Source organism: Tiliqua scincoides, chromosome 4 (assembly GCF_035046505.1).
Source record: "Tiliqua scincoides isolate rTilSci1 chromosome 4, rTilSci1.hap2, whole genome shotgun sequence".
Lineage (NCBI taxonomy): Eukaryota > Metazoa > Chordata > Lepidosauria > Squamata > Scincidae > Tiliqua > Tiliqua scincoides.
This window is the reverse complement of record NC_089824.1, coordinates 66,750,451-67,038,808: the sequence shown is the minus strand read 5'-3', so window position 1 is coordinate 67,038,808 and position 288,358 is coordinate 66,750,451. Positions and strand designations below refer to the sequence as shown.

At 43.9% G+C, this 288,358-nt stretch overlaps 1 protein-coding gene and 1 pseudogene across 1 annotated transcript; both read left to right on the top strand.

The window, feature by feature from the left end:
- Positions 1-147,188: 147,188 nt before the first annotated feature.
- Positions 147,189-262,300, top strand: NETO1 (neuropilin and tolloid like 1). Its single transcript, XM_066624442.1, has 10 exons — positions 147,189-147,243; positions 148,556-148,609; positions 151,812-151,949; positions 159,941-160,189; positions 218,035-218,076; positions 218,192-218,319; positions 232,361-232,589; positions 247,102-247,215; positions 259,754-260,312; positions 262,240-262,300. Exons 1-10 carry the CDS (start codon positions 147,189-147,191, stop codon positions 262,298-262,300), a joined length of 1,629 nt encoding a protein of 542 aa, XP_066480539.1.
- A 10,170-nt stretch (positions 262,301-272,470) lies between these two features.
- On the top strand, positions 272,471-272,587 carry LOC136650148 (5S ribosomal RNA; annotated as a pseudogene).
- The last annotated feature ends 15,771 nt before the right edge of the window (positions 272,588-288,358 follow it).

Here is a 288,358-nt window from a genome sequence, read left to right as displayed (position 1 = left end):
TGGTTAGGATTGCGCTGTAAGAGCACAATCCTAACCTTCATCCAACCCCCTGCACTGGTGCAGGCACACCAAAAGGAGTGCATTCTATCCAGTGTTGGGGGGGGGGGAGAGACTGGTAGGCTTTGGAGGGGAAAGGGGAATTAATTCTAGCCCAGTGTATCTGAGTGGGCCAGAAGTAAGATGTCAGGCTCCTCCAAATCTGCCTCTTTGTCCACCACAGCCAACAGTAAAGCAAGCAAGCAAGCCAGGACCGCACATGAATCCTCTTCAAAAAGCTGATAGAACTGAGATGGTGCCCACAACTGTTTCTGGGTGTGCTTTTCAGACTACATGTAACACATGGACACTGGGGAAATCTGTTGTGTCTGCAGGGTTGTGAGACGACTGGCCAATGGCAAAACGGCTTGGCAAATAAGGAGGGAAACAAAGATAAAGTGCAACAAGTCCTTTGTCATGGGGATAACCCAAGACACCATGAAAATGATGGTAGGGTAGAGAGGGCTAATATGATCAAAATTAAGAACTCTGATTTATGTATGGCTAAAGCAGAACAAAGTATTTTTTGTCTGCAATGCCTTTTCAGTATGTTATTTATGCTTACCTTCTTCAGTGACTGCTGCTCTCCAAATGATAATAAAGTCAAATGACAAAGATCAGTCTACCCATGGTGGGCCTCACAAAGTCTGCCCATGGTGGGCCTCATAAAGTCAAATGTAGGGAGTTTTCTATTACTAACCTCCCAATTTCAAAGTGACAGGAAGCAAATGCTTTCTCTGTTGCTTGTGGAGGCTGGGCCAATAATAAAGAGCAGATATTCATAGCATCTGTGCAATCAGAAACATGGAGAAATAATGCAGGGAGCATGATAGTTATGGTCACAGCAGCATCACAAAGAGAACATCACAAAATTTGGTTTTCAATGGACTAAGAGCTTCTTTAGCAGCTCCATCAAGGAAGGAACAGATTTTCAACCTGATAGCCTTTGCATGGTTCTAAAACCGACAGCGGGCGCAGAGGTGAAATGACATTGTAAAACTCTAGTGAACAATTCTGGAAGTGGAAATATGCAAATCTATGAAAACAGAGCCAAAACACAATCCATTTTCTGTGCAGGAAGTGAAAAGCTGAGTATTCCGTTACTGACGGCTGGGCTCAATTTGCATCTCACTGCATGGTGAAAGCACAGATCTATGATAGTTCCTATTGGGAAGAACATTTCTCACATTCTAAATGTTAATATGAAACCCTTCTTTCTTTAATTTAGTCGGTGTGGATTCAATATTAAGGATGTTGTGACAAAGAAATACCTTTTATTCAACCACATCCACTTGCACCGGAGTCAGGATTAGTGATATCTAAGCTGACTTATACCCATGTATTAAATCACTTAATTCGGAAAACATTATGTTTATTTTTCCTGAGGGTATTGTTGTGTGGTGTTATGCAGTATGGTGTCCTTAGCAGGTGGAGCCCTGTATGGACTATATAATTGCTTTTAGACTCACTGTTGACAGAGGGAAGGGGAAGGACTCTTGTCATATTTGGCTGTCTGGAACTTCAGGTGTACTTCAGGTAACACATATCAATTTCAGCTTTTCTTTTCTGCATAAAAGGGCACTTTTCAGATGCTTGTGAATCCCTTCACACTTGTTACCTGGAAAATATGTTCTTCCTCCTGGGTCCTTTAAAATGTGCAGCCCTGGCCCATAGAAGGCCTTCCAAGGGCATAAAAACATAACTTCTGGTTTCTCTGAGAAGTGATTTTTGTTTTGTTTTGTTTTCTGAGGGCCTTACAAGGCCTTCGAAGGGTCAGGGAGGCTGTGTGTGGCCTCTCTGGCCCTCCAGAAGTCTTTGGAAGGGAGGTAGTGGATGCGATGGGCCACCCGGGTCAAGTGACCCCCCTGGAACCTCCCCAGATATGCCACTGCTTCCAGGAAAGTGTGCATAGGATTGTGGCTTCAGAAGTTCAACCATAGTATTGAACTGTAAACTACTTATATTTAACCTCAAATGTCTCCATAGTCTTGCTGCTCTTTATGTCTCATCTGCCTCTCTTTGTCTGCTCCTTCTTAAAATCTTTGCTCTACAGTTCCACTTTTCTAGTTAAATTGAAGATTATTCTTGATTCCCTCTCCTTTTTCTCTACAGTTAATAGCCTTTCTGTCTGACATCCAGCAGTTTTCAAGGCACTAAAATGGTCAAAGCACACCATCAGCTTTTTGACAATTGACAAGGCACACTGTGCAGTCAATGGGGGCTCACATCCCCCAATAGTCCTATTGATAAATGACCCTCTCCTTAATTCCCGTGGCACTCCTGGGGGCCAGTCGCAGTACACCAGTGCGCCATGGCACCGTGGTTGAAAATGGTTGCTCTAAGCTAAAGCATGTGTTACACAGCACATGGGGAAAATCTATTGTGAGTGCAGGGGTGTATTGGAATTGCAGAAGATCTGGCGAGGAGGTAGATGTGGTATCAGCAGTGGCCCCTTTAAGAGTAAGGCCTGGGCATCCAGCAGAGTGTGCTGCACAGCTGCAGTCACTTGAAGGCAATAGGGCCCTCAGGCATAAAAGCACCTGCTGAAGGGAGAGTTTGGTGTGGGTAGTAGAAGGATGAAAGCTTGAGGAAGGACAGACTGGAGACATGGACTGATGTGTGAATGGACTTTGGAAGCTGCTGGAGCAGAAACTACTGGACACACTAAGACTGGTGTTTGGCTGCTGTGCCCAAGACCTGCTGAGGACCAAGGTGCTGCTGTAGTGGTGGGAGGCTGCTGGCAGGAAGGAGGAACTCTGTAGGTTAAACAGGGGAGCTACTGTGGTGATGGGGTCCAGCAGTACTGCAGGGCAGAACCAGGGTCATTTTTTGAGGAAAGAAGGGGAGCTAATTAGCTAAAAGTGGGCATAATTCTCCAGGCAGAGCTTGGACTGGGAATCTGGCAGAACAAGGGGCCAACGCCAATGGCTCATGGCACAATTCAATGCCATGAATTCAATTCAATACCTCAGAGGACCATGAAAGCCCTTCACTCTCTTGCATCTAGTCACTTCAATCACATGCCTGATCTCGTCTGATCTTGGAAGCTAAGCAGGGTCAGGCCTGGTTAGTACTTGGATGGGAGACCGCCTGGGAATACCGGGTGCTGTAGGCTTATACCATAGTCTTTTGAGACTGAAGGTTGCCAACCATTAGCCTCCTCACTGGCACTGCATGTGCCTCAACAGGGTCCAAATGCTGTTTCTGGGATTCCTTACCAGTAGTTTGAGCAGCTGAGGTGATAGGGATGGTCTGCTTTAAAGGAGGCCTGGGCCTGACCCTTTAGATTGTAGGTCAGCACCTATTTTTAAACAGAACATCCTGCTTTTAGGTACTTTATAAAAAACCTACATTTGGTTAGGTCCTTTGCATATTTTTGCAAAGAAAGCAGCATGAGTTTGCTGCATATTTGCCAATCTGGATTAGTACAAGTGTTGTCCTGAGATTCACATGGGCTCATCCGGTAGCAGCTGAAGTTCAACAAGGATAGCAAAGTGGAGCTGTTTCAATGAAAGCCCCCTGGCACATCACTCTTATCTGTATCTGCAACAGATATGCTGAAAAATAGACATTCATTGGGCCAGCCCATTGTGTGGCCTCCTGTTGGAGATTAATTGGATATACAGTACAACAGAAATGACCATTTCTGGGATTTAAATAAGATTACAATATCTGGAGAATTTCTCTTCTGTACTCGTAACTTAGAGGGAATATAGCTTTTCCTCCTTTTGAGTTTTAGAGATGTTCTTCAAGGCAGGAAAGATAAAATAAGAATTTCATAGAAGTACAGTTCAGTTACCTGTTTGCATTAGAAGGTTGCTTTTTCATGAGTATGTTTAATATTATATGTATCCCTATACATGACCAGGTTGTGTGCCTTTTAAGCAGGCCCCATCAAGTAATGAAAGTGGGGGGAAAAAGATGCAGTGGAGAAAATGTTGGGATCCACAACACATCGCAATCTTTCAGAAATAAAAAAATAATGATTATACTGAAATAAAAATTACCGTATTTTTCGCTCCATAAGACGCACTTCCCCCCCCAAAAAAAGTGGGAGGGGGGAGTGTGTGCGTCTTATGGAGCGAATACTGCAAAGCTGCAGGCGTTCTCAGGGCAGCAGAGCCTCCTTGGCAGGTGCTTCTGCCCCTGACCAGGGTCCTGCCTGCACTCAATGGTAATGCAAATGTAAATGCAATGGTAATGCAAATGCAAATTGTAATGCAAATGTCAATGCTCAATGGTAATGCAAATGTTCAGCGCTTAGTGACAATGCACTTGCAGAAAAATACTACAGTGCCTCATTCTACCAGTGCAAGGATGATAAAGCAGAAAAGGCTAGCATATAAAATTCCTTTTAAACTAGAGGTAGTAAAATATGCTAAGGAGCATGGAAACAGAGCAGCGGAAAGACATATTTTATTACACTATTCGGTTCAGAATATTTTTTTTCCTGTTTTCCTCCTCTAAAAACTAGGTGCGTCTTATGGTCAGGTGCGTCTTATAGAGCGAAAAATACAGTTTACTGAAGCAAGCTGTTGAGGACTAATAAAGGAAAGATTGCACTGGGTCATTGTGTGAGTTAAATATATGATTCAATAGAGAATTGTGGCATGAATCCCACTAAATGTTGCCATTTTTATTTGTATAAAAGATATACATATGTCCTGTCGATGAGAAATGAAGTTAACATGGCTAAAGTGGCTGGGTGTTGGAAAGGTACTGAAAGGAGATGCGTTGGGACTTACACCAACTGAGGTCACCTCTTGAGAAGCTCTCCTTCTATCATAGATTTGTGTAAGGTATTTATGGGGGATTCAATTAGCATAGAGGATAAAGAATGCTGTGCTTGTGCTCATTTGTATTGAAAATTGGTTCAACTTCTGCCCTGATGAACCCTCATCCTTGGTGTCAGTGGCTGTAGAGAATGAACTTGTCTATGATTTAATACAACATATGCTTATATTTCTATGTCTTCAGTAGATGAGATGTGCATATTCATGTGCTAGTGGTGAGCCTGTAAAGTTGTCATAGTCCAGCACTAATTTATGACATGAGTGGGAGGGGAACAAAAACAGCTTTCTTATGGGAAAGGGCACAAAAACAGCCAATGCTATGATGTCTGGCCACTGGCGGAATGTGCGTTACACTGGCAGCAACTGCTTTATAGCAGACATAAAGCATCTGCTGATGGTACATGATGCTGCACCTCTGGTGGGGAGTTGGAGCAACCTACTGGGTTATGAGAAATGGGTTATGTCAGAGTGCCAGATGCAAGGGAGGGCACCAGGATGAGGTCTCTTGTTATCTGGTGTGCTCCCTGGGGCATTTGGTGGGCCGCTGTGGGATACAGGAAGCTGGACTAGGTGGGCCTATGGCCTGATCCAGTGGGGCTGTTCTTATGTTCTTACTGGGCACCAGCCAAAGATCCACTATGTAAGGTAGGCCATTGGGGAAAGTAGTACAAGTTGGGGGGAGGGTGGGTGGAAGGATGGAATGGGGGAGTGGTTGGGTGAAATGAGGTGGTGACAAGGAGCAGGCAGAGGGTGGATCAGGACCAGGAAGGGGATGGGTTCAATGACAGCAGTGGTTGCCAAATCCTAACCAGGACTGATTCACCTGCATGGCTCAATGCAGACTTATGCCAGCTATTGAGCAGGTGCAGGTCTGAGCTGATCCATAGCGGCTGCTGGGGCTTACCCCAGGGGAAGGAAACAAATCTTCCCTTACCCTGAGGATGACTCCAAAGGTCAAAATTCCCCTGTGGGATACAGTGGTTGCTGTATCACCATGCATCACTATGCTGAGAGTTAGTTAGGATTGGGCTGCCTGCTCTCTCCTAGCCCCCTTCCCTCCCATGTGCTTCCTCTTTGCCACTATGTTGAAGCTCTTTATATGGCCATGGCCCAAATCCTAATAAACTTTCCAGCACTGGCATAGCTAAGCCATTGGAATGTGTGCGGCATCCTGCCGTTGGGTGGAACTCATGGAGGCCTTCTCAAAGGGAATGTTTGCTCCCTTACTTTGAAGCTGCTTTGCTTTTATATCGGTAATAGAAAGTGGGTTAGGACTGCGTTCTATATCTGCTAAAGCAACTATCTACCTTGGGGGGGGGGGGGAGATAGCATCTGTGAGGTAGCTGATTCAGGCTGGGAGGAAAGTATATCCCCATGTTGAGAGGATAGGATTGCTGCCACTGTTGCTGCCCAAATTGTACTGGGGAGAAGCTGTTGCAGGGAGGCTATGGAGTGTGCGAGCTCCTTTTCAAGTCCCCTCAATTGATCAATGAAAGGGGTGGGTACACTTTCCAGGAGGCAAACTTGTTCATTAACATGTGCTCCATGTCTGCTAGACTCGGCCCATTACAAGCAGTTATTTCTCTGGGGGACTGGGAACAACTTTCTTCTGCATGTTACCAGGGCACTACCCTGTTCCATCCATTGTAGTTTGATTACTTTGTACGAGAAGGGCACTGTTTGTTGCTATTTCCTATTAGCAACTGCTTCCTGTAGTTCTCTTGGCAACAAACCTGAGAAGGGAGGTTTCTGCAATCTTACCTGTACTGAATTAACATACCAAAGCTTATACAAAACACTCCTTTCTTTAAAAAGTTGGGTAAGAGAGTGAAGTAGGGAGAAAAACCCACCATTGGAAGAGAAAGATCTTGCATACCTTGGTTCACAGCCATTCAAAATAATGGAGGCCTGTGTGTGGGGGGACCAGTCTATGGTTCCAGTTCAAAGCCCCCCAGGATTAGAATGTTGTTTGTGCTGGCTTCCTCTGCAATGGTTGAACAGAACCCTAATTTACCACATTGTATATATATGTTTTGCACTAAGGCAGCAGTGCCAGCAGAATCCCAGCTATTGGCACCACTCCCCAATTGGAGCTTGTTAATTGACTGCTTCTGCAGAAGCAGCACAGCTAGTGAAAGAGAACACATGATAATGTTTCTGTGGGCTAAACACAACAATGTCAGTTTGGTTTCATTCTGGTCCTACAGTAGGCTAATTAGCAATAGAGGCATAACATCCTCCTGTGTTGGTTTACAGTATTTAAAAGGTAAGTCAGACCTTGGAACGAGCTGCGTTAATGGAATGGTGGTCTATTACTGTCTATTGCTTTTGCAGGGTGTTCACAGGCAAGGAGGATGCTAAGAAAATGCTTTGAAGCAGATGTGAGAGAAAGAAAATGGCAACGCTGCCTTTAACAGTGACCTTTGCCAAACGCTCACAGGAGCTGTTGCATACTATTTGCATATTTTACTTTCAATTTGCATGATTTGTTAGCCTATATTGACAAGGAATCTAGTAGAAAAGTGTGAAGGGGGGGGGGATACCCAGAATACTTTCAGCCCTGCAAATTCCTGTGCTATTGTTTAATATGCATTTGGTTCATACTAAACTGTATGTTCCTATTAGTCTTTAAGTACCATGAACGTTGCCGTCAGCAAGGTTGGCACTGGGGGTGGCCAAACTGGGCAATGGTTGAGGGTGCATGCACATCAGAGGGCTTGCCTAACTCCTCAGTATTCTTGTGGTTGTAGCAGCACAGGCACCACAAGGTAACAGGAAGGGGGTGCCATGGGGGGCAGGGCAGGACTTTGCTCCAGGGCTCCCAGCAAGCTGGTGTTGGCAACAGATCTCAGTGTGAAATCTAAATGCACATAGCTGCACTGGTACAGTCTGAAGGGTTTAAACCAGCAGTTCTCAAACTGTGGGTCACGGCCCATAAGTGGGTCATGACTGATGCTTGGTAGATCGGTCTGGGAGAACCCAAGTATAACAGGGGTCAGATGAAGAGCTTCCAGGCGCCACTTCTGGCCCACAGGCCTTATGTTTGACAACCCTGGTCTAAATCTAGCAGAGCCCATATAGTAGAAGACTTTTTAAAATTGCTCCCCACTAATCCTTGCTAGTTTGCTATTAACCACAAAACAGGAGCAGAGGCAACAGAAAGGTGTCAAAGAAAGATACTTTACCTACTATTCACATGCATCTACATCTGTTAGCTGTACAAGTCCAAAATTTTGGAACAGGGAATCCTGGAGCTATTCACTTTGCATTGGTATGTGAGACTTCATGGCATGGTGGACTCCATGTGGCTGGTCAGAGCTCATGAAGAGAGGATTGCCTGCTTAGAAAATTAGGCAAGAGAGAAAGGAAGTCGGGCAGAGACCAGGATGGATCCAGTGTTTGTATGGGGGGGGCGGGGCATGAGCACTACCTTAACTCCAGAGCTGAGGTCAACCAGGCAGGTGAACCTGGGCTCCCTGTTGAACTTTGGCTCCATGGTTTGCTAGGCAGGTAGATGGGCTCCTGCCTGAACTTGGAACCCTAATCTACCTGCTCCCTATCCTGTTGGGTACCCTTCCCTGCTGGTGTGACAGTTTTGGGGGGACATGCACCATGTCCTCCCCCCCCATTCATCCCTGGTAGAGACGCACCTCCATAAGTCAAAGGAGACAAAGTTAAGTTCAAAGACAGTCCTCTGAGACATCAGTGTCCTGGATAATATGCTATTCCCTAGTATCCTGCAGGCAGTGTTGTACCTACTCACTCTCTAATTACACCAGCAGCAGTGTGTGTTGGAGCTCCTTTCTACTGCCCTCTTTGCTCCAGGTTTTAAAGTGTGGGGCATGCCTAATATGGTGTATTGTTTTTTCTCCTCTGAGCATCCCTTCTCTGCTGAATAGGAAGGGAAAAAAAAATGAAGGCACAATTAGGAGTTGGATTTTTTTTTAGAGCAACTGCAATGAAAGGAGCCCTCACAAAGACTACACCTCCCATCAGACCCTTTGCCTTTCTGCTCTATTCAGAGAGGGCACACAGAAGAGGAGAGAAAGGAAAAAGAGAGAGCCTTCCTGCCCACTTTAATTTTGGCATGCTACTATACATTCAGAGCCGGGGTAGGGAAAGAAGGACCTCCCCACTGCTGCCACAAGTAAAGGATGTGTGTGTATGGGGGGGGGGGGGGGAGTTAAGAAGTTTGGCAAACTGGGGGCAAATAATATTACCAGTATTTGTTTGACTCAGACATCATCCAGCTTGCAAATTTTTTTTTAAAGAAGTTGGATTATATCCAAAATGATCCAATATGAGTTTCAGAGTGTTTGCCCTTCTCTTTTAGTAACAGGTTTATTAACATCTTCCAGGCAGGGATCTAATAAGAGGATTATTAATGTCCCCCTAGCAGGTATCTAAACATAGGCCTGCAGCAAGTTCAGGAGAGGAGAGGGAAGAGAGTATAAGGAAGTTAGGTTGTACTTGATGGAAATCACCATGCCTGTGTCCAACACAATCTCCCCACTCCCATCTTCCCAGATAATTTGATCCAGATCAAAAAGCTTTTGACAGAAAACTCCTTTCCTTTTGGCAACTAGAAAATCTCCCTTGGTTCAGAATTAGTAGGATGAGGAGTGAGGAAATCATGAGGAGGAAAATTAGCAATCCCTCTTAGGATGGCCCAATCAAAACACTCAAAAATTGAACCAGGATGGATCACAGAGAATCTTAAATCTGCAGTTATCACCTTGTGAGCCAGTTGATTGATTTTATCATGTTGAAAATAACTTTACACTAACATGCATAAATGCATTTACATCTTGCCAGTCACTATAAAGCCCTATTAGGGCATAATCATCACCCGCTTTCCTGCACAGAAATAACAGTAATGCAGCTCTGAGGTAAGGGAGCAAACATTTCCTTACCCTGAGGAGGCCTCCATGAGTGTCCCCCAACTGCAGGATGCAGCACATGCCCCACTGCCACAGCTTTGCCAGTGCTGGAAAATTGGTTAGGATTTGGGCCTGAGTGGTTTATGAATAGAGGTGTTTGAAAATGTGTTGTTTGCCTTATGTAAGCCCATTGTATTCAGTAAGACTTAGGATGTAAACCTATCTTACTCACTGGAAACAAAACACCTCTACTTATGACCGAGCTACACGGTCTCCTTCCTTGTGAATCTGCCCAACCTGTGAGGTCATCTCAGGTGGTCTGGTTATGGGTGCCATTGCTTTTTGATACTTGGCTGGCAGCAATCCATGGCAGGGCTTCTTCCATTGTGATGCAATTCTCCCCCTTGGGAAATGAGAGGACCATTCCCTCCTTTGCTGGACTTCTGTAGGGCTCTTACAACATTTGACTTCTGCTGGCTTTACTTATATGGTACCATTTCCACCAACCGCTGTAGTGCCTTTATAGTATTTTATCTCTTGTTATTTATATGATTTGTCTTGCACTCCCACAAGGGTGGAAAGGCAGGGTATACATTTTTCAAACAAACACACATAAAAAGATTATTCCTGCTACATGGTGTTGTGCATCAGCTTATTAGTTGGCAGTGAACAAGTTTTTTTATTTTTCTGGGAGGGAGGGAATAGTGTCTGAAAGAAATACCTTTGCTCAGCGCCTTTCAACCCAGTTCAGATCTGCCACACGACTGCATTTCTAGCTAATAAAAAAAAATTTCAGTACAAAATCTCACTTCTAGGTCAGCAGAAAGACACTTCTTGGAAACTATAGCAATAGTGACTGGGATAGTGACTGGGATAAAAAGATGCGATGAGTGAGGCAATGATATCACATTAGCCACTGCTACCTTGTCGCACTATCCTCTACCTGCCCCCTAATGTCAGGAAGCAGTTTTCCTTTCTGTCACGCTAATTATTTCTGACACTTAGCTGGCAATGGTGAGACTATCCAAGAGAATTCATCTACTTGGTTTTGTGCTGGCCTTCTCCCCAGGAAGAAAGGTAAGCATAGTTCATGCTGGAAGTACAGCATGTTCTTATTCAGACTCTTCATCATAGCTGCTGGGGCTTTTCTCATCTGGCCTTGCTGCTTTTTCAAAACACCACAAGAAGACTTCATACTGGAAGGATGAATGTGAGACCTAAATCCAGATACCTGGTCTATCAACATAGATTATCATATTGTAACATAGATAACCATAAGAACATAAGAAGACCCCCACTGGATCAGGCCAAAGGCCCATCTAGTCCACTGTAGTGGCTCACCAAATGCCCCCGGGAGCACCCAAGACAGACACAACCTGCTTCCTGGTGCCCTACCCTGCAATCAGCCTGCCTCTAAAACCAAGAGCTTGCATTTACCTACTTACTTTCCTTTGTTAGTCACACTGTGTATAGATGTGGCTTGTCTTTACATTCCAACTTCCAGACAGACCTGTGGAACTGAACTGGTTTGTATGTTGGGCATTTAGTATATATTGTACGCCTGCATGTCAGGCTCATCTCCCCAATAACAAATTATGTTGTTTATATTTAGTTGCATGAACATTATATGATTCATCTAAGGGAAGTCTCGGAGATATCACTTTATGTTTTCCTGCTAAATATGTGAAACCGGTAATTTGCCATGGAAAGATTAGATTAGAGTGGTCTTGTGATGCAATGCATAGCAGTGACCTTTTGCAAGAGACATGGTAATGAAGGCTTGTTAGGAGAGAATGGAAGCCTAATTTTTCAAGAGTATATAGAAAGTCTTATGTGACTGTGAAAGCCATAGAACTTACTAAAATATTCCACAAATACCGAGAGCATTATGTCCAGTTAAATCCACGCATTGCCTTTGGGATGCACAGAAAGCTACTGAACTATCATAACTAATGATGTTCTCCAAATAATGTTTTTATTTTGAGGGTCTTTGAAACTGAAGCCAGGCAATAATTTTTAAGAAAATTGAAGGTGATAGCAGTGCTATCCTCATTCATTGTGCGCATTTCTTTTGTTCTATCATTGTTTCTGGGTAGGTAGATTTACCAGGTTTCCGAAGCACTGTCATGTGCTCAGAGATGATAATGGGACACTTGTGTGTATGACCTCTTTCCAGATCTTCCTCAACTCTCTGGAGGTGAAAATACAATTGCATTCTCTAGCCAAATTGACACATTCTTTCTCTGTAGTTACTTGAGTGGATCATTTATTTGAACACCAGCTGATCCCAGGAACCATCATACACACTGTAATGTGATCTTTTAGGTACAAGTTTTGGTTTGCCAACCCCATATCAATGTGGTACAGAAATCTCTGTGCTAGTGATCTCTTCTGTGATCGGCTTAGATCAGGAGTGTCAAACATAAGACCCACAGGCTAGATGCATTCCCCAGAAGCTCTTTATCTGACCCCCATGATCATTGGTCTCTTCCATATTTTGTAAATATGATCAAGTTTTGTACATTTTCTCTTCCATTTGAAGCTAACAAGTTTCTGTGTGAGAACAAAGTGCCTATTTCTGGCCATCACAGCATGAACAGGCAGCACTGACGGGGAGGCCTGTGCTGACCTGTTGATGCTGCATTTCAATGATTGGTTGCCAACTGAGGTAAGTTCTCTGTTGGGTGACTGAGGGGCTTGGGGAGGCAGGAAGAAGACAGGCAGGGGTGTAATGGTGTGAGGGATGGCCAAACGGGGTTAGGACAGACTTGGGAGGTGGCAGGATTGGCGGAGGCCTCCTCTGCCATATCGTTTCCTCTCTCCTGGAATCCCTACATAGGGCTGCCCAGATTTGCGCCAGTGATTTAGATGCTGCAGATCTGAATAGCCCCATTGAACAGGCTGGGGCATTATTCAGGGTGAGGGAAAAATATCCCCTTAACCCCAAGGAGACCTCCAGTCTGCTCTGCCTCCTGATGAAAACTGAATAGAGCAGGGGCAACTTGGCCCTGCTGCACCAGCTCTTGTTGGGTTCGGGCTGTCAGTGGGAAAACTTGACAGATCCCTGCACCCAAGGAGCTAACATTCTAAAATGGACGATGGGCAAAAGGAGAGAGAGAGAGAGAGAGAAGGATGAATGTGGGCAGAGCCAGTCACATGTACTTAAAACTTGGTTATAATTGGAATGAGAATCATATGGATTTCTCAAAGGACACATGGAAAGTGGAGGTTTGAGGAGGGATTTGAGGGAAGATAAATGGTACCATCTACATGATAATGGCAGGAGTTGCACACATGATAGACATGAAATGAAAATAGGTGGAGACACAACAAAGAACTTTGGGTAGCTGAGGGTGGCAGAACTGAAGGAGTAAAGGTCACAATCAGTCATATATTGAGAAACAAGAGAAATTGGGGCAAAATCATGGATTGCTTTAAAGCAGGAATGCCCAAAGTGTGCCCACCTTTGAGTGTCATGGCACACTCTCAGGGAATGTCCCCCGTGGGATGGGGGGATGTCCCCCCAGGGCCCCTCCTACCTGTTCCCCCAGACACTGCCATCTTGGATCTCACAAGATTTTGTGAGATCCAAGATAGCTGCATCTGGCTGAGCAGGGAAGAGGCTGCAGGGGTGTCATGACCCTGTAAAATTTGGGAACCACTGTTTTAAAGTAAGGTCCAGGACTTTAAACTGGATACTAAAAAGAAACCAGTGAAGAGGTTTGAGAAAAGGCAATAGAGATGGTCTGAGCAATGTGAGAGATAAATGTTCTTTGCAGGAGAGTTTTGGTTAAAAGGCATGAAAACAGAAGGTCAAGGAGTAAAAAGTTTGCAGTAGTCAAGCTGGGAACCTATCAGAGCATGAACCAGAGTTTCAGCTAAGGGACAGAGAAGAATGTGTGGTGATGCTGAACAAATAGTAGTGACACCATTTGGCAACTGATTGAATATGGGAGATAAATAGAGGAGAGATAAATAAAGTGTGTGTGTGTGTGTGTGTGTGTGTGTGTGTGTGTGAGAGAGAGAGAGAGAGAGAGAGAGAGAGAGAGAGAGAGAGACCGATCAACAGGGTGAATGGTGATGTCAGCAAACACTAAGAGTCACTGAGGAGAAAAACAGCTTTGCTTTTGAAGGAAAGATGAATAGTTCGGTCTTGGATGTGTTGAGTTTGAGGCAATGTTCAGACATCCATGTGGATATATCAGACAGGCAGGTACAGATGCAGGACTGTATGGAGGAAAAGAGGTCTGAGTGTATAAGTCCAGGTGGGTGTCATCAGCTTATGGATAGTACCCTTGTCATCCACATCCTCCACAATCTCTGTTATGGTTGCTGTGCCCTGCAGATTCATATTTGACAAGATTGCAGAGTTGGGAGCAAATTTCCATTTCGATTTTGGGGATGAAAATGACAGATGGAGAAAGAATTAATTAATTCTATCACCATTTGTCCCAATTCTGATTGGGTTGACTCCCCCCCCCCACTCCATGGGGCTGTTTTTGAGAGAAAAAAGGCACTTTGGGTAGGAAGCACACCTCTGAAGCATTCATTGGTTAATTTGCTTCCTGATACCTTTTATTGCTAAGCTGAACCGTTGACGAGGTCTCAAAATGCGAGTGTTCCACTGGACAGACTCCATTTCCGTTTGTCATTGATGGTACTGACAGAGAAAAGGATCAATGGTTTTTTGGACCATTTATAAAGCAGATGGGATATTAATTGGTCTGGGGAACATTTCAGTGTCTTTGAGATCTAAAATTTCTTCTTTTTTTTCAAAGAAATTGGCAACCTGGAAGCATTTGATTTGAGAGCATAGTAAGTGGGATTTTATTGACCAAAAGTAGAAAACCAAAAGAGCTACTGGAGTGCAGCACAGTTCAATACAGTATATACTATTAAATAGTAATTTGTACCAGCAAACTAGCCAAACCAGCATGTTAGGAACTATTGCAAGTAATGAAAAGGAAATTGTATTTACTTCATGTATGTGCATTCAAGTGAGAAAGTAGATTTTCAGAGCGCTGCTCTTCTTGAACTACATCCCCTCAGTGGGATAGAATCACTTCTAAATCCCCATGTGGTTGGAGAGCACAGTGCTGCACTGGCCCCAGAAAATTATGCTGGTATGGTGATATTTTGTATCATTGGGAGTCAACCATCAGTGTCGCTTTAATGCAAACAAAATATCGTTAGTGCAAACTGGAGAACCAGGTAGAGTTGGGAGTGTGGCAAAGAAAAAATGGGTGATCATTGGAAACCTTTGGTCAGTTCTAGTGAGCGTGTAAAATTACACTTGCAAAACTGGTGGTGTAAATTAAAACACCTGTATTGAAGTTACTGGATAGTCTCGAGCAGCGATTTTCAACCCTTTTCATCTCACAGCACACTGAAAAGGTGCTAACACTGTCAAGACACACCATCGGTTTCCTGACCAGGGCCGTACAGTGTGGGGGTGGCAGTGAGGCAGAACTGTCCCATCGTAGTCCCTGGAAAAACACTGCAGCTGCCCCACCTGCTGACACCCAAGGAGGTTCTCCTTACACCTGACAAAGCAGGTGTAAGGAGAGCCTCCTCAAGTGTAAGGATAACTGCCTTGGGTGTCAGCAGGTGGGGCAGCTGTGGTGCTTTTCCAGGGACTGCGATGGGGCAGTTCTGCCTCACCTGTCACCCGCATACTGCACATCCCTGTTCTTGACAAGGCACACCACACTGCCAATGGGGGGCTCACATCCACCAATGGCCCTACTAAAAAATGACCCATCCCCAAACTCCTGTGGCACTTCTCTGGGTCATTCACAACACAGCAGTGTGATGCCACACAGTGGTTGAAAATTGCTGGTCTATAGTGACTACTTTCTACCTTTTCCACTTTCACAGTCATAATGACAGAAGAGTCGGAGTAACTCTGGAGGTTGCATGTATGTTTCCACAGGGTGGAACATCATTTACCATCCCCTGTCTCCCCTTGCATTGCACTTTCCTGCTGTTGGGCAGTTCATAGTGTTGCCAGTTGTGGCTTGTGTTCTTCTGTATTCATGAGAACTCCCACTTCTCTCTCCTGAAATTGCTGCAGGTATGCTGTGGGGTTTGCCTGATTGGAGGCATTTCACTCACAGTGGGACCAGTGGCAGAATGTTTTCCCCCGGGGCAGTTCTCACCCCCCCCCACTATGCGACACCTCCCACTCATGGTGCAAACAGCAGTTGTTGTGATGCACAGCATCCAGAAGTTGTTTGGCGGTGATGAGATGATGTCCGTGTGTTATAGCACCACTGCCAATTGCTTGCGGGGGGTGCAATTTGCAGCCAATCAGATGCAAGGGCATGCAGGAGGACGCTTTTGCCTCCTTGCACAGCATGGAGCTTTGCTCAGTGGAGATTCGAGTGACACACCTGCCCCCCCCCCCCAGCAACGCCACGAGTTGGGCTCAGGAATAAGCCTCTAGATTCTCTGTATAGGTCTCTTAACTACTAGAGATGGGGCACTTATTTGAATTATTTATTATTTGTAGCTAAAGTGGAAGTGCCTCACTCTTTCAGAGTGTTCAGTAGAGTCTTGAAAATCCCACAGTTCTGCAAATTGCAAATGGATCACAACTGACAAGCAAAGAAGAACACTGTGGCTGCCTGGTTGTGTATTGAGAGTCTGGGAAATGTCATGAAGTCAACTAGCCATCATTGTGTGTTGAATGTTGGCTTCTGTGTTTGCGAGTGTGGGGGCATTCTCAGTGCACGTTGAGTTGTAACAAAATTTCCAGGGATTGTCTGTGTTGCTATGTGAAGTGGATGTTCAGCTAATGCTGTGCTGGTGACTTTACTGTTGTGCTGGCTGACCACAGGATCACAACTATACTGTGCCAACAATAAACCCAGTGTAGAAGCCAGCTAACATTCTGCACCCTTCCCTGTATCAATTCTTTGGCATACTGCCACAATCACATGACTGTTTCAATTTTCTGTGGTCTAGGAAATGGTATCTGTTCTATTGGCTGCTGAGAGATAGAATTTATTTTAGATACAGAAGCTGTGAAGTGCACTCAGTTGTTAACAATAAAAGTGTGTATGTACACAGTTTGATATTCTGGAAGCCTACTGTTCACATTACTCATTATATTTTCAAAAATCAAGCTAGCAGCAAGCCAACAACTGAAATCATCCTGGGCGCATTCACAGTGGTAAAGCATTTCTTCTATATGTAGGGGGTCCTAGGTCTCTGACATCTACAGTTAAAAAGGTCTCAGAAAGCAGAGCCGGTAAAATCCTCAACCCCAATCCCATGAGTGTCGTATACCACTCTGCATTCCACAATTATTCCGGTGGTGTAAAGCACTTTCCAGCCGTTGCGAAAGGTGACATGCCAGACACATGACCTGACCACTGTCACAAGCAGTGAGCTGCCAGCTCTGTGCACCGTGGCCTCTGGAGCCACATTGGCACAGGTAAGTGTGCATAGGAGGCAGGAGAGAGATGGGATGGGCAGAAAAGGGTGTGGGCTGTGCAGAACAGGACAGTGATGGGGTGGGATTGGAAAGGGGCAGTTTTGGTGCCAGCAACATCAACTGAATACTAACCCCCCCTCCTGGTCTTGATCCCTATTTCCACTGATGAATCCTAACCCCCTTCCTGGTCTTGATCCTCTAACCTGAATCCACACGAACTTGTGCCAGCTGTAGAACTGGTGCAGGTCTGAGTAGTAGCCCAGCATGGGCTTGCTCTGGGCAAGGGAACAAATGTTCCCTTACTCCAGTGGTTCTCAAAGTGGGGCGTTGCAACTCCCCAGCCTGAGGGCCCTGGACTTTGCTCCCGTAAGGAACAGGGGGGAAGGCAGCAATGTGATCCCTAGGATTGCATTGCTAAGGGGGCCACAGGGACTGGCATGTACTTACCAGATCCTGCAGCAGCCTCCTGGGATGTGGGGAGCCCTGCGCAACCCTCCACAGGGCTCCCTGAGCCTCGGAAAGTGAAAGCGGAGTGACTGCACCCCATATCTGGTTTGCAATTGCTGCAATCTGGTTGGGGCTGCCTTCCCCCACGCCAGAGTTTGAGAACTGCTGCCTTACTCCATAGGTTCCCAAAGTTTGGGACCTCGTAAGTCCTTGTGGGGGCAGGGCAATGGCGGCAACAGGACCTGTACTATCACCAGGAGAAAAAGGTATTTTTAAAAACTCTCGGCCAAAAGCCCGAATTGGGTTGCAATTGCTAACTACAGCATTTCTGAGATGTGGGGAGGCCCACAGAAGAGGCCACGGGCTTGCCACACCCTCTGGGGAGGCAGAGAGGCCACTGGTAAGTAAACCAATAAGAGATTTTTGCCTCATGGCAGTGTGATTATGCAGGTCCTGTCACCGCCAGCACTGTTGTCCTGCCCCTTAAGGGGACAGTGACAGAGCTTCCCTGCCTGGGGCATCGTGACACTCCAGTTTGGGAATCTCTGCCTTACTCCAAGGAGGCCTCTGGATGGCCAAATAACTATGATCTTAGAGAGATACCTTCAGAGAGTAGAAATGGACAAAATTAACCATTGACATCATGCTCTTTCTTAACTCAAACCATCATATCAACTGTTATTTTTAAAAATGGCAATGTATATGCAGGCAATGATAGTATTGCTAAGTTCTTTTGCAGTGCATGCCTATGCAAGTCTGCGCAGAAGTAAGTTCCATTGAGCTCAATGGAACCTGCTCCTAGGTCGGCATGCATCGGATTGCAGCCATACATGCTTCCCTGAATCCATGCAATATACACTGCCCGCAAATCCTACTGCCATGACAACCAAGATGAAGAAAACAGTAAGGAAGCAAAGTTGCAAGGAAGTAACCATAGCAACTGCTCTGGTCTGGATTGGTCTGGTGTGGCCCGGCAGCCTTGCTCACATTTTGAAAATGCCCTGGTCCAAATATGGCCAATTTATTTTTATGATAGATTGATATGCTGCCATTTAATGCAAATATTTTCAGAGTGGCTTGTGTGCGTGCATGTGCCAGGCCATTCACGGGCATTGGGCCATTCATATAGCAGGCCATTACACATACAATTTATCTTTGGCCCAGGTGGATGAGCCATTGACCAGTAAGGGCCCAATCCTATGCAGTTTTCTGGCACTGATGCAGCTGTTTCAACTGGGCATGCAATTGGGTGGCAGTCACAGAGGCCTCCTCAAGGTATGGGAATGTTTATTCCCTTACCTCAGGGCTGCATTGTGACTGCATTGGTGCTGGAAAGTTGGATAGGATTGGGCCCTAGGTTCTCTATGAGATTGTCCCAATGTACACAATTTGTTTTGTAAAACATACACTGGGGGTATATACCTGCATATTTAAAAGCAAACTTTTAAAAACTTTCTCTAAACTCATCCTTTTTTTGTCCCATCTAAAGCTCCTGTGTCTCTGAGATAGTAATGCTGCATCTGACAACTGTCTGTGAGCAGCATGCATATAAGCTGGAGACAAGAACCATAAAACTGCAGTGAAAAATATTTGAACTAAGCAGCGCTGGTTTGACATTCTGCTTAAAGTAAGGATGCACAAGCGTCCCAGGATTCAGTCTAAAATCAAGTCAAGCATGCTCCAAGCATAGCCCCTGCAAGGGCTCAAGCCTTTGTGAATCATCAGTTCAGTTGCTCCAAAGGGTTTGGAGACATGGTTTCAAAAAGGTCAAGCATGGTGTGCACGTAAAAAGGAGGGCAAGCAGTCAGTTCAGTTGCAAAGGTTCCAACTTTTACAGTCACATTGTTTTGATTCCACTTGTCAACATCCCAGTACAGTATTTTGAGCTGTCCTGGTAGAATGCCCGCAACATCTCTAGTATGATTGCTGGAAAATGCAGTACAACAGATCAGTAAGTGCCTTTTAAATAAATGGCAGCCCCATGGAACTCCTACACAGGTAAGTGGCTTGTCACCACATATCATGTGCGTCATACAACCATGCTGCAGTAAAATAATTTCTTGCCCTGCTATGCCTGTTACGTGGTTGTGATCGCAAATAAGTGACGCAGTAACTACCTTTCATTGCGTGGTTCATCATATTATGTTATTCAGCATTACGTTAATGATGCTCAGCGAATTGTGGAACGATAGAAAGGCTACTTAAACTCTCTGATCAAGCTTGCACTCTATGAATCATTAATGCAAGGATTCACATCATTTCTATTCTGGGAACTTCCTTAACTTCTATAGCTTACACGATGGTGAATTTTCAAATATGGGTTTCTGAAGACACACTATTGTAGTTTTGCTTAAATAGGAAATCTAGAATTCTAAGGTTTCCTCCACCATAGCATGTAGCAATGCCAAAGCAGGCTACTCTGCAGGCAATGGGGTGGGGGTGATCAGGAAGTTCAAGAGGGAAGAGGGAAAATATTTTTCCTAAGATGTCTGTAAACCCCACGACCAGCAAATTAGTCGGAGCAAGTCAGAGGAAACAAAGGGGGCAAGTTAGCTGCTACTAGAGAGAATAGCATCTGACACAAGTCGTCCACTCTGAGTGCCACCCTCTCCCACCTCCTATACACCCCTGGCCCTCCCCCATTCCATCCCATTACACCCACCCCATTGACTCACCTCCATCAGCAGGCCTTCCTTTTCCTGCCAAAGTGCACTGGGCTCCACATGCTTCCAGATCACCTTTCATGACAGCCAGCTCTCTGGCTGATTTACATATGCTATCATGACTAGTTAAAGGCATCCAAATTTGCAGTTTCAATTCTGCTTTCAGGCTTTCACTACAATTCTAAAAAAGTTCCATCTCTGGCCTTTCCATTGCTCTTCTGCCATCACTGGAAGCAAAGTTAAAACTATAAACATGCCTTCCTGCCTCGGAATGGCAGTCTACCCAATCTTATCCTCAAACATTGGCACCAATGCAGCTGTGTTGGCAGAGCATGCTTTGCATCCAATGGTGGGGCACAATTGTTCAGCCAGTAGGTGGTAAGTAAAAATATTATCCAGGCTGCCTATGGGTCAGATATACGACAACCATTTTGGCATATGCCCAAGGAGGGAAAAGAGGCAAGGCAGCCTGGGAAAGGGGATAGGATCTAATGCACATCAATGTCGGTGAGATCCACCTTTTCCCTCCCACTCCTTACCCTCTCCAGATCCACCATGAAATTCCTCCGCTCTCCTCCTGCCCACAACATTTCTCTGCCACCAATTTACTGTCATTGACAGAGGCCTCTGGAAGTGTTTGTGGCAGTGGCCCAGAAGCATGTGATGATGGCCCACTCTATCCTCCAAGTTGTGGCCTCCAGAAACTCTCAAAAACCCAGGGACCCATAACAATGGTGTAGGACTCTCTCCTCTCTTCCCTAACTCTTTTTTGGGCTTTGTTCTCTTCTTCCATTTGAAGTGGGAAGAGAAGGAGGAATAGTTAGACGGTGAGGAAGTGGTTGATACTCCAGTGGGTTAGTGGCTGGAATGTGGCACAACACCTTCAGTGCCAGAGGGGTCTGGGTTTGGCCTTTTCTCTGCAGTTTCCAGGAATTCCTCCTCCACTTGCTCTACTGTGCTTCTTGCTCTTCTGTGCCAACAAAGCCAAGGGTCCCAACCTCAAGAAAGACTTTTACAGGACATACGGGGCTGCAGCCTATTGTTGCTCCTGGAAGGGGCAGAACTTAGGGGACTGAAGTCAGGAGGAAAGGGTAGGGAAGATAATTTTCACATGAACCACAGTGGATGCGATCTAATATTTTATTCATATTTGAATTTAATAATTAATCAGATTTAACTAATCAGGTTTAATTTAAATTTAAAAATAATTGTAAGTCATGGAGAAGACTTCATTTAAGGTCTGAAATAGGAAGGAAGTGGCTGGATAAATAGACTGAGGTGAAGGTACAGGGAAGTGTCCTACTTGCTTGCTACCTAAATAAGTTTAGGCTTTTAATCCAAACAACTGACTTTCAGTCAGTGCTTTTGAAGGTGTCAGGCATCTTGTTACTTTTCTCATTCTGCTTTTCCCCAGAAACTAGGACTAAAAGTCCCCCCCCCCCCCAAAAAAAAGAAAGAAAGTGAAATGATCTCATAAAGACTGGGCTTTGGCTTGGCTCATTATGAATTGTGTTCTACAAATCTCTACTGATTTCAGTTCTATGCATTAATAAAACACATCTCAGTCTTCTCAGGGATTCTTCATAATCCTCAAGGTTCAGCCTGTAGTTATCTAAATCATTTGGGGTATATCCATAATGAATAATGAAGATGAAAATGGGATAGGACACAAGCAGAACAGCACCACAGAACCTTTAATGACCTAAAGGTTTCATGACCTCGGTTTTGTGTTACAGCTGAAAGATACAGAGCCAATTTCACACAATCTTTTTCTTTCTGTGCCCGTTCTTATCTTTTCTCTGAGACCCTTAAGACTGGGAAGGACACCACAATTGCCTGTAATAGTGTCTTGTTTAAACTGACCGTTTCTAAAGCTAATAATCCTTTCCTAATGTGTCTGTTTCTGTTCAGGCACATTCATTCAGCTGCCCTTGTCATTCTTCCTCTTTCTTTAAAATTTCAGAACCTGTTCTAGTGTGGGGAGGGAGGGATGGGGACAGAGAGATGACCCAGTCCCAGAAGCCATTATGGACATTAGTCACTGGGAATATGCCTCAGGAAACCCCTGAGGGCCATCTAGAGAAACAGCAATCAACACTTGACCAAGCCAAGGATTCCTACTCCTTAAATGGGAAAACAGAAAACTGCTCAAGGCTTCTGAAAAATCCTCAGTGGAAAAGACAGTGACTATATCTAGAGGCCAACTAATAATACTTGTTTGCAAGACTCCAAGTCAAAAATATTGCCCCTTTAAATTCCTGCTTGTTCTAAGTAGGCTGAGGAGAGGGGGATAGGGGGCAAAATCCCTGGGGTCTGGGCTTCTAGGGTGCCATAGCAAAACAAACTTTACAGTGCAAAACAAGTTTAGGATGGGGGGCTCAAGGGAGACCTCTGCCATATCCTATTCTCCCTGGAAGCCTATACAGGGCTTCTCAGGTTTGCGCCTGCTAAATAGTAAGCTGGTGCATATTTTAATAGCCGCTGCAGATTTGAATAGCCCAATTGAGCAATCTGGGGCTCAACGCAGTTTGAGGGGGGAAATATCCCCTTACCCCAAGACTTCCAGCCTGCTCCTAACCTGCCCTGGATACAGTATAGGTCACTTGGTCCAGCAGATCCAGTACAGGCTAGGATTGGAATGCCCTTCTGCATGGGGATCCAGCAGGAGAAGCAGAAGGTAGGAGAATAATCCAGCAGAAGATTTCTTCCCAATATGGCACTCATGGCACCATTTTGACCAGGTCTCATATATCCCACCATTTTTTCTTGCCTTTCCACTTTCTGATATACCTTGCAATATCTTTATGTTACCTTCTGGCATGTTATATTATGCTGTTTTATTCTCAGTGCACTTTATGGTGTTCTGAATGTTCCAGATGCATTTTATTGCAATCTACAAACTGCCCTCAGCATTGAACAGTCATGGGCAGAAGGTGCACCATTCTGTGTCAATAAAAATGATCAGAAGTAATTTTCACAGTTTGCTAAAACTAGGCTGCAGATGCATAACATCGAACTTTTCCTGGACTTATGACCTACTCCCCTGTGAGAAACTTGCCTAATTCACAGAAGGAATTAGAAGAAGCCTTTGATAGAAATGCTTTTTCCAGTTAGTTAAGTATCAGCCTGAGCAAGTCCTTTTATTCTCCAGAGAATTTCCTCTGTCTTCCCTGGTCATAGTGTTACTTAATGATTGCTCTCCAAGGTACAGTTGTGCCCTCTCAGGAAATCTCACATACACTCAGGGAAAAACCTGGGCATTTTCTCATGAGCTGGCTTGCATCGTGCTCCTTGTAACTCTATTTTTCTCATGGTAGAAGCCAAATTAATGTGTCCATAAGGTATATCAGTGCTGAGGCTGTAGACACACTACACATTACAAAGATGTTATTCTGGTCTCAGGGTTAGTACTCCACTGAGCCATTCTAGTGGGAATACTGCTGTTTTTCTTCCAGAATAGCAGTGAAAGGCAATAAAGTGGCACTTTGTATTAATTCAAGCATAACTTTGAGAATACGCAAGCGTTCAAGCCTCACAAAAGGTCTCCCACCCCAGAGAGAAGCTCTAGTCCAGGACTTTTCAGCTGTATCGGTTTGCTTGTTTGCATGCACCACTTTTCCAAGTACCACTGCTGCCAGATGGATGTAAGTAGGTGGTTTGCTCTACAGTTGAGTCTGCAGCAAAGAAGAGGCATTTCCAGTTGCAGTTGCCTTCTGATTTCTCCTCTACTTTGCTACTTCCTGCTGCATTGTCACTTCGGCCATCTCAAATTCTGGTGGCATCGGCCCAGTAGAGTAGTGCCGTGCCATTTCTCTACCATCTTTCTAAATATCACATGCTTTTCTGTGAAGCACTACTCCCTACTACCACTGACTAGAAAGCACTGTTTATCTCCATCTTAATTCCCCATCAACATTGCTATTTTCCTTACTGGGGAAAGAGCCTCATGGTCAGAGAAGCTGCATCAGGGTGATCGTGCCCAGTATAAAATGTAGATAAACATTAGGAATTGGCTGTTGCCAGAACAGTCCACAAGAAATGGTTACATATTTTTGCTTGGTACAAATGGTCGCCTGTAATGGAGCCATCTTTTTCACATAAAGCAAAAGACAAGTGTCATGAATCATCCCAATGCTTGACTGAGTTTCTCTATGAATTTATAAGGGTGACTAAGGTTGCTCCAGATATTATTTGAGTAATATCTAGGCCAGTATCTCAATCATGAAAATGCTGAGCTAGTAGCCTGTGGGCATTCTTGGAAGATGTTTCAAATAATTCTAACTCTTTATTTTACAGTGAATTGCAGCATGTTTTATGTCCTAACATTTCTTCAGATTACTTACCCTATTGCTCTACTAGGTACTGCGTATTCTGCAGATACCTGCAAGTAGTTGATGAGTCCAAAATCAAGTGGGAGACCAAGGCGCGCGCGCGTGTGTGTGTGTGTGTGTGTGTGTGTGTGTGTGTGTGTGTGTGTGTGTGTGTGTGAGAGAGAGAGAGAGAGAGAGAGAGAGAGAGATCTTTTATTTATTCCTGGTCACTGTTGTATTATCCGCATCCATTAGTTTAGTTTAGTTGGCAACCTTCAGTCTCGAAAGACTATGGTATCGCGCTCTGAATGGTGGTTCTGGAACAGCATCTAGTGTGGCTGAAAAGGCCGATTCGGGAGTGACAATCCCTTCCACACCGGGAGCATGTGCAGTCTGTCCTGGTCTGTCTCCCTGGCTATGGGCCTTCCTTCTTTGCCTCTTTGCCTCAGACTGTTGGCCAAGTGTCCACATCCATACATCATATAAGAACATAAGAACAGCCCCACTGGATCAGGCCATAGGTCCAGCTTCCTGTATCTCACAGCGGCCCACCAAATGCCCCAGGGAGCACACCAGATAACAAGAGACCTCATCCTGGTGCCCTCCCTTGCATCTGGCATTCTGACATAATCCATTTCTAAAATCAGGAGGTTGCGCATACACATCATGGCTTGTACCCCATAATGGATTTTTCCTCCAGAAACTTGTCCAATCCCCCTTTAAAGGCGTCTAGGCTAGACGCCAGTACCACATCCTGTGGCAAGGAGTTCCACAGACCGACCACACGCTGAGTAAAGAAATATTTTCTTTTGTCTGTCCTAACCCGCCCAACACTCAATTTTAGTGGATGTCCCCTGGTTCTGGTATTATGTGAGAGTGTAAAGAGCATCTCCCTAGCCACTCTGTCCATCCCCTGCATAATTTTGAACGTCTCAATCATGTCCCCCCTCAGGCGTCTCTTTTCTAGTCTGAAGAGGCCCAAACACCGTACACTTTCCTCATAAGGAAGGTGCCCCAGTCCCGTAATCATGCATAGATTAATTGCATGTTATACTGAAAATTGTTAATGGCACCTTTTTGATCTTCCTTTCCCGTCAAAAGGCTCCTGTATTTTATCTTCATCCTGAAGGTCTTCTGAATAATTTTGGAATTGCAGCCACTTTTGCTTTGCTCTGGTTGATGGAAAATATGTTCTGTCAGCAGAAGGCCCACTCAGTCAGTGCTGTGGCTATCGTGACAATGCGTGCAATGGGGCCACCAGCACAGAAGGCTGGTGTCTGTGCACATGTTACAGTTGCTCCCAGCCACTGCTGGAGAAGGTGAGTTGGTGCAAAGTGAGTTGGTGCAAGGAATGGGCTGTGGGCAGGGAGGGGGGTTGGAGAAGGGGAAAATCAGGGCTTCCAGGAGGCGTGTCAGCTGCAGTTGCAACACTGCTATGCTACTCTCCCTGCCCAGCCTTGCCATACGCCCTAGGGTCCACTTGAACTTGTTCGAGTCAAAGAACTGGCACAGATCTGAGTAGACCCATTGGGGACCATGGTGCAGAGGAGTAGATGAGTAACCATGGTCCCAGGGTGACCCACAAGATACAGCAGAGGCTGCATCAGTCCTGCTGCACCCTGAAGGCCAGCTCAGGATACAAACTTCCTTCTGAGTAAACATGCTTTTTTTTTTTTTTTACAGTGTTTTAAGTTACTGCTTGCCAACAACAGTAAAGATATATAATACAAATATAAATTATAAAAATGAAGGAATTAAGTATCAACATATGCTACCTCATTGCTTGTCAATGAGCGAATTCATCAGACTGGCATGTTGTCTATGTGAATTCATTTTGTGATTGATCCTTACATAAATAATATTGATTTAATAATCTGTCTGACTGGCAATGGACCTCCCCAGCCCTGTGCCCAGGGCAAAGGTCCGTGATGGGGCCCCCTGTGGGCTACCGCTGCCCCCCCCAGAAATCTGCTCCCCCAACTCACCTGAGGCTCATGGAGTCTCGCGCAACCTCCACCTGTGTCGGAAAAATCTCTGTGAGGTTCTCCAACGCTTTAAACTGTGCTTCCGGAAAATGAGAAGCACAATTTCTGCCCCGGTCTGGAGCCTCAGAGAGGCTTCCACAGGGTCCTGGTGCCTCACACCTGGGGCTTTTGCCCCATCGGACTTGATGGTAGGTCCACAACTGTGTCTAACCAATCTCATGCTGCATGTGTGGAAAATATTCCATAAAATTATGTGAATTAATATTGTGTTATAAAAAGAACCTAATTTTAAACCAACCAAAGGCTTATGGCTCAATCCTATCAGGCCCTTTGCAACGCTAGAGCATTGCAAAGAGCAGCTGCCAGTGGCCATTTTGAATCCGCTAGCTGAAAGGGCCGTGGCGGCCGCAGCCCACTGTAGAACCTGGCTCCTCATGGGAGTCCTGACGTGCCCCTTCTCTCCTTGGACTTGTGCCAGCTAAAGTGCAGATCTGATGATACTAATTGATGACTAGTGGGGGGAGGGGTTTAAGGGAAAATGTCTCCCTTGTTTCTTCCTTGGCTCCCCCTAGCATAGTGTTCAGCTCAGCTTGTTTAGCTTGTTTTGTCCTGATCCAGTAAAGTAATTAAGGATGCAATCCTAACCAACTTTCCAGCACTGGCATGGCTGTGGCAGTGGGGCCTGTGCTGCATCCTGCAGTTGGGGGGGGGGGCAGTCACAGAGATCTCGTCAAGGTAAGGCAATGTTTGTTCCCTTACCTCAGAGTTGCATTGCCCTTACCTCTGTGCGCCCTTAGGCTACAATCCTATCCACACGTTCCTGGGAGTAAGCCCCATTGATTATAATGGGACTAACTTCTGAGTAGGCATGTATAGGAAAGCTAGCTATAACTAGCTGTCCAACAATGCAGTATTATGAAAGGTTACTCAGAAGTAATTCCCACGGTGTCCAGTGGGATTTATCTGGTAAGTGTGTTTAGGATTACAGCTCAAGTCTGATATCCTAATACCTCTATTGCTATAATGCTTAAGCCCTGGATCAACTGTTTTAGCCCAGGAAATAGATCTTTCCTTTTGAGTGTATGCTTGAAACAACCACAGCTAAGGCAATACAAGAATGAGAAATAGTTCTTTGGAGGGTTTTTAATGTATAAAAAAAGGTTAAAAATTGATGACTTAGTAGGAAATAATATATTGTTATACAAACTGAAGTCACAGTATCAAGGAACTCGGAGACTTGTGAGATTTCTTTCATTTCCTGGAGGCATTTATATTTTATAAAAATTGCTGGATTCAGATTTTTGTGCAGGCATAGCGAGTGGTGCAGTTTCCAAGCGCTGAATGTCAACATGACTGAAAAACCAATTGGCTGATGGTCTCTAGGGTTTGAAGCGTAGTTTGCTTTCCAGACCCATTAAATTATTGCTCAGACTCTCTGAAAGAGGAACTAATATTTCCCACAGTGATATTTGCTTTGTGGCACCAATACTTGTCCATTTGAGAGTTAACTTTGATGATAAATGCATTCTAAATTCACAGAGGGCCTTCCAGAAAGGCAGCTCATTAACTTGGGTATATTAAGTGGAATTCCATTGAAAATGTTGACCTTGATATTAAATACAATTTTAAAAACTTGTATATGTACAGGTGGGGCCTCCGTCTCTGAAGATGCTGTTATTCGAGGATCTGGCTCAACACAGGTCCCCTGGATCCACACTGAGTCAAACTTGGGACCCACCTGTACCTCCAATGGTGACCAGAGATGTGCTCCCATCATCTCCAGAAGGCTTTCTGAAACTCACAGAGGCCACACACATCTGCCTGCAGCTTTGGCTAATGGGGCCTTAGTATCTGCAAAAACAGATCCCCCATGGATACTGAGGCCCCACATGTATACCATCACATCATTCAAACCGTTTTCTTAAGTTTCCTATATCTTTTCTTTTACCACCAAACTATTTTACAGCATTCAGGGCTCTTGAATCAATTTCCATGCTCTACCAGCCAAATCATGACTCAGTCTCTTTTGTTTGTGTGTGGCAATACCCATTTAGGAAAGGCAGTGCCTCTTCATGAATCAATTCTTCCACTGGCTCAGGTGCTCAGAATTTTGGGGAGCATGTTAGTTTTGAAGGCTCCTGCCACCCCAGGTGCAGAATATCTGCAAATATCACACCCAATCAGGTTAGAAGGCAAGGGCTGTGACCATCAATTAGGGCAGTATTTTTTAACCTTGGGGTCATGACCCCAAAGACTTCGCAAAGCTTCAGGTGTGGGGTCGCGGCAACTTATGGGAGTGGAAAAGGTTGAAGACCACTGGACTAGGGCACCAACAAGTAAAGGGGGAGTCAGGTACCAGGAGATTGTATCTCAGTCCTGCTCAGATTCTTAGCAATTATGCTAAAACAGCTTTCACTACTCCAGGCTTCACTTTAGCTTTTTTTGCTCTCTCTAATAAGAATATTTGGTTATGGTGAACAGTGCTGGGAGGGTGTAATGTGGGTGGGGAGTGGGCGGTGATAGGGGCAGGGAGTGGGCAGATAGGGTCCTGGGAGGAGGGCAGGGTCAATGGTGGGTCCCCAGTCTCATACTTTGTTTGTTTATTGGGGTCGTGGCTTGGAAAAGGTTGAAGACCACTGAATTAGGGTTTATACTGGATAGTGTACATTTGTCTATGCTGGAGGCTTGGCCAACTGTTCCAGTGTTGATATTAACAATAGCAGTAATGATGAGGGGATGAGCAATAACTTCTGCAGTTGTTAGGTACTTAGTCCTTCAATTGCGTGTGTGTGTGAACACTTTCTGTTTTAATGTTCTGAATGTCTATTTAGGTTTGGCTATCTAATAAAGCAAAGCTCATTTATTGAACGTGTCTTACAGCTCTGTCCTACGGGTTGTGCTTTGCTTGCCAAGGTCCCAATAGGAACATAGTAAATGGCAATCTTAAACTTGGCTGTATGCCACAGTAAGGCTCTGTCCAGCTTCCTTCTCATAGTGGGACTTCAAAAGAAATGGATGGAGAATCAGTGATCTCATATTCAGTCTGAACTTCTAATAGCCTGTCATCAATCCTAAGAGCACAATCCTAAGCATGTCTGCTCAGACTTAGGTCCAACTCAACTTAAATGGTCCCACTGAACCTTAAATGAGGACCATTGATAGTACTCAGTAAGCAACTGTAATGTTCTGGGATACATTCTGTTTTTCCCCCCAGTAGCTCTAAAATGGCAGCATCTTGGATCTGTTGCAAACCAGATTTTATTCAGAACTCAAACTAATTCCACAAAAGCTAGACCCAGTCTTGTATCAATGGAAGAGGCTTCATTTTAAAGCTTCAAGTTTTTCAATAAAAGTGTAGTGTGACTTTAAATACTTCTCCAGCATTTCCTGGATCTTTAAAGGATCTTGCAGTAAGCAGTAGCAAAAAAGTGTAATTATGTTACACCTTTTTATCACTCCTTGCTTACTGATTACTATTAAGGGCCCAATCCTGTCCTCTTCATTGTCGGTGTTCCTTGACCGGTTCCGGCTTTGGCTGTCACAAAAGTGCTGTAAAGCTGGCAGACAGGATGCTTTACAGCAGGTGCTGAGACCAGTGCTGGTTCGCATTGGGTTTCAGTGCTGGAATGATGCATCGCTGGAGCACTAAGTGTTTCCTGCCAGCAGCCAGTGAGGCTTTTTGGAGAGGGGGAAATGTGGGGAGGGAGCGGGAGGGTGGGAGGAAGGGAGGATTAGACCCAGGAGGGGGCAGACTCTGCCTCTGTATCCTGGGTTCCCTCCCTGCCCAAGAAACTCGACATGGGTCTCCTTGGTTCTGCGCCCACTCAATAGTGGGTGCAGATCTGAGAAGACCCATTGGGGTCGCCATTGCTTACAAAGGGCAAGGGAACATTTGTTCCCATACTCTGAGGAGACCTCTGGCTACTTCCTTGGCCCCACTGGATACAGCAGTGGCCATTTCGGCAATGCTATAGCCCTGGCGCTAGGGAAGCATAGGATTGGGCTGTAGCTACCTTTTACTGATTGATTGAAATCATATCATTTGCCCCAAATCAACACCAAACTAGACATAAGAAGGGAATTATGTGATTGGAACTCCCAGTATCTTCTTCAAAAGGGTGACATGGTAGAGGGACAATTTGGATTGGAACTATAGTGTGGGAGAAGGTTTTTTAAGCCTTTGTTCTGCATCAATTCCCTGACTTCATCCCTTGCTAATATTGATTATGCATAGGGGAGAAAATGTATGGGTGTTTGTGTCTGTAACTGTGTGTTATTTGGGAGATGCCTTTTGTTCTCAGGCACCCCCCCCCACCCCCCAGAATTACACTGTGCAATTATGGAATGTTGCTTGGAGGGAAGGCTTGGGGAGGGGGTCCTGACAATTATCACATGGTGGCAGTTAAGTGAAATGTATTTATTTAAATGATTTCCATGCTGATTTTCTATAGCTCAAAGAGGCCTAGAACATAATTTTAAAAAGCTAAAACAATATAAAATCAATACAATTATTTAACACGATTACAATTAAAATAAAAGGTACTTTAAAACTACCTGAAACAATATCATGTGAGTGGTTTATGAACACTATAAAACTATAAACTATAAAAGCAGCATTAAAACAAAGGCTCATAACCGGTGAATAAAAAGGGGCCCTGGGGCATCATCCCTTCTTGAAAGTGAAGCAAAGTACACATGAATGTGTTTTGAAATGTGTTTCAAAACTATCTAAAGAGGGGGCTGTCCTAAGATTTTTGGAAGCTCATTCCATAGATATGGTGCCACTACAAAGAAGGCCCCTTAGCCTTGCTGCCATCCGCTTAGCCTTGGCAGCAGTGTCCTAAGCAGGGCCCTTCCTGACTATCTTAGGGACATGTGGGAGGTTTATGTGGGAGAAGACGGTCCTTCAGATACCCTGTTCTGCTTCCACCAGTGCGTTTCATGGCCCTCCATACCCCTGCCACTGCAAAATCACACACATCCCTTTGCTTTCAGTTGCAAATGGGGCAGCAGAAATATGGGAGCATTTTGACTCATTCCGAGAGTCCTGAAAACAGCTAAGTGAAGTCTTGCTGAAAAGTAAGGTAGGAGCCAGTAATTTTCTAACGTCATTTTGGTCTTAATATCCTTCTGTTTTTCTTTCTTATGAAAGAAGATGAACTAATCCAGTGTTTCCCAAACTGTGGGTCGAGCCTCACTAGGTGGGTCACGAGCCAATTCCAGGTGGGTCCCCATTCATTTTATTTTTAATATATTAAACTTGATGCTACCATGGTATGTGACTGCATTTGGGGAACTGTTACAGACCTGTATTTTTAACAGGCTACTATGTATAAGCTTTTAACAATGACAGAACATAGGACTTACTCCTGGCTAACTGTGGATAGGATTGCAGCCTAGGATTGTGAAAAATTTTCCTGCTTGGTGATGTCACTTCTGGTCATGACATCACTTCCGGTGGGTCATGCCAGATTCTCAGGTGGAAACCAGTGCTAAAAGCGCGAGAACCACTGAACTAATCCATTTGCAGTCTCATTTCTCCTACAACAGCCATTTTTTTACATGCTACTTTATATATTCGTTCTTATGCACACTAGGGCTTTACATTCATTCTTCCTATTGTCATATAGATTTTGTTATTTTTCCACTCAGTGGACATACTGATAAGCTGCAGTCACATGCTCTGAAGTGAGGCCTAAAAGAAATCAGAATCTAAATAAAATTAGCAGGTGGTATCCATAGTAACCACAGTCATATAGCCTTCCTCACAATAAAATCTCAGATCAATTGTAATTTGAAAAGCCAATATAATAGTCCTTGAACAAATCATTGCTGCTTTGTTTGCCTGTGTATATTTGGTGAGAGCGGCTTATTATCGTAATTGTCCTTAGACTGCATGGGTATGAATGGTATTCTTGTGGGCAAAGAGAAATTTGACAAAGCTTTCAGGATTCAGAATAGAAAGGAGGACAGTATTATAAGCAAGGAAAATACAATGCGTACTTAATAGGGATCGCTTATTTACTGTCATTCAGAACAAAATGCACAGCAGTAAAGTGATGAAATTAACTGCTTTAGATGTGAATTTTGCAGCAGCCTTGTTTGTAGCATGAAAAAAACAGCTGTCCTGCCGCATCCAAGGGTCAAACTATATATGCACACATTGCACACACACACACACGCCCTGTATGTGTCCAACTGGAGCTACCCAGTTCAGGCAATGCTGAGACCATGGGAAGATGATCTGGAGGAATGGACTGTGACTGTGGGTTCGTTCCCACATGACTGTGGGCCTGTTCCCACAGGTGCACTCCAAGATAGGGGAGGTGTCAAGGATGGTGGGGCTAAGAGCTTTAGTTCCAAGGCAGATCCCAGGGAGAAGATAAGGGCTTGGTTGTTCTTGAGTCTCTAGAGATTTCTTGGGACTGACTATTTCTCCCCCACCACTGGTTCTTTCCCCTTATTGGGGAATGCAAAGGCTTAAAGGGCCAGGCTTCTAGGATGCAATTCTCTATGATCTCTCACCAGGTGCACTGCCTACAATGGTTCAGTGATTCAGCTGAGGAAAATGTGGAGCTTAAAGCATAATTCAACATGTTGCTAGAGTCTTTAAGCCATAGATTAAAACACATTATAGAATCTAGTCCCAATGTTTCACTTTCAGTTGTGGAATTGGGACTAGATCCTATAATGCAGTGGTTCTCAAACTTTTAGCACCAGGACCCACTTTTTAGAATGAGAATCTGTCAGGACCCACCGGAAGTGATGTCATGACTGGAAGTGACATCATCAAGCAGGAAATTTTTTTAACAATCCTAGACTGCAATCCAACCCATACCCGTTGATAGTCCCATTGACTATCATTCAAAGTATATACATAGTATATACATCAGGTTCAAAGTATATACATAGTAGCCTGTTGAAAGGACAGATCTGTAACATTTCCCCAATTGCAGTTACCATGGTAGCATCAAGTCTGATATATTAAAAAAATTGGAATAAATGGGGATCCTCTTGAAATTGGCTTGTGACCCACTAGTGGGTCCCTACCCACAGTTTGAGAAACACTGCTATAATATGTTTTAACCTGTGGTTTAAAGACTAGAGCAACATGTAAAATTATGCTTTAAACTCATCCAACCATGAAATTCTTACATGTTAATGTGGAGCCTTTGGGGTTGACAATGCTGCTTCCCCAGCAATATCTGCCTTGTAAATTCTCAGGGTCTCACAAGGGTCTCAGAATTAAATGTAAATTAATTCTTCCCCCCCCCAGCCCCCAACACAGTGTCAGAGAGATGATGTGGCCCTCCTGCCAAAATGTTTGGACACCCCTGTACTAGAGAATCCAACTGTAGTTAAGTAATGAATATTGCTGCTACTATAAAAACGGCTTTATATCAAGCAGGATTTGTTCTGTGTGTGTGTGTGTGTGTGTGTGTGTGTGTGTGTGTGTGTGTGTGTGTTTTACAAGTACTGTACAAACAAAAATGTACTATAAAAAAAAAAAAACTTTCTTCTTACCGAGCTTAAAGGAGGCAGGCATCAATTGCTGTAGCCCCCCCCCCCCAAACACATGAGACAAGTTCAGTTCATTGGTATGAAATGGGCCATTTTATTAATTACATAAATAAATTAATGTAAATTTTGCGGTGGGTCTTGACTATTAAACTCCTCCTTTCAGTGCAGGCACCTGCACTGAGAACCCAATCCTATCCCCCCCCCCACACACACACACACACTGGTGCAGCTGCACCAAAAACTGGCATCCAGTGGGTGGGGATGGGATCAGAAGGCTTTGAAGGCAAACAGGGATTTAAATCTCCTTGCATTTCTAGAAGTCTCCCACTCTGCATTTGGTCACCTGGGACCTGCACCATCTCTTTAGCTGGCACAAAACTGAGGAGAGAAAGGGGGAAGAGAGGGTGCAGAAAAGGGGGATATAAAAAGTAAAACATGCCTACCTGATCACTGAAAAGGAGTCAACGTCTCAAACTGACCCTAGGGAGTGCGGGATTGGACACAGTACCTTCTGAGCTCCAAATGAAGAGTTCAAGAACACCACTATGCTCTACCCCCACTAGACAGTGAACCAATCTCATGCTGTTTGTTCCTGCCTTCCTGCAGTGGTTGGCAGATTGGCTGCAGTTTTACTCATTTTCAACAAATATATGTTTAAACTAGGCCTGAAACAGGGTTATTTCTGCTTTTGCTTCATAAATATGCACATTTTCACATGCTCGGCAATTTGCTAGATTCATATTTGGTTCCTTGAATATTTTATCCTGGATTTACTTTGAATCAGTTTTTCCCTTTAACCTGTGTAATGCTATGACATGACCCTGGACAATTTGCCAAATACCCATTAGGCATCATAGAGCTCAGTGAATTTTCACTAATCTGAAGTCACAGGGCATTCTTTAAGAATCCAGAATCCCTGAATTTTGTGAGAACTCAGTTAACTTTGGTTACAATGGATACTTAGGCCCCAATCCTGTCCCCTACCACTGAAACAACTGTGCCATGGAGGTGCATACTGCATCCTATGATAGGGAGACAGCTGTTTGACTGGTGCAAGTCTGGGTTCACCGATGAGGTGTGGCAAGGCTGGTTAGGAGCAGAGCATACTGGTAGGGCTGTTGCCACTGATAACCGCCCCTGTCTTCCCCATCAAGCCTCCTGACTGCACTGATCTCCACCTATTTTAACTTGCCGCCATATCCTGTGCTCCCTCTCTGGCTACAGAGCCCTATGTGGGGCTCCTCGGTTCCAAGAACACCTATTGGAGCTGAAGCAGAGTTATCCAAAGTAAGGGAGTAAATACCCCCTTACCCCAAGGAGACTCCAGCAGAGGCCTCACCATCCATAGGATACTGTGGTGGCCATTTTGGCACCACTGTTCCTCTGGACACTGAGGAGTTTAGGATTGGGCTGCCTGACTTGGGGCATTTCTGGGTGGGGGGGAGGGCGGGCAATGGGTGGCCCCGGGGGTTGGCGCTCGGGGAGCCAGGGGTGGGGCTGGGACCCAGTGGTTATGCCAGATCCCAATCCCTGTCCCTGGAGAGAATGGAATGGCTGCCAGCTGCTCCACTCTCCTCAGACTTGCGCCACCTCTGGAGGTCCGAGGAGACCCATAGGGGCACGCAGCTCTTACCCAGGGGTAAGGGGAAGAGCTTCCCCTTGCCCCTGGCTGAGCCACTGCAGCCAACGAACCTGCTTTGGATGCAGTGCAAGCCTCCTGGCTTGCCTGCTCCAGCGCAGGTTAGGATTGCGCCCTTGGTAAACCATGGAATTAAAAAAAACATCAACTTACTAGTTTGAACAAGAAAAGAGAGGCTGCCACTAAAGTGGACTCAGGGAACATTACTATTTTCAAGTAACATTAAGCTTTTAAGCCATGCCAAATTCAGCTATTCTCCTTTTCCTTGGGAGTCTGAAACCTCTTCATTCAGTAATTAATTTTGGCACTAGACTTTGGCATCATTTCATCAGATACTGAAATGTTAGAGCAATATAAATGTGTACCAGAATGCTATATATGCAAAGCCAAACATATGGAAGTACCTCTGCCTCGATGTGTGGAAGATCATACTGCGTATCCTGAAACTGGTTTTGCCACCTGAATCTTGAAGATACAAGCTAACTTTTGAAATTAGAAACTGGTAGATCTCCATTCCAGGTCAATAAAGCACATGCCAGAGTGGCAGTTTCACCAAAGGTGTTTATAGATCACAATGATAAATGCTGTCTCTTCTACTTTAAGGGCAGGAAATCGCCTGTCTTAAAGCTATCCAATTTTCTGTTATTAAGTATGTAGTACATCTCACGATCCTGCTATATTTAGAGAGCTATGCATGGATCAGTATGATTTATTAATCTAGTGACAAATAATTAGCTACGGAAATGTGCTATGTATATTTTATCTTTACATGAAACCTCCATCAACTGGAGTGTGTGAAATCTGATGATTTGCTTACCATGGTTGACTAATGAAAATTTACTTTTGCCTTTTTGCATTTTTATACAAAAATATCTGGTGCCTGAAATCTGTACTCAAAATCTTTAATATAAACAATATTTAATATTGTTGCAAATGCAGACTGCCAAAGTCAATAAAATAAATTAGTTAAAACCTCTTTGGAGGACTAGATTTTAGTGATATCATCTCAGCAAATAACTGAGAGCCCAATCCTATCCTACCTCTGCCAATGCAGCCATGCTAAAAAGGTGTGTGCTGTATCCAGCAGGGGGAGAGGCCGATCAGAAGGGCTTGGAGGGAAAAGGGGAATTATTTCCCCTTACCCCTCTGTAAGCCTTCTACTCCACTATGGGTGTCCTTGAACCTGTGCCAGCTCTGTATCTGAAATTCAAAGGAAAAGAAAAGGGTGTGGAGGCTTGAAAAAGAGGGGATAGGATCTGGTGTGCGCCATTGCTGCCAGATGCAACCCTCATGCTGACTCCCTACTCCATTCCTCTCTCCTCCTCACCCCGTTTCACCCCCTCCTCACGTCCTTCCTGCCAGTAACAGACCTGCCCCTTGCCGTGCCTGGGGCAAAGGTCTGTGATGCTACCCCCATACATACGCAGTGCAACAGAGCCTCACGCAATGCTAGGAATGACTGGAAAAGCCTTCTGAGGCTTCCCCACATTCTTAAACAGTACTTCTGGGAAACCAGAAGTACTTCTGGGAAACTGCATCCACCTGGCACTCCAGACTGTGCAGGAAGTCTTCTGAGACTTCCAATGCAGTCTTGAGCAGTACTTCTGGTTTCTGGGAAAGTACTGCTCAAGACTGCATTGGAAGACTCAGAAGACTTCCTGCACAGTCTGGAGTGCCAGGTGGATGCAGTACATAAGAACATAAGACGATCCCCGCTGGATCAGGCCAAGGGCCCATTGCCCCCTGCCCCACTCCAGATCCGCCACTGTTCCTGCCCACCCAAACCCCACCACTGCCTTGATCTGTTGGGACAGGCAGCTAATCTGGCTGATCTTACCACTTCGGGCTAGAGTAGTTTGACTCTTCCTTTCATCCCATTATTTTATCACAGTGAATTAAAAAAATACCGCAATTGGTCTGTAATATATCACTATAATTAAATCCTATTTGTGCCACTTTTGAACATCTTGGGTGAAAACAACCACAATACATAGAAAAGAACCCATAAAGGCATGTCAGTAACTAATGGTATATTACATTTTTTTAAATCCCTAAATTTATGAGCAACCAGGGCTTTGTTTTCATAGCTTTTGTGGTATGTTTGAGGTCAGTGTAACAAACGATGAAGGAGCCTCATTGGTTGTGTAGGCTAGGCAGCATTTGTCTGAGCAGACAATCAGCACAAAATACATCTGAGATAGGAGCAGAAAATAGATGCTCCTGTTGTGATAGTGATATCATGATAGTGATATCATCATGACCTGAAGCCACTCTACCCATGCTGCCTAATCTCTGCTCATGGAGAACCATTTATTTAACTGAGCAGAACCTAAAACATGGCCTTCCACTGTTTATCTCACATTGAATTTCTGCATCTGTTACCTGAAATGCCCTCATGAAAAACAGCTCCGAGTGTGATTCTCAAGTGTGTTCATCATCTTTAACTTGGCATGTTGAGAATATGGATCCTGTAGAACTGTGCGGAGTTTGGCATCTCCATTAGAGTACAGGATGAGTCTTGTTATTCATGAGATTTCCATTCCCAGAACTCAGTGGATGGAAAAAATCGCATTAAAGCAATTTAAAAAATGATGTCCCTTTGCTAGGTGATTTAAAAACAGCCTTGCTTGCTTTTGTGATGTAAGAGAGTCATTAGGCAGACAATTCATCAATCAATCTCCCTCCAGGTGCTTAGAAAGGCTTCACTCGGAGCCAGCAACCCCTACCTTCACCCAGAGCAAAAAGAATGAAAAATGATTATCATTCTTTCACGTGCTCCAGGGAAGGTAGGAGTCACTTGCCTTGGAGTGAAGCAGTTCTAAGTGCCTGGAGAGAGAATGATTGATGGATTGTCAGCCAACTGCCCTCTCTTGCATTAATGAGGCCATTGTTAAGCAACTTTTCCCCTTTAATTTAAAGGGCCCTTCTCATCGAATTGACATAAAACTGCAGGTGAAAAGTCTGTGGATAAATAGGTTATACCTGTAATTGCATTCTTGCTTTATCACACATCTTGCTACTGGAATGATGTGTTTCTGTTGTCTGGTAAAGGTAGCAAAAGTGAGTTAAGTTGTGAACTGGGCCCAAGATGATGATGATTAGAATTATTCACCATATTGCTTCTCAATAAATGTTCACACAGCAAAAAGAAATGAAGATGAAGCAATTGTCCAACCCACATCCCCAACAGTCCAATTTGGTCATGTGAACTGGTCCTCCTCAAATCCATGAGAAGGTGGTATATGCTATTCCTTCCAAAGAGGAGGACTGTTATTTCTAGACACCTAAGTCATCACTAGCCATGCCTAAGCTCAGTAAAACAATCAAGTATAATTTGCAGTAATTGTGGATAATGACCAGAAGTTTATCATCACTTCCCTTACATCTGACTTCCTAAGAACCCCAAAGAGCCATTTCTCTTGGTGAAATGTGTATGTGGAAAAATACTTCTAAAACAAGTGGCTCTGGGATAACAGCAGAACTCTCTTATCAGGAGGCATTTGAAACAAATGGCTAGGGAGGTGTGCAATTGCCTTGACTTCAATTTGCTGTTTAATCAACTATACTGTCCATCCACTGATCCCTATTATACCTGAAGCATAGATTACCATGGTAAACAAATGACTCTGGAAAGTACCAACTGCATTATTTACTCAAATGGGGAATTAATATTTGATAATGTGTCATAAGTAAGGAATTAATAGAGTCCTAATCTTATCAAGAGGTGGAGAATTCAATTTCTTCCTGCTCAGGAGAGCATAGCTGCACACCGTCTAACTTCATCTATATACTGGCTGTACAGTGGGGTAGAATATATTTAACCTTATATACAGTGATAAGATCATCATTATCCGCTTAAGGGGCCTTTTCAGTTGTTTATGATCTCTGCTTTATGAGCCTCTTGGAGGCAATTGTGTTGAGGTCAGTGAAGGATTAAGGCTATGTGATTCATCACCCCGATGCACAGGAATGGCCGTGTCTGTGAAGAGAAGACCACGTAGCAATACTATAGGGGAAACAATTACCTACAGTTTTTGTAATATTTATCTGCGATGTGTATTTAAGGCCCTTATGGACCTGAAGACAGGCAAGAAGTCAAAGCAAGTATGCTTGCCCATATCCAAGACAGGAATGAAACACACTACAACCAAAATGCGTCCTGACTTCTCTCTAGCAAGGGCATCGATATAGGATTGTTTACGTACAATCAGACCACTGGTCCATCTAGCTCAGTCTTCTCTACACTGCCTGGCAGTAGCTCATTCAAATTTCAGATGGAGGCTTTCCCAGTGACAGCCCCTGCTCAGCAAAATACCCAGGAGAGGGTGCATCTGCCTCACTTTTCCCTCAGCTGATATTAAAAGGGATCAGGAGATGCCAGATATGGAAGGATCGGCTCAGCAGGGAAACAAGCTTCAGTGAGGGGCTGAGCAACTAAGCCCACAAGTTCCTGCAGTTTCTCCCATTCATTCGCAGACCAGGAAAACTGTTCTCTCCTCAAAGACCCCATAAGAAGCCCCATGTGCCAAGGAGAGTTGTTTTCCTTGACAAATAAGTAGCCATAAGTGGGAGGAGCAATCTGGTCCAGCACAGTAGAGGTGATAGTAGCGGGGTTAAAGCCTGCCTTACTTACCTGTTTCAGTCCCTATATATATATATATATACTTTAGAAGGCCATAAAATATGCTTTAGAAGGCTTAGTGTACTTACCACTGTAGTTTATGCTTTTCTAGAGCCCCTGGAGATACCTTTGGGAGACTCTGTTAGTTGTAGGGCAAGCTCAATCACAGTTATTTCTTTCAGTCCAACCTCTGTGCATCACAGGGGCTCGAATACGGACTATCCCAAGTGATTTAAGAAAGGATTGAACTTGGCCTTTCTGAAGTTAAGCCACTGAGTAACTGCCTCTATAAAAACCCAACGTCTTTCCTCAAAAGAAAAATCTTTACCAGGAGGGAAGAGCCTAGAGTTTAATTAGAAAAGGCTCTCTGATTATTTTGTGGTGTGTATTCCCTCAAGTTCTATATAAAGGAGGCTTTCTGAAGAGTTGATTCTTTGATATAACCAACAGGAGGGTAACTTCCCAGCCTAGAAGGATGTTTTTAACTACAAGTCAGCGTCTTGGTTTTGTGCTGTTTCTTATGCCTTCTGTATTTGAAATCCCACAAATGCTTACGATTCACTTAAACCTTTTAAAATAGTCCAGTAATTTAGAGTATCTGAAAATGGATATCATTCCATCCTAATCAGTTAGAGAAGGTACACGCTTCCTTCAGTATCCAGATCATACCTAATTTGTCTGTGAAAACAGCGCTATAGTAAAAACCTGGATGAATACAGTTGTTATATTTATTTCAATGGGAAAACGTCTAACTTGTTTCAAAGTCAAGTTTACCCAATTATCATCCGAAGAGCACAATCCTATGCATGTCTACTCAGAAGTAAGTCCTATTGTGTTCAGTGGGGCTTACTCTCAGGAATGTGTGTTTAGGATTGCGGCCTAAATGCCTAATACCCATTGGCATTGCTAGGGGGAAGCAGGGTGTGTGGGCCGCACCAGGTGATGCGCACCGGGGGGGGAAGGGTGACACCACTACTCACCAAAATCCTGGTATTTTTGAATAACACCTTCATGTTATATATCAATTGATGTGTAATTTCATGCAGAATGCAATGAACGAAACCACAATGAAATATCTCTATTCCATCAATAGTTAAAGCAAGAAAACACCACCATGTTGCCTGCCCACTGCATGGGAGGAGTCCATCATAGGGGGTGATGCGCTAGCCTCCCGCATTGGGTGATATTGCTGCTAATACCGAAAGGAAAAGTTGTGTGTTCTGTGTGTTTTTTCCCACTTTTCCATGACATTTTCATCTTCGGTTATTTAGGATCCATATTCACGGTAATTTGCAGAAACACAACACAAAAACAGATACACTGTAGAAGGGAGCATGTCATGCATGTGCCTTAAAAGTGTGAGGACCTGCTACCCATCAGGCAGTGCATCTCACACAAAGGAAAGTGCCTCTTCCTGAGCCACACCTCCGAGACTGTAGGAACAAACTTGAGAAAAAGAGCATATAAACTGTGATCACCTTTGGAAAATTCTACCCTCCATATGATATTTCCTTTGAAAGTGCAATTGGAGGAGACGTTTTGGGCATAGGGCTTTTTTGGGCACAGCTCTCTCCATGGTAAACCTCCCTCCACTTAGTGAAGACATGTTTATACAAGCATTATTTTAGCTTCCCTTTGTTGACTGTGGGCGCAATCCTAACCCACTTTCAAGCACCGACATAAAGGCAATGAAACTCTGAGGTAAAGGAATTCCGGTGGCACGTGAATTAACATGCCACTGGCGTTTGCCCTGCCCCCGCATGAGGCACAGGAGGGGCCAGCCCCGCAGCCTATTGGCTGGGGGGCTAATTGGATTGGGGCCACATGCAGGCTGCACAGGGAGCCCGCTCAGTCAGGACCAGGCAGCAATCCAGGAAGGACCTCCTCCACATTGCTCCCCGACACAGGCCACGTTGCTGTGGCCTCCAAGCCCAGCGACTGTGGGTGCATTGCCTGCCCGCCTGCCCTCTTTTGGGGTCTTACCTGGGGGCAGTGAGCGGCTGCAGGTGGTTGTGCCTGGGTTGGGGTGGCTTGGCTTGGTTGTGGGGGCTTCCTCCCCCCTTGATTTAGGGCAGGGGTCTCCAAACTTTTTGACTAGAGGGCTGCATCAAATATATGGCATGGTGTTGAGGGCTGAAAAAAAAAATTAAATATAAAATTTAAATAAATAAATTAGAGATGGAATTTAGATGAGTGAATAAATGAATGAATGGGCTCATTCATTCAACCTCTCTGGCTCTCAGAACACCCTCCAGACACAATCAGAGCACAGTTCTGTTCATGTTCAGTTGAGTGGACCAGAGGCTTTCAGGGGACAAGAGGTTTGCTGCAGGCCAGAAAGAGGCTGGCTGTGGGCCACATATGGACCCCGGGCTGGGGTTTGGAGACCCCTGCTTTAGGGGCAGCGGTTCGGCTGCGCCCCTCCTAGGCTGCGTGAGCACAGCTGGTGCTCCCGCGCCACCATTTGGGATTGGCGTGTGTGAGGTGGCTGGTGTGAGTGGGGATTTGGGCTCCCCACTCATGGGCTGAGCGGCAGCCGGGCTGCGGCTACTGGCTGAGCTCAGCGGGAGTTGCTTGAGCACGCGACCTCCCCCGCATCTTCCACAGCTGGCTTGGGTGGCCGACGCTGGGGTGCCTATCGGACCCGTTCGGGTGGGTCTGTGCCTGAGCCTGCCTTTTGCCCTGCTGGTTGGGTGGGGAGCAGGCTGCCTGCGGAGTTTGCAGGTGCCCCGTGGGTGCGCGATCTGGGCTCTTGCCTTGCCTGAGCGGTGCAGCTTTGGCTAGTGCCTGCCTAGGTTGGGGCTGTTGGAGCGCGCTGCCTGGGCTCCTTGCTGGCTGTTTGTTGCACCTTACAGTGAGGGCAGTGGGTGTTTGCGGCCCCCGCTTGCCCTCCTGCCTGCAGCTGAAGCTTGCTGGTGGCGCTGGGCAGTTCGCACCTGCCCCCGCACACAGCACGAACACAAAGTTTTGTTCCTCTCTCCTCCTTCATTAGAGGTGTGGGCTGGGGGCTGTGTGGTGCTGATCCTCATAAATAAGCTAAGCAGGTTCAGCTATGGTCTCGGATTTGGATGGGAGACTTAGAATTGAATAACAGTGTTGCTGAAACCTTCACCTAAAAAAAATTAAAGAAGAATAGCATTTAATTCTTTATTAATAATGAGGAAAGTTATAATTTAAATAAATAAATAAATAATTTATTAAAATTAAAAATAAAAATTAATTAAAAAAATAAATAATAATAAAATAAAATAAAAATAGGAGGAAGGAGAATATTAAAATAATTTTAATTGTAAGTATTGTAGGGGTGATAGGTTAATTGGCAGTGGCCACCCCCACCCTCCCAGCTGTTCAATCGTAAGTATGCCTAAGAGAAACAAGAAATCTGGGGGGAAGGCCCCAAAGCAAGTAGACAAACAGCTCCGTTTCCCCATGTAGAACCCGCGTGACTTATTTGTTAGGCCCTTTTGCAATCTTAAGTGTATTTAAATAGTTAATAAAGTGGCCCCTTTGTACCATATGCCCTTGCCTGTGTCTTTATTGGGTAACAAACATTCCTTTACTTTGAGGAGCACACGTCTAATTGGCAACGCTGTGCCAGTGCTGGAAAGTTGGTTAGGATTTGGGCCAGAGTTTGCCTTTTTATTTTGTATTAATTATGTTTTGTTTGCAGTTGATTGCTTTATAATTTTTTTAAATTATATTTTGTGTTTTCAACAGAATATGAGTTGCCCTGAGGGCCTCTTAGGACGGATAAAGGCAGCATACAAATGTCTGGATAAATAGATAAAAGAGAAAAAAGGAGAAAGACCATCATCACCGACTGGGTTTTATGCAGTGTGCTTTATTTTAATTACAAAAACAAAAAACTTTTTCCCTTTCAGGGACAGACTTACATGCCATATCAACTAGTTTTGAGAATTATCTCACTTCAAAAGCAGTTTATCCTACAGTGTATGAGGCAATTGTTTGAAGAAACAAGCTCTTCTCTCCACTGGGTACATGGAAAAGCTGTAGAGTTCTTTGGATCCTGGACATTCTTTTTTTGACTTCTTATCACTGGAGCGCTTTGTGAAATGAGGATCCGCTGGCTATATGCAAATCCAGGGAGATACTGGAGAGCTTGAACTGTCAACAGGCTGAGTTCTCTCTGACTACATTACATCAGGTAGTCATTTTGTTCATTGGGATTGTTGCCCAGAATCGCTAGCCAGAACTGGATGCCATTTTATGCAAGCCAGGATCCCTGTGTTTGGAGAAACAGCACTTTCCGGGATTGTCACTACAGTTCTCCACCTCTGCCGCTGAATGGTTGTCTGGTTTGGGACGGTTCTTGTAGGATTGTCCCCTTCGTTTTGTGTATTATAACAACAACAACAACAACAACAACAACAGGTATTTATATACCGCCTTTCTTGGTCTTTATTCAAGACTTTATTCAAGGCGGTTTACATAGGCAGGCTTTATTTAAATCCCTTATTAAATAGGGATTTTTACAATTTGAAAGAAGGTTCTTTCTTTCAAGAACCACTACATTCAGGTGTTTCATTCTGATCTGGCTTCACATTCTGGCCTCCATCCTCCCACGCTCAGAGCAGATGGAATAGCTCGGCTTCAGCTTGTCAGCTGCTCCAAGGTCGCACGGTGCCGGTGGCCTCAAACTGGCGACCTTGTGGATGTTATCTTCAGGCAGACGGAGGCTCTACCCTCTAGACCTGCCCTCCTGCCCTTATGTACGTTCTAATCTTACATGCCCCTCCCTACTTCTTGCCTCCCAACCACTGGGGTCTGGCCTGGCTTCTGCTGCCTGTCTTCTACCTTGGACCTCGTGCTGCTGTCTCTGAGGCCTCTCTGGCTGCTATTATTTAATTCCGTGCAAAATAATGAGGGTCAGGGCTGGCGATAAGTGGCAGAGCACTGGCTTTGCATGCACTCTTGGTCCCAGGTTCATTTCCTGTTGTTTCCATGTAGAATGGGGAAGACCCCTGCCTAAAACCCTTCAGCTGCTGTTCACAGCTGCTGCCAGCCCAGTGTTAGTCTTACTCAACTCTGTCATATAAATCCTCTGTAGTGAAGACAAACAAGGATATAAGGATCCCTCATTGCACTTGCAAGTCTGAACTGACCCTAAATGTTGAATGGCCTTATCATAGTTGGGCTTTACGCTGCCAGAACTAGCATTCTGGCAGCATATTGTACTTCATGGCTATCACAAAGTGTGGCATGCTATTCAGCACAGCCTGCCCGCCACTGCAAGCAGCAAGTAGCTGGTCCACACACCAGAGGAAAGGAGCTCCAGTGCCGATAGGTCAGCACAGGGGGTGAGAGGGAGGTGGGGAGGGGAGGAACAGAGTAGGGATCGGGATGGGGAGGAAGGCAGATCAAGGCTGGGAAGGGGGTGGTAACGGTGGTAGCACCACTGCTGATATCCGGCTATGAGAGGAAGGGCCAGAGTGTGCATGCCCCATGACAAAGCACATTGCATGTGGCCAGTTCAGATATGAACACTTCATCTGAACCAGTTCACTAACTATGAAACATTCTTCCAATTAAAATCACATAATGACATAAGATAACAGAATGTGGTCAGGACTGATGGCAGGTATCTCCCTCACTTCCTGCTTAAGTCATAAGCAGGAAGTGAGGGAGATACCTGCCATCAGTCCTGTCCCCATTCTGTTATCTTATGTCTCGCATCTGCAGGAGTAATTGTCCCAAGTAATATTTTATAAACATCCAATTTTATGGAAGATACGTCAGGTCCTTGACAAAACAAAAAAGGTGGCTATTGTAATTCATTTTTCCCCCATTGCAGAATTCATTGAGCAGGAGAACCTAACAAGGGAGAAATGAGATCCTCTCTTTCTGACTTTGACTGACATAACAAACAGCTTCTGCACACAAGCAGGTTGAAAATAATTGTGAATCCTTTGAGTGGTACAATAGAATGAAAAGCAGCTGTTCAGTCTTCTCACCTCCTGGGCATTGTAGTTGAACTATCCATTTTGCAGTGTTTATTCAGGGCTGTTAACAGTCTTTCCATATCACTTTAGACAGGGGCAGGTCCTCAGTTACCAAGTATTTCTGCTCAGATTGTGACATACCAATTTAAATCATAAAGCAGTGGTATGAAAGGCATGGAATATGCAAACACCGTGTACAAGATGATGGTCATTGATTGTTCTCAAAAGCCCTGGCTTCTAAATAACACTCTGTCGGAGAAATGCGTCAAAGAAATGGAGGAATTTTAGCTAGAAAGACTTTCCTTCTGTTAACTTTATGGGGTTGCTTTTATTACACTTCCGCACAGCTGCACTAGATTGTTTTTGCAGCACTGGGATCTTTCTTCAAGTTGCTTTTTTGCTGCTACTTCTTCAGCAGTGACAGCTCTGCCTCTCCACCATGTCTCACCAGAAGGTCATCTGGACGTTACATCAGGACAAGGGAGGAGCTCCGCTTTTGCTGCTGAAGACTTCCTCTGTTTGCCTGTATCGCAGCAGTTCTTGCAACCAAAAGGTGGAACCTTCCTCCTGAGGATTGCCCTTCTGTGGGCAGTAAATGTCCAGCTCTTGCCAGCAGCAGGATTCATGCGCTGTTTGTTTTTCATGCCAGCATGCGCAGGGCTGACCTGCTTGCATGGGAACAAGATGCCAGCCACTCCTTGGGAGTTCCTAGTAAGAGGGCTACAATCATTTACCTGGAAGTAAGCCTCACTGAACAAACAGGATTTATTTCTGAGTAGGCCTGCATATGACAATATAAACAGATGCACCTCCCCCTCAACAGCAGGAAGAGAATCAAAGCACTGATAGCTTCCTCCGCCTTCTCCTCCCCCCAGATTCCAAGCAGATAAAGCAAAGGATTGAGCAAATGCGCTCTTGCTGCTCTCTCTCCTACTCACCACAAGCTGCCCTTAAATCTGAGGGAGAATCAGCAGGGCTTCTGTAAGGGTAAGTCTTGCCTCACGAACCTTATAGAATTCTTTGAAAAGGTCAACAGGCATGTGGATGCGGGAGAACCCATAGACATTATCTATCTGGACTTTCAGAAGGCGTTCGACACGGTCCCTCACCAAAGGCTACTGAAAAAACTCCACAGTCAGGGAATTAGAGGACAGGTCCTCTCATGGATTGAGAACTGGTTGGAGGCCAGGAAGCAGAGAGTGGGTGTCAATGGGCAATTTTCACAATGGAGAGAGGTGAAAAGCGGTGTACCCCAAGGATCTGTCCTGGGACCGGTGCTTTTCAACCTCTTCATAAATGACCTGGAGACAGGGGTGAGCAGTTAGGTGGCAAAGTTTGCAGACGACACCAAACTTTTCAGAGTGGTCAGGACCAGAAGCGACTGTGAGGAGCTCCAGAAGGATCTCTCCAAACTGGCAGAATGGGCAGCAAAATGGCAGATGCGTTTCAATGTAAGTAAGTGTAAAGTCATGCACATTGGGGCAAAAAATCAAAATTTCATATATAGGCTGATGGGTTCTGAGCTGTCTGTGCCAGATCAGGAGAGGGATCTTGGGGTGGTGGTGGACAGGTCGATGAAAGTGTTGACCCAATGTGCGGTGGCAGTGAACAAGGCCAGTTCTATGCTTGGGATCATTAGAAAAGGTATTGAGAACAAAACGGCTAATATTATAATGCCGTTGTACAAATCGATGGTAAGGCCACACTTGGAGTACTGTGTCCAGTTCTGGTCACTACATCTCAAAAAGATATAGTGGAAATGGAAAAGGTGCAAAAGAGAGCAACTAAGATGATTACTGGGCTGGGGCACCTTCCTTATGAGGAAAGGCTACGGCGTTTGGGCCTCTTCAACCTAGAAATGAGACGCCTGAGGGGGGACATGATTGAGACATACAAAACTATGCATGGGAAGGATAAAGTGGATAGAGAGATGCTATTTACACTCTCACATAACACCAGAACCAGGGGACATCCACTAAAATTGAGTGTTGGGAGAGTTAGGACAGACAAAAAAATATATTTCTTTACTAAGCGTGTGGTTGGTTTGTGGAACTCCTTGCCACAGGCTGTGGTGATGGCATTTGGCCTGGATGCCTTTAAAAGGGGATTGGACAAGTTTCTGGAGGAAAAATCCATTACGGGTTACAAGCCATGATGCGCATGTGCCACCTCCTGATTTTAGAAATGGGCTATGTCAGAATGCCAGATGCAAGGGAGGGCACCAGGATGAGGTCTCTTGTTAACTGGTGTGCTCCCTGGAGCATTTGGTGGGCCGCTGTGAGATACAGGAAGCTGAACTAGATGGGCCTATGGCCTGATCCAGTGGGGCTGTTCTTATGTTCTTAAAACAACAGGAGGATGTGGTGGTAATGGAGAGCTCTGCCAGAAGCCATTCTAGTGTGCTTTCTCCTCTCCAAGGACTTCAAACTCATGGGTATCAAGATCTGTACGGTTTTTGTGAGCATTTGTTTAAAAACCCAGGTGGAAGGCCTTGAACTCACAGGTAAAGGCTACAGTCCTATACACACTTTTCTGGGTGTAGGCAACATTGAACACAATGGGGCTTATTTCCAAGTAGGCCTGCATAGAATTGGGCTGTAAGAGGCAGATGAGTGGGAAAGGGATATTCCTTGGCAGGGAGCCCACATGATAAGCAAATCTTCACATTGCTTCCTAACATATGTTTATTCCTACCTTGTGGGTTTCTGCATGTTTGGTTTGGGTCTTAGGGTAGTAAATTGGGTGCAAGTGTTGACTGACCCAATGATATTTTCATATCAGGAATTTACCTTTACTGAAGGTGTTGTTTTCATCCTTTGTTAAAAAGCAGTGTGCATTTGTCTACATAGTTTCTCAAAACAATAATTTACTGTACGAAGTTTCATTTACTTAATTTCCATTGTGGAAAGATATTAACAAACAGAACATGTGACAGTTTCACGCTTGAAAACTGGCACAGGCAATAATACTTAGTGCTCAGAGATAGAGTTTGTATAAAAAACAAAATACAAATTAGATATACAAAATGTCTGCCTAAAGCTGTACTAATTGTACTGATCTGTACTAATTGTACAAATGTACTGAATTAAACTGACAATTACATGACATCACAAAGAAAAATGTGTGCTCTGAATGCAACATATCTTTAGTGGAGGTAGCTTCAGTTTTACATCCTAATCTGTGTGTAATAAAACTAGTGAGCATTATCTTCTGTAACGTGGCACCTTTGTAATAACTACAAACATTACTATAGCAGTTGCTAGTTTTCTATCCCAAATTATTAAAATATTTCCCCCTTCCTAAAAATTTTTTTTTTTACTTTTTGCCTTTCTCTTCTTCCCTTTTCTCTTAAATCACTTTTCATCTCCCCTCCCCATCATGTTTATCCTTTTAGTGACTGTTGTGATCTTGTTTACCTGCTTATATGCCAATAAAGGTATTATTGATTGATTGATTGAACTACAAATTTCTGAGATGAATGTCCCTAAATCTCACCTTTTGTGAACAAAGGCTTGATCTTAGATCTATGAAAAGCTGCCCCTGCTCATTTTTTGGAAGGGACCATTGCATGCCACAGACTTTATAAAAAAATTATCTGTGAAATAGATGTGTCATTCATTTGGCACAACAATTGAAATGCACAGGGTAACATTTTAATTACCACCAGTGAAACATTCAAAGCAGCGTGTTGATTGACTATTAATACAAATCCTACATCAAACACCTCTTGTAATTATCAGCAAAACCGAAAACTCACTCTAAGCTTCAGTTGTTCATTCCTCCAAAACTCCCAGTGATGTTGGCAGGAATTTTAAGTGCAAAAAGTATGGTTATATAATTGGAAGTAGCAAGACATTAACTGATTGCTGAAGGAGGAATAAGCAGAAGTCAAGGGGGGAAAATGCATTCAAGAGGAGATTCAGAAGTGTAACATAGTGTTTAGAGTATTGGGTCTTGATCAGAGCGGTCCAGATTCAAAGAGATGCATAAGGGTTTATGATAGTGGAAAAGAGTTCAGTTGTTGTAAAATGGCCATGGGTGGATTGCGCAACTCTCAGCTGGTGGCCATTTCGTGAGCACTGCCGCTAGAGGTGGCAGCACCGCCACCCCATCAGTGGACCCCAGACAAGGTAAGTAGGAAGGGGCAAATTGGACAAGGAGAGAGTGAACAGGGGTGTGGAGGTGGTGGGTGGGGTGGATCCAGCAGCAAAAGCATGTGCCAGATTCTGTCCCCCTTTTTTGAAGCCTCCCCACCCCTTTCTTCTTCCCAGGCTTGCGCCAGCTACAGAGCTGGCACAGGTCCAATGAGACACATTGCAGAGTGAGGCACTTTAAGAGGTGTGAAGGAAAATAATTCTGTTTTGCTCTCTGAAGCACCCAGATCTCCCCCTCCCCAATACCGTCCTCCCCTTTTTGGCACAGCTGTACTGGGACATGACTGAGCTCTTGATTGATCTCATAGTGTAATTGGGAAGATAAAATGGGTTGGAGGAAAGGGTGGTATAAATATAATAAAGTAGCGAAAGGAAAACAGGATTAAAGAAAAGGTGAAAATTCACACAAACGTGGTATGTTTTTGAAGAAAAATTTCTGATATTTTAACTTGCCTAGATTAAAAAAAAAATGCTAGAGAGTTTGATATAGTGTCCTTAGATCTGTGCCCTTAGATCTGGAATTCAGGTTGGGAATATCTGACGCTGCACAAGAATATGTTCTTGTGAGTCTCTAATGAGTTTGCCCTGATGCTAAAAACTTTTAGGTGAGCCCCCTGGCAGGATGTACCTCCCTCTAAGTATGGGAAGGTAGCAACCTGTGTTGTGGCCCATGCCCGAAAGAATTCCATGTACTGTGAAGTGCAACAGGCCCTTGTGCCCCCAGGTTTCTGTTGCTTGTTGAAAATTTGACTCTTCTAACAGGCTTTTGCTAGTACAGAATAAGTATGAGTTTGCTGGTTTTGCTGTGGATAGTTCTAATGATGATTTTCTTGTTTTAATTTTCAGATATTGTAAATTGCTCTGGACCAGTCAGGAGAAAGGAAAGATAAACACTTTTAAAATAAATAAAATGCTACTCTTTTTGCAATTGCTTCAAATCTAACATACCCTAAATACCATTCCTGCTCTATACACTGCTTATTGGCTAACAAGCTTTTCTTCCTTTATCAAAATTGACGTTTGAAGCAAACCAAATAATACATCTCATTATGTTGTGGCCTATGGGACAGATAATAAGGGATCAATATGTCTTTTCTATCTTTTCAGTTTGATTTGTAAAAGACGCCCTTCGCTGTAATCACACTATTGTAATTGCAGTTGCAGAACATGTGCTAATTAAAAAAGGAGTGTAAAAGAAGGGAAGACATCTCTACAATTGATTTGAAAAGGACAAACACTCTAAGCGCATGCCCAAAATTAGCACCTCTGTACAAAAAAAAGGGGGTTTATGTTAAATTTGCTTTGTTAGCTGATCTTGTTTTCCAGGTGAAGAAAGATCATATCTGACGTAATTATGGGTGCAATCTTTGTTTACTTCCTAGGAGTAATTGGACTTGGTGAAGATTTCAGGAACACCACAAATATGCAGTCTGTGTCAGCAACTGAACTTCCCCTTTATTTGTCTGTGTAGATTAGCACTAAAATGAGAACAACTGAACTGAATCTCCAAAAACAGCAGGTCCAGTTTACAAGACTTGGTACATGAGGATTCAGTCAAAGCAAGCCTCCTCTGACATGAAAATCCAGAAATTACTGGCAATTTGAGGGCCGCCATGCTGCCGGAACTCATGTTCCAGTGGCACAGGGTGACATATGTGCACAAGCCGTGAGTGGCTGCTGTTGTGCACCAGTGGTCTGCCAAGGAGCCCCATTGCTGGTAAGACAGCGCAGATCCAGCAGGAAGCAGAAGGAGGGTGGAATGGGGCAGGGAAGGGCTGGAGTAGATCAGGGCAAGGGGGTGGATTGAGGCAAGGAAGGGCATGGTATTGGTGGGTAGTGGCACTGATATCCTACCCCCTTCCCAACTTTGCTCTGCCTTTCTGGGTCCGCTTGGACTCACACCAGCAAAACTGCTGGTGCACATCTGAGTTGACCAATTTGGGCAGTGGAGCCTTACCACTGGGCAGGAGATCAAGTGTTCCCTGACCTTGAGGAAACCTCCAGGATTCCCTCCCGCTCAGCCCCCACAGAATGCATGCTTGCTCTAGTGTTCACTCTGGTGGTGCAGCTGCATTGGTGGGTGGGCATTTAGTTAGGTTTTGTATGTCTGCCAACTCAACCTCTTCCTGCTAACCAGGCTAAGAGATACATCTTAATGTCTTCTACATTTAGTAGAGACAGAGAGAGCAACAGTCCTTATTCATCACAGTGCAGCATCTTTTTTTCATTAGTGGTTGCTGGTATCTCTCTTGTGTGCCTTTTGTTTTTAAGATTTTGAATCCCTTATAAGCACATAAGAACAACCCTGCTGGATCAGGCCACAGGCCCATCGAGTCCAGCTTCTTGTATCTCTCAGCAGCCCACCAAATGCCCCAGGGAGCACACCAGATAACAAGAGACCTGCCTCCTGGTGCCCTCCCTTGCACCTGGCATTCTGACACAGCCCATTTCTAAATTTGAGACTGGGAACCATTTTTCAATTTCTTTTTATTTCCTTTTGCTATCTAAAGCTGGCTTGAAATAATTTTTTGCTGAAAAGTAGTCTGTAGAAATTCAAAATAAATAAGCAGATCAAGTAATACATTCAGGGCCCGATCCTATCCAACTTCCCAGCGCCAATGCAGTTGCAATGCTTTTGTTGGCATCCTTCACTTTCAGAAGACTATGGTATCGCGCTCTGAATAGTGGTTCTGGAACAGAGTGTCCTCGCCTGTGTGCGAAGCCTGGGTAGAGTAGATATGGAGGATAGACTGTTACCCATGCAGCAAATCCACCCTCTCCACATCGCTGAAATGGTCCAATGGAAAGGCAGAAGCCAATACGGTTGGTTCCAGCGGCGTTGCAGGAGTTGCCAGAACGTGACTGTGTTCAGCCATGAACTGCCTCAGGGACTCCTGGTCCGGATTTTGCCTTGAGGTTGACTCCTGAAGCCTTTTCCATAACTGGATGTAGGCTTAGTTTCAGCCCCATGATAAGGGAATAAATGTTCCTTTACCTTGATGAGGCCTCTGTGACTGCATCCCCACCACAGGATGCAGCGTACACCCTGTTGGCATGGCCGCTTAGGCATTAGAAAGTATAATAAAACATGCAAAGTCCCTAAAGCTATCCTCTGATCTGCAGTGGCTGTTATTGCTGACTTTCCTGCAGTGGCTCCTGGGTAGATGGACAAAGGTTCAGTCGTTCCCGTTTCTTTAAGGGAGGAGGGCATTCTTCTGGTATGTGCTTTCATGTTTCCAAGAGGTACAGCACCTGCTGTGGACAAGCCCACATTCTATGTTTCAGAAGGATTAGTTTACCTTCATGCTGCTTTGTTATGTCAAAGTGAATCATTATTGAAGCTAATGGGCTCAGCCGGTTTCATTCAACTCATTTTCAATTAATAGGACCGTTGTCTCCACTTCCAGTCCTGCTGCGTTCTATTATGAAGAGAATATAGCATCACCATTTCTTTATTTCATTTCTGTTTTTCATCCAAGCCAGGTGGCCTAATAATTGTGATAATCAGCTAATTGCATTTTGGAAATCTTTTGTTTTTGGTGGGCTCCCACTTTGAAAATAAATAGTTCTGCTGGTCCTGCTGGCAGGTGATCAGTAACAACTCTGGGGGAACCCTATTATTTTAATATGATCCATATCCCATGGGAATGTTACCTAACTACCTTATCTACCATTTGAAATGTAATACTAAATTGCTCCAAGCAGGCAGGTGGCAGCAATCGTTTTCATTTCTGCTTTCTGTTTATCATTCTCTGGAATTTGCTGGGCATCTCAATCATAACTTGTACTGGAACAGCCAGACCAAGTGGCCTGTGTAGTATTCAGTGCAAGGTAGATGCTATCTCAGTGGAAATTCGAGGTAAGGGGATATCTTTCCCCTTACCCCAAGTAACACCACAGCTGCCCCTATAGCTGCCGAAAATTGCTGGTGCACATCCAAGCGTAAGTCTGCAGAGCCTGGGAGTTAGGATACGGCCTGCACTGCTGTTGCTCATCCCACCCCTCCTGGACCCAATCCTTCCCCCATTCCACCTCCCCCACCCGTAAATGCTCCATCTTTGCCTCCATTACACCGTCCTGCCACCCTCTGCCACCACCATACCAGCTAGCACAAACTCACCTGCACTGGCCGCTGATTCTGCATCCATGGGCCATCACAGGTCTCTCTACACAAGCCTAGTTGGCTCTTGAGGAGGCACAATGTATTTTATGGCAGGTCCACACCATTTCTAGGCCATTTCATGGGGCCTGCACCAGCCAAAGTCCAAGGAAGAGTTGCACTTTGAATGACACAGGGCACAGTTCTAACCAATTTTCCAGCACCAAGGTAAGGCCAATGCAGCTCTGAGATAAGGGAACAAACATCACTTGAGGAAGCCTCCATGAGTGCCACCCAACTACAGGATGCAGCGCATGCCCCATTAGCACAGCTATGCCACTGCTGGAAAATTGGTTAGGATTTGGGCCACAGACTTACAAGGGTTCTACGTGGAGTGACCAGATGCAAAAAAAAGTTCAGGGCTCCTGTACAATTTAATAATTGTATATATTGCATACAATTTATGGGAGCCCTAAGATTAGCCTCAGACCTCCATTGAATAAATCCCATAACTAAACTAAGAACAAGGAAACCCCCCATTCCAGTTATCTCCCTTCGGAAATTTGAGGTTGGTTATGAGGGTTTTTTCAGTGGAACAGACTAGCTCTCCTTTGCAAGTGGGTAAAGGAATTTTCATGGCATGCATCCGGGCTCACACTTTGTGTGTTCTCACTTTCTTTCCTCCTAATCTTCCCAGTCATTACCCCTTTTCTTCTTTCCTGCACCCTGTAAACCTCATTTCTTTAACTTCAGAAACCCATCTAATCTCTCTACAGCTCCTCTTCTTTTTCTTGTTCTGCCCTCTTTGGCTTTCCAAGAACTTTCTTCTCCTCCCATTTCTCTTTCCCTAACAAGAGTTTACACCTAGGTTATTGTGAGTGAATGCCCATATATAATTACCCCCCCCCCCATCTATACAGTGAGTGAATAAGCTCATTCAGTTTGGTCCCATTTTTGATTCCTTTTTGAATCACTAAAACACCTTATTCTGTTGCACCTTTCATCCCCCCCTTCCTTTTTTCTCAGAATCACATAGCTACTGACTAGTACATAGCATCTCTGTGCCCAAAGTGTTTTTCTCCTGTGTTCATGTGTTGCGTGTGGTTTAAAAAAAAGTTCTGCTGGTAACAGCTGTAAGAGACCAATAGATAGGCAGTGCAAAGCAGCAGATTGAGGTGTCAGGTTTTCAGATCAAGATATACTGCTTAATAACTAGGCTGTCTAATGACCTGGCTGCCGTCTACTGTAATACTTTTTTTTTTAATGGAGGAAAGGTAGAATTATAATAAAGAGGGCTTGTACTCTACACATCTCTGGGAGAAATAAAATTTGAGTTGCTAAATGTTTCTAACCCATGAACCTATTATCCACCAAGAATAGGTTCCAAGTGATTTGCATTGCCATTACATTACTCAGTTTCTGAGAGTTGGTTCCCCTGCAGTTCTTTCAGTATTAAAACTGTCCTCTTCTTATTGCCTTTTTGGAAGTCTGACATGAACCCCTTTGAAAAGGTTGAATGTTTGCTCTTTTGGCCATGCATCACTCAAAACAAAAATAATTTTTTTTCACATTTTATACTGCCCTTCCTCCAAGAAGCTCAGGGTGATGTACATGGTTCCTTCTCTCGTTTTTGTCTTCACAACCACCCTGTGAGGTAGGCTAGGCTGAGAGATAGTGACTGGCTCAAGGTTACCCAGGAGGCTTTGTGGCTGAGCAGGGACTTAAACCTTGATCTTCCAAGTCTAATCCCAACAACAGAACCATTGCACCATCATGGCTGTCTAGTGGCCCAATCCTATCCCCTGCCAGCCCTTTGCAGCACCACACTGAAACTTATGGTGGTGGATTGCTAGATCTGCCACTGTAATAGCCCAATTAGATTGGGTTGCCTGTTGAGGTGAGAGAAATGTTATACCAGAACTGAAAAGAATATGGGAGAAGGAATGGGGGGAAAGAACAAGGATAGGATCCTGATGGTGGTAGGATCCTGGAGTTAAGCTGGTGACTGAGTGACCTCTGAGTAATGCCAAGCTACATTGGTGCTGCATTTTTCCACTATTGTACCATCATCTGTGGTGCACTGTTAGTAGGTAGGCTTCTACACCAGCAGGACTGTTGTTGTGCTGGCGTATATGGAGATACATCGCAGTATCTTGAAGATAGGATTGGTCCTTATGTTCACTGTCCCTCCTCCCAGCGGTTGTTACATCCTCCCTGCAGTTCTACTTTTCATGCTGTGAAAAGAGGAGGCAAACCAGTGTCAAGCTCCCTGGAAAAACAGCAAGAAGCCACCAAAACACTTTTCGGTGTGTGACGCATGCTCCAGCGTAGATGAATTTCAATAATGACCCACCAGTCCATTTCTCTTCGGAATTGTTAGGAGTCATGGAGCTATTTAAAGCAACAGACTGAGCAGTGCCAATGGACACGTGGGTACTTTCAAGAGCCATCATCTGTGCTTGTATATGATTTGTTTGCTTTTGTCTCCAACAAGTATTGTAAATGAGAAATATATAGTGGGGGAAACTGCCGAGCCTTGCATTTGTCACACAGTAAGAACTCATTTTAATAGTAGTTCTGTCCCCTGCGTGGGAGCGACAACAGCTCCTAGCAAGAATGCTGTGTGGCTGTACAAAAATTCAATAATGGGGAATCAATTAAAGTCTTGAATCTTTTCTCTGTATCTTCTTGTAGCAGAAGATGAAAATGTCAGCCCTGCACCAGTAAATGTCTGGGCAAGCCATATATCCTTGCAAATGTTCTCCTTCAATGCCAGGCAGAGCGGCATGAGGAAAGGTTAAAGTGGATATCGAAAGTGCTGAGCAGTAATAAGACATGACATAAAAGAATACAGAGCACCAAGGGCTGTCGTGCTCCTGCTCCATTTGCCATGCTGCTTGCACCCTTTTTAGTATTCTACTGTCCCTCTCTTAGACCTTAAGCGCGTGAACTTGGAAGCATGTTCATTCGGAAGCAACATGAGTTTTGCCCAAGCTGGGAGGTGTTGGCCTGAGGCATTGAAACATTCAGCATCCTGCGTAGATCTCTGAAATAGTTCTGTTCAGAACTGTCTGACTGTTTATAGAATCTGACTCGCCTCAAGTAAGGCCTTTGCAGAGTTGCTTATCAGGGCCCTAAATGAATTCCTCCCTGTTGATGCAGCTGTGCCAATGAAGTGTGTGTTGTATCCTGTGTGTATTGGGGGGGGGGAGTTGCAGAGGTCTCCTTGAGGTAAGGAAACTTTTTTTCCCTTACTCTGGTGCAAGCCTCCACTTCCCCAATGGGTCTCCTCAGATCTGTGCCAGCTATTTTGCTGGTGCATGTCCAAGGAGAGTAAAGGAGGAGGGGAGGGGAGGCTTAGAATCCAGTGCATGCCAGTGTCACCGAGTTCCACCCCTCCCTCTCCCATTCAGCCACCCACTCCCTCCATGCCTAGAAACTCCTCTATTCCTCTACACCCTGTTCCTCCCACCCCAGCTGTTCTCCACCCTTGCCACCAGCTCACCTTTGCTGCCAAAGTTATTTGGCTGTGGCAGCAGATCTCTGCCACTACTATGATTTGATGCAGCTGTGGCCTCAAAACAGCCACCATTTACATCATTTATTTACAACGTGGCCATTTTCAACTGTAGAACTGTGTTCTGCTGTCCTAAAGGGCAGCCTAATCCTAGTTAGGATTGGGCTGTCAATTTAATAGGGTATTTAAGGCACACTGTAGATAGTTTACAATTTGGCACTCCTTTCATGGGAGTTCTGTGGCATGTGGCTAGCTAGATGCATAGGCTTGACTTATCCCTGCAAATAGGTGCCTTTACTTCATCAGTGGCAACTGGAGGCCATATCGGCATCTTCTCCAGCACTTTAGAAATAAGTGAGGACTCCTGGAGACAGTAATCAAAGAACAGTTTCCTGAAATGAGATTCCCAGATTTGAGCAGGAATCAGAAGGATGGAACCAGGGCTTGTAGGAGTTAAGTAGCCCGAAATTGATTCCGAAAAGAGTTTTGAATTGTTGGATAAAACTGCCTTTGACAAGTGGTGCCAACAAACCTGACATGCTCATTACAAATTATGCTTGATTGTTTCTGTTAACTGCTGCCTTGTACTAAAATGCTGAATTTTCTCCTGATATTTAGGTTCCCCTTATAGTAATTATTTTTGGGCCACAATATAATCCTTTTTAAGGAAAAAAAAAAATGACTGTAAGGTGATCTTTCTCCCTGAATGTTGACATGTAGACGTGAACATGGTTAGATGTCTTGTGTCCTGAAAATTGAAGTTATGTGATTTTGGAACACAATCTTTTCAGAAGCACATTTAAGTCTACTTGGTTTCAAAGGGTCTGCACTCTTCCTCCAATTGAGACGTACTCTTTTGCATATGCAACCTCCTTATTTCTTCCTCCTCCTTTTTTTCCATTCTGTGATTTATGGTCCCTGCCCATTTGCTTACTTCTTATCCTTTGCCCTCTAGGATGAATGCAAGCTGGCTGAATGGAGACATAATAGCAGAAACAAAATAGTTTGCTTTCTGCTAAACTCCCTAACAATATGTGATGGCTCAATATGAGAGAGTGAGGAGGCTGAGAAAAACTCTGTAAGAAGGACTTCGGGGGGGGGGGGAGCCAATCAGGAGGGAAAGACAGGACAGTTTTAACAACAAGGGGGGGGGGAAGTGATATATGAATGAAGGGCAGTTCAAAGGTACAGTTGTATAAATTGGGATTGTGTAAGTTACGAAAGTAAATAATGCCCAGAATAAAATTTCAGTGAGTTCTTATGGTGAATTTTACTCATCTCTTTTGTCCTACTGTGGCAAAAAAAGTGGGATGTTTTGTAGTGGCCAAATTTTTCTTCCTCAAACATGCATGAACAGGAGGAGCTGTTCAGAAGATGTAGTGCTGAAAAGAACAGCCTGCAGATAGAGGGGAGAGGGACTAGATAGTTCGTGCAGATTATGCCTGCTTTTGGCTTTACCCAGGTATAACCTCTTTAATGAATATACCATTAATTGAAAAGCAGATGGCAGGACATACTCGATAGATGAGAGGGGAACTTTATAAATCCTTATGGATGTGACTGCTTTATAATAGCCCTCTGAAATGAGACCCTGGTAACTTCCCTTGGTAAATGGGTTTGTATATTAGAGCAGGAATTGTTATGACCAAGAGAACAGTGCTGAAGGAGGATTGGAGGACATCTCAAGGCAGGGAATAAAACAAGAGCAAAATGGAAACTCTCTGACTTAATTTATGACTAACCAGGGCAAAGAATTCCATGATCTGGGTGCTTCTGTAGAGCAGCATTATTTTCTGTTTCCTACAGTTCAATCCTAACCAAATCCCCCCATTGATGTAGCCACATCAAAGGAGTGTGCGCTGTCTCCTGCAGGGGAGGAGTCCCAGAGGTCTCTTTGGGATAAGTCTCTGCTTCCCCAATAGGTCTACTCAGACCTGTACCATCTCTTTGGCTGGCAACAACTCCAAGTGGGCCTAGGGAGGTGGATCGATGTTGGGAAGGGGCATAGTATATTGGCAGAATCGTTGCATGCAACAACTTCCCACTCCTTCACACATCTCTGTCCTGGCCCCTGTCACATTCTTCCCCCTTACCACGCTTGCCCCTTTCCACGCTTGCCCTCAGCCTCCCCCATGCCAACTTACTGGCACCAGGGACTCTTTGCAGGTCATCACTATTGCACCGCTACCACTCCTCACCATTTGTGGTGGTGGCCCAGCTGTGTACAACAGCATACTGCATTTTGTTATGACGAAGGCCTGCTGCACTGCCAGAATGTGCATTCTGATGGAACAGCAGCGTGTTAGGATTGGGCCTCTAGTAACTCGTACCTGCTTTCCTACCCAAGCCATAACCTATGATTTTCCTTCTGTATTTTGAGTTGCAGAGTTTCCTCTTCATCTCAGGAACACTGAAGAATTAGCCTGGTGACTCCCTTCTCATAATAACCCTGTCGAACAAAATGTGATTTCGTCTTTTTTTTCAGAACACAACACATTGCATTCCACAGAATGGACATCACTTCAGGATGCTCCTTGTCTTTTCAGTTTTCCATCTGAGACACTTTCCCTTTCCTTTTCAAAGAAAATGAAAACCTCAGAATTTTAACAGGGGGATCCAAGAATCATTTAAAAATCAAGATTGACCAGATCGATCACAGTTATTTGTAGCCAGTTTATTTCCGCTTCAGTCAGGATTAAAGAACTTTTACTTAAGTGGGTTGTTGGTGGAGCCTGACACTATTCTGTAGCAGTGGGATGCTGTTTCATGTCATAGTTTAAAAAGCATACAGGATCTGAGTCAGATTTCATGTGCTACCACGGTTTTTGTTTTGAAAGCATATTTTTATGGAACATTTGGTTTTTACATACTTTACATATGCTGCATATTTAGGTCCAGGCCAGAGCTATTACAGCAAATATTAGGCACAGCAGCACTAGTCATGAATTGTTCTATAGGGTGAACAGGAATTTTTAATTTCATGCATCATTTGCAACTTGTTCCACCAATTCCACAAACTCAGAAGGTGTTCATAAAAGCTAATGAGAAACTATATAATTGTATTTTGTTGTTGTTTAGGCACCATATGAATAGCTGCCCATTTTCGTTTTTCTTCCTTGACTTATTCCATGTCCAGTACTTTAATATTTGACCAATGAGAAGGAAAGGACAGAGCAAATCAAAGCTCTAATATTGAAATAATGATATCTAAAGCTAAGCACACTGAAAAGCCGAAGTCTGCAGAATAAATTTCACTATACAAGGTGTATAGTTTGTAATGAAATGCTGCTAAGAAGCAAGGTGTGCCATACTAAGTGAAGCTATACCAAAAGTTAACTGGATTAATGGTAGAAGCTTCTAGGTGAATATGATCTATGTGATGCAGCCTGGCAGAGTTTCCCAAGGGAACAGACAGAAATACTGGTGCATGCTAGTGTCATCAAGATCCACCCCCTCTCCTCTCCCCTCCACTGATCCTCCTCAAAACTCTCTCTGCCCTCCCACTCCCCACCCAGGACATGCCTCCACCACCAACTTATAGGTGCTGATGGAAGCCTCTGGAGTGGCTGCTGAATGTGCTGCACTGCTGCCCATTTGAGGTAGCAGCCTCGAAGCATGTGACATGGCCTGGCCTTTGCACCACCAGAAAGTGCCTTGTGCTACCATAAGGATGCTATCACAGAATGCTAGTTCTGGCAGTGCAGTGCATCAGTAGGATTAGGGCCCAGGTGGTAGATTGTGTGGCCATGAAACATCTAAGACAACTGCACTTCTAGAAGAGGGGGTACCCTACAGCAGGTATCAAAGAAAATCAGTTGCTTTCATTGGGTCATTTCTATCTCTGTTTCAGTTGATCCAGGGAAAAACAAAAACAACTTGTCTTTCAACAGGTGTCCTAGTGATGGTGGACAAAAGGATTCAAAATAGGACACTTTCCTGGTGCACCCAACCCACCCCCTTTGCAAGAAGGTAGGGTAACATTTGCAAGTGTTCATATCCCTCTTGATAGCTTTCATTTTGATAAGAGCCAAGATTGATACCCATCTGTAATGTCCATAGCGGGAGGAGGCCCCTTCCCTGGCATTGCCACCGAACGCGAGGGACTTAACCGGTTGATGAACAGAGGTCAGCGGTGGATTAAGGGACGAGAGGCAAGTATAGGTGCTCCACACAGGCGGTTTAATAGCGTCAGCCATTTTACATTCATGTGGACGGTTACGTCACAGCCCACCGTACATTATGCTGACACGTGCCATCGTCGTCTGGTAGGTTCCGGACCTGACCTTTCCCATTCCTTGGCGGCCTCAGCCCAAGCTTTTCACCCAGTGTCTCTGGGCCAGGGGTCAGGGTTCTTGAGAGCGGTAACCCAGCTGGTCGGGGTCAGGCTAGCTGACCTTAGGAGGAGCCTGATACCTCTGTGCTTCTCCCCTGGGCAGCTGGCCACCATGGGGTATAGTTGGCTGCAAGCCCCTGTCCCAATAACCCCATCTCTCCAGGGGTCACCTTCTGGGACCAGGTTGGTCCAGGGTCAGGGAGATCTCTGCCCCAGCCTCCTCCCTCCAGGGTGAGTCTCAGTCCTCTCCCTCTGGAGGCCTCTCTCTTTCCTCTTAGGCAGGGGTGTTTTCCCCCTTCAGGTTTCCCTCCGGCCTCCCCTCCCTCTGGAGAGGAGTCTCCTCTCTCTTCCCTCTCCAGGCTTCTTATGAGGCCAAACCCCGGTTGGTCCAGCCCCACCCCTTCTGACCATGTGCCTGCTTGTTGTTTACAGCTGGTCCTTGCCCCTACTCCCGGGTAGGTGTTCTGCCAGGGACCCCAGTCCTGATGGCACTTGGGTCTTACCCCCAGGAGGCCTCTGCCCTAGAGGAGATCTCTGCTCCTGGGGAGCTTTTGGCCACCCGGGCTGGGCCCAGGTGACACCATCCTAAACCTATTATTTAATAGAAAGCTATTTCTGAGACATTTCTTTGTTGGAATGGGATTGACCTTTCCTCTCAATCATTAAGAGATACCTCCCTCTCCAAACTTACTTGTGTTGGTATTGAAATATCACATCTGGCCAGATAATTATGGTATTTATAGTTGAAATTCTGTATATTCATATGAACTTGCAGAGTGCATGGGAGCATTATAAACAAGTGTGCACAGGAAAGCCAGATCTAATCTGGAAAAGACAAACATCCTTCCATTAAGGGCTGAAATTATGCAATTACACTTTGCAAAAATCTGTGCATACTTACTTGGGAGAAAACCTCACAAAACTCAATCACTTACTTTTTAGAAAATATGCATAAGATTGGACTCATAATTAGTTTATAAAAGTTGGAAAGATCAGTTACTTGCTGCTGTGGTCTTGACTCTACTTTCTAATGTTTTGTTTCTAGAAATATAGGCAATGCTAATAGTCTTCCATATTGTACATGAACTAATTCCATGACTTCTGATCCAAGTTCTTAAGTGAGTGTCATTATAGCCTAACCTATCTAGACTTCACTGTGTGTTGAGTTAAGCCAGCTCTTTCACGCAACCCAATGTTATTAAACATTGCTGTTTAATAGACCAGTGTTTTTAGACCAGCAGCTGTTGCAATGACATTAAGAGCAGGTGAGACCACATATGCCACCTCTTTCTGTTCCAGTTGCAAATATCTGCCAGGCAATTATGGGAAAAGCGGAAGAATCTTTTGTTGAGCCGAGTACCCAAAATGTCTCTCCCAAAAACACTCAACACTGCATGAGTCAACATACTTAGAGGAGCTCTAAAAATGTGAATGACGGCTAGCATACAAGCAGATATGATGACTTATAGGAGAAGTCCATGGGTAATGGTGCTAATTTCTCTTTAAAAAAGTGTCGATATGGGAATTTCTTGAGAAAATTTATTATGAAGGCAAACTAACTTGTCAGAATTTATAGCCGTACTCATCAATCAAGTGTCACAATACGAATTATTGGATGCTGACTGGATGCTCACCCTGAAGTTATCACTCAATGCCAAGGGAAGAAAAATGCAAAAACTAATTAATTTTAATCAGCGTCATGTAGAGTATGCCATAAGAGCACTAGTCAATGCAATCAGCCATGTATCTAAAATCACGTGTCTTTCCTAGCATACTTATTTTGAAGCTAGATGTTGAATGAAGTTGAACTATTTTAAAATGTGTGCCCCTTAATGTCAGTGGTGTCATTCTGAGTAGAAACAGGAATAACACTTCAGCAAATGAGATAAATAATGGCATGGTATTGGCTATCTAAAGCCGGATTGTTTATGTGGCAGACCAATACTTGTTAATTTTTTGTCTCAGCATCTTGCATTCATGTGCTCAATTCTCATGCTTTATGGAGTTCTGTAGAAGATGTGGTCCCCTGGTAAGCAAGGATGAATGTGTACAAGAGTGACTAGGACCACAATCTTATCCTTTTTCTACCCACCAATGCAACGTGCACTGCATTCTGCAGGTTGGAGGTTTCAGAGTCACTGTCCTACGGGCAGGCAGCCCAGTAAGTTCTAACTTGACTAGATGGCTCTCCAGCTTGACACAGAAAGGGGTAAGGAAATCTAGGCTGTTGAATGTAGGGAACAACAAGACTCAAGACTGAGGACAGAAATCCAAGCCTGCCTCTGAGTTTTCTTGTGGTGACAGACACCCTGATTAATGACTGGAATCTCATAATGAGATTTCTGCACATTCTGAATTTTTGGGTTGAGAAGTAAAATGTTGATGTAGTTTAATACGTATTATGGTTTCTACACTAAAAGACATTCAGAATGATTTGATCCAAGTGTATTTGCATAAGCTCTGCAATGTCCAACATCTTCCCAGGTAAGCATGCATATAGTTGCCTCCAAGAGTCCTTACTGTCTTGTGAAATCTAGCTTTTAATTATTTGAGAATGGCCATACTGGTGATGCTCACTAGCCTGACTCCTCTCAAAGAAAGAAAATGGCATGGATCCTACCACTTTATGGTGCTACCACAATATGCTTGTGATTATTCTTAACCTGTCCTGCTTAATGATCAGACTATTTAAAGTTATCTTTGCAGATCTTTCTTTCTTCTGGTCTCAGTTGCCATGTTGGCTCAAGTTCCTGGAGAGTCTTTGTCTAATCAGAGCAAAGTCTTATCACCTTGGGCAAAAGCTCTCAGATGACAAGTGGTACTTTTTCATTTTTCCTGTGCCTCTTAACTGTGCAAACTAACTGCAATAGCTGGACAGGAAGCGATCCAATTTATTTATAGTAACATTGTGCAAAAACAGCCAGAACTGGCAGAATTCCTTGTTCGTGTCTAAGGAGAGAAAACTGCAGGACAGGGAGATGTTCAGAAAACCTACTGAAAGATACATTCTGCTAATGCAGCAGCATCCTTCTTTTTGACTTTCAGGACTTTTGATCTGCTGTCAGCTTACTATAAAAGTCTTGCCTGGCTTTGTGCAATGTTGCATTTGCTAATTTTGATGTTTTTGCGTAGTAGCTTAATTATGAAGCAAGGTGCCAGCTGGTTATGGGAATCTGATTAATACTGATAAAGAAGAGCAGATCTTTGTAGCGACCATGAATTTCAGCCAAGTGTATAGAAAGGTTCTGAATGCAGTAAGAGTTCATCACAGGGCTGATAAAGCCTTCAGAGATGACTGAGGGAACAGTAGGTTGCCTTTCATTTCCTGGATTACAGACTGGCAATGAATGGGATTTGTCCATGATGGAGCACTCTGGTATCCAGACCAAAAAAGTGTCCTACTGTATATTCAGGATGTCATCAGTCACAAGTTCTCCAACCTCTGTACAGACAGGTTTTTGCCACCTGAGCTGTGTTGAGAGATATGTGATGCTATTTAGCCTGCCCACCACAGAATGAGCCAAGGAAAAATGTAGCCCTGCCTCAACGTGGCATCTCAGTGCCCAACCACTATTGTGTTCCTTGTGAATGCTCCATAATAGCCTTAGAGTTCCAGGAATCTTGCCATACTTCACACTGAAACATCAAGTGACCAGCTCCTGTCCAGGTCTTCATTTTAGCTGGCTAGGCCATGCTAGTTCAATCTTTAGTCACGCAGAGTGACATTCATATGTAGCTCTGTTCTTGATTTGGTCAAATGTAGAAGTAGTCCTGGGCAAGACATGGTTGCTGAATGTTTCAATATGAAGTGAGCAAGTGTCTCTTCCTGAAGTGGACATAAAAGCAGTGTTGCAAGGGCCACTTTATGGGCCCTTTGCAACAGTAGATCTTGCATTCTGCCATGATAAAGGCCGCAGCAGCGCCATAAATGGTACACCACTGCCAAGCACATCAGAGCCATTGGCGCAAACTACCAGGAACTGTCTATTGCATGTCTCTCACAACTGTAGCCAATTTTGCATTGTCATATTGGGTTCAGCACCTCAAAATCTATGAGGAAATGACTAATTTAATCTTGGAGGCCTGACCTTTGTAAAAATTTGTTGCACAGTGCAGTAGTGTCACTAGGGGTTGTGTCACCTAGTGTGGGAGACCAGTACATCACCCTCATGATGGACCTTTTCCCTTGCAGTGGGTGGGGCAATGCCCCAGGAAGTGGGCATGGTGATGCACCATTGCCCCGCCCTCACTGGTTTTTTGGCTATTAGCTTTCGGTAGAACAATTTCAACATGGTTTGCCCCATTGCATTCTGAATGAAAATCTGCATCGAATGATATAATAATAATAATAATAATAATAATAATAATAATAATAATAATAATAATAATAATAATAAATAAATAAATAAATAAACTTTATTTCTATCCCGCCCTTCTCCCTAAAGGGACCCAGGGTGGCTTACAACATATTAAAAACCAAATTAAAACATAATTTAGCAACAGATAAAAACATATTAAAAACACATTAACAGAAACCATAAAAACAGTAGTCAGATAAAAGTCAGAATAAAAAAGAGCATAAAACAGCAGTTCATGGAGGAATCAGGCCTGTAAAAAAGCAACTAAAAGATGTATAAAAGATGTTAAAAAGGCCATGAAGTCAGAAGGCTTGTTTAAACAGAAGGGTCTTCAGGCCTCACCGAAAAGTCTCAAGAGAGGGAGCCATTCTCAAGTCAAGGGGAAGGGAGTTCCATAATGTTGGTGACACTACTGAGAAGGCCCTGTTTCTTGCCGCCGCCCCACATACCTCCTTAGGCGGCAGCACTTGTAAAAAGGCCTTCTCTGATGACCTGAGAGAATGAGCCGGATTGTACGGGAGTAGGCGATCTCTAAGATACCCTGGCCCAGAGCAGTATAGGGCTTTAAAGGTCAAAACCAATACCTTGAATTGGGTCTGGAAACGAATGGGCAGCCAATGTAGCCCCTGGAGAAGCGGACTGACAGTCAAACTGCCTAGCTCCAGTGACCACACGGGCCGCCGCATTCTGCACTAATTGCAGTTTCCGAACTGTCTTCAGGGGCAGCCCCACATAAAGTGCGTTATAATAATCTAACTTCGATGTCACCGTAGCATGGATCACTGTGGCCAGGTCTGCACGATCCAAGTACGGACGCAGCTGGCGCACCAGCTGAAGCTAAGCGAAGGCCCCCCTAGCCACAGCCGCCACCTGGGAATCCAGGAGCAGCTGCGAGTCCAGGTGGACCCCCAAGCTGTGGACCTGCTCCTTCAGAGGGAGTGCAACCCCATTCAGAGCAAGCTGATAATCCAGCACCTGCATCGAGGATTTCCGAACCAGGAGAGCCTCTGTCTTATCTGGATTTAATTTCAGCTTGTTAGCCCCCATCCAGATCCTCACTGCTTCCAGACAGCGCTCCAGGCCCTCAACCACCACCCTAGAGTCTGGAGAAAAGGAGAGATAAAGCTGGGTGTCATCAGCATATTGATGACACCCCACTCCAAACCCCCGGATGACCTCTCCCAGCGGTTTCATGTAGATATTAAATAGCATGGGGGACAGAATTGAACCCTGCGCCACCCCGCACCTCAAGGGCCAGGGTGTCGAACAGGCATCCCCCAGCACCACCATCTGGGACCGACCTTCCAAGTAGGAGTGGAACCACCGCAAAACAGTGCCTCCAACTCCCAACTCGGCCAATCGGCCCAGAAGGATACCATGGTCAATGGTATCGAAAGCCACTGAGAGGTCCAGCAGGACCAACAGGGACGCACTCCCCCTGTCCAGTCCCCGGCGTAGGTCATCCACCAAGGCGACCAAGGCAGTTTCCGTCCCAAAGCCCGGCCTGAAACCAGATTGAAAAGGATCCCGATAATCCACTTCATCCAAGACCCTCTGGAGTTGGGCCGCCACCACCCGCTCAATTACCAATATGGTATTATTCAAAAATGCCAAGATTCAAAAATTTTTGGCCAGTGATTGTGTAACACCCCCCCCCCCATATATGTCACCTGCTGTGGCCCACACACCCATACCAACATCACTGGTCCAGTGGAATCAGAACTCTTTTTCCCAGAGTTTTTAATTTAACAACCCCTATGAATATCAGTCAATCCCTGTTGACTATGTTGGATCTTTTATAAGTAACTATTTCTTCATGGAAAAAGAATTCAATGCACTAGAGATATCCCCTGTTTATCTACAACTGAACAGGAATTAAGAGATCTTAATATTGTCAACTCTCTTTCAACAAACTTAGGTTTGCAAGTTCAGGGAAAATCAAAGGGTGATTTTCACAGGTTCTTACTACTCCAAGCAAGGCCATACCACCCCAATGATTCTTTTGCTTGCTTGATGTATACTTGCAGAGCTTTTTAAGGTAGGCTTTGCACTTGAGTTGGCTGCTGGCATTCAGATAAATATGTCTGGGCTCCTTCAGAGCAACCAACCTATGAAAAATGGTGTGGATTTTGCAAACAGATTTAAGAAATGACTCAGTAGCTCACATGTGGGTCTCTCCAACCTTCCTGCAATTTTTGTTCTTAAGTGCTTGCTGAGCTATAACATCAGAAAATAGCTGGATATCAGTATAAGGGCATTTATTATCCTGAAATAGGAAAGAAATCAGTAATGCCAGCAGAGTACTCTGCTTATATACTGCCTTACCTTTTAGGGGCTACAACATTGTCTGTTATTCCAGTTGCTGTGCAGACATTATTTGTATACCATTTTGAATGCCTGCAGTTATAGCTTTTAGGACTTTTTGTAAATCAGTGTACAAATGACTTGTATTTTTCAGCTTAACGACATAGAATTAGATTGACTAGTTAAGTACATAGTTACTGAAGGTATTTCATTCTTTGTGGAAGGAAAAAGCAATTCTGCTTCATGTTTTCAGAGTTTCATAATGTTCTGTAAGCCTGGCTTGGTTGGAACACTTCTTCTTTGGTGAAGCTGCAGGAGATGAATCTGGGAATCCACTATTCAGAATGCAATAGGATATCACATAGTTGAATATACGTATTTTGCATATACAAACTTGCCTGCATGTGAACAAACAAAAGAAGCGTCTCAATTTGGAACCGTGGTTAGAGTTCTGGACTAGGAAGACCTAGGTTCATATCTCCACTCAGCCAAGAAGCTCACTAGGTGACCTTGGGCCAATTGCTGTCTTTAGAATTAAGGTTAGCCTAACTGACCTCATAGGGTTGTTGTGAGGATAAAATGAGGGGAGGAAACAGAACTCTGGAAGCTCTGAACTTCCTTGGAGGAGATACAAACGTAACGAACGGGTAGAATAGAATCTCAGGTGAAACACTAGGCTGTGATCCTTCTCTCCTCTCCACTCCAAGCCAGCGGTTTTCCGTGTGCAGGAAGCATCTTGCATGATGGATTATTAGGACTTCCCACCCAATTAAATTTTTAACTGATATAACTCCATAAAGATTGTATCACAAGAAGTGAAGTTCTGAGAATGTTGCCTTAGTAATGAAATTGTGTTTACATCCACAGGCACCACTACAGCAGACTGGAACAGAATGGGCTGGAATTATGGCATGGCCATGTTGGTTTGTTTGCAAGTAGATTCAAAAAAATGGGCAACATGAGACCCACAGCAAGAAAGAAGGATCAGTCCAAAAAGAAATGAGCCCCATGTTGACCTAGAGCAGTGTTTCTCAAACTGTAGGTCGGGACCCACCAGGTGGGTTGCGAACCAATTTCAGGTGAGTCCCCATTCATTTCAGTTCATTTATTTTGAATGTATTAGATTTGATGCTACTATGGTATGTGACTGCAGTTGGAGAAATGTTACAGACCTGTACTTCAATTTCAATTGAAAAGGTTTCAAAAACCTTTTGACAGCATACTATGAATATATTTTAAATAATGATAGTCAATGAGACTTACTCCTGAGTAACTGGATATAATTGCATCTGTGGGATGTTTGGGGAATTGTATTTAAACAAATCAGCAACTGCTTGGGAGGTTAGAAGGGTTCTTCTGTATTCTAAATAAATTTTTAAACTTATACTTATTGTAAACTTTTAATTTGCATAGTTACTTAATTAGTTAATTTGATTTGATTTTGTCACATGGGGAAATTAAAAATTTTCCTGGTTGATGATGCCTCTCACATATCTGTCACCATGACATCACTTGCAGGTTAATGACATCACTTCTGGTGGGTCCCGGACTGATTGTCATTCTAAAAAGTGGGTCCCGTGCTAAAATGTTTGAGAACCACTGACTTAGAGGCTCCTGTGTGGGCTGTCAAAGGGGTACAAGGTGCTGTATGTTTGACTCATTGTGAGAGCCTTATTCAAATAAAAAATACAGGCATACCCCCATACCTGCGGGGGTTCGGTTTTGAAATCCCATGTGGTTAAGTGAAACCGCGGATATGAGCAAATTCCTCCCCTCACCCTCCAGAGCCAAGGGGAACTCCCCTTGCCTCTGGAGAATCCTCTGAAACCAGCAGAACTGCAGATGTCCATCTGTGGCCTCTGCCAGGCTCAGACTGAGCCAGACAGTGAAAAAGTCACTTCCGGTTTCTTTGTGAAACCAGAAGTGACGTTCTTAATGCCTTATAACACATTGGGAGGCCCGGGGAAGCCCCAGAGGGGCTTCAATCCCCTTATCCAATTTGTGGATAAGTGAGTCTGCGAATATGGGATCCACAGATATGGGGACACCCCTGTATCTAGAATACACAATAGAAGTATAGTGATCTATGTACTTGCAATGTGCAGTTGCTGCTCAGTTTATACATTTGTTCTTTTCTGATGAACTACAGTAAAAATGTACTAGGAAAAATGAGTTTGGTGATGCTAAACTACTCCTGCCACTCCTAAATCATCTTTACCGCAGCCTCATATCTTTCAGATGCTTTCAGAACAGTTGTTATGTTCCTTGATAGAGTGATGCAGTGCACTCGTGAATGTGGGAGATAAGAATGTATCATAGTAACCTTCAAGTCTTGCCCAGAACACATGGAGGGCTTACTATGTTTGCATAAGTTCATAAGTAAGCTCTGGAATCTCTTCCTTCCAATATACTTAACTGAGATTACTATAATTGCATAGTTTGTAAAGGGGTTGAGAAATGTGTCTTTCTAGCTGCACTCAGCAGTATAGAGGCATGTATCTCAATGGCACTTTTTTGCATTTCTTTTTTATTAGTGTTGCATTAGTGATCCTTCCTCTTTTTCATTAAATGTAGATGGGCATGTACATGTAAAAGAATTCCTCCCCCTGCCCCATTACACCCCTTCCTCGCCCATTCTCCTCACTACTTGGTAGGGTCTAGCATTGGTGGGATGGTGCAGGCCTTCCTACCAGTGCTGCTAACGTCTGCACTCAAAGGTGTTTAATGGGCTCCCAGTGGTGTTTAATGGGCACTTATGGTTTTTGTCAAAAACTGGAAGTGCCCTTTAAACATCTTGGGTGGGTGGGGGCTTCTGAGGCATGTGGAGGCCATATGTGGCCTCTGCGGGCCTCAGAGAAGCTCCTGGATGCAACTGGAAGAAGCTTCCAGTCACAACCGGGAGACTCTGTGGGTCCTTAGCCATGGGTTCGGGATTCACATTGGGTCAAATCCAGGGACTCCAAATCCGTGGAAAAAGAGGACTTGCCTGTAGTATACAAAATAAAACTACACTAATTAAATATTTACTGCATGAAAGGAGTGCTCATAATATGTGCTATAGGGCCCAATTCTATCCAACTTTACAGCACTGATGCAGCTGTGCCAATGGGACAAGAATTGCGTCGTGTACTGGGGAGGTATTCATGAAGGCCTCCTCAAGATAAAGGAACACTTGTTCCCTTACCTCAGGGCTGCATTGTGTCTGCATCAGCACTAGAAAGTTAAATAGGTTAGATTTCATGTTGCTTCCTTTTTCTTACAACATCAAAACATTTCTTTCATTTGAGTGTCGAGAGGTTTCCTCTAACCCAGGGGTGCTCAATAGGTGGATCGTGATCTACTGGTAGATCGCGAGGCAAAATGAGTAGATCGCGGAGTGCCGACCCCCCCTTCAGGTGCCTCTGGGAGGAAACGCCGGGAGTAAGGCCCATTGTACTCAATGGGGCTTACTCCCAGGTAAGTGTGGCTAGGATTGCAGCCTCACAGCCTAATCCTAGGCATGTCTACTCAGGAGTAAGTCCTGTTATACTCAGTGGGGCTCCAGGTACACCAACATACATTGTACACATCAATGTTATATGTTATGATGGCACGAACATTGTAAAAAAAACTCTGGTAGATCTCCGGGCCTTGCTGGGTTTCAAAGTAGCTCTCGAGCCAAAAAATGTGAGCACCCCTGCTCTAACCCTTTCCTAAGATAGGACTGTGCTGTGTCTATGAAGACACCAACATTCAATGGCTTATGACTCCAAAGACTCTGTTGTTTGAAGCCCATGTGTGAGAGTCTGGAAATATGCGCTTGCCCTTAAAGACATAGTCAATTTTAAGACTGTGTGTGCAAGATAAATTTGGGAGGGGTGTTAGCATATGTTTTTGGGGGTGGCATTTTTTTCGCCTAACTAGTATTCTTTTCCTTTCAACGCTGTCCCTGTTTAAAATTGTCATGTTTTTCTGGTGATAACATTTTCTGGCAGGTTTATATCTGGTGGCAACACCATTTTATGGGATGATTGTTAGCAGCTGTATGCAAATTACTCCGGAAACTGTTGATTTCCTGGCTATGCTAATTTCTCAGATCAGGCTGAGTAGGGACTTTGTTTTCAGTGGGAGTTCCTTATAGAAGAACTCTGTACACACTTGATTGTTCTAAAAGTTCCTTCTGCAGAAAATTGTTGACTGCGTCCTGTGGCATCACTTCCCCCCCCTCAAAGATATGCCTGATTTCAGAAGAATAACTGTTATAGCCCCTTGATATTCTTGCTAATGTTTCCTCCTCAAAACAGCCGATAGTATCATGAATGTGTTCTGGTAAATAAACACAATCAGTAGTCGCATTTATAGTAAACAGTGTGCTAGTTGCAAGATTTCAAGTCCTAGTTCAAATCTCAGCTTAGATATGATTTTACTGGGTGGTTATTACAGTGGAGGAGGGGATACCCTGCAAATAACTCCAGTGTCTGAATTTCCCTAAATCATTGATCTTTGCCTTCTGGGAGTGTAAAATGGAGTGACCCTAACACGCTGAAAAAATTGCAGAAAAATAGTTTCCTCTTTCCGCTTTCCACAGAAAAAATTCAGAAAACTTCAGAAAGGTGTTTTTTTTTGTGTGATCCCGCTTCTTACCAGCAGTGTGCTCATGGACCTTTGTAGAAGATGACTATAGAGTTGCTACAATAAAAGCTGAATGAGGTTGTTGATAAGTAACGTGGAAAAGCACTAGAGGAAAATTGATATTATAAGACAGTGTTTCTCAAACTGTGGGTCAGGACCCACTAAGTGGGTTGCAAGCCAATTTCAGGTGAGTCCCCTTTCATTTCAATATTTTAGTTTTAATATATTAGACGATGCTACAATGGCATGTGACTGCATTTGGGGAAATGTTACGGATCTGTACTTTTTACAGGCTATTCTGTATATGCTTTTAACAATGATAGTAAATGGGACTTACTTCTGGGTAAGTGTGGGTAGGATTGCAGCCTACGATTATCAAAAATTTCCAGCATGATGATGTAGCTTCTGGTCATGATACCACTTCTGGTGGGTCCTGACAGATTCTCATTCTAAAAAATGGGTGCTAAAAGCTTGAGAACCACTGCTATAGGAGATGTAATTCTTAGCATATCCTTTTAAAAACACATGCATGGGAATTGGAGATGACATGAGCATTTGAAAATGGGGGTGTTTGAAAAATGAGCACCTGTTTGAATGCCTGAGAGCCAAATTGAGGCAACCACAAAGGTTCCAGCTTTTGTGAGCAATCAAACTGATCACTCACAGAGGCTCAAATGTTTGCCCACCACCAATGGCCACTGCCAGGTTGCTTCTCGCCCCCCCCCCAGCAAAGTGCTTATCTTTGGGGTGTGGAAGACCATTGGAGTGGACATTTCCAGGCACCTAATGACATATTTTCCTGGTGGGAACTGCATATGAGAATCTCTCAGTCCCAGAATCCCCAGCATGAAGCTGACATCATTTGCAACATTTCCACCTGGCGCTTAGAGGGCCTTCTCCTATGCTGAAATTATAGAAGTAGCATTTGTTTCCCATCAGATATTCTTCGAAAGGATGAGGAACTTGGAACGGATGCTGCTGGGACCTTGGAAGCTACCCTTTCCCCACCTCCGAAGGGAAGCATGTTGCTTTGATGTAAGGGAAACCAAGAGGATGTAAGGGAAACTGAGAGTCTGTAAAAACCCAAACTGCATTTTCAGCTATCTTTCTGTGGGTCACATTCAAAAATACAGTAGACGAACAACTTCCGGATTTTCAGCCAAGGATTTCCCACCCATTGAAATTTTTCTTTTGATATTCAGAAAAAGATAAGCAGAGACGGGTTTATGAACTCAAAGGAGTTGGTTTTTAGAGAGCAGATGGCTTATTGAAATTATATTGACAATGTTTTGCTAATGGCAAATAAATAGTAACCTAAATGAAAGCTAATCTCGGACAAATATATTTCATTCTCGTAGCAAATATAGGCGATGATAAGTTATTTGAAGAGCAGATTTATTAACCTTTCACTTATTAAAATTCCATTTGGAGCGAGAGATAAAAATTGACATTTTTAATCATGAAAACATACAGTGCCTGCTATTTGCACAGAACAGACTGCTTGCAAAGGAATATGAATTAGCTGAGTGGCTGAAAACCTCCAAGTCAATAACCCATTATAGTTTAGGAACAAACAATGGAAGCACAATGATGGAAGTGGAACGTTCTTGAATTAATCAAGGGTAGATGGGTATTTATCAGTTAATCTGGTCCCAAAGCTCATTCATATAATAATGTGTCAGGTATTACATTACAGCGGGCAAGAGAAGGGACAGCTCTCTAAAAACTGAGGTGTGTGGGGAAAAAATGCAGTAAGGAAAATTCAGCTTGAGGCTTAATCAAGACAGAGGTTATGACAGTGGACCAGACAAACTGCAATTCAGCTTGTTTACTCAGAAGTCTCATTTCGTTCAATGGAACTTACTCCAGCTAAGTGTATGTAGGATTGTGCTCTAGGCCTGGAAGTTGCCAGTTCTACTGGTTCTGGATTTACCAGTAGGTTACAGTCCACCTAAATAACAACATGCTAGTTTGGGGCTAGTTTTCTCTGATGCAGCTTTGATTCTTAGGGGAAGTGACCAAGGGCAGCCTGCACCAGCTCAGGCTAATGACAGCCCAACGCTATCCCTGGTGGCTCCATTAGATGCAGTGGTGCCAAAGTGGCTACTGTTGCATCCAGTGGCAACACCAGGGCTCCTGGAGTTCTCCTTGGGGGAAGGGGGCTTTTGTCCCCTTCCTCCGAGTAAGGGCACAGGGTCTGCAATGGATCTCTTCTATTCTGTGCTGGCTATTTTGCTGGTGCAGACTGAAGGAGTTCCATGTCGGCTTTCAGCCTGCCACAAAGCATAGGATCCTACCTCCCTCCTGCCCTGGTTCTTCTCTCTGCCCCACCAGCCCCCTGCCCTGGAACACTCCTGCCCCAAAGGCACTCACTGCTGCCTGGAGCTCCTACCGTACTCTGGGCAATGTCTGTCTGGTGCTGAGCACAGCACTGATTCATGCTAGGCCAGCACCAGTGCTGATTCCTCACAGGGCATTGCGGATGTGCCTTATGGTTGAGGCATGTTAGGACTGGCTGAGAATGTGCCTTTCAGACAAGGATTTGTCCTCTATTTTGTTTCAGTAATTTCATATATTGACTGGTGGAGGACTGCCTTTTAATCTTGTTCAGAAGCTACCATGTCCATAGTGGCTGTCCCACACAGCTCTCAAAGGACCTCACTTGCTGGGATGGAATGAGCTGACATGCTTTCACCTTTCATCTCCCAGAGAGCAAGGATTCTGCATGCACACACACCCAGAGTAAGGTGACTCCAACAGGGAAGAAATCTCTCCATACAGTTATATTGTGCCCCCCCTCCCAAAGTGCTGTGCCCATCTGTAGGGCAGGAGAGTTTCCCACTTGGGCCAGCTTTCAGCTTGGAAGTACCCAAAGAGCTCCCTCAACTGAGACCTGGCTACACAACCAATAAGGCTGCTGGCAAGGTGAAGTGCTGTCCACAGCCCCTAAGCCAGATGCTTTGGGACCATAATGTGAGCCTAAGCCTAGCCACCTATCCAGCACCGATGCAACTGCAGTGCAGCCCTAAGGTAAGAGAACAAATGTTTCCTTACCTTCAGGAAGCTCCCCTGAGTGTTCCCCCACCTCAGGATGCAGTACATGTTCTGTTGGCATGGCTGCATCAGTGCTGGAAAGTGGGATAGGATTGGGCCTAAGCCCCTGCTGTGAAGTGGGCAGCTTGTTCTGCTTTTCCTCCACCACAATCCCCAGCTAGGTTTTCTGGTCTCTGGGCTCTCAGTATGTTCTAGGTATATCTACCATGTCCACAATTGGGTCTCCAGCATGGGTCACCGCTACCTGCTCCATGCTTGCTCTCCTGGGCCAGTTCAAGATTGGTGGTATAGTGTTATGTTTGCAATTAAGCCATTTCTTAATCCAGGCTAATACTTAGAATGTCCTGGGTTAGTCAGAGATTACAAACATCATCACTCTATGACTGATTCAACTTACATAAGAAGCTATTAAGAAATATGAAGTGCTACTAAAATTTCTGAGATTTCCTCATGGACCTACATAGAATTCATTGGAAGCTATTGTCCCATGGATTCCCTCAAGGAATCTAAATTAATTTGCTTAAGTAATAGAACACACCAGGATGTGCAGTGCTGGACTGTACTTCGGCAAGCCCAGAGTGCCCTGAGAGACAAGGAGTAAAGACAAATTGATTACCATTTCATTAACATTTAGCAAGCTATGCTCTAATTGAGTTACAAGAGCTTATTATGGAGGGGGGGGAGTCACACGTATAATACACACGGATATTGTTTTTACACTTTGAGCATAGAACAGAGGCATCTTGGTAGATATTCCCCATTTCCTTATCATCTGAAAACCGGTTCTGAAGCTCAAGTGAGTACATCCCCATATCCAAAATAAACAAAAGGAATCTTGTAAAATAGAAATGGGAATTATTGTTTAGGAAGCATCTAAAAACAGGAGTGTGAATGAGGGCAGAAGAACTGCTTTAGTAAAGCTGTGCTGCAGACTGTGATGAAGAATAAAGATGCAGACTGTGATGGAGAAACCCCAATATGACATGTTTCTGTTATATGTTGTGCTAATACAGAAGGCTCCTGCCTGCCTATCACAGTGACAGCTGGAAGAGAATTTTCAGCAATGTGGGAATACAAGATTTGCAGCACAATCCTCTACACCAGGGGTGTCCAAAGTTTTTGGCAGGAGGGCCACATCATCTCTCTGACACTGTGTCGGGGGCCGGGGGGAAAAAAGAATTAATTTACATTTAAAATTTGAATAAATTTGCATAAGTTTACATAAATGAATATATTAAAGATGAACCTATATGAATGAATGAAGGACTTGCAATAGCTCAAGGCCTATAAAAGGCCTTGCACAAAGCAAGGCTGGCCTTTCCTTTGCTGCCGCTACTGCATCACAGACGTGAAACAACAAGCAGTGGAGGGAACCCTCATCCCACAGCTCATGTGAGAGGTCAAACAGTTGCCCTTGCGCTGAGAGCAGTTGCGTCGGGCCAGTGTGGGCTCCAACAAATCTCTGGAGGGCCAGAGGCTCATTGAAGACTGGGGGCTCCCTGAGGGCCGCATTGAGAGGCCTCAAGGGCCACAAGTGGCCCCAGGGCCGGGGTTTGGGCACCCCTGCTCTACACCAATGCTTCTCAGGCTGTGGATCGGGACCCACTAGGTGGGTTGTGAGCCAATTTCAGGTGGGTCCCTATTCATTTCAACATTTTATTTTTCTTGTATTAGACTTGATGCTACCATGGTATGTGACTGCATTTGAGGAAATGCTACAGATCTGTACTTTAAACAAGCTACGGTATATATTCTTTTAACAATGATAGTCATTGGGATTTATTCCTGAGGAAGTGTGGGTAGGATCACAGCCTAAGATTGTTTAAAATTTTCCTGCCTGATGATGTCACTTCTGGTCATGACATCATTTCCAGTGGGTTTGACAGATTCTCATTCTAAAAAGTGGCTCCCAGTGCTAACTATGTGAGAACCACTGCTCAACACGTTTACTCAGATGTAAATCTCATCCTTTTCAGTGGCACTTATTCCCAGGAGAATATGTATAGAATTGCAGCCTTATATTCAGAAAAGCTTGCAAGTTTAAATTTAGCCAGTGGTGCAGATAGAGGAGATGCAAAAGTGCTCAGTCTTGCAGGGAGTCTCACTGCAGTGTGCAAGGGGCCCCTCCCCCACCACTTCGGAGCCATTCCAGGTGGTGGGAGCAAAACAGAGGCATATGCCTCCGTTTTGCTCCCACAGCTTGGAATGGCTCGGAAGGGGATGGGAAGGGGCCCCTTGTATGCTGCAAAGAGGCTTCCGGAAAGACTTTGTGCTTTGCACCCCCTCTAGCTTCACCACTGAATTCAGATCTTTTTGTATTTTGAATTGTTTCAAAGGACCTTAGCAGAAATGAAGGTTTAGGTTCATAAGGAGGCAAACTGAGATATTTGCCTAAGGGCATATATTAATGTCCAGGCTAATGTGTTTCCCAAGAGCTGCCTTAGAGATAGTATGTAGCTCCTGTTACATTAAGGCTCCAATCCTATCCAACTTACCAGCACTGGTGTAACTGCAGTGCTGTTCCAAGGTAAGAGAACATATATTCCCTTACCTTGAGGAGGCCTCCATGACTTCCTTCCTCCACTGCAGGATGCAGCACACACCCAGTTGGCATGGCTACATCAGTGCTGGAACGTTGGATAGGATTGAGCCCTCAGGCCACAATCCTATGCACATTTACCTGGAAATGTCCTTCTGAACGCAATGAGATTTATTTCTGAGTAAGCAGGCATAGAAATGTGAGCAGTAGGAAGGTAAGATAATAGAGCCCAACCCATTTTTCAACTGGGGATACTTGCACACACCAACAGAAGCCAACTGGAAAAAAGATGGCAACAAGACGTACTAAATGAAGTGTGCGGATGTGCACTAGGTTCTCCTCCAGAACAAAATCACCCTTGGAATTTTGCTTCTTTAATGAATGCCCTCGTCGGACACCTAATTTAATTCCTTCAGCATTATTCAGGTAAAAGGGCACAATCCTATGTATGTCTATTCAGAGTCACTCATGTTGTGTTCAATGGGAACACAATAGTCCCAGGAAAGTGTGGATACTGGAATGCAGCCTTGCTTTTCTCAACTGGGGAAGATCAATAACCTTTGACGGTGAAGAAAAGAATGGTTTACTTAACGTTAAAGGAACATCCTTTCTTTTTCATTGGATGCTATGGGACATCCCTTCTAGCCCCTTACACTGAGTGGTAGGGTAAAAGCCTTTTCTTGTACAGGTCTTGTAATATAGTTCTCCTCACTCACTTGCATGGCTTTCAGATTCCTCACCAAAGGCAAAAGACAGTATTTTGCATGCATATTCTCATCCTAAATTTATTTTTTTTTTCTACTGCCCCTCTGATTTTGAGGGAGTTATCTCCCAAAGGACAGAAGTAAGATTGTGGAGAACAGTTCTTGAGATATCTTGATGGTTGATAATGAAGGAAAACAATTTGTGTGAAAAGTGCCTTTCCTTCCAGTAACCACATGGGTTCTAGGAATATGGGTAAGGGGGAAATAGCTTCCCCTTCACCCCACTTTTGTACTACCTATGTTCAAATTCTAGTGCAAGACTGTGTAGAGGTGATTTTCAAAATATTGTTATTGTGCCAGAGTTTCTTTGCTATAGAGCCTGAATCTTCCTCATTCACCATGTTTCTGGGCCTGTAATGCAACCAGTTCGTTGTGGCTCTGCGCTGTTAAGAGTCTTCCACTAGTGCTTGCACAAGAGTTCACAGATTCCTCTAAGGCTGCAATCCTATCACTTACCTGGAAGTGAATTGCACTGAACTCAGAGGGGCTTGCTTCTGAATAGACATGCATAAGTTTGCGCTGCCAGTCTTTCTGTTAACAATTCTTTGGATCCAAGCTTCTGTGGTTTAATCATTTTGGGACTGGTGCAAGCCCTGAAGCCCAGCTCAAAAGTGGATGAGGCCTTTATTTTCAATCTATGCGTGCTCAATCTCCCCATCCCAATGGATTTCTCCCAGAGAAGAGCATTACAGTACTAAGAAGTAGTGAGGCATGAAGTCAGCAACAGTCTTTCTACTTTGCAATCTTTCTCACTTGTTGCTCATTCAATGGCCACCCGTTTTCTTGCCATTTAATGGTCACCCGTCGACTTGTCCTGTCTTGCTGAACTGAAACTTTGTTACCACAGCGTACATGATCACGTAACTGCATTGACGGAAAGGTCTTCAGTTATTCTGATATCTGTGATCTTGATACATTTGTGCACCTGTTATTTGCTTTTCACAAAATTATCTCTGTACTGTTTCATAAATATGTTAATGTTATGCAGTCAGTGCAATGTTGGCATCTGGCATTGTTTGACTTTCCGGGCAGATCAATAAAGCTTCCATCTCAGCAACTTCACCATGATTTGCCCCATCAAGAAATCTGATACAGTCAAAGGTGACTAGCATGCGATAAGAGAGTTAGAATTTTTCATTTGGCTTCTATTGACCATTATTACAGGAAAACCGATCTCACTATGCAAATATAATACATATTGGATACATATTAGAAGCAGAAAACAATTACTCAGTATGGAGAGGTGCCAGGAATGGTAACCTTCCACTAGGATACCAAAAGCAGCCATATTGAGAAAATATCTTCATTTTTACAATAAATGTCATGAGCCAACACTTTTCAACATTTATGCTATTCCATTTGTGAGAGTGTGTGTGTGAGTACAATCTTTCTCAGACGTTAATGGTGGATTACATAGCAGGATTCCCCATGCCACAGTCCCACTGTTTTCTGCTAGCCCTTTTGACACTCTTTCTCTTGATACCGAGCTAAACAAATGCATCGGTAAAGCAGCTATCACATTTTCCAGACTCACAAAGAGTCTGGTCCAACAAGAAGCTGACGGAACATACCAAGATCCAGGTCTACAGAACTTGTGTCTTGAGTACACTTCTGTACTGCAACAATTCATGGACTCTTTGCTCACAACAGGAGAGGAAACGGAATACTTTCCACATGCACTGTCTCTGATGCATCCTCGGTATCACCTGGCAGGACAAAGTCTCAAACAACACAGTCCTGGAACGAGCTGGAATCCCTAGCATGTATGCACTGCTGAGACACCTGCATTGGCTTGGTCATGTCGCTGAGGCAAGGCAACCAGGGGCAAGCCCACAGAAACAAGAGTCATGGACTAAAAAGGAGCCATGAGATCCGTGGGCTGCAAGGTTGCTTGAATTAGCAGAAGCCAAAAGGGCCTTGCAAAAGGGGCCTGAGAATGTATTTATGCCAGCTGCTTGTATCTGCTTAGTGTGGAATGCTGCAACAGATAACAGTACCAGGTTACACCTTGGGGTGAGCACTGAGATGGTATGTAAAGTGCTTATGTTATGCTTATGTTATGACTTCGCTACTCTGTAATGGGAACACGTTGTGTAATCTACCTGAATTCAGAAACTTTGTAACTTTCCATACCTTGAGGGCAAGACCACACCTATGCAGCAAATTGTAACCAATCAAATGGACATAGCTCAAAGCAATATGCCCCAAAGGTATAAAGGAGCACACTCAGTGCTCGGGGTGTCCATTTGCTTTGAGACACGAGTCCCGTGGGTGCCCATCGCATGCAATTGAATAAAGAAGCCTGCAAACTTCACTCCTGGTTCTGAGTGTTATTGGGTTGCACCCTTTGACTTTGCAACAATTGGACAATGACCAGATCCCAAAGGATCTCCTCTATGGAGAACTCGTGCAGGGAAAGCACCCTACAGGTAGACCACAGCTGCAATACAAGGACATCTGCAAGAGGGGTCTGAAGGCCTTAGGAGTGGACCTTAACTGGTGGGAAACCCTGGCCTCTGAGCGGCCCGCTTGGAGGCAGGCTGTGCAGCATGGCCTCTCCCAGTTTGAAGAGGCACTTGGCCAACAGACTGAGGCAAAGAGGCAAAGAAGGAAGGCCCATAGCCAGGGAGACAGACCAGGGACAGACTACATTTGCTCCCAGTGTGGAAGGGATTGTCACTCCCAAATTGGCCTTTTCAGCCACACTAGATGCTGTTCCAGAACCAATTTTCAGAGCGTGATACCAGAGTCTTCCGAGACTGAAGGATGCCAATAATGAGTATTGTTGGCTCAATTGTGTGAGATGTGCTATACACTGGAGAATCTATTGCCCAGGGAGATTCATAAGTTGGCCCTTACCTATGGGCCACCAGCACCAACTCTGGGTGTCACAAACATGCTGTAAGGCACTTCTGTGATACCTGGAGAGGAGGATCTGCCCACACTGGAGTCGGTGCCGGACAGACATTGCCTAGAGCAAAGTAATAATTCCAGGCAGCAGTAAGGGCCTTGGGAGAGAGGGGAGGTGTTCTGGGGCAGAGAGGGCGGGGCAGAGCAGGGCAGGGGGCATGACAGACCTGGGTGGTGGAACAGGCAGCGGGCTCCTCTGAAAAGCCTGACAAAATAGCCAGTGCAGATTTGAGTAGCCCCATTGCGCAGCCTGGGGCCTTTCTTTCCCCAAGGAGACCTCCTGTGGCTCTGGCAGGATACAGTGGTAGCTATTTTGGCACCATGGTACCAGGGATAGGATTGGCATGCCTGGCTGCAATCCTATCCACATTTATCTAGGAGTACGCTCCATTGATGATATTGGGATTTACTTCTCTGTAGACATGCATAGGATTGTGCTCTAAGAGTGTTTTGCAAAAATTGTTCAAAGACTAATTTAAAAAGAAAAAACTCAATGCATGCCTAGGAAATGTCTCAGAGCGGAAATAGGAATGGAGACAACATTTTGTTTGAGATTCTGAAGGTTTTCTGGATAAATGTCTGAGGTTTGCACCAATTATATCTTCCCTTCTAGGGCAAATAACAGCTACACATGGCCTCAACCTGGATCAGAAAAAGGAGTTAAACCAATGTCCTCCAATGCCATGGTCCTCCAATGCCATTGGTCCTCCAATACAGGTTACGTCCCCCACTGCTGTCATTCACAAAATGAGAACTAAACACATAAAGCCAAATAGCATGTTCATAACTAGTTTGGGGCTAAGAAAGCATAGAAATGCTTACTCTTGATGCAAAGCTGCAGCCCACTTTGATCCATTTCACCACTGGGATGTAGCTAGTCTGCCTACAGTAACTGTATACAAGTTCTGAGAAGGCATTGTGAGAAATGAGATGATGCGATGTTTAGGAAAACTCTAGCTCTGTGGTCCAGTTTTTTGAAAAACAACCATTGGATAGTTATGAGATGTTGCGCTCAAGATTTTTAAGACACTGGGAACATGTCAAAACGTAGTCTCAAATCATTTTAGTGAATATCCTATGCATACTTAATTTGATATTGGAATATGATGCAAATTAGAAGCACGCTGGCGTGCACGCCGGCAATTTTGCCCCGATCCCTGCCAGGGAGACAGGCACAGGCTTGCCTGCTCCTGATTGGCCCTGCAGGGCTTGGGGCGGGAGCGAGGGGCTGGCTGGGCTGTGCCTTGTCCAGACAGCCCAGAGCGGTCTCTGCAGAGTGTCCCCCCCCCACCGCCATCCCTTTCATCATTCCAAGAGTAGCTGGTTGCTAGTTGAGGGCCGGGTAGGAATTTTTGGCTGACACGCAAATTGGCCTGGTGTTTTGGTTTTTTCGCCTACCCTGGACTGAGCTAGGGTGATGCAGTTGTATGGTAGGTTTGGTCACTTTGGCAAGAGACGTGCGAGGTTGGGCAGGCAGGCATAGGCTATGGTGTACAATCTGAGGTATGCAAGGGCCAGGAGTGAGCCAGAACCACTCCCATGATACCTGACCAGCTCGAAGGAGGCTGGCTGCAAGTCCCTGGTCTGGAATAGGCAATGCCCACGTAGGGTTTAGTTGTGGGTTGTGCCATTCAGTTGCCTCACCCCTAAGGGATTGGTGAGGATAGGCAAGCTTAGTCCCTGAACTGAGCGATGCTAGGAATCAGATTGTACGCCCGTTGATATCTCGGGGAAGTTTGGCAGCTAGGCTGTCTTTCCCTAATTTAGATCCCTGCACGTCAAGTTGGGTTAGTCAGTGCCCTGCTGTTTGTTTAATTAATTAATTAATTAATTAATTAATTGATTAATTAATTAATTAATTAATGTGGCCCAGTTTCATTCCAAGCCTGTGTCTTTGTGTTTATTGGCGGTGCGGGGTAATGCGAGGGGCTAAAACTCACACTTACTATGCCTCAGTGACATAGATGCCTCTTTGTAGTCGTTGCCCTTCGCTGTCTCTTTTAGAACAAGCAGAGTCGGGAAGAACTGGAAAACATTTGTGACTAATGTGACGTCTGCATTTTAGAATGTATCATCTTTAAACCGATCACAGAATTTACCATGAGTCCCCCAAGTTGTGCTGTAAATGGCCTGTATTGCTGCTGAAGAAAGCAAGCTGAATCTTATTCTTTTGTCAGTAGCAAGGTTGGCCTGGCACCCTGATGATAACTTGACATTTTATTTCCATTAAAGCTAACAAGATTTGAATGGTTTCATTTCCAGTCTGTACGTACACTTGGCTTCCTCAGCTCCTTTCCTGCTTGTCTCCCTGACCTGCTGCCCCAGTTAATTATGTTTCTTTCTGAAGTGTGCGCCTCTGTTTGTGATGCAATCTAATCAGTGCCGAACTCCGCCCTCACAGCAGCATCTTGGATAGGTGATGTTCATGTGGTGTAGTGCAATGTCCATCAGCCTGAAAAAGGCTGTGCTCAAGCTCCAGTCTGGATGAAAAGTCTTTGGTGATAAAGGGAGCTCTAATAATTTCTTATGTAGTAATAAGCCTTTTTTTTTTTTTTTAAGACATGAACCTGATCTGGTTGTAGAATGGAATTCTGCCCACTCGGTGAAAAGCTCTTCCTTTCCTTGACTATAAAGACATCTCGTAGGCAGTTCAGTAATGAGATGCAAAACCTCTCTTTAGCAGTATTTCTTTTTCTTTAAGGTGAAAGCAGCTGCAAGTTGTAGCTCCTGGTGGGTTGAACACTGAAGCTTTGTAATGATACTGCTGAGCTGGCCAAGAGGACGAATCCTGTTTGAGAAATCAGCTGCAGGATACGGGAAGTGAAGAAAGAAGCTGCCACGTAAGGCTGGGACAATCGTATTGTGTGGTGAAGAGGAGGAAAAAATCTCTGGGACTTGGTCCAAACTAGAGTAAGGAAGAGATAGTACAGTAGAATATGCTGCGAGGTAAATAAATGCATCCTGTCCAGTCTCTCATTCATTTAGTGCCAATTCAGAAATCTGCAGAACCTGTATGGCAACAGTTGTGTTACAAAGTATAATAAAGTGAGGCACTGACACAGCACTTTTAAGTGTTCACTGTTTTTCATATGGGATACCTCAGTAATATAATCACAACATTTCTGTCAGGTAGGCCAGTATCATCATGATATTACATAGGAGCGGCCGAGCTGAGAGTTCAAAGCCACCTACAGAGCTTGAGGAAAATGGTTCTAGAGGTGAATACAGAATCTTGAGATGATGAGCCTTGATTTGTCACACCGCCCCTCCCTCCAATTGTGTTTCAGATTTTCAGGATGATGGATCAAAGCCTTGACTTCAAAATCTTAGGTTCTGAAGAACAAGCAAAGGGCTACTCTAATTCTGACCTGAAGGTTGTGCTTCTTGCTATGTTGCTGGTGGGTTGTTAGTCAAACACATATTATATCTGTCCTGCTGCTTCAAGAGTCCTTTATCTTACTTCCCAGAGTAGTCTGACACTGACAGCATGATCCTATGCATGTCTGCCCAGAAGTAAGCCCCACTGAGTTCATTTTGACGTATTCCCATGTAAGTATGTATAGGCTTGCAGCCTAAGCCTATCCATTAGTCCATTTATCTCAGTGTACATCTGTTAGAGGGTTTCACATGGAGGACTTTCTGTTTCACATGGAGTGTACATCTGTTAGAGGGTTTCACATGGAGGGGCAGGAGGTCTGGTCTAGAGGGTAGAGCCTCCATTTGCCTGAAGATTAACATCCACAAGGTCGCCAGTTCGAGGCCACTGGCACCGTGCGACCTTGAAGCAGCTGGCAAGCTGCAGCTGAGCTGTTCCATCTGCTCGGAGCGTGGGAGGATGGAGGCCAGAATGTTAAACCAGATTGGAGTGTAACAGCTTGAATGTGGTGGTTCTTGAAAGAGAGAACCTTCTTTCAATTTGTAAAAATCCCTGCGTGGATTTAATAAGCCTGCCTGTGTAAACCGCCTTGAATAAAGTCTTGAATAAAGACCAAGAAAGGCGGTATATAAATACCGTATATTATTATATTATATTTCCCAGCCCTATGAAGAGTTGCCAGGGATTGAACATGGGACCTTCCACATTCAAAGTACATGCTCTGTCACCGATCTACAGTCCTTCCCCTTTAACAGCAGATACAGGATGAAAGTAGGAGAATAGGCACCCTGAAGCATCAGAAGTCTATCCTTGGCACCTATGTTGAGCTCTTAAAGCAACAGGAACAATGTGTTAGCATCTATCAGTGGAGACCCTATCAGAATCTAGAAGGTTGACTTTCCAGCAGTCAGGACTGGAACTCGGCCTTGACTCATCTCTTTCGTACTGTGATAACTCATCATATCATTGACATCAGAGTTCTTATAAAAGCGTCTAGTATACCTTTAGGTGTTAGGAATCATCCCAGTGCATGGGGTAGAGATGCTTCAAGGATCACAAAATTGGCACTCAGCTACTGAGTTTCTCTTGATCGCATGTCTTATTTTAATGAAATCCAAATGGATTGCCTCAGTCATATTTGGAAGTAGCTAACAAATGTTTGGATTTTGCCAGTTGCATGCACAGAACTGTTTGTCAGATGCCAGTCAATGGTCCCAGTTCACAGCACCTTGCCTCCTGGCCTGCTGCCACCTCACCAGCAACTCTGTGTTTTGCTATCTGCTTTAGCTGACATTCTTCCTGCCTCCCTGCCCACCTTTTTGGTACTGTAGGATGTGTTTTGTCCTGCAGCATATGAGTGAGAGTCTGCATGAGACTCTCATATGAAAGATGTGCAGTGCCAAAGGCAAGACAAAGTGATGGCAGGAGAACTGCTACTATGATCTAAAATTAAACATGGCTGCAGCAAGCCCACAGTCTTTTTTCCAAACATAGGCATCTCCCATTATGTCTGTGATGTGTGGCATAAAATAGCATGATGTTTCCTCCATCTGCTTCCATACTGCATGATCCAAGCGGCTGCTGTGATACCACATATGTATAACACAAATACAAGGAATTTCAGGTAAGCAAGGCTGTATAAGAATAGCAGAAGAACGTGTGAAAGACAATTACTATTTGGATTGTATTTTGTGCATGGCTATACTAATCAAGCATGAAAAGTTTGCACAACTGACATATCAGATTTATGAGAATGTATTCAGGATAATTCCAGTGGAATAAAATCCCCTGGACTGGGCAGGCAAAACCAAAACACAAAAAGGCATAGGATCCACCCCCAATTCCCGCCATGAATCTCTAAGCTGTCTTTTGGATGTTCATTTTTTTGTGGATTAAAATGTTTGAAGAATGTACTAGCTCATTCAAATGTAAAGGGCTGCTAATTATGGGCTTGGCTTCTGTCTTGTGTATGTGGAAACCCCTATTTATTAACTTACTAGGTCAGGGCTCATCTCCACATGATGCTGAAGTTAAATAGGTTCTCAAATTGCTTTCTGTAAATAACACTCATTAACCTTGCCACCCTGAGAACACTTTCCATTGAGGATGCTGTCCAGGCAAAGAAGCCTGCATTTGTAATCCTCCTATTGAATATTCACTGTCCTCTATCTCTCTGTTAGTGATGCTGCTCAGATTCCATAAATACTCTGGCCACAAATAGTGTGGCAAGTGATTTTCCTGTTGGAATCAGCTCCAGTGTAGCTCCTGAAGCCTTAATATTCCACTCAAAATAAGACATTGCAGCTTGGTGGAAATTCAGTGCCTCCTACATAGGTAACACAAAGCATGAGTCCCACGCTGCTCACTTGTTTGTTGGATATCTAGAGTGGATGTTCAACAGTCCTTGGTAGGTGGCCCTAAATGGCCATTACAGTTCAATCCTATTTGGATATGGTATGATAGAGCACTGATGATAACCTAACAACCTCCATATACTAAACCTGTCCAGGCAATGCCTTGCCAATGCGGTACTTCCCAGTAAAGCAGATAGCATACATGGAAACCCTGACACAGCGTGTGCTCCATGGAACAGCATCCTGATGTGGGTGTCATAGGTGGCCCATCAGTGATCATTAAAGCCAATCACCTCATCCACCCAGCCCCAACAACCAGGTGAACTGAGCAAGGGCTGGAGGCAGGTGTAGGTCCAATGTGTGGCCATTGCTGGGGGAAAAACCCCACCACTTACTAGGAATGAGTAAGAGTAATAGGCAACACCATTGACCATGTCCCAAGGACAGCACCCACCCCATGACACAAGGATCCCACAACACCCCTGCCTTGTGGTCTCAGCAGCAAAGGGGCAAAACCAAAGGATGACGAGGAACCTGAAGTTCAAGTCCCCTTATCCCACTTACACAAACCCAAAACCTTTTTGACCAGAGAGCTCTTGGAGCAGGAGAAACACAAAAAGCACCTTATCTGGACTTTAACGCCTTGCATCATGGCAAACAGGCACATCTGGCTGGGAGGCTGTAGCACATGGACCTATAAGAGTGAGCACTGCACGGGCCAATCAGTGGTCTCATGTATTGCATTGGGGGCCTATTGCAGTGGCCTGCCCAGTTAGCCACACCCAGTTTCCCAGGCCCTTTGCTTCATCACTAGCACCTGTTACTTTGGTTGTCAGTATGTTGCTCCCCATCCCTCTGCAATTATCTGTGGTACACAACATCAAGCTATTTGCAGAGATCAAGGGGCTCATGTCCCTCCTTGGAGCCTAAAGAGACTCAGAGTGAGGATGCTGTAATCTTGGAGAATAGAGGAGTCCCTTCCCTCACCAGCAGGCCACTGTGAGACCAGCTGAGGTAAGAAACAACTAGGGTGGGACCAGTAGTGTACCTAGGGGAGTCAATGGGTGAAAGTGCTCCTGGATGGCACAGCTGGGGGCAGCGGCAACCCCCAGCCATGCCATCCAGAGGGCCATCTGGACGCACTGCCTCCCGATCCTGAGGCATTCTAAGTGCTGGGGAGGCTGTGCATATCCTCCCTGACCCTCAGAAGGCCTTAAAATGTCACTTCTGGTTTTCCTCCAAAAACCGGAAGTGACATTTTAAAAACTTCTGTGTACTATGGAGGCCACATGCAGCTTCCGTGGTCCTCAGAAGGTCTTCATAAGTCACGCAACTGACATTGCATAGTGGCCAGGACTGCCACCTGGTAGGACCATGGGATCCCTAGTCACAAACAAAGAGAGAGCAAGTGTGATCATGTTAGCATTTTTTTGGACTGTATCAGTGAAACAGCAGCATCTGAAAGGGAAACACGCAGGTGAGCGTCTCATCATCTCCTCCCAGCAGGCTGTTGTGCCATTTCAAGTTGTCCAACAGGCAGCCAAGTAACAGATGTCTGTGAAATCTGGTTGCAGCAGTTAGTTCGCTGTCTGCCATGGGCTTTTGCAAAGCCACAGGAGCTTGACTGGAAAGGTAGATCAGCAAGCTGAGCAGCAGCTGAGCTGACAGTGGTTACTTGAGGCAGGCTGTAGGCTTCCCTTATGGTCTGCATGGTATCTTTGCCTGTGAGATAGCTGCCTGTGGGGCTCAAGGTGAAACACAAAGTAAGAAGGAAGACATGATACAGCTAAATAAAAATGTTGACTTGATCATACTATAGTGCACCTGTTTAAATTCTGTCTTCTACACAATCATTAAAGGATCCTATCTTCCTTTGGCTGTGGTCTTGATAAAAGGGAAAACTGACTTGGATCAGCCTATGGTAGCAGAATTCTCCGATGGCCAAGAAGACACGGATGATGTGCTTTGTGATTCCTGCTTTGGGATCCTTGTTACATCCCTGTTATGCAACCATGGTTAACAATGGTGCACAAATTCCAATACTGCAAAACTCAGATTTCTCCAAAATCAGATGTGCTTCTGTAAAGATATTTGGATTCCCCACAACATATGAGTAAGAACTGCACTTGATTAATTCCCTTCCTGTTGAAACAATATTGTTAGAAAAGAAATAATGAGACCCTGGAGAAAGAAAGTTGCCATTCATACACCACTGAAATTAAAACCAGAGTCCCATCTATTTTTTGTGGTTGGTGGATTGGAGACAAAGCTGGCATAATCCACTGGTACAGCTTTAGAAAGAGGATGCACTTAATATGCTAAAACCAACAGAGGCTGTGATGCATTTTATGGTCCTTCAAAATAAGGCAGATTGAAGTGACAAGTTTCCTGCAGATTGTAAAGAATGAGGATACCACATATCTTTTATATCTCAAGAATGAACAATTTTAAGGCAGACAGTGTAAGAATTAATGATGCACATAGAACACTATATTGGAAGGGCTTACATAGGATTAATGTGGTGTACAGATGAAGAGCACATGCACCAGAACGGAATTATTGTATCTGATGTAAAAAAAAAAAAAAAAAGGAGAATGTGCTGTATTCTTCTACAGAAAGAGACGGAATGAGTATATTTGCATGTTGTGAAGGTAGTGATAAAATTGTATCACTGAGTCCAGAAGCAGGAACAATTCAGTACCCTGGGACATCCTTTCCTTTCCTTTCATTTGTGCTCTTGTTTGTACAGTTGTTTAGCTCGAACACTGAATGAAATATTTCCCATGCCTGTAATCAGACCATGCTGTTAAACACCACAGCAGGCAGCAATTATTCCTTTTAGCAGTTTGTTACAGGTGCTAAAATGGAAGTACTTTTAGTCACGGGGAAATCATCTCCCCAAAATGCAGGCCTAGATGAAGCATTGCTGCAAATCTAAGCAATATCGTGGGACGGCAGCACCAGGTAATTAAGGGCCTTATCCTGGTAGCCAAATCCTAACAAAAGCCCCACACTGCAATGTAGCGGGGTGGTGCAGACTCTGCCCCATCCAGATTAGGCCCATTGGCTGCTGGCAGTCTCCTCGCGGTAAGGGCTCACCGCTGGCTCAAATTCGGGCCACCTCATATTGGGCTTTCAGTTCCAGGCTTGGGGATAGGTTACAGTGGTAGCTGCTGTCCCTACCCCCTCCTGGGCTTGAACTGCTCTTCCCCACCCTCCTCCTGCCCTGGAATGCCTTCTCTGCCCCAAGAAAAGTTTGGGGAGAAAAGTGGGATAAAAATTGGGTTAATAATAATATTAACATGTATGTATGTGCAAGGATTTAGCTGATCCATCCTTTCATCATCTTTGCTCCTGCTTCACTCCATCTCGCCATCTACATTACTTACCTCTAACCTTTCTTCCCAGTCCATAGTCAATCTGATGGAAGATTGTGTCACCTAGAGCAGCGGTTCCCAACCTGGGATGCATGTACCCCCAGGGGTACTTGCCAGGATCTTTAGGGGTACTTGAAAAAGAATTAAATAATGGTGGGAAAAGGCAGGTTTGTACTAGAATGCCTTGTGGGGCTGGCAAGACAGGAAGGAAGGCAGCAAGCTGGCTGTGAAAGCCCTATCAACTGCTAGTTTTTAGTCATCAGTTCATGTATTATCAGATATGGATCAGTAGTTGAAAACATATAAAGTTGAAATAACAGCAGCTATATTAACTACAAACATTTAGCTGATGTGAGGGGTACAATTTATGGAAATGGGCTGCTAAGGGGTATGCAAGTGAAAAACACTGGGAACCACTGACCTAGAGGATTTGGAATACTGCCAAGTTGTCACAAGACGTGATCCAGTCCGTGTCTGTAGTCCGGTCCCAATTTTGCCAGCTTTCCAGCTAAGATCTACAAGCATAAGCAGAATCAAGTCCCTGTTTTTGTTCTTGGCAACGTTTATTGCTAGATGCAGCTGGCTTGGAAATAGCCACTGTGTTGTTGCTTATCCTGCAGGAAAGGCACACTTTGGATCTGAGGCTATTTCAGCAGCATTGTCCACAACTGGCTGATCACTTTCTTAAGTGTATAAGTGACGACATTAGAGCCTGATGGAGAATGAGGCTGCAAAGAGTACAAATTACTGTATGTAAATCATTGATGAATCTACCAAAAGGTCATCCTGTCTCCAATTTACTGTCTTCCGATTATCTCATTTGTAACATTTGACCTTGCCTAGCTATTCATTTTTATACCGGCTAACAGGAAAATGCCAATATAGCTGAAGACCAAAATAAATGCATGCCCATACATACACATGGGTACATTTTATTATTATTCCAAAGCTGTATAATTTCCAAAATGTATCCTTGGGCTTTCAACAGCTTTCATCTAAGCACCTGGTGAGGTAGTGCCTTTGAAGTTGGGGCATTTGAGATTTTTCAGTTTGGGGGCTGGATGTAGCCTACAGTTGCTTCATGTCCTGAGATATATCCTGGCAAAAGATGTGTTGAAAAGAAAATGCGACAAATCCAAAAACCCCTTTAATGCAATTCACATTAAACTTGCCCATCTCTCATTTTTTGTGTTTTTTAAATTGCCATATAATTTCTATTCATTGCTAGGATAGTACTTGTAAATGAAAGCTCCACACAATTTGTGCATACATAGAAAAGAAATCCTCCGAAGTCATAAACTGTTCCGTGGAGTCCATTTTTGTGTGATGTACAACACTGTATATTGCGAGGCTTGAAGATAGTTGGAGGGGGAAACAGGTCAGGAATCCTGTGCTTGGACTGTGAAGAGAAGTTTCCCTTTTGTTTGCATTGTGCCTCTGTTGAGGTTAGTAGATGGGCAGCTCAATCCTAAACTGCTGGGAGTGTGGGGCTGCCGCAGCACCAAAATGGCTGTCATGACATCCAACGCACCCTGGACAGCTGCCCTCATCTCCTTGAGGGGGAAGGGACTATAGTCCCTGAGTAATGGAAGTAGCCCTGCAATGGGGCTACTTGATTCTGTGGTGGCTCCAGAGCTGCTGCAAATCAAGGAGTACCGTGTCGGGCCATGCAGCCCGATGCAGGGCTCAGGACCTAGCGGAGCTAAGCTCCACCAGTACCGCCCATTTCTTGCCCCAATCCCTCCACCTGCCATGCCTACTGCCTGTCCCTGCCTCCCCTTGCCCTGGAACACTTCCCCCTGCCTCTCCCCATGCCCCACTCACCATTCTGCCACCTGGCGGTCCAGGCAGAACACTAGGTGGCAGAACACAGGCCCAGCACTGGAGGTGGCCCAGTGTGGGCTCGTGCTGGGTGAGCTCTAGTGCTGGGCCCATGGTAAGGGCTGGCAAATGTTTCTTACGACATGTTAGTGACAGTACGCACTGGCGGTGAGCTGGCGTGCACTGTTCAGGATCAGACCTCAGAGTCCAATCTCTGCAAGTCTACTCAGAAGTAGGGGGTGCTGCAATTGGGCTGGTGGAGTTTTTTCTACTGATCCAAAACCTGTAGTAAACCAAATGTGCTTGGGATTCTATGCACAGCATTTGGTAACGGGTCATTTGCCCAAGTGAAACATTGCATGTTGTGTTGCTCTCACTATTCTTAAGTTGTTGTGTGAATTTGCTTGTTTTTATTATTCTATTATGGGCAACCCAATCTTACCTAACTCCCTGCATCGTGATGCATCGGTGCCAACACGACATCTCGGGGGGAGGGGTTCGACCTTGGCCTTCAGAGGCCTCCTTGGGGTAAGGAGACACTCTTTGGCATAACTGCATCGACACTGGTGTCAAGGGATAGGGTTGGGTGCAAAGCCTCTCACCTTCTTCTTCTTATACATTGCTTATGCATATTAAAATGAAATAATTGGGGAACCAGAATCTGGAACTAGAGTTGGCACAGGTCTGAGGAGACCCACTGGGGACCAGGTGACTTAGAGCACAATCCTGAGCTCTTTGCGCTGCCCTTGCACCAGTGCTGAGTGTCGCAAATGTGCTGTAAGTCATACCCACGCCAAATCAGCGCTGGCACCAGCTCAGCAAGCTGAATGCAGTGCCATCTGCAACCTGATGCAAGGAAAGAGCTCTGGGCAGCAAAGAGGTTAGTCAGGGTGGAGGGGGGCATTCCAGGTTTGGGGCAGCCATTTTGGCTCTGCTGTTCCTCTGGGATTGAGCTATTACAGACAGGTAAGTACACAAAATTTAACTTATTTCTCCTGGGTGAACTGCTCCCCCCCCCATTTATATCATGCAGTGTGTGGCTCCATCAGCAGCACAGCAAGATCTGGGCTGGCAAGGGATAGGATTGGGCTCTGTGTATTTTAGTCAATATGCAACATCAGCTCTAAACATTGCTGGTCTCAATTTTCCCATTACATATAAATTCCTCAGGTTTTTATTGATGTAGCAATCCCAGTCATGCCCCTCCCTCTCTCTCTCTGCTCAATCTGTGCAGTCATGTAGATCTTCAGTGTTGAATTCCTAATCAACATCATCTTTAATTAAGGCCTAATCAAACTCATTCTGGTTTTAAAATAGGGATAGAGGGAATGAGGCATACAGAATCACAAGGAGGTGGAGGCATGCTTCAGATTGCTCAAGGGTCATCAAGCACATTCTGAAAACTCAGCAGGAGCTGCTGCAGACCGGGTGGCTTCTCCTTATCCCAGAAAACCTGAATTGCAAAATTCCTTTTGGACGAATATCTATAGAGAGCTCTCCTGCTTTCATAAAAGACGAGTTTATGCCGCTCACAGCATTGTGTAGCCACTAAATCGGTAATATTAAGTTCATACATATTTTTTATTTTAAATTATGTACTCTATAGAGGCTCCCTGGAAAATATTGTTGTATAGCTGGTACACTCATCATCATCATCATCATCATCATCATCATCATCATCATCACAGTAATAACAAAAGGATTAAAAATCTATTTTTTTAACTGAAACGTTCATAAAATGGTTGCATCGATGGGCAGGGTTTAGTGAGGTTTGGGTTGCCAGTGACAGCACAAAGTGAATCTGTACTGTGTAGCTGTTAAAACAGTAAATGCTGAAAAAGTGCCAAGAATACCTTCCCCCCCCCCCTACAATATGGGCTTTGACCTTTTTATTTTAATTAAAGTGGCATGCAATACTGGAAATTTTCCTTCCTTAGAACTGTATTTAATCTTACAACCCAATCCTAATCTTGTGCAGTGCTGGTGCAGTGGTGGTTGTGCCGGCGCTAGCCATCACAAATGTGCTGTAAAGCATGTTTGCAATGATCCAGGAATATGCAGTGCTGGTGGGGAGTTCAGCAGAGAGTGGAACAGGGGCAGGGGAGGGCAGAACGGAGGTGGAGGGTGTAATGGGGCAGGGGGAGGGTGGAACCGGGGTGGATGCGACCTGGGTTGGTGGAGGAGGCCCCCATTATGTCCTAACCCCTCCCCTCATGGGCCTGAAAGCCCTACACTGGGCTTCTTGGACTTGCACCAGTGATGTTCCCTTACCCCAGGGTGACCAGCAACCTGCTCAATTCCAGCACTGGATTCAGTGTGGTGTGTGCACAGTGCTGGGTAGGATTGGGCTGCCCGTCTCTTAGACCAGGTCTCTAAACTTTTCAGCTGAAGGGCTGCATCAAATATCTGGCACAGTGTTGAGGGCCGGAAAAAAAATTAAATATAAAATTTAAATAAATACATTACAGATGGAACTTAGATGAATGACTGAAATGAATGAATGGGCTCAAATGTCCAGGACTTCTTCAAGCACCAGCACAGTCCAAGAAATAAAGCACGCATACTTAAATGGACCCCCATTCCCCCACCCCACAAGCACAACTCTGATTGTGTTTGGTCAACTGGACCAGAAACTCTCAGGGGATCAGAGGCTGGCAGTGGGTCGAACAGAGGCTCTCCATGGGCTGCATCTGGCCCCTGGGCGTGGTTTTGGAGACCCTTGTCTTAGACCAGAGAAACAACACTCTGTATGGCTTGGTTGTGTGATTCTATGCAAAAGGGACACTATCACAGAAAATATAGACCCAATCAGCAGAAAAGTGGACAAAGATAAATAGCCGTGGCTGCCATTGATGATAGCAGGGAGAAGACAGAGTTCCACTGATGTGACAAGAGATAAGGACATCGGTTGAAAATATGGCTTTTTAATCCTGGTTTGATGAAGTGCTCTGCTGCAGAAAGTAATCATGTTAGGGTTTCTATTACACAGGCATTTTATGTCAGCTTTCCCATCTCAGAGCCATATTTTTCTCCAGCCCTTCCACAGGTTTCTCTTTTTGTGTGCAGAAACCGACTCATACAAATTTAATGCTATATAAATAATAATAAATCTAGTCCTTATATGTACACTACTTAGAGATGTTTACACAATCAGCCAAATGGCTCCAGCTACACTGCTGTTATCGCCATTTCAATTGCTATTAATAGGCATGGCATCACTTGAGAATTAATTGCCTATTAAATGCAATTGTTCCAAGGAGCAGTTGGAATTTTATGCTAATAAGTAACTTGATTATTCTCATCTGTCACAGTTTGAGCAATGTCTTCTCTCTGAGGAGAGCTGAGGTTAAGCTTGAGCTTGACAGAAAACATGCCCAAGACACTTTCATATGGTGCCCACATACCATGTTGGACCATTGTGCCACGACCAGGTGCCAACAGGCTGTGTGGATTTTCCAGACAAATTGTCTGCTCTCCAACTTCCATGTGAATGGAAACACGTAGCAACTCTGACAGTGGGAACAAACATCATGAGGGCCATGCCCATGCAACTGAAAATAGCATCCCCCTGGCAAATCTACTCACATTCAGAGAGTCACATTATAAGAACAAAAGATGAGACCTGCTGGATCAGGCCATCTAGTCCAGCTTCCTGTAATAATAATAATAATAATAATAATAATAATAACTTTATTTTTACCCTGCCTTTCTCCCCGAAGGGACTCAAGGCGGCTTACAACATATTAAAAACATAATTTAAAAACAAATAAAAACATATTAACACATCACAAAAAACAGCAGTCAGAGTAAAAAAATAGATAAAAAGAGCATAGAGCAGTAGCAAGTCATAAAAGAATCAGGCCTGTAAAAAAATATTAAAAGATGTTAAAAGGCCGAGAACTCAGAAGGCCTGTTTAAACAGAAGGGTCTTCAGGCCTCGCCGAAAGGTCTCAAGAGAGGGAGCCATTCTTAAGTCAAGGGGAAGGGAGTTCCATAGCGTTGGTGCCACTACTGAGAAGGCCCTATTTCTTGCAGCTGCCCCACGTACCTCCCTAGGCGGCGGCACTTGTAAAAAGGCCTTCTCTGATGACCTGAGAGGACGAGCCGGATTGTACGGGAGCAGGCGATCTCTAAGATACCCTGGTCCGGAGCAGTATAGGGCTTTTCCTGTATCTCACAGTGGCCCACCAAATGCTTCAGGGAACACATTAGACAACAGACACAACCTGCGTCCTGGTGCCCTCCCCTGCATCTGGCAATCAGAGGCAGCCTACCTCTACCTTGCACGTACCTACCTTGACTTGTAACCCATGATGAACTTTTCCTCCAGAAATTTGTCCCAATCCCCTCTTAAAGGCATCTAGGCAAGATGCCATCACTACTTCCTGTGGCAAGGTTAGCTTTTTCCTGGTTAATGACCGCTAGTCAAATTGTTGAGTATCACAGGCTGAAGGGGCAGGGAAGGGTGTGTGTGTGTGTGTGTGTGTGTGTGTGTGTTAGAGAGAGATGGAAGAGGAGGAGGATGAAGGAGAAGGAGGGGTTAGTGGAGTCACCACAGTTGCAGTCATAAATAACAATGACTAGACTTCCCCCATTTTGTTCCATTATTGCTCTCTCTGTTTGCTCTTCCCTTCACTTCACTCCTTCTGAATTCTGGTTTCATGACAAGAATTTCTAAAGCTAACTTGAGAATTAGAGGCAGTTCAGTTTTCTGCTGCTTGCAGTGCCTCTGGCTCAATTAAATATTGTTCCTCCCCTACATTTCCAATGTGCACATGTGGATAAAATAGTGCAAAAAACATTAAAAAAAAAAAAGGAACAATAGAAAGGGATTTCTGAGGCATTGCTTCTGCTTTGGAAACAGGCCTCCCAAACTATTTGCCGTTTTTGGAGCTCACAGAAGCTTGCTGCTCACGGTTCTATATCATTTTGAATGTTTCAAATATTGGATTTATCTATTTTTGTTTATTTTTTTCTAATGGGCCAACATGGTAGCGTACTGTTTTTCTGTAACTCACGAGCGTTTCCTTTTAGGAAAGTGTTAATACGCTAAATTGCAGTTGATGTGGTGACAGATGCATGGGATCCCTCCTGAGAAATAGTGTTGCTTAAATTCTTTGGACTTGCCTTGAAATTGAGCTTGCACTCCCAGCTACAGCACTTTTCCGTCTCTTGATTTCGGATGGAATGAGTGAGCCTGTTTGAACTTTCCAGTTAAAATCAATGAAATTTACAGCATTTAACTGTGAATTGGACTGGCGTCATGACACATATTGCTATCATAAGGAAATCGATATGAAAGCTCAGTTTGTGTTTGCAGTAAGTGCTAAGGAACATATAGTTTTTGTACTGAGCTTTTCTGATCTTTCTTGAGTACTACTTTAATCATAATCTGAATGAAGCATATTTGTGTCTTTTCTCTGTTATAGTCAACTCTGTATAGAAGATCATTTCTGTTAAAAGGAGTTGGGCAATCATTAACCTTCTCGCCAGAATATTATTCTTTTAACTTTCCACTCTGTTTAATTTTGGGACATTGCAAAAAGGAATACAAAAAGAAGTTAATGCAAGACCATTCTAAATCTGAACATAAACCTTCTGGAAAGGTTTATCTAAGACTACAATCCAATGTGCGCTTACCAGGGTGTAAGCCCCTTTAAACCCTGTGGGACTTACTTCTGGATAATCGTGCATAGGATTGCCACAACTGCAATTATCAGTTGTTAATTGAAAAGTAAAGGGCATACTATTATGTAATAGACTCAGACTTTATCTGACTCTAACTGTATCATTGTTGATGACTCTGATTGCATCTGATTCCAACTGTACTTCTTGTTGACAAACTCCAAGTGCACCACACTCCAGTTATATCACTTGTTGATAACTGTATTCTTTATTCCCACTTGTGGCACCTATCCAAACATCATCATCATCATCAGTAGGAGTAGTAGTACAAACATTTATATACTGCTTTTTAACAGTAGTTCACAAAGTGGTTTACATAGTAAGATAAATCAAATGGTTTCCTGTCCCCAAAGGGCTCACAATCTAAAAATAAAATACAGAAATGACACCAGCAGCAGCCACTGGAAAAGACGCCATGCTGGGGGTGCCTATGTTTCTGCCATTCTTTGTTCATGTTTAGATTAGAATAGACCAGGGGTGTCAAACATAAGGCCCCGTGGGCCGAATGTGGCCCCTGGAAGCAATTTATCCAGATCCCTTTTAATTGGGCTCTCCCAGCATGATAATTGGGCTCTCTCATATCTTGAAAATATGAACAACATTTGCACATTTTCTCTTCTATCATTTGCAGCTAATGAGTTTCTATGTGAGAACAAAGTGCATATTTCTGACCATCAGCTGCTTTATGATGTCAACTTCAGTTGCGGACCTACCACAAGGTCCGATGGGCTAAAAACCCCAGGCACGAGACACCAGGACCCTGTGAAACCTTCTCTGAGGCTCCCAATGGGGGCGGAAACTGTGCTTCTGGTTTTCTGGAAGCACGGTTTATAGCATTGGGGAACCTCACAGAGGTTTCCCTGATGTGTTCCTGGGCCGCGTGGGGCTCTGTGAGCCTCAGGTGAGTGAGGGAGGGGGCGGATTTCTGCATGGGGGGGCAGTGACAGCAAACCTTTGCCCCTGGTGCGGAGCTGGGTAGGTCTGCTGCTGGTCAACTTTCTGCTAAATTATATCACTTTTGGCCCTCAGCAGGCACAATGAATGGTAACTTCAGTCCTCTATATGAAACAAGCTTTAACACCCCTGCAATAGACTGTATTATCACTGTTGATATGTTATCACTTCTTTAAGAAACATGTTAAAGAAGGCAGAGGGAATCCATCTAAGTTAGCTTATTTAGGTGGAAGTCTGTTGCGGCTTTTGCGGTGGTAGATAGGAGCTCTTGAGAAAGAAAGATTTTACTTCTCATTGTAACATGAGACATGAAACAAGACACTGATTTGAATTAATCCTTTGACCTGTGCAGATCTGGATTCATTTTGTTGTCTGCATAAGCTCCAAGGCAAATCTAGCTTGAATTATGTTTCAGTCATTTCTGACCCATCACCAGCTGTGCACTAGCAGAAGTAATTACCAACCTTGCACCTCCACTTTGATTGGAATTATTCCATTTAATCAAGCTAATCTAGCTAGTAGTTGTTTCCCCATTGTGATTGGACTTATTCCATTTCATCAGCTAATCTAGATGATGTTTGCAGCTACAGAGTAATTAGCTTCCATTACACCTTCTATACTATTTCTGATCGTCAGCAGTGTAGACATGTTTTTATGTACAAAGAAAATAATACTTTTAAAAGTTTGTCAGTTTTGCCCCCATCTCAAGGCATCAAGATAGCTTTCAGCTATTTTTAGATAAAAATTAAGGTTGATTTTTAGATGTTTACAGCTGGAATTTGCATAAGTGTTGCAGTATATCCCTAGTTCTAACAGGACTTCTTCTGTTCAGGGCTTCAGTCAGCCTAGAATTTCTGCCGGAGAGAAAAAAGACACCTTTTCTTTTTCTACTCCTTGAAGCCTTCCTTTGCTATGCATTGGTATATGGCCCTTAAGCAGTGTTTCTCAACCAGTGGTATGGGTACTGCAGTGGTACTTGAGATTATGTCCGGTGGTACTTGTGGGACCCCTGGGCACCTGCTGCTTTGCAGCAACACCAGGAACATGACACAACAAACAGACTTGGCTCACAGAGCAGAGCTCCAAAGCATGCTTTTCTGCACTTGAAAAGCACACTCTTGTCCCCCCTGAGACTCTTATTGATGTTGTTTCGTATCTGGCCTCCCAATGTAGAAGTAACTGGTGGTTATGTCATCGCCAGTTACTTCTGGTGATATTTTGAATAGGTGGACCATGTGAAGTGGGAAGACAGAGGACGAATGTTGAGAAACACTGACCTAGAGAGTTAGACTGGCGCTAGCTGCTATCCCAAACCTGAGCATTTTGGGCTATATAGTGTGTGAATGGGCGATTCTAGAGAATGAGAATGGGAAAAGATGTCCTTTTTCTATACCCGTCTTAGCTAAAATATCCCAATGCAGTGCAATGGAGGGAGTTGTTTAACACTATTTTATGCTTTTCCACAATCTAATCCACCCTCCAGTTTACCTTCTGTAAACTGGTAGGTTTGCATGCAGATCATTTTTAGTTTCTGATCTCTCCATTGAAAGGGATCTCTCAGATAGGAAGGCTGGGCAAGACCTTTGCCAGAAACCTTGCAAAACTGCTATTACCATGCAATCCTATGCATGTCTATTCAGAAATAAGTTCATTGAGTTCAATGGAAGGTAGTCTCAGCAAAGTATGGGTAAGATTGCAGCTTCAGTGCACTAGACAGCATTGGGCAAGATGAGTTAGTGACTGACAGTATGAGGCATCTTAGTATACGACTTAGGGCGCAATCCTAACCCACTTTTGTAGCAGAAGCAGAAGCACATAAAGGCTTAGTGAATTTGGCAACTGCAGGCATATCTGCTTTGGCCAGAGCACACTCTGACCTTGGTCTTGTTCACTGCCTTTTACCTAGTAAACAAGATGAGCTAGCATTAGAGATAAGGAAGTGGTCAGACCTAGGAATGTGTAGTGGTCAGCTAGAGCCAGCTAGTTGTAGCTAGTGTTATCAGTAGCTCTCAGTATTGTGCTGTATTGCTTGAGAGTCAATAAAAAAAGCTTGGTGGAGGCTGGGCAAGGATCTCTTCCAGCTTCCGGCTTCATCCCTGCATCCACATTTGAATCCTGTCTGCCGTCTCATCCTTTCTGCCTCTTTGACTCCTTGCTGTGCCAGTTCCTTCCCTCAGCCCTCAGAGTGCTTCTGCTCTTTGCACTCCACATCAAGCAACAAGGCTCTAAGCCTTGGGTGCTTCCCCAAAGCAAAGTAGCATCTGCTACACACTTTCCAGCACCAACGTAAGGGCAATGCAGCTCCAAGGTAAAGGAACAAACATTCCCTTACGTTGAGGAGGCCTCCATGAACCACCCAACTGCAGGAAGTGGCACATGTCCCATTGCACCGCTATGCCAGTGCTGGAGAGTTGTTTGGGATTCAAACCTTAGTATAAGACATCTGTTGACTTTGGTTTAAGATAATTGATTGGCATAGGGTCTCTTTCAAGATACATGCAGGGAGCACTACTCTGAAGAAACTGTGGGACCCACTAGGTGGGTCTTGAGTCAATTTCAGGTGGGTCCCCGTTCATTTCAATATTTTATTTTTAATATGTTAGGCTTTATGCTCTCATGGTATGTGACTGCACTGAGGGAAATGTTACAGTTCTGTATTTTTAACAGGTTTCTATGTATATGCTTTTGACAATGGTAGTAAATGGGACTTACTGCTGGGTACGTGTGGTAGGATTGCAGCCTAGGACTGTTAAAAATTTTCCTGCTTGATGATGTCATTTCTGGTCATGGCATCACTTCCTGTGGGTCCTGACAGATTCACATTCTAAAAAGTGGGTCCCGCACTACACCCACTGCACTAGAATATATGCATATGATGTATTTACATCACAGAGGACCTCTCATGGACTATTAACACCAGCATGTTGATAAAAAAGGCACAAAAGGGGTTATATTTTCTGAGGAAGCTTGGGAGGTTAAATTTGTCACAGCAGCTGCTTGTGTCTTACTATCATTGCACCATTGAGAGTGTCCTAACCTACGATATCTTGGTGTGGTACAGAAATTGCTCTGCAGGGGACAAAAAAGCTCTGCAGAGAATTATTAAGATCGCGCAGCACATCATCAACCTTCATCTACCAGCTTTGGAGGACATCTATACATCTCGCTGTCTGCAGAAGTCACATAGTATTCTGAGAGACCCCTTCCATCCGGCTCATAAGTTCTTTGAACTGTTGCCTTTGGGCAGATGATACAGAACTATTAGAGCAGCACCACACGATTTCTGAACAGTTTTTATCCCACAGCCATAATTACGTTGAATAAGGCGATATAGTTGTTACCATGCTCCTGGGCATGATAGTCTGTTACAATGTTTTTATATTATGATGCATGTTGTATAGAATATGTGGGTGAGTGTGTAGAGTGTGATTGTTGGAACTGTAGTATATATTTATGCTTGTATCTCAAAGGTGCATAAATTTTGTTGTGCTGTAGCACAATGACAATAAAGTTACTACTACTGCTAGAATATATGTAGTCACCAAAGAAGCGCTGAACAACACTGAGTGCCTGCCTGTGCTGGAGGAGCTTGACAGTGAACCAACCCTAGAAGAACTTCACGTGGCCCTGGACTCCCTTGCCTTTGGCAAGGCACCTGGAAAAGACAGCATCCCTGCTGAAGTCCTAGTGCTGCAAAGAGATCATCATCACTGAGCTGCATGAAATCCTCTGTTTCTGCTGGAGAGAAGGTGGAGTACCTCAAGACATGAGGGATGCAAACATCATCACGCTGTACAAGAACAAAGGCGACAGGGGTGACTGCAACAACTTCCATGGCATCTCTCTCCTTAGCATTGTAGGAAAGTTGTTTGTCTGAGTTGCACTAAAGAGGCTCCAGGTACTTGCAGAGAGCGTCTATCCAGAATCGCAGTGCGGATTCCAAGCCAACAGGTCCACCACTGATATGGTATTCTCCCTTAGACAACTGCAGGAAAAATGCAGGGAACAACGACAGCCAGTCTTTATAGCCTTCATAGATCTCACGAAGGCTTTTGACCTGGTCAGCAGGGACGGCCTCTTCAAGATTCTCCCCAAGATCAGATGTCCACCCAGGCTGCTCAGCATCATCAGATCCTTCCACAAGGACATGAAGGGCACTGTTGTCTTCGATGGCTCCACATCAGACCCCTTTGACATCTGAAGCGGAGTGAAGCAGGGCTGTGTTCTTGTGCCAACCTTGTTTGGGATTTTCTTCGCTGTCCTGCTGAAGCAGGCCTTTGGAACTGCTACAGAAGGCATCTATCTCCAGACCAGATCAGACGGAAAGCTCTTCAACCTCTCCAGACTGAGAGCAAAGTCCAAAGTCCAGCTGAAATGTCTGCATGACTTCCTCTTTGCCGATGATGCAGCTGTCACTACCCACTCTGCCAAAGATCTCCAGCAGCTCATGGATCGTTTTAGCAAGGCCTGCCAAGATTTTGGACTGACGATCAGTCTTAAAAAAACACAGGTCATGGTTCAGGATGTGGACTCACCTCCCAGCATTACAATCTCTGCGCATGAACTGGAGGTTGTCCATGACTTTGTGTACCTTGGCTCAACGATCTCAGACACTCTTTCTCTCGATACCGAGCTAAACAAATGCATTGGTAAAGCAGCTACCATGTTTTCCAGACTCACAAAGAGAGTCTGTTCCAACAAGAAGCTGACGGAACATACTAAGATCCAGATCTACAGAGCTTGCGTCCTGAGTACACTTCTGTACTACAGGGAGTCATGGACTCTTCGCTCACAACAGGAGAGGAAACTGAACGCTTTCCACATATGCTGCCTCTGATGCATTCTCGGCATCACCTGGCAGGACAAAGTTCCAAACAACACAGTCCTGGAATGTGCTGGAATCCCTAGCATGTATGCATTGCTGAAACAGAGACGCCTGCATTGACTCGGTCATGTCGTGAGAATGGATGATGGCCAGATCCCAAAGGATCTCCTCTATGGAGAACTCGTGCAGGGAAAGCACCCTACAGGTAGACCACAGCTGCGTTACAAGGACATCTGCAAGGCCTTAGGAGTGGACCTCAACAGGTGGGAAACCCTGGCCTCTGAGCAGCCTGCTTGGAGGCAGGCTGTGCAGCATGGCCTTTCCCAGTTTGAAGAGACACTTGGCCAACAGACTGAGGCAAAGTGGCAAAGAAGGAAGGCCCATAGCCAGGGAGACAGACCAGGGACAGACTGCACTTGCTCCCAGTGTGGAAGGGATTGTCACTCCCGAATCGGCCTTTTCAGCCACACTAGACGCTGTTCCAGAACCACCATTCAGAGTGCGATACCATAGTCTTTCGAGACTGAAGGTTGCCAGCATGAACAACACTGCTAGAATATATGCAATGTAAACATCTACTGTCACTAATTTACTGTTCCTGCTGGGCTGAAGGTGATGTGAGCAGCATGCACTCAAACCAACTTTAATCATCCTTATTCCACTTTCTACTTTATGCTCCTATGCACTGGGAGAGCAGCAAAGATTCAGAATATTGCTGGTGGGCCCTTGGTGACTGCTCAAATTGTGGAGTTCTGCTTCTGACCATGGAATATGACACAAAGGTAATACATGTCACCTCTGTTCATTCTGCTAGTGCAGTAGTAAATGTGATCTCTTCCTCCAGTGCAGGGTCCCCCAGTATGCCAGTGCAGAGTTTCCCTAGTCTCCCAGTGGAGAGATTTACAGGATCAGGCATTAGGAATTAGTTGTATTGTTTTTAATGGTTAATTGGAGTAACATTTGCTTATACTCAGCTTAACGCTTTTTAAGTTAGGGTAAGTCTCTATACAATCCAATAAATTAGCGCTTTTGGCATCACAGCAATATTTGTCTAATATACGTCCCAGTAATTGTTCACATTATTATTTATTTTTAAACATTCCGTTGTTTACTCTTTTATCCTTTCAGCTTTCATACAACAAATAGTGCTGACAGTTCTAAAAGAGAACCTCCAGTTGGCAGATAAATGTGACTTCACAGCAAGCTAGTCAGGTTGTTTTTACAAAGGCACGTTTACAGAACCAGGCCAAGATTTAATGGCAATGAGAGGTGGAAAATTCAAAAGCACAAGGTGGTTTTGTGTTGCTTGTAGAATATTTCTTGTGTCCCTCCCCAAGTCTTTTTCATCACAACAGTGCATCTGATGTGGATACAGCTTTCATTTACTTCTGTGTGAAAGGAAAACAAACAAGATCGAACCCAATTGTGACAACATGATTGTCCACATCAATGGTTCTCTTTTTAGCACCAGGACACACTTTTTAGAATGACAATCTGTCGGGACCCACCAGAAGTGATGTCATCAACTTGAAAAGTGATGTCATGCTGAAAGTGACATCCTCAAGCTGGAAAAATTTTTAACGCCCCCATGACAAAATCAAATCAATCAGGTAAGTAAATTAAAAGTTTAAAGTAAGTATAAGATTAAAAATGTATACAAATAAAGAAGACATCTCCTAACCCTCCAAGCAGTTGCTGATCTGTTTAAAAAAAATTCCCCAAGCATCCCAAAGGCTACAGTCGTATCCACACTTACCCACAAGTAAGCCCCATTAACTATAATTGTTAAAAGCACAAATCTGTAACATTTCCCCAAATGCAGTCACATACTATGGTAGCATCAAATCTATTTTTAAAAAATAGATTGAAATAAATGGGAAGGTTAACGGGAACTTTTTTTGCTGAGATCACATCACCCCAATTCTTACTGACTTGCATTAGTTACCAATTTGGTAAGGATCAGACCATTACTTAGGATCATGCACAGAGTCACAATGAACTTAGTTTTGAGAAGGTTCCCAACTGCAAATAGACTATGAATGAGAGAATGGTTTTTATGTGATGCAATTTACAACTATGAAGAGCTGAGTTTACAGGATCTTACTGTTATTCCTACTCAGGCATTCCATTTAGGGATCTTTTTTTAAAAGGCCTTTGTTTAATGTAGCTGCAAAAATGTATTTAAAAGGTAATTGCTCATTCTTGGTAATTGGAAACATGGGGCTATGGGGCATCCTTCTGCCAAAAACAATAGCTTCAAATAATCCAATAACTAGAAATATATTATGATGGAGTTAAGGGAAGAAAAAAAACCCAAAAAACACTTACTTCTAGAAGGACAAGCTTATTCAAGGACAAACTTTCCCTTTTGACTCTTTTAATGTCTGATTGCTGTTTTAAAGATATTTTGTGAAGTGTTTTTAATTGGGTTTTTAATTGTGCTTATGTTTTTGTAGTCTTTTATTTATTGTTGTAAGCTGCCTTAGGTCCCTTTGGGGAGGAAGGCAGGATATAAATGCAGTAAATAAAATAAATAAATAAAATAAATATTCACAAATTGTCTTAGAGGAAAGACATACGCTGCAATCCTATGCACACTTTCCTGAGAGCAAGCCCCACTGAACACAGTGCAGTTTACTTCTGAGTAGATATGCCTAGGATTGAACTCATAGTAACTAAATTTTTAATAATGGCTCCCACCCAATAAAGACTATGCTGCCCTTTAATTAGTTGCCTTTTGACAAGGCAGCTTCATTCAATGCTTTCCAAGAGGACACTACTTAGTCTGCCATATGCAAATATTGCAAACATTCTGTTGGTGAAATATAAACAGATTGCAAGATTTGAGGACATTCAGAGTGCAAATTTGGGACTGATCATCATTTGTTTGCAAACTCAAAGGGAATATAGCAACCTGGGAATGTGAAAGTGCATTTTGCTATTAGCATTGGTGAATTTACCTGTGTGCTTCACAAGTGGAAGTTTAAATACTCTTGGTTTATAAGACTTCTCAAAGACATTTGCTGGATGAGGTCCAGATACCTGCTCATTAAGTCAATAGATATTATTCTACATTAGTTACTCATTGGCATCACATGATTAAACAGTGACTTCCACTCTACTTCAGAAGCAGATTTCAATTTCAGAGAAGTCTGCTGGTTTTTAATGTGATTAATATCCATGAGTTACTCTGTGAAATTGTGCTCTGGGGCATTTTAATTCATTCATTCTTTTCACTTTTGCAGTGGGAAAATAAATTGGCCATGTATCATTTCAAAAATATATTTCACTAATTTTCATTTGTTCCCAATATATTTCTTCCACTATAACACTTCTTGAACAGTTTTCCAGCCCTCAGCAAAATTTTTGATGTCTTTGCCAGATTCCATTGGCCTTTTGGCCCAGTGGATTTTTCTTTTCCTTTTCCTTACTCTTTGAAAAGAGAGCTTTGGGACATCTTAGGAACTGTTCTTGAAATTTCGATCACTTTCAAAAGCAGTTTGCATTGCATTTCCGCATTTCACATTTTGGATTTTTGGTGAACTGCTGTTGAGGAAAGACCAAGTCTGAAACCCCTTTGGTTTAGTCTCATGATCTCTTCTCTGTATCCTGGCTAGTAGTTCTTGCTCACAGTGAAAGAATGTCCATGTTTTTCCCCATTCAGCTTGTATCTGTGAAAGAAAATGTAAATATGTAAAGCATCAGCCATTGGACTGAGCTAGATAGGACTACCAGGCAGCCCAATCCTGAGCTGCCCGGTGCCCAGAGGAGCAGGAGTGCTGAGGAAGCTCCGCAATGGGGCTATGCACTGGCTAAGTGGGTCAGGAAGCCTGATATGGGGCCCTAGATCTGGCGGAGCTAGTTCCGCTGGTCCCACTCACTCCCTGCCTTCCCCTGCCCTTGAATGCCTTCCCCTGCTCCAACTTACCATTCAGCTACTTGGCGCTCGCCTGGAGCTCCAGGCAGCATGTGACTGGCCTCCGCCCGGCACTGGCACCGTTGCCAGCCATGTGTAGAGTGTTGCAACATCAGTTGGCATGTTTGTTACATCAGTGCCGGCACTGGGCCAGTGCAGGCCCAATAGTATTGGGTCCCTATTCATTTACCTGCATTTTATTTATGTACTTGTATAACATATTCAACCACTTGGCCACTTTACAACTTGTTTTACTTGCACAAAAACTTTTGTGTGTGTTTGCCTTGAGTGCATCTTCTGGTTTCCTGATTAAATAGCATTGATTGCTGTCAGTTAAATAACAATGCCATACTGGGATAAACATAAATTCCCAAAATACTCACTGCTATTGTTCTTTATGCTTTTAGATTAAAAATCTGCTTGCAGATTGTGTGTTGTGTTTTTGTTTTTTTTAAGTTTAAACACATTTTTTAAAAACTGTTGCACTTCAATGTACATGCTGTAGTCATTATTGTATCATGGCTGCTTCACAGCAAGGAATCAAATTAATCTCCCACTCCTTGTTATAGCAGACTGATATCGGTACGTTCTATGCTGGTGCATCATACGACCACTCCTACATTGAAAAGTGATAAGTTGAAAAGACGGTGGCAGCAGAAGCCCAGACGTCAGTGGTATGTGGGCCTGTGGTGGCAGTGATGATAGCTATGCAGTGTTATGGTGGATCAAAGGAATTAATCGTTCTAAGTATGCAGTGTAACCAATGCTGCCACCCCACCCACTGTACTTGTCATCAGGCTTCTATAAGACAGAGGAAGCAAACAGCCAATGGAAGGGGAAAATTATCAGAGCCTTAGCACTGGGGAGTAGAGCAGCCTCAATAATGACGGGTCCACCATATGCTGAGATGTGGCCAATTCTGTATGGAATCTCATGGCAACTGAAGTTTTGCTCTCTTTCTTTGCTTGATTGGTGCACTTTTAAAGATCAGAGACTCTGCAGGGGGAAAAATCAATATGTGCATCTGTTGGCTTGCTAGTACTCCATTAAACCCTTTTTTTGTTGTTTTGTAACACAAGCGCTGTTATTTCCCCCTCAATGCTAATAAAGGACAGATTCAAATCTGTATAAATTTCAGAGTATTAATCTATAAGTGGGAGCAGTGGAATTTTGCTTAAGCTCTAGGAGGAGTGACAATCCTTTTTAGGCAGGGATCATTTGTGAATTCCTTCTTCCATGAAATACGCCATTTCACTTAGCAAGGAAAGTGTGATAAAAACTTTGGGTGGGGAAAGGCATTGGGCCAATTGTATGGATCATTATGTATTTGGTTATCACACAAGCACCTCAAATTTACAAGCATATCTTGTGCACAGACACCTCTTTTGTTATGCAATTACTTTTCTGTTCTACTGTACTATATTTCTTTGTTTCACAATAAAGAAATTCTGGGGTTTGCAATCAAAAGCTTCTCCGTAGTGAAACACAGACCTCTTTGTACTTAAAACAATAAATTCAGCAGTAATTAAGATGTAAGATTCTTCTTTGCACTGCTACTTTTGTTCTCTAGTAATAGGATTTTTAAACAGTTTCAATCCAGACTTCAATTATCTTGAAATGTGAAGGGGAAAAAAACAACATAAGGACACTTAAATATATTTCTCAAATTATTGCCATGCCCAATTAAGAGCGCAATCCTATCTTGCTCTGGAACAGGGAAGCCTGTATCCAGTGCAGGATAGGTGCCCAAAAAGGCTCAGTCAGAGGTAAGGGGAAACTCTTCCCCTTACCTCTGGGTAAGCCACTGCAGCCCCAATGGATCTCCTCAGACCTGCGCCAATACTGAGGTGGCACAAGTCTGAGGAAAGCAGAGAGGCTTGAAGTCGCTCTGTGCTGCTCAGGAAATGGGGCCCACCTCCCGTTCCCTGCCCGCCTGCCCACCCCCGGGACCACCCTCTGCCTGCTCTCCTCCCACCCTGGAATGTCTTGCTCCCGCCTCTTCCCCGCCCCAACCCCTACATCAGTCAAGCTCAGCAATGCAACTTACCTGCGGAAAGCTGCCACGGAGGCTGGATTCAGCCTCCATGTGCCAAATGTTTGCGACCCTCCCTAGGATGGAGCAAGGGACTTGCGCCAGCCTAACATGCAGTTAGGATTGCACTATAATTTCATGAACTTAAATATAAGTCCATGCAGAATATAAGGCAAGAAAAACCTGCCCGTCCCCAAAATGAAAAGGAATGTCATCAGCATGGATTCAGCCCTATCAAGCAAAAGATGAAACTTTTGGTCTGGATAAGCACTTAGGCAGGACAACTGCAAGCATCATAAATGTTATACAAAAAAAGACTTAGGTATATGGGAAAGAGTGAACACTTGATCTAGATTGTTATGCTTATTTGTCACATTTTTTTTTCTAGCTGTACAATTAAGGGCTGCCTGGTTTACAGAGTGTTCCCTTTTGAGATCAATATAAGTCATAAGGATATGGCCTCTGTTTTTATTGGGCCCAAACCATTAAGAGTTTTATAGGTCAGATTCATAACAGAGTAGATTGAATGGAGTTTGGAAAGTAGCCAGTGCAGATGCTGGAACTCTGGTCTGAACTGGTCTGATCCACAAGGGCAAGCATACAATTTAGGAGCGCAGTTTTTTTACTTCTACGAGAAACTTTCAATCATTTAGGTGCTCTGAAGGGGCTATCAAGAGCACAGGTCAACATCTGAACCATCACAGCTACCGTAGATACTCACACGTACGGTAGATACTCAGATATAGTACATGAAATTTTTGCCAAGTAATCAAGCTCCAATTCTCACTTCACCTTATCTCCGGGTCAATCAGAGGGCAGAGCCTTTCAACTCTGAACAGGTTCTTTCTCCACTAAGCTTAGGCAGGCAGCTGGTTAGTTGCTATAGTTACTTTCCTGGAACGTTTCAGCCAAAGTTAACCTTTTATTCCCCTCCGTTCCCTTTTGCTGCTGCAACCCGATTCCCTTTTGCAAAGGCTTTGCATTTGGCAGAGGTCTTTTTTTTCCAACACCAAGATGGGATCCCCTTTCCATCTGAAGCAACAATTCCCAGACTACAATTCAATGCAGCATTAGAATAACACCCATGGAAAGCAGTGGGTCTACTTCTGAGTAAAAAGGATTGCAAATATATGCAGCTGCATCTCTCTGCTGTGAATTGAATTGCACACTCTCAGTTATGTTATGGGTTGTATGTTGTATGTACAGCTTCTGGCTTAACACACCAGACACCTTAAAGGTGGATTTGATTCATGGTTCTCCTGCAGTGGTTGCCAACCTTTTTCACTTGCATATCCCTTGGCAATAATAAATTGTACCCTTCATATTAGCAAAATGTTCGTAATAATACAAGCCCTCATCTCCTCTCTATGAAAACCCAGACTTCATGTATTCATCACAGTGCTTTCTCTTTTAATCTGTTTGAGGAACAGAAGACTCTGCCTTTGCACTGTTTTGCACCAGAAGTGTGCTGAGAAATTCTGGGTGATTGATCACTTTCCAAATTATGTTTCAGCTTTCTTACTGTGTTGGTTTTCAATCACTGGTTCATAGATAAATTGATGACCAAAAACTAGCTAATGGTGGGGCTTTCACAGCCAACTAGCTACCTCCCTTCCTGCCTTGCTGGTCCTTGCATTCTGGAGCACGGCCTGCCTTTTTCTGCCATTCTTTTTCAAGTACCCCTAAAGGTCCTGTTGAGTGTCCCTGGGAGTACATGAATACCAGGTTGGGAACCACTGTTTTACTGGTATGTTGTTTACAGTGCACTTACTCTGATAGTGTTTACAAAATGGTGGTGAAGACCAGAATTTAAAAAAGAATAAAAATGTATCTTACGATCTTTTATTATGTTTTTTAATATATTAGAGACTACAGTTCTTAGGTAACAATTAGTGGAAGGTTATTTTTCAGGATCTGGCCTCGGGTAAAATCAGACAAAACTATAGTCAGACACCCCTCTAAGTTTAACCCCCGACTTATCCGAGTGTTATAGAAAATTCCATGATTGTTGGCTCAAAACCTGCCCTTGACTTATCTGTGGGGTCGACTTATAGGTGAGTATCTGCAGTGAATGGCTCTGAGCGTTCAGCAAAAAGTTAATAGATTTACCTTCACAGAAGTGGCTAATCAGCAATGTAACTTTGTTTAACCTTGTAGGAGGATGTCAAGCTTCATTAATAGCTTTATGACAATTTACTTATTCATTAAATGTCACCATCTGCTGAAAAGTATTTTCCTTAAATCATCATTATGTACCAGGACTCTGGTCACAAGGATTCATACATAAATTTGAACAATAACTTTCATTCCGTTTTGCTGATTTTGACATCTTCCCAAGAATATCACCCCCCCCCTTTTTTTAACACCCTGGTCTCAAAATCCAATATGAAGATAAGCATACTTATGCCCATTGAAATCAGTGGTTTAAGCAGGTGTGGCTCTACATTGGACTGAAGCCCAGATGTTTTCATGACTTGATCCTAACAATACTATGGAAGCCCTAGACAAAATAAGGGATTAAAAGTATTTCTAAAGAGAGATGAACAAACCGTGGTCCTCACATTTGTACCACTGCAAATCTAGCTACTAGATTTAACTCTCTCACCTTCTCTGATCCACATATGGATCCAAAGTATGCACAGTCTTTGAGACAACACTCAGTATAGGAGTTTAGCAAATTGCTGAGGACACCAATAGATGTCTTTAAAAAAAAAAACCCTCCAGGAGAGGCAAAAATTTGATTTAAAACAAAGACTGACAGACCAATCCTATCCTCCATGACTAGCACCAACGCAGCCGCAACAAAATGGCAGAGACTACATCCTTTGATGAAGCAGCATAGCTAGAAGGGTACAAAACACTAAGTTTTTCATGGTGCCTGACTGTGCCATGTAAGTGGCCCCTCCCCTTGCCACTGGGGCCAGTGGGGGTGCCTCCTCAAAGTGTTTTGCACCCCTCTAGTGATGCTGCTGCTATGGTGGGGATTGGACAGATTTCAGGAAGTGGGAGGGAATGGATCCTATTTTAGTGGCTTATGTTCTAGGAAAGGGGCAGAGTTTTTTTTTTTTTTTTTAAAAGGATATAGGATTCAGTGTGCACCATCGGTGATATGGATTGAGTAAATAATGTTCAATAAAGCCTGATTAACAGCATCTCTGATCCTATATCTAGTGCCATAGATGATACATATTTGTTTGTCTAGGTTTAAGCTTTATGCCTCAAATTGGTTAAACGTTACTATTAAAGAAAAGCTTGAGAAGATTCAAAATGCTTTTGAATCAGAAAGGACATAGGATCAAAGCTACTGTAAGCCCCCTTTGAAAGATAGCATGAGACATTAATAGTTGACTTTTAGGACTATTCTAAAAATTTACTGTGGCTTGAAATTTTGACTCAGTGTGCCATGATGCAGCTCAGATGGTTTTAGCTTCAGAGATTTTGCATAGCGTCATTCTTTTGAAAGTTCATCTTCATAACCTCTATTCAAAGACCAGTTGCAACTGAATTCATTCATTGCAAATTCACATCATGGGACACTACATGATGAAGCCAAATGGTGTGTGTATATATGAGGCCCATAATGTCTAATATTGAAGTAGATGAGAAGAATGACTATTTATTGCTTTTCTTCTCATAAATAATAAACCTTTTCTTTTCATCTCCTTCAATATAAAGGGATATGGACATCATACACACTCACAAATCCACATCAAATTCTATCTTTTTTAGAAGTTGCTGGCCAGCCTATTTGCTCTCTATACATGTACAGTTCAGGGCATTAGTTTTAAATGATTAATGATGCAATCCTGTGTCCTGTGCTGGCACAGGCCCCCTGCACCAGCACCCAGTGTTGTAGGTGTGCTGTGAGGCACATTTGCACTGACACGTGAGTCAGCTGAGCTTGTGCAGAAGCTTGTGTCAGGCCGGATTCAGCCCCTGTGCCAGATGGAAAAGGTACATTTGTGGATAGCAGTACAGGGGCAGAAGAGAGTTGTGGGAAGACATTCCAGGGGTTGGGAGGGGAAGTTTTGGGGCAGGGGAGGGTGGAACAGGGAGAGGATCAGGTCCTGGAGGTGTTAGGATCGGCAGCGGCAGCACACACTGATTCCTAACCCCCACTTCTGGGCCAGGTAACCTTACATGGGCTGATCAGATTTGCACCAGCTAAACAGCTGGTACAGGTCCAAGTAGCCCCATTGGACAGACTGGGGCTCAACACAGGGCAAGGAGGAAAATATCCCTTTACCCAAGGTGACCTCCAATAGTCTCCCAACCTGTGCTGGATACAATGCAGGCTGTGGGGCCAAGCTGTACCAATGCAGGTTAGGATTGGGCTGTAAGTCAAAAAACGTGTGTGTGTGTGTGTGTTTATTCCTTGCTAATTTATAAGCTAGCATGATTGACTTGGGAGTGACAGAATATCTTCTGTCATAAATGCAACTTAAGAAAGCCACCCAACTTCATCATAAAGTAAATAATGTTCCATCCAGGTTCTTTCTATTGGGATGGAGATAGGTATCTCTCACAATGGAGAGAAGTGAAAAGCGGTGTGCCCCAAGGATCTGTCCTGGGACAGGTGCTTTTCAACCTCTTCATAAATGACCTGGAGACAGGGGTGAGCAGTGAGGTTGCAAAGTTTGCAGACGACACCAAACTTTTCCGAGTGGTGAAGACCAGAAGTGATTGTGAGGAGCTCCAGAAGGATCTCTCCAGACTGGCAGAATGGGCAGCAAAATGGCAGATGTGCTTCAATGTCAGTAAGTGTAAAGTCATGCACATTGGGGCAAAAAATCAAAACTTTAGATATAGGCTGATGGGTTCTGAGCTGTCTGTGACAGATCAGGAGAGAGATCTTGGGGTGGTGGTGGACAGGTCGATGAAAGTGTCGACCCAATGTGCGGCGGCCGTGAAGAAGGCCAATTCTATGCTTGGGATCATTAGGAAGGGTATTGAGAACAAAATGGCTAATATTATAATGCAGTTGTACAAATTGAGTGTAAGGCCACACCTGGAGTATTATGTCCAGTTCTGGTCACCGCATCTCAAAAAAGACATAGTGGAAATGGAAAAGGTGCAAAAGAGAGCGACTAAGATGATTACGGCGCTGGGGCACCTTCCTTATGAGGAAAGGCTATGGCGTTTGGGCCTCTTCAGCCTAGAAAAGAGACGCCTGAGGGGGGACATGATTAAGACATACAAAATTATGCAGGGGATGGACAGAGTGGATAGGGAGATGCTCTTTACACTCTCACATAACACCAGAACCAGGGGACATCCACTAAAATTGAGTGTTGGGAGAGTTAGAACAGACAAAAGAAAATATTTCTTTATTCAGCGTGTGGTTGGTCTGTGGAACTCCTTGCCACAGGATGTGGTGATGGCGTCTAGCCTGGATGCCTTTAAAAGGGGATTGGACAAGTTTCTGGAGGAAAAATCCATTACGGGGTACAAGCCATGATGTGTATGCGCAACCTCCTGATTTTAGAAATGGGTTATGTCAGAATGCCAGATGCAAGGGAGGGCACCAGGATGAGGTCTCTTGTTATCTGGTGTGCTCCCTGGGGCATTTGGTGGTCCGCTGTGAGATACAGGAAGCTGGACTTGATGGGCTTATGGCCTGATCCAGTGGGGCTGTTCTTATGTTCTTAGGTATAAATATTTCACAATCAGAAATCTATGACAACAATGACACACACGCACACGTGTGTGTGTGTGTGTGTGTGTGTGTGTAATGTCTTTGGTGCATGGCCAACACTGAACCAACACTAGTGTATGCTTGATATTGTTCTTATAGACAACAGAGCATCATTGTCTATTGTCTTAAAGACAATATAAACAATAGAGCATCATTTTTCAGCCACTGTCATATTGAAAAGGCCGTTGCATACCACTGAGAGTGCTTTACATGCATAATCAGGAACAATACAGATAAATGTAGTTTTCAATATAGGACTAAAGCACACACTGAGAAGCTGGAGACAGAGAAATACCCCACAATAAGTGTTTTACGCTCTGTTTCATCATTAGTGATGTTTTTATTTTATATTTTTATATGTATTTTTATAATATATATTTATATTATATTAAAAAAATTTTGTTAGCTGCCTTAAGCTTCGGAAAGGTAACATATAACTCTTTTGAATAAATATACATAATTGGAACAACTAACCTAAATAAATATGCATAACATGAACAACCAACAAGTTGTAAATACAGAAATGCAGCAAATATCTGACTGTAACAATCTAAAGATTCTCTGGTAGGTCAACTCTGATTCCTGACTTTGCCTCACAGATGCTTGAAAGATGAAGAGCACCAAAGCAACAGATTGGAAATATTGATAGAATAATTTTGTAATTAAGCCAATACCTTCAAGGACAGTCGGAGATGGGAAATGGACTAGTAGTATGATCCAAGATTTTTCCTCCCCAAACTGACTTGATTGTGCAGCTGGTAAAAACAGAAGGAACAAACCCTGCCGCTCTGCCAAGTAACAGCCAATACAGTAGGTAAATCAAAGCGTCAAAAAGTCTTAAGGCAGAGTGCTTCTTTCCAAAATTGTGTTATCTTTTCTGAGAACAGGTGTACCTTTACAATAAGAGAACATGGCAAAGAATCAAGTGAGAGGAAAAGCTATTAACTATTAAATCATTATTTTTCAGGCATGGGACAAACTTGGGACAATAGAGGAAAGTCACATAGTTTCCCCCTCAAGGTCATCATCATGCCCAGTAGTTTTGCAAATAGGGGAATAGTTTCTTCGGGCCAGAATGGATTTGAGGCAACCACAACTCTGCTCCAGAGACCCAAGGTCAGGCAGTTACTCCCGGAAAATAATGAGGCACAGACACGGCAGTGCTCCACCACCAGATGTCCTTTTACTGAAGTATGTACAATATGTACAGTGCTAAGGCAGCACAGCAAAGCAAAACAGCAAAGATAGAACTTTCTACAATCTCCAATCACCAACTCCACCAACGTAGCTTCCCGCAGACACTCCACATAACATCTCCCACGCAGCAGCTTGCCAAGCTGCAATATATACACTGGCACTAGCCAATGGGAAGCGGGCTACGATCTGGTGATAGTATCTCATAGTCTTGTGACAGGGTATTGCAGGGTATTGCATCATCTCTGCTATGCCCTGTTGCATCAGCCAGTTCTATGATGCAGCAGGGCTACACCATATGTATTCTGGCCAAGATCTCAGGGCCTAGCCTTGCCCTATCCAGCCTATAAATTCATATAAGCCTGGGGCATATATCATAACAGGAGAGGACAAGGATAACAGTGAACTAAAATGAACCTCCTTTGCTTAACAAGCTCTTGATTCTAATATTTTCTGTAAAATCTAAACATTTTCACATACATTTTGTAATCCCCATTGAGAAAAGCCTGATATTTGCTATCGGAACATGCCTTCAAGCAAACACCAGAATTAATCTAGCACAAAGAATAAGAATTAAATTCTGCAAGGTAATGTCCCTCTGGGCTATGGTTACCTTCACTGGCAGGTCAACTCTAAGACTGTCTGCTTAAGCTGTGAGTAAATGGCATCAGTCATAGTAATGCCTGACTATAAACATAGTTTGCTTTCTATATTACTTTCCTAAGCCATTGGACTTCTGAATGTTTTGTGAATGCAATGAATGTGTAATTGTGAAAAGAAAAGGAAGCTGTGTACATACATTTGAGAGAGAAGTTGCTTTCTACCCTAAGATTCTATGTTTCGCCATATGATGCTGAAAATTTAAAATGTTTTCCATTCAAGATAGCTCAAGTCATTTTCACAAGTGTTATAGCTATAGTTTTGTACTCTCGAGGTCTGAATGAATGCAATAATCCATATTAGCTAGAGAACTTTGGTCCTCATGTCATTGTTCACAAATGATGAATTCTAGACTAAGAGATGTTTTTACTACTGCAATTTGCGAAAATGTCATTTGGGGGAATAGAATACCTGGAGGATGTGAGTGATGAATTGAAATTTTCTGAATAATTCAGACACAGGACAGGATAAACCAATAAATGTTTAGTAATTTGCCCTAAGAATCATACCTCAGCAGTTCCCTAGCCCTGCGAAATCATATGCTAGCAGCCCACAAACCACCCCCTTGAAAGGAACATAAGAAGAGCCCCACTGGATCAGGCCATAGGCCCATCTAGTCCAGCTTCCTATATCTCACAGCGGCCCACCAAAGCAGCTGCACCACTGGAATGGAAGCAGAATCCTATGAGGTGCTCAATCCCACAGGTCTCCTCCAGGTAAACGAATACTTATTCCCTGGCCTGGGGTAAGTCTCTGCTGCTTGAATGGTTCTACTTGGACATGCACCAGTGATTTAGCTGGCACAAGTCTGATGGACCCACAAAGGTAGATCAAGGCCAAGAAGGGCAATAGGATAGTGTTGGTGCTGCCATAGTCAATACTGCCATCTTTCTGGCCTAGATCTGCCCTCCTTCTGGCCTAATTCTCCACCCCACTCCTCCCTGACTCTTCTCCGTTCCTCCCGCCTTGCCTCCCTCTAATCACTCACGCTAACGTAATGGTGCCAGAGATCTTTGGGAGGCTGCTGGAGCATGGCCATGGCCACTCACCGACTGTGTGGCAGCCCGGCTCTGCAAAGTGGCATGTCACCTTCTGCAACAGCTGTAAAGGACCTTGTGCTCCTGGAACACTGATTCTGGCAGTGCAGGGCTCCCAATGAATTGGGCTAACTGTAGGGCATATGAGAGCTACAAAAAGTAAAAAAGACACATATTTTTATTGGAAAAGCAAACCAAAAATGAATGCAGTTTCAGAAAATGGAGCCCGCATTTCTTGAATGGCATCTTCCATTCATTTAAGAATGAATGGAATTGGATATGAATGGCACCCATTCATATCCAGTTCAGTGTGTTCCAAAAAGTGAATCTACATGCCTAACGGATACTCATTGCGCAACAAACCTCAGTATCTTTTTTGCAAAACGAGATATCTGTCTCAACACATTCAGATAATCAGTTAGGAAAGCAACTCACACAAATCCCTTGTCTCAGATTTTTCAGGAATTCCTAAAATCCCCATGCACTTAATTCTCAGTCCATTCTTGATCTCATTGACCCAGTTACAAAGAGATTTATTTTCTCTATCAGTCTTGACAAACAAATCCTCATGTGAGGCCATGAATTCTCTGTATATCCAGAAGTTAATATATATATATATATACTTAATATAATGTATATCAACTTATATAATTATATACACACATGCATTTGAATTTCTTGGATCTTATATACCTACATATATGCATACACATAGTTAAAGCCCAGTCTTATACTTACTGCAGGGAGCTGGCCAATGCTGGTTCCCCTTCCCCCAGCCCCCCCACCCCGCTTTATGGCAGTCAGTTCCTGTCGCAAGAGGTGCTCTGACAGCACACAATTTATCATGCTTTTGGGAAGGCCTATGCTTTCCTGATCCCATTGTTGGAGATTTCCCTGCTCACCAGGAGCAGGTAAAATGACAAGAGAGACAGGAGGGCTGGTCAGAGGATGGAACAAAGGAGAGGAGGGGCGAAACAGGATGGGGCAGGGCAGAGAGGGGTGTGGGATGTGTGGATCATATTCTGGAAGGGGGGCTAGATTGGCAGTGCCAGCACAGACAATAATCCTCTTCTAAGGCTTGATCCTGCAGCACAGATCAATGCAGACTTACACCAGCAATATAGCTGTCATAGGTCCGAATACACTCACCTGCAGCACAGAGACATACCTCCAGGAAAGGGAATGATTATTCCCTCACCGAGAAGGGACTTCCTGGATTCCGCCCCCCCCCCCCATCATAAGCTGCAGTGGTCATTATTTTAACACCACTACATTCATGGGTGGCATTTGGGATAGAATTGGGCCCATATAATGTAGTTCTTTCTCATGCCAGCATTGCTAGGAAATGGAGCAATGCTAGTATAGAAAGGAGCTACAGTCTGGGCTTTTCCTACATGGCCTGAATTTTCCATTACTAGAGAGGTAAGGAAAGAGCAAACATTCCCTTAGCTTCTGCAAGATTCAGCCATGGTCTAATAGGATAAATGGCTCCTTCCAATCGCCGTCGGAACCATTTGGGGGCAGCAATGGGAACACACAAATGCTCAGTGGTGAGCACCTATGCATTGCCATCACTGCCCTGAATGGCATCAATGGCAGCTGGGAAGAGCTGCTTACATGGGGAGTTTTGGTACCTGCTATGCTTACTGCCCTGCCCCACCTCTGGCTATGCTACTGCATGCTCCTGGCATGCCATCTTCAAACAGGACTTCTGGGTTTTTTTTACAGAGACAGAGCAAACAAAGGAGCTCCTTTATTTGCAATATACCAGTAAATAAAACAGGAAATCTTGCATTTATGAGCTTGATTATTGTGCACAAGGAGCACAGTAAGGAGGGGAATTATCTGCTTCCTGCTCGAGCAAAATAAATAAATGTGATGAGTCATAGTAGGGTCTAAATATTATATTAGGTAAAACAAAACTCATGATGTCATTCCTAGCCTTGCTGCAGCTATTAGCTACTCCATCTATAAAAATCTAGACCAGGGTGTCAAACTTGTTTCACACAGCAGGCCAAAGAGCATTCATGGCACCAGCTGAGTGCCAGAAGTGATATCATTATGTAGGAAGTGATGTCATTAAGCAGGTGATGACCAGAAATAAGCTCTTTTTTTGTCACTTAGGAACCCATTAGCTGCAAATGACAGAAGAGAAAATATGCAAACCTTTATATTTTCATGATCCTGGAGAGCCCAGTTATCACAAGGCGGGGAGAGATAAAGAGCTTTTATATTCGGCTCACAGGCCTTACATTTGATGCCACTGATCTTCTAGACAATGCTAAACTCCTCCCTCATTCTTATTTTTCTTATTTTAAATGCAGTTAATTATTAGTTCTGTTTGTAATCTGGGGTCTTCACTGCACCTGTGATTGCAAGAAAGGCTGTCTAACCACTCTGCTAATGTGTTCCTCTGTGTATGTGCCAAAGAATGAGAGCCAGCTGGATGGGGTCCGATGAAGAAACAGACCTGGTATACACTAGGCCTGGTAAAAAGAGATTAAACCGCTGTGTGTATCCTGATGTCACCTCCAAGCTGAATATTTGAGAGGATTCATGAGTAACAGGATGGAGCCAAGACATCTTTATCTGGTACAAATAGAAGATATATAAAAGGTAATATTGAATTAATCATGAATTGTCAATTTCCTCTTGATGTTTCTTTTCCCAGTTTCTCATAATGGTTTCAAGAACTATTGTCCAATGTTCCTGGCTTTACTTGTTGTTTCCTTGGACTTCTCCTTGTGCAACTTTAAAACAGGTTGAACCTGTTGGAGCATGTATCTAATGTAATCAAATCTTGATTAATTTCATTATTTATTCATATTTGGCAGATTTTGCAACCCACGTTGTCTAGTATAATTCGTTATTTCAGTGTGACATTCATGTTGCTTGTTCTTCTCATTTCATTGGCTTTTAAGGATTACATCCAAAAATGATTTATTACAAGTTTCTGTCTCAATCCTAGACAATTCTCCTTTAAACATATGTGAATCCCACTGGAGAAATTCCGTTTTGCAATTATTTCTCAACATTTCCAGCAGACTTCTCTTGGAAATAGGTCTGATTTTATAAGCCAACTGTATTCCCTCAGATCTCTCACCATCTTGCATTTCAACATCCCAAAGAAATTAGCAGCCCAATCCAATGCAAATTCCCATGCAGTGGCACCAGTTCAGCCTATGCTGCATCCTGTGGGGGCTTTTGGTTGCTAGAGGTCTCCTCAGGGTAAAGGGACATTTGTCCCCCTCCCCCAGGGTAAGCCCCAGCAGCTACAATGGGTCAACGCACACCTGTGCCAGCATACTGCTGGCATACTGCTGGCACAAGTCCACATTGATCCATGCAGGCAAATTAGGCCTAGGAAGGGGGTTTGGATATGGCACACACCAGAATTGCTGATATTGTCTTCTCCTGGATCTGATCTACTCACCCCTGCCCCATCACAATCCCTGGCCAATCCCATGGTTCTGCCTGCCCATGCCCTGTTCTACCCCCATCCTGATCCGTGCATTCCATTGGCACAGGGCCTTGTTTAGATTGGGCCATAACTATACTATACAAATGTATGTTTAATTACATTTTTAAGCCTGTTGCCCTGTGGTCATTGGATGGAGTGATGAAATGACTGTCAAATACCATGCATCCCCCCCCCCAAAAAAAAATTAGGTTAGAGGTGATGCTCATGGATCCTGTGGAGAAAAAAAAAGAAGCAGAGCTTTTATAAGGATTATGTCCTCTATTAAGCCAATTTCCATATTACCGCCAAGAAGATTCATATAACTTGAGTTCATTAATATTTTCCATCTCCGTAGAGAGAATGACTTTCTCTGGCTTTACTCATTTCAGATCATTCATTCTGTTCATTTAGCTTTATGTATTATCTAGCTAATATATGTATATATGACAGCTGAGCTGATAAAACTCTCTAAAGAAGAAAAATCAAGTATGGATGGATGGACATGCCTGCACAAAAGAACACACAAAACCTATAAGGAAGCAATTTTTTTTTTTAAAAAAACAACAACAAAAAACTAAATTCCAATTCAAACTGGCAGAACAGAATCAAAAAATAAAATAAATAATAAATTATACTATTATACCATTGTGGAAATTCTCTTTGTAATCACATGCCAATGTATTACCCTGTTCAAATGAATCAGAAATTTCTGCTGTTCGCAACAGTACCCTACTACTCAATAGATCTATTGAAATTAATTAATTGAAGCGGGTAAAGGCTTATTTTCCACTCATGTCATAAAACTTTAAATCTGAATAAGTAGCATACATTTTCTATGAAAATTCCGGGAAAGAGCTGCCAGAACGCCTTTTACAATGGCGCTGGCTGCTTTATGGCAGTCAGTACCAGTGGAAGAGGCACTAGAATGTTGGCTGACCTGGATAGAACTGGACCATAATTGAACACTGGCAAAACAACTCTTTGAAACATTGACATGCTTTCGGCTGCCACCAACGAGCTTATGTTACTTTGGAAGAAAGTACACAGCTTATATTAATATCTTCTTAATATATTATTGAAGTTCATCCCTTGTAAATGCATTGCGGTTGAGTCTCATTATTCGCGCGGGTTCCGTTCCAAGCACGTGGATGGTAAAAAACGCACTATAGCAAATCCATTTAAAAAACAAAATTTCCCTGCTCCCGTGATTTAAAAACAGCCTTGCTGACCTTTGTGATGCAAGATAAGAGTCATTAAGAAGACAATCTATCAATCAGTCCTCCACTTCACTCAGCCCCTCCCTTCACCAGTGCAAATTGATCCACCTTTCACCTGCTCAGGGGGAAGGGAGGGGTCACCTGGAGAGAGAAGGATTGATGGATTGTCAGCCAGCTGTCCTCTCTCTCTTTCATTAAGGAGGCTATTGTTAAAGGACTGTTCAGTTTTTTAAAACTGATTTTAAAGGGGTGCATTTTTCCCCTTCTCCAGGGATCAGCACATTCCTTCTCATTTGCAGGGGCCATTCGTGTTGAGTCAAATCCATGTATAAAAAATCCGTGTATAAATAAGCTGGACCTGTATTACACATTTTCTTGTTCTTATTAACCATTGGATCATATGGCACCAGATGTAGAAGGCAGTAATATGTAAGAAGAAACATAAATCTTAACCAGAAACAGCAGTCTTAACCAGAATTCTGTTAACTTGTCCACTCTACCAAATGATGTGCTATTTGTTTGCCTGTAACCATGTCTTTTTCCAGGATGTACTGTCTCTCAGAGGACCACTTTTGGTCACCTTATCCCAAATGAAAGACATCACTGCCTGAGACATGAATGCTCAAAATCATGCAGGATTTCCTAATAATGGGCACATGGTGCTGGGTGCCTGCCAAAAGAGAACAACCCAGAGCAATAATACGGTTTCAGAAGCAGGAGTTGATGGCAAAAGGCCTCAGCTTCACAGGCCAAGAGGAAGGCCACAGCGTGAAGGATCACAGTGTTGTGATCTTCAGAGCAATCCCTCCCCCAAGCAATCTGGCCTGGAAGAAGCCTTGCCTGCTTCTTGAGATATTCCATGGGTAACTACACTCTTCTTGTACATTGCACAGCCCAGGAAACAAAAGCCACCCTCCCAGGACCTTTCTGACTTGGAGCAAACAAGTTGTGAGCAACACAAGAGAAGGGTCTCCAATCTTAGCTGACCTGGCCAACTTCATGGCCAAATTCAATTGAGGAGACCATGCTAATGAATGAAGTGACCTCCTGTGCTAGTTACCGCACCCTTAGCAAGGTGCAAAACAATAGCAGCACCCATTTAGGACCAGGGATAAGCCATCAGGGCCTTCAAGCCACGAAAGAAGGTCCCTTCATAAGTTCTCCCCATAAAGGATCTCACTGGATTTCATTTGATTCTATGGAAGTAAAAGATCCTGTATGGGGACCAGCACTACTTGTCCTGGCTTCTGCACTCATTGGTCCTTCTGAAGCTGCAAGTTTGCAAATAAAGAAAGGAAGAAAAAAGTAACATTTACCTGTGGTGTTTTCTCCTTCAAAGAATGCTGCAAAAGATGACTGAACTTCCCGGTGCTTGGAAAAGGACAGAGCAAACCTTTATCTGCCATGTCTCTGAATTTCTCAGCATCTAAAGACAGGATCAGCATAATCAAAGGATTACTTGAGAGACATGAATGGCACGTATGACTGATATGAATACAATGGTTGTGGTGGTTTATTTTAAAGAACAACTTTCCATGATAGATAGGTTTCTTCTTCCTTACTTCTGCTCATTCCTGTTTACAGAACCACAATAGAGAGGTGCCCCTGTATCTGCAGGGGATCCATTCCAGGAACCCTCTGCAGCAGTGGTTCTCACACATTTAGCATCGGGACCCACTTTTTAGAATGAGAATCTGTCAGGACCCACCGGAAGTGATGTCATGACCGGAAGTGACATCATCAAGCAGGAACATTTTTAACAAATCTAGGCTGCAATCCTGCCCACACTTACCCAGGAGTAAGTCCCATTGACTATCATTGTTAAAAGAACATACATTGTAGCTTGTTAAAAGTACAGATGTGTCACATTTCCCCAAATTCAGTTGCATACCATGGTAGCATCAAGTCTAATATATTAAAAATAAAATATTGAAAAGAATGGGACCCACCTGAAATTGGCTCGCGACCCACCTAGTGGGTCCCGACCCACAGTTTGACAAACACTGCTCTGCATTAATGAAAACCGTGGTTATGGGAGGCACCTGTATCAATAGCGGCCCCCTACATGCTGCCACATGCCCATTAACATTCTTTAAAGGCTTACAGTAAGTGTGTCTTGCTAGGGTGTCTCCTCACCCCAGCAGTGTCTTTTCTAGTGGCCATTTGCTGGTGCTCTTTTGCATCTTTTTATATTGTGAGCCCTTTGGGGCATGGAGCCATTAGTTATTTAACTAATTTATTAGTTAAATAGTTATTAGTTATTTAGGGCCCAATCCTAAGCTTCGCATGCCGGCTCACCACCGGTGCACACTGTTGAAAATGTGCTATAAGGCATGCTTATGAGCCCTAGCTCTGGTGCTCCACCAGTGCTAGCCCAGCACTGGCCAGCACTGGGCTAGTTCCCATGGAGCTCTGCAGCTCCGCTGCTCAGTGGTCACGCAGACTGCTGAGCAAAAGAGAGGTAGGTGGGGATGTGGGGGGAGACAGGTGTTCCAGAGCAGGGGGAGGTGGAGGGAGGGTGGGAAGCAGGTGTGCTGGGGGGAGGGAGTGGGGCAGGAGGGAGGTAAGACCAGTGAAACTTTGCTGCACCAGATCCAGAGCACCCGTGTTGGGCTGGCTGCCCGACACGGAGGCTCTTGATTCTACACTGACCTTTCAGTTGCCATAGAATCAAGTAGTTGCACTGCAGATTAAAAGTTCCCTTCTCTGAAGGAGGAGGTGGTGGCTGCCTGGAGTGTGCAGGATGTGGCAGCAGCCATTTCTGGTGCTGCTGCAGCCCCGCATGCCGGGCAGTTCAGGATTGGGCTACCCCTTATTTTACTAAAAACAGTTTTTAGTTTTTTTTCTCTGTAAACTGCTTTGTGAACATTTTGTTGAAAAGCAGTATATAAATACTACTACTACTACTACTACTATTACTACTACTAATAATAATCAGTAATAAAAAGTAATGTTCCTCGGTAGAAACAGCATATATACTTCAACGATATTCATAACACAACAACATAAAAACAAGAAATAGCTGCCTATCCTAGGTCCTTGGGAAGAACTTGATAGGTTGATATATACAAAATCCAGTCAAAAACAGCATGACTGTGCCAAATAGATAACAGCAACAACAACAACAACAACAACAACAACAATACAGAGCGATGTAAGCATTCAAGCTTATAGTGCAAAGAGAGCAGGCTGCCAGCAGACTGAATGCCTGATGAAAATAGACCTAATGCTAAATAGGAAGTTAAGATCTTAAGTTAAAATCTAAATTTGATCACATACACAGTATGATCCTATGCATGTCTATTCAGAAGTAAGTCTCATTGAATTTGATTAGTCTTACTTCCAGGTAAATGTTTATAAGACTGCTGTCACAGTTGTGCCACTTGCCATTACACAGGATCACTGTACAGTGTGGCTTTTCTCCATGTCCACATGTAATATATATTTTTATATTTTTAAAAGCACGATCAGTATCAACATATTTATCCAAATGAATATTTAAAATGTTGCATGTGCTGCATGATAAAAAGGAAGGGGGGAATAAATACCTCCTGTGTTTTTAAAAAGCTTTTTTGAAAAAACAACAACACAGAATGGCTATATGAAAAACTGGTCCTTAAATACAGGACTAATTTGTTTTTCTAAAATGGTGCTGGGATTAATCTGCAGTTTTATGTGGGTGTGGGATTTACTAAGGATATGCTCTGTAGGAAGAAAGCATAGAGGCTGCCTAGTTTCAAAAATTATGAAGTTGCTGAGTCACATTTCAAACTCTCTCAAAGCCCTGCAGAGATTGCAGGTTTTGACACAGACGTGACCTATTATAATATTTGTGGACAATTCAAAGTCAAGTCAATTTTCTACAATACTTATCTGTCATACTTCAGTGACAGGAATGTTCTGCGTATCTATTTGGACTGAAGATTTACTTATTTGTTTACATAAAATGTCTGTCCTGCTGCATTCCCTTTCAATCTAGATGCCTATCACAAAAAAAAAGAAAAAAAAAACATGCACAGAGAGGAGAGAGGACATAAGATTGCCAAAAACCAGGTTATGTGCCCCCACCTCATCAAAAGGTAATATATAAAACTATATTTAGACTACAGTCAAGTGTACACATACTTAGGAGTCATGGCCGTAGTTAGAGGGGGGCCAGGGTGGGCACTGTTTACTCTGAATCAGCAGTTTGCCCACTCCTGCATTTATGAATCTTTGATGTTTTTCCATACTTATCCTTTAATTTTGCACACCAGTATATATACCTGACATAATTACCCACCCTGAAAAATAGTCACCCACTCACCTCTAGAATCCTGACCATGGACCTGCCCTTCAGTGCCATTCTGGGGACAGATAAATCCCTGCATGGCACTTGGGACCGCTTGGGAAGCCTTCTGAGGCATCCAACATGGTCTTCAACAGTAATTCTGGTTCCTGGAAGTACTGTTTAAGGCTGGTCAGAAACCTCAGAAGGCTTTCCAAGCAGTTCCAAATGCTGCGCGGGGCGCCATGCAGCTAGGTAAGTATCCATGTTGGGGGGGGGCGGTGGTGTGATGTGGAGGGGCAGCATTGAAGACTTGTGCCCCAGGGGTGCCACAGGGGCCTGATCCATAACTGAACTGTTCAAAATGATTTACACTTACACCACCCTGGATCAAAGGAACAGAACATCAGTGTTTACAGTTCTTTATATAGTTTACAGGGGGAGAGTAACTGGCCCATCTCACCCCAGCAGTGTCTGTTCTAGTGGCTGTCTGCTGGTATTCTTTTGCATCTTTTTAGATTGTGAGCCCTTTTGGGACAAGGAGCCATTTAGTTATTTGATTTTTCTCTGTAAACCGCTTTGTGAACTTTTAGTTGAAAAGCGGTATATAAATACTGTTGATTGATTGATTGATTATATTAAAACTGCCATTTACTCTGAGTCACACAGTTAAACATGCTGCAAATAGTTTGGGTGTTTTGGTATCGCCTGGCATGACACTTTTCAAACTGCCATCCTGCAAAACTGGTGGCTGCAGCCTGCTTGTTTTTGGAGAGATGATACAGAATGCACTGAGTGGGACAAGCTGCTGTTCAAACAACTGTCATGTGGAAGTGTATGCGGTTCATTCAGACATGAAGACCTCTGTGGGAAATGAACAAAAGATTACCCAAAGGAGGGGGGGTGAATCAAAGCCAGTTTTAACATTTCCAAACTAACGACATTAGGCATTAAAAAATAATAATTTAATTATCCCTCCAAGGGCCTTGCTTGTGGAGCCAAGTAATTTGCTTTTATTACAACATGTGTTGCAAAGAGTGGCTTTTATGGTGCAGTTCTCTCTCAGAAGAGTGTATGAGCTCTAAATGGCTATACTATGAAAATGTTTGTTTCTGTATTTTTATTCATTGGTCACAGGACTAACATCAAAAACAGGTTTCACTGTGAGCCACTTAGAATAATTTGTTCCAACTGAGTGAGGGCAACTGATTGTAGATCTAGCTTCTGGGTATGGGTCACCCTTTTAGATAGTATCCCACCTGGAAGAAAAAAAAAGGATTTTTATCCTGTCATAGGGCACACTGTCATTGCTCATGCACTTCTAAGCAGGTACCTAGCTGTGTCCCAGTTTTGGTTTCTGATTTGCAGGAGAAATGGGAACATGAGAGAGAGAGAGAGAGAGAGAGAGAGAGAGAGAGAGAGAGAGAATGTCCCATTGTGTGATCAACTTTGGAGAGGCCTACTTGAATATGTCTATTATACTCAGTGGGGCTTACTCTCAGGTAAACATACACAGGATTGCAGCCTAAGGCAGGCTAGTATTAAAAGCCCCATTTTGCGGATGAGGAGCTGGGGCCTAGCTATTTGACAGTCCAATCCTGAGCTGCCCGGGATGTGGGGCTGCAGTGGTGCCGAAAATGGTGGCTGCCGCATCCTACATGCTCTGGGCACCCACCACCAGCTCCTCAGGAGAAGGGGGACTTTTGTCTCCTTCCCCCGAGTAAATGGAGTAGCCCTGCAATGGGGCTACTCGATTTACTGCCAAGAAAAGGTTGGCGGTGAATCAAGAGTGTTCATGTTGGGCGGTGAGCCCGAAGTGGAGACTATGGATCAGGTGGAGCAGTCCCACCTCTCTCCCTCTCCACTCCCTCCTCCTGGCATGCCTCCTCCCTGCCTCCTCCTTATCTGCCGCCTCCCCGTAGCCTCCTCCTCGCCCTCCACCTGCTTCCCCCTCTACGGAATGCCTCCTCTTCACCTCCCCCCACACCCCCACTTACCTCTCTGCTGCTTGGTGGTCCCAGCACTGGGCTACCACCGGCATTCACCCGGTGGTAGGGCCCGCAAATGTTTGCAACAGTGCGCGCAGATGGTAAGTCAGCGCGTACTGTTCTCGATTGGGCCCTGAGGCTATCTTAATGAATTCCTGGTCAAGTAACTGAACTGAACTGGAGATTTGTGATACATCTGTGATTATAACTAAGAATTTGTGATGTGAAATCACACATTAAGCCACCAGTGTAGCCAGGCATTAAGTGGATTTGGCTCCAAGTTTAAACATCCAGAATGTTTTTAATGTCTAGATTCTGAGCTCCATGCTGCTATCAAACAACAGGGAACAACATCTAATTGCTAATCTGGGCCCTAGTATATGATGCCCTGCCTGAAGTTCTACTACAATCTTTCTTCCTGCTTCTGAAAGCGGAAAATGTTGGCAGCAAGACAAGATGAAACAGTTAGCTCCTTCTCTGGTACTATAAATATTATGGTTTGTTGTAAATGAGGTTACGGCTTCCTTAGTCTTTAAATCTAGTGCAGGAAAGAAGTATTTGTTCCAAAATACAACAGTAACACTACTAGCCACCTTATATGTGTGTGTGTGTGAGTGTGTGTGTGTGTATATATATATATAGAGAGAGAGAGAGAGAGAGAGCAAGCACACTGTACTGGAATCACGGAAGATATGGCATAGAGATAGATGTAGTGTCTGCAATGGCCCTTTGTTCTGGTGAATCTGGGAAACATGGGGTTAAGACCTGGACTTTCAGCAGAGGGTGTGCTGCACAGCTGCAGCCAGTATAGGCAACAAGGTCTTCAGGAATATAAGCAGCACCTGATGGAGGGAGAGTTTGTGGGTTGTAGTTGGAGACAGAGTGTGGAGGAGGGAGAGGAGACTTGCTGGCTAAATGGACTGACTGCTTGGCTAACTGACCTACTGGCCTGTTAACTCCTGGACTGACTGATGGCTCTGCTTATTGGACTGATTCTCTGGCTAGTGACTTACTGGACTTTTGGACTGATTAACTGGCAATTTGATCAATGGACTGGTGGATGCATGATGAACTGGTGGACTGACTTTTGGACTAACTAATGGAACAATCAACTGATTGCCTAGTCTAAGATTAGTAGGTGAAGGAGAGCTGAAGGGGAGCTACTGCACCTGGAAGGACTGTTGCCTCAGGAACTGGGAGGTGGGACCCTGCAGGCCCACAGGTAAACTACCTTTTTCACTGGTGCTGGGGTACAGTGGTAGTGTTTACTAGAGCTGACTGTGGTTCAACTGGGGGAACTAATTAGCTTTAAAGTGGGCATCAGTTATCTAGGCCAAGTTTATAATAGGAATTTAGCAAGACAAGCACTACACACAGTAAAAAAAGTCACATTCATTTTGTCAAAAACCAAATGGATTCAGGAATATCCATGTTTTCCCAAAGATGGTAGGGGAAATCCTATTTTTTAAGATGAATAAATGTGATAGGAGAGTGCTGAACAACTAGGGAAACTCATATGCTTTTTAAAGTTTTAATTGTTTTTAATTTTTTTCAAGTTTTAAGGCCCGATCCTGAATCCACAAAGGGCTGGCGCTGAGCCCTAGCGCTGGCACTGGATGCCATAAACATGCCTTAAAGTACATTTATGGCACTTGGGGAGTAGGGAGTACTGGTGCTGGACCTGCATCATGTGAACAGAAAAGCTTATTAAAAGATCATTTCACCATGATTTCTGAGAGGTGAAATCTATTTTGTCCCACTCCCCAAAAATGAGTTTCTTTTGAAGTTTTTTTTTATAAGCAGTGAAGATTAAACAGGTTGGGAGTAAGTTTTAATTTCTCTCATGATTAGTTGTCAAACAGTGTGATCCTATGCATGTTTACTTGGAAGTCCTACTATGTTCAATGCAGCTTATTTCCAAGTAAGTATTTACAGGCAGTGGTGTTTTTTGTTTTTTAACTAAAAGCACAAACCATTGCCATTTTGTGTTTAAAATATCTGAAACACAGAACACTTTTTTCAGAAATTAAAATAAATTACTTTTCCAGTTATAAAAAATATATTGGCTGTATTGATAGAGATTTTAAAGGGTTAACCTATTTTCTCTTGTTAGGAGAAAATTAACTGAAATAGGAGCCAAGAAAAGGACTGGTGGTTCTCTTAAAAAGAGATCAGGTTATTTAATGTGCAAAGTGACCTGAGCAAAGAGAACGTGTAGATCATAGTTTTCTCAGAAAGGAGAATTCCAAGAACTTGTGTAACCAGAGTTGTGGGCCAAGAACATTTGATTTCAGAGCAAACTGACCTCCTAGTTAAAGCTAGAACCATGCAGTGTCAATATATGCCAAATAAGGAGGTGGAAGTGTGTCACGTGGTTGTCTTGTTCCTCTCAGGTTGTTTAATGTGAAGTTCTGGGTGTGGTGCTCTGAGAAGCAAAATGAGAAGGAAGGAGCGCACATCTGTATTCAAACTGAACTGAATTGGCTTGTAACTATGTCAATAAAACCTCCAAAAAGATTTTAAAAGGTCTGTGGCTGTTTAGCATTGCGTCAGTGCAAAGAATCCCAGAATCTTTCTATCAGCAGCTGCTGACACTACATCACCTATATCGCTTATCTAGTGCACAGGGCCCCCCATATTCAAGTATCCTGTATCCATAGATTCGGTTATCCATGGATTGAGTATGGGCCCCCCATGAATGCCACTCCACATGCAACCTCTCTGGAGGTGAGGGTAGCTCTGTTCCCCTCTCCTCTGGAGGGTTTTCTGAGCTCAGCAGGGGCTGTGGGTCTCTGCTGGGTTTAGACTGAGCAATAGAGCTCAAATCATGTAACTTCAGATTTCACAAAAGAAACTCTTGTGAAACTGGAAGTCATGTGATTTGAGCTCTACAGCTCAGTCTGAGCCCGGCAGAGACCATGGACAGATGTCCATGACTTCTGCTGAGAAACCCCTTCTGGAGGACAGAGGAGCCAGGTTAGGCTCTAGGTACGGACATTTGCCAGTATCAGCAATTTCAGCTATCTGCGGGGCTTCTGGAACTGACCGCAGTTTAGTGGACATGCCTGTTCACTTTTAAAGTGTTTAAAATTAATTAAAATGAGAACTTTGGGGGGGAAAAACACATAAAACCGCTATCTGCCTTTCAAATAACAAAATCTGGAGAAAATGTTCAAACAATCCTATTTATAGGATTGCGACCTTAGATGGCAATACTAAACACTAGAGAGTAAGCTCCATTGAATATACGGTGTTCTTTAAATTATTGCTACACACTCTGTTTGGGATAATGACCTACATCTTTAAATCAAGCATAAGATTCAGAGTCAAAATCAGTGTCTGATGTAGAAAACACCCACTCCCAACCCACTTCCCACTTAGCTGTTTTACCACATGCACCCCATCCTCTTCTCACTTGCCAAGGGCAGGAATTGGAGCAGCAGGGGTAATTCACCACTTCCTATAGAGCTCCTGTCACATGGTTGTGGTAATGGGGTGGCAGGAAAAGCAGAGGGCTGCTGTGATCCTGTTGCTCAGCTATTGCAACAGGATTGCTTCTCCTCCTCCCCCTCCTCTGCTGCTATCTGCATCTTCCCTGCCTGCCACTTCTTCAAAATGGGCTGGGTGGGCACTGCTGGGCACAGGAAAGGAAGTGACAATTCCATACACCCCAGCTGAACTTTTTTTAAAGAAGTAACTGGGTGCAGGGCCACTGAGAGCTGACATTGGGCCTGGGGCAAAATGTCTGATTGCCCCCCACTTCCTAAATGCATTGGGGCAGCCATTTTCAACCACTGGGCTGTGGTACATCGGTGTGCCACGAATGGTCCACAGGTGTGCCATGGGAATTTGGGGAGTCATGTTTCAGTAGGACTGTTGGGAGATGTGAGCCCCCCACTGGCAGAGCAGTGTGCCTTGTCAATTGTTAAAAAAAAAAATCAGAGTTATTTATTTAGTTATACAGGTATTTATATACTGCCTTTCTTTGGTCCTCAGACTTTAATCCAAGGCGGTTTACATAGGCAGGCTGTTCATAGGAATTTTTACAACTGAATAGTTCTAGTCTTTCATAGTACTCCTCCTTCCAGCTGGATTCTTCCCGGCCTGGCCTCTCTCTGGCCCTTTGCCTCCAGATGGTGTGATGGCCAGATGGTGTGCCTTGTCAGTGTGCCATAAGATGAAAAAGGTTGAAAATCGCTGCATTGGAGGAACAGAAGTGCATTGAAAGTGGACTTAGGCTGTAGCAGTGGAAATGCAGCCCTAGATAGCCTGAGATATCCACATTTATTTTGTAATAGACTTGTTTTGTTTTGGCTGGAACCTCAGGCTCTGGGGATTTGGCCCCACCTCCTCCAGCCTGACTGGGTGAAAAAGGTAGAGCCAAAGTGAAGGGTGCTGGGTGATTGCCTCCATCATTGCTTCTGTGCCTGCCTGGTCTCCTCTGCAAAGCAGGTCTGGTTGGCCAGAAGGTAGCAGAAGTGGGTTGTGGGTGTGCAAAGTGGGGGAGGGAGCAGAAATCTCTGCTGCCTCTTCAGGCACTGCTCCACTTTGAGCAGGGCCTGTAGGGAAGACAGCCCCATAGGAAGGCCTTCCCTTGCTGCACCTTTAAGAGAACTAGCCCCCAGCCTCTGTCATGAGGAACTTGCCTGCCAAGATCCTACAAAGCCAAGATCAGAGAGGCGGACAGCCCCCTAGCCCTTGAGCTGATGGGAAGAAAGTGGAGTCTAGAGGTAGGCGGGGAGGGGGGAGAAGGCTGGGGGGCGGAGGCTGGTGGAACAGCACCCCATTCATCCTAATGGACTCTCCTCCCCTGGCGAGACTGTGTGGATTTACTGGTAGAAAAGACGACACAGCACATTTTTCCCCAGAACAGCCAATTCAGCTGTTTTCCTTCTGCTATGGTTCCCCCCCCCCTTTCCCAACTGTAATCTTTTGTAAGCAAACCATAACTTGAAACTGAGCCATACGGATGCCTGCATTGCCCTGCAGAAGACAGGACTGTATTTTCCTCTCCACCCCCTCGCTACTCCTCGTTTGCTCCAACCTGGATCCAAGTCTTCCATCTCGTTTACTGTACTACTCGTTCTGCTGGTGTCACAGGACGGGGGGGGGGGGGTCTGCCAAATCAGGCACTGGGCAGCTGTCGGGGAAAGTTGATCTTTCCGGGGGGGGGGGGGAAGAGTCAGCTGTCACTCACTCTTACACACGCACCCTTCCCCCCCATGGACCTAGTGGGGGGAGAGAGGAGCGCCACGACGGCTGCCTGGACTGAATGGGGAGTCCTGCTAAGCGCGCACCGCGGAGCGGAGAGACTCTCTCGCCGCCTGCTGCAGAGCCCTGAGACTTTCGCTCCGGCAAGGCACAGGAGAGAAGGAGCATCCCGCCTGCTGCCCTGATGACTTCACGCCCTTCTGGGATCGGGGACTTCGGGGCGAAAGGTGGGGGATGCTGAGAAAGCGTGGGTGGCACCGGGAGAGCCCACCTGGCACTTGGGAGGGGGGGGGGAAGCCTGGCATCTTTGGTTCAATCTAGCCTGGCGTGAACACTTGGGGCACTTCTTTGCACAGACCACTCTCCCCAAGATCCCCCCTTCCCCCCATCCCTGGTTGAAGTAAGATCCGAGTCAGGCTGCACGCTTCCTTTAGCCCTCCTGTTCTCAGTTTGGGGCTTCCAGGCCAGCAAAGATGTCCTGCCCTGGAGGGAGTGTGTAGTGGCCAGAAAGTCCCCAATAATGCTGATTGAGGACATAGAAGTGAATGGGGCGACCTCAGCTTCAATCCAAGTGCTTCAAGTCTCAACTGGAAATGTGACAGTCCCCCCCCCCCGACGCCTTTTCAATGAGGCAAGACTCTTGATCTGTCTCTAGATCGTTGCGTTCCCCGTTCAGGAACAAGTCAGTTTATTTCTGCCCTCTGGGGATCCCACCACAGTTCCCCCCACTGCTTTGCCTTCCTGGCACACATTCACCTACCTCGCTTGCTGTGGAAAGGGTACCAGCCGTCCGGCCCTCTTTGTTTTAGCAAGCACCCAGAACTGGGACCAGGCACCCAGACAGCACTTCGCACCTTGGAAAAGCCTGAGCCGACAACCGGGCACAACGCACAGGCTCACTCCTTCCTAACAGTCCCATCCTAGGCATGTCTACTCAGAAGTAAATTCCATGGGGCTTACTCCCAGGTAAGTGTGGCTAGGATTGCAGCCCAAGACAGGCTGCAATCCTATCCATACTTTCCTGGGAATAAGCCCTATTGCCTGTGATGGGACTTACTTCCGAGTAGACATGCATAGGATTGGGCTCCAAGTCCGCTCCCCCCCCCTCTCTCTCCCAGTTTCACCTGCCATCCTTAGTCAACGCTTACTGGGGAGTAAGCCGTCCCCCCCCCCACCACTGAACTAAGTGGGGCTTACTTCCGAGTAATTCTGGCTAGGCTCAACCCCAGGTAGCTCGACTGCAGGGGGAAAGAAGCCAGAGATGATTCGGGTTCTTCTGGTATATGTTGCAGTCAGTTCCTTTCAAAGCGTTTACACTGCAGAGCGGACGAGAAGGCTGGCTGGGCTGCTGGATCCTGTGCTCCGTGGTGCTCCAGGACCCCTTTTCGGCACCCACCGATCAGAAAGAGGAGAGCCCTTCTCTGCATCAGCTTGGGAAGCAGCAGGTGTTGGAGAAGGAGGGGTGTGTGGCGGTGATCCACAATGGATCCCCTCCATCCTGCTCCTCAACTCCCTTTTCTAATCATTCTCACCCTCCTTCTCTCCTCTCCCCACGACCCCCCCTTCCCCAGTAGCTCCTCTTCCTCCTGCGCGGATACCTTGGCCAGTTGGAGAGCGAGCGCAGCAGCAGGAGCTGCAGACTGGGAAATCCCTGCGTGTGTGTGAAAGAAGCTGGGACTGCGGACTTTGCCCTTGGCAGCTGCGTGCAAGACCAGGAGCAGCGAGGACCGACTGAGGGGTCCGGTGGGGAGAAGGATGCAGCGCCGGCCTCTGCCCACCCCCTGCCCGCCCCCTCGCCAGTGGATCTAGACCTCTCCCACCCCTCCGCACCCTCTACGTATCTCCTTTCTCACCGTTGAGCTTCTCCTTCCTCCAGAGCTCTCTGGCTTTGGGATGGTGTCTTGATGGGGAGGAGGAAGGGCCCTAAGCGGAGCAGAAGAGGGCAGCGGCGCGCAGCGAGTGGCAGAGGCAAGCCTCGTCTCCGCGGCCACCGGATTAAGGGCTAAACTTTTACTGCGGCTCCCCCGCGCGCCCTCCACACACCCCCTCAGCTGCTCGGAGCTGGGAAATGGCAAGACTGCAGCTCGCAGGGTGAGGATCGCGAAGAAGAAGCCGGGTGGTGGTGCTGGAGGAGGCAGTGGCATCGCTTGGGGGGCATCAGCACCCCCTCCTTCATCCCAGCCTTCAGACTCTTCCACCCCTCCTACTTGAGCATCTGCAAGCTTCTCATCCCGGACTGTTGAAGGGGGGGGGGTCCGATTCCTCGCGTTCCCCCTCTTCTTTTGGCCCCTCCGCCGAGGATCTGCGCTTGGACAGGATGCCAGCGGCTGGGCGAGGGCTTTGCCAGCCTGGATTTGGGCGAATTTAAAGGATTTGAGCTCTAATAAGGATTGCAGGCACAGAAATATGACTAAATCCCTCCTTGGGTAGAGCTTTCGTTCTCTTTCCCTCCCTCCCCCCCCCACTTCCCACTGTTTGGGTCTCTGCCCCCCCTCCAGCCCTACCTCCACCTCCCCTTCACTGAAGCTGCGAGCCCGGGGAACTGATGACGGACCCCTTAATCCTGCCTTCGATGCGTCCAGAGCAGCCCCGGGGCTGGGCAAGGGCGGCCTCGCAGTTCTCCGGGAAAGCCTTGGGGCTGCTCTTGGTGTTGTATGAAACTGGCGATTAAGGCGGGGAGTTCCGCGGGGAGGAGACCAGCCCTCCTTCCCCCCATCGCCTGAGCCTGGTGGCGGTGGGCTGCCTGCCTGCCTGCGAGCTCTCCAAGGGGAGCTGCTGGTGCGTCGAGATCTCCTCGCTCTGTCCCTTCCTTGCCCTCCTCGGCCAGTTATGCAGACTCCCTGCCGCTGCTGCTGCCGCCGGAGCCGGGCGATGGAGATGGGGGGCTGATGCTCCTCGCCAGACGGCGGTGAGAGGGAAGAAGAAGCAGCAGACCAGAGAGGGGAGCTGATCCACGGGGCTTCGGGGTGTGTGGAGCACGCGTGGGCTGGTCAGGCTGCTCTGCTCTCCGTCCTCTTCCCGCCGCTGGAAGCCCTCCCGTCTCTAAATGGAATTAGTGGAGATCGAAGCCCCTTGTGTAAGGAACAGACATGATCCATGGGCGCAGCTTGTTTCACAGTGAGTAGCTGGCTTGCTCTCTTCTCCAGCCATGTCCTCTGCCGCCACCAATTTGCCTCCTCCTCTTCTCCGCTTCCTCCTCCTCCTCTTCTTCTTCTTCTTCACTACTACTCAAGGGTTCCTCTTCCTCCTCTTTCTTTCTCCAAACTACTCAAGAGTTGCTCTTCCTCCTCCTCTTTTTCTTCTTCCAAACTACTCAAGGGATCATCTTCCCCTCTTCCTCTTCCTCCTTTTCCTCTTCTTCCAAACTACTCAAGGGATCAGATGCAGACAGCTTCATGGCGTAGGTACACACCACCCTGCGCCTCCCCCCCCCCCACTCCCCACGCAGTGGAAAAGCTCAGGGCTGCTGGCCATCTGAGCTTCCCCCACTGACCATTGCGTCGTCTTCTTGTTTTTGTTTTGACTAGGATGGAGTTCAGGAGGTTCCAGTCCAAGACCTGGTAGCTTTCACAGCCATGCATAAAAAGGGGTGGTGGTGGAGGTGACAAGGGAAAACCTGCACAACTCTTTTTACTTTTTTTGCTTTTAGTTGAGCTGTAGAGATTTTAGGCCATGGTGAGCCCATGGTGAGCCATGGGATCTAAGCATGGAATGTGTTCAGGAAGAAGATTTGGCAGGCATTCAGGATGCAATGCTAAATCCCTGATTTAGAAGTAAATCTAATTGAAATCAGTGGGGGTGGGTTTGCTTCCACATAAGCATCTTCAGAATCAGGGTTACTCTAGACTTCCAAACTCTTCCACCCCATTGCCTTGCATGGAGTAACTTACCAGGAGTTGAGTATGACGTTGGCATTTGTACCAAACCGAATGACACACATTCCTCCCTGGTGCCAGTTCTATAACACCAGCGTTAATCCGGAGTATAAACTCACTGATTGCTGTCATTACTCAGGATTAGTGCCAGTGCTGCTGAATTTGGCCAGTGGTCATAATCAGAAATGGAATGCAGTAATTTGGATTCAGGTTAGTTGATGTTGCTGCATCCAACTTTGGGGTAGCAGCTTACCTTGGGTTTGTGTCAATAATTGCCTGTTTGGTTTTTTTAAGTTCTTCTTGATAAACACTTATTATTGTGTTTTTGTACAAGAAAGTTGCAGATGAATTGACTGTTTCACAAAAGTAATGGAGGGAAGCTTTCAGTAGGAATGAGTGTTCACTGATTGCACACACAGGAAGGATTCCATGACAGTGAACAGTTGAAACAAAAAGTTGTAAGGAAGCAGAGGATGCACACATCTTAACACAGGTTGCAGATGCAAGCACTTTGGTCCTATCCAAGCATGCCCTCAAAAACTACACAAAACTACCCCTGCCGTTGTTTTCTTAATGGAAAGTACAAACATAGTTTGGAAGCAGTGATCATGCTCTAGCAGCATTCATTTATTATCTACCCAAGTTGCCCTACTGGCTTTTTTTTTTTTTAACACTGTCTTAAACCGTATGAGTAGAGAAGCCTTACAAAGTACAGGGCTGAATTTCCTGTAGAGTAGGGAATGGCATGAAAGAAAGGGAGACAGAGATGATGCAAGGAGAACCAGTCTTGTGGTCAATCTACCTCTTTTAAAGATCAGTGAATGGAACTTTTGTGTCAGGATAGCAAGCTGTCTTTCCTCCCCCTTAGTTTTCTCCCCAGATTTCTTTGAGCAAAGCCATAGGAAATAATCAGATAAAAGGAAGATGGATTTTGCACTAATACATTTTTAATCATGTGAACAGAATTAATTTTTTAAAAGGTACCTAAAACCAGAGCCAAGTTGTTAGCATTCAAGTGCTTAGTAGCTAATAGGAATACATAATTTCTGTAATGCTTTTTAATGTGCAAATGGTTTTACAATAATACTCGGCTTCACTTGATTAGAATCAAAGGGAACTGCTGTCATTAAATTTAATGGGATGTGTAGGCTACAATCTTTATCTTGCTTGTAATCACAATGGCTATCTAAAGCATGGTTAAGCACAACTATTCCCATTTCTCAGATGGATATGCAATTACTGAGCTTTATAGAGGGATCCCATAATCACAATGGCTGCAATCCTGTACACACTTTCCTGGAGTAAGTCCCACTGGGCAAAGCAGGACTTACTTCGGAGTAGTAAGGATTGTGCTATAAGGCTGCCATCCTAAACAAAAAAATAGGTAGTAAGTCCTTCTGGACAAAATGGGATTTACTTCTGGAAAAAAAAAATGTATAGGATTGCTCTGCATGGTGGTTGTGATCATAAGCACATTTAACTTGGAAGCAACTCCACTGAGACTGGTCTGTCTTACTACTGAATACACACATTTTGGACCAGGCTGCAGCCTGTTCCTAGTTAATGTTCATGGCCCAGTTTTCAGACCATTACATAGAAGTAGGGTCTATTAAAATGAATGCTCTTAGGACCTTCTTAGGACTGGAGTGTCAGTGTCATTCAAATCAATGGAGTTCAGCACATGACACTAGTAGTATCAGCTTCAGTGATGATCATGTAGGATGATTATGTTGCAGTACAAATTATATATAGTTTTGAGTGTTTGCTTTACCCGTTCCTTGTGTATTGTCTAACAATCCCTCATTTGAGACCTTCTTAGTAACTGTGTACAAAAGATTGCTCGCTCTCCCACTTTTTCTGGAATCTTTGGAAACACTGATGGATCATTCTGAATTTGACTAAGTTAGGCTGCAATCTTGACCACACTTTCCTGAGAGTAAACCCCATTGAACAAAATAGGACTTACGTCTGAGTAGACCTGGTTAGGATTGTGCCCTCAGTTATTTTGGGAAATGAACATGGATGCAGCCAGGGATTAATGCTCAGGTCTTTCCGTCATTTGTCTAGTCAAAAAGAAATTATTGTAAAACTGATTCATTTACCCGTAACGTGTTTCATTTTGTCCACAGCTAACCACTGTAGAGTGATGTCTCAAACATAGTAGAGCAAATACAATTTGGATTGCTCTGCAAAAGCAGTGTTCTCCCATTTCTTGACAGAATACAGAATCCTGTACGAGTCTGGCCTAACCACTAGGCAGACTTGACTGCTGAGTTAATGTTTTTGCAGTTGATCAATTTGTAGTGGAATACATGCATTGTTGTTGCTTAATCATTGCATGGGATCCAGCTGCCTTGCCTCTAGAAAGTGCTTCTCTTTCTAGGATGTCACATTATTTCAGCAGTCAAATGGAATGCTATTCTTGCTGGAAAAATTCAGTTCATCTTTCTCCAAGTATTAGGGTCAAGTTGGAAGTGATGTCTGAAATACTATTGTGAAAGTGTCAGGGGCACTTCTGGAGTAATGTGTGTGTGACCATCCAGGCTGCAGTTTCAAGTCATAATCAAAAGGCCTTGGCTAGAGGTGGGCCTGTGTGGAACTGAAAATGTATCATGTATTCATTTAATTTCTTTTTATCCCACCCTTCCTCCAAGGAATCCTGGAGCAGCATATCTTGTATGCCCTAACAACAATCCCCTGAGAGAGGTTAGAATGAGAGTGAGAGAAAGTGACTGATCAGAACTCAAGCAGTGAACTTCATGACTGGGCAAACTTCATGGCTGGCCACAGTCTTCCCTGTTGTAATGAGAATAGGTCATTTTAGCTCTTGTGTGAATCTTCTCTGTGGAATACCCCCCTTCTGTTCTCTAACCAACCTTTCTTTTTTAAAGGAGTTGTGTCTCATATATCCCACTCCCTGCATCCAAGCTATCTGTTAAGTCAAAAAGAAAAGTATAGTATTGTCTTTGAATTGAGACTGTTAGGACTATGGCATTAACTACAAGGTGAATTACAAGTGGATCCTGAACTGGTAGATTAAGTTTCTGCTGTTCCAGAAGGATGTAAGTCCAATTCTGTAAGAAAGCAAGAAAGAAACAGGCAGAAGGAAAGAAAAGAAAAGAAAAAGTGGCAATGTTAGGATGTAAATGCTGTCCAATGGTTTGGGAATAGTTGTCAAATCCAGTGGTTTGGGGTTAGATAACATATTATGTGACATATTGACTGCCTTCTCAGAAAACCCAAATTACAGGGCTCAGATGTCAAAGCACACATTACATTTGGCATGGGGAAGAAACCAAAATGGCATGTCTGTGGTGAGTTCTCCGTTGCATGGCATAGCATCAGAATCATGTTGGGATTTCTCCATATTCTTGTTCGCTACCAATGAGGGCACAGAGACTCTCAGTGTGAAAGTTGTGCTCACTGCAATAACTATATGTAAATAACTCCCTGCTAACTGGGCAAAGAGGCACTTTTCAAGTATTTCTCCTCTTATATTTAGCAGGGGAAGGGGAGTAACTGTTTCTTTCATCCAGCAGACTGTCTTTTCTAGTTGCTGTCTGCTGGTGTTCTTCTGCATCCTTTTAGGGATGCAGCCCTTTTGGGACAGGGAGCCATTTAAGTATATGATTTTGTCTATAAACCACTTTGTGAACTTTTTGTTGTTGAAAAGTGATATATAAATTTTCTTAATAATAACAATAAATTGACTAGGAAGGGAGATGACTAGAAAACTTGTCATGGATTTATACTTTTTCAGTAACATCCCTACAGTAGCAAATGTAAAGTGTGATCTGTTATGTAGGGTTCACATAACTGATATGTTTGAGGCTGTAGTGGTGGATAGATCTAGAAATGACAAAATAAAGGAAACTGCATCAGGTCTGCATACATCAGAAGACATTTCAGTAGGCCATGAATCTCTAGCAACAGTGCTCATGTTGGCAGGATGAGTCTTTTTAAATGTTTCACCTAAGTAGTTTAAGGGCCCTAAATGCCCAAGCTTGTTTCTAGAATCTGAAGGATGTTTAGAATTTTTTTTTTTCCTGGTAACTACAAGGTTGAATGTACTCATGCTAGAATGACCCTTACTACAAGGGTCAGGTAGGTATAGTCAGTCAATAGTTTATTCTAATTTTATCCCCAAATCGTCTAGCTTCACAGTGGCCCAGTGGATAGAATATTGGTTCAGACCACACATTGGATGACCTTGAACAAACAGAAATAACTGAGCTTCTGTTCCCTGAATGCAAACAAGAAAAACAATTAACTGATTCACAGGGCTTTTTTTCATCTTGATTGTGATAGGGGTTGTAGATAACTTCATGTGTAAAATCACTACACATGCCTATAGGAATGACCAATTTTTGAAGTGCTCAAATTGCAGCTGCTCATTCAGAAAGATCAAACCTCTGTATGATCTAGAAAATGTTTTCTTATTTCTTTCCACATTAGTAAATGGGTAACTACATTACTACATCAAATCATAACAGCCCTGAAAGTTTACTGAATCCCATGTGTTGCAATAATTCATCTTTGAGAAGGAAATGCATTGGCAATCATGCAAGATTTATGGAGAAAACAAAATTTGCAAGTATCATTTGCAGTTTTTGTATGCAAATTATATTCAGTAAAAGTATGCTTAAGTACCAATGACTATACTGATGTAAAACTAAACAGTTTTCAGAAACGTTTGTTGTGCTCTAACTTCCTATCCATTTCCCATTCAGTGTTCCCTTGCTGAGTGCTCAAAGTGCTCTGCTAGCACAAATATGCTAAATGGAATTTCTGCTGGAGGAGTGCTTTGAGTATTGGAGTGCAGAACAGTTTGGCTTATCCATGTGTCTAACTTCATAGTACAACTGTTCAGCAAAGTTACAGTGTTCAGTTAATAAGCAACGGATTCACTGAGGGATAAAGATGATAGGACCCCAGAGGCTCTCCATTCCAATTCTGTTAACAGAGACAGAATCCCCATTTTCAATTTCCTAAAAAAGGTTATTTCAGATTGACTATTTAACATATCACATCTTGATTCGGAGGATAGTCAAACAGACCATACCAGACTATATTATTTAGGAAAACCATATTCAATTATAGGTATCTTCAGTGTATTGATATTGGGAGTCTGTAGCTTTTTCTTAAATATTTCCAGCCCATTTATACAAAGGCAGGAAAATGTACACTTTTTGGAAAAAAAAAAAAAAGCACTCTGTGCAGGTGCCCAGTGGAATTTCTTAGAGTTAGAGCAAAGAGAAAGAAGGTCATTCTTCACAACATCCCATTTTTAAGCCTTTACACCAGGGGTCTCCAAACTTTTTAGCCAAAAGGCCCCATCAAACATCTGGCACAGTGTTGAGGGCCGGGGAAAAAAATTAAATATAAAATTTAAATAAATACATTAGAGATGGAACTTAGATGAATGAATAAATGAATGGGCTCAAATGTCCAGGATTTCTCCAAACACCAACACAGCCCAAAGCACACACTTAAACGGGGCCCCATTCCCCCACCTCACAAGCACAACTCTGGTTGTGTTTGGCCAACTGGGCCAGAGGCTCTCAAGGGATCAGAGGCTGGCTGCAGGCCAGATAGAGGCTCACTGTGGGCTGCATCTGGTCCCCAGGCCGGGGTTTGGAGTCCCCTGCTTTACACTAGAGTGCAACAAGGGTAACTGTGCACACAGCTGATGAGGGTGTGCATTGCCATGTTCACATGTTTTTTATTGAAATTGATGAATGTGTTTAACACAGATGCATCTACACAACTCAGCCCAGGGTTACCACAGGCATCCATCAGCCAGACTGAGACCATATCGTAGCAGTGCATCAAAATTATAGTATAGTTATTGTCATCAACTGAAGATAGATAGTTCTAAAATTGAAGCTAAACCAGACTTTGTTGCTCAACAGCCAGCGTAGACTGTGTTTTATAGTTCAGCTTTTCAGGGTAATAGAACATTGTTGTGCTGGAACTGGAATTATTATTAGGTAGGAATAGTTGGTACTATTTAATTACTACCTTTCTGGCAGAGCCCACAAATAATCTCAGACTTGATTGTTAATATATGCACTAAGTTATGAAGGCAGTGTCAACAGTAGTGTTGAGGTGCCACAGGCAGGACAACATAACTTTTGAAGCTGCCTGCAAGCTAAAATGGACCAAAATAGACTGTACTGACATAATATTTGTAAATGCTCTATTGCAGGGGTGCCCAATATGTCAGTCGCGAGCTACCAGTCGATCTCCAGGCAAAATGAGTCGATCACAGGCTTTTCTCCCGCCCACACATCCCTAGGAGTGAGCCCCTGGCAGGCTTGTGAGCCCAGGGAGCGAGCCCAGGGAGCCTAGGAAGTGAGCCTAGGGAGTGAGTCCAGGGAGTCCAGGGAGTGAGCACCTGGCAGGCTCCTCCCTGGGAGAGGAGCCGCTGGCAGGCTTCTCTCACGTCCACACATCCCTGGGAGTGAGCCCCGTTGACTCTACTGGGGCTGACTTACCTTTCCCCTGTTTTTGCACTGGTATGTATGGAGATCTGCCCCCCCCCTCAACTTCCATCTGTTGGTTCTGTGTGCAAGGGGTTTTGCACTGGTCTTGCTGTGATGTCTATACAGAGATCTTCCTTCCCCCACACCTTTCCCCTGTTTTTGCACTGGTATGTATAGAGATCTGCTTCCCCCCCCCACTTGTATTGGAATCGAGGAAGATCTGGTGAGGAGGTAGATGTGGTGTCAGCAGTGGCCCCTTTAAGGGTAAGTCCTGGGCATCCAGCAGAGTGTGCTGCACAGCTGCAGCCACTGGAAGGCAATAGGGCCCTCAGGGATATAAGAGCACCTGAGGCAGGAAGGGCTCCACTTATTTATGTGAGTCAGCTTTTTCCTACATGAAGATCATTAAGTCCAAGTACCCTTCCACCATGACTGATGAACATTTGGAGGTGTGCTTGAGGCTGGCTGTCAGCAGCTACTGTCCGACTATGCATCCTTGGCTGATTCACTTCAGTGCAAGTCATCAAAGTAAACTCAAGTAATTACAAAAAATGTTTATAGTTAATTATGTTGTGTTGTGCAATATTGGCTCATGCGGTTATGCAAGGTACACCAACATACATTGTACACATAAATATTATATGTTATGATGACGCGAACATTGTAAAAAAACTCTGGTAGATCTCCGGGCCTTGCTGGGTTTCAAAGTAGCTCTCGAGCCAAAAAAGTGTGAGCACCCCTGCTCTATTAGAAGGTGTCATGGAGAAATTCAGCGTAGGGGAGCTTGTCCACATACACAGGCATGAGAATTTGAACAGTTCAGATGACAGGATGGTCATTTTGGCTTAACTGGATCGTAGAAGGTAAATTGGTCCACAGTTCATTATTAAAATGTCCTAATGGCAAGTTGAATGTCACATTTCAGTAACAGCAAAGGCAATGGTTTTCTGGCATGTACACAACTTCCTGTAGCAGTTAATAGCCTCAAACTCTCTACAAGTTTCTAGAAAGTAGCACCTATTCAAGCCAAGAAGACTGACAGTCCAATCTTCACTCACTCCTTGTGTATCAGTGCCAACATGGCTTCCACTGCATCCCACGGGGGAGTTTCAGCCTCCAAATGACTCCTCAGGGTAAGGGAACATTTATTTCCTTGCCCTAGGGCAGGGGTGTCCAAAGTTTTTGGCAGGAGCGCCAAATCATCCCTCTGACACTGTGTTGTTGTTTATTTAAATTTAAAATTTGAATAAATTTACAAAAATTTACATAAATGAATATATTAAAGATGAACTTCTATGAATGAATGAAGGTCTTGAAATAGCTCAAGGCCTATAAAAGGCCTTGCACAATGCAAGGCTGGCCTTTCCTTTGCTGCCGCTAATGCATTACAGATCTGAAACAGCAAGCAGTGGAGGAAGCCCTCATCCCACAGCTCACGTGAGAGGTCAAATAGTTGCCCTCACGCTGAGAGCAGTTGCATTGGGCCAGTGTGGGCTCCAACAAATCTCCAGAGGGCCAGAGGCTCATTGGAAACTAGGGGCTTCCTGAGGGCCGCATTGAGAGGCCTCGAGGGCTGCATGTGGCCCCAGGGCCAGGGTTTGGGCACCCCTGCCCTAGGGTAAGCCCCTGGTGGATCTGCTTGGATCAGTGGCAGTGATACTGCTAGCACAAGTCCATATGGACCTGTGAATGTGAATCGAGCCTGAAAGAGAGTTAGGATTCAGCAGATTCTATTGCTGCCAAATCCCCCTCTCTTCTTGGGCCCAGTCTTCCCTCCCTGCCCACCTCACCATCCCATTCCTCCCACCCTGCCTCCCTCCCACTCCCTAAGCGCTCTTACCTGCAGGAGTGGGCTGCAGGTGCCTGCTCATCACACCCAGGGCATCTAGCCCATGACTTCTGGTGCGTTGCACTTTGTGATAGCTGGAAAGCCTGTTGTGCCACTGAAATGCTCATTCAGGTGGCACAGTGTGCTAATAGGATTGGGCAGTGAATGTGTTCCCATCAGCAGTGTGGTTACCTTGATAGAAACGCAGTCAATTTGGGACAGGTTTACAATACTTTATCTAAAAGCTCTTCATAGCAAAAAAATAATCTCTGCACTAAGAGTCTAGAAATTTATTTATGCTTTGACTCATTTTGACTACTGTTGCTTACCCACCATAGCAATTAATACTTTTTTTCTTTCAGTTGTAGCAAGTGTTATCATCCTACACTGGGCTGGGGCAACAAAAAAAGGAGCAGGTATGTTTTTTTGATGTTTTTATGGGAATATTCTCATTATCTGGATTCTTTGAACATCCCTTAAGGCATAAAATGTGTTTATATTTACAGTATGTTAAACCACTGTGTGAGGTTCTGTTAATGTTTGCATCCTTGACAGTTACAACGTTTATTTGGTTAAAATTGTAATTTCAGGCTAGGAAATGTGATTAAAAAAAATTTAAGTCCACTTCTCAGAAATGGAGCTTTCACAGCCCAGTTCTAATTAACACCCCCCCCCCCCTCTGCAATTGATGCAGCCACACTAGTGGAGAATAAGAACATAAGAACAGCCCCACTGGATCAGGCCATAGTCCCATCTAGTCCAGCTTCCTGTATCTCACAGCGGCCCACCAAATGCCCCAGGGAGCACACAAGACAGCAAGAGACCTGCATCCTGGTGCCCACCCTTGCATCTGGCATTCTGACATAACCCTCTGCGCTGCATCTAGTCCAGTTCACTGCATCCATTCCACTGCAAAGTAGTGGAAGAGTCCAGAGGTCTCCTCAAGGTAAGGGAACTTTCATTTCTTTACCTTGGGGTAAGACTCTGCTGTATCAATTGGTCTCCTAAGACCTGTGCCAGCTATTTTGCTGGTGTAAGCGAGTAAGGGAGAGGGAACAGAGGAACGAGGTTAGGATATTGGCGCATGTGAATGCCTCCCACCTGCCCCTTCCCTGCCCAAACATACCCCCATTCCTTCCTTTCCCTGCCTTGTTCCTCCCGCTGCCCGCACATACCACCAGCTTGCTGTTGCTGGTGGTGGGAGGCCTATCCACTAGTCTGCACGTGTGGCCACCAACTATGTGCACTGGCAGCCTTATTGCGTGTCCGGCCACAGTGACGCTTCTGCCAGTGGACACTTAATTTGGATTGAGCTGTGAGGAACCTAAAAGAAGAAACCAAAACTTACTGAAATGATACCCTGGGGTATCAGGAAAATCTTCCTGGAGGTCAGATATCTGAACAATGGTGTTTGCATCAAGAATTCAGGAAAGAACTGGTCAAGAGAAGAAATAAGAATATGTCCCTTCTAACCCTACATTGGCCAATGGCCATATAAATTTTGAACCAAAGTCAGTTTGCAGTGTCTACTTTTATTTAATTACTGAATCATAGAGTTGGAAGATACAGAAAACAAATTAATTCAACCTCTAGCAAGAAACAGTGTTACTGAAATTCATAACTCCTGGCTTAGAAATATGGATAGGTGAGCTTTACCGCCCTGAGAGTTCTTCTACAGCTCAGGATAGAAATTGAATTTCAGGGGATGGATAGAGTTGATAGAGAGATACTCTTCTCCATCTCACATAACAGAACCAGGGGACATCCACTAAAATTGGTAGAGTTAGGACAGACAAAAGAAAATATTTATTTACCCAGTGTGTAATTAGTCTGTGGAACTCCTTGCCACAGGAAGTACTGATGGCATCTGGCCTAGATGCCTTTAAGAGGGGATTGGACAAATTTCTGGAGGAAAACTTCCATCACGGGTTACAAGTTAAGGTAGGTACGTGCAAACTCCTGGTTTTAGAGGTAAGCTACTTCAGATTGCCAGATGCAAGAGAGGGCATCAGTACACAGGTTGTGTCTTGTTGACTTGTGTGCTCCCTGAAGCATTTGGTGGGCTACTGTGAGATTCAGGAAGCTGGACTAGATGGGCCTTTGGTCTGATCCAGTGAATTCATTCTAAAACCAAGGCATGTTTGCCCATCACTAGGTGGAACCTTCTACTGTTCAGTTCCACTCCGGGGTACCTGAACAGCCCACCTCACTGTGTAGAGAAACTGCAAGAGTAATACAGAAATATGCCACTAGAGCAAACAGTTCCAGGTATCTCAAAATTTTGAGAGTGAAGCTGCATATTATGAAGGCAGTGCACTGTTTGCTGAAAGCAGGCTCTCTAGCCAACATGGAGGAGAGCTGCACAAGTATGGTGATGAGTAATACCCTCTGTTAGGGCAACACATGCACTGCAACATTCAGAAAATGTTATCTCAGGTACAACTCCAAACACATATCTTGCATTATTTGAGGTAGTCCCCAGAGCAGGGGAGGCCCCAGACAAAAGGAAGAGGAGGAACTTAGCAGGGAGAGGGAGAAAAATCCTCATGTCATCTCCAGCCTATGGCCCATTCCTATCCTCCACCATCTTCTGCCATGCAGCTGTGCCAACAGAGCTCACACTGCATGCAGTGGCGGGGGGCACTCAGATAAGTAAAAATCACTTTTACTTACCTCCCAGTAAGGTGAGGTTGATTGCCAATGGTTCTCTCAGACCCACTCCAGATGTTTTACTGACATAAGTTTGAAGTGTGGAAGGCTGTGGGTCTGAGCCGGGAAGGGAGGGGTATAGGATCCAATGTGCTCAACTGCTGCTGATATACTTTATCTTCCTGCCCTCCAAATTGCCCCCTGCCCTCCCCTGTCTCCACCCAAACCTTCCTGAACTTTCCAGATCCACCCCTGCTGCCTGCTCTGGTGTGGGCTGGGTCTACTGGTGGCAGACATGATGTACTGCTGGCTACTTGTGCCAGCAGCTCCGACCCACTGAGCAGTGGTGTAGCAGCAGCGTTTATAACAGCCAACCACGAAATCCGCTGTTATAAAGACTCTACAGAATTGGGGGGCTAGTTATATATCATGCAGTTCTGGAGAAGGGAGGCTTTACCATTTTTTTGTACACTGAATTTTAAAGTAATCACCTAATTCAGAGTTTCTCAACATTTGTCCTCCGCAGTACCACTTTGCATGGTCAACCTATTAGAAGTACCACCAGGAGATGATGTCATCATCAGATATTTCAGATTGGGAGGCCAGATCAATGTGACAAACACTAGTAAGAGGCTTGGGCAGACAGGAGAGCTGGAGCCCACTGAGCTGAGCCTCCTATTGCTGCTTGTCACCTTCCATTGCTGGTCTTGCTGCCAAGCAGTGGAGGTCTGGGGTCCTGCATGTACCACTGGATACCATCTCAAGTATCACCAGTGGTACGAGTACCACTGGTTGAGAAATGCAGACCTAATCCATTTGCCTTTAATAAAGAACTGCTGCAGGCTGAATAATTAAGTAAGTTTCATGAGCCATGTGGTCATATGAATTGACCCGGAGACAGTGAAAGAATTGCTAATGTGTGTGCCATAGCTGTGACAACCATTTTTTGTGTTTTTTTTTTTTTTTCAGAAAAGCAAACCACTTCAGAAGGACAAAAAACAGTGCAGTGTGGAACGTGGACAAAGTACCCAGAAGGGGGCATCTTCACTTCTCCCAATTACCCAAACAAGTATCCTCCTGACAGAGAGTGTGTCTACATTATAGAAGGTAATTAAGTCCTCTTCTTAACTAGTCCTGCTTTTCATTATTCTGCTGTATTTGATAGCTGTCTTTGACAATGATACATAGGCTAACAATTTTGACGTCTTTTGATAGTATGGTGAAATATACTGTACAACCAATGTTTCTTTGTTGGTTTGTCAGAAAGCATTGATACTTAGAATGGGTCCAGAGGAAGGCCACAAAGATGTTGAAGGGTCTGGAAACAAACTCTGATGAGGAATAAAAAGAGCTTGGTAGGTTCAACCTGGAGAAGTGAAGTCTAAAGGGAGATACAATAGCTGCCTTCAAGTATTAAAGGGCTTGCATACAGACGAAGAAGGGGGAAAAATTACCCTCCGCAGCTCCAGTGAGTTGAAATTATAGGGAAGTAGATTTTTTAGACTAACCTCTGCTCTCCTCGGACCTGTCCAGCTAAAGAGTTGGTGCAGGTTTGAGGGGAATCATTGGTGAGTAGGAGGCTTATAGGATGGTTTGGGAAAATGCATTCACTTACCTCTCCCAAGCATCCAAATCTGTTTCCCCCTCCCCCCGCTGAATGCAGCATGCATCTTTTTGGGGTGCCTGCATCAGCGGTAGGTGGGCCAGAGGATAGGATTGGTTTGTTGAATATATTTATGCCCGGATAACAGGTATATATGAAATGTAGCTTATTAATCAGAACAGAAAAATACCAAGCAGTGAATTGTCTACCTCTTTCTACAACGGCAGTTTTGTGGAAGTGGAAAATACCCAGATCAAGGGTAAAAATTTTTACACCAGAATTGCAATGCTGGAGACTACTTGATCCACCTTGTTTCTGGTTCTGGTAGTGACCAAACAGGTATCAGAGGGATGACCATAGACGGGACACAATGGCACAACAAGTTGCATGCTGAATTTAATTCTACATTTTAGATCTCCCTTTCATATTTTTATTGTTGCTTTTAAGCATTGTTGTGGGTTTTCTTTACTTTTTTGTAATAATTCTGTGATTAAATATGAACATATGTGATGTATGTAATTAAAATTGTTGATAGCTGCCTTGATTCTTTTTTTTAAAGGGGGGGGACAACAAAAAATTAAAATATATTAAAATATATTAAAATATCAACTCTAGGGACTAAAAAGACATTCTCCAGGATACAATACATATACAAGCTGTGGCACCCATGGCCATACCTCTTTCTCGTATTGGTGATTTTCAGCTTCTTACAGTCAGAGATATGTTGGAGGCGGCAGATTTGTCTGATAGCCACTTCTGCCCACCATGTACATTCTTCTGAACTGCTATTTAGGCTAGTAGGAATCACAACATTTTATGGCCATGGGTGCCACAGCTTGTATATGTATTGTATCCTGGAGAATGTCTTTTTAGTCCCTAGAGTTGATATAGCTGTTTAATTTTAAAGCTTCTTAATTACTTTTCTGGCTAAAAGAGTACTCAGATTGGTTACAAAAAAACCTTAAAGAAACAACTAGTAAAACTGCACTAAAACCCATTTAAAGAAGCACAAATTACAAGCAGTCCTAGGTAGAATATACAGAATAACAGTGCAATTCTATACATGTTTGGATTGCAGTCTAAATAGATCAAAGCTGCACAACAATCCCCCAAAGTCTGACAAAATTATTAAAAAAGGTCTGAATCTGATGCCTTGAGCTCTAAAGGCCTATTACTTGATAGTGCCCCTTAAGGAAGGAGCTATAGTATCAAGCATCCAGGAGAATGCACAGACCTGTTTGTCAGATGCCAGTTTTGCACATGCTCTATACTTGTGGAGAGAAGGCTAATTGCCCCAGCTCCCACCTCCTTGCCTCTGGTTCTGCTGCCAACACCCTATACCTTTCTTTGCCTGTAGGCTGTGCATGAGATTCTCACTTGTGCATGGCATGGTGATAGGCAAGAGTGCTGCTGCTGTGTGCCAAAGGGGGAGGGAGGAAGGACAGACAAAAAATGCTGTGGCAACCACCCAGTTCTTTTCCCCCAACAGAGCTGTTTTTTGTTAATAGCCCAATTCTCAGCTATGCTGGCACAGCCAGGCTGCATGGCCTGCGCTGCATCTAGAGCAGCTCAGGAGGTGGCTGGAGGTCTCTTTGAATATATTTTCCCTTAACATGTAAAGCCCCAACCACCCCATGGGGCTTTTTGGATCTGTGCCAGCTATGTCTCTGGTGCAAATCCGGGAAGTCCTGTATAGGGCTGCCTGGCCCCGCTGTCTCTGATCCTGCTCCCTCTCAGGACTGATCCTCCCCTTGTTCCGCCCCGACCTAAAAACACCCTCTCTGCACCTTCAGCATACCCGCCTGTTGCCCTCTCCCAGCTTTCACGCCAGCCATACTTGGAATGGGATATGGCACTGCCAAGCTGGCACAGGTCTTCACACCGGCCCAGCCAGCTCTCAAGTAGCTGCAAACATGCCTTAAGATACTCTGAGCTGGCGCGGAGATAGCTGCGTGGAACCTTAGGATTGTGCTACTAGTCTATGACAAACAGTATAAGTCAGCATTGTGTTTCCCCCTTCACTCCCACGTCACATGTCCCAAGTAGCTGTGTTGACATGCCCAACATAATGACAAGGAATGCAGGGTAAATTAGGGCAGGTTCAAATACTGGAAGAACAAATTAGAGACCCTCATTAGTTGAATCACACTTTTCCATTCAGGCTGTATGAATCAAGCATGGAGAAGTCCATGCAACTCTCCTTGGGATTATTTCACACATTACATGGGGGCAATTTGCTTTTCCAGCCAACTCAGACCAACAGGGTGCTGCAACCAGTTGAAGCTTTCTAACGAGAGGATATAATGATGAGTTGGGACTTAAATAATCCTAGGTATACCTAAAAAGAAGTAACGTATAGTGGGCCTTTTCAGCCAAAAATATAAGGTAATTCATCATATGCATACTTGGTAATTCTACCAATAAAATCCCTGGTTTTTAAGATTGACAGAGAATCCTGTAAATTATCTGTAAGCTGGATGCAAATGAAACAGTTCCTTTTGTGTATGCCAGTACTACAGGGCAGGGTGGATTTATTGTAAACAAAGCAGAATTAGCAGCAGCAGTTTTTCTTGACGGCCGTCTTCATTTTTGTAAAGCTAGTGCATTTTTCCTTCTTTTTCTGTAACTATATCTGCCATTGAAGAGCAATGGTATTTTGCTATTTCCAAGCACATCAATGTAATTATCTGCTTGAGCAATAATATTCACTAATTCCATTCACATCCTGGTATTCACAATGCATTCTTCAAAGGCAGCAGAGAATCTCCTTTTGAAAGAAAAATGACCCTGGCTTCCTCTGTTCAATTGCCGAGCAACTGGAGTTATCAAGGCTTATTCCAATCCATTAGTATGGTAGCAGCTCACATTTATGAAGAGGAGATGTTTAGATCAATCTCTCATTTCCAGACTCTCTGTTAAACTGAAACAGATTTTTTTTTTTTTGCTTAGCTTCAGCTGTCAGCTACATGAAATTACAGGCTGGTAAGAATTAAAGCCTTAATTGTACAGGGTTATTTTACTGCAACTGTTCCTGTGCTTCCCGTTAGAACCCAGAGCCTTTTTAAGCAGATGTAAAACCTCAAGACAGCACTTGTATAAGATAATTAGATGAAAAAGATGACAAGACATGCAAGCATTAAGCAGCCTTTTCCATGTTATTAGGAGCCTTTGAAGAAAGGTAATTAGAACCTAAATTAAAAAGATTGTTAGGAGTTCAAGTGATAAAAGCTCAACACAGGACAGCTGCAATACCCTGCCTCTGAATTTGTAGGAAATTTTTCTTGCATCTTTGACTTGTACTACAAAAAAGGGCCTTAATAAGATTTTGTCAGAAGCATCAACTTTGCCATGTATCAATACATTTGATATTGGAAGCAGCCCAATAATATGAATGATTGGAGGCCATGCCATCTCCCTTTCTTTCCCCCTAAAATGTAGGACATATGGCCATAACTTGGTTGGGAGAATGCAATAGGGTGCTATGACAAGCAAGTATTATGGAACCACCATGGTTGTTGGTACGTGTGCAGCCCAGTGTTATCCTAGATTGAAGGTGTTGTATTATAATAAGAGACTTGATCTAACAGAGATAACTGTGGAAGAGCTGGACATCTCTTTCATGTGCTGCTAAAAGCAATGGAGATAAAACAGTTTTCTTTATGCCCAATCCTGTTTTCCACCATTGGTGCTGCTGCAACCACACTGGTGGAGCCAGTGCTGCAGCCAGTGGTGGTGGGTGGGCCATCAGGGGGCCTGCAAAATCAGGAGACTTGCCTATGCCTTCTAGTGGCTTATGGGGCTCCTAGGTTCCACATTACATACCTGGTGTAAGTCTGAGAAGAGAAAGGGGTGGCTGAAAAATAGTACTGAAAAAGGAGTAACGGGGGTATGTGAATGGGGAAGAGAATGGGATGGGAGCAGGATGAGTCAAGGCCGGGGAGGAGCTGGTATTGAAAGCAGAAGTGCTGCTGGTATCCTCTCCACCTTCTCAGCCTCAATCTACCTTCCCAGGTCTACTCTGCACAAAAGTGCAGTGTTAGTTAGATAGGACTGGTGTAGTGTTAGATGGAACTGGACTGTAAGTTCTTTTGACCACAGCTAGACTGGAACTGATTCTGATGTAATGTTTTTTCCTCCAAAGTAATATTCCATATGAGGTTTACATTGCAGAATCTGCGAACAAAGGACCACATCTTAGCATATGGCAACTCTCAGATCATTTGTGCAAAATCCGTGTCATAGATAACCTTAAATCAAAATACTTCTGATCCTGCATTTAATAAACACACCCAAAATACTTTGTGATCTAATGATATGCATATCAAAAGCTTAAGATATAATTTAAACTCTGAAGAAACAGAGATACAAGGAAGCACATAGCACTCTTTAAAATGAATACTGTATTTAATAGAGATCCACAATCCAAATACAGATAAAAATTCAGTTGAATTTTGTATTCAGAATTAGCTACAGCTGAAATAGTTTCTATTTACAGAAGGCTCACTGAGGGTTTAATGTTTACTGAATGCTGATTCTCACATTTTACAAAACACAGGGAGCAAAACAATATTTGGTTCAAGAAACTTCTTGGAAACAATATACTTGGCTTAATCATTTTTCTTGGACTAGGTTCCATTTTTGGCAAGATATCTTTTATTATGGATTTGGGTGATGAACAGATAAAGTTTTCTAAAATAGGGAATTTAATTCTATCTGTGTCTTGCTTTTAATTTGTCATGTGACCCCATTTCCTGGCAAAGGGCACAGAAAGCTCTTAAATAATCCTTTGAGCCATCACATAGTGCTTCTCTGGAGCTCAATCTATTTTGTTAATCCAAAAGATACGCTATGAAGTGAATGGATTCATAGTTTAAACATTCTTATGGTGTGAGGAATAGAACATAAGGGGTTAAAATTCATGATTCATTAGTATTTCTAGATTTCTTTTTTAAAAGGTTCTTTATCTAGTACAGGGGTGTCCAAACTTTTGGGCAGGAGGGCCACATCATCTCTCTGACACTGTGTCGGGGGCCGGGGGAAAAAAATAATTAATTTGCATTAAAATTTGAATAAATTTACATATATGAATTTATTAGAGATGGGACTTATATGAACGAATGAAGGTCTTGCAGTACCTCTAGGCCTATAAAAGGCCTTGAACTAAGCAAGGCCAGCCTTTCCTTTGCTGCCACTGCTGCATCACAGATCTGAAACAGCAAGTAGTGGAGGGAGCCCTCATCCCACAGCTCAGGCGAGAGTCGAACAATTGCCCTCATACTGAGAGCAGTTGCGTTGGGCCAGCACGGGCTCCAGCAAGTCTCCGGGGGGCCAGAGACTCATTGGAGACTGGGGGCTCCCTGAGGGCCTGATTGGGAGCCCCCGAGGGCCGCAAGTGGCCCCCGGGCCAGGGTTTGGGCACCCCTGATCTAGTAGGTGAAGAACCTTCAGAGGCTGAAGTCTGGAGAATTCCAGGAGTTGAACTGTAAATTTTACCCTAATATGCACAATTCATGCTTGCAGAAATTTTAACAATGCCTTTAGTACATTCTTCATCATCTATTGGTGTTTGCAGTGGTCAGTTTGTCTTATGATATAGAATGTAATCCAGCTGTGCAGTCTGGCTTGAAAGTATTAGGAAATTATGCCGGATCCTAACTCCGTTCCTGGGCAGCCCAGGACAGTCCCGGGCTGTTCGGATTTGTGCCACCTCTTGAGGTGGCGCAGATCTGAGTAGCCCCATTCGGGCTGCTGTGGCTTTACCCAGGTAAGGGGAAATGATTCCCCTTGCCTTGGACTGAGCCACTTTCAGCCCCAGTCCTGCCTTGGATGCAGCACAGGATCTACTGGCCTGCCTGTTCCAGGGCAGGTTAGGACTGTGTTGTAAGTAAGTAAATAAAATTTAGACGTAACCTCATCACAGTCAGTTCAGTATATCTAACCCCCTGTCCAGGGTCAAATTCTGGGACAGAAAAATATGGTTTTGCAATTTTGCAGCAGAAGTTGGCCGTGTTGTCCAATCATGATGTCATCAAGAAGCTTCCTCTCCACTTTGAGACTTTAAAAATATTTCCTTCTTAATAAAGTAACAAACAGATAAAGGAATGACCTTCTGGGAATTTCTTATATGCATTTTTTTAAAGGTAGAAAGAGTATCTTGCTTTCAACAGTGATCTCTTACCAGGTCCCACGAATATGAAAGTGGTGCCTGAACTGGCATTCTAATTTTGTGCCCCCTTTTTGTGTGTGTGTGTGTGTTTCAATTTTGCTTGTGTGACAGTGTCTGCACCCTCCTGTGAATGCCTCCTCCTTCTCTCCCAGCCAGCCACTTCTTTAAAACAGATTGGGCTCCAAGTGTGCTTGTGAGACTTTTTCGGGAAGCAGTTGGGCTGGCAAGAAGAACGAAAGGCAGCTCAGCACACAAATACTGGAGTGTCCTGCCCCTTGACCTTTACCACCATCATTAGCTTGTTCTCACCCAGCTGCTTCTTCAAACCAAGAGGCCGGTGAATCCTGCTAGAAGCAGAGTCCTCTTCTGTTTCCAGCATGCTCTGCCCAGCCTATTGGTTGAGACAGAAACAGTTGCAAGGACAAGCAGACCACAGAGATTGGGAGTGTTCCAGCTCCACCTTCACGACTTCCCATCCACACTGGTAAAAGAGATGGAGGGAATGCTAAGGCTGAAGTAGAGTGATCCTGTTTATTTCACTCTCCTGGAAGTGCGGATATCAAAACAGCATCACTGTGGCCCCCCTGTTGCTTCTTTCTCCATCATTGTTGTTAAAGCTGTTTGTGGCTGTGACACTGGAGGAGGTGGATTGTTGCTCCCCTCACCCTATCCTCATTCACTCTGAGCAAACAGGAGGAGGATTTGTGTGCATGGTGAAGCAAGCCAGGGGAGGTGGCAGAGGCAGGCATGGCCTGTGGGGCACCTCTCATTAGTTCCGTGTCTCTTTCAACCTGCCATGAAGCACTCATTTCAGTCTATCTAAACTGGGCTAGCCCTGACTTTTACTATAGAATCATTGAACAGACAATAAAAGGCTATGCATACACTCTTAGCAAGTTTCTGAGGTGTACCTCCTATAGTAGCTGCTTTTTCCCTCCTTCCACAAAAGTCTCTGCTGAAAGGAAGCCCAGGGAGCAGCCTCTGAAGTAACACAAGGATTTAAAATCACAAGAAGAAACCAGGCAGGCCCAGGTACTTAAGAGTACCAGCATGCCGCTCGTTACATATAGTGTTGAAAGAAAGAAACCCAGTGCCCTAAAATAGGATCCAATCATTTTAAAAATCAGAAAGATCTTTTCACAGGATTTCACAATAACAAGCATGCAGATTCATCAAAGCACAGTAAGAAGGTCGAGCACAGTAATTTTTCAATAGGGACTAGGTAAATTTAATGCAAGACTCTGTGCAATAGCTGGAAAACAGGCAATGTATTTGAAATACATGAAAACTGAATTTAAACTTACGGAATGGTTATGTTTTAATCTTCAGCTGCTCCAAGACAATGTATTGAATTACACTTCGATGAAAAGTATTCCATAGAGCCTTCTTGGGAGTGTAAATTTGATCATATTGAAGTGCGGGATGGACCTTTTGGCTTTTCTCCAATCATCGGTCGTTTCTGTGGACAACAAAACCCACCTAAAATAAAATCCAGTGGCAGATTCCTGTGGATTAAATTTTTTGCTGATGGTGAACTTGAATCTCTGGGATTTTCTGCACGATACAATTTCACCCCTGGTAAGTACAAACTCTAGCAATCTAGTAGCTCTCGTAATTTAAAGACCTTGTGTCATTTATACTGTATCATTATACAATTACATACAAAATGTCGCAATAGAAAAATTATGTGTTTTTTATTTATATAACGTAATTTAAAGAGGCAAGGCTAGTGGAAACAGGAAGATGTCTGTTTTCCTTTTATATCTTTCAGACAATATCAACCCTCTTCACGTAATTTAATCTATGCTTTTCTATAGTGTGATATGCACCATCTGTGCTTACAGCTCTAGAGTGGTTTATAATGGTCAAAAAACCTGTAATCATTTGCCTTGAATAGGGATGAATGGCTTGGATAATGTAACTATATTTTTTCATGCAGTGAACATTATTATCACACAATAGCCAAGTTGTTTGAAATGTCCATCACACACTGGCTCTCTCCATAATGCCATAGTCACTGTGCACAAGGTGTACTTACAGAGGGAATAAAAATGCACATGCTGAACATAGTCACTGTGTGAATAGGTTATCCAAGAGCCATTAGAAGTCACCTAATGCTTTCATGCAGCTGATCTAGATATTATGGAGTGAGTGCATCAATGCATCCAATTGAGCAAAATATATTGTTTGTTTAAAGGTATTCAACTTATATATAAAAAATTCAGATTTCTGCTTATGCTATTTACCTTTCCTTTGAACATTGATGTTCATAAAGAACATAATCCAATAGAGTTAATTTTTTTTCCTGTCTCCTATTTCAGTAATCTGCTAGTTGTTTTGCCAAAGGATTCTGAGATGGAAAGAATAACATGCATTCAATTAAGCACTCCCGTGAAAGATTTTCCTAATCTTAATTGTAGTGATCCAATTATGCCTTTTGTCAAATTGTCTGATTTAATTTTTGAGTATGGAATGGAGATCTGCAGTCACGTTTCCAATGAAATATCTTCCTATCTCATTATAATTTAAAGTTTTTAACTTGTGGCTGTAGTCACACTACAGTGTTGCAGCTTTCAAAGTATTTGATGGAGTTCAGTAAGCTTTCTGGATATGTGGGAGAATGAGTCTTGCCTACGATTACTTGGTCTGAGGAGTGCTGCTTGTGACAATTTATGCCATTTTGGAAATGTTCTAATAATTATTCCTGTTAGTTATCTGTGGTACAGTGGAACAGCATATCCTTACCATTCATGTTATTTAACCTCTGCATCAATTCTGAACCCACAATTATTTCCCCTATCAGTATGAAATCCATGTTAATTACTTTGCTGTATTTAGAACCAGGATGTTCAAATTTTTTTGAGGGGGGGGGGAGGAACTAATTCATGGTTGTAATGATATACTTCTGCATTGTGATGATAAACAACAGTGTTTCATAGGGATATTCATGCCAAAAATGTCATTGTGGAGTTGTGCTTTTTTGAGAGCATCTGCTGACATTCATTTTGGACCCATTTAGGACCTTCTCTGTCATTTTTGGACCAATTCAGGTGGTCCCAATGTGTTTCATGTCCCCATTCATATTTGAGAGGGAGTATTAGTGAAGTAGTTACCATTTTTTTCATGGTGGTAGCCAATTTATTTACCCAGAAGATGCTGCACTCGGGGACAGTTAGTATTCCGAATGGCACCTTCCAGAAAGTGGGTAAGACACAGGCGAAAAGCACTTTAAAAGAAAGACCTTTTATATTTGGGGAAAAAAATGAACAGGTCTTGTTCAGTCTGAAAATGAATGCATATTCCTCCTCTATTAAGAACTTTCAGTTCCTGTTTTTATGAATCCATCTAACCATGTATTTCAGAAAGAACTGATTACACAGTGCATTGAGGCAGACTGTGACATAACAGTGGTGACTGAAGAAATACCAAAATACCATATGCATGCATGCATATGAAATACCAGAATATGGCACTGCATGTCAAAAAAATTCAGTCTGATCCAAGATAGTCAGGCAACATTTTTTCATTCTCCCAAGTCTGGCAGTGCCCACCAGGAAAAGGGATGCTGGTACCAGTGACAGAATGTTAATGTCCCTGTAAGGTGCATTTGAAACTCTCCCAGTTCAGAAAGATTCAGACTACTAGCCCAATATGAGTTGGTCTCGGACCCCCTCTAAATTTGAGTATGCCGATCATGCAATGTAAGCAGCGGATCAGGACTTTGTTTGGAACAACCAGGAGCATAAGAGTCTCTTCCCCTGAAAGGGGAATGGAGGGAGGCTGGGAGCTGGGCAGGCCCAGAGGGTTCTTAGGGCATCAGTGCCCAGCCCTGACACCCACCCACCTGTCCCTAGAGCAGTCTGAGTTTTACTGGTTGCCGTTTGGGGCTGGGTAGGAATTTTTTGCTGTCTGCCAGGATTGGCTGGTGGCTGGCAGTTTTTTTGCCTACCCCAGACTGCCGGGGGTTAAGGGGTTCCTTTTTCCTGCTAACCTAGGTCACTTTATGGCAGGTGGTGTGGGGTAGAAGGTGTGAACTGGACTTTGGGGTGCACCTTCAGGCAGCATAGGCAGGGCGGAACCCACTTTCAGTCCTCAGGGGCCCAGCGGCATGAGGGCAGGGACGGGGCCCTGGCCGGGACTGCAGGGCCACGTCAGAGGCTCTGCGGCTCAAAGTGGGATTGCCTACAGTCCAGCTGCCTCAGCCCTTCACGGGGTGAAGACCTGAATAAGCTGCGCTGCCTGTAATGGGGCCAGGCTTGGAGTTGGGTGCATACCCAGCCCGGGGGACAGATGTGATTCTGGTGCCTTCTGAGGGTCCAGCTTCTGCACCACAGGTGCTTCGCTGCCACAGCCTCTGCAGGTGTCTCTGCCTCTCCTTCTATACTATCTTACTAGTTAATAAAGTGGCCCTTTCTTCCAGCTCAGTTGTCTCGAATGTTCATTGGGGGTTGCACAAAAAATAGTCTATAATTAGACTCAACCATGCTGCTAACCTTCCATTCCTGTTCCCCCACACTTACCCCCCCCCCCGCAAAAAAATAACCCTTATAGGAACATGGTAACCTGTGGTGGTGGGGACTCGCATGGGACAGGAGAGGGCTGCCTTTAGGCTTTATCCTTAAGCCATTTCTACCCAATGTTGCGTACACACAACAGGAATCAAATGTGTACATCTGTAAGCTGGGCAAATTGAATGGAAGTAGTGATCCATTTGATGCAATGGAAGTGATGCTCTGCAGTGCTCAGGAACATCATTACAACTTCCGTGCTCTCTGGTGGGATATGATGCTCCTTTACTTGTTCAAACATGGAATTTCCAATTCAGGCTAAAACTTGCAAGCTTGATTCTCTTGTCTCTAGTCAGCCTCCTTTATAATGGGTTATTCTCCTTCTCAGGGATAAGATTTTTAGTGGATAGGGAGTTGTGGACTGGAACGGAGGGTGATTTCTTGGAAAAGCACAAAAACATGATACATGAAGGCTTTTTCAGCATTCTCCAGGGAAGCTCAGAAGACACATACAAATGAATTCCAAAATGAACTGAGGGACCTTGCCCATCGCTGACGTGTACCTGTGTGTTCCCATGAACAAGAAATTAACCTGTCATGCAACTGCTAGATTTTTTTTAACCATACCTTTGTCTCACCCACGTAGGCATGAGTTATGTAGGCCTTTCTTATGTGATGGTTTTCATTTAGGGAGTGTTTTGGAGGTGAAAAAACCAAAGGGAACAGCAACAAAAACATGGACAATAAAGTGGAATGATTTGAATGGGGGGTGCTGGAAGTCTGGATGCTTCTGCTCAAAACCTACAGTGGTGCTGCTCAGAACAGAAACCTTAATGAACAGGTTGCCTGAAGTAGCAGGTGGGAAGCATCAGAGGAGAGAAACCACAAAGGCCAAGGACTGCTTTGGAGGGTATACTCATGAGTTCTTCACTTGCGTGCAGTAAATGTTTTTTTTTTGTTTTGTTTTGTTTTTACATTTTACATTGATTTACATTTTTACATTGATTTACATGTAGTGAATCAGTCAGGCTGTGAATAGCGCTAGTAGATGCTAGAGCTCCATGGTATCACACCTGTTGAAACAGCCAGCACAGAAGTTGCCTTTGTAGTCAAGTGGGTCAGGACCTTGGTAAGTAAAATGTCAGTATTCAAGGTAGAAGAGCAAATAAGTAAAATTATTTTCTGGAATGTGGTTATAACAATAGGAATTCACACATCAATTTTTGATTCAAATGGCCTAAGAGTCCCTGGTAGCAATACCAGTCATATCTAGCTCAGTGTGGGAGGAAAGTTCCATTACATTACTGTGAGTCAGCCTCTGGAGACTCATTCATTTACACTTTGTGTCAATATTGTGTCCAGTTTTGGGTAACACCGTTTAAGAATGATATTGACAAACTGGACCAGGGCCAACTAGAATGAGGGCTGGAGACGATGTTCTGTGAAGAAAGGTTGAAAGAGTTGTGCATGTTTGGAGAAGAGACGGTTAAGAGGTGACAAGATAACTATCGACAAATATCTGTGGGGCTGTCATGTGGAAGATTTGTTCCCAGATTTCTTCTCAGAGGATGTGTCAGGGAGAGACAAAAGGAGAATCTCCAGAGAGAATGCTGGAAATGCCAAGAGAAGTAATGTCTACTGGTTAGCATGCATGAACAACACTTTCCATTTAGTGGGTCAACAGTGGAATGGGGAAGAACCTTGGCAGTTTGTATCTGTTGCCATCATTCAGTTTCCCAGGCAAAGGAGGGCTGTCTGGAGGGGAGGGGGAAGCTCAGGAGAGCACTGAACCCTAGTGGTTCTTTCTGAAAATCAAATCCATAGAAGCATCTGCAAGGCAAAGAGACATGACCACTCGCTGAATTGTCTATGAGCTTGGACTAGGCCGACAAAGGGTCAAAATGTAACTAGTCTATTAAAAGTCTAAAACAGCCATTTTCAATCACTGTGCTGTGGCACACTAGTGTGCTGCAAATGGTCTGCAGGTGTGCCATAGGAGTTTGGGGGAGGGTCATTTATTAGTGGGGCCATTGGGAGATGTGAGCTGCCCACTAATAGCATGGCGCGCCTTGTTAGTTGTCCAAAAACTGATGGTGTACCTTGACAGTTTTTGTACCTTATTAGTGTTCTGTGAGATGAAAAAGGTTGAAAGGTCTAAAAGGAAAAGGAATTAAACAACAAGGGGGAATAAAATGATGAGTAGTAAAAGTACAAGCAGGCTGATGGAAACTGCCTAAATCTGGGTGGAAAGCACAATGAAAAATATTGATCAAATGGATGCCATACACAGTATTACCCAGCAGGCAGAGCTGGGATGATTCTCAAAAAAAAACTCAGCCCAAGGACTCTCCCACCCTTCCCCCATGCATTGCTGAGTTAAAGGGAAGGTTGCGAACTAGCTTGGAGAAAAAGAGAGCAAATGAAACCAGAAAAATGCCCTGACCCCAATCTACCTAGAAAAAGTCCTAGGCAACTTACATTTGTCCAATGAATCTATAATGGAAGAGTAAGTGAACATGCTTCCATGTACCAGCATAAGGTATCCATGAATTTCCTGTGTCACTGGAACTAAATAATTTCGTGGAAGATATCATCAAGACATCTGATTTGAGGAGTGAGGCCAGGGTGACCAGATGTCATAACCACGAAAGAGGACATGGCACCCCAAAATGTAGGGCACCCAAGAAAAATGTAGGACATGACAAAATGAAAATTAAAAACACTCATATATTGAATTTGTATGGTTAATTTAAACACTACACTGCTTATTATTAAATTTAAAACTATATTACATATAATTTATTAAATTACAAGAAGACTATTTGCTGCCTGCAGGGCTTGCTCACAGGGTAAAGGATGACATTGAAGTAAAGACATTGAAGTAAGTCTTGCCTCACAAACCTTATAGAATTCTTTGAAAAGGTCAACAGGCATGTGGATGCGGGAGAACCCGTGGACATTATATATCTGGACTTTCAGAAGGCGTTTGACACGGTCCTTCACCAAAGGCTACTGAAAAAACTCCACAGTCAGGGAATTAGAGGACAGGTCCTCTCGTGGATTGAGAACTGGTTGGAGGCCAGGAAGCAGAGAGTGGGTGTCAATGGGCAATTTTCACAATGGAGAGAGGTGAAAAGCGGTGTGCCCCAAGGATCTGTCCTGGGACCAGTGCTTTTCAACCTCTTCATAAATGACCTGGAGACAGGGTTGAGCAGTGAAGTGGCTAAGTTTGCAGACGACACCAAACTTTTCCGAGTGGTAAAGACCAGAAGTGATTGTGAGGAGCTCCAGAAGGATCTCTCCAGACTGGCAGAATGGGCAGCAAAATGGCAGATGCGCTTCAATGTCAGTAAGTGTAAAGTCATGCACATTGGGGCAAAAAATCAAAACTTTAGATATAGGCTGATGGGTTCTGAGCTGTCTGTGACAGATCAGGAGAGAGATCTTGGGGTGGTGGTGGACAGGTCGATGAAAGTGTCGACCCAATGTGCGGCGGCAGTGAAGAAGGCCAATTCTATGCTTGGGATCATTAGGAAGGGTATTGAGAACAAAATGGTTAGTATTATAATGCCGTTGTACAAATCTATGGTAAGGCCACACCTGGAGTATTGTGTCCAGTTCTGGTCGCCGCATCTCAAAAAAGACATAGTGGAAATGGAAAAGGTGCAAAAGAGAGCGACTAAGATGATTACGGGGCTGGGGCACCTTCCTTATGAGGAAAGGCTACGGCGTTTGGGCCTCTTCAGCCTAGAGAAGAGACGCTTGAGGGGGGACATGATTGAGACATACAAAATTATGCAGGGGATGGACAGAGTGGATAGGGAGATGCTCTTTACACTCTCACATAATACCAGAACCAGGGGACATCCACTAAAATTGAGTGTTGGGCGGGTTAGGACAGACAAAAGAAAATATTTCTTTACTCAGCGCGTGGTCGGTCTGTGGAACTCCTTGCCACAGGATGTGGTGCTGGCGTCTAGCCTAGACGCCTTTAAAAGGGGATTGGACGAGTTTCTGGAGGAAAAATCCATTATGGGGTACAAGCCATGATGTGTATGCGCAACCTCCTGATTTTAGGAATGGGTTAAGTCAGAATGCCAGATGTAGGGGAGAGCACCAGGATGAGGTCTCTTGTTATCTGGTGTGCTCCCTGGGGCATTTGGTGGGCCGCTGTGAGATACAGGAAGCTGGACTAGATGGGCCTATGGCCTGATCCAGTGGGGCTGTTCTTATGTTCTTATGTTCTTATGAAGGGTAAAGGAAGACATTGCAGGACACAAGGCTAAAAAAAGAGGATGTATTCTGGAAAAAAGGTGTCTGGGCAACCTGGGTGAGGCCCACCTGGTCACTACATCCTACCTATTAAATAAGACTGACAGGTTTGGCTACCCAATGGCAGGTGCCTGACAATCTTGGACTAGCTATTCCAGACAGGAGGAAGGTCTCCAATCCACAAAGACATATGTTTGCTCCATAGTAATAGAGTTTGAAACAGACAATAGACAAAGGCTTTCATCACAAAGTAGGATCAGGACAAGTAGGATTAAATTACAGTAAGAGAGATTTTGTTTAAAGCCTAGGAAGAATTTCCTGATGATAAGAACGGTTCAGAAGTAGAACAGTCTACCTTGGCAGGTGGAAGACTCTCCATCATTACAGATCTTTAAGCAGAGGCTGCATAGCACTCTATCAAGTATGTTGTAATTGTGGATGGCTTGCACTGTCAGGGGGTTGGACTCAATGATCTTGTAGGTTCTTTCTAACTCAGTGACTCTGCTATTCTCTACAGGACTAAAATAATTAAGATCTGCACGCCAATACTTTAAAAGCTTATATGCTTTCCTTAAACACCTTGTTTTTAAAAAGCAAAAGTTTCCCATTCCAATCCTATTTGGCTCGACCACTGCTGGAACGAGCACTCTGGCAGCAGCAGCTGCTTTATGGCCATCACAAATGACACTCCAGCAGTGCATGAGACTGGGTGCTTCCAGAACACTGCTGGAGAGGACAGAGCGGGCTAAGCACAGAGGTGGGGTGAGGAAAGTCTGCCAACTCTAGTATGTTGATAGGGAAGGTGGAACGGGACAGGGGGACAAAATGGAGCAGAATGGGGGGAGGGGGGAGGTATGTTGGAGGGGATGGCACCCAGTGCTGGTGACTTTCCCTGGATGATAGTCCTTCTGGAAGCAGCTGATACCTCCTCCTTTGTCTCCTTGAATCTGAGCCAGCTAAAGAGCTGTTCTGAGGAGTTCTGAGGAGACCCATTGGCAACTGGGAGGCTTACAGACAGTTAAGGGAAAAGAAAATATTTTCTGTTTTTCCTTTCCAAGCCTCCTGATCTGCCCCCCCCCCCAACAGCAAACTGCGCAGCCCCATTTTGTCCCAGCTGTGTGCTACAGTGGGGAAAAAGATAGGATTGGGCATTTAGAGACTGTGTTGAATCTCTTGATGTAACTGGATGGGTTACATCAGAATGCCAGATGTAGGGGAGAGCACCAGGACGAGGTCTCTTGTTATCTGGTGTGCTCCCTGGGGCATTTGGTGGGCCGCTGTGAGATACAGGAAGCTGGACTAGATGGGCCTATGGCCTGATCCAGTGGGGCTGTTCTTATGTTCTTATGTCTTTCACAGCACAAATTATCCTTGACTACAAGTAGTTTACTCCTCTTTTATAGCTTACTACTTGCCATTTTATAATATGTAGAGATGCACAAAAACTAATTATTTGTTTCAAAAATTACTTCATGGCTTCATTTCGTGGCCTGATACATTTTGCTGGCTCATTTTAACAATTTGCTTTGCTTTGCACCCGGTTCGGATGATTGCTTTATTTTAATATTGATAGTTTTTTTCCCATGGATTTCAATGGGCAAATTCAGTGCATTGCAATTTCTAATAATTACTTTTCAGAACTGGATGCAATTTACAGGGTTGGAAGTCCTTTATAGGGGGGCACACCCTACTAAATATCCAGATGGGTGTTAGAGTTTTCATTCTAGGGCCAACTGAACTTTGATAATTTAGAAAGATTTCTGCTGCTATGGCGGCTGTTTTTGTGGCCCATTTGCATGAAACTCGTAAGTAATGTAGTGATATCCATAGATGAGATCTCTGCTAAATTTCAAAAAGATAAGGCAAGAGGTTAAGAAGTTATCTGAAAAAACCATATTAGAGGTTTGAAGTTATAACTAATTTTTTTGTCCCCAGTTTGCACTAAAATAACACAAAAAACAGAGCGGACACTAGGATAATTCCCTGAAAAATTTCAGGAAGATAACAACAATTGGTGATCCTAAGGAAATGCAATACTTCTGTTTATTGTAGTTTAAAGCTGCAATCCTATGTATACAGTTAGTTCTCTTTAGATACAAATTCGCTTATGCGCAAAGGGCAGAATTGCTACCTTCTCTCCTTGTCCATGCCCCTGATTTTGTTTATGTTAGTTGACCTTCCAGAGGCTGCAGGGACCTTCAGAATGATGCCTGTGACCAGTACAGACCCCTTTAAAATGGCTGGTGGAAGTTTCTACAGGTTATTTCAAAGGGGTTATTTCAATTGGCATTTCTCTCTCCCCCACCCCACCCCCCTCACAGGCACATTCCCCCCTTAGCACCTCTCCTACTGTCCCTCTCCTCACTCATCCACACCTTCCAAAGGTCCAGAATCACTCGCCTCACATTCTCCCCCCCCCCCACAATTGCCTGCTCCTGTATTTCAGAAAAAAATATTTCAGAATATTTCCTGTATTTCGCTCTCACTCCGCCCAGACCTCCTCCAGGCTTCTCTCTCTGCCCAATCAGCACGCAGGCCAGACAACAAAGGACTTGATACCCAATCCTAGGCGTGTCTACTCAGAAGTAAGCCCCATAATAGTCAACGGGGCTTACTTCCAGGTAAATGAGGATTGGGTTGCAGCCTTCCTCTTGCCCAGCAGCAGGAGATGCAAAGCAGCTGTGGCTGCTTCTTTTTCCGCCTGCCATGTGAGGGTCAAAGCAGCTGCTTCTCCGCCTGTGGCTGCTGCCTGCCTCCTCTGGCCCTATGGCACACCTGAGGCTGCCGCATGGCACACTAGTGTGCTGCGGCACAGTGGTTGAAAACCACTACTCTAGAAGATCTCTTCAGCATTCAGATATATTTTGGCACTTCCTGCTGAACTCTGCTGGCTTCCTGAGGGTGTCTGCTGGATTCTTCTGATGGCAGGGAAGGTACTCCTTCCCCCCATGTGTACCCCTTGTACCTAACCCCATTGATCCCATAGGATCAACGTTTTGTAATCTGCAAATTCGCTGTCCACTAGGTTTTCCAGGAGCCTAACTCTAGCGGATAACGAGAACAGACTGTACTTATCTTGGAGTAAGTTCTGTTGAACATAGCAGAACTTATTTTTGAATAAACATGCATAGGATTATGCTGTAAGAATCAAAGCAAAACTAATATAGGGACAGAGAGGGGGGTGATCTGGGATTGTTGGCTTCAAGTAGCTGTTGAAATAATAGGTCTAGGTCTGGGTCCTGTGAACAAACAGAGAAAGATATAAATAAATCACATCCACAACCAACAGCACGATTTTGATGGGGAGGAACATATAATTTAAGAACAATGGAATAGGAAGGAATGCATTGATTTAAAGAACACACCAAAAACTCCTGAAAACATTCACTGCAAGCTTCCCAGAGAGACGCAGGCAGAGCAGAAGAGACAGCTCAAGATCTGTGTGTTTTCCATTTTCAGAGTTCTTTCTCAAGAAGCACTCTGATTGGAGTGCTTTGGAGGGTCCTGGCTTTGATTAGAGCTGTCTCCTTCAAAGAACACTTCTAATAAAAGGAGAGGGTAGAAAACAGGTTGACTTTTCTTATCTGCGGATTTGACCCAGTGCAGGTCAGGAGAGTCTCACTGTACTTCTGGTGATGACTGAAAGAGTCTTCCAGTTGTGTTGGGAGGGAGGTGTTTTGAGGTGCTGGGAGGTTACACACGACCTCCCTGCACCTCACAAAGTCTGCTGGAGCCTTCTGGAAGACACTTCTTGTTTAGTGAAAAAGGCTCTGGCAGGCCACAAGTGGCCTCTCATACTACAGAACACTTCCCTCCCAACGCAAGAGGAAGACTTGTCTGGTCACACCCAGAAGTCCTATGGTAGCTGCAACCTATGGATTTACTTATCCACAGGTTTGGTAGATCCCCCACGGATACAGAATGCTACCTGTAATTTGTTGTATATGTGCATCATTTCATTTTTCTTTTACCAGGTTTTTTTGTCAATAGAAATACTAAAGAAATACCAGGTATTCTTGTCAATAGTTGCAACTCACACAAGTTGAGTTCATATACAAACTATAATTACTACTCTGATTTGGGCCTGATTTACACTTTGGTGCACCAATCTGTGTGCAGTGTATGGTCCTACCATCACCACCACATATACAAACCAGATGCTTTACGCAAAGGTTTATTTACATGATGACATAATTTGTGAAATCTTTCATCACTGAGGAAAAAATGCACAAATTATACTATTGCATGCATGGGCTCCTATGTGGTTTCCTGCACATGGTGTTAGGCATATAGGGGAGGGGAGGGAAGATAGTGCATATTATACCTCCACCATGTGGATGTATGGCTGAGGTATGTGGGAATCCATGCTGCTTTTAAATTTACAAGTGTGTAAACTTGCCATGAAAACTATTACTTTTGCATTCCATTGATGCTTGGCTACTATGCTGGTAGATTTCTTGAATTGAGACTGAGCTCTTCAGCTTGATGTTTGACGTCACGTAGTATGTAGCTTTTATTTTTCTAATATTTTAGTTAACCTTTGCACTTTGTAGTTCAGGTAACTAGAAATATTAGAGGAAGTGATCTTGCTGGATGGTTTCTTAAACCTAGCTCTGCACTGCAAAAGTGCAGAGAGCACTTAGAAAACTCTTGTCTCGACCGATTTCTCCCCAGTGTCATGCAATGCAGTTTTCTCCTGTCTACCCAGACAAATGGTTGGAGGGTATCTGTAACTCAGAACAGTTTTCTGCGGTGAGTCAATTTTGTAGTGCAGCAGACAGAGTTCCAGACAGAGAGAGGCTGTGCTCTAAGCTGATCATTCTTATTCATCTGGAATAATCAGATTTCTTTTTATCTTCATTTTCCTCTCTTGGAATCTGCAAGGCAGTGGCCTTAGATGGCACATTATATTCTCAATTCCTTCAGTTGGTGGAAACCATCTGTGTTTGTATTTGGCTTCAGTGATGTGTATGTCACCAATGCTGTAGACAACTGCACTGCCTGTCTTTAGAAACAAAAATGATGTGTGTGTGTTGGGGGGGACAGACAACAACGACAACTGCAACATACAAACATCAGGAGGAGAGGAGGCAGAATTGATATGAAATCATATAAATATAAATAAATCGGTATACTGCCAGGGGCTTTGCAGAAATATTGGGAAATTTGGATTTTGAGCTTGAGACTCAAACCAAGATAAATCATTTACAACATTTGTACAAATGATTGTACATTTAAATGTTGTAATAGTGCAAACAAATATGTGCACAATGTAGTCTTGCATTGTTGGTCTAAATCAGGGGTGTTCAAACTTTTTGGCAGGAGGGTCACATGATCTCTCTGACACTGTGTCGGGGGCCAGAAAAAAAGAATTAATTTACATTTCAAATTTGAATAAATTTACATAAATGAATATATTAGAGATCATTTTTAACAGTATTTATATACCCTTTTCGACAAAAAAGCTCACAAAGCGGTTTACAGAGTAAAATCAAATAACTAATGGTTCCCTGTCCCAAAAGGGCTCACAATCTAAAAAGTTGCAAAAAAACAAAACACCAAAGACAATGCTGGGGTGAGGTGGGTCAGTTATTCTCCCCCTGCTAAAAAGAGGAGCACCCACTTGAAGAAAGTGCCTCTTACCCAGTTAGCAGGGCCTTCAGGCTGAGAGCAGTTGCATCAGACCAGTGAGGGCTCCAGCAAGTCTCCAAAGGGCCAGAGGCTCTTTGGAAACTGGGGTCTCCCTGAGGGCCAGATTGAGAGTCCTTGAGGGCCACAACTGGCCCCAGGGCTGGGGTTTGGGCACCCCTGGTCTAAATGGAACTGAGCTTCACCCAGGGAACAAAAGTTGGTATTGTAAAAACAATTACGGTTGGTCCACATCTTAATACTACTAGGGTTATGTTCCTAAGCTGGCATGTAGAGCTAAAATCGCTTATAGTCAAAACATTCTTAAATCCAACACTGTCTCTTTAATGTAGGCCAACTGTATTTATAGGTCCAGGCTCCATATCTGTGGATTCAGTATCTATGGTTTAACTAATCGTGGGTTTCAAGCCCATGGTGGAGTGCTGGACCTGAGGTCCCAGACACAACCAGAGGTGTTCTCCAGTCATATCCTGGGGGTTTCTGAGGCCCTCAGAGGTCATGCTGTTATGCTGGATCCCAACTCCATTCCCGAGCAGCATGGAGCGGCTTCAAGCCGCTCTGCTCACCGCGGAGGTGGCGCAAATTCGAGGAGACACATAGGGGCTGCAGTGGCTTACCCAGCGGTAAGGGGAAGAGTTTCCCCTTACCTCTGGCTGAGCCCCTTTGGGCATCTATCCAGCGCTGGGTACAGTGCAAGCCTCTTGGCTTGCCTCTTCCAGCGCAAGATTGCGCCCAAATAGTATGCTCTTCCTATGCCTTTGGCATGCTGAAGAGAATATGAAGCCTAGGATGTCTCTTTGTTTCCAGTGGAGTTTTATCATGTGCCACTGAACATGCACTGAGAAGATTGCAGAATTCACTGTGGATCGTATTTTATTCCAGAATTGTTTGAGAGTGGAAGGAATTCATTCTGTAGTCAGCCAAAAGATTTTTGGAGGAAAAATTCATTACTTCTGCTTGTTTCATGGTAACATTCAGTTGAGTAATAGAAGATAACAGACCATTAGATGCTTCACAAGTGCAGTTGTGTTAATCTTATTACTTCAACCATTTCATCTTAGATCTCTATGAATCTGAACTTTGATATTCTGAAGGGAAGTCATGCATATATTTTGTTCATGTTTGTTCATGTAGACACATGTAGTTTATACATCTTCCACAACATCCAGTGCCTACCAGGAGAGGCAGAATCTTTCTTCTTACCAGGGAGGGTACTGGTGCCCCAGTACTTGCTACTAGAAAAGCTGTCCCAGCATTATCATCAAAAACCCTAGGTTCTGCATGATGGGCCATCAGTGAACATGGACAACTGGCAACTACTGATGCTGCAGAACTTGAAACAGCTGCTAAATCTGTGGTTGATTCTTTGTACTGGAAAGATGACACAAATTGCATTACTCTTCTGGAATCCTTCTGTGCAACCTTATTTGCCCCTGGACCAGAGTTTCTAGGAATAGGATTAGAACCTTGAATTTTTGCCTGTATATGTACATGTCTTTATGTGCATCTTTCTTTATGTTGAAACTTGATTGTTTTTATGTTGAAGCCCTATGCTTCTCTTACTACCTTCTGCAACACGTACATTGTTTTATTTTAGGATGGCTGATATTTTGGATTCTCTGCAGATGAGGATTAGCATAACTGAAAGGGAAATGGTTGTGGTGGATCTAAATGAATGTTAATCTTAATATGGGGCATCCCCTCATATCTACAGATCTGGTGTTCACAATTTCAGTTATCTGCTGTTCTCTATGCAACCCCACACCCCAGTATCCCCTATGTCCATTACCTTCTTCATTAACAAGCCATCATGTTTCTTGCGTATACAGATGCTACAAGAGGAAAGCAACTAGTAGGCAGCCTGCATGCTAGGGGGACATTGTCTGAACAGGAAGGAGAAACTGCTAATATTCATTTCTTCTCTTCTCTTCTCCCTAGCATACTTACTGCCTACTTGCCTGCCATGTTCCTCTTGTAATGTCTGTTAAAGTAAGAAACATGACTGCTTGTTAATGAAGAAAAGGTAATGGGCAGGGCGGAGCATGGAGCATTGCACTTATGTGGTTCCCCATTCTGTGGTTTCCATATCCACAGGAGGGGAGCTGGAACAGATCTCCTGCAGATATGGGGGGACTCCACTATTTGGCTTACTTCACTGTATTGGGTTGCGTATAGAGTTATAAATGGGTTATATACCCATATAGTGATATATCAGGAAAGACATAGCCTGGCCACATATTATATGCTTGCACGCCCACTGGCAGAAAAGCAAGGAATTTCCTGCCCTGCCAGATGAACTGCTATTGACATGGAATATCAAGCTTGAGTGTGCTAAGATGGTGGCAGGCTGTGAGAAGTGTGAACTGTCATGCTATGGAGTTCAAAAACCACATTTCATTCATATGAAGGGCGTCCCAATTCAACCTAACTGCCAGTAGAGCACATGTTCTACCAGTGGAGCCAGTGTGATCCGGGTGGAAGAGCATGGATTCTGCCTGAAAACATGTAACATTATTATGTGCTCTGGTGCTGCCAGCCAGTGCAACAAGGCTATCTGTGCAATCGGGGACAACCAAGCACGTGGGCAGACAGCCAGGCTGCCATCCGCTGGCATGAGGTAAGGTGGCTGTGGGGACAGGCGGTGGACAGAACAGGGTGGGGAGGAATGGGTTGGAAGGAATGTGTGATCAAGGCAGGAACAGTGTGGTTATTGGTGGCAGTGGCTCTGTTGATACCCTATTCCCCTTCCTGGCCTTGATCCACCTACTTGGGTCCACTCAGACGTGCCCCACCAAAACAGCTGGCAGAGATCTGGGTAGACCCATCGGGGCAGTGGATACTTGCCTGGGGCAAGGAATCAGATGTTCCATTATCTCAAGGATGCCTGTGGGGTTCAAAACCCCCCCCCCACAGGTAACCTGATACAAAGTATACAGTATCATGTTGTTTGACCAATAAAGCTATCACAAGAACACTCAATACTATTATCAAGATTATTAGTATCAATGCGGGCATAGTGAGAGAAAGATGCAAGAAATACCGGCCCTGCACTTGTCAAACAGCTGTGGAACTCAGTAAATTAACTGGAGAATGTGTGCAAGTTTTAGATACACACAAACCCAAAGAGTCAATCCGGCAGTCTGATTCTAGCGGTTTGGTGTCAGTTCTAGTGCTTGTGCCTGCAATAAAAAAAGCTAATATTTTGAAATGCATTGATCTTGGTGTCTTGTTGAGGAACTTCCTTACAGTTAATTGCAAATACTTGCCATATCAAGCTTGCTTATCATCATGCGTAAGTGGAGGTGTATAGAATTAAAGCATTTCCATCTTTTGGTTTTCCGTTTCTGCTTTTAAATTGACATTTGTTTAGGGCTGAGGGATTAAGGGCTTGTGGGATATAAATTTGTTGTTGTTCAAGTTTTCATTCACATCTGTCCTGGGAACCTGTTTCTTTTTGTGCCGCATTTCTGCCACCCTAATTGATAAGTGCATCTTTTCCTTAACACAATTTTCATACCCTGACTAGCATACTTAGCTAATACTCTGTGGACATTTTTTTTTTCAAGAAAGCGGATGTGTTTTTTCTTTTGTAGTACTCAGAAAATTTTAAACTCTACACAAGAGAGCAGTGGCCTTCTAAAAAATATCTGATTTCCTGTACTTCATGATTTCCCTTGAGAAAGCACAGATTTACAGCTGCCGCTACGGTATTAAACATACTTCTCAATAAATCCATAATGCTAGTCCATCAAAACAATAAGACTTCATAAATGCAAACGTTTCTCTAGATCAGCTGTAGTCAACTTCTTGAGCTTGGGTGACAAATCATTTTCATCATTACATATATCTCTAGGGCTTCTTACTGTTCCATACTGGAACGTATACTGATAGCTTGGAAGCGATGCATGACTCTCTCCCCCGCTCCCTCTCCCTTTTTCATAGTGTGTTTGACTGAGGTAGTGCTGCCCTCTGAATAACTTCTCTGGGAAGAATTATTGCTAACAAAGTTCTCCAAGCTTGGACTTATAAATGACTTTGAGGCCAGAATAAGCCCCTTCCAAAGGAGGATCAAAGTTTAAAAGCCCACAAAGCTCTCTTTCAGCTCAAAAAATTTGCTGTCCGTTTTCCACTAGTCCCTTCACATTTTCCCTTTATCTACCACCTAGTAGTGGGAACAGCATTGGTTTTGGAGAGCGGTGAGTGTAGAGAAGGTTTTTTTGCTTCCTTTTTTCTTCTTGTTCTTGTACAAGGCGTAATGTATAGAGTCCTCCCCATCCATCATTCTGACTTGATGAGCTGTACCCAGCAGCAGCTGTACATCAGAAACAGAAATGCAGTAACTGATGGAATCTGGACTCCTGCAAGAAGATGTGTCGTCTTGCATGTCACCTGCATGTCACCTGCAGGAGCTTGGTGTTCTTGAAGTTCGGAGGTGACATAATGTCATTTTCGTGTCTCCCCTGACCTTCTGGGCTATTACATTCCTTTTAATGCAAAAAGCCAACCTCTGGACTGCTTCCCTCCAGCAATCTTCAGCTTAGTCTGGACCCGGGGCTTCATGTCGCTTCATGTTCTTGCCAGAGAGTGGCAAAAACAAGATAGTGGCGAGAGCGTGACACAGCTGGTCCCGGAGTGGGCTGAAAATTGCTGCATGGAGCCTTGGGCAGTATGGTGTCACCTCACCTAAGGGTGATACCCGGTACAGCCCACACCAGCCACATCCCCATTGTGACTCCACTGCCTCAAGAGTCACGACTCATCACCACCACCGCTACTCTCCCAGTCTGAGATATGAGTGAAGGGCACGTGCTGGGGTTGGAGTGCTGCTAGGAAGGAGGTAGAAATTTCTTGAGTTTCATATTGACTTGGAAGATGATCTGATTTCTTCTCAATTTTGGGGAAACAAGATAAATCCTTCCCATATCTAGCTGTTTCTACCAAAAGCACTACATTCATGCCCAGCAGCATGCCGCATGAAATGAAAAGACATGTTGATGGTACAAAAGCGTTCTCAGCTTTTGTGCTGGAAGAGCAGCCAAGTCAGGAGCAGCTCACCCTTCAGCCCTGATATAGGATGGGCTGAGATTGAAGAGGATAGTGGCAGGAAATAGGTACAGTCTGCACATCACCAGGTGGCCATCTCTGCCCTAGTTAATTCTTTATTGTTTCTAGTTCTAAGGAAATGTTCCACAAAAGTGCTCAGAAAGATTAAGGGCTCAGTCCCAAAGGCGCTCTGGGCCTACGCAAGTCCCTTGCATTGGCACTGGCCCATCACCATCGTGAAAGTGCTGTAAAGCACTTTCGCGCCCACTTAAGAGGAGGGAGACCGGCCTCCAACACGGGACCTGCTTGACTCGTCTGAGAGATGAGTCCACACTGACCAAGCTCGGCCGGTGCAAGGGTTGGGGGGAGGAGGCTTGGGGAGGGCAGGAGGGAGGCATTTTGGGGCAGGGAGGGTGGGCAAGCCTGTGGGCAGGTGGGGGATAAGCAAAGGATGGGGCCAGGATTTGGCACTTATGCTGGATCCTAACTGGGTAGTTCTGGGCTGTTTGGATCTGTGCCACCTCTTTAGGTGGTGCAGATCTGAGTAGACCCATTAGGCTACTTCAGTGCAACACGGGGTAAGGGGAAGCAATTTCCCTTGCCCTGGGCTGTGCTTCTTTTTGGCCCCAACTGCCTTGGATGCTGGGCAGGCTCTTTTGGCCTGCCAACTCCAGGGCAGGTTCGAATTGGGCTGCCTGAGAGATAAGTGAAGTTTTGTCATAGAACCTAGTGCTTAAATATGGAGATGAACTTGGCAATAAAAGGCCCGACACTCCTGTACTTAAAGCATAATCCTATGCATGTTTATTTACAAATATGTTATTCAATAGGGCTTACTTCCTAGATAAATGTATTTAGGATTACAGAGTTACACACATTTCAGTCCTTTGAGAATTAATAAGTGGTTGTTATTGATTTTTATTTTTGTAGCGTTATTCATAGATGTGGGGCTTCACATAGACTGAAAAAAAGAAGTTCCAGAGTGTTTTTTCAGAAAAGTGAAAAATATGATACTCTGAATACAAAGCTGATATAGTTCAGGGAAGTGTACATTTAGTGTTACATATGGATTTGGTGTAATCTGCTTGATTCAATTTCCAATATGAATATTGTTGTTCTGCTGACAGAAGCCGTTATCTTGAATCTTTCTTATGTCCAATTGTATCCAATTTATCTTCCATCAGAGGAGGGGTTAGTGGCAGGACATGCAATTCTTGTACAAATGAGGCTGACGGGAAGAGCAGAAGATGTTGAATGTATATCAGAGAGTGCTGTGGAATCTGAGTGCAGATGTTGTTTATCTGCATTGCTTTACTCTTAATCAGTGTACATTCTGATGTCCATTCTTCTCCATAACTAGTTATCTTGCTGTCTGGGGAGGACCTCTCCCTGAAATTCTGAACAGCCTCTTCAGCTTCCGGTCAGAGTGGACAATCCCGGCCTAGATGGTCTCATGCCATATAAAGCTGCCTCAGTTGTTCCCTTTCATATGTTCAAATATGTCCTTCTCTGATTTGCTGATGGAAAGGGTGGGCAGTACCTGTTGCTGGTAAGGTTGTGGATGAGAATTCAAGGCCACCAGCAGCCTGGCATCGGCACCGATTCCTCCTGTCTCACAAACACTCCTAGACCAATGATGAATTTAACACAATCTTATGAATCAAGCATATCTGAAATTCCTTTTTTACTATAGAGATCCTCTTACCACGCATTCCCCAATAAATACAGCCGACAGCAGGTATGGGATTAAATGGGCCACTTTATTAACTTACAACAAGCGCAACAAGGCAAAATAGGCAACAATACCCAAACTAAGTGCGGGGTTCTAAATGGGGGAAACGGCCTAGCCGTCTACGTCCCCCAGTCTCATGGGGCGTCCACCCAACTCCAGGCGTAGCTCAATTGTTATTAAGCCCGCCTTTCACTGTCGCCCAAAGAGGGTAAGCCAGCCGAACTACTCTGCCTTCAGGTCACCCCTGCAAGGCCCCAAAGTTCAGACCAGGGGCTAGCCAGCCTGCCTCCTCGAGCCGGACAAGCATCCAAAGAGCGGTTCTGGCTCACCCCTGCCCTTGCTGGCTTAGATTGGACGCCGGAGAAGGTCTTCTGTCTACCCACCCCGCACTTCTACCGCCACAAGGGGAGGTCAGCCTCGCGCTTGGCCTTCCCTACACCCAAAAAGAGGGCCAAGCCTTGTTGCAACTCTGAAAGAAAGCGCCCATAACCCATAGGAGAAAGGTGAACCCCATCGCCACGGTAAAGAGCAGGCTCCTCAAAAGCAATGCTGGGATGATGGATAGCCGCTCCACCAAGCTCCGTGACGACCCTGCCCAGGTAAGCGTTGACCCTCTTTCGTGCTACCTCAATTCTTTTTACACAACTCGCCCAGCGCCAAATTCTCCTAGGCAGCATGTCAGACCACAGGATAGAGATCCCGGGAAACTGACGGACTAATGAGTCAAAATCCTTGCGGGCCTGGAGCCTCAAGGACATGGACGTCCTCTGACCCAAGTCATTTTCGCCCAAGTGCACCACGATTACCTGCGGCAGGGAGTTAACAGCAATGTACTCCAAAATGGCTGGGAAAAATTGGCCCCAACACATACCCCTCTTGGCCAACCAATCAATGTGCGCAACATCACCCAGCGCCAGCTGAGAGCCGAAACTGGATGACATGGCATGCTTCCGGGCCCAAAAAACTATGGAGTGTCCGCAGATCAAGACCCTGGCTGGGCAGCTCCTTCGCGGACCTGTGGGAAAAGGAAGCACATTGTGAGATAAGCTCACTGGACAGGCCAAGAAAAAGGGGGAGGAATCCTTCCCCCGCTCTAATACTCACTCCCGTGGCCAGTCACGGACAGTGACCTGGTCCGCCTTAACTTACAGGACCCCACCTACCCCCAGCGCTGACACTGGCGCGGCAGACGCCCTCCAAGCGCTGCCAACAGAGCCTACGCGGCTCTGACACATCTCGCCAACACTGGCGCGGCACACGCCCTCCAAGCGCTGCCAGCAGAGCCTATGCGGCTCTGACACATCGTGCCATACAGCACTACACACGTTGCGCCCTCCTGGCGCTGCACACGCCCACTGGCGTTGCACACGGAGCCCTTGCGGCACCTCAACGGACGTAGTATTTAAAGGCACCAGAGCGCCATCTACCGATGCGCCTGATGCCCTGGGGGGAGAAACCCATGCTGGCAGCCGTGGATGCTGCCCCAATCCTAAATGAATGCAGCCCGAACAATTCAGGCCTCAGGCCTAATTGACCCAGCGCTCTTTTAAAAATGACCCGAAACTGGTAAAAGGTAAGGGGGGAACGGTCCTCATGGCGAAAAAGCGGGCCCACTCCCGCCGGCGCCATTGAACAGTACTATTCCATGACAGATACTGGACAAAGACACCGGCTCATAGCCTGTTTCAAATGAATCCACTGCCCACGCCCTAACTGGTCCGTTTTGGACACTCGCAAATGGAGGGATAAACTCCCGGGCCTTAACACACAGTCCCCCCACTGAAGGACTCTGTCAGTGGGGGCAAACCGTGACCGTACCAAAACCTCACCAGGGCGAAACGCCCCATAAAACAGTACCAGAGTCACTGCCCTAAACAACAGCGACTCGTAGGTTGGGGAACACATGGCAACAAACTGTATGTGTAACCCCTGTAAAATGGTGGGCGTGATGGGCAGGCGCTTGTCTGCACCTGTGGGGAATTGCCGGCCAAAACCAGCCACCATCTTACGCACCCTAAAATCCTTGGTAGGATCCTGAATACCGCAGGCCTGGGACTGGAAGGAGATGGCTGCCAAATAAACTGACATAGATTTGCTGGATAACCCCCTATTATGCAGACCCAAAATGAACTGCATAAGAGTGTGGGCCGGAAATGTTCCCTGCTCTAGAGCCCCAGCCGACCTGCAAAAGGCACCAAATTCAAGGGACTTACTCAAATAACTGGCGCGGGTGGATGGAGCCAGCGATGCCCATATGGCCTCCTGGGCCTCATCATACCAAGTCCCCAGAGCCATGGGGGCATGGGATCCGGATCCTGCCTTGCCTCGGGGGCTAGCATCCGAAAGCGCTCCTCCTGAAAACGAGAGAGAGCGTCGGCAATGCTATTCTCAATCCCAGGCACATGTCTGGCTGAGAAAACAGTGTTGATAGCAAGGCACTGTTTAACAAAGACTCTAACCAGATTCATAACCCGGGGGGATTTGGAGGTCTGCATGTTTACTATGTGGACCACGGCCAGATTATCGCACCAAAAGCGAACTGAAGAGTTGGCAAACTCCCCAGCCCACAAATGGACAGCCACGACAATCGGGAAGAGCTCCAAAAATGTCAAGTCCCTGGTGATCCCCTCCTGGGCCCACACCCGTGGCCAGGGGGCAGCACACCAGCGTCCTCGAAAAAACACACCAAATCCCAAGCCTCCCGCGGCATCAGAATGAACCTGGAGCTCGGCCTCAATCAACTGTACAGATCTCCAAAAGGAGATCCCGTTGAAATCTTTCAAAAACTCCAGCCACAGCTCCAGGTCCTCCCTCATACCAAGTGTCACCCGCAGTCTGTGAGTCGGGCGCCGTAGCCCCACCATGGCATCACATAACCTGTGCACAAAGGCCCTGCCGGGGGCAATGACCTTACATGCAAAGTTAAGATGCCCCACTAGACTTTGTAATTCCCTCAATGTCAACTTGCTAGACCCTAGGGCGCTAGTCAGCATTGCGATAAGATTATCTAATTTGTCCCTTGGCAGGCGGCTGGTCTGCGTAACCGAGTCCAACTCGATACCTAAAAAGGTAAGCTTGCTAAGGGGGCCCTCAGTCTTCTCGTGTGCCAGGGGGACCCCCAGCTGCTCGCACAGCGCTGTAAAGTCACCCAGGAGCCGAGCACAGACGCCTGACCCAGATGGTCCCATAAACAGGAAATCATCCAAGTAGTGGGCAGTGGATTGCAACCCAATTCTGAAACGCACAGTCCATTCCAAAAACGTGCTGAACGCCTCAAAAACCGAACAGGAGATAGGCAACGCTCTATCGACATAATAACCACCCTCAAACTGGAAACCCAACTGACAGAAATCCTGGGGGTGCACAGGAAGCAATCTAAAGGCGGACTGAATATCCGCCTTGGCCATCAAGGCCCCAGGGCCACACTTCTTGAGGCGGGCAACCGCCTCATCCAAAGAAGTATATCTGACTGAACACAAGTGGGATGGTATCCCGTCGTTTACAGAGGAACCCTCTGGAAAGGACAGGTGGTGAATCAGTCTAAATTGGCCCTGGGCTTTCTTAGGCACCACACCCAGGGGGGAAACCTGCAAGTTCCTCAACGGAGGAGCAGCAAACGGTCCAACTACTCTACCCGCTTGTACCTCCTTGGCTATTTTTACTCGCACCACCTCCTCCATGCCAGTCACTGACTGGAGGTTGTGTGCGAACGTGGGCCTAACTGGAGGCGGGGCTTGGATCTTGAAACCAAACTGGAAACCCTCAAACAACAATCTGGCTGCAGAACAATCCGAATAAAATTGCAACCAGTAAACCAAGGAGGGAATCTTAATTGGTGTTGGGCCCCTTGCCAACACCAGCTGAGGGTCCACCACCAGGCTTTTTTCCATGGAAGGGGCGAAAACCTTGCCTGGGACCACTGATTCATGGACATTTTGCCACGGGATGTCTAGCCCCACACATGGGGCAGCCATGGGAAAAGGAACATCCTGGCCTGTTGCATTTTCCCGTGGCATTAAATTGAAAGCATGTGCGGGGGGATTGAACCCACTGCGCACCCTCAGGTGCCAAAGGCTGCTCGGGTCTGGAACGAGCAATCAAATGCCCGCTATCCGCCCTATCCCCCAACGCTGCCCGAGCCGGCAGGACTAACTGTACCCAGAGTTCCCACTGGGGTATAGTCCAGTCCAAAGATGGATCCTGCGCGGCTCTGATGCGGAATTGCCGGTCATAAGCCATCCAAGCCGCACCGGCATGATCGCGCAAGGCGCGATGGATGATATCCAAATATTTGAATAGCTTCCCCGCCTTTTTGGGGTACAACTGGACAGTGACCCCAGCATAGACAATGAACCCATTCAGCCAATTGGTCAAGTTCTTGTCTATTTTTCTCTGCCTGACGGTTTCCTCGTCACGCACAGGGTCTCCCACTTTGGGGGTAGGCTCAGGCTCGATGTGAAGGAGACTGAACATGTCCACAAAGTCCCCCCGCCATATCTGCTCCTTGACAGACATAGCGAGGTGAGAGCCCAGAGGGATGGCGATGATGCCATACGAAACCGTAGGCTTCTCCCTCTTCATCACCAACCCAAAGGAATCATCCTCCCAGTCCCCATCCTGCTGGCCCAACTCCGTGTCGGCCGTAGCAGGACAATGACCACACTGGGGGGCTGCCCTGCTGGCCCTGGGCCGAGATTTGTGACATGGATATGTCCAACCCAGGGCCCAGGGGTATTGTGGGTAATTGGGACCCTGCCAGAAGGAAGGAGGCCCCCACGGAGACCAGGGCTGGTCTGGTGCAGGCCTGCTGGATGCCCAGGGAATGCCCTCCTTATCCACCCACGCAGCCTCCGTATCATGGACAAAGCCCGCCCACGGCTCACCTTGCCCACCGCAGCCACTATAAGCCTGTGGCCGGGGCCTTTTAACAGGACAGACGACCCCCTCCTGCGCTTCTAGGGTGTTGCCTTCCTGCTCCTCACCCTCCTCGACAGTAACGTGCTTGTCCTCCAGAACATGAGCCTGTCGGGGAGGGAGAGAGGCCCCTTTATTCAGCCGACCTGATCTACGGGGCACAGGTTCCATCTTTGAGCTGGAGCCCCCATCACCCCGCCCTGCCTTGCGAAGGGCCTTCTCCTTTTTGCGTGCGTCATAGCGAGCCATTAAGGCACGCAACTCAGCCATTTGATCTTCCTCATCTGATGATGAGGGAAGGGAGTGAATAGGCCAAGCTGACGCTGCCTTTTTGGTGGCCTTGCCACCCGACTTAGAGGAATTAGAGGACAGGTCCTCTCGTGGATTGAGAACTGGTTGGAGGCCAGGAAGCAGAGAGTGGGTGTCAATGGGCAATTTTCACAATGGAGAGAGGTGAAAAGCGGTGTGCCCCAAGGATCTGTCCTGGGACCGGTGCTTTTCAACCTCTTCATAAATGACCTGGAGACAGGGTTGAGCAGTGAAGTGGCTAAGTTTGCAGACGACACCAAACTTTTCCGAGTGGTAAAGACCAGAAGTGATTGTGAGGAGCTCCAGAAGGATCTCTCCAGACTGGCAGAATGGGCAGCAAAATGGCAGATGCGCTTCAATGTCAGTAAGTGTAAAGTCATGCACATTGGGGCAAAAAATCAAAACTTTAGATATAGGCTGATGGGTTCTGAGCTGTCTGTGACAGATCAGGAGAGAGATCTTGGGGTGGTGGTGGACAGGTCGATGAAAGTGTCGACCCAATGTGCGGCGGCAGTGAAGAAGGCCAATTCTATGCTTGGGATCATTAGGAAGGGTATTGAGAACAAAACGGTTAGTATTATAATGCCGTTGTACAAATCGATGGTAAGGCCACACCTGGAGTATTGTGTCCAGTTCTGGTCGCCGCATCTCAAAAAAGACATAGTGGAAATGGAAAAGGTGCAAAAGAGAGCGACTAAGATGATTACGGGGCTGGGGCACCTTCCTTATGAGGAAAGGCTACGGCGTTTGGGCCTCTTCAGCCTAGAAAAGAGACGCTTGAGGGGGGACATGATTGAGACATACAAAATTATGCAGGGGATGGACAGAGTGGATAGGGAGATGCTCTTTACACTCTCACATAATACCAGAACCAGGGGACATCCACTAAAATTGAGTGTTGGGCGGGTTAGGACAGACAAAAGAAAATATTTCTTTACTCAGCGCGTGGTCGGTCTGTGGAACTCCTTGCCACAGGATGTGGTGCCGGCGTCTAGCCTAGACGCCTTTAAAAGGGGATTGGACGAGTTTCTGGAGGAAAAATCCATTATGGGGTACAAGCCATGATGTGTATGCGCAACCTCCTGATTTTAGGAATGGGTTAAGTCAGAATGCCAGATGTAGGGGAGAGCACCAGGATGAGGTCTCTTGTTATCTGGTGTGCTCCCTGGGGCATTTGGTAGGCCACTGTGAGATACAGGAAGCTGGACTAGATGGGCCTATGGCCTGATCCAGTGGGGCTGTTCTTATGTTCTTATGTTCTTATGACTTCTGGGCCTTCTTCCCCATGTCCACCCCCCAAGTGAAGGAATATCCCCAGTGGGGCCCCCCGCCCCCTGTGCTCTAAGTTTTAACTGGATACGATACGCCTCAGCAGTCCGGAATCTTGGCCTTCCGCGCTGTGTCAGCAGACCGCTGTGACTGGAAGTTGCCCAACTCTGAAAATAAGAGACCCTTTTTGGCAGTTGGGGCACACAAAATGGCCGACAGGCTGTATTTAAATAATCAAAATGGCGGAGCACCACGAGGCAGAGCCCAAAATGGCGCCCAGACATGAGGCACCCCCCCAATGGCCGCCAAAATGCGCCCCAACAGGCAGGCCCGCCCCAGGAGGAACGCGGGGCGGCCGCCCACCACGGGCGCCTGCCGCCCCACTGGACCCCCCAAATTGCACCCGCAGCCGCGGGGTGCGCAGATCCGTGAAGCGCTGCAGCCCCGCGGCCGGCAGAGCGCGCAGCGGGCCGCCCCCTACCGCTGCCGCTCGGACAGAGCGCACAGCGGGCCGCCCCCTTCGATAGCACCCTGCAGAGCGCGCAGCGGGTCACCCCCCTGACGGCGTCTGCAGAGCGCGCAACGGGATGCCCCCTCGAGCTCTCACGGGGCCGCTCCGACGCCGAGCCCCGGAGCTAAGGTCGCAGAGTGCGCAGCTCAAGAGAGGCTACCCACTGCCCGAAGTGACGGGAGCCTGCAAGCGCGTATCTCCGCGCCTCAAGCCCCGTCGTGGGGCAGCCTCTCTCCGCTCCTGGATAAGCGACCTGCTCGGTCGCTTCCAGGAACGGAACTGAGCCGGGTCTAGCGCCTGCGCGCTAGATCAGGCTTAGTTGTCCCGCCCCCCAAGGCCAGCCAGCCAATCAGCTGGCAGCAAGCCCTGCTGCCGGCTGATAGGGGGTTTAGCGTGGCAATCAGCGCTAGTGTGCCCATACAGGCACGCTAGCTGCCTTTCTCCCCAAATAGCGACTAGTTTAATCTTGTCATACTAAAGTTCTGGTCCTAATTTTATTTAGCGACCCAATCCTATTCCCCTCTCCTGCCAGCGCAGTCAGCATTGTGCTGGCATAGGCTGCTTTACGGCAGCCACAAAGCAGCCTCCACTGATGCCCACAGTGGGCCTGCTGAAGGGGAGGCTAGAGTGGCCTCCTGCACGTAGTGGATGCACAGAAACCTGCTGGTGCAGGTAAACCCACACCCACGCAAGGGGTTTGAAGGAAGCAGACAGAATGTTGAGCAAGAACAGGCCATAAATGGAGGCAAGAAGGACAGATGAGGCCTGGAAAAGGAGCAGGATCAGCAGTGGCACACACTGCAACCCAACTCCCTTGCTGGGCCTGATCTGCCTCAGCGTGGACTTCCACCAGCAATTGAGCTGGCTTTGGTCTGAGTTGACCACAGGCTTACCCTGGGGCAAGGGGACAAATGTCTCATCCTGAGGACACATCGAACAGCCAACCCCCCCCCCCCTCCAAGTGGGATATAGTGCGCCGCCATGCCAGCGCCGCTTCATCGTCACACAGGGATTTAGATAGGATTGGGCTGTGGAACAGGAATTAAGCACCACTTAATACTAAATAAGATTTTGGCTCCAGAAAGTGTTTTGTCATCCATTCTATGAGCCTTAATTGGAGTGGTGATGGTTTTGCCCCCATATCCAGCAGCATATCTGAAGAAGCATGGGGCATGTTTCAGGTAGTTTTGAAGGACTTGGAGTGGGGAGGAGCCATGTGTTGGTTGGTTGTCCTTTCCATCCCTCGCATTCAGATGATGGCAACCCACCCATTCTGGAAAAAATGGTATGGATTTATTAGTCACCTGTTTAGGGGCGGAACAGAAATTTTTTGCTCTCTTGCACGTTGAACTGTCGGTCAAAGGTTTTTTCACCAATTTTACAGTGGTTCAAACAGTTGGCTTGAAGTTATTGTTATTGTAATGCCGCAAAGGAGATGGGATGGACCTCTTTTAGACACTGGAAGCATCATGCCTTCAAACGTTTTATGGAGGAAGATGATACCATTAGGGGCCACCCAAACAACCTTGGGGTGGCTGAAAAGAGCAGGGGCAGAGTCTGTCAGCTGCTCAAAGTCAAGTCTGTTGAGGGGTGGGAGAGAGGAATTTTCCTTGCTTCTTCTCCTTTGAGTTGAGGGCCCATATTGCTTGTAGATTGTAACTAGAGAATTTGCCTGCTGGCAGATCTTGTTACGTTAAATAAAATTGAGTCCTTCTTAGACTCTAACTTGCTGCTTCATACCTTACTGGTGTGCAAATGAAAAGGGCCCAGTCCTAACCAACTTCCCAGCACTGATGAAGCCATGCCAACAGGACTTGCGCTGCATCCTGAGGTTGGTGGGCAGTCACGGAGGCCTGCTTAAGGTAGGGGACCTTTTGTTTCCTTACATTAGGGCTGCATTGTGGATGCATCAGCACAAGGAAGTTGGTTAGGATTGGTCTCTAAGTGCTAAATTTAATATATATAAATCCATTTTAAATTATTGTGGCTATAGCTATCATCCTAAACATAATTACAGGAAATGGGCAGCCCAGTTCTATGGTTTCAGCACCCATGGCTCCAGCGGCACAAAAATGGTGACCACCGGATTGTGTGGGCACGGGGACACTGCCAGAGGTCACCTCGGGGAAGGGAGTATTTGCTCCCTTACCCAGGATAGGCAGCAGTCAGAGGCCATGGGTCTCCTCAGCTCTGGTGTGCTCCCTGGGGCATTTGGTGGGCCGCTGTGAGATACAGGAAGCTGGACTAGATGGGCCTATGGGCTGATCCGATGGGGCTATTCTTATGTTCTTATGTTCTGCATCTGTGTTGGAGCAGGCACAGAGCCAAGGCGTTCCCTGTTGGGCTGCCTGGGCCAGGAGGGAGGATAGAATAATATGGTAAAAACTGCCACTGTCTTCGCCCCCTCCTGGGCTGGTTCCTCCCTCTGCCCTGCCCTTCCCTGCCCCAGAACTCCTCCCCCCACCTTGAAAGCCCTTACCAGTGCCTGGAACTCTTACTTTGCTCTTACATGCTTTACAGCACATTTATGACACCCAGCACCAGTGCTGGAGCTCAGTGCCAACACTGTGGCCCGTTAGAATTGGGCCCTAAGTCCTGCTGAATATGACGAGACTCACTACTGAGCAGGAAAATGACCAAAACATTTACTTGAAGTTATTGAAAGCTTAAATGTTCACATCTTCAAACTTTTTTATCCATCAGTTGCATGGCTTTATTGAAGATGTTTTCATCAATATGTATCTCTCATTACTCAGTCACTAGCATTTAAATAATGGAATTTAAAAGGTGTTCTTTTATTTTCTCATTAACTCCTAGATTTCCTATAACATGAAGTTCAGGTTATGTTGTTTCTTACCAGAGTCCCTGATTTTTGTGTAGGGCTTCATGTTCTAATCTTCTTCAGGACAGTCTAGATTTCAAACTGCAGGAAGATACTTTGGTTTCTTCTCAACATACCCTGAAAAAGATGATATTTGCTGGTTTGTCCTGTTTGTAAATTGAATGGTGCTGGTTAGTATCATTAGTGGTTCCATTCTTGGTAATTCCACCTTGGCTTCAAGGCTAGAGCAGTCACAAATTCTGCTTTTTGCCCCTTCCAGCTTTTCACACTTTCAAAGTATATGGAGGGGGGGCAAGACACTTTTCCACCTCAAACCTAATAAGCACTGTGCTGTTGACACTGACTAGATACCCCTCCAAACCAATGCATTCTGAGCGGATGAACTCCAGGTAGGAAGGGGCAGGGAGCAATATATTGATTCTCTCTCCCCCTCCCTCACTCCCTGCTCCACTCTGTGTGCATGCATACATATATATATGTATCTGTGTTCAACAGTACTTTGACTTTCAGCCAGTTGACTTCCATTATTTTGCTCTTTCAGTCATTTTCAATTATACCCGCATTTCAAATTCTGTCTATGTGCTTTCCACTTTTGTCTAATTTCATCCAACCTTCCACAATGTTCGGTGACATTATTTTTATTTTATTTCTATTCATTTAGGTTTTGTATGTATTTGCCATGTGCTATATAGTTATCTACTTTTTTTGCTGGTCTGCCAGAATAAATTTGCAAGTGGCAAAGGCTGTGCTTTGACATTCATCCATTTTTTTTACTCCATGCTCTGGTCCCTAACCAGACAAAAGTGCAAGTTACTGCTTGTGTGTGTGTGTGTGTGTGTGTGTGTGTGTGTGTGAGAGAGAGAGAGAGAGAGAGAGAGAGAGAGACAGACTCACTCCACCATAGTGGTGGCAAGTACTGTATGTTGTGCCACTGGGAAAAATGTAAAACTTCCCTTCACTTGCAAAATAAGCTAATAGTGATTCACTACCAGCATACAGCAGGTTCCTCTTTTATGTTAATTTATACCATTTGGCTGCCATATGGTAGAAATTACATGTTCTGACTGGTTATTAAAAAAATAAGCAGATTGTTATATCCTTTGTTAGAAAGCTAAGAATCTTTAATGTTGACAGCTTGGGAGCGCAATTGTTTTATTATTTCTGAGAGTGTGGGCACCAGTCAGCCAAAGTGAAGCAATTGTAAGTATCATTTATTTTAGCAGGAGAGATTTAGGCACATGCTTAACTTTCCTGGTGAGGAAAAATCAATTGGATTTCAACATGCTGACCTTTGTCTGGACTGCACCCCATAATTTTCAAAGAGATTCTTACAGAAAGGTGGATTGTGGGGATTTGTAAAGGTAGAAACACTGAAGGGATGTAGTGGAACTATTCTTATTCTTGTTACTATTTTCAAGTAGTTAAGTAGTTTTGAAGTATATTAAAAAAAAGTAGTTATACTTTTTAAATATAGTTCCTCCCTCTCCTGGGCTGAAAATTAATACAAAACAAAACCCAAAACTTCTTTTGGGTTGAAAATAGGTGTGTTGATGAGGTTCCAGGCACCCTTCACCTCCATGGATCAGGCTTCCCATCCATTCTCAGATTTCTCCTGGAGAGACGGAGGCAAGAACAAAGCAAACTAGTTGACCCTGCCTATTACAGCTTGACCCCAAGCAGGGAATTAGTTCTTTGCAACTGGAGATGGAATATGAAGCTTCACCTCAAGCCTTAGCTCCAGACTGGGACTGGCTCATTAATCTAGACATCCCTTAGCACTGAAGATGGTTGCTGAAGAAGTGGGGAGGGTGCCCCTGAGCAGAGGGCTGGAGAGAGGCAGGTAGGGGGTTGAATGGGGCAGGGGTGGTTGGAATAGTGGAAGTGTGGGTGGAATAGGGCAGTAATGAGGTGGGGAGGAGGGTGGATCAGCCCTGGGAAGGAGTGAGACTGGTGGCGTCAACCCACACTGAATCCCAAGCCCCTTCCTGGGCCAGATCTGCCTTTATGAAACACAGTGGACTTGCACCAGAAATATCACAAACACAGGTCCTTATTGCCCCCTAGCAGCTGGCACCATAGATGAATTATCTTCAAATCACCAAGATGGAAAACTCTGTAAATTGGAATAAAAATTGCCCTCCGTACCCATGGGTTTTGGATGAGTTATAATGACTAACATAAATAGTGGGCATGCAGGTTAGAAAACATGAGCCATTGGTTCCTGTTGACTTATTTGGAAGGCTGATCTGAAAAAAATACACATATAGAACTTTTGATGACTCGTGATATTTTCTGGATTGAAAATAATGAAACACAGAGATATTTAAAATCACTTCCTTCTTCATGATATCACATTCTTGATAAATAGGGGGCAACATCTCAATAACTCCATTCTGATCAGAAATCCATTCATATTTCAGAAATCTGTATGCATTAAGACGTATGTATTAAAACATACTTTCCTTCCTTATACATCTGGGTTTCTTTTTTGAGCATTAATACATTGAACTTTCTAGCTTTCCAAGGAATGTTCAGATAACATGTTGCTGTGATGTAATAAGTTAAACAACTGTTCATTCAAATTGTTCATTAAACCTTCATTTAACAACTATTTCCTGGATTGTGACTGACACAGAGAGAGAGAGAGAGAGAGAGAGAGAGAGAGAGAGAGAGAGAAACATGGGCAACTTCTCTGCTAGAATCAGTGAATTAAATTCCTCTCAAATATATATATATATGAGAGAGAGAGAGAGAACATACAAAGAGAGGAATGAATGAAAAAGACGCCACAGTGCTTTTTTTTTTTCTTTCTTCCCTTCTACTTTGTCTGCAATCCCATTCATGTGTTAAATGCTCATCTATCCCTGCCTGTCAGAGATACTTCTGTGTGGGTGGACAATCTGCACAGTACGGTGCAATCCATATTGCTCCATTCAGAATATTGCCGGCACAGACAAACAAACCCTGTAATATTACTGTCAGCAGAATTATTCTTGCTCTTGGAAAGCAGAGGCAGCAGATTTTTGCTGTACTATTAAAATGCCTACCATCATCAGTCCAACAAATATTTGCTCTTGGTTGGAGTCCTGGGTTCTTCAAATCGCCCAGGCCCTGATAGCTGAACTCAGTTACGTTCGCATTTGAATGGCTTTCATGATGTCAGGACATGGAAATTGTTATGTAGCTCATTAGTTCTTGCACCCTTTTTCAGGGAAAGGTTAAGCTCAACAAGATGTAAAGCGGGCATATAATTCACTTACTACCTACATGAATATGCTTGCGCTTCACAGACTCGCTCAACTAATATGAGTACACTATCAAAACTGTTAATGTGCATCCTTAACATACAGAAAACTAATACTCAGCACAAACAGAACCCAAGACAACCTGATTATCAGAAAAGTCTGAAAATGGGTTTTTTAAAACTACATCTTGCCCTAAACTTGTGACTTGGGTTCATAGAAGGAGAATTAACAATAAGTAAGCCTGCCGTACAGAACAGAAGGCCATGGATTTCTCTTTCAGGGTCCAAACCTATCCAATTTCCCAGTGCCAGTGCAGCCATGCCAATGGAGGGAGGAGGTGTGCTGCATCCTGCAGTGGGGAGGCAGCCCCAGAGGCTTCCTCAAGGTAAGGGAACATTTATTCCCTTACCTTGGGGCTGCATTGCAGCTGCACCAGTACTGGAAAGTTGGATAGGATTGGGTCCTTTGTTACGGAATCTTTGCATTAAATTTCTTAGGATTGGACTATCAGTCTCATTTTGATTTTTATTTGCTGCCAATGAGTTTATTTGATTGCATTGTTTTTACTTGTATACATTTCAATCTACTTTGGGTCTTAGGAGAAGGGCAAGGTGTTTATTTGTTTAGTTTAAATAGGAGAATGGATTAAAATGATTAAACTGACGAATTGATGCAAACAAGAGAAATCGAGGTGCGTACGTTCTTAAAAGACATAAATGAGTAAGGGCCCAATCCTATCCAACTTTCTAGTACAAATGCAGCTGCAGTGCAGATGCCTGATCTTGTCTGATCTTGGAAGCTAAGCAGGGTCAGGCCTGGTTAGTACTTGGATGGGAGACCGCCTGGGAATACTGGGTGCTGTAGGCTTATACCAGGGGTGTCCAAACTTTTGGGCAGGAGGGCCACATCATCTCTCTGACACTGCGTCAGGGGCCGGGGGGGGGAAGAATTAATTGGCATTACAATTTGAATAAATTTACATATATGAATTTATTAGAGATGGGACTTATATGAACGAATGAAGGTCTTGCAGTAGCTCAAGGCCTATAAAAGGCCTTGAACTAAGCAAGGCCAGCCTTTCCTTTGCTGCCACTGCTGCATCACAGACCTGAAACAGCAAGTAGTGGAGGGAGCCCTCGTCCCACAGCTCAGGCGAGAGTCGAACAATTGCCCTCATACTGAGAGCAGTTGCGTTGGGCCAGCACGGGCTCCAGCAAGTCTCTGGGGGGCCAGAGACTCATTGGAGACTGGGGGCTCCCTGAGGGCCTGATTGGGAGCCCCCGAGGGCCGCAAGTGGCCCCCGTGCCAGGGTTTGGGCACCCCTGGCTTATACCATAGTCTTTCGAGACTGAAGGTTGCCAACCAAGGGAACAAACATTTCCTTATTTTGAGGAGGCCTTGGTGACTGCCCCCATCACTACAGTATGCAGTACATGCCCCATTGGCATGGCTGCATCAGCACTGGAAAGTTGGGTAGGACTGGGCTTTAACTGTATTTTAGTTTAATTTGCTCACAACCAGTAACTATGACAAATGTTTAATTGCATGCTTAACAATCTGAGCCTTTATATATTTATTGTCAGACAAAAATCCTAACAAAAATCCTGTGTTGCGATTTAGCTGGGCCGGTATAGCCTCCGCTGCATTCAACATGGGATTAGAGGCTGCTGGAGATCTCCTTGGGGTAAGGGGACACTTGTCCCCTTACCCCGGGTAAAGCCCCTTACCCCGGCCAGCCAGCAGAGCCCCTACCTAGTCCAGCATAGCTGGTGCCGACTTCAGCTTTTGCCAGCAGGCCAGCATGGACCTTTTCACTGTTTCCTGGGTCCACTGCACTGCCACAACATGCCTTATGGCATGTTTGCAACAGTGCATGCACCTGCCTTGCCAGTAGAGATAAGCATAGGATTGGGCTGTGATTTCATTAGAATTTACTGCTCAGTAAGTGTTCAGAGGATTGCAAGCTGAATCTTACTGATTTCAGAATGAGCACCTAACTGAATTGTATATGTTGTGGATGACAGTAATGTTAAGAATGGTGGGGACAAATGAGAGTCAAAGAAATTAATCACACTGACACATTCCTCTATTTACAAAAATATTAGCAAGAAAACTTAAGCAGATAGTGTAAGTATCTTATTCTTTCACGTATCAGTACTATAGATGGCACAGAAAAGCCCAGAGTTGTGTAACAGGATTTATAGAAATTATTTGCCAGATGGTATCTGGTAGCTGAGGCTCAAGAGACAATATTATCAAATATGTTCAGAATGCAATTTAAAAAGAAAGAAAGAATGATACTATTTCTAGCTTTTAAAAGCTTTTAAACAGTATAAATTTTCTGTTAGATGTATGAAAATTCATAGAAATAGAAGACTGCAAGGATTTCATTCTTTAAATATTTTGTGTAATACAGTATTAGAAAAATTAGGGAACCAATTATTCATTGTTACAGTCCATTGATATCCTGCAGTAGCACAGATTAAAATAATATGATAATTATAGCTTATATTGAGGATAAAGGCTATAATTTACTAGTAACTTTCTACACATGCCCCATTAAAATGAGCAAAAACTTTACAAAGCATTTTAGGATTTTTATTTTGTATAATGCACATATACAAAATTTAGGCAAAAAGAGTTAGTAGATTTCATTCAGAACCTTATTGTTGTCAGAATCTTATATTTAGATAAATAATTAGAATTGTTGGAGTCTCGTTCCCAATAGCTCTCATTCTTCATTGATGGTCCCAATTGCTCATGGAACAAACCAGAGCCCAGTAGCATAGCTAGGACATCTGGCCAGTGGGGCATATAAATTTTTGGCACCCCCATCCCCCCATATCCCTGGGCCTTCTGGAGTCACTCACACCTCTTTGCAGGCATGAGCTCAGTAATCCCTGCAATAGCCCTGCAAAGAAGACAGTATTATTAGTGGCATATGTAGGGATAATGGTGCCCATAACAAACACTGAAATTGCACCTCTGTAAAAACAACAAAGAGGAGATCATGGGGTGGGGAGCCAACCCCATTCCACCAAATGAATCTGTGTGCTGAGTAAAACTATGGATTTTTTTTTTTAAATTTTCATGGGTGAGATCAGCTTCTGACTATGATTTAGAAAAAGATCAGCACCCTGGACATTACTGCAAAAAATGATTCCCTTTTGTAGGAGTGTAGTGCATATGCAATGCCTTTGTTTCAGGTGCGTGGAAACACCTTGAATTTTTTCTGCAGGCATTAACCTTTTTGAAGATCCCCTGAAACTGATGCAAAAATGCACCATTGGCTGTGGTGTGGAAATTGCACCATCGGTAGAATATGGGTATGTTCACATTCTACACCCCTTTCAAGTGGCACCCAGGGCAGATGTCCTCACTTGTCACGCCTGAGATACGCCACTATTGTTAACCTGTCTCCCTCTGAGAGTCTTCATTCTCTTTCCATGTAGCCCTATGTTTGTGTACTCATAAGTAATCCCTATTAAATTTAATGAGACTTACTCCCAGGTATGTGTATAGGAATGCAGTCTTAGCCAGTTTACATGGCACATGCTACCCACTGAGGTGAACGAGGAAGTTCTTTTTCCTACTGAGCAATGTGATCACATATCTTGCCTCCTGCTTCCAGCTGTCATAAAACTAAAAATAGTACCAATGGCCCCATCCTACATACGTTTACTCAGATGGGCTGAGTTTGATGGGCCTTAGTAAGGATGCATAAGATTGTGGTCTAGGACCAAACAGAAGCTGCTGTCTGTTCAAAGGCTGGCATAGGTATGATACTATGTCAGATCATGGCACACTTTAGAATGAAATATTTTGTTTAAATGGGAACCATTATTGCTGCAGATTTAAACAAGTCTTTTCGATCAGGATAGAAGAAATCCTCTCATTTGGCAGCCAAAACCCTTATTCAGTCAAGTGAAATTTAATTATTGCTTGCCTACTGGATAAGCCGCTGACCTACACTTCAAAATCCTGGATTCATGAACTGGCCAGAGTGCTTGACCTGATGCTGAAAATGAAAAGCAAAACAAAAGCTGCCTTCCTTTTAAGTTCCTTGTAATTTCTGAACTAGAACTTACCCAACCCACGTCTTCATCATGTTTTCCTTTTCTTAGATCAACTGTTCTTTTATTGTGATAATGTGGTAACACCACTCAGTCACTCAAGCATGGTAGAAGCTGAACGCCCAAAATAGCATCTAAGGTCAAGCTACATGTTACGTGAATAATGCACTTGGCTCTCACATGCTTGATTTTAATTCTCTAAATAGCAGTTGTACAGGGATTTAATTGAGTGCAGGACCATCGTGTGTGTGGGAGCGGAAGGGTTTTAACCTTTTTCCTCCACAGTTCCTTTCTGGATACCTCCTATAAATATGATCACAGTAAAAAATCATAGGCGGTCCAATCCTAAACTGCTGAGATTCAGTAGCTGCTTATTTGAGGATATATTGAGGAAGAAGTAAGGAAGAAAGAATGTTAACCCCTTTAAGGTTACCCTGTAAACCAGTGTTCAATGAAAATCAAACTATGACAACGTTTCTACACCTCTTGTCCTATAAAACAATGGCCATGTTCATAATTACACATCTTCACTTTTGTTAACAATATTAATATGATCTGTCACTATCTTGCTATCATCTTTTACAGTCTTAAAATGTATATAAATTTCAGAACAATAGAGTGATTATGAACCTGATGCTTAGTGATTCCTTAGGTAAAATGAAACTTCATTCTTAGGATCAGTGAGCCAACCTCCATTATTTGGCAACAGACCTGATGACAGTGATGTTTTGAGCACAAAACCTGAAGCCTGTTGACAGGACGCTAGTAGCATATCTGAAGTTATCACCAGTATTTATCACCAGTTTAAATGTGGAAATCCTATCCTAAATGTGGTATTAGGGCTCCTGGATGCATCTAAACAGGTCTTTAAAGATGTGTGTAAACATGCCCACACTTTCCAGTTGTCACGGGAAGCAGGTAACATGTTGGATTTTCTACCTCAGCATGAAGCTGTCCTAATTCTACTCGAGAGAGAGAGAGAGAGAGAGAGAGAGAGAGTGCCTTAAAATCAGAAGTCTGGATTAGAAAATGAAAAAGGCTACACAGTATTTTCTTTTCTTTTTCAATCTGTACTTTCTACAGATGCATATGTTTGGTGAAATAAAATTGAAGCATGCTGCTTTCAAACTTCGGCTGTTTTATAAGTGGAAGCTCTATACTGTAGTAACAAAGTAAATGAAACCTCTGAGATATACACCCAAAAGAACTCAGTATCTGCAGTGAATATTGCCATGTCCATTCACAGGCACTTCTGTGATACGTGAGTTTATTTTTCAAAAGATTGAGGCTTAATATGTGTTTGATTAGACAATGAACTGAATGATTTGTCTTTCAGCCCTGATCCAATGTTCATAAGGAAACCTGCATTTGTGAGCAGACAGTGTTTGGTTATTAGTATGAACAGAGGAGAGGTCTATTCTTACCAGTGTTGGCAGCAGTTCCATGCATATAATAGAAACAGGGCTTTTTTCCTGGCATCAAAGAGAATAGGACAACCCCTGATCACAAGTATTCTGCATGAAGATTGGAACTGCTGGATCAGAGCAAATGTGTTTGTGGAACATAAAATCTACAGTTTCTTTAGTATTTTCTCTGAGCAGAAGGAATAGAAACTATTGCTTGCTTAGAGTTTTTGGGTTTGATTATACGTTCTGTAGATTCTATAAATCAAATACAAAAGAATTTACATTATAGTACAGGGTCGCTTCCAGGAACGGAACTGAGCTCAGTCTAGCACCTGCGCACTGGACTAGCCCAGTTGTCCCGCTCCCTCAGGCCAGCCAGCCAATCAGCTGGCAGCAAAGCCCTGCTGCCGGCTGATAGGGTTCTGACATGGCAATCATTGCTAGTGCGCCATAGAGGCGCGCTAGCAGCCCTATCTGAGTGACTTCACAGAAGCTCATATTAATTCGTCATTGATTGTAATATACGTTGCTACATCACTGACCTCTGAGATAATGTCTCTTATGGCCCAATCCTAACATCCAATTTAGGGTCATGGGAGACTGTCTCACTGTAATAAATCAGCTGCTGGTGATGTGTGGAGTGTACCACTATGGCCATTTATGAGCTGCCTTAAAGCAGCAACAAGAGCAGCAACAGTAGTGACAGCAACCTGTTCTGGTGCAGGAATTGTTTCATGAGTGGGGAGAGGGAGTAATGGTGTACTTGGGGGAGTAACAGGGGGCATGTTGGGGGAGAGAGGGGATGGATCCGGCAACAGCTGCACCCATCGGATCTTATCCTCTCTTTTAAAAACCTCCTTTCCCCCATTCTCTCTTTGGATGGATGGCATATATCTGAGGAGACTTATGCAGAGGGAGGCTTATACAGAGGTAAGTAAATTTTTTTTTTTTACTTACCTCTGGTTTGCCTTTATGTTGCTGCCCCCCAACATAGCATGTACTTTGGTGTAGGGATAGGATTGGGTTCTTTAAGCTATCTGAATGTAGGTAGAAGTTTATCAACCCTCTGCACATGGCATGTGGAAGCACTTAGCTTGATAGGACACACATTATGCTGGCCTGTCCTGTACTTTTCTGCTTAATAACTTTTCTTTACCACACTCCCTCCTGGCTTCATTGTGTCTTGTGGTACTTCTGTCTTCTGTTGTGATTCTGATTTCAGTCATGCAAATACAACCCTTATTTAAGGGGCCATTTTAATCAGTGACAGGAGATGCCTCTTGTGTTGCCACCTTGAATGGCTCTGGGGCACAGTTTATATGGCACGTTGAAGCACCTTGCAGATCTTAATGCTGTGCCCCTCTCCTGGGAATGCCACTGTGCAGGATTGTATCAGGTGGTTTGGGTATATTTCACAACTCTCTAGTTTTGCATAAAGGGTATTAAGTAGACCAGCACCTCAGTTACCACATCATATCTGGTAACATATCATCATTAGATTGGAAGACTAGAAGTAGGGTATAGATGTTTGAAAAGCTATCTTTTTGAAGGACCTTGTTAGTGATTCCTCTGTCTTTGTCTATGGTAGCATTTGATATACTTGTCCAGCATCTAGAGAAAGCTTTCCTTTTTCTTTTCTTTTTCTTTTTTCTTTTTTGCTGCTCTCAAATACATGGCTATTTCTTACTGGTGGATCTTGTCATGTCTGCCTTTGCTGTATCTTCTTCTTAGTGTTATCTATGACAAGCATGCAGCTTCTCGATGAGATAACAAGGTGTTTCCAGATTCTTTCCTCTGGTTCAAGAAAACACTGTATTTCTTGTTCAGGTCCAACTTCTGATAGCCAGGCTAGACTGTTCTGACAGTTGGTGTGATGATGATTTATTGCTTCAGGTCCCACAACACACCTGGCCAAGCATCTTTCTCCTTTCCATTTCTTGGTCCTGTACATTTCGTGATTGCTGAAGTGATTTTGAGATGCTTTTAGTCTTTGGAAAACAAAACAGAATTTCCATGGAAGTGCACCGTGGGGCACTGTGGAAACTATGCTTCCCCCTCCCCCAAGCAACCAGGCATCATGCATTTATTACTGTCATGTTTTACTTCAGTCCTGTGCTTCATCCAAGATAAGCTGATCCAGAGTAACCTGAAGTAGAGAGACATTGGCACTGATCCTGGGAAGCCTGCCCCTCTACTCTAGCAGATTTTTCTGTTGGCATGTAGATTGCAAGCAATGTTTTGAGAAACAGTAGCAAGACAAATATGACTTTGTATGAGTCCTCCATTAATATGAGGAACAGCAGAACTTTGTAATACCAGGGAGATACCAGGGTGCTGTAATGCAGAGGTGTCACTAGGGTTTGCATCACTGCATCACCCCACATAGCAAACCTCCTCCAGTACCAGACCAAACAGAATAAATTACAGTATCATACACACAGCAGAAATACAGTGGCATCACTACGGTTAGTGTAACCCCCATTCATTTTACCTATTTTCATTTAAAAAAAAAATACAGGTCACCCAACAAATCAGAAGCCAGCAAAAAACCAGTGGCCAACTTGATGGCACTCATACAACTGAATTTGTATTAGTTCTGATACATGGAAATGGGAGCTGACTCATACTAACACTTTATTGGTTATCTGCTTTGTCTACATAGCATCTCATTGGCTCTCAGAACAATCAGTCTCATTGGTCAGTTTGAGCTAAGGGTATTCACTTTTTGTTTCATAAGACAGTTTTGTTTTCCTTTTCTGGTTGTTTGGCCATAACTTTGATAGAATGCAAATTTCAGCGTGGTTTGTTTCACTGCATTCTACATTAAATGACCCATCAAATGATATATAACATGATGGTATTATTCAAAAATACAAAGATTTTCACAATTTTGGCCCGTAGTCGTGTCACGTCCCCCCAAGTGTGTCACTTGGTGCGATCCGCATCCTTTCTAGAGATGCCACTGCTGCAGTGGGTAAACACTTGTTGTGTTTTATATCATGGTAGTGTATCAAGACAAAGCACTCATTCAGCAAATGTCATAAGAAAAGAGTCCACAATTAATACTGTTTCAGGTTTGTCTTAACATTATGCACGATCAGAGGTTTAGCAAAAGCATGATAATGCTCCATAGTGGTTAATAGATGTTTCTTCAGGGGGTTAATTGTTAGGAAGTGGTCTTGGGGCACAAACAGAAATTATCTGAACTGGCAGCTATGATAAAAAGCTTTAAATTAAACAAGAGCATGTGTACAATGATATACTGTGCAGTCTTATGCATGTTTACTCAGCAGTAAGTTCAGCCTTAATCAATGCATTAAATGGGACTTACAGCCCAATCCTAATGAGGGCTGCACTACCCATTAAGACCGCAGTAATACTCTTATAATCATGGGTAAGGCTTCTTGTGGCATGTGCAGGACACTGCGGGTGGCTATCTTAAGAGGACTGTTGCAAATGGTGGCAACGCTGGATGCCTGCTCACACATCTGGCTACCTCTGGCAAGATGGGTAAGCCAGCATCTGGGGCAGGGATGGGTGGAATGGGGCAGGGAGGGGGAGGAATTGAGAAGTGTCTAGTGGGGGAAGGATACTAGCAGGAGGTGGAACAGAGGAAGAAGAGAATATTTATGAACAGGACTCACATGTGCTGGTATCCTAACCCACTTCTTTCCCTTTTCCCCACTATCTTACTCTTTTTAGACTTGCGCCAGCAAAATAGCTTGTGCAGATCCCACAGCCCAATCCTAACCTGACCTGGAGCAGCAGGGGCGGATTCAGTGTTTGTGGGTGGGGCATGAGCACTAACTACCAACCAGGTGGGTAGACCTGGGCTCCGGGTTGAACTTCATGTCTTCTGTAGTTGAGGTTCACTAAATGGGTAGACTTGGGCTCAGATCTGCTGATTGGGTCTGTGCTGAACTTCTGGTTTCCATGGCTGAGGTTTGCTGGGTGGATAGACCTGGGCTCCTGAACCAGGAGCCCAGAACTACCTGCTGGGTAGATCTGGGTTCGTGGTTGAACTGGCCTCCATGACTGGTTTGCTGGGCAGATAGATTTCAGCTCCTTCCTGGACTTGGAGCCCAGATCTACATGCCGGGTAGACCTGGGCTCCCATTCCACCTCTTCCAGACTGGTAGACCTAGGCTCCTGGCCATGCTGTTTGGGCTGTTTGCTGCCTGGTAGGTGCCCTTCCTCTCTGGCATCAGTTTGGGGTGGGGCACATACCCATGGCCCCCCTTTGGATCTGTCCCTGTGGAGCAGGCAAGTTGGCTATCCTGCACTGCATCCAAAGCAGGGTTGGGACTGGCTGCAGCGCAACTTGGGGCAAGGGGAAGTAATTCTCCTTACCTTAAGTAACATGGCAGTGGGCCAAATGGGGCTTATTGGAACTGAACCACCTAAATATGTGGTGCAGATCCAGGCAGCCTGGCATTAGGTTGGGCCACCCAGGAGGAGGGTTAGGATCAAGCCTAAGTGCCAGATCCTGGCACATTTACCCTCCTGGGCATGGTCCATCCACTGGCCTGCCTGGCCTCCCCAGACCCCCACACAGGCTGAGGTAGGCTGGTAACCTACTATGTGTCTGCGTGCGGAGGCTGAAGTCAGTCTCAAGAGGTCAGTGCACCTCCATGCGCCAGCCTCCCAACTCTCCCGGTGGCGCAAAAGTGCCTCACAGCACTTTGGCGACACCTCCAGGCTGGGGCAGGGGACTTGGGCTCGCCTAAATAGCCTTCAGGATCTGTTAACCATTTGGGTAGAAGAGGATTACCGCAGGGTAAGGGAATAGAAGTTCCCGACCTGCTCGGTCGCTTCCAGGAACGGAACTGAGCCAGGTAGATCAAGCTCAGTTGTCCCGTCCCCTCAGGCCAGCCAGCCAATCAGCTGGCAGCAAAGTCCTGCTGCCGGCTGATAGGGGGATAAACCTGGCAATCTTGGCTAGCGTGCCATACAGGCACGCTAGCTGCCTTTACCCTGAGAAGACCTCTGGACTGCCCCCCCCCCGCTGAATGCACCTCATGCTCTGCTGGTGCACCAGCATCAGCTAGGAATGGGTTATTTAGAATTGGGTAGTTACTTCCAGCTTAACCGTAGAGAATTGCAACTTTAGACTGTTGTTTTAGAGATTCACGTAAAACATACAGGTATCATATGCCAGAAATACATTGTGAAAACAAAAGGTTGAATGACCTTCTCATCCCTCACTGATTTTGCTCTGCAGATATCACTGCCACCACCTCTGCCACTTCCTGCCACAAGCCACAGCAGTCAGTTTTGCTTGACTGGTCTCCAAATCCAGAAATAAATTCATACTGTGAATTTCAAAAAAAAAACAAAAAAAAAAAACACCTGCCCACCTAGATCCTCCTAGTTAATGAAGGTTTGGGAGCATGCCAAGTTTGTCACGATAGTATATAGCACTGCCTGTACATACTTCACTGAACCCAAAAGAGATGCTTGATTTGTCTGGACTGTATTCATATGCATGGAAAACATTCGAGGATGGGGGGGGGGGGAAAGCATTCTGGAATTTATATTGAAAATAAATATCAAAAATAAATAAAATCAATATGTGAATAAAGTTGCAAATAAAAAAAAAAATTATCCTAGTTTTTCTTGTCTGATGGGTATGTATCTACTTGTCATCATCTAACTGCTGCAGCTTCTGCAGGGAGACTTCTCACGTTCTGATTTTAGTTGGCCATTCTGTTTATTCAATTGTTTTACAATTCTCTGTTCTGAGAATCTGTGGGTAGCCCAGGCAATCAGCAGCCAGCCTGTGACTGAACTGACTACCAATTATGCAAACAAAAGAGGACACTGATTAGTTTCCCTTAAATCCAGAGCAGTTTAAGTGAAAACAATAGTGAAATTGACTAGCAAAACACATGTCATTTTTGATCCATTGTTAGTAGGTGAAATGATTGAAGAGACTGAGCAGGCTCCCTGAGGTACCTTTCAAAATTATTTTTTCTGTTCCTCTTTTAATGTTGGATTTTTTTTTTCCCATTGCTGTTTCTGTTGAAGGTCATGAATGGAAAAAGTATCAAACATTAAATGTGGGATAGCAAAGATTATATTACCTCTGTGAGCATGGGGCTAATTTGCTGCTACATCTGCATGCCTCCCAAATTTGTTTAGAAAAATAAAATTATAGTCTAATCCCAGTCATATTTACTCCAAAGTAAGTCCCACAGAGATTCCTGAGAGTGTAGAATTGCATCCTTCGGCTTCATAGCAGTCTGTTGATTATAATAATATATTCTATGAATAAGAGCAACATGAAGCTGGCAAAGACCTCAGTAGTAATCTTAAAAGAAATTGATTCATAATTTCTATGGTGATGATGTATTTTGTTGCAAAATTTCCTTGTTTCGGTAAACAGGAATACCAGTACAGTATTTCAAAATGAGTTGTTCTTGAATTAACTTGTTCTGACCTAATGTTTTGTAACATTCTTTGGGAAGAACTGATTTGATGATAATAGTTTTGGGGCCTGATACACAACCTGCTCCGTTAAAGAACTGGGATATAAACTGGATTTAAAAGGCTGAAATTGGCTGGTATTCTATTGCTTCCACTTACGTAAATGGGCTGTTAAGAAGCCTAGTTCACATTGTAATTCAGTCAGATTGACTGAAAATTCTGTGCAATAAAATAGTATTTTGTGGTGATCTTAACGTTTCACAGATACCTAGGCTGAAGTTACTTGTGTTCTAAAATCTGTGTTTTCCAGGTAACGCTACTGTGGTAGTGGGGGCTTTATAAGAGAGAATTATGGCTCCTCCACTATTTAGGTTCACAACCTCCTACTCCACTTTATTTTTGGTCTTGAACTTCAGTTTGGGCGACACAGATTAAAAATGGCTAGGGAAAGGGTAAGCACCCCTTCTTACCTGCCACGTTTCTTTCCTTCTTTCCATGATTTTCCTTTAAAAGTAATTATTTAGCAGTCAGGAATCTAGTTTTGTAGATGCCTGATCTTGTCTGATATCGGAAGCTAAGCAGGGTCAGGCCTGGTTAGTACTTGGATAGGAGACCGCTTGGGAATACCAGGTGCTGTAGGCTTATACCATAGTCTTTCGAGACTGAAGGTTGCCAACCAACCAATTATTTAGCTATTGGTACTCTGGTTTTTCCAGTGCTTTTCTGCAATTGTAAGAAGTTAAACTGAGAATCCAGGTTTGGGGCCATATAATCTGATGTCCAGTTTCCCACCATTGATGCTAAGGCTGCATTTGTCTTCAAAATCTTGAAGTTTTGACTTGCAGCCCAATCTCAACCACCAATTTTTGGCTGCAGAACACTGTCCTGCTGCTGTAAATCAGCTGCCAGGGATGCATGGCGTGGTGGGAGGACAGGGGGAGTGTTTTGGAGGAGTGGTGGGAGGAAAGCAGTGGGGAGGGAGAGGAATGGGGGAGTGTCTGAGTGGGTAGCAGGTGGAAGGTGAAATGGCAGCTCTGATGGATCGAGCAGCTCTGGCATGTACCAGCATAGGATCACTTCATCTTTTTAGTTTACCCTTATCCTTACCCTTCTTCTGCTTGGTTCCGCATCAGCAAAATGGCTGGTGGAGGTCTGAGAAAACTCATTCAGGCAGCAGAGTCTTGCCGCAGGGTAAGAGCACAAGTTCCCTTACCTTAAGGTCCTCCGCAACTGCCCCCCCCCACAGAACAAGTGCTCTAATGTAGGGGTGCCCAAACCCTCCCCCGGGGGCCATGTGGCCCTCGAAGAATCCCTATCCGGGAAGCCCCCAGTCTCCAATGAGCCTCTGGCCCTCTGGAGACTTGCTGGAGCCTGCTCTGGCCCGAGGCAACTGCTCTCAGTATGAGGACAGCTGTTCAGCCTCTCACATGAGCTTTGTGACAAGGGCTCCCTCCACTAATTGCTGTTTCACGTCTGTGATGCGGCCCTGGCAGCGAAGGAAAGGCTGGCCTTGCTTTATGCAAGGCCTTTTATAGGCCTTGAGCTACTGCAAGAGCTTCATTCATTCATATAAGTTCCATCTCTAATATATTCATTTGTATAAATTTATTCAAATTTTAAAATGTAAATTAATTCTTTTTTCCCCGGCCCCCGACACAGTGTCAGAGAGATGATGTGGTCCTCCTGCCAAAATGTTTGGCCACCCCTGTTCTAATGGTATGGCTGCATTGGTGGGATGGTGGTTTTAGTTAGGATTAGATTGCAAGTCATTCTCATGGAATGGGTGTAACCCTCCTCTGCTTTTACCCACATCCTAATCTGTACATGAAACTCCACTTTCATTCCGTGCTTAATGTTTACTGCTTCAGCCTCAAATTTTGAAATAAAGTGGAAGAGGAGAGTAAAGAGTCCATCCTTGCGAAGTTATGACCCAGTCCTATTGAATTGCAAGCAGAAAGTGTCTTCTACCAGCCCTGGCTGCCATAAAGCGCTTTGTGTCAGTGCAGGGAGCTGGTCCACCAGTGGGAAGGCCAGAGCCTTCCTGTGTGCACCAGCAGAATGATGGAGGCCCATTGGAGCAGGTGAGCCTGGTACAGGGGGGTGGGGTGGAACAGGGTGGGGGAGGGCAGAATTGAGGTGAGAGGGGGTGGGGGTGGATGGAATCAGGCCTGGAAGGGTGGGCAGGTTCAGTGGTGCCAATGCATACTGAATCCTAACCCCGTTCCCAGGCCCAATTCACCTGCATGGATATCACTGGTGCAGGTCTTAGTTGACCAGTAGTGGCTACTAGATCTTACTCCTGGGCAAGAAGGCAAATGACCCCTCACCGCGAGAAGACCTCCAGCAGCTAAAAATCATCCTTGAAATGTAGTACAGTCCATGCCAATGCCATTCCATCGCCACAAGGGGATTTAGTTAGGATTGGGCTGTCAGATAACTATCTTTCAGCATGAAAATAATTATTATAATTGATTCTCTAATCACTTCCTCAGTAGAGTGTTGTAGATATACCGTCTGATCCACAAACCAATTAAACTAATATACTTGGATTTAAATTGAATTAGTTTCATTGTAGTCTATAGAACTAGCTTAAATCTAAATGCTCCAGCTAAATTGATTTGTGGATGAGCTAATAGTGTAATTTGTGGATGGGGAGTGGTGGTCTAAATTTTTATAGATCACTAGCTTAAGACCTGTGCTTCGCTGTGGTATTTAACTACTTTAAATCCATTTTGACTCCAATAAACTTTCCTTTGATTGCAATGAGCAGCTGAAATTTAGCACAATTACCCTTGTAATTATTGAAAGTCATGCTTCCGTTGAATTTTTTTTGTTTAATATTTTTGCATTTTGAATTGGTATTTTGTTATTATAGCTTCACAAAGGTTTTCACAAAAGTAAACAAGAAAAAAAATTATGCAATAAAGTGAAGCATGTTGATTCAGAAAAATGATGAAATGAAATTTGAAATATAGCATTTGATGAAGAAATAACAATGAGAAGATTGTAGTGAAAAAAATATTGCGAAAAAATATCACGAAAAATACCTATGACCTTTGGTTCTCTACTTTAAGACCTCTTTGTAGACCACATTAGTGGTTCTCCCCTCAGATGCTCAGGTTGCTGGGTGAGCTGACTCAGGAGCAGGTCACACAGAAGTGCCCATGTGAAAAGCAGTCCTCCCTCAAATCAATCCCTGCCACCTTCAGTGACTGTCCCTGGAACTTGTTTATGATCGTAGCAAAGCAGACCTTGAGGGGGAACTGCAACCCTTGAAGGGATACTCAGATGGTATGTGTGGTATGAACATCAACTCCTCCCAAGCACAGCTGGGTGAACACCATGACCTCTATGATGTTACTGTGGAGGACATTCACTCGCAACATGGTGCCATTGCAGAGTATGGGTGGCTTGAGGTTCCAAAGCAACATTACTGCTATGTACAGCAACTACAGTCAAGAGAAAATGCCTCCTGTGCTAGGAAGCTAGGCTGTGCCACACAATTCTCAAACCAGTGTTCCTCCCTAATTCTCCTCTCACTGGAACACAGGATAAGCAAAGCAAGGGCTGATGATAGCATAAGTTATCAGGAGAAAGTCGTGTCAAAATCTTAGGGTAGCAGAACTTTGCACTAAGCTAGAAATACACTTCATTTTACTGTTCGGAGTAAACACTAAAATGACAGTTATTTTTCTGTTATTTTACTGTTACTACCATACTGACTTGAAAAGGGTTAAGTTAAAAGGGCCAGCCTGGCCTCAGTTGCCATGTAAGCCACAGGCCCCTGTAGCACAAACTAGCCAGGCCTAAGTAATAGGAAGAGTTCTATAATTCACACCCAAAATTTAGATTCAGCCCTATAGGGGTTGATTAGGGTGAAATCCTGAATTAGGTTTTTAAGCATTTGTATTGGTAACCTTTATAAGCAAAAACCAAGTCAATATCTCATTGGGTCTAAGAAATATTGAGAAATTCATGAAAACACATTTGACCCCTTAGGGTCAAATTTCCAAAAAATCCCTTTTTAGTGGGTGCTTACATCATGGAAGGAATATACTTTCTGAATTTCATGTTTCTAGGTGTAGGGGTTTGGGCTGGATGTCAGGATATTTATTTATTTATTTATTTATTTATTGAGAGAGAGAGAGAGAGAGAGAGAGATTACATCCTAGAAATGTAACATGTCTACATAATTGTACAGAGTATTATCACTGCTGGACTTGTGCAGTGCAAGCTTTTTTGGTTCAAGCGAGCTGTCACGGGAGTTTTTCTGAGAGGACTCTGAGTGTTTTGGAAGGAGCTTCAAAATGGAATTTTGAGGCAGACAAAGAGAGTGAAGCTGCAATCCTATATCTACTTACCTGAGAGTAAGTTCAATTGAAAACAATGGAACTTACTTATGAGTAAACATGTATAAGATTGTGCTGTGAGAAACTGAGCTACCTTCTTCCTTCATGGTGTCAATTCAGCAACAGTATCAGGACTGGGAGTAAGTGAGACCCAGTTCAGGACTGTAAAACTGAATATAGCAGTGTTTCTCAAACTGTGGGTCACGAGCCCATTTCAGGTGGGTCCCCATTCATTTCAATATTTTATTTTTAATCTATTAGACTTGATGCTACTATTGTATGCAACTGCATCTGGGGAAATGTTACAGATCTATACTTTTAAGAAGCTTCTATGTATATTCTTTTAACAATGCTAGTAAATGGGACTTACTTCTGGGTAAGTGTGGATAGGATCGCAGCCTAGGATTGTTAAAATTTTCCTGCTTGATGATGTCACATCCAGTCATGCCATCAATTCCAGTGGGTCTTGCAGATTCTCATTCTAAAAAGTGGGTCCCGGTGCGAAATGTGTGAGAACCACTGGAATACAGTTTCATTCTTCATTCACCTGTGGATGACAGATTAGTGTTACTTCACAAATCTCCTAGTTGTACTGTATAAAATTCAAAATTGTAGTTATTCTGTGTAGCATCCTCTAATTTCTCTCCATGGTGTCTCATTGCTGTTTCCACTCTTCTATCAAGTTACGTACTCATGTTCCCCATATCCTTTTAGAAAGTGGGATCTGGGATGCTCAACTGCAGCCAAGATCCACCCCTTTCTACCCTTAAACCTCCCCCCCAGTTCAGCCCACTCTCTGTCCCAAACCATTATGAACCACCTGTTTTACCACCTGCACCAGCTGAGCTCTCAGGTAGTTCAGGTGCGCGCATGGAGCCTCCAGCCGCATCCACTGGTGGCTCTGTAGTATGTTACAACAGAGTGACATTTGCACCATTGTGATATACAGTAGCAGATTGCTAGATCCTCTGCCATACATTCTGGATTGGATTGGGGCAACTGTGACACCACTATTAGCAATGCAGGCTGGTGCAGGACTATTTTTTTGTCCTTAGTCACTGATGGTTTGCTTCCCAGCTTGCTCTCTGATAAAGTGCATGAAGGTCAATCGCTGCATAAATGGCATTATTATGCAAACTCTGACCCATTCAGATGTATTGCAACTAAAAGGACCCTATAGGTCCATTGCATACATTATATTTTTGGTATTTATTTGTGTCTATGTGATAAAAACACAGTAGATAATGCTTTAAAAGATCTGTTTTAATGCATATTTGTTACAAGTATTTTGCTGCTGCTACTGCCTGTTGTATGGGCCCATATCAAAAGACTCATGGTTTCCACAGCTATCATGTGAATCAGCCAATACTTAACTGAACTGATACAAAAAGTCAACCAGAATTGTCTTTTTTTTTTCCTTCAAAGTTTGAAACAAACGGGTAGCTTTATGTTTTAGGGAGAGCAAATTCTTGTAATTTAGCTCAAATTCCCATTTCATCTATAACATGTCACTTCTTGCCTATCATTGATATGATAAACATAGATCACTGTGCTTATGGGTATCATTTTAAATAATGGCATGCACCTAATTTCCACAAGCTTGCGGTAGCCCTGATTTGGGAATTTGCATGACTAAGAGCCTCATAGAGTAGAAAAGTTAAATGTGGACTGACCCGTCATGGCAGTTTTGTCAAAATAATGAATACGTTTGTGAACAAGCGCCTCTGAAAATCAGGCCAAGCAGTTTCCTTGCTTCCAAACGAAAGATTTAATTAAAACCCTGCTGGGACAAATGAGCCTTTGCTCTGACTTTGGTTGAGTGTGATGTAGGAATTATTGGGTGAACTCCTCAGGCGTATATTATGCGACAAGTCAGATAAGTTAATCATCATGCTTACTTTTTGACATAGTCCGTGACATTATTAACAAGAAGACATTCTCACTCGTTAGGTCATTAATGGCCACAAGTGACAGGATAGCAGAAGTTTGCAGTGGACGGGAACTGAAGGGTCTATGAGCCTGAGTATGAGGTTCATAAGGTTAGCATTTCTGCCTGATTCTCCTCTTCTGTAGTGCTGTCTGCTTCCATGCTCATAAACTAATGGCCAAATCGTAACTTTCCAACATCAGTGCAGATGTATCAATGGGGTACATACTGCATCCTATTGTTGGGGGAGGGGGGCAGTCATGGAGGCCTCCTCAAGTTAAGGAAATATTTGCCAATTTACCCAGTCTGCATCGGTGCTGGTTAGCATTGGGTTGTTAGAAATAAAACCACACCAAGAAACAGAAGGCCTGTATGTGTCTTGTAGTGTGTACTGGAGTAGTACTACCTCTTATGTTGGGCTTGACATGTAACCTGCACACTCACAAATTTGACTACTGTTGCACTAGAATGGACAAAATTATGTTTTGAATAAGTAGGCAGAATACGACCTTTTGGCTAAGCTCAAGTGTAGACAAATTTATGTAGTGTTGCACAAAATTTTTGCCATTGCATCAGCATTACAGATAATGGCCAACTACATAGCTTCATAGGGGAACTGGGAACCTTGAGATCTATGCACTTGTGTGAGGAGCAGGACTTCAAATTAGAAGGTCCTGTGGGCTATGATGGCCCATTAGGCTCCACTGCTTTAACTATGCAGACTTTCAGGTTGGGCTGGTCTTGTCTTGGCACAGTCAGTCGTCTTGTGTCTGCTTGTCTGCAGACCTGGAACTTGTAACGGTTTGTGCCATTGCTTTTCTACCTACCTACTTGCTAAATTTTTCCTTCACAACCTTGTCCAAGGAATGTATGCCTTCTGCTTTCCACCTTGTTATCTCTCTGTAGCTGATTAAGGCCCAACATCAGGATATACCCCCCACTGGTGACTCTTAGACCTCATGGAAAACCAGAAGAATGACAGAATAGTATAGATCAGCGGTCTCCAAACTGGAAACCGCTGCGTTTGGGAAAAGCCCTCTCCATTCTGACTAGCACTTACCATTCTGCCATGGCGCAGCCTATTTTTCAACTCAGTTGCTGCACTGAGATGCTCTGGACAGTCATGTCTATTGCCCAGCAAATTGCTGTGCAGTAGGATGTCTGGGCAGACACAACTGCCCAGAGCGTCCCTATGCAGTGATCAAGTTGAATTCACGCCACAGTGGAAAGGTAAGCGCTACTCATGGGGTGGGGGCTTTTTTTAAAACCCAGATCTGGCCTGTGGGCTGGGGTGTGGAGTGCCCTGGCATAGATGATAGGCCTGTGTACATTCAGAGCTGTAACCTGCTGCTCCGATACCTGGGGCAGTAACATCGCAACCTGGCTTCCCCTTACCTGAGGTGGTGATGTCACAAAGTTACATGACATCATGATGTGACTTCTGGGTTTGATCGGGGGGTGAGGCTCTCACTGCTGTGGCCTCTGCTGTGACTGCTGTGACTTATTCAAAACATTGCGTCCGTCCCTTTCCCGTCAAAGGACAGAGACAGGGTGAACACGGAGCCGCAGCAGCTCTCAGTCCTCTGGAGCAGGGGTGTCCAAAGTTTATGGTAGGAGGGCCACATCGTTTCTCTGTCACTGTGTCGGGGGCTGGGGGAAAAAAAGAATTAATTTACATTTAAAATTTGAATAAATTTACTTAAGTTTACATAAATGAATATATTAAAGATGAACTTATATGAATGTAAGAAGGTCTTGCAATAGCTCAAGGCCTATAAAAGGCCTTGCACAAAGCAAGACCAGCCTTTCCTTTGCTGCTGCTACTGCATCACAGATATAAAACAACAAGCAGTGGAGGGAGCCCTCATCCCACAGCTCATGCGAGAGGTCAAACCGTTCATGCTGAGAGCAGTTGTGTCGGGCCAGTGTGGGCTCCAACAAATCTCCAGAGGGCCAGAGGCTCATTGGAGTCTGGGGGCTCCCTGAGGGCCACATTGGGAGGCCTCGAGGGCCACAAGTGGCCCTAGGGCCGGGGTTTGGGCACCCCTGCTCTGGAGAAAACTTGGAGGTGACTGCCTTATGCTTAAGGCAGTCTCTTCCTGGTTCTCCTTGGAGGGCGGGGTGCTCACTGCTGTGGCTTCACAAGTGCCTGACCCCTGTCTCTTTTGATGCTCATAGCCTTCAAAGGGACAGGGATGGGGCATGCATTAAGCCCCAGTAGAGTTTTGCCCTCGAGGAGAACCTGGGTAGAGGCGACTGGGCGGAGCCTGGGGAGCAGTCATGCACCCCCCAGCATAGCGCCCTTGGCATGTACCCTTGACATGTGGCAGGCTCCACCCAAGTTATACCTCTGTGTATAATTACATGTTCTGGTAGGGTACACATTGACAAAGCTGCAGTAAGTGGAAGGTTGTTCACAAATCAGGGTAGCTGAGTTGCTGATTGGGAAAGGGCAGTCACCTTGTAGTTGTGATATTTGATTTATTTTTTGTAGGTGTCTGTGAGTTCAATTCTGTGCACACATTCCTGGGAGTGAGTTCTTAGGGCTTGCTTCTGAGTAGACATGCTTGGGATTGTGCTGTGAGTTTTGCCTACTTATTCAAAACATGAGAAATTGTGCTAGGTAGTAGTTTCCTTTTGATGGTAGAAACTGGACATGCTGTGTCAACAGCAGCTACAGTTCTCTTTGGTGTGCTGGGAACAATTAAGCTGTGCTTCAGTTGATGGAGTGGCATGAGGTGGTTCAACATTCTTAATGAAATCTGCCCTTAATTCAACTAGGAAAAATTCTTTAGTGAAAGCAACTATGGAGCAAATAGAGGCATTGTTGCAATGGTTATTGCCAAGGTTTTTTGATATTTTTTTCTAATATATTTCAGAATTTCTAGTGCTATTAAAATTGACTCAGTATAAGGGATCACTAACATCAGTTCATTTTCTGATGGTCCTAATGTGAAAGACTGACAACTGGTTGTTTATAACCAATTTAGAAAACGTTCTGCTTCCAGAAGAAAATTTTTAGAGGTGAACTGAACCGTTTTCAACCTTTTCATAAGTGAATCATTGCTCCATATTTGCCACTGAAAAAAAGGGATGACCTTTTTGCAATGAATTGAATTAGCAAAGCCACATACATAAGTTATATCAAACAGAATTTAGTTTTCATATGTCATTGATATTCATGGAGATTACAGAGGCATTTCAAGATTTGGCACAAAAGAGAAAAGAAGGAAAAGGGCTGAATTTCAGTTTTGGTCTGGAATGCCATGAATTTCTACAGGATTTGAAGGAATTGGCACAAGAAGAGCATATGATTATCCCCAAACCCAGTGTTCCCAGGCATGTTCAGCTTCTTTTTAATCAGAGCTTTGCCAGAGTTTGTAAATAGGTTATAAGCCTGGTTCAAGTGTAAGGCATCATGGGTTCCCAACTGGGGACCCTGGTACCAGAACCCTGGAATCTTACATCCTGAGCAACAGCAGCATCTTGCAAAGAGAGGAAGCTGGAAGCCTGCACTGAAGCACCCCCTGTTTGCCCAAAGTTACTCCTGCTCTACTTCTACCCATGTGATCTGAGAGACCAATAGAGGCCTGGTTGATTAGGCATAACAGCCTGTTTCAGACCTCATTTCCTCAAAAGCACCTTGTCCTACCATACCGCTGCTAGGCACTTGACTCCAGCCTGGCCCTGCATCCTATCTTGCTGCATCCTATCCCCCCTCCTGCACCTGAAAGCCCTAAACAGGTTTACTCTGTTCTGCTCCAGCAGTTGAGCAGGTCCAGATCCAAGTAGACCCGTAGAGGCTTCTGGGGCTCAACACCAGCTGCCTCTCTGCCCCCAGGGATACTGCAGCGGCGGTTTCAGCTCTGCTGTATTGCACCATGGACAACCTGATTGGGTTTAGGCTGTTAGAGTGAGATACAAATGCAATTAATCTTTTTCATACTTTATTTACATCAATTTCAGTATGCAATTTCTGTTATTTGGATGTACTCTGTATGTGTTTTCTTCGATTGGATATTTTACAATAATTTTTTCATGGGTTTCAGATTGAGATATTGCAGTCCAAGTCAGATGGGCAAAAAAACAATTTAAAAGTAGTAAACTCATTGAAGCAATTAACATTAATCGTCAATTTTAGTAGGTTGAGTCCCAACAGACTTTGGTCAGGTTTTCTAGGTCAGCAATTTTTTTTTTTTTTTTTGCATGTGATGGGAAGGCTGTTCATGAAGGTGAAAATTCAGTATGATTTCAAAGGACAATAAGGATCCCAAATATTCATTTTAAAATGAATTCATTCATTTTAAAATATTCATTTTAAAATATTTGGGACGTTATTTGAAATTGTACAACATCCTGAAACTGTCCTGCAAGTGCAAAATCAGATCTGAGTGATTAAAACATATGAGCAGTACCCATAAAATTCTAAAAGGTGAAAATTAAAACTTTCTCACCTATATAAACTGCCTTAATTCTGGCCACCAAAAGGCTTCTGAAGCAGGGGAAAAAATACTGTACAGAATTCCTAGAGGATACTCATACACATTTCCAAAGGGATATTCCATATTCCTGGGGGAACCAATCCCCGATAGTGCCTCTCTATGTTACCAACAGCGCAATCCTATCTTGTGCTGGAACAGGCAGGCCAGGAGGCCTGCGCTGTATTCAGCGCAAGATAGGGCTCCAAAGTGGCTCAACCAGAGGTAAGGGGAAACTCTTATGCCCAGGCAAGCCACTGCAGCCCCAATGGGTCTTCTTGGACTTTCGCCACCTCCTGAGGTGGCACAAGTCCGAGGAGAGTGGAGCAGCTTGAATGGCTGCTCAAGAATGGGGGTTGGGATCTGGCACATCAGGTCCCAGCCCCGCCTCCCACTTCCCGCCCGCCTGCCCCAGGACCACCCTCCCCCGCCCTGGAACGTCTCCCTCCCGCCTCCCTCCCGCCCACCCCAGAGCCCTGTATTGGCTGACCTCAGCCAACGCAAGGCTCCCTCCCCAAGTGGCAAAGGGGCTGGATTCAGCCTCTGCAGGCCGGCGCGTGTCCCTATGCTTTCCCAGCCAACTCTCAAGGAGGTGCAAACGTCCTTATGGCATGTTTGCGACCCTCCTGGGCCAGTGCAAGGGTCTTGTGCCTTCCCAAGGGCACATTAGGATTGCACCCCTAGGCATATAAGCTCTTTGGATGTACCATAATGTAGAGCAGCAGCTTCCACCTGGCACTTAACTTAGTGCTAGTATTGGAAAATCTTGGAACAGGCATCACATTATCCCTTGTATCACCAGCAGCATTACAGATGCTCTAGGACAGTGCTTTTCAAACTGTGGAACATGACCCTCTAGGTGGGTCATGAGCCAATTTCAGGTGGGTTCCCATTCATTTTAATGTGTACTATAAAATATTAGACTCGATGGTACCATGGTTTGTGACTGCAATTGGGACTGCAGCATTTGGGGTGTTTAGGGAATTTTTTTTAACAGTTCAGCAACTGCATAGGAAGGTTAGGAGGGTTCTTCTTTATTTTAAATAAATTTTTAAACTTATACTTACTATAAAATTTAATTTACTTAGGGTGCAATCCTAACCAACTTTCCAGCACCGAGGTAAGATCAGTGCAACTCTGGGGTAAGGGAACAAGCACTGCCTTACCCTGAGGAGGCCTCTGTGACTGCCCGCCAACTGCAGGATGCAGCACATGCCCCACTGGCACAGCTATGCCAGTGCTAGAAAGTTGGTTAGGATTGTGCTCTTACTCACTTAATTTGATTTGATTTTGTCCTGTGGGGGTTATTAAACATTTTTCTGTTTGATGATGTCACTTCTGGTCATGACATCACTTCCAGGTTAATGACATCATTTCCAGTGGGTCCTGACAGAATGTCATTCTAAAAAGTGGGTCCCATTGCTAAAATGTTTGAGAACCACTGATCTAGGAAGACCCATTTATCTGGGATATTGGTCTCCCTGAGGAGAATGTTCAAGGGGTAAATGTTTATCCCTGTAAGAAGTGCAATCTAATGCCTTGAGCAAGTGACTGTGGAATCAAAAGATTTCTACAGATCCAAGTTGAAATAATCCTCCTTCCCTGCCACCTTTTACAAAAGAACAGCCCCCTATGAAAGAAAGCATTGTCCATTAAATGCCTCTCTCTCTCTCTCTCTCTCTCTCTCTCTCTCTCAGTTCTAGTATGAAGTAATCACACTAAGAGTTGGGGTTTCCACCCCTTGGGCATTTCAGTCTTGCTCTTATTTCAACCAGTGTTTTCTACTGTTCAAAATTCTGAGACACTGCTTTGCTGTACTGTATGTCAGTGCTTCTCAAACTTTTTCAACTGGTAGCTCCCTTGACCTACGGTGGCATTGGCCATGGCTCCCCATTAGGGTTACAACTCTATGCATTGTATAAGGTAGCAAGTTTTTCTCAATTATTCCATGGCTACCCTGGCTGGTTTCTTTGGCTCCCTGGCTCATAGTTCGGTAACCACTGCTGTATGTGAACCCTTCTCCACATGTATCAGAAAGCTACAAGTGCGTTCATTTAAATCTTTCATGTTGTTTTCATTAAACCATGTTGTAAACAAAAGATCTGGATCTCCTCAGGATCTTCTTCTTATTGTTCCTCAGGCCTCTTTGGACTGTTATCAGTGGGAGTGAATTCTGCTGATCTGCTTAGGGTGAAATTGGCCATCACTATGAATTCTTGTTTTAGAAGATCTTGTTGGGGTGAGGGGGAAGATGATGATCCAAGTAGGTTTTTCATTGAATGAAAAATCTCATTCAACTTGTTAAAACAGCTACTTAGATTAACCTTCAACAGTGACTTTGACCTTTAAAAATGAGTTGCATTTCTTGAATGTACATTAATAGTTCTTCTCTACAGGTCTCAAAAACAAGGATTTTTGAAACGTAACAATACAAAAAAACTAATTTTTCTCTTTGTTGATTTTATTTTAGATCCAGACTTTAAGGACCTTGGTGTTTTGAAACCATTGCCAGGTTGGTATGTTCAATGTTTCATAACACTTCAAAGTCTTTTATGTTTTCTTTGATATTTTTTGCCTTTATTTCTTTTTCTTTTCTTTCATTTTATTGTGTATATTTTGTTATTCAGTTTGTGAGTTTGAGATGGGAGGATCTGAAGGAATTGTGGAATCTGTGCAAATTGGGAAAGAAGGAAAAGCATCTGACACGGAGGCAGTTGACTGTAAATGGTTCATCCGAGCACCACCACGATCCAAGGTCAGTCCTGTTCTATTCTCTGACTCGGAAGAAAGTCATTGCTTGATGCAGACATGCTTTGCCTAGTAAGGTCTGCAATGCTGAACCTAACTATTATGTTCATTTCTGTGCGGAGAAAAGCAATTTGTTAGTCTACAAAAGAACCTGCTATAAATAATGTTTGGAGCAGCAAAATAGATAGGTCATTTTGTACTAAGGGAAATGTTTAGGCCTTTTCTAGCCTTTCAGTTTAGAGCACAATAAATGCACAGCTGTTGCATATTTTTTACAGGGAATTCATTCCACCAGGTAGTACTTCTATTGTGAGGGCATTTTCTCAGCACTCAGAGTTTTGTGTTATTATTATTTTTTATTATATAAAACAATTTACAGACCCCTATTTAAAAAAAAAATTAAGATGTTTTAAATAAATGGAAGTTTTAAACATTGTGTTTACATTCTACCACACCAACTAATGATCAGTGGGGGTTTCCATTTGTTATTATTATTAACTTCATGAAACACAGTTGTTAACAAGTGTTGAGCAATTGATACAAGTCTCAGCCTGAGACCTAAGTATCCAGTAGGTATCAGCACAGTATGTATGATGTTATTAAAAGCGCAGATCTGATGGTATTATTTCAGTAAACTGCAGCTGATTAAAATAATTCACAAAACTTTTCGATATTGTTCCAAGGGCCTCGATGACAATGGCGACCACTTTTGTCCATGTTTTGTCCATAGTGGTGTGATTTCAGTGGCCAGGTCTCAGTATTTTGTCAATTAATTTTGGAACTCTCTTTTGTCTGGCTTTGTAACCTGTCTTTGCTATTTTACTACATCCAAATATCAGATGAGACACGGTGCAATCCTAACTTGACGTTAGGCCGGCCCAAGTCCCTTGGGCTGGCTTGGGAGGGTCGCAAACGTGCCGTAAAGCAACCAGCCCGCGGAGGCCAACGGAGGCCTCTGTGCAGGCTTCCTCCCGGCTCCTTGCATTGGCTCGAATGAGCCAATGCAAGGGTGACAGGTAGGTGTGGGGGAGGCAGGGAGGGGGAGGGAGGGAGGCATTCCTGGGCAGGGGGAGGGAGGGTAATGGGCGGTCCTGGGGGCAGGCAGGCAGGGAGTGGGAGGCGGGGCTGGGATCTGGCAATTACGTTGGATCCCAACCCCCGTCCCCGGGGAGAACAGAGCAGCTTCAAGCCACTCCACTCTTCTCGGACTTGTGCCACCTCAAGAGGTGGCGCAAGTCTGAGGAGACCCATAGGTGCCAGCAGCCCTTACCTGGGCTAAGGGGAAAAGTTTCCCCTTGTCTCTGGCTAAGCCGCTTCTGGTCACAATCCTGTGCTGGATACAGCGCAAGCCTCCTGGCTTGCCTGTTCCAGCGCAAGTTAGGATTGCACCCAGAGTCTCATCTTTTTGTTGGTAAAGTCTGTACTTATTATTATCATTTTTGTTGCATGTCAAACCAAGCTTTTGTATCCCAGAAGAAAGTAAAAGGATTATGGTCTAATTCATATGCTATTTTGGGTGTGATTCTAGCTGTGGAGAATGCTTAGGTAATTCAGGCATCTTCCATGTTATGCGAGTAGAACATTTATGTTGCTCCTATCTACTTCTATGAAGTGTATTCCACTTCTATGGCAGGCTGCTATCATTGCTGTGGGAAGGGGCCACATGTGCTCCTATCTACCCACATGATGTAGAACATCAATACGTCACACTGTGTAACAAAATTTGAACAATTAATGTTTATCTGAGTATTTTGATGATTCTTTATTCATTTTGGTGTCAGGATTTTTTAAATGTCACTACTTTTTGCACAGCATCAATAGTTTAGCCACAATTTACACTATGCAGTTGTATTAGATGGCATGTATTACAGTGCATTAGGCAACAGAATAGTTAACACAAAATTTAAGATAATTGAAATGTTATGATTAAAAAAAACCAAGATTACCTTTGGAATTATCACCACTGAATTGTATAAGAAAACATTTAAAATTCAACATAAACAATTTTTGTGTTATACAGTGTTACCAGTTCAGCATGAAATTCATCTATAAGGGAGTAGTTTTGCAATAGCAAAGATAACATAGGACTGTTTGAAAAAAAAATTGGATAATGTGATGAGTCAAATTGACAATGTTATTTTTGATTGCCTGATAGATATTGACATTAGAGCCTTTTGATAGTAGTTCAGTTGTTTTGCTTATAGCCTGGTGGTATATCATATAAGGATGAGCAAATAATTGAATTATATTGAAGGTTGAATTTTATTGATATTAATACAGTTTTAAAATTTTTGATCTGCCTGATTGCATTTGTTTGGAATATCTTTATCTCCCTGTATGTTGTAATGTAAACTTCAGTGTTGCTGGAGAGATTAATCTGTTTTTAAAAGTGTATAATTAAAATTGAGTGACTAGTAGGTAGGTTGTTATAATGATAGATTCCCCTGGAATGCGCTTTTATATGTCACTCTGGAAATGGTGAAAATAGGACCAAAAGTAAGCATAGTAATAAATTTCCTACTTCCAAGTGTCATGTAAATTTTTATTTATCTTTATTTTCTTGTAACCTTTATAGGAAACCTATAAATGTTGGAAATGACTTGCAGAACAACCATGGCATTGCATAGAAGTATCACCCCACTTTTTTTGTTTGAAAATATTCTAAGAGTTCATCAGTTAACACCTGATTTAGTTATTGTTGAACAAGTAACTACTCTTCATCACCAATCTAGAATGGGACATTTCTGTCACTCCCACCTTCATAACTTCTAAATCAGGCTGATCCTTGAGCTTTATCCTTGAAAAGTGTCTCGAATCGATTGGCCTTTGTGAGAAGGGCTTGAAGAAGAATAGAAGCCAATGTGGGTAGATTGTTGTGACTTTTTCCCCATTTTCTCATTTGCTCCAAATTAGCAGTGTTGTGACCTGGAACACGGCCTGAAGTAGCCTCCTGTCTGCCACCTCTGCACAATTACATAGACACAGACACAAAAAAGCAGCTACTTACGGAGCTCCTTCTGTGGTTCCTTCACTTGCAAATGCAAAGTGCATGACTTCTGGTTAAATTGGTCAAACCAGTTTGACTTCCAGTTTAAATGATGTGGCTCCTTCATGTGCATTGTCTCTATTAATCAAACTGGAAGTCCTGCACTTCTTTGTTTGAAGAAACCACACCTGGATCAAGGAAAGAAGGCAGTTCTTGATCCACTTTCTGCTCACTTGCAAGTTGTATCCGCAGCATGCTGGAGGGAGGTGGTGACAGCAGAAGGGGTGAAAGTCAACACAAATTCAGCACCCTCTCAACCTCCTCTGCAGTCTGCTGCTGATGCAACCCACAGCATCTCGCCCTTGCTCCAAATGCAAAGAAAACAGCAATAACCCTGAAATCATCCACACATCTTTGTGCCACCAATAGCCTATGTGTGACACAGGATAATGTGCAAATCTTCACTTTGCTTAGGGATCAAAGCAATATACCTTTGATATTAATATAACATGGGCAATGGCAAGTAAGGAAAATAGCTAGGAACTCAATCCTATCCCCCGCAAGCTGTGCCAAATAGGAATACACTGCATCTAGCAGTGGGAGGGGGGGCAACCTGAAGGCTAATGGGAGGTAAGTGTAAAGCATTTATACTTACCTTCTGGTAGGCCCTGGAGCCACCTATGGTGGCATATGTCCGTGCCACTTTTGGTGGCATATGTCCGTGAAGAGGAAAGGAGTGGTGAAAGAATGGGATAGGATCTGGTGTGCACCACTGCTGCTGGATCCACCCCTCCCGCCTCCTTGCCCCCATTCCTTTACCTCTCACCTAGTTATGCCCCCAGTCTACCCTCTTTCTGTCCACCAAAACCCTGCAGCTGACTTATTTTTGTTGGTGGGTGCTTCTGTCCCCACCACTGTGCATGAGGCTTCAGTGGTCTCTCTGGCAGCAGGCCAGAAGCTCATAGCTTGTGGAATACCATTTATGATGGCCATAAAGCATACCCCACTGCTGGTTCGCTAGTTCCAGCCATGGGAAAGGGGATAGGATTGGTCTGAAAGAGTAACAGAGTTTTCTGAACCAGTGTCAGCCTATTGCTGCGATTTTAAACAAATGTAAGTCAGAAGTCCTAAAAACTAAGCAGAGCAGTTAAGTGGGTAGAAATGAGAAGTTCTTACTCTCAACCAATCTGAAAAAATGTCAAGTACTTCAGTTCTAAAAATTTGATTAGTGTTTGTGCCTGTAATACAGACATGATTTGTAGGTGGTATGTAGCAGTGGTCATGACAAAACACCATAATTTGTAGTTAGTATTTATTCACTAGCACTTTATAAAAAGTCTGTACATTTGTTTCTGAATCACATCCTGAAGTAGTGTAAAATTACAGCGCTTTATGGTCATTTACTTGTGGATAATTTGTCAGATACTATGTTTCTGACTTTTCACATCTTATACATCTGCCTATGTCACATATCCCAGTACAAATCATGTGAGAGGTTATCTGTAAGATTTTAGCATTTAAAGAAAATGCCTCAGATTTTGGGATTTGCTGCTGCTTTATCTCTGTGATCCAATGGGCCAGGCTGCATTGCCTCTGGAGAAATCTGTTAACAGTACAGCTTGACTGCAGGATGTGTGAGGGAGTCATTTGGGACATGGGTTATCACTATCCCAACAGTTTATCAGGAGGCGCTTTGCCTTTTTCTTCCCACTTACTTGCCCAGTTAAACTGAATATCATTCTTCAGACTGGTGTAGTGGAAATTGAGAGACTAGTTTGAGTTTCTTGAGGCAATTATGCCACAACAAAAAGTTGTTTAGTGCAGCTTTGGGGGAGATGGTTTTTAATGCCAGGGCTTAGCTCTCAAACATGTGCATGATGGCAAAAACACTTCTGAGTATGTGCAAAGAGCAGTTTCCATTCCAGGGAATTACTATATTCCCAAAGCATCTGAGGGCCCAAAACTTCCCTAGTGCCAATGGAGATGTGCTAGTGGGACATGAACTTCATCCTGCGGTGGGGAATAGTAATGGAAACCTTCTTAAGGGAAGGAACTTTCCATTCCTTACCTTGGGGCAAGCCTCCACTTCCCCAATGAGTCTTCTTGAATCTATGCCAGCTATTTTGCTAGTGTAAGTCTGAAGAGAATAAGGGAGCAGAAAGGGAAGAGGGAAGAGAGATAGGATCCTGGTGAATGCTGATGCCATTCTGCCTCTCATCCTCCCCTCTTCCTACCCAGAAACTCCCCACTCCTCCCTTTCCCATTCCTCCCACCATATGCAGCAGTGGCTCCAAAATGGCTATTTATGGTAGAAGAACTTCTGCTCTTTTGTCATAAATGTCAGTTTGGATGGGCTTCCATGCCAGGGAGTGTGTGGACAGGTGTGAACCTCTCTACCTCTTTTTTTTAATATAATTAACTACTGTTTATTACTCCCATTAGATACGGAACTGTTTGTTTCTCAGAATGTTCAACTCTGAGATCTTTGTGGGGAGATTTATGACCATCCTAGCAGATGTATTTTTCTCTGCCTAAATGTGGTTTTTCTGCTGTGGATGAAAGAGCACAAGAATTCAATGAGCTTTGCTGGGATACAGGCTGGTGTCTTGTGATGGTTTCCTGACCTACCTAATCAATCTTCTTGTCAGAGCGAACCTTCAGTGACTGATGAAGAAAGAGAATTCATCAAAAGTGATTCACTATAAAGAGATTATGATCTGACTGTTGCACTGAAGTTATGTTATTCACAGTCTGTGGTAATTCTTTTCTCTTTATGTATGCAGCCAGGGCTTTCTGTTGTGTTCAAATTAAAATAAAATTAAAATGTCCAATTCAGCCAGCGCTGCTTTTTTCATTATTATGATGAGGACACAAGTCTTAAAGGTGACAAGACAATCAGTTATACTTGAATGTGATCAAGGGCTATAAATTATATATGCCACAGCTGCAGTGAAGTTTTATCACTTTTGTAGCTAATGACACTGGCATCTTGCAGTGACATACCAAAGCTCAAACACAACCAGCATTCTTTTAATCAAAATAGCATGGAATTGATGATTTGAAAGAATGGCTTTTGCCAAAATGTTCAAGATGAGATAGGCAAACATAATACACAGTGGTTATTTCTGTTACACTATTATGTTTAACAAGATAGCACTTGTGACAAAATATATACAGGAGCAATATGCACCAAGATATAGTAGGAATATGCAAAGAATAAGCTGCTTTTTAAAATACTGGACTGGTGATAATTCAATCGCATGGCAGAGTCCTGGGGGGACAAAAAAAAATAGTCACCAAGTATCACTGGAAAATTAGAGGAAATTTTTACTGACATATATTGTGTGTTCTAACCAGAATATTAAAGTATTCCAGTATGTCTGGAATAGCTACATAGTTATTGCCTCTAGCTAAGTGACACTTTCGGATAGCACTGTGGCAGAAGAAAAAAGAGGGGAAATTATAAAACTGCAGGAATCAATAAATCCACAAAAGAGCACATTGGCATCTAAAATTGCTTATTCATTTTGGATGGGAGCATTTTAAAACTGGTTGAGAGATCTTATTATTGACATAAGGTATAGAAGACTACACTAATTTATGTGGGGGGGGAGTGTAAGCACATACACATATATAGCACACACACATGCATATTTTATAGAAACCATTTAAAGGTAGAGGAGAATGGAAACATATCCTAGAGAACAAACAATACTTGCATTTGTTTCAAAAACAAAAAAACCTTTGAATCCCATGCTGATTGGCTTGCTTGGTATCCCTGTTTTTGTAGCAGAAACAGAACTTCTAGCTCCTCATCCTTTCTGTTGTATCTCTGTTGACAGATTCACCCCAAAATTCAATCGCCAGCCTTTTGGTGAAAGTGATTTTGAGTCAAAACAGATTTTTAAAATCATGTTGACAAAGGTTCAAGTAGTTCTGAAATCAGAACAAGGGAAGTTAGATAGATTTATAAGCAGCGTTAGATTTATTGAAACAGACAAAAATGGTGGCACAGGTCTTTCAGAGAACACTACCTAGATGTGGAAACTTTTCTGATCACAGGTTTGTGTTGGTGGGCTGTAAGGAGTAGTGCAGGAGAGCATTCTATACATGTTCAGATGCATCTATTATAACTTAATATGTTTAAAGTTTGACTTTTACCTGGGAGTAAATCCCATTGAACTCAGTGTATTTTATGTTTCTAGTCTGTTACTTGGTAGCTTCTCAAATGTCAGAGCAATATTTAAAAAAAAAAAATAAAGGTGCTGTGGGAAAATTGCATCTAACTGAAGTGGAAACATGACATAGTCCTTTCATAGTTGAGAAACTGAGAGCTGGAGTGCAAGACTGAAGAAAATATTTTTGGAAAACATTATGCTTGTATGATAGATAGTGGACTTGTTCCAGCCAAAAGGCCGGCATAGATCTGAGTATACCCATAGGGCAGCAAGAGGCTTACCCAAAGGTAAGGGAACCAGTAATTTGTAAATTGAACAAGTAATGTCAGTAATTTGTAGATATATCCAAGAGCGCTTTGAAGCCTTAGCTTTAGATTTTGTTTGCTTAAGGAGTCACAGCAACCCTTACCTCCACCCCACTGTAAAGCTGTTGTCTCTTGCATTAGGGCAAAGTTAGATACAGTACTTGGCATTTCTAGCCAATCAACATCTCTCCTATTCAAAGGGATCAAACAACACTAAAATCAGAATTCAAGAAAGCCCATTAACAAAATATATAAACGAAAACTGTCCTCTTTGGGATTTTCCATGCCATTTTTGTTTGACATGGGACTGGCTCAGGTGGGAGTTAGTATTAAGCAGCGGATCTTTGACATAGAGCGCCAGGAAGACCTTAATCATGTCAGAAGTTTTGTATCAAGGAGGAACTCAGATATATAGCTGCCCCAGCTCCCTACCTAGTTAGAAATCCCAAGCCACAGAAGGGCATTTACATTGGGGTGGTGTGATAGTTTGCCCTCAGCTGTAGTGTAGCGTCTGAAAGGACGCTTTCAGAAGGTCCCATTTTTGGAGCGACTGTGTCCTTGTGGGGTAAACCAATCAGAAACCACCAGCCATGTTTTGCCGGATTGCATTTTTTATAAGAATATATGGTCATCCCTTATCTCCCCATAGTTAGAAGAGCTCACCAAATGCCCAGGTCAAGATTATAGTCATTCTCTTCTATCAGATGCAAATCCAGAGGTAACGCGGAGGGTGGCTAAATTTTAGCCACTGCAGTTAGCATCAGGAGGAAGAGAGTGGATTGTGGCCTTCCAGGTTGCTCATAGAGGAGTATTTATATTCTGAATAAGTTTTTAATTCAATATAGGCTAGAAGACTTTCAGAAGTACCTTCCTCAGTTACTGTACTCCGTTCAATCCACAATAACTAGACCAAACTTAGTCTTATCTAGACTTAGGTCTATTAATTGTTAGTATTTTATGTTGTTAAGTGCCTGTGTTAGGATGCTGTGATGGGTCATATGTATGTTCAGTTGTATAATATGAATGTATTGTTATTTTTATGCTGGTCGGTGACCGTAATAAAACTGAAATGACTGAACAAAATATATATATTCAGTGCTCAAGTACCATATCAGAACACAGTTGCCTTCAATTTGTTTCTTAGAGTAGGATCAAGTATAAAATTGGTGGATTGGTATAAAATTGTGGCCCTTGGACTATCATGGACTGCTCTAAGACCTGTGCATTTCAGAAGAATATGAGTTTTATGCCCCAATCCTTTCCTGTGCATTTCAGAAGAATATGAGTTTTATGCCCCAATCCTTTCCTGTGCATTTCAGAAGAATATGAGTTTTATGCCCCAATCCTTTCCTGTGCATTTCAGAAAAATATGAGTTTTATGCCCCAATCCTTTCCTGTGCATTTCAGAAGAATATGAGTTTTATGCCCCAATCCTTTCCCCTGCCATTTGCATTGATGCAGCTGGGCCAGGGAGGTGCATGTGCAAACCGGGGGGGGGGGGGGAGAGATCAGGATGCTGCTTTATAGTAAGATATTTGTTCTTTACCTTTAGATAAGTTCCTTGTTGCATTGTGGTTCTACTCAAATCTCTTCTAGCTCTTCAGTTGACGCAAATCTGGTGGACTTAAGGGCGTATGGCAAGGTGAGGGTGCATAGGGGATTGACAATGCCTTTGCCACTAATAACAGTCCCCGGCTGACCACCACATGCCTCCCAGTGGTCCTGATCTCTGCCCCGATCCTCCCCTCCCCGCTATCCTTCCTGATCACCAGCTTTCAAAATCACAGGTTCTTGCTATGAGAACTTCTGCACAATCCCTTTCATCCTAAAGAATTCCAGTTCATGCATGTAGCTAAGCAAGGTTGTCTTACAGCCCCTTTGCAGCCTCTGCACGTGGCCCATGGACTATCATGGACTGCTCTAAGAGCTATAGCAGAGTGTATTTAAAATCATATGCACACGTACCTGGGAGTAAATCCCATTAAAAGCCATGGGACTTACTTCTGAGTAGACTTGCCTAGGATTGGCCTATAATTCATTTTAATCAGAATACAAAACTAGAAAGTGATGTTAAAATTGTAGAATCAATGACGAAGAAATTAAAACTAAACCGAAAATGCACTGCATCATTGTTTTGGGTAGGGAGCTTAGACTATGTGACTTCTAGAATAAAAGGTACAGGGTTCTACAACAGTAGTTCCCAAATTCCTACAGGGAAGTTGGGAAACAGGAAAGTATTTCTGTGGGTGGGGAGGGAGGTGGGGGCAGCAAAGGCACCACAGCGATTGTAGTGCTGTCACTGCTAAGGGGCTCAGAGCTGGCCTCCTGCAGGGACCTGGAGGCTTGCAGTCCCCTCCATTGTCCTCTGAGGCTTCTGTAAACAATCCTTTATCTTCAATCAGCAGCTGTTTTCACATGAAAACAGAAGTAGCTGCTGATCAGCAATAAGGATTGTTTACAGAAACCTTGGAGGACATCAGAGGGGCTGCAAGCCTCCAGGACATTGCAGGTGGCCAGCTCTGCCCCCAAGGTACAAAATAAGCCCCTGCAGCACTGTCACTGCAATTGGAGCAGGGCCACTCCCCTTACAGGGGAATGCTCTGCTTCCGGTTCCCCTGGTGGGTCACGACCCACCAATTTGGGAACCACTACTCTACAATGTTCTTATTATTCCCTGATGGCTCACCCCGCTCCCACCCCATGGAAGGCAAGCAATTACTGTAAATATCGTGTCTTCGATATCTAAAAGAAATGAATGACACAAGCATATCTTTGGTACGAGAGATCTTTGGTACCAGGTGATCCCGAATAATAATAATTCAATAGATTGTGAAATGGGTGCTTGAACTCTTGAGTCAATGGCACTTGATTAAGAATGTGTGAAATCGACAATAAATACTGCTGCATCTATAGTACTATTTTTCGGGTTAAGGAGCTTGTGGATTAAAGCAAAGTGTTCCATTTTTATTGAGCAACACAAGTCAGAGTTTGATCAGCTTATGTTGCTTTTCCAAAGCTACATAGCTTGTTCAGGAGTAGGAATCCCTTAACACCAGTTTGTTTGCAACATAATCCTTCTGTCATGCTTACTTGTGTATCCCCAACAGCCACAGGAGTCAAAGCTTAGTCTAGTGACTCAAAACTAAGGTTGCCAGTCAGGAGTTCTAGGTAATAAAACATATTTTGCTTTGCTCCTTAGCCATCTATTGTAAAAGCTTGGCCCCGAAATGGAAATGAAGTATGCTTTGGGAATTGTCATTGCAATCTAAGCTTGGTCAGACATGAGTGAATCCTTTAGATGGATGTTAGGGAAGAACAACCTGTATGTCTGTGAAATATTTATCAGTGTAGGTACTAAATTATTAGTGAAAAACAAGATTTTTCAAAACCCACATTATAAATACAATAGAAGTTGGCTGAACAAAATATTATCAAAACCCTAATCAAGTAATGAATGAAACAAAAAAAAAGGAAAAGTCTATATTTGATTTCAAGAAAAGGGATTAAATCAAGATACTGTTCCACATTTTATTCATGTTGTTCTATTTTCCTGCTTATAAAAGGACTAGTTCAAGGACCCATTGTATTTGACTCATTGTATTTGACTTCACAATAGATTGTTTTTGTGAAATGGTTATCCCAAAACAACTACTGATGGGTTGAAGCATACAACCTTCTTAGGATTTGAATCTCATGTCTATCAGTGGTAGACAAACAGGCAGTGTGAATAGCTATTTATTCAAATAACCTTATAAAAGGCAATGCTCATTGGTCATACATCTGAGCTTTTTCACTGACCATACTTGTCAGCAGGGAAATCTCCTCTTTGGAGGAGCCAGTGTAGAGCAGCAAAGAGAGCGTTTTGGAATTAGGCATGAAGACAGAGTTCTGATTCATAGCAATCTTATGTCAGTAGTAGATCTTGTAATAAGTCGCAGCTATTAATAACTAGGTGATTGTCCATAACATGTTGTAGGGATGCCTTCCTTACCCATCCCCTACTCTAATTCTGCTCCATCAAGCTCTCATTTACCTGAATATTCCTTAGCATAGTGAAGAAGGGAACGTCTCTCCATCTCGATTGAAACCAAGTTGTCTCTCCTCTGCTGTGCTTGGCTCAAAATGTTGGGTCCTTGCCATTTTGTACATCAGTAACAATAAAATCAGGTATGACTCAGGCCACACTCTTAAAACCAATTGTTGCACAGTAACTGTACTGACATGAATTATGCCTGTAAAAATCAGTAGTTTGAAGAATGCAGTAAAGCATTCTTGCAAACACATTTTGTCTGGAAATCCTTCAGTTTCCATTGATACATTTTTTCTAATGTTTCTAAAGCAGGATGTTAGGGGAAAAAAATTCATAGCCATGAAATCCTATAGAACACAATAGCCAACTTATCAATAAATTAGGATGTTCCATCGCTTGCCCTTATGAAAATATTAAGGCAAATCATCAATTTGATTTGGAAAATGTATCATTCTGTTTCTCTACATTTGTTTTGTCATTTAGTTTGCTGGTTTTTCTGTATGGAATGATTTCACATGCATACTTGTAACAAACAATTAAATCTGCATTGTCTGTCTAACTTATGTTTGTAATTCTGGCTAACAGTTTTAGAAGTGTTAGTTTTTCTTAAAATGCAATAGCTTCAAATAATTTTGAAACAAAATTCTAATTGTTTGGCCTAAAAAAGATACTGGATTTGTAGAATTTGTATTCATTACTGGGATGTTTTGTTTTTTTTAATTTTCTAAATATTAAAGCCTGGCTTTAAATAGCAGCTAACCTCCCCAGCCCCACGCCTGGAGCAAAGGTCTGCGATGGCACCCCCCGTGGGCTGTTGCCACCCCCTTTGCTCAAAAAGTTACCCCCCCACTCACCTGAGACTCACAGAGCCTCACGCGACCGCCAACTGTGTCGGGAAAACCTCTGTGAGGGTCCCCTACGCTTTAAACTGTGCTTCCGGAAAACCGGAAGCTCAGTTTCCACTCGTTGGGAGCCTCAGAAAGGCTTCTGTGGGGTCTTAGTGGCTGGCACCTGGGGCTTTTGCCCCGTCAGCCTATGATAGGTCCGCTGCTGGCTTTAAACATTATAGAAAATAAAAATTTGATTTAAATGTATGGATTTGCTGAGGAATAGCTACATCACTGATGTTAACTATTGATAGCACAAGCCTGTGTATATCTACTTAGAAGTAAGTCCCATTGTGTTCAATGTGGTCGGCAGCCCAGTCCTATCCCCAGCAACTCCCCTGGGTGCAGCAGCGCCAACAATAGCTACTGCTACATCCAACAGAGGTCTCCTCGGGGGAAGGGCTTTCATTCCCTTCCCCTGAAGAAAGCCTGAGGGCTGGCAATGGGGCTTCTCAAGTCTAGAGTAGACTTGAGAGCCAATGTGTAGGGCTTTTCAGTTCAACATGGAAGATAGGATGTGGCAGAACAGAGCTCCACCGGTCCTGTTCCCCTCCCTGGCCAGTTTCCTTCCCCCACCCTGCCCTTCCCCCACCCTGTTCCGCCCACTCCCTGCCTCCCCCCAATCCTGAAGGTACTCACCACCAACTGGTGCTGCAGGAGCACTGCTTGACCCTCCACACGGTGCTAAGCTAAGCACTGACTGGTACCGACCCAGTGCCAGTGGCCTCTTCGCTCCAGGTGCCATGGACATTTTGCAACTGGTGCTGGAGCTCATCGCCGGCCCTAATAGAGTTTGGGATTAGGCCTTTACTCCCAGGGAAGTGTGTATAGGATTGAAGCCTAACAGCCCAATCCTATCCACACTTTCCTGGGAGTAAGCCCCATTAACTCTAATGGGACTTACTTCTGAGTAGACATGCATAGGATTGGGCTGTAAGTTACAGAGATATTAAAGGAAAGAGTTTAGTTTTGTCCTGCATCCAAACAGTTTGGGGTAAGATGAAAAATAAATGTATCTTTCATTTACAAATGGCTGCAACAGACCTTATACTATTTATGAGGATGACCCATTTTGGCAAAAGAAAAGGAAGAGCAAATGTCTGCTTTCTTATTTTGTTGACAGCACAAGCTTATGCGTGTCTCCTCAGAAGTAAGTTCCATTATGTTCAATGATGCTTACTCCCAGGAAAATGTGTATAGGATTGCAACCTAAGCGTGGAGATAACACAGCTGATTCTGAATGTACAAGAAACAACTTTTTAGCTGCCTGGTCCAGTCTGGGAAATATTGCACACTCTCTGCAGTGATCAATTCATACGTGCAAGGGATCATTTGGTGATGGAGTGATGAACATGCTTGTTTGAACTCTTTGAGGAAAAAGTATGTATGTAGTTTGAAAAAGAATCCTGTCGCTGATTTGGGGAATCCTCATCTGGTGGTAATGACTTGGATATATTCAGCTCAATTATGGATCTAGTTGTATTGCTGTTTGCTACTTATACAGGAGCATTACACTTGGCTAGTGCTCTATTATAAAATCAGCTAGCGCTCTGTTGCTCAGTAGTGACATGGATTATTTTCTAGAAGGAAAGAATGCTGTTGAATGCCTCTTGTTCCCATGCTGGTTTATACTGTCATATTCGCTGTGTTTTTGTTTTGTAGATATATTTACGATTCTTGGACTATGAAATGCAGAATTCTAATGAATGCAAAAGGAATTTTGTGGCTGTCTATGATGGAAGTAGCTCAGTGGAGGATTTAAAAGCTAAGTTTTGCAGCACTGTTGCTAATGATGTGATGCTGCGCACAGGTCTTGGAGTAATCCGCATGTGGGCAGATGAAGGCAGTCGAAGCAGCCGGTTCCAGATGCTCTTCACGTCTTTCCAAGAACGTAAGATTCTGTCGGGATAGCACTTGGTTCAGATTTCATAAAACATTAATGCTGTTTCCTTCATGCAGAGTAAGCACTGAAGCAAGAAATAACCAAATAGATGTTTCTTTGTTTGTTTGTTTTGTTTTTAACCCTGACCTCAGTCCAGTTCTCCAGAGTTAGAGTTGTCTACATATGGGGGCGTCTTATCTCCTCAGCACACATGTGCATGATGAGCACTGGGAATGAGAGACTTGTGCATACCTGCCATATCCCTTAGGGTTGCCTGGATTCCATCTGGGTACCTGAATTTGGCACATATGTTCCATGACTGAGAAGTGAGGGCAGGCTGGATGGAGATATGCAAGGACTACACAACTGTGCCATTCTCTCTACCAGTCTGGGGCAGTATCTGTATGCATAAACTAAAGGGGAGAGGAAGCAGTCCTCTTGTATGCCCATGTGAATCCACACAGGCACATGCTGCACCCTTGATCCAGGGGACTGGATCAAGGCAATGGTGTAATGATGTATGTTACAGTGAAGTAACACTTGACTGGAGTGGAATCAGAGTGAATCCGCGAATACTCTGCCAGTGCCGCATCAAATGGGCATTGGTATTGGCCTGTGGAGAATCATCCGAATCATCATTGTGTCCATTTCCAGACTTGCTCCACCATCTTGGGCACCATCTCAGACTCCAGCTGGATGTTCACAACCCTGGAGATGATGAGAGGCTGATGATGAGAGATCTCTGGATGGCTGTCTTGCTCTGAGGCTGGGGCAAGACATGGGAAGAGCTGGTTGAAGGAGGAGGATGGGTGAAGCAATCCCCTCTCCATTGCTGTTCTCTGAAGCCTTGTTGTTAGGCCAGCAACCTTCAACCAGTCCATGGATAGTCAGCATGGAGAAACAGCTATCACACAAACTTCAACACATTGAGGAATATCCAGCTCAGATGAGGAAGCATCAGATGTTGAAGATGTTGATGAGCCCTCACTATCACTCAGCCCCATAGACTTCAAGTTAAGGTCCAGGTTCATAAAGTTCATAGAGTGTATGGTTAAGACCCTAACCCCATTTATCCCATAGGCTCAATGCTGCAGTATCTGCTAATTCAGTATCCACTAGGTTTTTCCAGGAACCTAACCCTAGCGAATAACAAGAACTTACTGTAATTCTGAATACTGATTGCTCACTTGTAGAATCTTGAACAAAATTTAAAGTATCTTACTTTATTTTCCCATTTTATAAAGTGGGCTTTTAAAGTGTGTGTGCAAAACTTTCTTGTTGGATATTTATGAAATTGATAAAACTTGCAGATGTTGCGGAACTACAGTGATAATATCAGTGCTGACATTCTTAGACGTCAAGGATTCTGCTGAAGCTGAAAATGGTAGTTATTTTTTTATTATTAAGAATATTTGTATATTCTTAAAAAAGTATATGTTGTTTATATACTGCTTTTCAGCAAAGAGTAATTCACAAAGTGCTTTACGTAGGAAAATAGATCATTTTTTTTAAGCATTAAAATGTTGTTTTCATTCCTTGGAATGAATACGTATCAGCCACAAAGCCTAAGCCTGAATCATTTAGCAGAAAAGGATTGAAACCAGTTGTGAATAAAGCTGTGTTTTTGTATAATATTCTTTTGCCTCTTTTGAAAAGAATGTTGTGCATATTTCTGTTACTTCCAACTGCTAAGCTGCATTAAAATTTTTGAAGTGATATCTCTCAAACGGAGTATCTTGAATTATAGTACACTAACCACCCAATCCTAAACTGGATTGCGAAAGGCAACAGTGCTCCCTGTTCACTGCTGGACCTGTCCGCAAGGAGACTGCAGAAGGGGGTGGCTCCAGTGATGATAGTATGTGCCAGATCCTATCCTCCCTGTATGCAGCCTCCCTGCATCTTTCTTTTCCTCAGACTTGCACCAGCTTCAGAACTGGTGCAGGTACTGGAAGACTCCGGGTGGAGGAGGAGCCTTGTGGAGGGGTAAAGGGATTTAACCCTTTCACCTTTGAAGTCTCCTGATCTGCCACCCCCCAACCCGCTGGATACAATGCTCTCCTTTTTGGCCCGGCTGCACCAGTGGGGCAGAGGAAGGATAGGATAGTGAGTCTTATCTAAAATAAGTAAGCAGCACCTTTGCTGAAGGTGACAGGAGCAAAACAGGAATATCAGCCACTGAATCTGCCAGTCATCTGACTGAGTTGAAGGTTGCCTATGACTATATACTTATTGTTTGACATGTAATATTCTCTGGTAATCTGAATATAACTCAGAACATGTCACTGAGAAGATCTGTTTAGATCAGCCCTTGTCCTTATTTTGGGCCTGATGTTAAAAACATTCTGATGCATCCAACTGACCAGAAACCTTGTTTCTTTCTGTTCTTAGATGATACAGCTTCAAAGGTAATTTATGCCTTTCTTGTTCATAAATCAAGCTGGCTTCAGAGATAATACCCTGTATTGCTCTGATGCCATTACTTCTGGTTTGTCTGTGGATGCAGCAGTCTTGAATATTCAGAGCCTGATTCATTGAAATCAAAGGCATCAGACTCTGTTTCCTTAGAAACAACCATTAGGGCATTAGGGATTCACTGCTTAGAAAGAGCTGAAGGCTAGACATATGGTCACCAACTTGTGTTTGGAATGTGAGTGGAGATACATTTGCAGGGCTTTCAAATTCAACAAAAACATGGACAGCTTCCCCTCCCCCTTTTTTTGTGACCACAGATATTCCTCCAAGCACTTGTTTTTACAACTGCCATTATGCAGTGGCTAATACGCAGTAATTGTCATCAGGTTTTAAGTATTGGTTTGACAATTGGGCAGCCGATAGCTCTTCCCGGGGCATACTGGCACTTTAACAGAAGTTTACCTGTCAATGACATTTTGAAAGCATATTGTTAACTGCTCAATTGTGTGTTATGACAATCCTATCACATTCCATTTCATGTTCAGGACTGCTGAAGGAGCTGTATGTGTGTTTTGGCTGATCTGGTCTGAAGGATTTAATGACACCATTTGATGCTTTTTTCTCTCTACCATGTCTGTTGGACAGGGGACTGTAGAATGAATATTTATAGTTAAGAATGCACAATAGCAAGTAAAACAAATGTTTGGCCTGTGAGATGCAGTCCTCAAGACGAATAGAGCTAAATATTATAGAATGTGATGATAATGAGTCCATCTGCCCAGATATCAACCTCCCTAGTAAGGGCACACCTAGGAGACCTGTCAGCACTCTGAGGTGTATGTTTGTTTGTGAGAGAGAGAGAGAAAGAGAGAAAAGAGAGAGACTAATGTAGTCTATACAGAATGAAGAGGAAAATAAAATGGACATTCAACAGCAGAGACAGATGTTATTTTACTGTGCTATAAATTGTCTTCATTAATCATTGCAGTTTCATAGCTATCTTGCACCATGTAATAGACACAGAAGGAAATGTGGTCTGACAGAATGTAGATGCAGGATGACCAGTAGACAGTTGTCACACAGTGCAATCCTATGCATGTTTGTTCAAAAGTAAATGCATTACGTTCAGTAGGACTTATTCCCAGGGAAGTGTGCATAGGATTGCATATTTAGTTATATAAGCCCCAGATATTTCTTCATTTGCCTGTCTGACAGCCCAATCCTATCCACACTTTCCTGGAAGTAAGCCCCATTGACTCTAATGGGACTTGCTTCTGAGTAGACATGCATAAGATTGGGCTACGAATCACCATATGTGTTAATTTACATGTGAATGTGTACATGTGTATTGAACTATTGTTCACATTTGGAAGTGGAGTTTATAGAGGGAAATAATTGCCTTAATTTAGTATTTAGTATACAAATAAATGTTGAAGAGTAGTGTGAGTCTGTAAGTAGGTCAGGATGGAGGAGCTGTGGTTAAGCAGAGGTCCTCCACTCAGTCCAGTTTTGACAAGTGCAATGAGTTGCATTAACTGCTACTGTAATCAAGGACACTTTCTAACCTAACTTACAAATGCCAGTAGACAATTCATGAGAGCCCAATCTTATTGTTGGTCAGCACTGTACTGCAGCTGCAGTGCTAGCCAGAGGCATGCCTAGAGGGGGTGCAAAGCACTAAGTTTTGTAGGCGTACACCTCCATTTTGCTCACACTGCTGGAAATAGCTCCAAAGGGGGAGGAGGGGAAGGGCCCGCTTGCACTCTGTGGTGATGCTCTCTGTAAAACTTAGTGCTTTGCACCGCTTCTAGCTATGCCACTGGTGCCAGTGCAGGGTGTTGTAAAACAGCCATAAAGCATTTTTCGACACCCAGAAAGTATGTGGGGCCAGTGTGAAGGCCTGTGCCATCCTGCAGGTGCCGCATCTCACCTGAAGGCTGCCGTGGCAGGTAAGTGTTGCATTAGGCAGTACAGAGACAGGGGCAGGGTGTTCTGGATGCAGGGAGGAGGTGTTTTGAGGGAGGGAGAGGGGTTCAGGCCCAGGTGGTTGCAGGAAATGGCAGAGCAGGCCTCCATTGTATCCTAACCCCATCCTGGACTTGAAAAACCTATATGTGGCTACCCAGTTCTGCACCAACTACATAGCTGGTACAGATCTGAATAGCCCCATAGAGCGGGCTGTGGTGCTACACTGGATAAGGGAACTCTGTTTCCTTACCCCAAGGAGACTTCCCACCTGGATACAATGCCAGCACTAGATAGGATTGGGACTTGCGCCACCTCCTGGGTCCCAGCTATGCCTCCCTCTCCCTGCCGGACAGCCCTCTGTCTGCCCTCCATCTGCCCCGGAATGCCTGTCTCCTACCTCCTCCCCACCCATCCCAGAGCCTTGCATCAGCCGAGCTTGACCAATGCAAGTCTTCCTCTCTGAGTTGGCGCAGAGGCTGGATACAGCCTCCTGGGCCGGTATGCGTTCATGCACCAGCCCAGCCAACTCCCAAGGAGGCATAGACATGCTTTATGGCAAATTTGTGGCTCTTCTGGGCCAGCACAAGGGACTTGCACGGGCCCAACCCCAGATCAGGATTGTGCCCTTAATCTCTCTTTTTATCATGCACTTCAAGTTCTGCATGGGAAAATAGATGTCATATGAGCTCTTTCCCTAAATTGAAACCACTTAATATGTCGAAGAAAAAATGAGGACGGTTGGGTCTTTTGCTTGCCTCTTTTTATATAATACTTGGGGGAAAAGATGTTCCCATAAATATTTAGACATTTCCACCCCCACCTACTTCTTCTTTTCTCTGTTCCAGCAGTGATCTCCAGCCTGATTAATGACAGATATGCTACCCTTACAGCTCTTCCAAAGAGTTTAACTTCTGAGCAGAAACACCTACACATTAACCTAAAAGAAAATTCTTAGATTCGGGGTATGGGGATCAGAGGAAACCCTTTATTAGCTCAGCAGAACAGATGCCCATTCTAGCACCTTTGGCAGTGGGTTCACAGTTTTGTGTCTCTTGATACCTACCATTCAAACAGTATTTGACCCTCTTGCTATTTACAGAATTGCCTTAAGCTCACCCTTTATCTGAAATGTAAGTTCTTCAGCGTGGTGTTAGCACCTACCTAATTTCTTAAAAGTTTGATGTGACTCTGTTTGAGTTCTCACTATCTTACTTTTACTAAGAAAGATTTATTGGAACTAAAACCATGTACAGCTTCACTTTTCATAGCACTATTAATAGTGGAAGAATTAGAGTACAATCCTGAGGAGCACTAGGGCCAGTACTGCCATGAACATGCTGTAAAGCAAGGTCTTACCTCCTTCGGCATCAGCAGAGCCAGCACACAGATCATGGAAGCCAAATCCAGCTTCCACGGCACCAAGGAGAGGTACGTTTACGAAAGCAGAGGGTAGCTGGTGTGAGGGATTGGAGAGGGTCGCAGGAAAGTGGAACGGGGTGTTTTGAAGGAGGGTGGACTGGGCCCAGGAAGGAGGTGGGACCAACCTATGACCTAGACCATATCCTAACCCCCCTCCTGGCCAGCCCAGTGTTACATTGGGATGCTCAGATCTGCACCAGCTATTTTGCTGGCACTGATCTGAGTAGCCCCATGGAGTGGCTGCTGTGCTATATAGGGTAAAGGGAAATATATTCCCTTACTCCACGTAGCACAGCACTCTCTTCCTACCCTGTGCTGAATATAGTGCAGACCTGCCTGTTCTAGTGCAGGATAGGACTGGACTGTTATTATTAAAGATACACCAAGGATAATTTCCTCAAAGATTGCATAAAGAGTAAATACATCCTTCAGTGTATTTTCTACTGTAAGGCAGAATTATTGTTTTTACCTCTTGAAAGGGCTTGCGATCAGTTAGCACTGATGTTCTAGTTCTGAGGCAAACCAAGTGATCCTTAGAATACTCCGAATATCCTCAGGTAGCAGTTTTAACAAAGTTCCATGTTTGCATTTGTTTTCAGTGAATTGTTAGGAATTGTGCAAGTGTTTCAAGACTGTTATGTAGTTTGATGTTGAAAGATGTTGGCATTATTGAGTTATTTCAGAATTACATTGAAAGATACACTGGGGGGGAAAAAAAAACCTGTTTATGTTAAAAACAGAATAATCAGTTTTTGAACTAGCCCAAAGAAATTCTCTTCAGAGTCAGAGTGACTTTGTGTAGATAAAAGATTGATTTGGATTAGATGTCCATATAGAAGAAAATGTGTTTCTTTTCAGTTAATTGCATGCTGTATTGAGTTGTATTGTATTGCATTGAATAGGTTTTGGCGTAGGTAGGAAAAATTCTTCTCTTAAACTGGAAATTCATTGTATCAACTTCTGTTGTATAATATAGCCCATCTCTGTGAAAGGATTTCTGCTGCATAAGAAACAAGATTAAAATTCAAAATGACTTAGATAAATTAGAGACCAATCCTATCCCACACCATCTTCCACCATGCAGCCACACTGATGGAGCCCATGTCCCTTTCAGTTGTGGGGGAGGGGAACCAGACGGCCTGAGAAAGGAAGCAATACTTTTTACTTACCCATTTATAGGTTGACTGGCCATCAGTTGGTCTCCTTGGACCGTTGCCAGCTGTTTTGCTGGCAGAAGAAGAAGCAGGTGTTAACTGCTGCTGCCAGGATCCACCCCATCCTGACCTTGAAACTCCTCCTAGCTGCCCTGCTTCCCACCCCACTTCTCCCCTCCCACCCCACTTCTCCCCTCCCACCCTCAAAACACCCCCTCAATCACCATACCAGCTCCAGCATGGCTTCTGGGAGCTGTTGCCACAGTATCAGGGCCTCTGGCTCTTTGTGCCAGTAGTAGCACACCTTTTACAACACTGCTACAGCACTTAAGGTAATGGACTGGAAGTTCTGCCAATATAAGTGGCCAATAGAATCATCATCATCATACTACAACAACAAAAACAACAACATAAGTACCACTGAAAGCGTGATTTTTAAAAAGAGCCACTCTTGTAATTCACAATGTTTTGGGCTGTGTTGTTTTTTCTAGATACGGTCATCAAATTATAGGAAGAGAGAGGAAAACGACATTATTATTAAATCATGTGATATAGATGAATATGAGGAATAGAAAAAGTATTCTGTGGGCGCAATCCTAAACCGTAAAGCACGTTTGTGCCTCCTCTAGAGTCGGCTGGGCCTGCACAGGCTGAATCCAGCCTCTGCGCTGACTCTACTAGGGTTGGTTGCATTGGCCGAGCTCAGCAGACGCAAGGGTCTGGGGTGGGCGGGGAGGAGGTGGGAGGGAGAGTTCCGGGGCAGGGGGAGAGTGGTCCCAGGCGGGGAGTTGGAGGTGGGGCCGGGATCCAGTAGATATGCAGGATCCTAGGCCCTGTTCCTGAGCAGTGTGGAGTGGTTGCAAGCTGCTCCACACTCCTCGGACTTATGCCATCTCCTGAGGTGGTGCAAGTCTGAGGAGACCCATTGGGGCTGTAGTGGCTTACCTGGGAGTAAGAGGAACAGTTTCCCCTTACCTCTGGCTGAGCCACTTTGGGCCCCTGTCTTGTGCTGGATACAACACAGGCCTCCTGGCCTGCCTGTTCCAGCGCAAGATAGGATTGCGCTGTGTGTTGATTTATGGAACAGAAGAGAAGTTGAAAGTGTGGTGCTATGACAGCCAAGCCTTTTCAAAAAGAACTCTGACAAACCAGTATGCTTGGATACACCTTTCTTCTTCCAGTAGCTGCAAATTATTTTTTTTCCTACCCCATCTCTAGTCAGTCATCTACATTCTTTTGAACTGAATCTCTGCAGTGGACAGGGAATCCAGATCATAGCTCCCTAGGATATGATGTGGCAGACACAATCTGCTTCCCTATTTGTCCAGTCTATTGCTGTGGTGCTTAATAAGAGATAAGAGGTAGAATAAAACTTGGTCTCCTGGTGAGGGAGAGACCTAGGAACATTATCTGTGTGCTATGGCCAGTTTGATATATAAAGAAGAATGGAAACATAACTGTTATTCTCCCAGGGAAGAGAAGAGGCAGTGATTTACTTGCAGTAAAGCAGTCTTGTGTAGGGTATGAAAAAATACTTAAATATAAGTGGTTATTGCCAGAGAAGTTATAGTCTTCTTCCTTGAAAATTTTAATTTTAACACAACAGTCCTTAAGATTTAGAACAAGCTGATCTGTGACACTTCCTTTGCTTCCAATGTTAACTTAATGTTATTTTTTCACATTGTTCTGAAGGTGCATTCCCCACCACTCAGATAAGTAGTTGGAAACAAGTTCATTGAACTCAGTGGAATTTAACCTATAACCTGTTGGTTTGAATGGCAGCTGAGCCATTCAATGGGAAGATGGCAAAATATGGGATGCACTCGACACGTCTAGGTGCATTGCAGCTTGTCTGGTGAAAATGCCTATGGCAGAGCAAAGCCTACTGTTTCTGCCCCACTCTGTGTCCATTCATTGATCACATGTAAGTGCAGCCAAAAGAGTAAAGAGGTTAGGAATCAGTACAGGGAATCGGGTTAGATAACCTTTGGTTGAAGACTATTTAGAAGAGCATTAACAATGCACTATCACAGTAGTTCTCACACTTTTAGCCTCAGGACCCACTTTTTAGAATGAGAATCTGTCAGGACCCACCGGAAGTGATGTCATGGTCAGAAGTGACATCATCAAGCAGGGAAATTTTTAACAATCCTCGGCTGCAATCCTACCAACACATACCTAGGAGTAAGCCCCATTGACTATCGTAGTCAAAAGCATATACAGAGTAGCCTGTTTACAGTACAGATCTGTAACATTTCCCCAAATGCAGTCACATACCATGGTAGCATCAAGTCTAATATATTAAAAATAAAATACTGAAATGAATGGTGACCCACCTGAAATTGGTTGGTGACCCAATGATAGTGGATTCCGATCCACAGTTTGAGAACCACTGCACTATCATATATTAATAAACATGTCTTCACTTGTAATGTATCATAATTATTAGTTACAGGTTACAAATTCGTTTTCATAGTGACTGTAATGAAAAGAGAATCATACTCAAGAATATTGAGTTTTGCAATACTTCTTGCAGTATTTTGAGACAGTGAGTCCTGGAAACTGCTTTGAAACTTGGTATTTATAAGAATGCATTAACATCTTGCCTGCCTACCTGTTCTTCTGAACATGTACAGTGAAAGACCTGGAATTCTAAGCACACTAAAAATACATCCTTTTTACTTCTTTTATCCCTTTCTTCTTATATACACCAATATACAGGAGAGGTTCTTTTGTACTTATTTTAATCTCAATCATTGCCCATAGGGAAAGATTTAAAAAGAAACAGCTGTGGGGAAAAGGCTGCTATTTTTCTTTCAGCAGGGTGACCAGATTAATTCATAACCTTAGGGTTAAATTACATTTTCAGATTCTCTAGAGTTAGTTTGCCACCTTGTGTTCAGTGTTTGCAACAGAATATAATAAAAAATACTTTTTGGGATCATGGCACAGGTCCCTATAATCTAGCACTCCAGCTTTAGTAGTGTGCAGGAAAATGCTCCTGATGAATATAATCCTCCTCTATGGTTTGTACCTAGCATCTCGTAATCAGAGTTATAGTGTACCTAAGTTTGAACATAAGCCTCTATTGTGTCTCCATCCCTCTTATTTGCCTTTTTTCTCCCTATCTTCATCTTTCTTCATTAAGTAGCTCCTTTTCAGCACTATAATGTCATCTTTTTTGATGTGATTACACCTGCACATGTATTTGATATCTGGCTGTAGTAAATGACTGTAATGGAATTATACTTGCAGAATATTTTCAGTTGAATTGCACTTTCAGCTGAGGCAACACACAGATCCATTGTTTTTAGTAGCTTTTCTATTATGATCCCAACAATCTCTTTCCTAGGTGATTTAGCCCCAATATCATAGATGTGATTAGGAAATTTTTTTGTATTACTTTGCATCACTTTTCCACATTATGAGCCCAAGCCTATGCAGTCTACTCAAGTGAGTCCCATTATAGTCAATGGAGCTTACTCCCATGTAAGTGTGAATAAGATTGCAGCCTGGGCTTCCATCTGCCATTCGGTTTGTTCTGGAATTGAGTTTGATGCAGTTGTTTGGAAATGTGGCCCAACCCCTCTGAAATCAAATGGTGGGGTGTTTGCTCCATCTCCTTGGCACAAGGCAAGTTAAGCATTAGCATTGTTAGAGCAACATGGGCAGAGTCAGGTTGGCTGTTATCGCTGCCACCTTGGCTTCCCACTCATTGTGAGTCCAGCAAGAGGACAGGCCTTCATAAGAGTTAGTGCAGGAGAAGAAAGCAAAGCTCTAAGCTAGCTCCACCAGGTATAACCCCCCAAGCTAGCCCCCCAAGCTAGCCCCCATGGCAGGTATAGCGTGGGTAAGTATGGGGATTGGATCCCCATCCTAAGGAAGTGCAGGGGACACTTCTCAGCTCAAGGACGTAGGCTGGGAACCCATTGTCCATGGATTGCAAAGTCAATCTCAAAGGCTGCTTGGCTTGAGATGAGGCAGTGATGCAATCCAGATCTGCTTTGATATCTGATGGAGTTGTTGTTAATAAGCTGGACTCATCAAGGGTGATCTACAGGTCTGAGCTAGGAGAATAGACATTAATTTGCTCTCTTCCAAGGAAGGGAACCTGCACTAAAAGGGGTTAGAGTTGTAGGAAAGGTGAAACTGTTGCAAGTTGAAGATTTAAGCAGACCCACTGATCTTTAACTGGGTTATCTTGTATATTATAGGGATGTATGCAAGCAATATTAGCTTTTTCACTTTCTTGGGGTGATCTGCTACACTTGGCTACACTACCTCAGTATTCACTTCAGGTATAAATAAGTAAAATAGAACCAATTCTAAAAAGTCTTTGGGTATCACATTGTACATTTCCTTCAACAATAAGAAACGACTTATTTTACCCTTCTGGCAACAGTTCAGTACATTATTCTATGTCCTTAAGTCCATTGATTCACATATATAAATAAAATTTAGGTTAAAGGATTCAAAAGGTCTGACATAAAATCTGTAGTTATTTGTTTTCAATTAAAAATGCTAAAAAGACACCGGAACAGTTTGTTTGAATGGCCCTATGAACATCAAACTGTATCATCACTCTGATAACAATAAAAAATCTTAAGATCTGGAACTTTCAGTAGCTGAACAATCTCCGTTGGGTTGTAAAATTCTCATTGTGGACATTGGATTTGCCTGTGAAGACTGAAGTGTAGTATATGGCTTCCAGTCACACTTTCATCTTGGGGCTTTCGTAATATTAGTAACTTGATTCTGCCAGTTTGTGAGCCTTAGGCAATCATGCTTTGCCTTCTGCTCAGGGACTGTGAAAATCTTTGTTCGTGCAATATCAGAAGGGCAAACATTTATTGTAACTGTGATCTCTTATCTGGTTATTTTAAAGAAGTATATGTGCCTGAACATACCACTTCAGGGCTTCCCATAATCATTTCTATTCATTCATTCATTGACCTCAACTTTCATCTAAAAGCATCATATCTTATTGAAATCAATGGCAAGGCTTGTATTGTTTGAGTTCCTGAAAAATGTTATGTTCCCTTCATATTCACCCACCCAGTCTCATACACATATACAACACGCATATACATACAGGGAAGAGGATGGAGGGAATCGGAGTTTCTTTCTCCAGTAGCACACATAGTATGTATGTAGAGTTTCATAGTATGTAGAGTTTCTCTCCCCAGTAGAAGAGCATAGCACAGTAGCATTGGGGCGGGCAAAATGGTAAGTTCAGCAGGTACCACAAGCAGACCCTCCCACTTGCTGTCAGAGCCATTCTGGGCAGTGATGACAATGTGTGGATGCTCACCAAACCAAACAATGTCTCCTGCACATTACCAGCACTGCCCGAAATGGCTGCAATAGTGAGTGGGAGGGACTGCTTACGTTTGCCCCCCTGTAGCTACTCTACTGACTTCGCCGTAGTATTATTTATTATTTTTATTTTTCATACCGGTGTACACAGCTGCTCCCCTCCTATTGTCCTCACAATAACCTTGTGAGGCTGAGAGAAAGTGACTGGCCGGAGGTCATCCAGGAAGCTTCATGGCTGAGGGGGGATGTGAACCTGGATCTTCCAGGTCTAGGCCCACCTCCCAAACCATTACACCACCTTGGCTCAACAATCATACCAATGTGTTTCCTATGTGTGTTTTTGAATGTGACTTTATTCTGTGGCAAAACAGAGAAAAAAGAAACAATGACACCAAAAATCCTAAAAGACAGCTAGCACAAAGCTCCCAGTGGTGCAGAACCTCAGCACAGGTGGAGAATGGAAGTGCAGCAAGCCTGCCCACTGGACAAACTTTGTCAATCTCTAGATCAGCATTTCTCAAACTGTGGATCGGGACCCACTAGGTGGGTCGCGAGCCAATTTCAGGTGGGTCCCATTCATTTCAGTATTTTGTTTTTAATATATGAGACTTGGTGCTACCATGGTATGTGACTGCATTTGGGGAGATGTTACAGACCTGTACTTTTAACAAACTACTTTGTATTTTCTTTTAACAATGATAGTAAATGGGACTTACTTCTGGGTAAGTGTGTGTAGCATTGCAGCCTAGGATTGTTAAATATTTTCCTGCTTGATGATGTCAGTTCTGGCCATGACATCACTTCTGGTGGGTCCTGACAGATTCTCATTATCAAAAGTAGGTCCCAGTGCTAAATGTGTGAGAACCACTGCTCTAGATCAATTTGATGTCCAAGTACTGGAGAAAAATTTTTTAATAAGATCTGCTCACCTTGCCTCTGGCTCTGCTTAGCATCCATGGAGCATGATAGGAGCTGTGCATATAGTGTCCATAGGCCTAGTACTGTTTATGTGATGTTCACCACCACCTTTTCCCCACTTTGAATGGTATCAGTTGTATTAAATTCTACACTTAATAGATCACATGTGTATCTGCATATGTGTAATCCCTATTCCATTTATGTTCAGCATTTGGATGCCAGATGGTCTGAGAGATGGTTATAGCATGGTCACATTTTTAGTCTGCTTTGAAAACTCTGTTCTGTTGAAACCTTGTCTGAACGGATCCTAATTGGTTTACTGTTACATGATTTTTATTTAACAATAGCCTGTTTTATTAGTTGCATAAAGAGGACTGAGCAGGTCAGGTAGTAAGCGCCTGTGTGTATGTGTGGTTTTTTTAGTACCGATGCAGCTGTGCCAATGGGGCATGTACTGCATCCTGAGGTGGGGAGGCGGTCACAGAAGCCTCCTCATGGTAAGGGAATGTTTCTCTTATCTCAGGTTTGTATTGTAGCTGCATCAGCACTGGAACATTGGATAGGATTGGACCCTAAGAATGTAAGAACTCTAGGGAACAGAGTTCACCCTGCTTATTGAAGAACTAAACTTATGGAGAGCAAAATGTGGATTTATTATTTTGCATAATGAGAGATTTTTGAAAGAGAAGGATTGTAATGATTGTTTCTGTATGTTGATCTCTTTGACATGGCAAAGTATCATAGTTGTGAAACCTGCAAGCTAGACATGGAACTGATTACTTCCAACACTATAGCTGTTAACCTTTCAATTCATTGGCCATATAACGTTCCCATTTTATTTGAGTCATTTATCCTTTCCTTATAGATAAGACAGCAAAGCTCTCACTCACTCACTCTCTCTTTCTCTCTCACACACACACACACACACAAAGCAAAATTGTATGCCACAGAAACCTGAAATTTAACAATCTATATACTATAAATGATTCAAATTTGCATAAATGTAATTATTTTTAATTTTCTTTTTTGCTTTGATGGTCATGGGGCGAAGGTAAACAAAGCAGTGAAACCCTGACATTTGGAGTAATGGAAATTTTTTTGAGCCTTCTTCTGAGAATTGTCCTTCTGAATTGTCTGTGCCCTTTCAAGCCTATCTTTACAGCCACATGGGCTATAGACTTGTTTAAAAATGAAAGCTGGAAAATCCAGGTTACACTGCTTGACTTTGCATTGGATTGTCTCTTATTGCTTTGTTGCTCTGGGTTGAATATTGGGAGGGGAGATATATGGTTGATTACTGCTGATGGATATTCTTTCTTGGTTTTCTTTAGCCCCTTGTGAAGCCAACACATTCTTTTGCCATAGTAATATGTGTATTAATAATACATTGGTCTGCAATGGACTCCAGAACTGTGTATATCCATGGGATGAAAACCACTGCAAAGGTAATGCATCAGTATATGGATGTAATGATATGAATTTATGCTTGTGGCAATTCTAACCAAATGAGTATTAACCATTTGGAACTATAATGCATTTCCATTTAATTGTTTTTAATTGACAATGTTTGCAACAGTTTAGAAGGTGACACTTTAGTGATTTACAATGAATGCTTAATTATGTAATTATTTAAATGTGCATCTTACCCTATTTTCAAGACTCAGACTAAGCTGCATCTTAAAACAGCAAAATAGATGATTCAACGTATAAAGTTCAATATAACTCAATTATGACAAGCTCCTTGCTTCCAAACTGCAGACCACTGAGGACTAATTTTGTAGCTATGAGATGCATGAGCTTGGACTTTTGTGATTGCCCAGCAAAAACTAGCTCTGCAACTGAGAGTAGTTACAGATTCACAACGTACTTGTCCACCTCTCACTGTCTTAATAAAACATGATGAATGGGTGATGCAGTGTAAAAAACATTCTCAGTCAAACTCACAGGGAGATTATGATGGGATACGAGTAAGAGTGAATATCCATACCTAAAAGAAGTGCACTGTCTCCAGTGGAGGGGGGGGGTCACTGAGGCTTCAGGCGCAAAAGGAGGTTTAAATCCTCTTACCCCTCCTTAAGCTTTCCACTCTGTAGTAATTCTCTGTGGACCTGCACCAACTCCTCAGCTGGCACAAGTCCAAGGAGAGAAAGGGGGCAAGAAGGCTGCTGATGGAGGGGATAGGATCTGGCACATGCCATTGCCACCAGATCTACCCCCTCCCACAGCTCCCCTAGTTATCCCTTCCCTTCCCAACTTCACCCGCTCCCTGCCCCTGCTACCACTTTATCTGCTCCGACAGCCATGGCAGGATTGGGTGACAATCGGGGGAATGCTGCTGTCTCTTACGGCAGCACTTCCCAAATGGCCACCGACAAAGCACTCTGGTTGACTCCACTGCATAGGATTGGGCTGTGTGGCTCATCCTATTGAGGGATATATAGGACAAAAAACAGATGCTTGAATGAGTACAGGTGAAACAGTGGGGGAGCTTTCCACTTGTTTTTGCATCATACACAGAAGAGACAGGAGGGGTTGTGTAAAAGTGTATTATTCAAGCATCTTTCCATTCTGTCAATTTCTCACGATTCAGGCACCTCCTCTGTAAGGAGACATTATCCGATTTCAGTGTGTTTGCAGGTTATACATTTGCAAAGCCATCCTTTGTACATGACAACATGAGCTAGAAACTAGAAGGTGTCTCACAGCATTGATGTTAATTTAGAAGAAAATGAAACAAACAATATTACTTATTATCAAAAAGTAGTTTTCCAATTGTGGCTATTTTGCCCAAGGCACAACAACGGTAGTGTAGTTTCATTATATAAAATCTAAGTACAGTATATTCTTCTATATCCAGCTGATTGGAACTGTAAGGAATTGAAACAACAAACTAGAATCTAAGCCTAGTTTACATGGCAGATGTTGGTTACAGGTGGTTTGTGATAAATCTCTGGCTGTTGAACCATTCAGCACCTATATCTGTTTCAGTGTAAATGACTTGAGTTATTCACTGTTTGGACTGCAACTCATATGAGCCATGCTTTGAAGATTTTCTTTTGAAATTATGAAGCACATTAAATTTAGAAAGCAATCAGAAAAGCATTCAGAACCAGGGAGCATACAGTCAGCTTTAACTCATGTCTGTAACTGACAAGTTGTTAATAAAGCAGAAGAAATGAAACTGTAGTTCAAAAACAAACACCAAAAAGTCATTAAAAAGCATAACACTTTCTCAGGAGAATCCTAATCTTTTAATTTTTTTTATAGTCATAAGTGCAGAAAGCACTCCTGTGCTGTAATTGCTTGAATGATTACAGTTATTCATTTGTGAGCCTAGTAGTTCTTTTACAGTAGAGCCCTAAACATGTTTACTCAGAAGTAAGTTCCACTATATTCAATGGTATTTAGCCCCAGGTAAGATCTAGGAATTGCAGCCCTAGATCGTTGCCAGTCCTAGTAACTTCTCTTATGATCTCTACCTGAGAAAGTAGACTTGCCAATTCTGCCTTGAGAACAGGTTAATGACTTGGCTTTTGGAAAGTGGTGCTGATGATGTTGTTTCCAGGTCTTTGTGAATCAGTTGTAAGACCTGAAAATTAATCTGCCGCAGCAATAGCAGCCTGCTGGTCTATGGAGAGGCATGTTCAAATATGCTGATTATGATAAGCATGATCGACCAAGGCAATGGCCATCAATACCTTTTGCTAAAAATGCATTTCCTTTCAAAATTGGATCTCTCTTGGTGATATCATGCGGAATTAAAAACTGAAACCTATTCACAGCTTGCCATGAAATGCTGTGTACGTGAAGGCCTTGTTCCTGACAAGTGGCAAACATTACCAGCTTACTTCTTTAATAAGGAGAAAGCACTATATTAATATTGGAGGTACTCTATCAAAAGGTGCCCGAATTTTGTATCCTGTTTCCCCCAAGTATTTTTGCTCTTTAGCTAGTCTTCTCATAGTATGGTGTGACAGCTTTGTGGGATGCTAAGATTTCATGGTGAGCTCCTAGAACTAAGTTCCTTTGGGGAAAAAGACCTAAAATGTCAGTAAGCCACTGAAATCTTTCTCCCAAACTCCTGGAATGAAGGCAACAGAGTTGAACTGTGGACTACAACTTTATCAATTTTCATGCCTGATTTGCAGTATTTTTAGGCTACAATCCTATCCACACTTTCCTAGGAGTAAGCCCCATTGACTATAATGGGACTCACTTCTGAGTAGACATGCATAGGATTGGGCCCTGAGGATCCAATCCTATCCAACTTTCCAGCACCAGTGCAGCTGCAATGCAGCCCAGAGGTCTCTGTGACTGCCTCCCCACCAAAGGATGCAGCTCACATCCCACTGACACCACTGCACCGGCCCTGGAAAATTGGATAGGTTTGGACCCTTAGTTGGTTCAAGTCAGTCTTCCCTGTTCAAAAGTGAGTGCTGGTATACTGGTTACTAAGATAGAGGGATGAGTGACCCCCCCCCCGCCTTTAAACATCAGATCAATATTATAACTTTTTATGGGTTTTGCATTGCCTGCACGCTTGAAAATGTCGATCACTCAATGTAAGCAGAGAGATCAGGTTTTGTTTGGCCCAACCTGGAGCACAAGAGTCTTCTCCCCTGCGAAGGGATTAGAGGAGGGCTGGATCTGGGTGGTCTCAGAGGGCTCTTAAGCCACCAGCACCCAGCACCCAGCACCCTTCCTCCTTTTGCACATGGGCTCAGTACTGACACCCACCCATCCGCCCCAGAGCAGCCTGAGTTCTACTGGTCACTGTTCGGGGCCGGGCAGGAATTTTTTGCCGCCTGCCAGGATTGGCTGATGGCGGGTAGTATTTTTGCCTACCCCAGACTGTCGGGGCTTGGGTTTTTTTTCCTCTGCTGATTAACATCGGTCACTTTATGATGGCAGGTGTTGCAGGTTAGAAGGCGTGAGATGGACTTTGGTATGCACCTTCAGGCAGCATAGGCAGGGCAGAACCCACTTGCAGTCCTCAGGGGCTCAGTGGCAAGAGGACATAGATGGGGCCCTGGCCGGGACCGCAGGGTCCGCCTCAGAGGTTCAGTGGCTCGAGGTGGCATGGCCCGCGGTCCAGCTACCTCCCCCTTACGGGATAGACCTGAAGGAGCTGCGCCGCCTGAAAAAGGGGCAAAGCTTGAGGTTGGGTGCACGCCCAGCCTGGGGGTCAGATGTGATTTTGGTGCCTTTAAGCGGTCCAGTCTCCGCACCACAGGGGCTTTGCTGCCACAGCAACTGCAGGTCTCAGTCTCTCCTTCTGTACTATAACTACTAATAAAGTGGCCCATTCTCCCAGGTCTGTTGTCTCGAGTGTTCATTGGGGGGTGCACAAACAAATGTGCAGAGGAGATCCAGCGTCAACACCATCAGCTCCTGAGTTGATAAACCCAAGAGGGACTCTCTACTCCAGGTTCCCTTGGGGTGGTGTGTCATGAGGATGTTTTGATTAGCATCCATTATGTCTCTTCCACCCTTGAACCCCACACTGAACCTGCCAGCTGTGGTCTGTTTATATGGGCAAGCCACAGGCCAAATGAAGCCAGATTTTGAACCCTGCTGATATGGCAATGCAGAGTATTGTTGTTAATTTCAGAAGGAGAATCAAAAAGTCCTACAGCCTGAACCTATCCAGGCTACTGTGCCTGTTTCCCCACTAAAAGCAGACAAGGATTTATGTTTTGTGTATAGCGCTTTGAGTTCTGAGTTTCACTTCTAACTCATAAAGGTGGGGCACACATCCCCTTTCCGTAAGAGCTAGTTGCAAACTACCTCTGTATCCCATATATAATGGAAAGAAGAAAATAACCTTTTACCTTGCATTCCCATTCCCCTAGCAGTTATGCCCACACATTTCCCAAGATAGTAATTTTGACATTCTTTTCCACATATCTCTCTGTGGTTTGTTTTCTAATATACTAAGCACATTAAGAGACATGATTTATCTCTGTCCACGACATTTAAGGTTACATTAGCTTGCCTATTTAGCTTGGGAGATAAAAGGAGACTTAGAGATGGCAGAGAAATTAAATGAGTTCTTTGCATCTGTCTTCACGGCAGAAGACCTCGGGCAGATACCGCTACCCGAACGGCCCCTCCTAACCGAGGAGTTAAGTCAGATAGAGGTTAAAAGAGAAGATGTTTCAGACCTCATTGATAAATTAAAGATCAGTAAGTCACCGGGCCCTGATGGCATACACCCAAGGGTTATTAAGGAATTGAAGAATGAAGTTGCAGATCTCTTGACTAAGGTATGCAACTTGTCCCTCAAAACGGCCACGGTGCCAGAAGATTGGAGGATAGCAAATGTCACGCCTATTTTTAAAAAGGGAAAGAGGGGGGACCCGGGAAACTATAGGCCGGTCAGCCTAACATCTATACCGGGTAAGATGGTGGAATGCCTCATCAAAGATAGGATCTCAAAACACATAGACGAACAGGCCTTGCTGAGGGAGAGTCAGCATGGCTTCTGTAAGGGTAAGTCTTGCCTCACAAACCTTATAGAATTCTTTGAAAAGGTCAGCAGGCATGTGGATGCGGGAGAACCCGTGGACATTATATATCTGGACTTTCAGAAGGCGTTTGACACGGTCCCTCACCAAAGGCTACTGAAAAAACTCCACAGTCAGGGAATTAGAGGACAGGTCCTCTCGTGGATTGAGAACTGGTTGGAGGCTAGGAAGCAGAGAGTGGGTGTCAATGGGCAATTTTCACAATGGAGAGAGGTGAAAAGCGGTGTCCCCCAAGGATCTGTCCTGGGACCGGTGCTTTTCAACCTCTTCATAAATGACCTGGAGACAGGGTTGAGCAGTGAAGTGGCTAAGTTTGCAGATGACACCAAACTTTTCCGAGTGGTAAAGACCAGAAGTGATTGTGAGGAGCTCCAGAAGGATCTCTCCAGACTGGCAGAATGGGCAGCAAAATGGCAGATGCGCTTCAATGTCAGTAAGTGTAAAGTCATGCACATTGGGGCAAAAAATCAAAACTTTAGATATAGGCTGATGGGTTCTGAGCTGTCTGTGACAGATCAGGAGAGAGATCTTGGGGTGGTGGTGGACAGGTCGATGAAAGTGTCGACCCAATGTGCGGCGGCAGTGAAGAAGGCCAATTCTATGCTTGGGATCATTAGGAAGGGTATTGAGAACAAAACGGTTAGTATTATAATGCCGTTGTACAAATCGATGGTAAGGCCACACCTGGAGTATTGTGTCCAGTTCTGGTCGCCGCATCTCAAAAAAGACATAGTGGAAATGGAAAAGGTGCAAAAGAGAGCGACTAAGATGATTATGGGGCTGGGGCACCTTCCTTATGAGGAAAGGCTATGGCGTTTGGGCCTCTTCAGCCTAGAAAAGAGACGCTTGAGGGGGGACATGATTGAGACATACAAAATTATGCAGGGGATGGACAGAGTGGATAGGGAGATGCTCTTTACACTCTCACATAATACCAGAACCAGGGGACATCCACTAAAATTGAGTGTTGGGCGGGTTAGGACAGACAAAAGAAAATATTTCTTTACTCAGCGCGTGGTCGGTCTGTGGAACTCCTTGCCACAGGATGTGGTGCTGGCGTCTAGCCTAGACGCCTTTAAAAGGGGATTGGACGAGTTTCTGGAGGAAAAATCCATTATGGGGTACAAGCCATGATGTGTATGCGCAACCTCCTGATTTTAGGAATGGGTTAAGTCAGAATGCCAGATGTAGGGGAGAGCACCAGGATGAGGTCTCTTGTTATCTGGTGTGCTCCCTGGGGCATTTGGTGGGCCGCTGTGAGATACAGGAAGCTGGACTAGATGGGCCTATGGCCTGATCCAGTGGGGCTGTTCTTATGTTCTTATGTTCTTATGTTCTTATGCCTCCCTTAGGCATTCTAGTAATAAACAAATTACACTTTGGGCCAAACATTGATTTTTATCCCCCCTGCAGGGGAAAAAAAGCATCCTGTCATGTTTAAGCCTTAGTGCTGTTCTTAAATTGAAAATATTTTTATAGTATGCGATATCACAATGCAGGGTTACCTGAATGACAAGAAAGACCTTGCAATTTCAATTTACTGCACAAAGGCTTGATCTTAAGCAGGGCAGAATGCCTTCAACTTTCAGGGTGAAAACTATATTCCTTTGTTGTGAATTCTCAAAAGTAGAGAGCTAGGGATAAGTTGTTTGGGAGGAGGGAGAATGCCCTTATTTTTTATGCCGTTGTATTCATCAATATTTGATTTAACTCAGGTGTTGATTCAGATCGGTTCACACATGACATTATTCACAGGATCACTGCAGCTGCAGTCATCAATTTAAAAAAAGTCGGCAAGGGGCATTTCTGAGTGGTGGAACACCTGCCTTGTATGCAGAATATGTTTCAGTTTCAATCCTTAACATTTCCAGGTGGGGCTAGGAGAGACCCCTGTCTGAAACCTTTGAGAAACTGCCGTCATATTCTTGATAGTGCTGATCTAGATGGACCAATGTTACGACTTAATAATAATAATAATAATAAACTTTATTTTTATCCCGCCCTTCTCCCCAAAGGGACCCAGGGCGGCTTACAACATATTAAAAAAAACAGACTTGGTAGAAGGCAGCTCCATTTATGATAACCCGGGGTGGACAATCTTCCAACTTTAGGTCTCCTGGACCTTCAACAATTGTGTAGAGGAGGGAATTTCAGTAGGTGCAACTTGACAACTAACAAGTGTCACACTGAAATTCCCTCTTCTACACAATTGTTAAAGGTCCAGGAGTCCTAAAGCTGAAAGATTGGCCACCCCTGATATAACCATAGGTTAGAGTCTCTCACATTTTAAATAACCATAGCTGATTTTCATTCATTCATTCATTCATTCATTCATTCAATGTGTGTTTCAAACACTGCAAACAAATTTCCATCGAAACAGATTTCTATCCATGATACATACTATTTCATGTTTAAAAGAAAAGAGAGAGAGAGAGAGAGAGAGAGAGAGAGAGAAATTAACAACCGCTATAAAATTTACAAAAACAAGAAGTCAACATATGAATTATATATATCATACTCAAATGGATCTATATTTTAAATACCCACAAAAAACCCTCTTATTTTATAACAAAATCAGTTTTATGATTCTCTATTTCCCACTGATTCAGATTGTTTCATAGTTGTTTACCCTCCTCAGTAACTCATTTGCCCTTTAGAAAATTATCAATTTAAATGGAAATTCCCATCTAGACAGAGGTTGCGATCCTACCTGCATTTATGACCCATTGACCATAAAGGGACTTAAATCTAAGTAGACATACATAGGATTAGGCTCCCAATATACTTCAGCTTGAAAAATAGCAGTAACAGTCATCATTATTATTTTTGAACCACATTTGGTCAAAGTTAATGGAGACAAACGTTATAAGAGGCGTGGACATTTGTGTTCTCAGGTGCATAAATATATCAGGAGACAGTAGTAAGGTCCCAACTCCACTTGTCACATCAAGAACACAAAGGCAGAGAGAGAGAGAGAGAGAGAGAGAGAGAGAGAGAGAGAGAGAGAGAGAGTATGCAGCAGTTGTGTTTTCTGTTGAAATAATCCCTTCATCAGTCCATCCCTCCTATCTTCTATAGACTGCAATTAGAGACGTGCCTGCTACGTGCTTGCAAGAAGAAATTGGAAGATCAATAAAGCTGCAGGGTAAAATATCCTGTGTCTCTGTGCCCTTTGTTGACTCTGGATTAATTTAAATGTAAATTAATCCAGAATCAGCAAAAGGTACACAGATACATGTCTACTCAGAAGTAAGTTTGTATTCAAGTATTGTGTTCAATGGGGCTTATACCCAGGAAAGTGTGTATATACTAGGATTGCAGTCTTAAGGATATAAAGACACAAATGATGATGATGATGATGATGATGATGATGATGAACAGAGACTTTCTAGAACACAATGGAGCTTATTTCCATGTAGGCACGCACAGAATTGCACTATTAACAATAATGGCTAATTTAAAAAAAACAAAAACTTGTTTACAACATATTTTGGAAAAATCAACAATGATCATCAGTGTCCACACAACTTTTATCAAATTTGTCTCCTTTAACTTTGAGTAAATATACTATAAAAATTGTAACAGTGACTGTTACTGCTGTCCTTCAGGCTGAAGTCTTTGGTCCAGGTGGAAATTCCTATTTAAATAAATAAACTTTTAGCAGAGAAATGATTTATCAAGGAGGGTAAAGACTTTATGAGACATTCTGAATCTATGGAAAATAAAGAGCCATAAAGTTGATTTTGTTATAAAACATGATAGGCTTTCTGTGGGTCCTTGTGTGTATAAAAATTAATTCAGACATTGACTGCAGATTGGCTTCTACATAAACTATATAGAGGTTGTTAAAGAAGTATTTTTCTTATGAATGTGCATTTTTTTCTTCATTTTAAAAATAGAACTGCATGCATCATGGATAGCCTAGCATGGAATTTGTTTGTAATGTTTAAAACATGAGCATAAATGAATGAATGAATTGAAACCTTCTATGGCTATTTAACACAAGAGCGAATCTAAGCAATGTTTATATGAAGTAATCATTCATCTTCTTCTTCCTCCTTCCCACTGGCCGACAGGCTCAGGGGATATTTCTCCCAACCTGCTGGGTGAGAAAGATGCCCCACCCACCCACAACTGAAAGGGAAAGGGACAAGGACATGATCTCTCTTCCCCACCAGCCAATGAGGTAGGGCTGTTCCAGTGATGAGCAGGTACAGGTACTTGGTTCCCACTTTAGGGCCCAATCCTATCCAGCTTTCCAATGCTGATTCAGCTGTGCCAAAGGGGTGTGTGCTAAATCCTGCAATGGGGGGGACAGTCACTAAGGCCTCCTCTAGGTAAGGGAATGTTTGTTCCTTTACCTCAGGGCTGCATTGTGGCTGTATCAGCACTGGAAAGTTGGAAAGAATTAGCCCAATCCTACCTGACCACTAAGTAGGCCCAGTCCTACCTGACCACTGGAGCCACCACCAGATCCAAAGTCTCTGAAGAATTCTCCCAGTTCTAAATTGGTAGATGTCCCAGATACATTAATGATTTAGCTACCAACTCCAGAGAGTTCTTTTATTTAATTCTGGGAAGGAAGCCTGAAAGCTAATTGGATCTTTCTTGTCCAGTGCCCACCCTTCCCAAACATATCTGCTTCCTCTTTCCCAGTTCTCCTGCTGAAAGGATAGCCCAGAAGCTTCTGCAATGATAAATTCTACAGTAATAAAGCAGCCATTCAGCTTAGTAGACTTCTCAGTTCCATGAGCAAGTTCTCTATTTTGGAATAAAGCTTGACAGTATCTGGAAAGCAGTTCAGCATATAGTGAGAATCTCATGGCCAGTAGAGCACAGCAAGTGAAATTTATGCTACCTGAGTGAACAGAGTATGACAAGGAACTGTGAAGATAATCCTTTGGGTCTAGAGCAGTGATGCTCTGAAGATTTATGTTCAAGAATCTTTGAGAGCATGTTTGCAAAAAGCAAAATAATGGCTCATAGGGATTCCCCCACCCCTTTTCTGGAAATGATATTTGCAGAATATTTGCAATCATAAACCTTGCTTTTCTCCCTGGGTCAGCTAAATTGAAACCAACTTTTTCAAATCAATAGTTAATGTCAGAATCTGAGTTTCAAGGGTATGGAAGCATTTCTGTTTAAACCCTCATCAGCTACTGGTAGTTCAGTTATTGAATTTTCAGTCATGTAAGTCTGTGAGGAACTGGTTCAGATCCCATCACTAGCTCATTGACTGTGATGCTGCAGGGAATGCTGATCAGTCCAGGGGAGGCCTGGGAGAGGCATTTCCCAGATGCAAAACTAAAGATGTAACTTTTCACCCTGCTTACTCATAGTACTTGAATTACGTGTACTTAGTAGCAGGGACGTGTGGTGTGGCAGGTGGCAGAACCACCCCATTGTAGTCCATGGAAAAGCACCACAGCCATCCTGCCTGTATACACCCAAGGGGGCTCTCCTTACACCTGAGGAGGCTCTCCTTACACCAGGCTCTCCTTACACCAGCTTTCCGCACTATAAGCAGGATGGGGTGGTTCTGTCTCACCTGCCACATGTGAGCTTGTCCTAAGCATGTCCCTGCTTAGTACATGTAATGTACATTCATAGTCCTTGCATTACATGTAGGATATCGTAAGTTACTAGGGGCCAGGTTGATATTGATTTGCAACTGTTGTCCTTCAAGTACTACAGGTGGAGCCTATTTATCCATGTTAGTTCCGTTCCGTGACTTGGGGTGATTAACAAAAATTGCATTGTGCTAAATCCCATAGAGTTACACAAATACGCTGCAGCCTGACACTTCTGGATGGAAGGAAACTAAGGCAGCTGTTATCAATCCCCCCCCCTCCGCCGTTCTCAGCCCTCACTGTTGCCAGCTGTCCCACTTCTTTCACAGGTGGGATGCTAAGCTTTTAAGAGTCCAGTCCTATGCGTTTCTACTCAGAAGTAAGTCCCATTCCAGTCAATAGGGCTTACTCCCAGGAAAGTGTGGAGAGGATTGTAGCCTTGCTGGGCTGTTTTGTTTCTGTAGGCTGGAGCACAGAGAGCCTGCACTATGGGGGGGGGGATTTCTCAAACACTCCCTGGGTTTTTTAAAGCAATCCCCTCTGTTGCTACCGCACCTGCCCCTGTATGTGTGGGAGTGAGAGAGAGAGAGAGAGAGAGCACTCCCCCTTGCTGCCTGTGCTCTGGCTACAGAGGTTTTCTGCCCCCCCTTCCCCTCTTCAGCCTCTTTGCTGGCTCAGGGGCTCCAAGGGTGTTACTCTTCCTTCACAAGGGGAACCTCTTCCAGGGCTCCAGGGCTATTTCCCTGCCTGTGCAAGGCAGAGCCTTTTTGCAGTGTTTTGGGCTGCCTGGAGCAGAGGCCAGTGCAGGGCAAACGTGTGTGTGACTTTCAGTTCCCCCACCCCATTCGAATTGAGACAAATCTGCAGATAAAAAAATCTATGGATAAATAGGCTGCACTTGTACTTCCTTTTTTTCCCCTTAGTGAGGATCACATATGGGACAGGTTCAGGCGGTTTCATAATGTGAGGTAATGGCTAGATGAAATCATCTTTAAAAAATTTGCTGAAAGTCATCTTGAAAATATGAGAGGGGTTTCGATTCAGCCTTTGAGGGGTGGAGTGATTTGTAGATGGCCAGACCAAATGCCTCTTTGATGAGGCAAGGTGTAAATATGTGACATGAAATAAATATCATGATTATAAATAGCAATCATGCCAGAATATTCTGTGCCTAAACTGTTCCTGTGAGTAAGAGGAGGGTCAAATGAATCTGCCAAAGTGAGATCCAGAGTACCATCTGAGAGTTCACAATGTTGAAAGCATAGCTATCTCACCTAAGGAACCTTACCATAGGAAGAATCATGGCCAAGGAGATCATTGTTGTCATGCCTTCGAGGATTTTTTGCTGGATAGCATTACCTACAGGAATTTGTAGAAGCTGTAGCTCTGACCAGACTGCTAAAGGCCAGATTACACAGTCAAATTCGTCCTTTTGATGTCTATGTATTCTTATGAAGAGAAGTTAGTATGAACTAGGTGATAGAACAGGAAACTGGAAATTGTTTTCAAGGGCCCAATCTTATCAAACCTACTAGGGTGGATACAGCCATCCATTAGGGTGTATGCCGCTGTGGTGGGGGGCAGTCACAGAGGACTTCTCAAGGCAAGGGAATGTTTGTTCAAGGCTGCATTACAGCTACTGTACTTCAGTGATAAAAAGTTGGCTAGTTTTGGGACCTTGTGATTGTATGAAGGAATTTGACATTGTGAAACATTGCTTACTGTGCAAAAAAATTATCAAGTTAGAGTTTCTATACATATCACATTTAGAAGTATAGCCTTTTTTGCAGTTTCTTATCTCTATTTACATAGAAAACAAAAAAATTGTGGCTACTTTTTTAAAAAAGGATATTAATTCTGTATTATCTTCTCCCTCCCCTACACAGAAAAGCGAAAAGCCAACATATTGGACCAGCTTACCAATACCAGTGGGACAATAATTGGGGTCACCTCTTGTATTGTGGTCCTCCTTCTCATAATCTCTGTCGTAGTACAAATCAAACAGCCCCGTAAAAAATTTGTCCAGAGGAAAGCAGACTTTGATCAAACAGTATTCCAGGAGGTGTTTGAACCTCCTCACTATGAGTTATGCACTCTTAGAGGAACAGGGGCTACAGCGGACCTTGCAGATGTTGCAGATGACTTTGAAAACTATCATAAACTGCGGAGATCATCTTCAAAATGCATTCATGACCACCACTGTGGATCACAGTTATCTAGCACTAAAGGCAGCCGTAGTAACCTCAGCACAAGAGATACGCCTATCTTGACAGAAATTCAACCCCAGCCTGTAAAGCCCCACATCCAACCCATGAACAGAAGAAATATCCTCGTGATGAAACACAGCTATTCACAAGACGCGGTGGATGCGTGCGAGATCGATGAAATCGAAGAAGTACCGACCACGAGTCACAGGCTGTCCAGACATGATAAAGCTGTCCAGCGGTCAGTATCAATAGATTTTTGATGAAGACTATTTTGTGAAGACTTGATTCCAACCCAAATATTCCCTCTTGCTTTATTTTTCCTCTAATTCCTCTTTCCATTTAGAGTTCTGGCCATTATTTTCTTCCTCTGTCTAGCATCCACTCACACAGCTTATGTAGAACTTATGCACAATGATTGCCACCAATGGGTCCCCATGCAAACGCAGCATGGAAGCAGCAAAAGGCATGGAGGCTCTTTGCTAAGAATCCAAAACTATGCTTTCTGAAAACGTCAGTTTCTATTCCTCAGTTCTATTTCTAGCAGTTCTCATTCATGCTCACAATAGCTTTGCATGGCACTCCCTTCACAGGAAGTCAGATCAAAATATGTTGTGTGAATTGGGCTTTGTAAAATCTCGTTTCACTTCTTTTTCTCTTTCTTTTCGGACCCAACCAAATATGACATGGGAGATTCATTATTATGAGATTTGTTTTAAAAAAAAAATTATCAGCCTCTGACAGCTGAGCTGAAAATTGAGGAAATTGTCCTCTGGAAAACGGCATTTAAAGGCACTTGTATGAGCCTTTGATCTAAGGTAGCAAACATATACACACTTTCCTGAGAAAATACAATGGGACATACTTCTGAGTAAACATGCATAGGCTTGTGCCGTAAGTTGTCCCTCCACACACTGAGGTTACGATTAGCTGTAGAAAATACAGAGCAAATTGTGTTTTTTTTTTTCCTCTCCCCTAGAGCTAAAGGCAGCTGGAGGGGGGATGAAGAAGGGGGGGGGAATTACCCTCTTCAAGGGATCACTTGCTCAGTTTTCAGAAAAGCTGCCTAGGGCTGCTAATTACTGGAAAAAAAAATACAGCAGGCAATGCTGATCATCAATCTTCTGTGCTGCATCTAGGTTGGTCCTCCATTCCTGTCTCTCCCCCTGCAGTTCTTCATTAAAAGAAATTGCTTTCTTCTTATTGTTTTAATCATATCCAAATAGAAAATATAAGAAAGGGCAGTTACCATATCATTTGACCATACCAAAGACATTTTAAAAAAATAAAAGCTAGTTATGTGCTTTCTTTGCCAAATCAGTATGCCTGTAGTTTCAACATAGCTGAAAAGTAGCCCTGCTTTCATCCTCAAACCACAGATACCTGCATAGTTCGGTGAAGGTCAGGTCAATGTAAGAAAAACCCTCCCCTTTTCCTGTAAAATATTATTTTTTTAAAATATAGCAAATGGCAATATTTTCAAAGTATTACAACACCATCTCTGTTCAGATACCATGCTATCACTGCTTGTCTTATTTGTTTGCCATTTAGATCAGAAGATAATTTTTTCTTGCTTTAGCTTGATACTCTTTTAGATTTGCTTATTAAAAAAAAACAATGTAGTGGAGAAAAGTCTTTCATATCTGACGAAGTCTGGCATGATTTTTATTTTCACTAAAACACAGAGACTCTTTTACTGTGTATTGCACCTTGAATGCTTGTAAATAAGAATGATTAAAAATTTGCAAGTCAACACAAAAAGAACAATAGTTATGTACAACTTATTTGGAAGAAGCCAGAACCATTTTTGATGAATTTCTGTTTCACATGCATGCTTTATTTCTCCACTGTGTTTTAGTGTTCCGTTCATGAGCCCCACATTTTTCATTTTATACATATAAGCCACTGCGTAGCCTGGACCCTCAAAGGACTCTGTCAATGTCAGCTCCAGTGGCTTGAAATGGAGTGTGTTGGTGGGGCGCTTTGAGGGTTGGTTGGTGACCTTGACAAGAACGTTTCTTTTGTCTATTTTGCATGCCAAAGTTATATGTCTTGGATCAAGTTGATCAGGTACTTAAGGTATACTCTGATTAAGAAAGTGTATGCATATATTTCTTTTTTTCTATGCAAACATTATTATGTTGAATGAAATAGCCATAACATTCCAGGTTCTGCCTCATTGGGTCTCTAAGCAAACATGAGTCTGAGTACAACACAACTAGGGTGTAAAAGACAAACTGAAGGTAAGTGAACAAATATATACCTCCCAGTTCACCATCACTTTCATTCCATTCAGGGCCGGCCCATCATGAGACCGAATGGAGTGGCTGCTTTGAGTGGCGGCAGTGGGGTTGGAGTGGGGGATGTGTGTGTGCTGCCCCAGGTGTGAGGCTGGAGTGGGTGCATCATCACACCACCCAAGCCTCCGGTGATATTTGGGCTGCTTTGGGCTCAGCTACCACACCTCTCGCCATCTATTGTGTTTTTGCCCCTCACCAGCAAGAGCAAGTGGTGAGTGGGCCTGAAGATCCCTGAAGTGATCATTTAAATAAATGCAAGAGTCCAGAAGGTCAGGGGTGACGTAATTACATCATTTCGTCACACCAGAACTTCCAGAATGCCAAGCTCCAGGTAAGCCGCATCACCTCAGGTGTGATACGTGGTAGGGACGCCTCTGAGTGGCAGGCTGGAGGAGGCAGCACATTAGTGGGGTGCTTCACATTCTATGCCTACGCAGCCACGTCACCCAGCCTACCACCTGCCCAGTACTTCACCTTATGTTCCAATCCTCTGAGAGCTAGTGAGAAGGGGATCAGTGGGAAGAGGACCCTTCTCTTCCTCAAAGGCCATTGCTGCAAGAGGCGGATTTGGAAGAGAAAGCAAGGGGTTGCTGTGCCTGTGATCCTCCACTGCGCTTCTTCCTTCAGGCTGGGCAAGCATACTGAAAGTAGAAGAGGATTTCAGAAAGTGGCTGGGCAGGAAAGGCAGAAGAGGAGCTGGTGGAGGTGGGGAGGGTCAAGGTATGTGCGAGCATACCTTAAAAGGGGGGCAGAAATGTGGGCACCACTTCATGTGCCATCTTTCTCAGCTTGGGCCGGGCCTGATTCATTCATTTTCTTTGAAAAAGTCTGGTAACTGTTTATCATTTGCTTTTTGTGTGTATGTTTATGTGTGTATGTGTGTTGCTTTGTTATCTTTTTTTTTTTTAAATGGTGCTAGATCGCATCTTTGCAGATCAACTGAGCTTTGAGCATTCGACAAATGTCAGATTATAGGCAGGGGACTGCTGTAACATAAACAATGCATAAACTATAAAAGCCCTCAGTTGCACTATAACATCTTGCTAAACATAATCTGCATTTGAAGCTTGAATTTTAAACAGATGCTTGGCACGACCATTTACTTTTCTTTAAGAAAATGAGGTGTAATGTTTCAGTGTGTAAGAACTTTCAGCCTGAACCACTGTATGAGTACAGGGAGCCCTGAAAAGCTAGCTAGGTAGCTTTTCCCCAGTCTTCATTCAGAGAGTCCAAGGAGGTGTAGAGAAGCTTAATGATTTTGAGCACTGCAACAGCCTTATAGGTTGCTGAGGGTGGGAATGACACGCACAAGGCCAGGAAGCAATCTGCATGGATGACTGGTGGTTTAAAGCAGAGCCTCCCATGTTTTAGCCCAGCCCTTTATGCGTTTAACCACATTGGCTGTCTAGTCATCTCAGAGAATGTCCTGGTGAAGCTGTAGTGAGATCTATGGACAGCACAAATGCCCTGAATTGTTCTTTCCCTATTGTTTTTGAGAGTGTTAAATTGATGGCCCCTAGTTATTGGATACACAGCAGACGTCCCACTTCATCTAAAATGCTGACATCTACCTTGACTAACCAACTATGAGTAAAGTGCCAGGGGATACATTCTCACTCTCAGCTGGGAAGCATGCAAAGTGTTTTGTGTCTGCTGTGAAAGCAGCATTGGTACCAGGTCTCCCTCTGCTTCCAACAGCTGTGGATCAGGCTGTTTGTTTTTTACCACTTAAATGCTTAGTCACATTAGGCTATGAAGGCATTGTTACCTTGCTGAATTTATGATAGCAGAAACACACACAACCTACAGTTTAGTTTGTAGGAATTGAATTCTCCTTGTTCTATTTACATAGCTGTGCATTGTCACTTTGCTAATGACCCAAAAGGTTTGAAAAGATGTTTTCCCCCTTAATTCTGCTATCATCAAAAAATAGATACTATTTTTTGATCTGTATACAAAAATATTACTGGCACATGATTGCAATGCACACATGAAGTTCCGGAAATGCTTTTCCCCCCTTGCGTTTGGGAAAATTTCACTTACAGGTCATTGTTGTGTACCCTGAGTTTTCTTTAATAGCGAAATGGAGGAGCCAGAACCCTAGAATAAACAATGGCAGCCCAATCCTCACCTGTGCTGGCACAGCCAGGCTGCATGGCGTGTGCTGTATCCAGTGCAGATTAGGAGGTGGTTGGAGATCACCTCTGGGTAAGGGACCATTTTCCCCCTTACCCTGTATAATGCCACTGCCTGCACTATGGGGCTTCTTGAAACCGCACCACCTATATAGCTGGCACACATCCAGAAAGCCAGTGTAATGAGGGAGGCCCAGGAGGGGTTGTAGAATACAGTGGCCTCTGCTACCCTATCTGCCTCCCTCCCCCACCCATAAATGCCCCCACCTTCCTCCCCAACACTCTCCCCATGCCCATGTGCTGCTTGGCGCCTTACTTGCGCTTGGAATGTGGCATCGGCGGGGCAGCTCTGATCTCCCTGCCAGTGCAACCTACTGTCCAGGTGCCGCAAACCTGCTTTACAGCACATTTGCAAAAGCTTCGGCTGGTACAGTGTCTGCTACCCAGGCTGACGCAGAGTTTAGATGCTCTGCAAGGCTTCCTTTCTCTGCGCATTTCCTTGGGAGAAGTTCCAAACTCAGCAGGGAGTTTAATTACTTTTTATTTTATTTACTTTGTAATTTATTTTTATTATAAATTTTTAAAAGTGCAGGATTGCACTGCAGGTCATTAAGTTTGACCTGGTGTACGTGTTGTCAGTGTAGTATATAGAAAGTATTGTTTAAATATGGTTATTTTGTCAGATGGTGAGATATACATACCAGCTTCATCCAGTTATCTTTTATCTTCAGAAGATAATTTATACAGACATGGACATTGTGAGAACAAAATTATTTGACCAGCTCTCAGGATGGTTTTGGGCTGGGGTGAGGAGTGAGAGTACACTCTCAATGTCTTCCTCTCATTTTATTCATACCTAACAATTCCAAATTTTTTTTTTCTTTACTTCAACAAGGTATTGTTTTAAGTGTTTTTTCAACAATTGAGTATTTTACAATTTGGCTGAGTTCAGATTCATTGCCCCTTGGTTTGAAATATGCTTGTAGTGGAAACCTGAAAAAAATTAGACGTGTCTAAAAAATATCTTAGACTTAAATTTTGCAGCTTAGTCCTGTGATGCTCTGTGCAGTCTAATGCTTGCCCCCATGCTTTCCTTCAAATTGAATTGAGTGTGCTCTTGCAGTTTCTTCAGTCTATAAGCTTTGATTCTAAGGATTCATGTTCTTGAGTCAGATTTAATGTTCTGTAGTTATTCACACTTATATACCACTATTCAACAAAAATATTTCACATAGCAAAATAAATCCATAAGTGATTTCCTGTCCCCAAAGGGTTGATAATCTTTAAAAAAAAAAAGGGGGGGTGCAGAAGAGACACCAGCAGCAATCACTAGAAAAGACATGTTGCTGGGGTGACATCATGCTCTCCCCCTGCACATTGAATTGGATTACAACTCTAATTGATATGGGCAAGATTGTGCTTAATGTAGCCACTCTTCAATCTTAAACCCCCCCCATTCATATGACCCAGCAAAGAACATTTGCACCATTGCAGCTGTACTGTCTTCAACTGCAGTTGCACGCACTGAAGCATATTGCCTTTGTACACTGGTGCCACACTATGGCTTGCAACATTATTTTGGCGCAAGGGCCCTTTTTCACTTGAGAGGTAGGTCTTAAGGTTGAGCTGGGGCACAATCCTAACCAAGTCTACTCAGAAGTAAGTCCTATTTTGTTCAATGGAACTTATTCTCAAGAAAGTGTGGTTAGGATTGCAGCCTTAGTTGTTCATCACTGAACTATGGGGCATTCATGTGAATAGCTATGCTATGATTTTTCACCTTACATCCAAGTTATCAGTGCAATCACTTACAAATATGGATCAGTACCCAGATAGCCCACTTCTGCAATGTGCAATAAGCCTTAGACCTCCTATAGTATGTCAAACATTTTCTATGAATCAAGGCTTACATAAGTACGTTTATGTACACTGCAGGTACATTGTCCACATAATCCAGCCATATATAAACCCCAAACATAGATTGATTGCCTAGGTAGAATGGTAGGCTTTATTTCATATAAATATTCTGTGCACAGCCTAAGGGATAAGCCAACCCTGAGGGATACAGTGTGCAGGTCAGGACCATGTATGAACCAGGTGAAGTCCTATAGATATCTGTAGAGCATATTTTCAAATAAGTGTATAGGATTATTACATTTTTTTTTGTTTAATCCAAGATATACACTGAATATTCTTACCTACTTGTAAATGTGGCATGTTGAAAAAAAATTATTTACATTGAATTTGTTGTATGTACATTGTTTTCATTATGTAGACTGCTTGAGAATAGTGCGCTCCTGGGTGATTTTGAATATGCTACAGTGACTTGTGAAAATGTGGATCCTGGAACTACAAGCTAGAGATGTTCTTGGACTATGACCAGCTGTTCCAATTTCATGAGAAAAAAAAATCGTCAGCAATGAGTAAAATTAATGGATGGCAATAAGACTCATGACTATCAATCCTATCATTTATTATTGTCAGTTTTTTTTCTTTCTTTATATTTATTTTTTTAATGTTTTGTTACAAAGGAAAGATTACCCAGTTTCAGGAATAAATGAATAAATCAGGTATTTAGCCATTTATAATCAATGCAGTAGAAATGTTTGTTGGATGTCCATCTAACAATACGACTGAATCAGACCCCAAGAAATGAATCTGCATGTACTTTGCTGAATATTTGAGTTGGCAACAACAACAAAATCCCTTTGATGAGACACATTGTAAAAAGCATGCATTCATAATTACTGCTGTTCCTATCCATTTCTATGTGTCATATGCTTGCTAACTGTAACTTTTTATAAAAAGATACATAAAACAATGTATAATAATTTCTTACATCGAGCTTTACAGTACTCCTTTCTTTTACTGCAGCAAACAATTTTGTTAAAAGATTCAAAAAGAGCTCACATACACTGGCTATCAACACACATGCAGAGCAGGCAAAGCTTACCCTTTTATCAAAGTCAAAATTTCCACATCAGCTGCTTTGCACAGGAATAGAACAGCAGTTCTCGAACTGTGGGTGCAGGACCCACCAGTGGGTTGTGACCCCATTTTTGGTGGTTCCTAAAACTGACAGGGCAGGTTAGGCTATGTGCATCAAGGGTTAAACAAGTTGCTACTGGGGGAGCACTGCTGCCCAATCACTATTATAGCCACATCCCTTGGCATTTATAAATCAACCCACCCCACCCCACCCCCAAAAAGCATGAGAGACAAATTGCTTGGAATATGCATTGGGCCACTATATTAAAGCCAATCAGAAACTTTTTAAAACCTGCAGTGGGCCAAGCCTCCCCCTTGCAGTGTGAACATCTAACCTAGAGGAGACAGTAAGCTACCATCTATTACCCTTTCAGACATTTCCACCCCCATGGAAAACTGTGACCTATCAATTTACAATTCTGGCTTCTTCACACTAACCCTGAAGGGTCAAGGAAGCTGCATAGCCTCCGCAAGCTGGAAAGCCCTTGAGGTTGCCTTTACAATCCAATCAAGAGGGCTTGCCAACCAGCCTCCCTAAGCCAGGCAACCTCTAGGGATCAGTGCTGGCTCAGAGCCCAGTCCTGAGTTGCCTGGGGCGCGCAGCTGCGGCGGCATCAAAAATGGCTGCCGCCACATCCTGCATGCCCCACACAGCCGCCAGTGGCACGTTGGGAGAAGGGAACTTTCGTCCCCTTCCCCCAGGTAAAGGGAGGAGCCCCGCAATGGGGCTACTCAATTCACCGCTGACCAAAAGGTTGGCGTTGAGGTAAAACCCTTTGTGTTGGGCGGTGAGCCCAACACGGAGGCTTTGGTCCTGCCTCCGTCCCTCCCTACTCCTTTTCTCTGCCCCCGCCTTCCCTTCACACTTCGTCCCCACCCTGTCCCCACCCTTTGCCCACCTCCCCCCTTCCCGGAACACCTCCTCTCCCCACGCCCCTGCTTTCCACTCCACTGCTTGGTGGTCCATGCAACCGCCGAGCAGCGGAGGCCAGGTGCCCTTCTGGCTCTAGCCCAAGCTAGCACAGGCACTCATCCGGTGTTTGGGCTTGTAACAGTAAGCCGGTGCACAGAGCTCAGGATTGGGCTCTCAGCCACTAACACTTGCATACCTATGGGTGCACATCAAAATCACTACTCCTAGTCCTTGCCCTGCACAAAACCTTCCAAAAGGGACCACTAACCCAAGGAAAAACAGTCTGAGTTTGGTACAAAAAAAATGCCAACAAAGCTAATCAGTTGGACTGCAAAAAAATTCCTACTTGAGTACAAAGGCAACCAGCAAAACTCGTGACTGAGCAACTGGTGGGTGAGATCAGATACTATGGTACTCTGAGTCAGCAGTTGAGAACCACTGAGCAATGGCCAGTGAAGCTTTACCCCATGAATGCCAAACACCAATAAGGTGTGGCTATCTTCCTATCCTTGCCTTGCATAACCGAAGGGACCCAGCGCAGAGCAACCCCATGCACAGAAGCCGGCAGAGCACCAGCAATTCATCCCTTTCCCTGATCTTTCTCCCAAGCAACTGATTGGTGAGATTTGATTTGATTTTTAGAGAGAGAGACAGTTTGTGCATTTAGCCCTGGCTGTTGAGTTAGGCTACGAATCTTGTGCAATTCTCTGTTGAGCAAGCTTGCTTTGGTGTGGATCTAATTTTACCAAGATCAGGGAGTGTGCATATAGAACTGAAGCACAATATGCTGCCAATTTCAGTGTCACCATCCCAGCAAGAGAAATGCACATTTTAAATTCATATTTGAATGTGAAACTTTATTTCAACATTTGAATGCCTTAGATCTAATGCTTTTGATTTGGGTACTTCAAACTCTTATAAGTCCTCATTCTAAAAAGAAAAAAAAAACAGTTTTGTGTTAACAGCCCACAGCTGTCAGATACTGAATACCTTTCCTTGTAAACTATCACATGCAGTGCAGTATCGTTGCATAGTAAGGTTGAAATATAAAATTCTGAAAACATGTCCACCACCAAGTTCCATGCCAGAAACAGCCAGAGGTGCTCCTGGGGGGCAAGGGGGACAAATTTCCCAGGGTGCCATGCCTCCAAGGGCAGCATTACCTCACCCCCCCACCCCCGCTCCTGTCCGGAGGTTTTTGGAGGCCTCCAGAAGGCCTTAAAGACTCACTTCCAGTTTTTGGCCAAAAACCGAAAGTGGGGTTTAAAGGCCTTCCGGTGATCTCTGAAGTGTTTGCAGGGCCCCAGATGGGAGCAGCACTCAGCGGGAGGGGGTTGGCATCCTGTGGTCCTGGCCCCAGCGCCTGTATTGTCAGTGCAAACAGCTTCACTATATTAACCTTCTTAAGCCTCAATCCAACTTTCCAGCACTGAAGCAGCTGTACCAATAGGACATGTGGAGCTGCACTGTGGCTGCATTGGCCCTGGAAAGTTGGGTAGGATTGGGCCCTTAGGGCCCAAACCTATCCAATTTTCCAGACCCAGTGCAACCACAATGCAGCCCCATGGTAAGGGAACAAATGTTCCCATACCTTAAGGATGCCTCTGTGACTGCTGCCCCACTACAAGATGCAGTGCATGCCCCATTAGTACAGTTGCACCGGCACTGGAAAATTGGATAGGGTTGGGCCCTTAATCAACAAACAGACACTGTATTATTTTTTGTTTCCCAATTTAATATTGGGCCCTGTTAAAATATCCAGCTGCAGTGGACTTCCTTGACAGCCAAAAGGAACCCCAGAAAGTAAATTATATTCTGCTAGAGACAAGAGAATGTAAGAATTACTGCTCCTCACGGTTAAAGAGCTGGATTATATGCAAAGAAAAGAGTGGGGGAGAAACAAGCTAGAGGCTGTTGAGATCATTTGGCTTTCCTATTTTGAATGCTCTGCCTCTGCAGTGCTCCCTTCAGCCTTCTGCTGTCCCCTACCTTGCTTTGAGTACAATCTAGATACACGTTCTGCTGAAGTGAATGAAAACTGTGCAAGAGCAGAGCTTTCCATCTTCCCCGCCCCCCAATATCTTTCCTGACTAACTGATGAGATCTAGCTTTATTCATAACTGAGCAAGAACTTAAAAGCAGATGCTTGAGTCGTTGCCAGGTGTACAGGGCCTAGATACTATTCGAAAATCCCAATTTATTTATCTCCCATATTCCTTCTCACCACCGAAGTGCAAGGGGATGTGGGTTGAGGAACTGTTCATTCCTGACTGAATTGGCAGTGGATGCTTTACTTGCAGGGCTCTTGCTTTTTAATATGGATCATAAAAAGATTGGGGATTGCTGTTGCAAAAACCTGTTCAATGAAATAATTGAATCTGCTTAGGTTGCAATCCTGTACACACTTTCCTGGAACTAAGGGCCCAATCCTATCCAACTTTCCAGCACGGATGCACCTGTGCCAATGGGGCATGTATTACATCCTACAGTGGGGGGGAGGCAGTCACAGAGGCCTCCTCAAGGTAATATTTGTTTCTTTACCTTGGGGAAGCATTGCAGCTGAATCGGTGCTGGAAAGTTGGATAGGATGTGGCCCTAAGCCCCTTTGAACACAATGGAGCTTACTTCTGAGTAGACTTGAATTGTTACACTATTACACCGAAGTTGCACTGTTTAAAGGGCCTGTTTAAGAAAGAGTATAATTCAGCTGAGATGAAACATTAAAATCTGCTTCACGTGTTGCTTCTCACATGATAAGACCAATTCAACATCCAAGCCTAAATGACACAGCTTCACTGGGGATGCTTTGCAACAGCTGGACTTCCATGATATGGCAGGAGAGATTGCTAGATACCATAGGACAGGAAACTCCTCATTGATCTGGTGGGACCAAATTGCCTCTATTTAAATAGCAAGCATCTCCCCATTTGATCACAGTTCCGGAGAGAAATGCGAACCTTGCTGACAGCCTGGAGAAACCTGGCAAGCTTTCCAGATGCTATGGTAAGAACTAGTTCCTCAAAAAGGAACCAAACATGAACTGTACTCTAATTAAAGAGAGAGAACATCTTCCCACGATTCGTCTTCTCGAGAGCATAACAAGGCAACAGCACTATAGCCTAAGGAAAAGAAAACATACGAGTCTTAAAGAAAATGGTAAATGGAGGTAAATAAGGTAAGTGCTCTTTTGCATCTTTTTAGATTGTGAGCCCTCTTGGGACAGGGAGCCATTAGATATTTGATTTTTCTCTGTAAACTGCTTTGTGAACTTTGTGTTGAAAAGCAGAATAATAATAATAATAATAAGTAGTAGTTTCATATTCATATACATGCAAGTAACATGTTTGCAGAATTTGAAAAGCACATACACCCAGTTAGGCTGCACTCCTATACACATTTACCTGGGAGTAAGCCCCAGTGGCCTCAATGCATGCATAGGCTACCACTGTGTCTTCCACTGAGGTTGCAATCCCAAGCAGTCTTTGGTGTAAGTCCCATTGAATTCAATGAGTCTTACTTCCAAGTAGATATGCATAAGCTTGCACTGTGAATCTTGTTGGAGATCCCTGAGACCTTGAAACATGTAACATAATCAAATCCATGCAGTTCAAAAATAAAGCTTGTCAGTGTGTCACTATCATATACTTGGATTCTATTGCAGATCTAAAAGTATAAACAAACGTCACAGGTTTATACCAAATTCCTAGGCTTTGGGTGGTGCTATAAAATAGATACTATAGAAAAGACAGAGGTGCACAAAATACTTCAAGGGGCATATAAACATTATTATGCTTTTCTGTCCTGAAGGTATAACTGTATCAATGGTTATTGTCATCAAATTAAAAAAAAAATTGTGGTTTGAGATTTGGCACTCGTAACACCGAGGGCTGATGGTTCATCTCAAATGTTGACAATAGACATGTGTGAGCTTACAATTTAAATATTACACTTTGAATTTGTGCTTGATCAAACTGCCATGAATCCATAGTGGTGATTGAGCAGTGTCCAAAGAAGCCTGTAAGAACTGAGCTAAAATGGAGCCACCTATTTGCCAAAGCTTGTGGATTGCAACTGTTACCCTGCACATGCCTGATCTTGTCTGATCTTGGAAGCTAAGCAGGGTCAGGCCTGGTTAGTACTTGGATGGGAGACCGTTTGGGAATACCAGGTGCTGTAGGCTTATACCATAGTCTTTCGAGACTGAAGGTTGCCAACCATGAGGGGGAAAGCCAGGAAGAAATTGTGTGATGTCACTGTGGGTGGAAAGGACCTAATCCTACACTGCCAAAGGCAATAGGCAGCTTCCCTCTCTTCTGGTGTTGTGCTAATTTTGTTCTCTACTTTTGCAGTGTATTGTGCCAGGACAAAAAAAAAAAAAAAAAAAAGAAGAAGAAGAAGAAGAAGCATTTCTGTATTGTCAATAAGATGATTGGATAATACTCTGTGCTTTCTCATGCTGTTGTGTTATGGATTAATTGCTGGCCCTCACCACACAGTGCTGCTGCACAGACAGGGCTGCCCCAAGACCTCCTTACATGGGAGGTGGCATGCAACATGCTGCCCCCCTTTACCCAATGGTGTGCCAGCCTCTACTTCTCCCACTCAGCAATGTTGTAACTCAGCAGTCTCCTCTTCTCCATATTTCCTCTTCCTCTTTGTTCCCGTCCTCCTTTTCCAATCTAGGAGTGGCAGTGGACGCAAGCAGGTGATCGGTGCCCCCCTCACCAGTCTGCTGTCTGAGGTTCCCGCTTTCACTGGGCTCATGGATGTCCCAGCCACGAGGAAAGGGAATGTGACCCCACACAGCAAAAGACAGCTTGATGTCTCTTGTCTTGCCATGTGCTACGATGTTAGGCAATGAAGTTGAGGCATCATGATACAAAAAAGACAGGACCTAATGCCTGGTTAACCCAGCAGTACAGGCATGCAATTCCCACCTTGACTGAGGACACTGCTGCTTTGTTGGCCTTAGGGATGCTGCTACATAGCATTGTAACATCATCTGATTCGTTCCGTGGTCCCGGACTGGCTGGAATTACCCAGTAAGGACAAAGACGATGACAAGAGTGGAGCTGCAGAAATTATGTGACCGTAAGCAGCTGTGAAAAAAATGGAGGTGGTGCCAGGAAAAAAAATTCAGGCCAGATCTTCAGTATGGGTTGCTCAAATACCTTGTGGAAAAGTGCAATATTGATGATGATGATGATGATGATGATGATGTCAGAATGTGGTCTGATGGTAATTACATATGAAAGAGAGAGCCTTTCATAGCAACTATTGTTAAATTCTGAACTGCAGCAGGGTCACTCGGTTTACTCCTTTTTACTTTCTTATCAAGCCAGAGAAAGTCCCAAGGAAACTCTTTGTTCTGAAAGATTCAGCACATTGTGGATGGGTTTGGAACTACTTTTCAGCTGATATTTAGACATCAGTGCTAGTTGGAAGCGCACTAGGAGCTATGCCGACTGCTAGATAATGGGCGATTGTGGTTGTTGTAAAATCCTGCAGTGAAAAACAGCCCTCAGCACTGAATACATGCGCTGATGAGGCTCCCTGAAAACTCTGGAAACCAGACTGATTTTCTACTGATATTCCTTCTGTGTTTTCACAGAAGTCCAGCATGGAGAAATTAAGCAGATAAAACATCCCCAGCCAATAAAATCCTAGCAGCTTTGGTCTTCAGGTTGATGTTTCAAGGATGGAGGAGCAACATTCCTGGGGTGGGGGGGGAAGACAATTTAAACAATTAAGGCTGCAATCCTAACCACACTTTCCTGAGAATAAGCCCCACTGAACAAAATAGGACTTACTTCGGAGTAGACCTGGTTAGGATTGTGCCCTTAAAAATACAACCTTCAAGACTTAGCCCGTACCAACCTAATCTGTATGATGTCAGTCCTGATAGCTCAGTTTGGCACTGGGTCTTGGATCTTGGCATATGGACAATCACCGTGGTCAACTGGAGGCCCAAGAAGTTCAACTTCAAAGAAAAATTCCATTGCACATCTCAAAATTTGAAAACTTCAAGCATGCAGCTTGGTCCAGATCAACAGCAAATTCAGTGGTGTCTTTTATACACTGACTTTCTGCCAGCTTTGCATTTCACCAGCCTGACTTCATGAAACATTTACTGCAACTGTGCACAACATTCTTGCTGAATTACTGACAAGTGGGAAATTTATTTATCACATTTTTATACCGCCCTTTCTCCAAAAAGCTCAGGGTGGTATACACAGCTGCTCCTCTTCTTTTTTTCCTCACAACAGCCCTGTGAGGTAGGTGAGGCTAAGAGAAAGTGACTGGCCCAAGGTCACCCAGGTGGCTGTGGGGGGATTTGAACATTATAAGTTCATTGGAAATACCTATAAGTTCATTGGCAGGAGTGGGGGCTTGCAATTTCACGCCGTCCCTGTTTTGCCAGATTTGTAAATGTTGTTGTAGTGTGATTTGTTAGCACTGCTTTTCCAATCTTCTAGAATAGTGTTTGGGTTGGGACCCACTAGGTGGGTCGTCAGCCAATTTCAGGTGGGCCCCCATTCATTTCAATATTTTGAAATATTTTGTCACCCAATTTCAGGCGGGTCTGGGTGCTAAATGTGTGAGAACTACTGTTTTAGAAAAATACCGACACATACGTATTTAGCCAAACATGCACTGTGACATGTTTTTTGTTTTTAAAATCTACTGGAATGTATGTTGACTTTGTGTCATAAATCAGACAGATTGCAAAATGTTGGTGTGTGGCTGTCCAGGCTTGTGATCTTGCTCACATTTCCAGGATAACTTGTGGATTTGCTGTTCTTCCAAGCATCATGAACTGTCATCTCCAGCCCCCCCCTTCCCCCAGGAATCTCTCCTTGCCAGAAATCCTGGTAACGGGGATCCTACTAAGCAGAGCAGTTTAGAACAGAGGCAGCTTTTATCTCATTCCAGGTATTTCATGCTGCACAGACCAAACTTTATTTCATCTGCTGTGATGAAGGAAAATGACTTGAAAGGATTCAGCCGTCCATTTGCTGGAGCCATCAGCCCTATTTTATCCAGAGAGAAATTGCATTCAGTTAGCATGACACTGTGTTCAGAAAGCATCTGTTGTACAAACTCAAGATAAAAAGAAAAATCAGCATTAATTTTCCTTTGGTCTTAATTTCTTTTTATCCCCGTCTCTGCAAATTACAGAATAGCTGACAAGCATAGCCTGATGCCAGCGTCGTATCAAGAAAGAACAAGCTTTCGGGCAATGACATTTCCAAAGCCTTGGGGCTTCTGAGTGTTTCAGCCAATATTTTAACTCTTTTTCTTTAATGATGATCTGTGCAAACCATGCTTGTCTGCCCTCTGTTTTAATGCATGTCTAGAACGCACAGCAGCTTTCCTGTACATCAGCACCAAGGAGAGTGAAAAGAGCAGAAAGATATCCGAGCCTTGGAAGAAGACTATGCATCCAATTGGATACACGAATCATAGGAGAAAGAATCAGTTTAACAGCACAAACCTAAGAATGTCTTACTGAGAATGTTTATTGGGACTTCCAGGTAAGTGTGTATAGGACTGCAGCCTAAGAGCATGTCTCAGGGACTGAATGTGTTCCTCACTGACCAGAACCAGTCCCATCAGCCACCCATCATCGTTGCTATGCATGCTCTTTTGTCACCCATTAGCAGGCAGAAATGAGATAAGCATCAATGGCAGTCTCATTCATTTGAATGGTGGACTCACTTCTCCTACACTATGTCATATACCTGTTTTTCCAGGTCATCTACCTATTCTTTAAGCTACACCAAGTTCCCATGTAATTGTTTCTTTCCCCTGAGTACACAATTCAGCAATACCTTGATTATCATTATTTTACTCTTTCAGCTGTTTTCAGTTATAATCACATTTCGAATTTCATCCACGTGCTTTCCTCTTTTGTTTAACCTTACATGAGGTTTGTTGACATTCTTATGTTTATTTTTTGTTTTACTTCTGTTGATTAAGGTTTCACGTTCATTTACATGTGCTATGTAGTTTCATTTACAAGTGCTATGACAGCTTATACGCTTAAAAACATTTTTTTCCCCCCTAAAAAATGTCCCTCCTGTCAGTGCATGGCAGCAATTTCTTCTCCTCCTTTCTAGGAGTTCAATGCTAGTTGATGGATAGGCTAGCTCTGTAACAGCACAAACCTAAAGGTGGTGCCACTGCCAGGTGCAGTGGTGCAAAGTGGTTACTGCTGCATCCTATGGTATCATAGAAGCTGCCAGGGGTCTCCTCAGGGAAAGCCCCAAGCCCTGCAATGGGGCTTCTCAAGTCTGCACCAGCTATTTTGCCAGTGCAGAGAGTCTCCATGTTAGACTGGAAAGCCCGACATGGAGTTAAGGATATGGTGGAGCCCTTCTCCCATCCCCAGTTCACCCCCACCCTGCCCTCCCCACCCCTGAACACTTTCTCCCTGCCTCCCAAAGCCCTCACTGTCACCCAGAGCTCTTACCTAGCTCTGCGTGGTGTCTGGCTGGTGCTGGACTCGGCACTGACTGGTGCTGGGCTGGTGTTGGTGCTGACTTGGCACAGGGTATCGTGGACATGCCTTACAGCACATTTGCAACACCCAATGCCAGTGCTAGAGGACATACTTGCACTGGCCCAGTTCAGGATTGGGCCCTAAGGGCCCAATTCCATCCAACTTTCTAGCACCGGGGCAGCTGCAATGCAGCTCCAAGATAAGGAGACAAATGTTCCCATACCTTGAGGATGCCTCCGTGACTATCTTCCCACCACAGCATGCAGTGCCCCATTGGCACAGCTACACCAGCACTGGAAAATTGGATAAGATTGGGCCCTAAGTCAGCCCTTGGTCCCTTTTTTGGTAACTGTAGTGATGGGAGCATATTTGAAATTGTGTCGTGTGGATCTCCCATTTCAGAAAGCCCCGCTGTTTGATAGTTTAGGCCCTTATCCTTAGTTGTTCTTGATGACATTACCTTTTAGCCAAATCTGGTAGGCAGTGAACATCACAATGTCTCACAACCAATCAGATTTCTTAGTAGATAAAGCAGAACTTTGAATTATGGTTTGGTGATGTTGAAAACAGCACTTTTTCAGATTTTTCTGAAGTTCCATTTTCTTTGCCACATTAGCATTCTAGGTATCAGGGTTTTGAAGGAAAGACATGTCTTCCATCTTTGCACAGGTTTTGTGTCTGTTCATAACCATTATTTCTCCAGTCTGCTGGTGCTTCATTACCATTACCATTTATTTAAAATGTTTCTTCTCTGTGTGATTCTAGTCAATCTTAGTGTAATTGAGAATACTATGGGATCACATAGCCACCGGTGGAGAACTGGTGGACATTATATATCTGGACTTTCAGAAGGCTTTCGACACGGTCCCCCACCAAAGGTGACTGAGAAAACTCCACAGTCAGGGAATTAGAGGGCAGGTCCTCTCCTGGATTGAGACCTGGTTGAAGACTAGGAAACAGAGAGTGGGTGTCAATGGGCAATTTTCACAATGGAGAGAGGTGAAAAGCGGTGTGCCGCAAGGATCTGTCCTGGGACCAGTGCTTTTCAACCTCTTCATAAATGACCTGAAGATAGGGTTGAGCAGTGAGGTGGCAAAGTTTGCAGACAACACCAAACTTTTCTGAGTGGTGAAGACCAGAAGTGACTGTGACAAGCTCCAGAAGGATCTCTCCAAACTAGCAGAATGGGCAGCAAAATGGCAGATGCGTTTCAGTGTAAGTAAGTGTAAAGTCATGCACATTGGGGCAAAAAAAATCAAAATTTCACATATAGGCTGATAGGTTCTGAGCTGTCTGTGACAGTTGAGGAGAGAGATCTTGGGGTGGTGGTGGACAAGTCGATGAAAGTGTCGACCCAATGTGCGGTGGCAGTGAAGAAGGCCAATTCTATGCTTGGAATCATTAGAAAAGGTATTGAGAACAAAACTGCTAATATTATAATGCCATTGTACAAATCTATGGTAAGGCCACACCTGGAGTATTGCGTCCTGTTCTGGTTGCCACATCTCAAAAAGGACGTAGTGGAAATGGAAAAGGTGCAAAGGAGAGCGACTAAGATTATTACTGGGCTGGGGCACCTTCCTTATGAGGAAAGGCTATGGCGTTTGGGCCTCTTCAGCCTAGAAAAGAGGCGCATGAGGGGGGACATGATTGAGACATACAAAATTATGCATGGGGAGGATAAAGTGGATAGAGAGATGATCTTTACACTCTCACATTATACCAGAACCAGGGGACATCCACTAAAATTGAGTGTTGGGAGAGTTAGGACAGATAAAGGAAAATATTTCTTTACTCAGCATGTGGTTGGTCTGTGGAACTCCTTGCCACAGGATGTGTTGACAGCATCTAGCCTGGATGCCTTTAAAAGGGGATTGGACAAGTTTCTGGAGGAAAAATCCATTATGGGTTACAAGCCATGATGTGTATGTGCAACCTCCTGATTTTAGAAATGGGCTATGTTAGATGCAAGGGAGGGCACCAAGATGCAGGTCTCTTCTTATCTGATGTGGTCCCTGGGACATTTGGTGGGCTGCTGTGAGATTCAGGAAGCTGGACTAAATGGGCCTATGGACTGATCCAGTGGGGCTATTCTTATGTTCTTATCCCCGTTCTCCAGGCAACTGGGTAAACATTCCCTATCAAGCCACACTGTGCTGGCAATTTCATTACTTTGCTACAGCAAAGTAGCAAAGTGTTCTGGTTTTCCTGCTAGTTACGCATGAGTTATGGGGCAGACTTAGATGGAAACTGGCATTCAAATGCACATCCCATTGAACGTCATGCAGCAATGTTCATTCACACTGTTACTTTCAATAGCACGTTCCTGTGGATGTGAATCTAATTGCACACCTCTGAGCACATTTTGTCCCACCTAGTCAGTTTCATTCAACTGTATCCAGGTGAGAAACCCTTGGTTTCAACAATGTTAAAAGGACATCTCTCCTGCCTGTTTCCTCCTCTCAACACTCACCCTAAAGCATGAAAAATTGGGTGCCTTTTTGCAAAGAGTGTGAGGAATATCACTCCAAGGAAGGATGCTTTTTATGAAAAGTGCCCTGTTTTGATTCAGCACTCGTTGAGACCATCAGAGCTAAAGGGAGTCCAGAGCTCATTAGAAGCTTGTTGTGCCTCCAGAGCTTAGTAATAGGCATGGCTCATAAAATGATATTCCGCTAAATTGGCCAGTATTGGGTACCTTTCACTAATGATGGCTTTCTTTGTTAGACATGGTAGCTCTGGCTTCATTATCAGCATGTCTTGCAAATTTAGGTAAGTGGTTTTTTTCTTGAAACTCCCCTCTCCTAAGCCAGAGGTTCAAATCCATTGTCGCTGTAATCTTTTCTTTTAAGAACTAAAAATATTTCTAAGTCTTTCCCCATAATGATGGTCTTCTGTCAATGCAAAATTATCTGTTACAATAACTGGGATCAAAGAGCAACTCTTAAGTATGTCCCGTGACCTGGATGTGCAATTTCTGAACAAAATGTCCCCTTTGAAATGGCAGGCCCTTCATTCCATATCACAAAACGTTCTTGATGTTCCCCTCCATTTCGAAAAGCGGTTTGTCATGCAGCAAAGAAGGTTGTTATTTGAGAAGCACATGTCCAAAGGTTCCATGCCCCCAAAGGACTAGTCAGGCAGCTCTTAGGAACCAGGGTGATATATGCTGTATTGAACCTGCTTAGAACGTATTAGGATTCTGCAGACCTTCAGACTGCACAGAACCCTTTAACAGTCAGAATGGCAGGATTGCTCATTTATAAACTCAAAAGTGGCATATTCCAACAATAAGCTGGTCCAATAAAAGATACTTTTTAAACCACTTGTCATTTCTTTGACAACTTGCTTATTACACTCTATGTTTTAAGATGCCATACTATCTGCAGCTCCTTCCATCCCCTTCCTCTGAAGGGAAGAGCCTGGAATCTGGACTATGTCACTGGCTCCCAGAGATCAGAAGAGATCACTGCCACCCAGCAAGATATTCCTAATTACATTGCATCTTTGGCGAGATTTTCATTCTAGGCCAGGGAAAAAAGCCTGGCTGAAAAACTGATACAAATGCATTGGTAATACAATTCTGCCATTCCTCCCATACAATGTCCTGCACCTTCCAGCTTGACTGGGCCAATCTCTGGATCCTCAGCAGTGGTGTAATTGGTAACGCCCAATGCACCATGGGGGGGGGTGCAATCCCTTCTCTTTACTCAGTATGCCTCTTGAAGAGCTGATGGGCTGGGTTGTCACGTACAATTGTGCAGGCTGTGCACTGCAGAAGGACACCATATCTAAGGGGGGAACTGTTTACATCGGAAGGAAGAGGAATGCTGGCGGGACATTATTTGCAGCAGGGAGGAAGGAGGGCCTTTACGGGAGTATACAAAGGCACCTTTCCTAATTTGTACGAAGACACCACATAGGCTAGTAGGGATTCTGCCTTTGCCAAAGGAGGGGTGCATCTGATCCTGAGGAGAACTTGATAAGGGGTACCTTAATCTTGGCAAGTAGACATGCGTTTATTGATTTTTTTCTTTAAACAACCCTGCTGTGGCTTCAAAGATTTACACTGGAATTTTTTTTTTCTTCTCATGAAGACCTAGTACAACAGCGGCAGGATCTGGCTAATTTAGCATATTAATTACCTAAGTTCTAACATATGGTGTTCAGGTGTTTTCTGTTGTCATAACAGAGAAAACATATCCTTTTTGCCTGTGGATACCATGGGAGTGCTGCCTTCTCTCGTGGAGCCATATGGTTTCTAATTAGCAAGGTAGTTGCCGGCAAGACCATTCTTCACTGATGACAAATAACTCCAATCTGATTTCCATTTAAATGGCTTTTACATGCACCTAGCACAATTAGAAGTTCTTTTATTTCATACACATAGCAGAAAGAAGTAACGAAGTTAGTCGCATTTTTTTTTTTTACTTGGAACCTCGGCCAAAATCTGTCTGAATGTCCTATTCTGCATTGCTTTTGTTAGGAGTCTTGCTGTTCTCTTCATCCCAGTCCATGAAGCACACAATAAGCGAACATTTAGATTACACCCATGGCTCTTTGTCTTCCACTCTTCCATATTTCATATCATGTAGCACATGCTAATGTTTGAAAATTCCAAAAGGATACATTTTTCTCTGTCATTTGCCATGAAGTCACCGCCCCCTTTGTCCTCACGGCTGAATTATTGACATGGAAATACTGCCGATGACAGGCTCAAGGAACCATGGCAGCACAGAGAGCAAGGTGCTTGACATTTGGCTAGCATGCTGCCTGGTTCCAGACCAGTGGTGCCTTTCAGCACAGGCGCATAAAGATCCTTCTGTTGCATTTGCTTGGAATCTGAGCAGTAGATTCTTTACATAATTGCTGGGCGAAAGGAGGAGAACTACCTAAGGGGAGAGGGCTTCTGGAACATTCAAAGAGCTCCTATAAAAGGAGAAGTCTGGCTCCGTGATAGTTGGAGAGTCAGTCAACGAGTGAGAGAGTCAGTTATGGGTGAGAGACTCGTTCCCGAGGTCAAGTGGGTCCTGGGGAAGTGGAGAAGGTTTTCCATCTGGAGACCTGGGACAATGCAGGGTTGACTCTAAACCAATTGCTGTGACTGGCTTACCCAGGCAGCTGTCTAGCCTCAGGTAATTAGACGGAGTTGCAGTGAAGCAAAGAAAATGATTTTACTTTCTTATGTACTTACCTTTCTGATCCTTTCCACCTGCCTTTCTCTTAGTTCCTTGTTTTGGTCAGTTAAATAAATATCATAACTTGTTTCAACTGTTCATAAGATGTTCCATTTTTTTCTTGTTAGACAGGCTGGGGTCGCTCACTCATGAGCACAGTGACAAAATTCCTGCTGGGGCTTAAGAATTGTTGTAACATAATCTATATATTGTGCTGATTTCCAATCACCACACACACAACCTCCTTCTCTTTATATGCCTGCATTTCCCTATTACTCTCCAGTTATCCCCCCAGCCACCTCCCCAAAAAAGGAAAAAATTGAGGGTGCTATCCTGGGTCACCTTGGGGCTAGCTCAAGTTCCTGGCCTGGGAGTGGGATGGTACCAGAATCTGGCACTTAGGTCAGATTGTAACCCTCTCCTGAGAGGCCCAGCCTTACACTGAGCCACTCAGATCTGCGCCACCTCCTTAGGTGGTACAGATCCAAGTAGCCCCATGGGGCAGCTGCCATGCTACATGGGGTAAGCGGAATGAATTCCCCTTACTCTGAGTTGCACTGCAACCCAGCCCTGCATGCAACGTAGACCAACTGGCCTGCCTGCTCCAGGTCATGTTAGGATGGGCTATAAGATTGATAACATATTCTCCTGGGCATGTTTATGCAGAAGAGAAATCCAATGACTTCAAGATCAGTCCCCTGACTTCAGTGAGGCTTATTTCCAAATAAGTGTACCTAAGATTTTGTAACCTCAGTGAGAGATCTCATTCTCTTGCCACTTCCTGAAAAGAAGTTGAAACCAGTATCCATAAAGTTCAGAGTAATTGTTCCAGATGTGAACGAGCTCTAATTTTCTCACTTTGTCAGTTCTAATTTAGGCAGCTCCTGGTTGTTCTGACAGCAAAGAACTCAACTTTTGAGAAGACCTGTCACAACAATATTTACTCTAAAGCAGCTTCATCTGTGTAAACAACTCAAGGGTGCAATGGAGCAATGGGTTGCTCCAAGGTCCAAGTAATGCTGGGGGAATGAAACTCAAGACTCCAAGAGAATATTTGGCACGAATGCAGAATTTTATGTGAACCAAGTGTCTGAATCTGATGGTACAAAGCCATCTGTGTCCCTGGTCTAATACTTGTTCCACATACAGGAACTCAGATGGCCTTCCTCCTCCACAGGGATGAATGTCTTCCTTTCATATGTACATTGGAGTGCTCACAGAACTTTGCAAGAGTGCACAGACATCTATAAAATCCTTTCCATCTTTAATATATATATATATATAACCTTCCCAATTCTCTTGCTAGATTTATTCTCCTTCTGTTCTTCCTTCAACTCAGTATAAAGCAACCAATTAATACTCATAAAGAATTAATATAATAAGATCTAAAAGACAAGTGACAGTAAATAGAATGAATAAACCCTGCATCAATTGATTGCCAGCTTTAGCCTGACAGACCTCTTATTTAACTCTCAGTTCCATCAATGCCTGATTTAGTTTGCAATCAATACTTAATTCCTATAATTCCTGCCCTACTCATTGCCAAATATACCAATTTGGCAGCAGCTGCTATGCTTTTTTTGTTAGGTGGGCCTACAAATCTTAAGAGTTCTGAGTCACAAAATCAGTGAACGGGATTTTCACTGTCGCAGTAATGTATGCATGTCACAGCCCATCTGTGCATGTTCATATCGCACTTTATTTTACTTTAATTGGGAAAGCTGCCAACTGTCTAGAAGTGGAAAGATGGGATAAAAACGTTAGAGTAAATATGTAGAAAGTCATTAGGCATTTGACTGAAGGACACATGACCGTGCCTGCTACCTGATGTATATGTGGCATTTCCAGTTTGTGGCTTGTGGCACAACTTGGCCAACTTAAAGTTACATGACTTGCAAAATGAACACAATTGATTTGTTACCTTATGTACAGCTTTATCCAAACCACTGCAGATGTGGGTCCCATACATGTAGTGATCTCCAGAGGGCCTAGTAGAGCTCAATTACCTTCTCCATTCCTCTTGGGCACATATGCACAGACGGTCAATGTGCTTAGCAGTTACAACAAAGGTGACATGCACCTTGCATGTCCTTAATTAACACTCTGCATTGCTCAGACTAGGATTGTGAGCTGGGTAGAGGTAGGAGGCATTCATGTGCCCATGTCTCCCATTCTGGTCTGATGTGGTGCCTGTGTGCCCACCTCTGGGGATGGGTGGGGACAAAGGACTCTGTTAGGCACCCACTGTTTACTCTGTTGAGTTTGCAGTAGATATATTTAATCTTTTCTCTTTAAATACCAGTCACAATCTGATGCATGTTCAGGCAGAATATGTCCCATTATGTTCAATGGTGCTTCATCCCAGGAAGTAAGTTTGCAGTCTTTTGCCTTTCTGGAGAGTTCTTCACACATAGCAGCCCATGCACATGTCTTTGGCTAAACAAAGGGTCAGCACAGATGGCTCAAACTGCAGTGATGAACCAATGAGAGAATGGAGGGTGGAAGAGACACACCGTTCCTTCCTTCAACAGAGCTAACAACTCATCATCTGTTCATCAATGCACGTATGGTTGGTTCAGCATCCAGACACAGATTGCATCACTCCATCTCTACAAGTCCATTTATATCTGGCCAGAAGATCCAACAGATGCATGGAAATCTGCGACTCTTCCACTTTATTTCTTAAAATGGATTCATTATCAACACCTCTTTGCAGTGTTTGTGCAATATTGTTGTGGTGACTGCACCTTTACATTCAAGGTAAGTTCCCTCTGTAGGAGTACTGATTTCCTGCTAAAAGTCCTCAGCCACTATTTTTCTCAAATATGAAAAAAACTGAGATATGATAAATGTTTTCATCTAATTTCCAGGACTTAATTTTCTATAGACTTCTGCGTATACAGTATTTTGATATGTGCTTGTGACACGGTAACTATTTTCATAGCAAGCAAAATTTGTTGTTTTTAGTCTAGGCAAATGTCCAAAAGTGTCCCCAGGCATTGGGATCAGTACTCAAATAGAAGACAGATGACTTACTGATACTGCGTACAAGATTATATTTGGATTCTGCTTATGTCCAAATTAATTGACTTTGTAACATTACAATACTATCCGGATACAGTTCTCTTAACCCCCCCCCCCCAAAAAAAAAATTCAGATAAATAAAACTGCATTGTGATTAAAGGAATGAGTATCTGAGCTTTTGGGCTCAATTCTATCCTGTGCTGGAACAGGCAAGCCAAGAGGCTTGTGCTATATCCAGTGCAGGATAGAGGCCCACAGTGGCTCATCATCATTTTCCCCTTACCTCCCGGTAAGCCACCCTGGCCACTATGGGTCTCCTCGGACTTGCACCACCTCCTGACGTGGCGCAAGTCTGAGGAGAGCGAAGTGGCTTGAAGTCGCTCCAATCTCCCTGGAAATGGGGGTTAGGATACAGCATAACTGCCCAGTCCCAGCCCCACCTCCTGCTCCCCATCCCCGGAGCTGCCTTCCCCTTGCCCCAGAACACCCCCCTCCCCTCTCCTCCCTGTCTCCGCCTACCCCAGAGCCTTGCGTTAGCTGAGCTCGGCCGATGCAAGGCTTAGTGCCTTCTGTCAACCTCTGCGTGCCAGCCTAGCCAACTCAAGAGGAGGCTTGCACCAGTCTAAGTCATTCTCAGGACTTCAGTGCACGTCCCCAACCAGCTAAAATGAAGAACATTGTCTTAATACAAATACAGAATATGTTTTAAGAGATATTGGACTGCATCTGAAGTTTTCACTCCGTTCATGGAAGGAAAAGCACACTCATGGAAGGACCTCTTCTGTGAATTGAATTCTTCTTTGAAGACAAGCACATTTGCTCATGGAGTGAAAATTCGGAATGCAACCCAATTAATCTACAGTGAAATCAATTGTACTTAGTACACTCTGCTGGCAGTGTGCTGGAACTGAGCTGCCCATATCCTCTCTGAATATAGGTTCTTACTATACAAAGCCATCAACATAGGAACTGATCCAGTGCGCGGTGTAATCTCAAACTACAGAAGACGTCTGCGGATTGGGATCAGGCCGGAGACCTTCTGCATCCAAGGAAGGCCATTGGAAAGGGGGTATTGAATACCTACAATGTTTGATTTCTAAAATGAGAAGTGGGAGACAAGGAGTCAAGCCTGTATGCATGTCACCTTCCTATCCTAAACCTTAGATGGATGGAAATGTCTTGCGATTATCCAAGTGACAGAAAGACATTCTACACATACTCACAGGCCCCTGGTTTTATTATGTCACATGATATAGCACTGACATTGGAAACAGGCTCTGGATTCGAAACCTAACAGTGCTTTGAGGTAGACCATCCAAGGGAGGAAAAGGGCAGTGTCAGACACTGCCTAATAGCCTGACACTGTCTGCACCCTAGTGAAAGGGTTACCACGGAAGTTTCCCTTGGAGCTCAGTCAAAGGTACAATCAGGCATGTAAAGGAATAAATATGGAAGCAGCCTTCGGGAAATGACTGCAATGCGAAAAGGAGCATTTGATGTGATCTGAATGTTAGAAAGAAGACAATCTCTTGAAAGGCAAACTGTCAGAGAGCCATCGCTAACAGCAAGCGAAACAGAAATTGATTCAGCTGCTTGTTCTGCAGCCTGTAACATTTTTCTGTGAACAAAAAAGGCATTAATTTAAATATTTTGTCCTTCATGCCACAAGTTTCTTTGTCAGGTCTTTCTGTACGTAACAATGAGGGAGTATATACACTACAATCAGAATGATTCTTATGCTAGTTTAACATCCCAATCCTACCCAACTCCATACACAGCAATGAAGCCGTGTTGGTATGGTTTCCATGGCATCTCACAGGAGAATTTTGGCCGCTGGAGGTTTTCTCAAACTGAAGGGACATTTGTGCCCTTGCCCTGGGATAAGCCCCAGCAAATGCAATGGGTCAACTCTGACCAATTATGGGTCAACCTGGATCAAGTCTGAGTTGATCCATGCTGGTGCATCTGGCCAGGGAAGGGGTTAGGATATGGTGTGCCTTGCCACTGATCCTGCCCCCTCCCAGTTCTGATTTGCCCTCTCCCGCCCCCTGCATGAGCTTACCTCCTCCAGTGTGTCTCCATCAATCCACCAATGCATGTGGAAAGGCTCTGGCCTTTCTGCTGATACACAGGCTGCTTGCAGCTTTATGGCTGTTTGCGGCAGCCTGCGCTGACAAAACATGTGTTCCACTGGCACTGTGTTCAGTTAAGATGGGGCCATACAGGGGGAGGGAGGGAGTCATCTGAAAGCCAGACATTGTCTTGTTGAGTTTAGAGGGCATGAGATCAAGCAGATGACGCCACTGCAGGATCTTCCCATTGGACTGGTTTCAGCAACCTAAGATAGTGAAGTATATTCAGCCAATGATGAGAAAAGGAGAGTCAGAGACACATTACTACAGCCAACCACCACTGAGTGGGCAACAGTAGCCAGCAGTATGTGTGTGTGCACATTTCTTTTTTAATCACAGCTTCTAAAATTTATTTGATTGGCAATCCACCTTTCTCCCTGGAGGACACCAAAGGCACCAAAATGACTTACTGTAAAGCACCAAGAACATAAGAAGAGCCCCGCTGGATCAAGCCAAAGGCCCATCTAGTCCAGCTTCCTGTATCTCACAGTGACCCACCAGATGCTTCAGGGAGCACTCAAGACTACAAGAGACCTGCATCCTGGTGTGCTCCCTTGCAGGAACACAAGGAGCAATCCATCCAACAAATGAAACCTTGGAACATAAGCTGAAGTATGGTTATAGCTACACAATTATTCTTCGTACTCTCCAGATTTTAACAGTCAGCCTCCAGAGAAAGCTTCTTGTTGAAAATTTGTTTACAGTGATAGACTTCACTTAGACAGTAGTTATCAAACATTTAGCACAAGGACCCACTTTTTTAGAATGAGAATCTGTCAGGTCACACCAGAAGTGATGTCATGACTGGAACTGACATCATCAAGCAGAAAGAGTTTTAACAATCCTAGGCTGAAATCCTACCCACATTTACCCAGGAGTAAGTCCATTTTCTATCATTGTTAAAAGAATATACATAGTAACCTGTTAAAAGTACATTTCTCCAAATGCAGTCCCAAACCACGGTAGCATCAAGTCTAATATAATAAAAATAAAACATTGACATGAATGCAGTCCCACCTGAAATTGGCTCATCCGACGCACAGTTTGAGAAAAACTTACCTAGAATGAATGTTGCTAATGATCAGTGATTAATTTCTGACCTTTCCTATTTCTTC

What these genes read in the sequence shown, in the direction of transcription:
- NETO1 (XM_066624442.1), top strand. Translation starts at nt 147,189, where the DNA reads ATGACAGGATGGTCATTTTGGCTTAACTGGATCGTAGAAGGTAAATTG. An exon ending in GTGTGTCTACATTATAGAAG is followed by an intron (nt 151,950 to 159,940) that starts GTAATTAAGTCC and finishes TTTAATCTTCAG; the next exon opens with CTGCTCCAAGACAATGTATT. An exon ending in GAGCACCACCACGATCCAAG is followed by an intron (nt 218,320 to 232,360) that starts GTCAGTCCTGTT and finishes TTTGTTTTGTAG; the next exon opens with ATATATTTACGATTCTTGGA.